We start from the raw sequence: 288,358 nt of genomic DNA, 5'->3' as shown, positions 1-288,358 counted from the left end.
ATTTTTGAGGGCACTGTAGGTGTTACTGGGAGCACTCTGGCAGCAGTCATGTTACTGGGAGCTCTCTGGATTATTGTAGGCACTGAGCTGGTTCCTTCTTATGGACGGGGTTTGCATAAACGGTCCAGGACAGAGCGAATTTCTCGGGACTGTGTCTGTAATATCTACGCTGTAAAGGAGCTCGATGTTGGTCATTTGTGTCGGATTATCAGAATTACAGGATTATCAAACGCCGGAATAAAGGGATTTTACCGTATGTGTGATGAAGTATTAAGACTGTTTAGCCCCGCCCACTTTTTTAAAGGGCAATTTCATAATTGCTTGTATCTGAGGGGAAAAATGGCGCAGTAGGGGTAAGATCACACACAGTGCGATTTTATTATTTTTATGTATTTTTACATTATACCTTTCCATGGTGACTGGGTCTACAGAGGGGTAATATGAGCCATTGTCGTGACCAAATTGTCACCCTTAGGGCTTAGAATCTTCTACCTATGACATCCTGGCAATCATGTGACTAGTCACATGACCACTGGGACCGTCTCTGCGGATCTGAGAACAGAAGAAGACCTTGTGTGTCTTCTGTCCACAGTCCCAGATACAACAAGGTGGGTGTGGACCAACTGTGTCACTGGACCAATTTGGCTTGGGGATACTCCTAAAGACATTATCTAAGTGTCCCCTGGTCTTCACCCCTTCAACGCTATACAGGTTCTCTACTACGAACCTCCAGGCCACTACCACTTGGAGTACTCTCTGTTCAGTGACAGATGACCCAGACGGGTCAAGATACATTGGTATGGCGGTACTAAAGGGAACAAGCAGAATCTAAGTCAGCAAACAAGTCCAGGTCAAGGCAGGCAGCACTAGATCAATACCATAAACGGCCAGAGGTCAGGATGGGCAGCACTGGGTCAGTATGATAAACAAGGAGAAGTCAGGGCAGTCAGAACAGGTACAATACGGTTAACAGGGAGAAGTCAGAGCAGTCAGAACAGGTACAATACGGTTAACAGGGAGAAGTCAGGGCAGTCAGAACAGGTACAATACGGTTAACAGGGAGAAGTCAGGGCAGTCAGAACAGATACAATACGGTTAACAGGGAGAAGTCAGGGCAGTCAGAACAGGTACAATACGGTTAACAGGGAGAAGTCAGGGCAGTCAGAACAGGTACAATACGGTTAACAGGGAGAAGTCAGGGCAGTCAGAACAGGTACAATACGGTTAACAGGGAGAAGTCAGGGCAGTCAGAACAGGTACAATACGGTTAACAGGGAGAAGTCAGTGCAGTCAGAACAGGTACAATACGGTTAACAGGGAGAAGTCAGGGCAGTCAGAACAGGTACAATACGGTTAACAGGGAGAAGTCAGGGCAGTCAGAACAGGTACAATATGGTTAACAGGGAGAAGTCAGGGCAGTCAGAACAGGTACAATATAGTTAACAGGGAGAAGTCAGGGCAGTCAGAACAGATACAATGCAGTTAACAGGGAGAAGTCAGGGCAGTCAGAACAGATACAATGCAGTTAACAGGGAGAAGTCAGGGTAGGCAGAGCAGGTACAGTACAGTTAACAGGGAGACGTCAGGGGAGGCAGAGCAGGTACAGTACAGTTAACAGGGAGAAGTCAGGGGAGGCAGAGCAGGTACAGTACAGTTAAGAGGCAGAGATCAGAGTGGGTAGAGCAAATACAGTATGGTTAATTGGTTATTTGCATCTCGGACATTGGGGGCATATCGCTAGGATATGCCCCCAATGTCTAATAGGTGCAGGTCCCACCTCTGGGACATGCACCTATACTTAGAACGGAGCCCACAAAGTGCCGTAGGACACTCTGCGCATGTGCGGCTGCTCTCCATTCATTCCTATAGAAGCTCATAAAATAGGCGAGCGCCGCGCTCCCCTATTTTCAGAAGTCCCAAACGTGGCCACTGCTCCATTCACTTGTATGGGGCTTACGGAAATAGCCAAGTGGTGCGCCCTCTGGCACTTTTAGGCTCTGTTCTAAGTATAGGTAGGACGGGTACCTATCAGAGGTACCGGAGGTAGGGCCGGTACCTATCAGACATTGAGAGCATATCCCAACGATATGCCCCCAATGTCCAAGATGGGAATAACCCTTTAACAGACAGATCAGGGAGGCAGAACTGGTACAGTACGGTTAACAGGCAGTGGTCAGGTGGCTTGCAGAACAGGGACAGTTAACAGGCAGAGGTCAGTCACAGAAGGTCAGATGACAACAAACACTTTCGCGGGGACAAGGAAGCTACGGACACTTTTTCTCCCATGGGCTGTTCTGGCCCATTATCAGGCAGAAAGACTGTGCAGCGGCAGGAGCAGAGATCAGCAGAGATCAACATTTGGCTGCCAGATAAACCCACGACATGTACACAGTAGGCAGTGGTGTGTAGCTATACGATAGGTAGTCATTAAAGGGTTTATCTGGGCTACAGATATTGATGACCTCTGCGCCTGATAGATCTGAAATTGATAACCTGTGACCCCACACCCCTACCAATCTGCTGTTTTGGGCAGTTGCAATGCCGGGTGCTAACGGTATATGAAACAGAAGGTTCTGTACAAGCTCCCATTCACTTGAATATATGCTGCTGTACCCCGGCACGGCCATTACACAGTATATGGAGAATTCTGCAACAAAATCCGTAATAAATTATTTCCAGCAGGTGTTAATGTGCCCTAAGGATTCTCATATAACAGGGCACATTTCTGAAGCTGAATAATTTCTGAATTAAAACCAAGTAGGTGTTACTCTCACTGTGTCCATATAATAACTAGAGTGACTGCCCTTACATGACCCCTATAACAGTCTCATTTTACTAAAGAATGGAGAATATCAGTAATGTGTTACCATCATAGAAGTGATGTATGTACGAATGAAAGAAATCAGCCATGGATGGTATGTCCAGAAGATAGCAGGAAGGTTCTCCTTTCAGGGCAACCACTCTCCATGTGTCCTATATAGTCATATAGATATATAGTAGTACCCCAGGGGAAGACAATATCTGCAATTGGTTCGTATTGTTATGTCATGTAAATATAATGCACTGTATACTCAGTATGTTTCAGCCAGGCATGCCCAGGATTAACCACTAGGCCCAGCGCTCTGGAGCTTAGGGTGTGGGCTGGCCTCACCCCCTAGTTTCAGAGTCAGTCGGGCTGTAGAAAGGGAGAACATAGGAAGCAATCTCCATGTGCTCCTCTCCCCCAGACTCCAACTTGAAGTCCATGAGGTTTTGGCACCTCCACGAGCTCCAGGGGAAAGATCTGAAGGAGGATTTGCATGGCTACAACGTGGAAGTCTGCAAGATAAATAAGCATAATGTTTTCCAGACCCTGCTGCTAGAGGGGGGCAACCTGTTAAGACACGCTGCACGCTGCAGAATAATGACACACTGACACTTGGGGTGCAGGATAATGACACTGACACTTGGGGTGCAGGATAATGACACTGACATTTGGGGTACAGGATAATGACACTTGGGGTACAGGATAATGACACTGACACTTGGGGTACAGGATAATGACACTGACACTTGGGGTACAGGATAATGACATACTGACACTTGGGGTACAGGATAATGACACACTGACACTTGGGGTACAGGATAATGAGACACTGACACTTGGGATAACAGGATAATGACACTGACATTTGGGGTATAGGATAATGATGCTGACACTTGGGGTACAGGATAATGACACTGACATTTGGGGTACAGGATAATGACACTGACACTTGGGGTACAGGATAATGACACAGTGACACTTGGGGTACAGGATAATGACACTGACACTTGGGGTACATGATAATGACACTGACACTTGGGGTACAGGATAATGACACTGACACTTGGGGTACAGGATAATGACACTTGGGGTACAGAATAATGACACTGACACTTGGGGTACAGGATAATGACACTGACACTTGGGGTACAGGATAATGACACTGACACTTGGGGTACAGGATAATGACACTGTCACTTGGGGTACAGGATAATGACACTGACACTTGGGGTACAGGATAATGACACTGACACTCGGGGTACAGGATAATGACACTGACACTTGGGGTACAGGATATTGACACTGACACTCGGGGTACAGGATAATGACACACTGACACTTGGGGTACAGGATAATGACACACTGACACTTGGGGTACAGGATAATGACACGCTGACACTTGGGGTACAGGATAATGACACTGACACTTGGGGTACAGGATAATGACACTGACAATTGGGGTACAGGATAATGACACTGACACTTGGGGCACAGGATAATGACACTGACACTTGGGGTACAGGATAATGACGCTGACACTTGGGGTACAGGATAATGACAGTGACACTTGGGGTACAGGATAATGAAACTGACACTTGGGGTACAGGATAATGACAGTGACACTTGGGGTACAGGATAATGACGCTGACACTTGGGGTACAGGATAATAACACTGACACTTGGGGTACAGGATAATGACACACTGACACTTGGGGTACAGGATAATGACACACTGACACTTGGGGTACAGGATAATGACGCTGACACTTGGGGTACAGGATAAGGACGCTGACACTTGGGGTACAGGATAATGACACTGTCACTTGGGGTACAGGATAATGACACTGACACTTGGGGTACAGGATAATGACAGTGACACTTGGGGTACAGGATAAGGACGCTGACACTTGGGGTACAGGATAATGACACTGTCACTTGGGGTACAGGATAATGACACTGATACTTGGGGTACAGGATAATGACAATGACACTTGGGGTACAGGATAATGACACTGACACTTGGGGTACAGGATAATGACACTGACACTTGGGGTACAGGATAATGACACTGACACTTGGGGTACAGGATAATGACACTGACACTTGGGGTACAGGATAATGACACTGACACTCGGGGTACAGGATAATGACACTGACACTTGGGGTACAGGATAATGATACTGACACTTGGGGTACAGGATAATGACACTGACACTCGGGGTACAGGATAATGACACTGACACTCGGGGTACAGGATAATGACACTGACACTCGGGGTACAGGATAATGACACTGACACTTGGGGTACAGGATAATGACACTGACACTCGGGGTACAGGATAATGACACTGACAATTGGGGTACAGGATAATGACACTGACACTTGGGGCACAGGATAATGACACTGACACTTGGGGTACAGGATAATGACGCTGACACTTGGGGTACAGGATAATGACAGTGACACTTGGGGTACAGGATAATGAAACTGACACTTGGGGTACAGGATAATGACAGTGACACTTGGGGTACAGGATAATGACGCTGACACTTGGGGTACAGGATAATAACACTGACACTTGGGGTACAGGATAATGACACACTGACACTTGGGGTACAGGATAATGACACACTGACACTTGGGGTACAGGATAATGATGCTGACACTTGGGGTACAGGATAAGGACGCTGACACTTGGGGTACAGGATAATGACACTGTCACTTGGGGTACAGGATAATGACACTGACACTTGGGGTACAGGATAATGACAGTGACACTTGGGGTACAGGATAAGGACGCTGACACTTGGGGTACAGGATAATGACACTGTCACTTGGGGTACAGGATAATGACACTGATACTTGGGGTACAGGATAATGACACTGACACTTGGGGTACAGGATAATGACACTGACACTTGGGGTACAGGATAATGACACTGACACTTGGGGTACAGGATAATGACACTGACACTTGGGGTACAGGATAATGACACTGACACTTGGGGTACAGGATAATGACACTGACACTCGGGGTACAGGATAATGACACTGACACTCGGGGTACAGGATAATGATACTGACACTTGGGGTACAGGATAATGACACTGACACTCGGGGTACAGGATAATGACACTGACACTCGGCGTACAGGATAATGACACTGACACTCGGGGTACAGGATAATGACACTGACACTCGGGGTACAGGATAATGACACTGACACTTGGGGTACAGGATAATGACACTGACACTCGGGGTACAGGATAATGACACTGACACTCGGGGTACAGGATAATGACACTGACACTCGGGGTACAGGATAATGACACTGACACTCGGGGTACAGGATAATGACACTGACACTCGGGGTACAGGATAATGACACTGACACTCGGGGTACAGGACACACTGTATTATCTTTTTCTAGCAGTAGTAATATGCGATGAAGTCACAGATGAGATGATGGAACCCCACTGGGGGGTTCTTTTCTCCGTATAACGACGCGTTCTTTGTTCTCTATACCATGGTCTCCATACGATCGGAGAGAATAATCGAGCTGTTTATTTCTGAGAAAATGAAAATCAATGATGAAGTGACGACAAGAGCCTCAGTCAGAAAACTGATTTCAAGCATATGTTTGGTAGAATCTAGAATATCACAAGATCTAACAATTGTGACCACAAGAGACAAGAAACCAGCATCTAACATCCATCCATGGTGGCATTAGTCTGCAATCAGACAACATGTCACACAGAGAATGGCTGCAGTATTTCAGAGCTATGCTAATCTGCGCTCCATACAAGTGCGCATTATAATCAGGCCTGAGCAGCAGTAACGTAATAGTCACTGTCTTGTTCACTGAAACAAATTAGTTCAGAAATGTTATTTTGTGGCTTCATCGCAGTCACCAAAATCAAGTAAATATCAACGATTTTTTTTCTACTGTGTACACAAATATGCTTTGATGCAATCTCATTAACGGACTCTGTTACTGGTGGTGGAAGTAATTGTACCATGCACCAGGCAGGTTGTGAATGGACTCTTTTGTGCAGAGCCGTACTCAAGTTAAGCAGAGCCATGTCAGTAACAGTCTGATCACCATCACAAGTGATTCCTGCCCATTCAGCTGTACATATATAATTACCGTATACACAGGAGATGCCCAGGTTATACCAGCATGCCCCATATCACTATATAATATACAAGAAGATGTATAACTTATACCAGCTGTACATATATAATTATATACAGGAGATACCCAGGTTATACCAGCATGGTCCATATCACTATATACAAGAAGATGTATAACTTATACCAGCTGTACATATATAATTATATACAGGAGATACCCAGGTTATACCAGCATGGTCCATATCACTATATACAAGAAGATGTATAACGTATACCAGCTGTACATATATAATTATATACAGGAGATGCCCAGGTTATACCAGTATGGCCCATATCACTGTATACAAGAAGATGTATAACTTATACCAGCTGTACATATATAATTATATACAGGAGATACCCAGGTTATACCAGCATGGTCCATATCACTATATACAGGAAGATGTATAACTTATACCAGCTGTACATATATAATTATATACAGGAGATGCCCAGGTTATACCAGCATGGTCCATATCACTATATACAGGAAGATGTATAACTTATACCAGCTGTACATATATAATTATATACAGGAGATACCCAGGTTATACCAGCATGGTCCATATCACTGTATACAAGAAGATGTATAACTTATACCAGCTGTACATATATAATTATATACAGGAGATGCCCAGGTTATACCAGCATGGTCCATATCACTATATACAAGAAGATGTATAACTTATACCAGCTGTACATATATAATTATATACAGGAGATACCCAGGTTATACCAGCATAGTCCATATCACTATATACAGGAAGATGTATAACTTATACCAGCTGTACATATATAATTATATACAGGAGATACCCAGGTTATACCAGCCTGGTCCATATCACTATATACAAGAAGATGTATAACTTATACCAGCTGTACATATATAATTATATACAGGAGATACCCAGGTTATACCAGCATGGTCCATATCACTATATACAAGAAGATGTATAACTTATACCAGCTGTACATATATAATTATATACAGGAGATGCCCAGGTTATACCAGCATGCTCCATATCACTATATACAAGAAGATGTATAACTTATACCAGCTGTACATATATAATTATATACAGGAGATACCCAGGTTATACCAGCATGGTCCATGTCACTATATACAAGAAGATGTATAACTTATACCAGCTGTACATATATAATTATATACAGGAGATACCCAGGTTATACCAGCATGGTCCATATCACTATATACAAGAAGATGTATAACTTATACCAGCTGTACATATATAATTATATACAGGAGATGCCCAGGTTATACCAGCATGCTCCATATCACTATATACAAGAAGATGTATAACTTATACCAGCTGTACATATATAATTATATACAGGAGATACCCAGGTTATACCAGCATGGTCCATATCACTATATACAAGAAGATGTATAACTTATACCAGCTGTACATATATAATTATATACAGAAGATACCCAGGTTATACCAGCATGGTCCATATCACTATATACAAGAAGATGTATAACTTATACCAGCTGTACATATATAATTATATACAGGAGATACCCAGGTTATACCAGCATGCTCCATATCACTATATACAAGAAGATGTATAACTTATACCAGCTGTACATATATAATTATATACAGGAGATACCCAGGTTATACCAGCATGGTCCATATCACTATATACAAGAAGATGTATAACTTATACCAGCTGTACATATATAATTATATACAGGAGATACCCAGGTTATACCAGCATGCTCCATATCACTATATACAAGAAGATGTATAACTTATACCAGCTGTACATATATAATTATATACAGGAGATACCCAGGTTATACCAGCATGCTCCATATCACTATATACAAGAAGATGTATAACTTATACCAGCTGTACATATATAATTATATACAGGAGATACCCAGGTTATACCAGCATGGTCCATATCACTATATACAAGAAGATGTATAACTTATACCAGCTGTACATATATAATTATATACAGGAGATACCCAGGTTATACCAGCATGCTCCATATCACTATATACAAGAAGATGTATAACTTATACCAGCTGTACATATATAATTATATACAAAAGATACCCAGGTTATACCAGCCTGGTCCATATCACTATATACAAGAAGATGTATAACTTATACCAGCTGTACATATATAATTATATACAGGAGATGCCCAGGTTATACCAGCATGCTCCATATCACTATATACAAGAAGATGTATAACTTATACCAGCTGTACATATATAATTATATACAGGAGATACCCAGGTTATACCAGCATGCTCCATATCACTGTATACAAGAAGATGTATAACTTATACCAGCTGTACATATATAATTATATACAGGAGATGCCCAGGTTATATCAGCATGCTCCATATCACTATATACAAGAAGATGTATAATGTATACCAGCTGTACATATATAATTATATACAGGAGATGCCCAGGTTATATCAGCATGCTCCATATCACTATATACAAGAAGATGTATAACTTATACCAGCTGTACATATATAATTATATATACAGGAGATGCCCAGGTTATACCAGCATGCTCCATATCACTGTATACAAGAAGATGTATAACTTATACCAGCTGTACGTATATAATTATATACAGGAGATGCCCAGGTTATACCAGCATGCTCCATATCACTCATATTATATGTGATTTTTACTTTAAAATCAATCTTTTGTGAATGAGAAAACAATTGAAGCTGTTACTTGTCTATTTATGAAATATTGAGTTTTAAGACAATCATTTTTATTCAGGAAAACATAGCATTTAGTATCTGAGAATTAAAAACACAGATGTGTGCCATGCATAATACCACTTATGTGCTATATATATATATATACTGTATGCATATGTAAATAGATATACAGTGCATATACAGATATATAAATATATATGATTTCACTTATAATGTCCTGTAGTTTTCGATCGTGTCTACCCCACCATATAATTCATCAGCTTTTTTTACACCATCGTGCCCGATAGTGGTAAATGAAGTTTTGAAAAATTCGCCATTTTGAAAATGAGGACTTTCAGGGGTTAATCCGGGGGGGAAAATTATATAATACTCACCTTATCCATTTAAGCACGAAGAGGCCCCCGCAGCCATCTTGACTAAAGACACTGCACATGACGTCATTGTGCAGCGTGATGTTCAATCAGTTTTTTTTTTTATACCAGCATTTCAGGGAAAATTGGTTGATTACCACAGAGCACCAGAAAATACGGCTTTGCGGCAAATCACATTTTTCCAGAAATTCGGATCAAAGTCCACTTTGGATACTTCAATTCACTCAATCATAGGGTCCAGTATTATATGAACACAATACAGTAGAGCCGTGGTCAGCAGGGACTCTGGCTTGATTATAACCCTCTCACCTCTCTTTCCCGATGCTGATGGCACTGCTTCTGTTTCCATGGCTCCTCTCTGCTCCTGGTAATATCCAATATACAAATCAGATTTTTCCAGAAATTCGGATCAAAGTCCACTTTGGATACTTTGATTCACTCAACCATAGGGTCCAGTATTATATGAACACAATACAGTAGAGCCGTGGTCAGCAGGGACTCTGGCTTGGTTATAACCCTCTCACCTCTCTTTCCCGATGCTGATGGCACTGCTTCTGTTTCCATGGCTCCTCTCTGCTCCTGGTAATATCCAGCTTGCAATAATTGCTGATGTTTCCAGTAGCCTTTCCAGCCTGCTAATCAGACCCAGCAGCTTCATTGGCAATCAATTTTATTTTGCCATCTGCAAAACCTGACAAGTTCCTAGCTCCAGCAGCTTGTCAGGGGATTGAAGACACCTAAACGTACTTTCTACCGCATCCAGCGCGCAGATGTTAAGAGTTTTACATCTTTTTACTTTCAATATTTCATCATCCAGGAAAATATTTGATCACAGCTCCTGACACTTTCATTCCAGTTGGCAACTACTTGAGTAGAATGTAAAACTGTTTATACAACCCGCCATCAATATCCTGAAGTATTCACACAAATTGAAAACTTAGAAGGCATGCAGGATTATTTATGTAATATTCTACATAGGGTAACCGATAAAGATAATTTCAAAATTCAGAACAGGACATTGTACTAAGTACATTAAGTACTTCCTAATGTATTGTGATTGTCAATATTGCTTCCTTTCCTGGCTTCATTAATTATTCCATCACATTATACACAGCTCGTTTCCATGGTTACAACCACCTTGTAATTCAGCAGGGGTGGTGGTGCTTACACGCTACAGGAAAAAGTGCTCATAGTCCAACACTTTTTTCTATAGTGTGCAAGCACGACCACCACTGTTGGATTGCAGGGTGGTCGTAACCATGGAAACGAGCCATGTATAATGTGATGGAAATTTTTATTTAGCTGGCAAACTAGGCAATATGGATAATAACAATACATTATTAAGTGCCTGGTATTAACTTTGTCTACATGATAAGTGCCATTTGCTGAAGTGAGACAAGCCCTTTAAGAATAAAGTTCATCATACTGCTCCTATGTACACGAATATAATTACTATAATACTGCCTCCCTATGTACAAGAATATAACTACTACAGGGAGTGCAGAATTATTAGGCAAGTTGTATTTTTGAGTATTAATTTTATTATTGAACAACAACCATGTTCTCAATGAACCCAAAAAACGTATTAATATCAAAGCTGAATATTTTTGGAAGTAGTTTTTAGTTTGTTTTTAGTTTTAGCTATTTTAGGGGGATATCTGTGTGTGCAGGTGACTATTACTGTGCATAATTATTAGGCAACTTAACAAAAAACAAATATATACCCATTTCAATTATTTATTTTTACCAGTGAAACCAATATAACATCTCAACATTCACAAATATACATTTCTGACATTCAAAAACAAAACAAAAACAAATCACTGACCAATATAGCCACCTTTCTTTGCAAGGACACTCAAAAGCCTGCCATCCATGGATTCTGTCAGTGTTTTGATCTGTTCACCATCAACATTGCGTGCAGCAGCAACCACAGCCTCCCAGACACTGTTCAGAGAGGTGTACTGTTTTCCCTCCTTGTAAATCTCACATTTGATGATGGACCACAGGTTCTCAATGGGGTTCAGATCAGGTGAACAAGGAGGCCATGTCATTAGATTTTCTTCTTTTATACCCTTTCTTGCCAGCCACGCTGTGGAGTACTTGGACGCGTGTGATGGAGCATTGTCCTGCATAAAAATCATGTTTTTCTTGAAGGATGCAGACTTCTTCCTGTACCACTGCTTGAAGAAGGTGTCTTCCAGAAACTGGCAGTAGGACTGGGAGTTGAGCTTGACTCCATCCTCAACCCGAAAAGGCCCCACAAGCTCATCTTTGATGATACCAGCCCAAACCAGTACTCCACCTCCACCTTGCTGGCATCTGAGTCGGACTGGAGCTCTCTGCCCTTTACCAATCCAGCCACGGGCCCATCCATCTGGCCCATCAAGACTCACTCTCATTTCATCAGTCCATAAAACCTTAGAAAAATCAGTCTTGAGATATTTCTTGGCCCAGTCTTGACGTTTCAGCTTGTGTGTCTTGTTCAGTGGTGGTCGTCTTTCAGCCTTTCTTACCTTGGCCATGTCTCTGAGTATTGCACACCTTGTGCTTTAGGGCACTCCAGTGATGTTGAGCTCTGAAATATGGCCAAACTGGTGGCAAGTGGCATCTTGGCAGCTGCACGCTTGACTTTTCTCAGTTCATGGGCAGTTATTTTGCGCCTTGGTTTTTCCACACGCTTCTTGCGACCCTGTTGACTATTTTGAATGAAACGCTTGATTGTTCGATGATCACGCTTCAGAAGCTTTGCAATTTTAAGAGTGCTGCATCCCTCTGCAAGATATCTCACTATTTTTGACTTTTCTGAGCCTGTCAAGTCCTTCTTTTGACCCATTTTGCCAAAGGAAAGGAAGTTGCCTAATAATTATGCACACCTAATATAGGGTGTTGATGTCATTAGACCACACCCCTTCTCATTACAGAGATGCACATCACCTAATATGCTTAATTGGTAGTAGGCTTTCGAGCCTATACAGCTTGGAGTAAGACAACATGCATAAAGAGGATGATGTGGTCAAAATACTCATTTGCCTAATAATTCTGCACGCAGTGTATAATACTGCTCCTATGTACACCAATATAACTACTATAATTCTGCCTCCTATGTACAAGAATATAACTACTATAATACTGCCCCCTATATACAAGAATATAACTACTATAATACTACTCCTATGTACAAGAATATAACTACTATAATACTGCTCCTATGTACAAGAATATAACTACTATACTGCTCCTATGTACAAGAATATAACTACTATAATACTGCTCCTATGTACAAGAATATAACTACTATAATACTGCTCCCATGTACAAGGATATAACTACTATAATACTGCTCCTATGTACAAGAATACAACTACTATAATACTGCTCCTATATACAAGAATATAACTATAATACTGGTCATATGTACAAGAATATAACTACTATAATACTGCCTCCTATGTACAAGAATATAACTACTATAATACTGCTTCCTATGTACAAGAATATAACTACTATATTACTGCTCCTATATAAAGAATATAACTACTATAATACTGCTCCTATGTACAAGAATATAACTATAATACTGCTCCTATGTACAAGAATATAACTACTATAATACTGCCTCCTATGTACAAGAATATAACTACTATAATACTGTTTCCTATGTACAAGAATATAATTATAATACTGCTTCTATGTACAAGAATATAACTACTATAATACTGCTCCTATGTACAAGAATATAACTACTATAATACAGCCTCCTATGTACAAGAATATAACTACTATAATATTGTTCCTATGTACAAGAATATAGCTAATATAATACTGCTCCTATGTACAAGAACTTAACTATAATACTGCTCCTATGTACAAGAATATAACTACTATAATACTGCCTCCTATGTACAAGAATATAACTACTATAATACTGCCTCCTATGTACAAGAATATAATTATAATACTGCTTCTATGTACAAGAATATAACTACTATAATACTGTTCCTATGTACAAGAATATAACTACTATAATACTACCTCCTATGTACAAGAATATAACTACTATAATACTGCTCCTATGTACAAGAATATAGCTAATATAATACTGCTCCTATGTACAAGAATTGAACTACTATAATACTGCTACTATGTACAAGTATATAACTACTATAATACTGCTCCTATGTACAAGAATTTAACTACTATAATACTGCTCCTATGTACAAGAATATAACTACTATTATACTGCCTCCTATGTACAAGAATATAACTACTATAATACTGCCTCCTATGTACAAGAATATAACTACTATAATACTCCTCCTATGTACAAGAATATACCTACTATAATACTGCCTCCTATGTACAAGAATATAACTACTATAATACTCCTCCTATGTACAAGAATATAACTACTATAATACTGCTCCTATGTACAAGAATATAACTACTATAATACTGCTCCTATGTACAAGAATATAACTACTATAATACTGCCTCCTATGTACAAGAATATAACTAATATAATACTGCTCCTATGTACAAGAATATAACTACTATAATACTGCTTCCTATATACACGAATATAATTACTATAATACTGCTCCTGTGTATAAGAATATAACTACTATAATACTGCCTCCTATGTACAAGAATATAACTAATATAATACTGCTCCTGTGTATAAGAATATAGCTACTATAATACTGCCTCATATGTACAAGAATATAACTACTATAATACTACTCCTATGTACAAGAATATATCTACTATAATACTGTTCCTATGTACAAGAATATAACTACTATAATACTGCTCCTATGTACAAGAATATAACTACTATAATACTGCCTCCTATGTACAAGAATATAACTACTATAATACTGCTCCTATGTACAAGAATATAGCTAATATAATACTGCTCCTATGTACAAGAATATAACTATAATACTGCTCCTATGTACAAGAATATAACTACTATAATACTGCCTCCTATGTACAAGAATATAACTACTATAATATTGCCTCCTATGTACAAGAATATAATTATAATACTGCTCCTATGTACAAGAATATAACTACTATAATACTGCTCCTATGTACAAGAATATAACTACTATAATACTGCCTCCTATGTACAAGAATATAACTACTATAATACTGCTCCTATGTACAAGAATATAGCTAATATAATACTGCCCCTATGTACAAGAATATAACTAGTATAATACTGCTCCTATGTACAAGAATATAACTACTATAATACTGCCTCCTATGTACAAGAATATAACTACTATAATACTGCTCCTATGTACAAGAATATAACTACTATAATACTGCTCCTATGTACAAGAATATAACTACTATAATACTGCTCCTATGTACAAGAATTGAACTACTATAATACTGCTCCTATGTACAAGAATATAACTACTATAATACTGCTTCCTATGTACAAGAATATAACTACTATAATCAGGGAAACTGTCTGAGCCTCAAGTTATGCAGCAGTCTCTTATGCTGTTTGAAGACTCTGCTGCCAGGGTTTCCCAAGGGCATCCACCTAGCCCTTCCCCAGGGGTGGAAGAGATAGAATGCACTAACGCACAACCACTTATGTTTCCTGATGATGAGGACATGGGAATACCACCTCAGCACGTCTCTGATGATGACGAAACACAGGTGCCAACTGCTGCGTCTTTCTGCAGTGTGCAGACTGAACAGGAGGTCAGGGATGAAGACGATGCAGGGGACGATGAGGTCCTAGACCCCACATGGAATGAAGGTCGTGCCACTGACTTTCAGAGTTCGGAGGAAGAGGCAGTGGTGAGACCGAGCCAACAGCGTAGCAAAAGAGGGAGCAGTGGGCAAAATCAGAACACCCGCCGCCAAGAGACTCCGCCTGCTACTGACCGCCGCCATCTGGGACCGAGCACCCCAAAGGCAGCTTCAAGGAGTTCCCTGGCATGGCACTTCTTCAAACAATGTGCTGACGACAAGACCCGAGTGGTTTGCCTGCTGTGCCATCAGAGCCTGAAGCGAGGCATTAACGTTCTGAACCTTAGCACAACCTGCATGACCAGGCACCTGCATGCAAAGCATGAACTGCAGTGGAGTAAACACCTTAAAAACAAGGAAGTCACTCAGGCTCCCCCTGCTACCTCTTCTGCTGCTGCCGCCTCGGCCTCTTCTGCTGCTGCCGCCGCCTCGGCCTCTTCTGCTGCTGCTGCCGCCGCCTCGGCCTCTGCCTCTGGAGGAACGTTGGCACCTGCCGCCCAGCAAACATGGGATGTACCACCAACACCACCACCTGCGTCACCAAGCATCTCAACCATGTCACACGGCAGCGTTCAGCTCTCCATCTCACAAACATTTGAGATAAAGCGTAAATTCCCACCTAGCCACCCTCGATCCCTGGCCCTGAATGCCAGCATTTCTAAACTACTGGCCTATGAAATGCTGTCATTTAGGCTGGTGGACACACACAGCTTCAAACAGCTCATGTCACTTGCTGTCCCACAGTATGTTGTTCCCAGCCGCCACTACTTCTCCAAGAGAGCCGTGCCTTCCCTGCACAAACAAGTATCCGATAAAATCAAGTGTGCACTGCGCAACGCCATCTGTGGCAAGGTCCACCTAACCACAGATACGTGGACCAGTAAGCACGGCCAGGGACGCTATATCTCCCTAACTGCACACTGGGTAAATGTAGTGGCGGCTGGGCCCCAGGCGGAGAGCTGTTTGGCGCACGTCCTTCCGCCGCCAAGGATCGCAGGGCAACATTCTTTGCCTCCTGTCTCCTCCTCCTCCTACTCAGCTTCCTCCTCCTCTTCTTCCACCTGCTCATCCAGTCAGCCACACACCTTCACCACCAACTTCAGCACAGCACGGGGTAAACGTCAGCAGGCCATTCTGAAACTCATATGTTTGGGGGACAGGCCCCACACCGCACAGGAGTTGTGGCGGGGTATAGAACAACAGACCGACGAGTGGTTGCTGCCGGTGAGCCTCAAGCCCGGCCTGGTGGTGTGCGATAATGGGCGAAATCTCGTTGCAGCTCTGGGACTAGCCGGTTTGACGCACATCCCTTGCCTGGCGCATGTGATGAATTTGGTGGTGCAGAAGTTCATTCGCAACTACCCCGACATGTCAGAGCTGCTGCATAAAGTGCGGGCCGTCTGTTCGCGCTTCCGGCGTTCACACCCTGCCGCTGCTCGCCTGTCTGCGCTACAGCGTAACTTCGGCCTTCCCGCTCACCGCCTCATATGCGACGTACCCACCAGGTGGAACTCCACCTTGCACATGCTGGACAGACTGTGCGAGCAGCAGCAGCAGGCCATAGTGGAGTTTCAGCTGCAGCACGCACGGGTCAGTCGCACTGCGGATCAGACACACTTCACCACCAATGACTGGGCCTCCATGCGAGACCTGTGTGCCCTGTTGCGTTGTTTCGAGTACTCCACCAACATGGCCAGTGGCGATGACGCCGTTATCAGCGTTACAATACCACTTCTATGTCTCCTTGAGAAAACACTTAGGGCGATGATGGAAGAGGAGGTGGCCCAGGAGGAAGAGGAGGAAGAGGGGTCATTTTTAGCACTTTCAGGCCAGTCTCTTCGAAGTGACTCAGAGGGAGGTTTTTTGCAACACCAGAGGCCAGGTACAAATGTGGCCAGACAGGGCCCACTACTGGAAGACGAGGAGGACGAGGATGAGGAGGAGGTGGAGGAGGATGAGGATGAAGCATGTTCACAGCGGGGTGGCACCCAAAGCAGCTCGGGCCCATCACTGGTGCGTGACTGGGGGGAAACACAGGACGATGACGATACGCCTTCCACAGAGGACAGCTTGTCCTTACCTCTGGGCAGCCTGGCACACATGAGCGACTACATGCTGCAGTGCCTGCGCAACGACAGCAGAGTTGCCCACATTTTAACGTGTGAGGACTACTGGGTTGCCACCCTGCTGGATCCCCGGTACAAAGACAATGTGCCCACCTTACTTCCTACACTGGAGCGTGATAGGAAGATGCGCGAGTACAAGCGCACGTTGGTAGACGCGCTACTGAGAGCATTCCCAAATGTCACAGGGGAACCAGTGGAAGCCCAAGGCGAAGGCAGAGGAGGAGCAAGAGGTCGCCAACGCAGCTGTGTCACGGCCAGCTCCTCTGAGGGCAGGGTTAGCATGGCAGAGATGTGGAAAAGTTTTGTCACCACGCCACAGCTAACTGCACCACCACCTGATACGGAACGTGTTAGCAGGAGGCAACATTTCACTAACATGGTGGAACAGTACCTGTGCACACCCCTCCACGTACTGACTGATGGTTCGGCCCCATTCAACTTCTGGGTCTCCAAATTGTCCACGTGGCCAGAGCTAGCCTTTTATGCCTTGGAGGTGCTGGCCTGCCCGGCGGCCAGCGTTTTGTCTGAACGTGTATTCAGCATGGCAGGGGGCGTCATTACAGACAAACGCAGCCGCCAGTCTACAGCCAATGTGGACAAGCTGACGTTCATAAAAATGAACCAGGCATGGATCCCACAGGACCTGTCTATCCCTTGTGCAGATTAGATATTAACTACCTCCCCTTAACAATATATTATTCTACTGCAGGGCACTTCCTCATTCAATACTATTTTTAATTTCATTTTACCATTATATTGCGGGGCAACCCAAAGTTGAATGAACCTCTCCTCTGTCTGGGTGCCGGGGCCTAAATGTGTGACAGTGGCCTGTTCCAGTGGTGGGTGACGTGAAGCCTGATTCTCTGCTATGACATGAAGACAGATTCTGTGCTGACATAAGGCCAGATTCTCTGTTACGGGACCTCTCTCCTCTGCCTGGGTGCCTGGGCCTAAATGTGTGACAGTGGCCTGTTCCAGTGGTGGGTGACGTGAAGCCTGATTTTCTGCAATGACATGAAGACAGATTCTGTGCTGACATAAGGCCAGATTCTCTGTTACGGGACCTCTCTCCTCTGCCTGGGTGCCGGGGCCTACATATGTGACAGTGGCCTGTTCCAGTGGTGGGTGACGTGAAGCCTGATTCTCTGCTATGACATGAAGACAGATTCTGTGCTGACATAAGGCCAGATTCTCTGTTACGGGACCTCTCTCCTCTGCCTGGGTGCCTGGGCCTAAATGTGTGACAGTGGCCTGTTCCAGTGGTGGGTGACGTGAAGCCTGATTCTCTGCTATGACATGAAGACTGATTCTGCGCTGACATAAGGCCAGATTCTCTGTTACGGGACCTCTCTCCTCTGCCTGGGTGCCTGGGCTTAAATGTGTGACAGTGGCCTGTTCCAGTGGTGGGTGACGTGAAGCCTGATTCTCTGCTATGACATGAAGACAGATTCTGTGCTGACATAAGGCCAGATTCTCTGTTACGGGACCTCTCTCCTCTGCCTGGGTGCCTGGGCCTAAATGTGTGACAGTGGCCTGTTCCAGTGGTGGGTGACGTGAAGCCTGATTCTCTGCTATGACATGAAGACAGATTCTGTGCTGACATAAGGCCAGATTCTCTGTTACGGGACCTCTCTCCTCTGCCTGGGTGCCTGGGCCTAAATGTGTGACAGTGGCCTGTTCCAGTGGTGGGTGACGTGAAGCCTGATTTTCTGCTATGACATGAAGACAGATTCTGTGCTGACATAAGGCCAGATTCTCTGTTACGGGACCTCTCTCCTCTGCCTGGGTGCCTGGGCCTAAATGTGTGACAGTGGCCTGTTCCAGTGGTGGGTGACGTGAAGCCTGATTCTCTGCTATGACATGAAGACAGATTCTGTGCTGACATAAGGCCAGATTCTCTGTTACGGGACCTCTCTCCTCTGCCTGGGTGCCTGGGCCTAAATGTGTGACAGTGGCCTGTTCCAGTGGTGGGTGACGTGAAGCCTGATTCTCTGCAATGACATGAAGACAGATTCTGTGCTGACATAAGGCCAGATTCTCTGTTACGGGACCTCTCTCCTCTGCCTGGGTGCCAGGGCCTAAATATGTGACAGTGGCCTGTTCCAGTGGTGGGTGACGTGAAGCCTGATTCTCTGCTATGACATGAAGACAGATTCTGCGCTGACATAAGGCCAGATTCTCTGTTACGGGACCTCTCTCCTCTGCCTGGGTGCCTGGGCCTAAATGTGTGACAGTGGCCTGTTCCAGTGGTGGGTGACGTGAAGCCTGATTCTCTGCTATGACATGAAGACTGATTCTGCGCTGACATAAGGCCAGATTCTCTGTTACGGGACCTCTCTCCTCTGCCTGGGTGCCTGGGCCTAAATGTGTGACAGTGGCCTGTTCCAGTGGTGGGTGACGTGAAGCCTGATTCTCTGCTATGACATGAAGACTGATTCTGCGCTGACATAAGGCCAGATTCTCTGTTACGGGACCTCTCTCCTCTGCCTGGGTGCCTGGGCCTAAATGTGTGACAGTGGCCTGTTCCAGTGGTGGGTGACGTGAAGCCTGATTCTCTGCTATGACATGAAGACAGATTCTGTGCTGACATAAGGCCAGATTCTCTGTTACGGGACCTCTCTCCTCTGCCTGGGTGCCTGGGCCTAAATGTGTGACAGTGGCCTGTTCCAGTGGTGGGTGACGTGAAGCCTGATTCTCTGCTATGACATGAAGACAGATTCTGTGCTGACATAAGGCCAGATTCTCTGTTACGGGACCTCTCTCCTCTGCCTGGGTGCCTGGGCCTAAATGTGTGACAGTGGCCTGTTCCAGTGGTGGGTGACGTGAAGCCTGATTTTCTGCTATGACATGAAGACTGATTCTGCGCTGACATAAGGCCAGATTCTCTGTTACGGGACCTCTCTCCTCTGCCTGGGTGCCTGGGCCTAAATGTGTGACAGTGGCCTGTTCCAGTGGTGGGTGACGTGAAGCCTGATTCTCTGCTATGACATGAAGACAGATTCTGTGCTGACATAAGGCCAGATTCTCTGTTACGGGACCTCTCTCCTCTGTCTGGGTGCCGGGGCCTAAATATGTGACAGTGGCCTGTTCCAGTGGTGGGTGACATGAAGCCAGATTCTCTGCTATGGCATGAAGAGACTGATTCTCTGCTGACATGAAGCCAGATTCTTTGCTATGGCATGAAGAGACTGATTCTCTGCTGACATGAAGCCAGATTCTCTGCTATGGGACCTCTGTCCAATTGATATTGGGTCATTTTTATTTTTTTTATTTTTATTTTAATTCATTTCCCTATCCACATTTGTTTGCAGGGGATTTACCTACATGTTGCTGCCTTTTGCAGCCCTCTAGCTCTTTCCTGGGCTGTTTTACAGCCTTTTTAGTGCCCAAAAGTTCGGGTCCCCATTGACTTCAATGGGGTTCGGGACGAAGTTCGGTTCGGGTTCGGATCCCGAACCCGAACATTTCCGGGAAGTTCGGCCGAACTTCTCGAACCCGAACATTCAGGTGTTCGCTCAACTCTAATAACAATACATTTACAATAAAATCATAGAAAAGAATAAATAATATAAAGTTACATCACTTTGATAATAAACATCACAACGCATTATACAAATGCTGACACATGGATGTTTGTCCATCCAGTTCGGCCTGTCATCCTGCAAGTTGATCCAGAGGAAGGCAAAAAAATAAAGAAATGTGAGGTAGAAGCCAATTTTCCCCACTTTAGGGGAATAAAAAATTTCTCCCCGACTCCAATCAGGCAATCAGAATAACTCCCTGGATCAACGACCCTTCTCTAGTAGCTATAGCTTGTAATATTATTACACTCCAGAAATACATCCAGGCCCCTCTTGAATTCCTTTATTGTACTCACCATTGTACTCGCCGAAAGTTCCATAGTCTCACTGCTCTTACCGTAAAGAATCCTTTTCTATGTTTGTGTACAAACCTTCTTTCCTCCAGATGCAGAGGATGTCCCCTCGTCACAGTCACAGTCCTGGGGATAAATAGATGATGGGATAGATCTCTGTACTGACCCCGGATATATTTATACATATTAATTAGATCTCCCCTCAGTCGTCTTTTTTCTAAAGTGAATAACCCTAATTTTGATCATCTTTCAGGGCACTGTAGTTGCCCCATTCCAGTTATTACTTTAGTTGCCCTCCTCTGGACCTTCTCCAGCTCTGCTATGTCTGTCTTGTTCACAGGAGCCCAGAACTGTACACAGTACTCCATGTGTGGTCTGACTAATGATTTGTAAAGTGGTAGGACTATGTTCTTATCACGGGCATCTATGCCCCTTCTGATGCAACCCATTATCTTATTGGCCTTGGCAGCTTAGTTTGCTGTTTATTAAAATTCCTAGATCCTTTTCCATGTCAGTGTTACCGAGTGTTTTACCATTTAGTATGTACGGGTGACTTGCTTTATTCCTTCCCATGTGCATAACTTTACATTTGTTAGTGTTAAACCTCATCTGCCACTTATCTGCCCAAGCCTCCAGTCTCTCCAGATCGCTCTGTAGTAGTATACTGTCCTCTTCAGTGGTAATTACTTTACACAGTTTAGTGTCATCTGCGAAAATTGATATTTTACTGTGCAAGCCTTCTACAAGATCATTAATAAATATATTGAAGAGAATAGGGCCCAATACTGACCCCCGAGGTACCCCACTAGTGACAGTGACCCAATCTTAGTGTGTACCGTTAATAACCACCCTCTGTTTTCTATCACTCAGCCAGTTACTTACCCACTTACAGACGTTTTCTCCCAGGCCGAGCATTCTCATTTTATATACTAACCTTTTATGTGGTACAGTGTCAAATGCTTTGGAGAAGTCCAGATATACGTCATCCATTGATTCGCCGCTGTCAACTCTAGAACTTACCTCCTCATAGAAACTGATGAAATTAGTTTGACATGACCGATCCCTCATGAAGCCATGCTGATATAGCGTTATTTGCTTATTTCCGTTAAGATGCTCTAACATAGCATCTCTCAGAAAACCTTCAAACAGTTTACCCACAACAGATGTTAAACTTACCGGCCTATAGTTTCCAGGCTCTGTTTTTGGACCCTTTTTGAATATTAGCACCACATTTGCTATGTGCCAATCCTGTGGGACATTCCCTGTCAGTAGAGAGTCTGCAAATATCAGAAATAAGGGTCTGGCTATGACATTACATAATTCCCTTAGGATACGGGGGTGTATGTCATCTGGTCCTGGCGATTTGTCTATTTTAATCTTTTTAAGTCGCTGTTGTACTTCTTCCTGGGTCAGACAGGACACTTTTACTGGGGAATTTATTTTTACATTCTGCATGTCATCTGACAGTTTATTTTCCTCAGTGAATACATTGGAGAAAAAAATATTTAACAGCTTTGCTTTCTCCTCGTCGCTCTCTGCGACTCCCCCCTCAATACTCTTTAAAGGGCCGACACCTTCAGATTTATACTTTTTAACATTTATATAATTGAAGAACATTTTAGCTTTAGTTTTACTCTCTTTGGCAATTAATCTCTCGGTCTTTAGTTTGGCCGCTTTTATTTGTTTTTTACATGTTCTATTTTTTCCTTATAGTTTTTCAGTGCATCCGTGGTTACCCTCCTGTTTTAGTGTATTATATGCTTTCTTTTTGTCATTTATTGCTTTCTTTACAGTTCTATTTATCCAAATTGTTTTCTTTTTGTTCCTTAACCTTTTATTCCCATACAGTATGTACCTCTCACAATGAGCTTTTAGGATGCTTTTAAAGATATCCCATTTTGTGGCTGTATTTTTATCTTTTAAAGGACTTTGTCCCAGTTAGTTAGGCCTATGGCCTCTCTTAGTTGGCTAAATTTAGCTTTTTTGAAGTTTGGTATTTTTGTTCCTAGCTGTAGAAACGCTCTTTTGAATGATAATTGGAAGGTTATTACTTTATGGTCACTATTTCCCAGGTGTCCCCCAACCTGCACGTCTGTTGTTCTGTCAGGCCCATTGGTTAATACTAAGTCCAGTATGGCCGTCCCTCTAGTCGGGTCCTGAACCAGTTGGGAGAGGTAATTGTCCTTGGTTATTGCCAAGAACCTGTTTCCCTTATGAGATATACAAGTTTCAGTTTCCCAGTCTATATCTGGGTAGTTGAAGCCCCCATAATAACCACCTCATTATGATTTGCCACCTCGTCTATCTCGTTTAGTAGTAAATTTTCTGTGGACTCTGGTATATTAGGTGGTTTATAGTAAACTCCTATTAGTAATTTATTGTTGTTTTTAGCTCCATGTATCTCTACCCACAGTGACTCCACATGTTCATGTCCCTCACTTATATCTTCACGGAGTGTGGGCTTTAGACAAGACTTAACATAAAGGCAAACCCCCCCCCCCCCTCTCCCCCTCTCCGGCTTTGACGATCCTTTCTAAATAGACTGTAACCTTGTACATTGACTGCCCAGTCATAGCTATCATCCAGCCATGTCTCAGTTATTCCCACTATGTCATAGTCCTCCTCACACATCACTAATTCCAGTTCCCCAGTTTTATTAGTCAGGCTTCTGGCATTAGTATACATACATTTGAGAGGTTTATGTATATTTTTTACCCTACACCTTTCCTTCTGAACTGTTCTAGTCCCTCCTTTCATTCCTCCCCCAGTCCCACTACCTCGCCCCCGGTCTCTATCTGCACTATCCTCCAACCTTCTAGCCATATTTCTCCCCAACACAGCTGCCCCTTCCCCATTGAGGTGCAGCCTGTCCCTACGATAGAGCCTGTAGCCGATAGAGAAGTCGGCCCAGTTCTCCAGGAACCCAAACCCCTCCATCCTACACCAGTTCTTGAGCCACTTGTTAATTTCCCTAATCTCCCGCTGCCTTTCTTGTGTGGCCCGTGGTACCGGTAGTATTTCGGAAAACACTACCTTTGAGGTCCTTGCCCTAAGCTTTTGACCTAAATCCCCGAAATCATTTTTAAGGACTCTCCACGTACCTCTAACTTTGTCATTGGTTCCGATATGGACCATGACCGCTGGATCTTCTCCAGCCCCTCCCAGTAATCTGTCAACCCGATCCGCGATGTGTCGAACTCTAGCGCCAGGAAGACAGCACACTGTTCGGCGATCACTGTCTTTGTGACAGATTTCCCTATCTGTTCCCCTAATAATGGAGTCTCCCACTACCATCACCTGTCTGGCCTGCCCTGCTCTCCTGGTCCCCTGCTTACTGGAGCTGACATTCCCCTGACTGGCAGAGGAAGTGTCCGGCTGCAGCAGTGCCATCCATGGACTGACATCCCCCTCATCTGCCAAACGTGCAAACTTGTTGGGGTGTGTCAGATCAGGGCTAGCCTCCCTGGCACTCTTCCCTCTACCCCGCTTTCTAACTGTTACCCAGCTAGCTACCTCACTTTCCTCAGCCTCCTCTCTGTCACCCTCCCCCTCATCTACCCCAAAGAGTGCTTGCTCGGTGAGAAGCAAACTCTTGCAAATTGCGTTTTTTTTTTTTGTCTTTCTTATATATCATCTTCAGACTTTCCAGGATATTATATAAGATTTTATCACAGGATAGGAGCTCTCTGTTGATGACCAGGCAGCACCGCGCACACCACAGATGGTACATGGTCACCACATTCACTACATACAGGGAACTTCTGCTGTATTGTCTGAGATCTGGGGGGAAGTCTCCATACAAGAGCTGATTATACGGCTGCCCCACTAGATGTGGTAACTGAAGGGACAGTGACACGGCCTCCCATACCTGGACACTGAACGGACAGTCCAGCAGAAGATGCTCAATGGTCTCCAGTACCTGACGGCATTGCTCTTTAGGGCAGGATCTGTCTGGTACATTTCTACACTTTAGATTTTCCCTGACATACATTTTACCATGAAATGCCAGCCATGACACATCCTTCATCTGAGCGGGGACTCTGGGGTCCTCCAGGATTTTCACAGCCTGTTTCACATCCAAGTTTGGGGCGTTCCTCAGCTGAATGTGGGCACTAAACTGCTGGATCTGGTTCTTAAACTACTCCACAATTTCTACTCTGAATTCTTACAAAATCAGAAATTCTTCATTAGAAATATTAGGTTGAAAAAGAGCTCTGGGCAGGGCATGGACAGGCCGCCCTCTTGCTGGGGGAGATAGACGATGTTCCTCCTGACTATATTCACCCTATTAACCCACAAGAAGTGGAGGAAGATATTGGTCAGTCTGGTAAGTAACTTATCGGGCACTGGGAACACTACACTGACATAGAGGAATAGCGGGAGCAGGAAGCTTTTCAGGAGGCGGATCTTCTCCTGATAAGTCAGCTTCCAGTGCCTCCAGCACTGCACCCTCTGCTCACACACCGCCAGCTTCTCCTCCCAGTTCACCTTCCCATCATCTACAGTTCCAAACTGAACTCCCAAAATCTTTATCTTGTCCTGAACTGTTTTGAAGGGCACTGAGAAGACCCCACGGTCACCCCCCAGCTACAACGCCTCACTCTTATCCATATTCACAGCAGAATTCGACACTCGAGAGAAAGCTGCTATCTCCTGTAGTAGGGCCACACAGTCCTCACTAGACGAGACCAGAACCGTCACATCGTCCGCATAAGCACAGAACTTTATGTCCACTATTTTACTCTGTAGGTGACATTTCAACCCCAAGAGATTTCTATTATCCTGCAACTTTCTTAAAAAAGGATCCAGACTGAAGACGTATAATAATGGGCTTAGAGGGCAGCCCTGCCTTACACCAGACATGATCCTAAAGGGTTCTGCCAAGTGACCATTAATCAGAGGCTGGCTTACCGCCTCCTTATAGAGAACCTGCAGCCATTGTACGAAGCGTGCAGGAAGGCCGTACTCCAACAACACCTGGTACAGGTAGTCATGATGGACTCTGTCAAAGGCCTTGCTCTGGTCTAACCCCACCACATATGCTCCTCCACTGTGCTGCCTGATGTACAGTGCCTTGCAAAAGTATTCACCCCCTTGACTTTTTTCACATTTTGTTACATTACAGCCTTAAGTTCAATGTTTTGTTAATCTGAATTTTATGTGATGGATCAGAACACAATAGTCTAAGTTGGTGAAGTGAAATAAGAAAAATATATAAATAAGACTATTGATCAGAAATAGAAAACAGAAAATTGGCATGTGCAGAAGCCCATAAAAAGCTCTGGTGCAACCAATTACCTTCAGAAGTCACATAATTTGTGAAATGATGTCACCTGTGTGCAATCTAAGTGTCACATCATCTGTCATTACATATACACACCTTTTTTGAAAGGCCCCAAAGGCTGCAACACCTAAGTCTACTTTCACACTGGCGTTTCTGGGTCCTCTTGTGAGATCCGTTTCATGGCTCTCACAAGCGGCCCAAAACAGATAAATTTAGCCCCAATGCATTCTGAATAGAAAAGGATCTGCTCAGAATGCATCAGTTTGCCTACGTTCAGCCTCCATTCCGCTCTGGAGGCTGCTTGCAGCGTTTTGATGTCCGCCTGACGATGCAGAGCCAAACGGATCCGTCCTGACTTACAATGTATGTCAATGGGGACGGATCCGTTTTCACTGACACAATATGGTGCAATTGAAAACGGATCCGCCTCCCATTGACTTTCAGTGTAAGTCAAAATGGATCTGTTTGCATTATCATGAACAAAAAAACGGATCCATGGTAATGCAAACGGATCCATTCTGAACGGATACAAGCGTTTGCATTATAGGTGCGGATTCGTCTGTGCAGATACCAGACGTATCCGCACCTAACGCAGGTGTGAAAGTAGCCTAAGCAGGAGGCATCCCTAACCAAACACTGCCATGAAGACCAAGGAACTCTCCAAACAAGTAAGGGACAATGTTGTTGAGAAGTACAAGTCAGCGTTAGGTTATAAAAAAATATCCAAATCTTTGATGATCCCCAGGAGCACCATCAAATCTATCATAACCAAATGGAAAGAACATGGCACAACAGCAAACCTGCCAAGAGACGGCCGCCCACCAAAACTCACGGACCAGGCAAGGAGGGCATTAATCGAAGAGGCAGCACAGAGACCTAAGGTAACCCTGGAGGGGCTGCAGAAATCCACAGCAGAGACTGGAGGATCTGTACATAGGATGACAATAAGCTGTACGTTCCATAGAGTTGGGCTTTATGGCAGAGTGACCAGAAGAAAGCCATTACTTTCAGCAAAAACAAAAAGGCACGTTGTGAGTTTGCGAAAAGCCATGTTGGAGACTCCCAAAATGTATGGAGGAAGGTGCTCTGGTCTGATGAGACTAAAATTGAACGTTTTGGCCATCAAAGAAAACGCTATGTCTGGCGCAAACCCAACACATCACATCACCCAAAGAACACCAGCCCCAGAGTCAAACATGGTGGTGGCAGCATCATGCTGGGGGGATGGGACTGGGAAACTGGTCAGAGTTGAGGGAAAGTGCGTGATTTGAGGCTAGGACGGAGGTTCACCTTCCTGCAGGACAATGACCCCAGACACACGGCTAAAGCAACACCTGAGGGGTTTAAGGGGAAACATGTAAATGTTTAGGAATGGCCGAGTCAAAGCCCAGATCTCAATTAAATAGAAAATCTGTGGTCAGAATTAAAGATTGCTATTCACAAGCACAAACATCCAACCTGAAGGAGCTGGAGCAGTTTTGCAAGGAGGAATGGGCAAAGATCCCAATGGTAATATGTGGCAAGCTCATAGAGACTTATCCAAAGCGACTTGGAGCTGTGATTGCCACAAAAGGTGGCTCTACAAAGTACTGACTTTAGGGGGGTGAATAGTTATGCACATTGACTTTTTCTGTTATTTTGTCCTATTTGTTGTTTGCTTCACAATAAAAAAAAAACATCTTTAAAGTTGTGAGCATGTTCTGTAAATTAAATGATGCAATCCATGTTAATTCCAGGTTGTAAGGCACCAAAATATGAAAAAAGTCAAGGGGGTGAATACTTTTGCAAGGCACTGTATGTCACCTCTTCCCTCACCAGCAGCAATAAGTCCTCTATAGTCCAGCCTTTCACACCACACGTTTGGTTGGAGATGATCAGGTCATCTGCCACCACACTCAGCCTGTAATACAAGATCTTGGCCAGGACTTTATAATCGGTGTTCAGTAAAGACAATGGACGCCAGTTTTTTAAGTCTTTTAGATTTCCTTTCTTTGCCAGGAGAACCAGAACAGATTTATACTGTGACTGTAGAAGTTTCCTGGCAGAGAGGCAATGATTATACAGGGAGTGCAGAATTATTAGGCAAGTTGTATTTTTGAGGATTAATTTTATTATTGAACAACAACCATGTTCTCAATGAACCCAAAAAACTCATTAATATCAAAGCTGAATATTTTTGGAAGTAGTTTTTAGTTTGTTTTTAGTTTTAGCTATTTTAGGGGGATATCTGTGTGTGCAGGTGACTATTACTGTGCATAATTATTAGGCAACTTAACAAAAAACAAATATATACCCATTTCAATTATTTATTTTTACCAGTGAAACCAATATAACATCTCAACATTCACAAATATACATTTCTGACATTCAAAAACAAAACAAAAACAAATCAGTGACCAATATAGCCACCTTTCTTTGCAAGGACACTCAAAAGCCTGCCATCCATGGATTCTGTCAGTGTTTTGATCTGTTCACTATCAACATTGCGTGCAGCAGCAACCACAGCCTCCCAGACACTGTTCAGAGAGGTGTACTGTTTTCCCTCCTTGTAAATCTCACATTTGATGATGGACCACAAGTTCTCAATGGGGTTCAGATCAGGTGAACAAGGAGGCCATGTCATTAGATTTTCTTCTTTTATACCCTTTCTTGCCAGCCACGCTGTGGAGTACTTGGACGCGTGTGATGGAGCATTGTCCTGCATGAAAATCATGTTTTTCTTGAAGGATGCAGACTTCTTCCTGTACCACTGCTTGAAGAAGGTGTCTTACAGAAACTGGCAGTAGGACTGGGAGTTGAGCTTGACTCCATCCTCGAAAAAGCCCACAAGCTCATCTTTGATGATACCAGCCCAAACTAGTACTCCACCTCCACCTTGCTGGCGTCTGAGTCGGACTGGAGCTCTCTGCCCTTTACCAATCCAGCCACGGGCCCATCCATCTGGCCCATCAAGACTCACTCTCATTTCATCAGTCCATAAAACCTTAGAAAAATCAGTCTTGAGATATTTCTTGGCCCAGTCTTGACGTTTCAGCTTGTGTGTCTTGTTCAGTGGTGGTCGTCTTTCAGCCTTTCTTACCTTGGCCATGTCTCTGAGTATTGCACACCTTGTGCTTTTGGGCACTCCAGTGATGTTGCAGCTCTGAAATATGGCCAAACTGGTGGCAAGTGGCATCTTGGCAGCTGCACGCTTGACTTTTCTCAGTTCATGGGCAGTTATTTTGCGCCTTGGTTTTTCCACACGCTTCTTGCGACCCTGTTGACTATTTTGAATGAAACGCTTGATTGTTCGATGATCACGCTTCAGAAGCTTTGCAATTTTAAGAGTGCTGCATCCCTCTGCAAGATATCTCACTATTTTTGACTTTTCTGAGCCTGTCAAGTCCTTCTTTTGACCCATTTTGCCAAAGGAAAGGAAGTTGCCTAATAATTATGCACACCTAATATAGGGTGTTGATGTCATTAGACCACACCCTTTCTCATTACAGAGATGCACATCACCTAAAATGCTTAATTGGTAGTAGGCTTTCGAGCCTATACAGCTTGGAGTAAGACAACATGCATAAAGAGGATGATGTGGTCAAAATACTCATTTGCCTAATAATTCTGCACGCAGTGTAGACCTGCGCCAGGTCTGGGGCTAATATATCTCTGAACTCCTTATAGAATTCACTGGTCAGACCGTCCAGGCCCGGGCTCTTCTTGGTTTTTAAGGAGTCAATGCTCCTTTTCAGCTCCTCATCAGTTATGGGCTCGGCCAAGCCATCTGCTTGTGCCTGATCTAGTTTAGGGAGTTTGACGCCTTTCAGGTAAGTTCTGATGCTGTCACCACTTATCTGACCGCCTTTAAACAGATTTTTGTAATAATCTCCAATAATCTTGTGAAGTTTACTCTGATCTGATGCTCCGCCCCATGCTCATCTAACAGGCTGGTCATAAGCTTCTTACTAACCCTGTATTTACAGGCAATATAGGGGTCTGGGTTGTGAACCCCCCAATTATCAAATTGTCCTTCTGCTTTGAGAGACTTGAAGCGGTTGTACTTGCAGCCAGCAGCGCAGGGGCAACACGTGAGGTCACGGTTTACTCACGGTTAGCAGAGAGCCTCCCTGGGCCGGCAGCACAGTGTTGAGGTGGACAGCACGAAATCCTCCGGGGCACGCTCTGTGGTAGTAAGCATCAGCCAAGATGGTGGTTGAGGTGCCCTTGATGTTAGGGGTGCTTAGGGTGCTTGTTGCGGCTGAGTCCCTTGATGGTTTTTGTTGTGACGGCAGTACCGTTAATGGTGGTACAACCAATAGTGGTAATAATGAGGTAGACACTGGTAGGATGCAACTCACATCTTTTACTGTGGATGACTTTGGTTGCAGCAGTACAAAATGCAGTCTCTTGTTGGTATGAGAGTTAATCTGCAGATCCACTGTTCCTAGTCTTTCTTAGGCTTGGTTTGAGCTGTGGTTAAGGAGTACCTTGTTTCTGTTGATGTGCTCAGTCCTATACCTTGTCCTTTCCCTACAAGCTGAACATTGGGACAGGCAAACTCATCTGTTTCCCAGAGTTATGATGTGGCTGCCAGAAGCTATAAGTCCTCCACCATGTGCAAAGGTGTCTGTGGCCCTCAATAATGGCTCTTATCACCGATGATTCCTTAGGAAGCTTGTTTCTATTCCAGGGAGGCAAACTATCTCCTACTGGTCAGGGATGCAAGTCTATAGTCCGGCCACAGAAGAAAAAAACGCTCTTCTGCGCCTCACATCTTGGTACTACCTCATAGCGAAGTTGGCTCCACTCACTAATCTGTGTTGTGGAATCTTCACTCTGCATTCTCTCCCACTAATCTAATCTGATCTCCTCAGATCTGCTCTAATCTAATCTGTCTCACTAGGCCTGAACTAGGTATATATAGAACCTAACTTTTATCCCCATCTAGTGGTGGGATGTATAAATTACACCTAATCTGCCTGGTAACAGGCATTTTGCAGATAAATTAGTACAAAGCCACATAATACAGCATAATACAATTTTCAGAGTAAAAAGTGCTTTTAAGCAGTGCCCACACACACGTAGTGGGACGCTGCATACTGCAGCTCTCGCATCTCCTGCTTTATCTGGCTGACGTACTTACCATCTATCTTCTCACCACTATTGATCTTACCATATAACCTGCTGAGCTGCAGCCTCAGTGCAGAATACCTCATATACTCCACATTACTATGCCTCCTCGCAGCACGTATCAGAAACTGCTTGATATCACCCTTCATTCCCTCCCACCACTCCGCTGTGGCATCACACATACACTGGGTGGTCCTCCGATCATTATAGAAGGTGGTGAAGTCCTCTCTGAACCCTGGATCTTGCAGCACCGAGCTATTCACCTTTCAGTAGCCCCTACCACAGACCACGGCCCCGGCCATATCCAGCGTGACACTCACCATACAATGGTCAGAGGCTCTATGAGGCTCGTCCTGTAGTCAGAGCTCCTCACTTCACGTTTTATATACACCCGGTCTATTCTACTTGCGTTACCGGCCTTATGGTAAGTGTAGGCTCTACTGGAGCTATGCAAACCATAGGGATCCACTAAATGAGCCTGCTGGACTATATTGTATGGAAGTTCTCATCATATCTCAGTTGCTTATGACTACTGGAACGGTCCACATTACAGGAGACACTATTAAAATACCCACACATTATAAACACCCTGGATGTAAAACAATATGGCTTCATCTGCTGGAATAATTCCCTCCTCTCCTTTCTAGTCTGAGGAGCATAGATATTAATGGCTCTATAATACACAGTGTCCAGTATAAAGTCCAGCATCAGGCAGCGGCCCGGACAGATCTCCAGGACTCTCTCCACCTCAACTATCTTATTGAAGAGAATCGCCACAGCGTCATTTCTCTCCAGCCCGAAGGACCAGAAAGATGCTCCATGTCTCCAGTCTCTCTTGGCTGCAAACACCTGAGCTTTGCTCTTCAAATAAGTCTCCTGTAAGAAGAAGATGTCAGATCTCTCCTGAGACAGACGCTGGTAAATCGCCTGCCGCTTGTTCTTAGGCCTCTTTCACACGGGCGTCGCGTGTGAGCGCCGGATAGGATGCAGGTGCGTCTCTGGAAAATGTGCAATTTTTTCCGCGCAAGTGCAAAACGTTTCAATGTGTTTTGCACGCGTGTGAGAATAATCGACATGTTTGGTACCCAGACCCGAACCTGGACTTCTTCACAGAAGTTCGGGTTTGGAATCAGTGTAGTGTAAATTGTATTATTTTCCCTTATAACAAGTAAATTAGGGATGGAGGGGTTAAAAAATAAAATTAAACTCACCTTGAAATGGCCGGGGCATGCGCAGTAAGAACAAAGCTGCCGGATGACTGCGGGAGCCGGAGACGGGGTTGCGCAGAAACATGGAGTGCACCGGGCATGTGCGAGACTTGCGCGATCACAGCCTCTAGGCAGGATGTCAAAGTGAAGAGGATGGGTAAGGGGCGGGTTTATTTTTACTTGAAGCAAGGAGGCCGTTTCCTCCTTGACTTCAAGCTGACTCTGAAGATAGCGAGAAGGGTGATTAAAAATGTGTTTTTTTACAGTATGCAGCAACCGATGGAAGAATGAAAAACATCATTGTGAACACACTGCAGGCTACTGTAAGGTAATGATATCAGTTTTATATGTGTTTTGGAGGTGACAGGTTCCCTTTAAACTTCATGAAGTCCTTCAGAAGAACTTTCCCTATGTACAGTCTGGAGGGGAGGTTTTCTTCTTGACCCGTATACTTAATCCTGACAGTGTTCCTCCTCTGAGGTGGAGGGTTAGCCGGCCTTGTAACATTGGAGAACAACAGGAGGATCAGTGCTTGTCCTCTCTTCTACAGGCTTACTGACTCCAAAATTGTCCTGCAGATCCACCTGTGTCTGCTGCAGACTACTGTGCAGCTGACACTGTGGACGACTGAGTATCCATGTCTGCTCCACTCTGTATAGTTGTCTCCTCCACAGCACTGAGCGGGGTCTCGTCCACAGCACTGAGCGGGGTCTCGTCCACAGCACTGAGCGGGGTCTCCTCCACAGCACTGAGCGGGGTCTCATTCACAATGTCCATACATGAAGCACTCTCCTGCTCACACACAGGATTGCTGTTCTCATTTACAAATACATATTGTACACATCACCATAATCTTTACTTTTTATTTCTCTGATTTCTTTTATCTTCACATTCTGGGCTCTGGCCTCCCTATTTTTCTCCATTGCCCAGCTTTCCACTTTAGGTATTGTGTTTTTACCTTTATCTTTTAATATATCAAGTTCACGTGTGCAGTCATCCAGGCATTCATACTTCATCAGCTTTTTCTTTGGATCAGATCTGTCTTAATCTCATCTCTTAACTTAGAAATGCACCTTTCCAGTTTAAATAAACTAATTTTTTTCACAGTTGTACTTAATCCAGAAGCACTACAAGTTTCAATTGACTCACCAGCCACCATTTCCAGATTATCGCTTCCACCATCTCCATGCTGCAGGTCACACCCCAAGCTCTGGGCTTTCCCAGGATCATCAGCCCAGCTCCCCTCCCCTCCACCTGGGTCAGAAGCCATGCCCCCTCCCTGCAGGGAGCTCAGCAGCACACGTCTATCCTCTCCTATGGACAAGAATAGAACTACTGTAATACTGCTCCTATGTACAAGAATATAACTACTATAATACTGCTCCTATGTACAGTACAAGAATATAACTACTATAATACTGCCTCCTATGTACAGGAATATAACTACTATAATACTGTTCCTATGTACAAGAATATAACTACTATAATACTGCTCCTATGTACAAGAATATACCTACTATAATACTGCTCCTATGTACAAGAATATAACTACTATAATACTGCTCCTATGTACAAGAATATAACTACTATAATACTGCTCCTATGTACAAGAATATAACTACTATAATACTGCTCCTATGTACAAGAATATAACTACTATAATACTGCTCCTATGTACAAGAATATAACTACTATAATACTGCTCCTATGTACAAGAATATAACTACTATAATACTGCTCCTATTTACAAGAATATAACTACTATAATACTGCTCCTATGTACAAGAATATAACTACTATAATACTGCCTCCTATGTACAAGAATATAACTACTATAATACTGCTCCTATGTACAAGAATATAACTACTATAATACTGCTCCTATGTACAAGAATATAACTACTATAATACTGCCTCCTATGTACAAGAATATAACTACTATAATACTGCTCCTATTTACAAGAATATAACTACTATAATACTGCTCCTATGTACAAGAATATAACTACTATAATACTGCCTCCTATGTACAAGAATATAACTACTATAATACTGCTCCTATTTACAAGAATATAACTACTATAATACTGCTCCTATGTACAAGAATATAACTACTATAATACTGCCTCCTATGTACAAGAATATAACTACTATAATGCTGCCCCCTATGTACAAGAATATAACTACTATAATACTGCCTCCTATGTACAAGAATATAACTACTATAATACTGCTCCTATTTACAAGAATATAACTACTATAATACTGCTCCTATGTACAAGAATATAACTACTATAATACTGCCTCCTATGTACAAGAGTATAACTACTATAATACTGCTCCTATGTACAAGAATATAACTACTATAATACTGCCTCCTATGTACAAGAATATAACTACTATAATAGTGCTCCTATGTACAAGAATATAACTACTATAATACTGCCTCCTATGTACAAGAATATAACTACTATAATACTGCTCCTATGTACAAGAATATAACTACTATACTACTGCTCCTATGTACAAGAATATAACTACTATAATACTGCTCCTATGTACAAGAATATAACTACTATAATACTGCTCCTATGTACAAAATATACAAATACTTACTCTAATGCTGCACTCTATTTGAACAGAAGAATACCTCTCTACATTTTTCCCTATAGTAAGAGTACCACTGTGCTGTATAGTAACAAGATTAGTCCTCTTGTATACTACAGTATAAAAATGTTCAGAATTTGCATTGTGAAAAATCTCTAATAAGCAGAATTTTTGGCCGTCTTCCTATAATCCTCTCTTATGATCTAATGATCGTGAAACATTTTAAGCCAGAAAAGTTTAGCTGCAAAATATTTCTTTCTTTCCAGCCCGGAGGCTACAGATTCAGCCTTCGAAATTCATCAGTTGTTAATTTGGCGGTGGGGATAGTGCGGCATGTAATATACTTTCATAAGCTCCTAATCACAGTCTATTTATACAGATCCATCACGCTCTCCACTCAGCACCATATGGAACGGGACTCAGACACGATGCATCCTACCAGACAGAGAACAAAGCGCGTGAGACCTGAATGGGGACTATTATACCGCTCCATTAAGGAGTCATTACACTTCAGACATTATATACTTTAGATTTTATGTTTCTCTTTTTTCATGTTGCTAAAGATACCTGTTTTATAGCATCACAATTGAAGCCACATTGGAGTTTGTCTTCGAATTTGCTCTCTGGCAACGTGATAAACATCTCAGCCTGTAGACGGCGGACATATGTACTGCATATGGTTGTTGTATGCGCGAGGGTGACTAATGCTGAGAAAGGCATGGCGATCAGAGAGATAATCACATTAGTAAGAACAAAGGGAGAAAATAAGACAAAAGAGCCAAATGCAGCTATTTAACTATTTCGGTTTATTTTTACATATTTTTAATATGTTGGAATCAGTCATTATTGGTAGAGCTCAATCATTGTCATTATTTATCTTCCCCTCCTCTTTAAATACTCTATGATTACTCCATTATTTTTTTAAAAAAAACCTTCTATTGATCCGTTCCGTAACTACAGACCATATATCTTCATACATAAATCTCTGACCGCTCTCTGGAATGCCCTAACTTCTCTGGAATGACCTACCCCAAGAAATCACAACATACACAGTTTTAGGCGCTCCCTAAAAACACATCTTTTTAGGGTGGCCTATCACATCAGAAAGTCACTGAAAATGGTGCACTACAATGGTAAATGCAATTGACAATATATGGCTAAACCCTCACGCTGATTACAGGGGTTGTCCGGGCAGAACCCGGACATACCCATAATTTCACCCAGGCAGCCCCCCTGATGTTAGCATCAGAGCATTTCATGCTCCGATGCGCTCCCTTACCCTGCACTGGATCGTGCAGGGAAAGGGCTCTTTTATTTACAATAACACACTGCCTCCTCTGATGGACGGGCTTTAGCGCTGCCCTAGCCGTTTTACAGGCTAGGGCAGCGCTAAAGCTCGCCCATCAGTGCCGATGACGTCACCGGGCTCACTGCTGGGTGGAAGCCTCCACCTGGCAGCCCTATGGAGAGCCCGGTACATCACCGGAACTCCAGAAAATGCCTTTGCCCTGCGCGATTTAGCACAGGGCAAAGGAGAGCATCGGAGCATGAACTGCTCCGATGCTCAAGTCAGAGGGCTCCCTGGGTGAAAATGGGGATATGTCCGGGTTCAGCTCTGAACCACCCGGACAACCCCTTTAAAATGAGACTTTCGCCAATGTATTCTTATATCAAGAACATACCGGAGCTTGCGCACCCCATCAAGGCCTCTCAAAATGGCACGGTACATGAGTCAGTTATAGGTGGGACTCACGGCCTCCTCCCTTTGTATGTGTGATTTCACGCTGGACGTAACTGGGAGCTGCTGGCTGTGTGTCGGACTTTATGCACCTATCATGAATTGTCCATATGGCATAGGTAGGTTAGCGTTAGGTCCCGTGGCATTTTTAGAGACCTTGACGAAGTGCGCGGGCTCTGGTATGTTCTTGATATAAGAATATATTGGCGAAAGTCTCATTTTAATATCAGTGTGAGGGTTTAGCCATATATTGTCAACTGCATTTACCATTGTAGGGCACCATTTTCTGTGATTTTCTCTTTCTTATAGCCCCATCCGCACATTTGTCTTACATGTGGTCCGTTGCGGGCATCCTCCATTGTATGCATTTTTTTCTGGGGATTGCTGTTAGCAACGGATCACATGTGCAGGATTTCCTCCCCCGGTTAGAAATGCACAAAAGCATATGGGGGTTTGAGCATTTTCTGCTTTTAAGACCTAAGTAGGATGATTTTGTGGTACATGTGGTCTGCTGCCGGCATCCTGATTGTATGCATTTTTGCTAGGGATTGCTGTTAGCAGCGGATCACATGGTCAGATTTGCTCCCCCGGGTAGAAATGCGCAACAGCATTTGGGGTTTTGAGCATCTTTTGCCTTTTTGACCACTTTATTTTGTGATTTTGGCCTATCACATCTCATAATCTAACTCCTCTCCATTTATAGCCCATTTAGCATTCCCTGAACCTGATCCTCCACCAAACTCCTCCACTGCACCCAGAAGCACTACATATATTGGCTGCTGACTGGCTCATGTAGCTTTCTATCTGCTCCCCTAGTCTCCCAAGATGGCTGGACCATCGTACAAAACAAGCACTTCTACCTTTTGTGTCACCCCTATCTCCTCATAGATTGTAAGCTCTTGCGAGCAGGGTCCTCATTCCTCTTGTAGTTATTGACTGGTCTGTTGCTATGCTATTTATGACTCTGTACATGAACCCCTGAACTGTAAAGCGCTGCGGAATATGTTGGCGCTATAGAAATAAAGATTATTATAGTATTATTATTAGACTAGTCTCCAATCTTCGTTCAACTGTAAATTCATGGAGCATCTGCTCTACTCTCTCCTCATCCGCTATCTCTCTGCTTACTCTCTCCTTGATATATTACAATCTGGTTTCCGCACCCTACATTCAACAGAAACTGCCCTCTCCAAAGTGACAAATGACCTCCTGACAGCAAAATGCAACGGTGACTACTCTCTGCTTATTCTCCTTGACCTCTCTGCAGCTTTTGACACTGTAGACCACCATCTCCTACTCACCATGCTCCATTCTATCAGCCTAAAGGACACTGCTCTCTCCTGGTTTTCTTCATATACTGTATCTCTGACCGCTCTTTCAGCGTATCATTTGCTGACTCCACTTCTTTTCCTCTCCCTCTTGATGTTAGGGCTCCTCAGGGTTCAGTCCTAGGTCCTCTCCTCTTCTCTCTCTACACAGCCCCAATTGCAAGGACCATCAACAGATTTGGTTTCTAGTGCCATCTCTATGCTGATAACACACGATACACTTCATCTCCCACATTACTCCTGCTGTATTATAGAACACCAGTGAATATCTGTCCGCCATCCCTAACATCATGTCCTCCCTCTATCGATTACTGTAACTCACTATTAACTGGCCTCCCCCTCACCAGACTCTCCCCTCTCCAATCTTTCCTTAATGCAGCAGCCAGGGTAACCTATTTGTCTAACCGCTACTCAGATACCTCCGCCCTGTGCCAGTCATTGCAATGGTTGCCCATACAGTATAGAATCCAATTTAAACTGCTCGTTCGCACCCACAAAGCTCTCCGCAGTGCTGCACCCCCTACATCTCCTCCCTCATCTCTGTCTACCACCCTACCCATGGTCTGTGCTCTGCAAACGATTTACGACTGCCAACCGCCATAATACGAATCTCTCACTCCTGGATTCAAGACTTCTCCCGAGCTGCACTAATTCTCTGGAATGCCCTACCCCACGAAATTAGGTTTTAGGCGCTCCCTGAAAACACATGTTTTTAGGGTGGCCTATCACATCCCCTGATCTAACCCCTCTCTATATATAGGCCATTTATCATCAGTTCCTGATCCTGCACCAAACTCTACACTGCACCCAGAAGCACTACAGATACACATACATACACAGAGGAAACGGGCGCAATAAAAATGGGCTTCCTCATCCCCTGCTAGAACTGATGCAATGGGAAACCAAATTGGCGGTACAGCGTCGGTGGCTTTTGCAGTTTGCTGTAGCTGGTGGCAGTTGAAGAATGTTACTGAGCATGTGTATCCACCTCAATGAGGTGGACAGAGAAATTAGAAAAAGAACAAACAGAAAGTAGCGCAATACAGATAAATGTAATTGAATAACTTAGTGGTTGCGCCAAAGTTTTAATTACATACCATTACAAAAGTGTTCAGATCCAGGGGCTGGTTTGAAAAATATTAAATATTTTTCATGGGACAACACTTTAAAGGCTATGTACACCTTTGGGGGTAATTTTCTGAAATTATTGCATTGTACTCATTTTGAGCTAAAAGTAAATTTTTAAATTGGTCTTTATTTCAAATATGGTGTCCTTTTTTCTGTACAGAGCTGACATGCTCGAGTAGCACCCTTTGCATTTTTTGTCTTTTCCGTCAGACCAGGAGCTGACGGACTACTTATCTCTGCTCTCCTAAACACTCATTATAGCTTAGTTCTTATCTTACTGAGAATAATGTGGCTTAAATAAGTGTTTATGACCTCTTAGTAGTTTAGAGATAAGGTTTATTAGATGACCGGCACAAACTGAACATGAAAGTACCGTCACACGCTAGAAAAACAGTTAACCCTTTGTGACAGAACGGCTCAATATTTTCTAATAAAGGCCAATTGAAAAAAAGATTTTTAGCCAAAAATGAGTTGGATGATTGCTTTCTGCAGCTTCATGTATGAAGGAGTACACTGTGAATAAGACAAAGCGAGAACTCTTCCTCAGGATGCCTTTTTCCTGACGACAGGAGGGCAGCATGAGTTCAGGTGGTCTACTCATTGTTTGCAGGAACACCCATTGGTTTAGATACCATTTAAAGGGTCATAAGTGATGACATGTTACCTTACAGTGACAATAATCTTTAAGAGAGCAAAAATGAACATTCCAGAATTCTTCCTGTACTGATATAATCTCAGGTTCAAAAGTGGAAAGTATGAAAGGATTGGGGCTGCGTTTCTGATAAGAATATGGCTGACTTGTGCACTTCCTCTGCTTAGTGCTCCCCCGATAATCAGCAGCGGCAGAATGTACTTATTCTAAGCCCACGTCTTGCTTCTATCATTTTCTTTTTTCTTTCGCAAAGCTCATTAAAATGTACTCTGATCTCTGGTGCTGACAGTCTCTTCCATCCCAACTGGGAAATGATCTTTTTTCCTGCATCCTCCGAGCACAGTCGGCGTCTGTAGCCACTGGACTGGAAGACATAGTGCGGTTTAGGTGAAACTGAGACATTTCTGCAATGTTAGTTACCTCCACTGACTCCTACACAAGTCAAAGGGAAGATTCAGAGACTCTGAATGGTCCTCAGTTGTCATTGGTTCAATTCAGTAGGAAAATGCATTTCTCTATGTCTTTGGGGGTTGAAATACTCCACTGCATAACATACTGGGGCACATTTATAGACAGGCGTATTTGCTTCGCTTGTCTTTCTTTTGCCGACTATTTATTTAAAGTCGCACAGCACTTCACAAATAGGCGTATTGTTATTAGTCTGACCTCTAGTGGTTCTTTATCAGTAGGACAGGTGCATATTCACTAAGATTGGTCTAATTAGTAGTCTGCGCATGAAAATGTTGCACAAGTGAGCACATCTCCATGAAAATGCAACTTTTTAGGCAAAATGTGGCGTAACTCGCCACTCAAAACAGACGAATAAAAGTACCTAGCCCTGGAGTGGAATAGAAATTAGACTGTTTTTGAGATTATCAGGTGAAAAATAAGGCACAACTACATAACTAGGTCAGAAAATAGGCACAAAAGTTAGAAAACTTTTGAATTAGGCTGAGTTCATATCAGTGTTCAGCCTTTGCGTTCTCCATCAGGGCCATAGACATTACAGGGAAATCTCCCGGTGGAATGATGCCCAAGGGGCCACCCAAGCCCTTCTCGCTGCTGCTGGCCGGACATGTCCTCCTGAATTCATCTGCCGTGGCCCACATCTCACCTCCTAGGCCCCCTGCTCCATTTCCACTCAGAAGAAGATTTTTGAAGCGGACACAAAAGTCCTGCATGCAGGACTTTTGTCTCCGCTTCAGAAATCTTCATCTGAGCGGAAATCTAATGGAACCCATTATAGTCTACGGAGCCTGTGGGTTCCGTTCGGCTCAGTTAGGTGCCGAATCTGTCCTTTCCGTTCTCCTGCTCCTAAAGAAGAGCAGGAGAATGGAAAGGTTGTATGTGAACTCAGCCTTAGGCCTCATGCACACGACCGTATTTTGTTTCCGTGTCCGTTCCGTTTTTTTTGCGGATAGGATGCAGACCCATTCATCTCAATGGGTCCGCAAAAAAACACGGACAGCACACCGTGTGCTGTCCGCATCAGTATGTCCGTTCCGTTGCTCCACAAAAAAAATAGTGCATGTCCTATTTTTTCCTAGGATCCGCAAAAAAAACGGATGCCATACGGAACGGGCCGCAAAACACATACGGTCGTGTGCATGTAGCCTTAGGCCTCATGCACACGGCCGTGTTCCGCGGCCGAGAGCGCTCCGTGGTAACCCGGCCGGGATTCCTTCTGACAGCAGGAGCGCACGGCGTCATTGGTTGCTATGACGCCGTGCGCTTCATGCCGGCGCTGCTGTGCTCATACGAGTGTATCACTGTACAGCAGCGGCGGCATGAAGCGCACGGCGTCATAGCAACCAATGACGCCGTGCGCTCCTGCTGTCAGAAGGAATCCCGGCCGGGTTACCACGGACCGCTCTCGGCCGCGGAACACGGCCGTGTGCATGAGGCCTTAGTCTAAGAAAATCAAAATAGGCGAAGAAGGCACAAATGCCTCCAAAACAGGTTAGCTTTTAGTAGTAAAGGAGACTAAAAAATAAGAGTCTAAAACAGCATTCTTATGACTAAATATAGGCGCAGACACTATAGTAAATGTGCCCCACTGTATATTGTATTGTCAGAACAGCGATGGCCACATCAGGGCTCCTATCATACAATGCTTTTATCTCATACATGTTCCTGCCTAACAGGAACCTACAGTCAGGTCCATAAATGTTGGGACATCGACACAATTCTAACATTTTTAGCTCTATACACCACCACAATGGATTTGAAATTAAACTAACAAGATGTGCGGGTTTGAGGGTATTTACATCCAAATCAGGTGAACGGTGTAGGAATTACAACAGTTTGCATATGTGCCTCCCACTTGTTAACGGACCAAAAGTAATGGGACAGAATAATAATCATAAATCAAACTTTCACTTTTTAATACTTGGCTGCAAATCCTTTGCAGTCAATTACAGCCTGAAGTCTGGAACGCATAGACATCACCAGACGCTGGGTTTCATCCCTGGTGATGCTCTGCCAGGCCTCTACTGCAACTGTCTTCAGTTCCTGCTTGTTCTTGGGGCATTTTCCCTTCAGTTTTGTCATCAGCAAGTGAAATGCATGCTCAATCGGATTCAGGTCCGGTGATTGACTTGGCCATTGCATAACATTCCACTTCTTTCCCTTAAAAAACTCTTTAGTTGCTTTTGCAGTATGCTTTGGGTCATTGTCCATCTGCCCTGTGAAGCGCCGTCCAATGAGTTCTGAAGCATTTGGCTGAATATGAGCAGATAATATTGCCCGAAACACTTCAGAATTCATCCTGCTGCTTTTGTCAGCAGTCACATCATCAATAAATACAAGAGAACCAGTTCCATTGGCAGCCATACATGCCCATGCCATGGCACTACCACCACCATGTGCAGTAAGACGGATTGGGGCAAATGCACACTGGCGCAATAGTAATACTTTTTAGTTCGTGACGCCAATTGCAGCTTGCGCAGGTACTGTAGCAGGGCCCTTTAAGATGTTATAACTCACGTACCAGGGGAGGAATGCCAGAAGGGGATAATGTCTCTGTGTAGTGTAAACGGTGTCTCCTCCCTTGGAACGGATGGACTCCTGGATCCTGGCTCACTTGCAATAAAATTGAGTGTGGTCAGTAGGAGTAATTGAGGAATGAATGCAATCTAGACAGGAAATATAATCCAACTTGTCTTTACTTAATGCAGCTTGAATCCATACGAGTTACAGCATAAGTCTTGGGTCCCAGCAGGTATTGGCAATATGTGGCAGGAATCTATATATATTCTGCTTCTTGTCATATGCCTAGTAGATCTGGCAGGTATCTATCTTCTGCTCTGTCTGTAGTCTGCTTGGTTTGGGCCTGACTAGCTGAAGGAGGTATTTAGCTTCTCCTGGTCTTTGGATAAGTACTCACAGGACTGCTCGCAGGGTATGATGGTTTCTTCCTGGAGATCTATAGTTCTGGAAGTGCTGCTTGCTTTGTCCACCAGCTGAGGTAGGTGACTCAGGCTGGGAAGAGTGATCCTGGGCCTCAGCCGATGATTGGATCCTAGGTTGGGATCCCTGTTTCTGGGAGCTCCTACCAACACAGCCTTCCCCAAGGAGGGGGCTGGTACACACTAACTAGAACTTTCCTTCCTCCCCATGAGGCAGGAATGTGGGAACATTCCACTCCTCCTCAGAAAGGGGGGAGCTAGCCTGGAATGGACTATTCCAGGCTAGAGATACTAAACTGGCTTTGGACTGCTAAACATATTGCTGCCCCCTGCTGGTGTACATTGAAATTACAGCAAATACATTATACAGGCCTGGAAAATAAATATAACAATGAATGCAATGTTAGATTAAACAAGGTGGTAATACACATATACACCTGACATGATGTAGCAGGGAAACAGAAGTTTTAGTGACATACTTCAGGATGTTACACATGCTTCACTGATGAGGTGGTATGCTTAGGATCATGAGCAGTTCCTTTCCTTCTCCATACTCTTCTCTTCCCATCACTCTGGTACAAGTTGATCTTGGTCTCATCTGTCCATAGGATGTTGTTCCTGAACTGTGAAGGCTTTTTTAGATGTCGTTTGGCAATCTCTAATCTGGCCTTCCTGTTTTTGAGGCTCACCAATGGTTTACATCTTGTGGTGAAGCCTCTGTATTCACTCTGGTGAAGTCTTCTCTTGATTGTTGACTTTGACACACATACACCTACCTCCTGGAGAGTGTTCTTGATCTGGCCAACTGTTGTGAAGGGTGTTTTCTTCACCAGGGAAATAATTATTCGGTCATGAATGAATGAATGAATAACTTATATAGCGCTACAATTGCGAACTAAATCGCCTCAAGGCGCTTTTGCAGCCCTTGACCGCCTGTGCTTTCAGAAGAGGTGAGTCTTGAGCTTCTTCCTGAAGGCTAGATGGTTTTCTTCTGAGCGGATCTCCGCAGGTAGAGTGTTCCATAGCCGGGGTCCTTGGACTGCGAACCTTCGTTCGCCTTTTGATTTGTAGCGGGTCTTGGGGATATGGAGGAGGTTCTGGTTAGCTGACCGGAGGGGGCGACCTGGGGTATAGTGCTTTATTTTTTCGCAGAGGTATTGGGGTGCTTTCCCTTGTGTACATTTATGGGTGAGGCAGAGGGTTTTGAATTTGATCCAATTCTTCACGGGTAGCCAATGGAGGGTCTTCAAGGACGAAGTAATAGATTCCCAGGGTTTTTTCCAGTTATCAGTCTGGCGGCTGTGTTCTGGACAACTTGTAAACGTGAAATTTGGTATTTGGGAAGTCCTAGATAAAAGGAGTTTGCGTAGTCCAGTCGGGAATTGATGGGTATTCCAACTACTGCTGCTTTGTCTCCTTTAGGGATGAAGGGAATGAGTCTGCGCAGCAGGCGAAGAAGATGATGGGATCTACTGACTACTGATCCTATTTGTGCATTCATTGTCATGTCTGAGTCAAAGATGACTCCGAGGTTTTTGACTTTGGTGCTGGGAGTAATGGTTTGTCCGAGGATGGTGGGTGGCGTGCATGTCATGCTAGAGTTTTTGTTTCGGTTTGCATGAAGGAAGAAGAAGAGTTCTGTTTTGGAACCATTGAGTTTGAGAGAGCTCTCAGTCATCCACTCGTCGATCAGTGAGAGGCAGATTTCCAGGGCGTGGTATTGATCTTTTTTGTTGGTAATGCGTAAGTAAAGTTGGGTGTCATCAGAGTAGGAATGATAGAGCAGATCCTGGTTGCTGATGATTTTGAGGAATGGTCGGAGGTAGATGTTGAAGAGCACAGGCGACAGGGGTGATCCTTGAGGGACTCCGCATGTGATTTTACGTGCTTCTGAGGTGAAGGCTTCTAGTTTCACTTTCTGGGATCGGTTCTCCAAGAAGGATGCGAACCAGGGTAGATCCGAGTCTGCGACTGCGGCTACTTCTGTGAGAAGAGTGAGCAGGGTTTGATGATTTACTGTGTCGAAAGCTGCGCTGAGGTCCAGCAGCACCAGGAGACATGATTCTCCTTCATCTGCTGCTTCGAGGGCATCATCCCAGATTTTGTTTTCCGTGGTCTTCTGTGTCGTTTGGTGTTGCTGAGCTCTTTGGATCTCATCTTAAGAGTTCTCAGCAACAGATTCCAAATGCAAATAGCACACTTGAAATGAACTCTGGACCTTTTATCTTCTCATTGTAATTGGGATAATGAGGGAATAACACCCACCTGGCCATGGAACAACTGAGAAGCCAATTGTCCCATTACTTTTGGTCCCTTAACAAGTGGGAGGCACATATGCAAACTGTTGTAATTCCTACACCGTTCACCTGATTTGGATGTAAATACCCTCAAAATCAGTCTGCAGTTAAAGCACATCTTGTTTGTTTCATTTCAAATCCATTGTGGTGGTGTATAGAGCCAAAAATGTTAGAATTGTGTCGATGTCCCAATATTTATGGACCTGACTGTATATCTCAACAGCCATTTACCAGCTGCAGTACTTTAAAAGGATTGGCTAACTCTCCTTACTTGTCTCTTATAGTACATACTTGACAGAGTGCAAAACATATTTTCTATGGAGTCTTATGTTGTGTCCCTCCTCTGTTTTTCCTCCTAGAAATGTACAGTATGAAAGAGTGAACAACTGGAGTTTCCAGTTCCTACTGTCAATAAAGCATATCCTTACACAGTCTAACACTACTATGCAGGTGGCATAGAGGCACACCCTTTGATTAGGGGAATAGCAACACCAGGACTGTGGGCAGGAGTTAGGAGGAAGTCCTAATAGCGGACTTTAACAGGAAGTGGAGAGCGCGTGCCTCTGAACGGATGTGCAGATGGAGGGATCTGCTTCAAGTGTTGTAATAGAGGCAGGCCCATCCTAGTCCCTGAGAGTCCCTGGGTCACATGGTAAGAGAAAGTACTATGGTAGGGCAGATGCTGGGATCTCCAAACCCGGTTAAGAGCCAGACTTTAGGATTGTGCCATGTGTAATCAATAAATTGGTTGAACTATGATATCTGTGTCTTACTTGGGAAACCACCACAGAAGTGGCTAGAAGGGTTGAGTTGCCAAAGCCTTATACAACTACCACCATTAGGAGAATAGGGGTTACCTTCTCCCCAAATCAGCAGTACTGAAATGAGGAGACCATGCATGTGGTGATTGTAGTTCCCCACAGCAAGGTACTTTGGACTAGGGATCGACCAATATTTATATTTTAGAGCCGATACCGATAATCTGTGAATTTTCATGCCGATGCCGATAATTTATACCGATATTCTGTGCATTTTTATTTTTGAAAAAACAAAAAATTCTACACAAATCTGCTGAAAATGAACATGTTTATTGTTAACGTGTAGCTTTTTTTGTAAATCTTTCTTTATCATTTATACCTAATATTTTGGTGTTTGTGTTTTTTTTTTTACTAACTTTGAGCCCCCTTAGGGGCCAGAACCCTTGTCCTATTCACCCTGATAGATCTCTATTAGGGTGAATAGGACTTTACACTCTCCCTGCTGCCCTGTGCATAGTGCACACAGCAGCAGGGAGCTGACTATGGCAGCCAGGGCTTCAGTCACATCCTGGCTGCCATGGTAACCGATCGGAGCCCCAGGATTACACTGCTGGGGCTCCGATCAGAAGCTGCCACTGCACCACCAATGAGGAGGAGGGGAGGGGGGGACCCTGTGGCCACTGCCACCAATGACCTTAATACTGGGGGGCCTGGGTGGGGGGTCGTACTGCGCCACCAATGTTTTTAATACTGGGGTTGGGTTTTTAATACTGCGCCACCAATGAAGATAACTCGCCCATTAATTCATATACAGGAGGCGGGTGCTGGCTGCAGAATCATATAGCCACACCCGTCCTCTATGAGTGGTAGCTGCGATCCGCACCAGTTAACCCCTCAGGTGCGGCAGGGGTTAACTGCCGCGGATCGCAGCTACTTGTCATAGAGGTCGGGTGCGGCTATATGATTCTGCAGCCAGCACACGCCTCCTGTTGAATTTGAATGAATGAGTGAGTTAACATCATGTGGTGGCGCAGTGAACACAGCCCCTCTTCTCCTATCTCCTTTCATTGGTGGCAGCAGCACAGGGAGAGGGAGACACTGCTTACTTCTCCCCTGTGCTGCTGAGGAAACACGGATCGCGCTGACAGCAGAACAATCCTTGTTCCCGATTCGTTATCGGCATATCGGCAAAATAGATGCCGATACCGATAACTTTGAAAATCCTGAATATCGGCCGATAATATCGGTAAAACCAATAATCGATCGATCCCTACTTTGGACTAAGGACATTTGTGGACATATGCCCGTATTACTACTATGCAAATCCATTAACTACCTACTTTATTGTACTTTGAAGGGTTAACTTGCACTATCATTTATGCCGGAGTTAACACTTATACTGTTTTATATTGTTGAACGGTGTTTTATGTTTATTATAATATATCCTGTTCACTTGCACTGTTATTGCACTATATCTGCACTGCACTGTAGAAGAGGTTAAAGCACAGCCAGCTAATACTGAGAGACTTTGGGACTTTCTTTCTATGCACTGAGAAATTACAAATCTTTCACAGTTACTATAAGGGACTATGAATAGTTTTGGATGTAAAAAATACATAAAATGACCTTCTGACTGTCTGGTTTAGCTGTGTTGTTTACGTCTGAATACTTGTTTATGTCTGTAGAAATGGCTTAGTCATTCCCATAGACTTGTGTTGAAACTCTATAAAAGTCTATGACAGAATGAAATTGCAAAAAAAGTTTCTGTTTAGGCTACTTTCACACCAGCGTTTTTTCCAGATCCGTTATGGATCTGCAAAAACCCTTTTGTTACAATAATACAACCGCATGCATCCGTTATGAACGGATCCGGTTGTATTATGTCTTCTATAGCCATGACGGATGCGTCATGAACACCATTGAAAGTTAATAGGGGACAAATCAGTTTTCTATTGTGTCAGAGAAAACGGATCTGTCTCCATTGACTTACATTGTGTGTCAGGACGGATCCGTCTTGCTCTGCACCACATCGCGGACAGAAAAACGTTGCTTGCAGCGTTATTCTGTCCGCGATGGGGATGCAACCAAATGTAATGGAATGCATTCTGGTGCACTCTGTTTTGTTCAGTTCAGTTTTGTCCCTATTGACAATTAATGGGGACAAAACTGAAGCGTTTTCTTCCAATGACGGATCTCAATGGCGGACATGAAAACGCTAGTGTGAAAGTAGCCTTAGACTGTGATTTTCCACTTTATTCAGCCCACCAGAATGTTCTAGTTCAGCTCTGTATGTAAGGAGAGAAATTAGAGCCCCTAGTTTTCTGTATATAGGGACCGGTGTTTAGTGAGAGAGACTCTGCATGAGTGACCAGAAGAAGATGCTGAGATGGGAATGTTCTGCCACAGACTATGGTTCTACAGCACGTGGTCAGGGCCAGCCAGATGACTGAGCCACAGACCCTGAGTCACCATCTCTTTGACCAAAAGGATAACTGGTGGACTAAGCCACAGACCCTAAGCCACCAGTCCTTTGGCCAGGGTACCAGCCTTCTCAGAGAGAGAGGGACAGCTAGCTCAGGCCTTTGCTCAGCACAGAACCTTCTTCTGTCAGGGGAGAGACTCGAGAAGTCAGCACAGTGCATTGCCTGTATTGTTTTGCATTTGAGGTCCTCTAGTAAAGAGGCACATTGGTCTACAGAAAACCCTGACTCTGGGCTTATTTCCCATTTGGTTGGAGAAGGCATGTCAGGGGTAAAGACCAGCCAACTTGAGTAATGTGTGGACTTTGAGTGTGCCGGAGTGTTGTGAGGACATTGATACCATGACCTCATAGAGGCTTGTATTTAGGTGCACCTTGAGAAGCAAGTGCCATGGCCTGTCAAGCTGCCAAGGTTATCTTCATTGGTGTCAGCCTGAGGAAGATTCTCAGGGTCTTGTCACCAAAGAGCAATGTTGAAAACATGGAGAGAATAAGCCTGCTGCTTCTAAAAGAGACTGCACATCTGCCAATCCCATTGCCACCAACTAAATTATGCCCTCGTTGAAAGACTGTAGCCCTACACCTGTTACACGAGACTGCAACCAAGACTTTTGTGTCCACCAAGCTTGTAGTCTCCAGTTGTTGTTCCTGTTACATCTGTCTCCTTCCACCATCTTTGACTGGAGAGCCACGTATACCACTCACGAGCCAAACCAAAAGATCCTAAGGTCTTAGCTCCCCTACTGTACACGCATGCATAGATGATCACCTCTGTAGCTCATGTTCTCTTTTTCTCACCTCTGTAGCTCATGTTCTTCTATTCTCCTGGCATATGGAAGTCTAAGAGAGGACTATGAAGTGCTCCTTTAGTAATTGCCTGCCCCTGTTCCTGAGCTGCACACCATTTTTCTCTGACTCACACAGACACACACAGAGGCTTGGAGGTTATTGAATGATGGGAACAGAGCTCTGACAACCTCTCAGTCGTTTTCATGAAAACAAGGCTGGTTCCAACCCAGTCTGTGACAACCCTCCCCTCCAATACATCTGTCTAAATAAATTCAGAAACGGAGGTGCACACCTCTCAACCATGCAAGCAGCATATCATTTTCTGTACCTCAATATAATCTTCGTTACCTATCGTTTGTTTGCCCTACAAAAATATCTGCAATCAAACTATGGAAACATAAGAAAGCCATTCTTCCCAATACACAAAGTGACATAGATTGCATTACTTTTTATTGGTCATTATAATTTAAGTTTCCCTGCAATTACCAGTAAAAGCTGCAGAAAACTTTCCAACTTTCCCAAAAACTCAACTGCACTCCAGAAAAATCTTCTTAGATTCAATTTTTTCCTCCCCTTTTTTCTTTAAGCAATTTATTTGTGTACAAGATGATCGCTGCTCAGAATCATTGCACCGGCTCCTTAATACCTGTGGGTTTCACTTGTCCTACTCTGTATGGATTTGCTAAGAACTTTGCTGAGCTAAAAGCAAATCACATCAGTTTCTCCTGTAATAAGACACTGACAATTTTTGCACATTAAAACAATTTACCGGCAGCAATGTGATCGGCAGACTAATGGATCCCTATTATGCTGCGTTCTGTTCTGCTCTGAACTGTTGTTGTCGAATGCTGCAGCACCGTGACCCAGAATACCATGCTGTTTAACTCTTTAGAGGCCTAAACAAATACTTGTTTAGTAAACCTTAAAACCTCTGCATTGCAACCAGCCATGTATTGCAATTCATACCCATTTCTTCACCTGAGGTCAGGAACCTTAAAAAAGTTACAAACTGTGACTTGTGTTGCTTTTTTTCTACCCCTCCCACCATACTCGAAAGTAAAGTTGGCCACAGACAGGAGGCAAAAATTTCCAACGATTTTGCTTCTGCAGAGTGTGTGTAAGTCCTTCAAATAGCTGCTGATGCTGCTGAATCTGGCATAAATCTGTAATACCGCACAGTGGTATTACCATTCCTTCACTCTACTATTGTCTCTAATGGTCTAACATTAATGCTAAGGATGAGCGAATTTCTCAAAAATTCGATTCGGACGATTCGCTGAATTTTCCGAAAACATTTGATTCGATCCGAATTTATTTGCGGCGAATCGCGTTAAAAACAGCTATTTCCTGGCTGCAGAGAGCCTTTATAGTGGTGTAGAACACTTTGCCTTGCAGTAACATGCATAGGGAGTCTGCTGTGGTAGTGAAACAATACTGTGAGTTAGTATGACATGCAGATGACAGGCGTCGCTCTTAGAATCACTGCACACTTTACTTATTTGGGCAGTTACAGGGCCAAAACTGACCAAATAACTCAAGTGTGAACTTAGCCTTAGGCCTCATGCACACAAACGTATTTTCTTTCTGTGTCTGTTCCATTTTTTTGAGGACCGTATACGGAACCATTCATTTCAATGGGTCCACACAAAAAAAGGAAGTTACTCCGTGTGCATTCCGTTTCCGTATGTCCGTATTTCTGTTCCGCAAAAAAATAGAATATGTCCTATTATTGTCCGCCTTACGGACAAGGATATTACTGTTCTATTAGGGGCCAGCTGTTCTGTACCGCAATATACGGAATGCACACAGACATCATCCGTTTTTTGCGGACCGCAAAATACATACGGTTGTGTGCATGAGGCCTTACAGGTCAATGTTAGCACCAGGTATAAATAACCGTGCAGAGTCCCAAGATCCTACTGTAGCATGAAAGAGCGCATTTCTTTTACACCGTCGTCAGCTGATTCCACATAGATGTCTACAGATCCTGTTCTATTAAACGCTTATACAAGTAGAGCCCCCCGACATGGTGGAGAGGGTGTCAGCAGTAAGTTTGTGTTGACGTCACAGATTATTTTTCCCTTCCCCTGATCCGTCAGAACAATAACCCCCCAAAAAACGGATCCTGTCTGTTGAGCATTCGCCTTTACTCGGTCAACATTTAGTCAGTATTCCATCAGTACTGCTAAAGCCCAAAAAAAACAGGAGTGGATCCAAAACAGAGATGACACGTGAACTGAATATTTGCATGTGTTCTGTGTTTTGTACCCACTCCTGCTTTTGTCTACCAAATCATAAGCTAATTCTGATGGGACCATACAGGCCTCACAGCTGCTACACAGACAGGATCTGTTGTGCGTCTCATTTTTATTTCTTTCTGACAGATCAGAAGAAGGCTCAAATAAATGATGATGTCAACCAGGCCAAAAAGGCAAAATAGTGGCCCAGTAATAGAGTGGGGAGGGTGGGAGAACAGCTTAAGAAGTCCACAGAGTGGCCCAGTGATATAGTGGGGAGGTGGCAGCAGCAGTATGAGGAGACCACAGAGTGGCCCATTTACATAGTGTTGAGGTGGCAGCAGCATGAGGAAGCCACAGAGTGGCCCAGTGACATAGTGTTGAGTTAGCAGCAGCATGAGGAGGCCACAGACTGGCAAGGTGGCATAGTGTGGAGGTCGCAGCAGCATGAGGAGGCCACAGAGTGGCCCAGTGACATACTGTTGATTTAGCAGCAGCATGAGGAGGCCACAGAGTGGCAAGGTGACATAGTGTGGAGGTGGCAGCAGCATAAGGAGGCCACAGAGTGGCCCAGAGACAGCAAGATGACATAGTGTGGAGGTGGCAGCAGCATGAGGAAGCCACAGAGTGGCCGAGTGACATCGTGTTGATTTAGCAGCAGCATGAGGAGGACACAGAGTGGCACACTGACATAGTGTTGATTTAGCAGCAGCATGAGGAGGCCACAGAGTGGCAAGGCCACATAGTGTTGAGGTGGCAGCAGCATGATGAGGCCACAGGGTGGCACAATGACAGAGTGGCAAGGTGACATAGTGTGGAGGTGGCAGCAGCAGCAGCAGCATGAGGAGGCCACAGAGTGACCCAGTGACATAGTGTCGATTTAGCAGCAGCATGAGGAGACCACAGAGTGGCAAGGTGACATAGTGTGGAGGTGGCAGCAGCAGCACGAGGGGGCCACAGAGTGCCATAATGACAGAGTGTGGAGGTGGCAGCTGCATGAGGAGACCACAGAGTGGCCCAGAGACAGAGTTGTGTGACATAGTGTGGAGGTGGCAGCAGCAGCATAAGGAGGCCACAGAGTGGCCCAAATGACATAGTATTGATTTAGCAGCAGCATGAGGAGACCACAGAGTGGCAAGGTGACATAGTGTGGAGGTGGCAGCAGCAGCATAAGGAGGCAACAGAGTGGCCCAAATGACATAGTATTGATTTAGCAGCAGCATGAGGAGACCACAGAGTGGCAAGGTGACATAGTGTGGAGGTGGCAGCAGCAGCAGCATGAGGAGGCCACAGAGTGGTGCAGTGACATAGTGTTAATTTAGTAGCAGCATGAGGAGGCCAAAGAGTGGCAAGGTGACATAATGTGGAGGTGGCAGCAGCATGAGGAGACTACAGAGTGGCCCAGGGACAGAGTTGTGAGTTAGCAGCAGCATGAGGAGACCACAGAGTGGCAAGGTGACATAGTGTGGAGGTGCCAGCAGCCACATGAGGAGACCACAGAGTGGCCCAGAAACAGAGTTGTGAGTTGGCAGCAGCATGGGGAGGCCACAGATTGCAAGGTGATATAGTGTGGAGGTGGCAGCAGCAGCATGAGTAGGCCACAGAGTGACCCAGTGACATAGTGTTAATTTAGCAGCAGCAGCAGCATGAAGAGACCACAGAGTGGCAAGGTGACATAGTGTGTAGGTGGCAGTAGCAGCATGAGGAGACCACAGAGTGGCCAAGTGACATAGTGTTGAGTTAGCAGCAGCATGAGGAGACCACAAAGTGTCAAGGTGACATAGTATGGAGGTTGCAGCAGCAGCATGAAGAGGCCACAGAGTGGCGAGGTGACTTAGTGTGGAGGTGGCAGCAGCAGCATGAGGAGACCACAGAGTGGCTCAGAGACAGAGTTGTGAGTTGGCAGCAGCATGGGGAGGCCACAGATTGCAAGGTGATATAGTGTGGAGGTGGCAGCAGCAGCATGAGTAGGCCACAGAGTGACCCAGTGACATAGTGTCAATTTAGCAGCAGCAGCATGAGGAGACCACAGAGTGGCAAGGTGACATAGTGTGTAGGTGGCAGTAGCAGCATGAGGAGACCACAGAGTGGCCAAGTGACATAGTGTTGAGTTAGCAGCAGCATGAGGAGACCACAAAGTGTCAAGGTGACATAGTATGGAGGTTGCAGCAGCAGCATGAAGAGGCCACAGAGTGGCGAGGTGACTTAGTGTGGAGGTGGCAGCAGCAGCATGAGGAGACCACAGAGTGGCTCAGAGACAGAGTTGTGAGTTGGCAGCAGCATGAGGAGACCACAGAGTGGCAAAGTGACATAGTGTGAAGGTGGCAGCAGCAGCATGAGTAGGCCACAGAGTCTCCCAGTGACATAGTGTTGATCTAACAGCAGCATGAGGAGACCACAAAGTGTCAAGTTGACATCGTGTGGAGGCTGCAGCAGCATGAGGAGGCCACAGAGTGGCAAGTTAACATAGTGTGGAGGTGGCAGCAGCCACATGAGGAGAGCACAGAGTGGCCCAGAGACAGAGTTGTGAGTTGGCAGCAGCATGAGGAGACCACAGAGTGGCAAGGTGACATAGTGTGGAGGTGGCAGCAGCCGCATGAGGAGACCACAGAGTGTCCCAGAGACAGAGTTGTGAGTTGGCAGCAGCATGAGGAGACCACAGAGTGGCAAAGTGACATATTGTGTAGGTGGCAGCAGCATGAGGAGGCCACAGAGTGGTAAGGTGACATGGTGTGGAGGTGACAGGAGTAGCTTGAGGAGACCTGAGTGGTGAGGTGGCAGCAGCATCAGAAGACCACAGAGTGACCCGATGGCAGAGTGGGGAGGTGGGCGGCAATAACAGTACCCACTGACAATGGTGGGTGTAAGAAGGAGCACTTGGCATCAAATGTGTGGCATCAGGCGGTTGGCAGGTAGCCAGAAGAAACCGGTCTCTTTTGTCAAGGTTTGGGTGAGACAGCTTGGATGATCTAATCTGATACATCAGGCATTGGTGGGTGGAAATGCTGGCTCATCCATGCCTGATTCATCTTGACAAAGGTCAGTCTCTCCACATTTTGGGTGGATAGGCGAGTTCTCCTTGGGGTAACTATGGCCCCCGCCGCACTAAACACCCACTCTGATGCCACACTACTGGTTGGGCAAGACGGCTCTTCCAGGGCAAACTTGGCCAGTTGCGTCCACAAATCCAGTTTGGCTGCCCAGTAGTCCAGCGGATCTTCAATGTGGGGTGGCAGGGTGCTGTCCGAGTATGCCACCACCCGCTGGTTCAGGTTCTGCTCCAGGTCTAGCTGCTGCTGCTGGTGAGTAGTTGTCACAGACATACCGAGATATATGGACGTCCCGGCGACAGTGAGCGGCAGGAGATCTGTGAGACTGGCAACACGTGTTTTGATCTGAAAGGTTTTCCTTGTGGATCAATAGGTGTCTGTGTTGTTTCTGGTAATGTCCACACCCCTTGCCTCCAGGTGTTGATTATGTGGTCTTTTAACCTTCGTTTTTTATAGTTGCTTCTCCCACTATGCTGTGCGGTTTATATCTTCTGTGCCTGTGGATTGTTTGTGGTTGGATCTCGGCTGAGTTCCTGGTGCTACCATAGCCTCTTTAAAGTTAAGTATTTCCTTTCCCTTTTGTATTTTGTTTGGGTTCTGTGTGTTACATTTCCCTATTGTTTGTATTAGGCCTGAAGTAGACTCCTTGCTTTAGGAGGAACGGGTAGTCTCATCCCTGCCATTAGTACCAGGGTCCTATAGGGCTAGATAGGACTCTAGGTATTCCTGCGTATGAACTCACCTACCTTTGGGGTCTGTTCATACTGGTAGTCAGTCAGGATTTGGTTAGGGTTTTCAATAGGAGGTGTCCGTCTTCCTTCCCTAGTTCTCAGGCTTGATTCCCTGTTTCCCTCTTCCCTCCTATGCTCGGAGTGGTGTTTCCCTCCCACACCGAAGCGTGACCATAGTTTCTTCACTAGGCGGGTTAAGAAAGCTGCTCATCATCGACTCTAGACCCAAGCTGCTGCCGATGTAGCTGGTACTGCTCCTACCCCCCCCTCCCCACCTGGCCACAGCAGCCATGGCAGTGGAACGAGAGCGCAGAGGGCCCCCCCGGTCAGACCTGCGAGAGGATGGCGATGGCGCAGATAGGCAGTGGCCAACTGACTACATAGGATGTCTCTATAGTAGTTCAGTTTGTCCTCCCACTTAGCGGGTGTAAAAAATGCCCCCATTTTGGACCGGTAGCGAGGGTACAACAAGGTGGAGAGCCAGAAGCCATCCCTCGGGGGGATTCCCTGCCTCCATCTCCACTGCATACTGCCACGGTGTGCCTGGGTCATCTGCCTAATCTTCCTCATCTCCCTCTTGCTCCTATGGCTTCTCCTGCTCCTCCTCTCCTGTCACCTGTGTAGAAAAACCACCCATTTTGCTACACATTGCTTGTGCTCCTCTTTCTCCTCTTCCAATTCAGCCCCCACAGGTCTCATGTGGCCATGAGATGCAGGTGCCAAGTCTCCAGTCCCCTGACCAGCCAGATTTACCAGCATCTGTTCCAGGATATGAAGCAGTGGAATGACGTTGTTCATCCTGTTGTCTTGGCGATTGACGAATAACATGGCATCCTCAAAGGGCCTGAGCAAACAGCAGGTGTCACGCATGAGCTGCCACTGGCTGACATTGAAGTTACACAGGGGACTACTCCTGTCCGCTTGGATCATCAAGAAATCGTTTATGGCATTTCTCTGTTCGTATAGTCGGTCCAACATATGGAGGATGGAATTCCAACGGGTGGAAACGTCACATATCAGCCTATGTTGGGGGACACCGTTCTGCCGCTGCAGCTCAAGGAGGGTGTGCTTGGTGGTGTAATAGTGGCCAAAGTGCATGCAAAGTTTCCTGGCCATTTTTAAGATGTCTTGCAGATGGGTGGAAGACTTCAGGAACCGCTTGACAACAAGATTGAACACGTGCGCCATGCAGGGTGCATGGCTCAGCCCTCGTTGACGCAGCGTCGACACCATGTTCTTCCCGCTGTCAGTCACCATGGGTCCGATTTTGAGTTGTCGCAGGATTCAATTTCTTGATGAAGGACACAGAGCAGTTCCTCCCCTGTGTGACTCCGTTCACCCAGGCAAATGAGGTGTAGAACAGCGTGACACCACCGTGCCCTGTACATGTGGTATGCTGGAGGAGCACTGTGAATTGTCCCTGCAGTGGAGGCTGAGGACACGGTGGAGGATGAGGACGCAGAGGCGGACATTGTCGCAGGACCAACGGCGTGAGAATGTGGAGGCGAAAGCGGCGTCACTGGCCAAGTTGCTGGTTTTGCTGGGCAGGAACCACATTTACCCAGTGGGCCGTAAAGGACATATATTGTCCTTGACCGTAGTTACAGCTCCACACGTCGGCACTGCCATGCACTTTGGCAGACACCGACAGGCTCAAGGACTGGCCTACCTTCTGTTCTACATATTTGTGCAGGGCTGGTACTGCCTTTTTGGCAAAGAAATGATGGCTTGGGACTCTCCACCTTGGCTCGGCACAAGCCATCAGTTCTCTGAAAGGTGCAGAGTCCAACACTTGGAAAGGGAGGGTATGCAGCACCAGCAACTTAGCCAGGAGCACGTTCAGCTTCTGTGCCATTGGATGAGTGCACGCATACAGTTGTCTCTTGGAAATCGCTTCGGGGATCGATTGCTGATGGAATGACTGACGAGGAATAGGAGCGCGAGGAGCAGGAGCATCAGGACCTGTAGATGATGGGAAGAACAGACAGCTCCCTTCAGCTGAGGTGGTGGAGCCTTGACTGCCTGAAATCGGGTGCGTGCCACTGGGGGATGCAGTGGTTGCTGCAGCAGGTTGGACCACCACATTGGAGCCACAGTTCTCCCAGACCATTTTATAGTGACGCTGCATATGTTGAAGCAGGGCCATGGTGCCAACATTGGCACCCTTGCAAACGCTTCACCTTCTGCCCATAGATTCGGCAAATAGCCATGTTCACCTCCTCCGGCGGCTTAACAAATAACTGCCACACCGCCGAGTAGGTGATTTTACCCCCAACACTCCACACTCACTAACTGCTACCGCCGCTGTCTCCGTGAACCCCTGCACCACTACTTTCCAGGCAGGTAGGCTCCTGCGAAGCGGGTGGTCTACCCCGGGCACGTTTGGCTCCCGACCTCCCACTGCTGCCACCCTGCTGACTCCCGGCCACGCTACCGACTTGCTGGCTCCGCTGCTTCCTCACGCGCAAACTGCCACCCTCTTCTCCCGATGATGATGAAGCCCCTTCGTCACCCGGCTCCCAATTGCGATCGGCATCATGACATTGAGTACTGTCTGCATGTCACTGATGTCCTCCTCAACGGTCTCTGAGCCAGGAGCCTGACCGCTCTCAACACCAGCTCCCTGTAATTTTCTCACTTAACCACACAACGGCTAATAAGCCTTTTTTTTTCCCCACTTATACACACCAAAAAAGGCTATAGAACATATAACTGCACCACTGAACGGCAAAAAATACTTTTCTTTTTCCACTAATAGACGCCAAAAAAGGCTTTAGAACATATAACTGCATCACTGAACGGCAAATAATCATTTTTTTGCAGCTAATACACACCAAAAAGGGCTGTAATTTTCTCACTTTACAGCACAACGGCTAATAAGTCCTTTTTCCCACTAATACACGCCAAAAAAGGCATTACAACATATAACTGCACCGCTGAACGGCAAATAATACTTTTTTTCCTACTAATACACGACAAAAAAAGCTTTAGAACATATAACTGCACCACTGAATGGCAAATAATACTTTTTTTTTCCACTAATACACGCCAAAAAAGGCTTTAGAACATATAACTGCACCACTGAATTGCAAATAATACTTTGTTTTGCCACTAATACACACCAAAAAAGGCTTTAGAACATATAACTGCACCGCTGAACGGCAAATAATACTTTTTTTGCCACTAATACACACCAAAAAGGGCTGTAAGTTTCTCACTTCACCACACAACAGCTAATAATCCCTTTTTTATGCCACTAATACACACCAAAAAAGGCGTTATAACTTATAACTGCATTGCTGAACGGCAAAAAAGGCTTTAGAACATATAACTGCCTCGCTGAATGGCAAATAATACTTTTTTTGCCACTAATACATGCCAAAAAAGGCTTTAGAACATATAACTGCACTGCTGAACGGCAAATAATACATTTTTTGCCACTAATACACGCTAAAAAAGGCTTTAGAACATATAACTGCACCGCAAACCTGAAAGCAGCAGTATAATGGATTTGGATCCCCAGTCAGTGCAGCAAGGTATAATACGATTGTTCCTATTACCCAGGGTGTACACTCCCCTATTGGACCCTGTTCTCCTTTTATAGTGTGGGATAATTCCTCCATATCCTTTCCCTACACTTCAAATGATCTTTCCCTGAACTTCTATTCAGCAAAATAAAAGTTTTAAAGTCTTTCCTAGCACTGTCCCTAGCGCCCACTGACATCTCTCCCTGCACTAAGTGCAGTGGAAAATGGCTGAATCCAAGATGGCTGAGGCTATTTATAGGGCTGTGACATCACAGGGCTGGCTGGCTGCTGATTGGCTGCATGCATGGCATTGTGGATGATCCCTCGTTTCCAGAGTTCTTTGCTCCATGTCCTAACATGTGCAGCAGCCATTTTAGGAAAAAATGTGATTCGTTACCACGAAGCGTGAGGAAATTCGGATTCGGTGCGAATCAAATTTTTCCTGAAATTCGGATCGAATTCCACTTCGTCAACTTCGATTCGCTCATCTCTAATTAATGCCATCTGTGTATTTATTTCCAGGTCCTTTACACTGTGCATTTCTATTATTGTTATGAAATTGTTATATACATGTAATATGCCTGGTCCACCAGAGTGAGAGATCCTTAGATAGGATGGAACTTACCATTCCATTATTCCCCTTTTGGGCAGAAGTCCTGCTTCCTACCAGAAGGAGGAGTGGCAGTTCTAGTTGATTCTAGTCCAGTTTAGACTCGATAGTGGAGCTGAGAAGACATGAAAGATGTAGCACCGAGGGGAAAGTTCCACCTCCTGCAGCAGAAGTCTCAAAAGGGAAGTAGCTCATAGAGCACCCTGACTCCTTTACAGATCCACAGACAGAGTGCCACTATGGGTTCAGCAGCCAAAAGCACCCCACTCCAGAGATATCAGAACAGTCCTAAAGTCCAGCTACCAGACTAAAGCCGAGTTTAGCACACAGCAGAGAGAGAGAGAGAGAGAGAGAAAGCAGAGTTATCAAGTTTGCCTGCCAGTTTCTGCTGTAGCCTGCTGGAACCAAGAGAAAGCCTGAATATTGTCTGGGTGCAGGTTGATGCAAGTAAAGCTGTTGAACTTTATAAGAGTCTGGACTTAATCTTCACTATTACAATCCCCCTTTATTGCTTCGGAGCCTAACCCTGGGGAGCAACGATATTCAGTTAGGAGCACTAAGACTATTGGGGCCGTACCACACCACTCGGCTTTCCTAAAACCCTGAGACAAGATCGGCCCTGAGGGGCGGCACGTTGCAAATCCATTAGAGCTCTGCTCCTGCTCCAGCTCTCTCTGCTCTCCCCCTCCTTTCTCTCAGTGTTAGTGGTAGCTGCAGGGAGAGGGAGGAGGTCCCCTTTGCAGATTAGGGTGTGAAGAGGGGCAATAGGAGCCAAGGAAAGCAGATAGTGTCTGTGCTGCTGGAGGAAGAGGCAAAGTTATGTGGAGGTTCAGGCCCCTACATAAGTTTGGCACTTTCTCCAGCAGGACGTGCTACAATCTAAAATCTATACCAACTCCCTTGCTGGTGTAGATTTAAGTCATTTTGCATGCCAAAAACTGGCGTACAAAATGATGACAGAGAGGGCCTGCCAGCCCGCCCTCTTCAACGCGCCTTCATTTTTAGACTTGTTGGCAAAGTGGCATGAGACGGGAAAATATGCAATTTTTTTTTTCGGAAAATGGCTTGCAACAAAATTTACGACCAATATACACCACAAAAGTGGCGTATATCAGTTAATAAATGGTATTGTCTTTATATGTTGTACATTGTATGCTTTATAGTCTTTTATTGCTGCTGCCATGTTGTGATTTAACTGTGTCCGGGCACTAGTCAGTTTTCTTATTTAGAAATAGGATGCATGTCGCTATGCAGGGATGTATTTTGATCCCTCTTAGGATCTTTATTGTATAAAGTATTTTAACTTTGTGGGGTTTAATAAAGATTGTCATAATTTTTTTAATATTTGATGTGCGTTCTGCTTTTATAGTCCTGGTTGTGTTTACTTGATACTAATACATGTGAACGAGTGAAGAGAGCAGTAGTCTGGACACACAGATCCAGCATATATTACTGAGAGGTACACGTCCAGTAATACATGAAACCAGAAGCAGGTTATAAACTGTATATCAGGGGATTTGTAAATGAATGAAGGAATAAAGATTTCAGCCTAAAACACAAAACCAAAAACCAAACGACGGGTCGCCATTATCATGATCTGACTACAGTGGCGAGACCCCCGCCGATCAGACACCCTCTCTTCACACATGCCACGCCCCTTTTACAGAACACCTCACCTTTTTTTTTACTGATACGAGCCATCAATCATGCACCCTTTCCCTGTATGCTGTACCCCCTCATTTTGTTTTTCGGTGCCAAAATTACATCTGATAGTGTAAGCCCCTGAGCCACACACAATTCGATGAAGCTTGTCGGGAGATGGTTTTTCCAGAACCTGACAGATCTGCAGACTCTTGAGGGATTGGGTGGTCTTCTCTTTTTCCTGGAGCCTCCTGGACATTAGGAAAGAGTTGGCAAGTATGATGTAGTATGATTAGACACCAACACAGTGTTACAGCCTTTGATGTGTGCGCCATGACACTTGTGCCATGCTTGCGGTTGCCGGTGGCAATGTGTTGCTGTTATGGCATGTGGTGGTAGTGTCTCGGCTTTGGCTGTGTGCGGCGTGACATGGTTGCCACGCATGCTGTTGCCGGTGGCAACGTGGTGGCTGGTGTGTGTACTCCCCCTTTAAGTTGTAGCCTTCCCCTGTCTGGTGCTGTAAGGGTTAACCCCCTGATTGGGTGTGGTCACTAGGGTTTTATCCTCTGTGGCTCCCTGGCTGGAGTCAGTTGTACTTCAGCTGTCGTTGGTGCTGGAGCTCTGCTCCAGTCCAGGGTGTTCCATCTGTCCAGTGAGGGCCACACTTGTGGTCTTCAATGTCATCCCGATGTCTCCAGCGATGTCTTCCCTTTCTATCCTCTATGTTCCCCTTACCTGTGTGGATGTTTGGTGTGGGTTTATGTTCAGGGTTTGGTGTCTCGTCTTGTTATTGTTACATGTCTGGTAAGTTGGCGTTTTATGTCCAGCATGTATGCAAGTCGTATCCTGTTAGTTGTGCCTCCGGAAGGGGGCTCCATGGTTTCCCAGAGGGGTGAACCAGAAGCCAAGTCTGGGTGCTGTTGCTGGAATGCTGGTTCCAGTTTACCTTGGTGTGGTGTTTATCTGTCATTCCACTTGGCTTCCTTTCCCTGCTGCTAGGCCATTTAAGACTCCTGTTCATCCTTGTCTGGGAAAAACAGGTCCTCTCTCCCCTGCTCCTATGTGAGGGATTATCAGGGCGACTCAGGGCCAAAGGTATCCTGGGTATGCCGTCCTATCATCCAGGTCCGCTCATACGGTGAGGAGTTAGGGTGAGGATTAGGGACGCTGTAGGAGGTGACCTGCTCCCTGATCCTGACATCCTGGCCTAGCTGCTTCCCTATTATACCTTACATTGTACGGTTTCCCCCACTCCCCACCGTGACACACAGTCTATGTCTTGATTTTCCACTTCTCTCTAAATTAAAAATGGAGCCCAATGGTAGTCTTAAAGGGGTCTTCTACTTTGGACAATGGCGTTTTGTTAGAAGAGACATTCAACAATAAGCTGATCACTGCTAGCTCTGCTGTAATATATTGGATAGGCTGGCAGAAAGTGTTCAGTTCCCCTGGGGTGGTATTTTTAAGATATAGTGGGTGGGGAAGGGGTAAGAAAGCTGAATACTGGAGCAAATACAGACAGGATACCACCTGCTGATAGAAGGAGGAAATCTAAGCATCAGTCTGGTCACCATAAGCATCACCAACCTTCTTCTTTTCTGTATTTTAAAGAAATATGTGCACTTGGCAAAGGGAGGACTATGGGAAGGGGAAGGGAGGACAATGGGCAGGGGAGGACTATGGGAAGGGGGAGGAGGATTATGGGAAGGGGGAGGACTATGGGAAGGGGGAGGAGCATTATGGGAAGGGGGAGGACTATGGGAAGGGGGAGGAGGATTATGGGAAGGGGGGGACTTTGGGAAAAGGGTAATGAACATTTAGGCAATGAGTATTACAAAAAAAACTTATTGATTAGGATATTATATATTTTATTTTCTTAAGGCAATTCGTAATGGACAAGTAACTTTGGGCTTTGGTACATTTCAGCATAAACAAAGCAATCTAAAAATGATGGGTCATTTAGCATTAAAGGGACCTGTCACATAGAATATGCAGTCCAGTCCATGGTTATCATGTTATACAGCGGGAGGAGCTGTGCAGATTGATATAAAATGTTATAGGAAAAGATTCAGCACAACTTGTATTTTATCCATTTTAATTTAAACCATTCTGGGCTTAGTCATCCAGTGGGCGGTCCTTCTCAGTGATTGACAGCCGCTTGCAGAGACAGCGGGACCGCCGCCTCCCCCCCCCCCCATCCCAAGGGAAAAAAATACAAGTTGTACTGAAACTTTTCCCACAAAACCATATAACAATCTGCTCAGCTCCTCCTGCTCTATACCACGCTGCCCACGGATCGGCCTGCGCGTTCAGCATGACCGGTCCCCTTTAAATCTTCAGTTTATACTGCGAGTCAGCCATAGCAATACAGGAGGTGACAATAAAAAGAGAATAAAGGAGTGATTTCTCCAGTAAGATAGATGGAGCCATTTACCGCATGTCTCACCAAAATAAAGTAATCAAAAGACAAACTGGAAAATGAGAAAACACAATTATTTGTGGGTAATTTAGCAGAATAATAAGACGTGTTAATTGTTAAACAGATGCATCTAAATGATATGTTTTGAAAGGCAGAAAACAAAAACTTCACATAAATGATGTCTCAAACACGTACACTCCCGAAATGACTGAACTCAGATTTTCTAAAAACTTTTTTTTTTTTTATGCTGGATGCAGCCATTTTGTTTTCTTAGGCCTCAGAGATGTTATTGTGCTGGAGCCATATGTATGGAGCCTGCACAGAAGGGCTACAGTAAGTTCAGCTTGGTACTATGGAGCTGTAGACACTATGGGGGTGATGGCGATTTAGACCCTTGCTGGCGTAGTTGAAGACTATTTTCCACGCCATAAACTGGTGTGGAAAATAATGAATGAGATGGGCCAGCCCACCCTCTTCCATGCCCATGCCACGTCCCTTTTTTCTGCCACGTCAAAAGTGGAGTGAGCGGTCAAAAGTCAGAGATTTTGCCGCAAAACCCCTTTGTGACAAAAACTGCTACAAAAATATGCCAAAAAGTGGAGTAAAAACAATATGTGCCATAGTATGGTGCTCTATATATGTATCTCTATAAACTGCATATGATGATATAATGCTAACATCCGATTTTGCAATCAATGAGTGAATTGATTCTAAATTAATTGGATTCGATCCAATCCGAATCCAAATTTTTGATAATTCGATTTGGACAAAGAAAAAAAAAAAAAAAGTTTGAGAAAAAATATCCTCAGTGTCATACAGAAATTTGCAGGCCAGTTGGAGCACTCTCAATTCGGGCAGAATATGGAACCATGAAGCTGATACCGAGTGGCAAAGAGCAGGCAAGTATGGTTCTCTTCACAGTTCCCACTGGGCGGAAGGGGAAAAAAGAAAAAGTAAATTGTCGACAACCTAAATGCTACATACACACATATGCCTCCATATGAGAAAGATGTAGTACAAAGGTACAATGGCCCCATATTCTTCTAGGTGCAAAGGTTCACATTTGCGTCAGAGGTAGGGATGAGCGAACCCAACGTTTTCGGGTTCGGGTTCAGCGTTGGGACGGTGGAGGAATTCCGTTACCATGGAATATAATGGGATTCTATGATGGAATGCAAAATGGAAGCCTTTAGGCTTCATAGTAACATCGTATATAAGGCCAAAAAAAAAACATTTGTCCATCTAGTTCGGCCTGTTATCCTGCAAGTTGATCCAGAGGAAGGCAAAAAAATATAAAAAGTGAGATAGAAGCCAATTCTCACTCCATTCAGGCAATCAGATAACTCCCTGGATCAACGACCCCTGTCTAGTAGCTATAGCCTGTAATATTATTACACTCCAGAAATACATCCAGGCCCCTCTTGAACTCCTTTATTGTACTCACCATCACCACCTCCTCAGGCAGAGAGCTCCATAGTCTCACTGCTCTTACCGTAAAGAATCCTCTTCTATGTTTGTGTACAAACCTTCTTTCCTCCAGACGCAGAGGATGTCCCCTCGTCACAGTCACAGATGATGGGAGTGATCTCTGTACTGACCCCTGATATAGTTATACATATTTATTAGATCGCACCTTAGTCATCTTTTTTCTAAAGTGTATAACCCTAATTTTGATAATCTTTCTGGATCCTGTAGTCAACCCATTCCAGTTATTACTTTAGTTGCCCTCCTCTGGACCCTCTCCAGCTCTGCTATGTCTGCCTTGTTCACAGGAGCCCAGAACTGTATACAGTACTCCATGTGTGGTCTGACAAGTGATTTGTAAAGTGGTAGGACTATGTTCTCATCACGGGCATCTATGCCCCTTTTGATGCAACCCATTATCTTATTGCCCTTGGCAGCAGCTGCCAGACACTGGTTTTTACAGCTTAGTTTGCTGTTCTCTAAAATTCCTAGGTCCTTTTCCATGTCAGTGTTATCCAGTGTTTTACCATTTAGTATGTACGGGTGACTTGCATTATTCCTTCCCATGTGCATAACCTTACATTTGTCACTTCTCTGCCCAAGCCTCCAATCTATCCAGATCCCTCTGTAGTAGTATAATGTCCTCTTCAGTGTTAATTACTTTACACAGTTTAGTGTCATCTGCGAAAATTTATATTTTACTGTGCAAGCCTTCTACAAGATCATTAATAAATATATTGAAGAGAATAGGGCCCAATACCGACCCCTGAGGTACCCCACTAGTGACAGTGACCCAATCTGAGTGTGTACCGTTAATAGCCACCCTGTTTTCTATCACTGAGCCAGTTACTTACCCACTTACAGACGTTTTCTCCCAGTCCGAGTATTCTCATTTCATATACTAACCTTTTGTGTGGAACAGTGTCAAATGCTTTCGAGAAGGATGGATATATGACATCCATTGATTCGCCACGTCCCGTTATATTTCGTGCTAAAGGAATCCATAACGGAATTTCTCCACCGCCCGAACGCCGAACCCAAACCCGAGCCTGAAAACGTTGGGTTTGCTCATCCCTAGTCAGAGGTATTTTCCTGTAAAAATGATTTGCCAGAAGCTAACAGACCCCATTATAAGTCAATAAGTCCCTCCAGCATTGTGGTTTCCGATATATACGGAAACTGCAACTCAGATGTGAATAGCGCTTAATAAAATCATAAGACGTTCTTTCTTAAATATCGTTATGTTTACAAACCGACTTTCTACAATGTATGTAGTAAAGACTTGAAATTGTGAAAAAATGTATACTTGATTGCGTTCTGCAGAGTAGGAGGTCTGAGTGAATAAAATTCATTAAAGTTGTCATTTTCTAAAATCCAACTAAAAGTAGGCAATAGTATAAAATAAAGAAATAACATATACTCACCTGTTCAGTCCCCTGCCACTCTGCTCCGGTCCCCACTAGCCCTGCAGAGATTACATCAAGTAAAACACCGCTGCAGCCAATCACTGGCTTCAGAGGTCATGTGCACATATACAGCACATGACAATGCATGACATCATCACTGTAGGATTGGCGGAGACCAAAGTGATGAAGCATCGGGAGAATGATAGAGTAAGTACAGGGGACTTCATAATTTCATATCATTGCTTACTCTTAGGCAGATTTTAGAAAATCCCACTAAACCCCTTTTATATATGGAACTGTAATGAAGCGTAGAAAAGCATGGCCCATAGTGATTTAGGCATAAAGTTACTTAAAGTGCAAATCCACAAGGTAGTTCAGATCACATAGTGCAGTGTAAATGGTGCAAGTGCTTACATTATTGATAACTGTGCTTAACCGCACTTAGTGGAGGGATGAAAATACATGGTGGTCAACGGGCTGGGAATTTCCTCCCCCTATGTGCCAGTGAAGGGATGAAGAGGCTTTAGTGTGTAGGTGGAAGATGTGCTCAGGAAAGACGTAGGAATTTGGTGGAAAGCATCATGGGCACACATTTTGGAGCCACAAAAAGGGAATGTAGGGTTAGTATATCATAAAAAATTGATGATAATAAAGTTCTACCAGGTAAGGCTGACCATACATGTTAGATGTATGAGGGCCAAACTGATTTTGGTGGGATCAGCCATCCATCTAATGATGATGATGACCTCCAAACCTTTCTCCAAGGCAGATGTCAAGGGAGATAAAAATTGGGCAGATGGAATTTTACTCCCCGGTCCTTTTGTTCTTGGGGAGATAAGCCACCTCTGGAGAACTCTGCCAGCAGCTATCTCCCCACCCCCATTCGGCCAAACCTGAACATGCAAGTGTATGGGGTTTTCAGGAGATGTAGTGTTCGGCCAACAGTTATCCCATGTCAATGGTCAGTCTTCATAACCTAATATTACACAAATTAACCCTTGATGAATAAAAAACTTAGACTAAGCAAGTAACTATACATAAATAAGACTTCATACACATTATGGGAAATAAAAGCTGTCTTATACCATAAGAGCCAATGCTAGATGTTTACTCTGACTTTCTGTGTTAAAAAAATATATAGTGTCTATAATAGATCATATATGTGTTAGCTGTTCCAGCCAAAGTCATGGCCAGTCATTTGGTAGAACTTCATGTTGAACGGCCTGTAGAACTCGCGCAATCTCTGGACAACTTCTGGTTCTATGTTGGGGTGAGTCCGGCCCTTGGTTTTCCCCAGACAGTGGGGTTTGCTGCTACCCTCTGCTTTTTTCAAGCATGGGAAACCCTTAGTCTTGTTGAAATAAAAATGTTTGTCTGTGATGATTCGTTTAAGTCCCAGGAAATCCTGGACACGTCCCAGTTCTCCAGCGGGATCCGTGATCAGTCTCTCCCCGCTGACAAAGAGGATCTGGCTCATAGGGAAATACTGCAGCCAGTTCTCCAAGTGCTTGGCGTAGATGCCAATCTGGATGGCACTCCATGAGATGTCGATAAGACCCATAGTTCTGTTTTTAAAGGTCAAGCTCTCAAATGTGGGGATGTCCGGCTTCTTGGACAACGTCTGGGTGTAGTCCGATATGATGCGAGTTACAGGGTCTCTCACCACCACAATCACCTTAGCATCCTTCGACATGGCAGAGATCCGAGCTGGAGCTTCCTTTGTCACAAAGTAACTGGGAGTCTTTTCCATGGTGATCTGGCCATCCAATGTCCTCGGCATTAACTCCCTATGTAAAAAACAATAAAGTTAATTAGTGAGGGTTATCCATTATAAGATATAATTGCATAGAATTAGCTTAATAATCAAAACACAGTATGAGAAGATCCAATGCCCTTGAAAAGACAATTATTAGAAAAGATTGAATTGATTGTAAGCAAATAGTATTTTACCCAAAATTTTTTTACATTTTAGTTGCTATTCAAATTTTTGGTTATTTAATTCGGGTGGATGAAAGAGAAGGGAAGGAGAGAGAGAAAGAAAAACTTTAAAAAATTAAGAAGAGAGGCCAAAGAAAATATTGTCCTATATGAGTCCTGCGAGACCACAGAGTGTCATACACAAATTTTAAGGCCAATTAGGGCACTTTCGATTTCAGTGTGTCCGACTGATTCTCTACAGGTACATCCCGAATCAAGGATGAGAAAGATCAGGCAGTTTGATTTCAACATGGCCAAGCCCTTTGTCCTTGGCAAAATAAGCCACCACCAGAGGTGTCCAGTGGCAACTTTTTTCCTTCCCACTGTTCAGGCATGCATGTGTATGAAGGGTCGAGAAAAACAGGCATTCGCCGGACTAGCCTTGTGGAGAGCTGGAAAGAAGAACAGAAAAAAGGAAGAGCATGACTAGGAACATGATTGATGATACACCCATAAAAATCTTGAACATGACTTTGAGAATGATGATTTAAGTCTGAAGAGACGTTGTTCATACCATCACCTCATGATGAAGCCAGAAGAGTATATAGAAGCAACAATAAATTAGTTTTTGGCGAGAGTTAGACTCCCATAATTGCCAACTGGAACAAGTCAACATGGTATGTTGCAGTTCTTTCGTCTACAACAAGGCCATTCATCGCACAATGCTTTGAACTCATGTCTTCTACAGTCTACTGCATGTGCGGGAGGGACTATAGAATCCACCACACTACTATATGAAATGTCAGAGACCATTTCCCCTTAGAATAAAAAAAATAAGGAAAGTTGCGGCCCGCTCAATGTCATGGATATGAAAAGATGAGCAGAAACATTTGGCTCCAACTTGCTAGAGATTTAAGCTTCTCTCTAAACCGACAATTAGCACTTCAAATAACGAAGCCAAACTGGAGCTGACACCCGGAGCCCAGGGCACCTAGGATAATTAGACCAATTTGCTAATGCTACAAAGCTCTAATTTGTCTTTGAAACAATCACCTCTCTCGGGATCTCAGTGAAATATTACCGGCTGGTGACAATCAGGTTCCCACACAAAAATATGCTGCTGCATCAGGACCTCTACCAGCTGGCCAGGAACTACAAGTCCCACCATGTTCTGCCAATTTCTAGTTGGAAAAAAGGGCTCAAATGTGATGTTCCACATTTAAAAGGGAGTTTCATATTATAAAGATAAAACTGAAATACTGTAAGTTTTATATAGCAACATATTCTGAAGCTCTTCACAACTTAGAGGAAAATGTAAAAACCAAATCATACATGACAGTAGTAAACTAATAAATAAAATAAAAGAAGAGCAAATGGGTGGGGGTGGGGGGGGCACAAATCTAATAGTGCTTGGTTTGCACAATGGTCCTGCCAACTTTTATACTAAATAGGGGAGTACACATAGAAATTCAGAAGTCTGTCACCTGCCAGTATCTGTGTATGCACAGGTATGAAGAGCATGGGGGTGCAGGGAGTGTGGGGGACACTGCTGAAGAAAATGGGGCAGGTTCTGAGGAATAATGAAGAAAGAGAGCTTAAACAGAGAAGTGTTAGATTAGGGAATTTGACAGAACGGCCTATGAAGATGTGTTTTAGGACATGTTTAAAACTGTGGATGCTGGGAATTAATCAGATTATTGTCCGAGGTAGTGCATTATTTCCAAAAAATTGGTGGAGCATGAAAGAAGTCTTCAAGACAAGAGTGGGAGGTTCAGATCATGGAGGTTAGTCTTACACCATTGGCAGATGGTAAAGCACAGATAGATAGGGTGGTAGATAGATATGTGGTAGGAGATCTAGGGGAGTCTAGCACAGTATCTAAGATTTATCTATCTATCTATCTAATAATAATAGAAGAATGAGTCAGCACTCCAGATATGGTGAAAGGGTGGTGGACCCACTTTATTTACCCCAAACACAACGTTTAAGCCCAACGCAATGAGGCATTTCTCAAGCCAACCCCTCATCGTGTTGGGCTGAAATGTTTCGTTTGGGGCGAATAAAGCAGGTCCACCACCCTTTCACCATATCTGTCTGGTGTGCTGCCTCATTCTTCTATGATAGATAGAGAGAGAGATACTGTGCTGCACTGCCCTATATCTCCTACCACATATCTATCTACCACCCTATCTACCTGTGCTTTACTGTCGGCCAACATTTTAAGACCAACCTCCATAAGATTGCGAATCCCTTTCAAACTTTTTATTTTTGCTGGTGTTTTGTGTTATAGTATCTATTTATTTACCCATGTGGACAGGTGCGACGTTTCAGTTCTCTCACAGAACCATTTTCCAACATACAGTCATGTGAAAAAATTAGGACACCCTTTGAAAGCATGTGGTTTTTTGTAACATTTTTAATAAATGGTTATTTCATCTCCGTTTCAACAATACAGAGAGATTAAAGTAATCCAACTAAACAAAGAAAACTGAAGAAAAGTCTTTTCAAGATCTTCTGTAAATGTCATTCTACAAAAATGCCTATTCTAACTGAGGAAAAAGATAGGACACCCTCACATGTATTCCCTCTTAAATTGGCTCAGATCTCACACAGGTATATCACACCAGGTGCACATAATTAGTAGATCGTTACTCTGCATGTTGAATGAGGCTTGCCCTATTTAAACCTCAGACATTTAGTTTGGTGTGCTCCTGACTGTTGAAGTGAGAGTGAGCACCATGGTGAGAGCAAAAGAGCTGTCAGAGGACTTCAGAAAAAAGATTGTAGCAGCCTATGAGTCTGGGAAGGGATTTAAAAAGATCTCAAAAGATTTTGAAATCAGCCATTCCACTGTTCGGAAGATAGTCTACAAGTGGAGGGCTTTCAAAACAACTGCCAACATGCCCAGGACTGGTCGCCCCAGCAAGTTCACCCCAAGAGCAGACCGCAAGATGCTAAAAGAGGTCTCCAAAAACCCTAAAGTGTCATCTCGAGAACTACAGCAGGCTCTGGCTACTGTTGATGTAGAAGTACATGCCTCTACAATCAGAAAGAGACTGTACAAGTTTAACTTGCATGGGAGGTGTGCAAGGAGGAAACCTTTGCTTTCCAAGAGAAACATCGAGGCCAGACTGACATTTGCCAGAGATAAAGTTGACAAAGACCAGGACTTCTGGAATAATGTTCTTTGGACAGATGAGTCCAAAATTGAATTATTTGGACACAACAGCAGAGGACATGTTTGGCGTAAACCAAACACAGCAGTCCAAGAAAAGAACCTCATACCAACTGTGAAGCATGGAGGTGGAAGTGTCATGGTTTGGGGCTGCTTTGCTGCAGCAGGACCTGGTCAGCTCACCATCATAGAATCCACGATGAATTCTACTGTGTATCAGAAGGTGCTTGAAGAACATGTGAGACCATCAGTTAGAAAATTAAAGCTGAAGCGGAACTGGACCATGCAACATGACAATGACCCAAAACATACTAGTAAATCAACCAAAGATTGGCTGAAAAAGAAGAAATGGAGAGTCCTGGAATGGCCAAGTCAAAGTCCAGATTTGAATCCCATTGAGATGCTGTGGGGTGACTTGAAAAGGGCTGTACGTGCAAGAAACCCCTCAAACATCTCACAGCTGAAAAAGTTCTGCATTGAGGAGTGGGGTAAAATTTCCTCAGACCGATGTCGAAGACTGGTAGATTGCTACAAGAACCGTCTCACTGCAGTTATTTCAGCCAAAGGAGGTAACACTCGCTATTAGGGGCAAGGGTGTCCTATCTTTTTCCTCAGTTAGAATAGGCATTTTTGTAGAATGACATTTACAGAAGATCTTGAAAAGACTTTTCTTCAGTTTTCTTTGTTTAGTCGGATTACTTTAATCTCTCTGTATTGTTGAAACGGAGATGAAATAACCATTTATTAAAAATGTTACAAAAAACCACATGCTTTCAAAGGGTGTCCTAATTTTTTCACATGACTGTATACAATACTGCATCAGTAGTTCTTTACATAGGGTGTATACATAGTATCCATGGTGACATCACAACATGCAAATACATAATGAATTACTTAAAAAGTCCATATACATGATAATAATTAGAGATGATTTCAAAATTTCGATTTGGATGTTTTGTCAAATTTTTTCGCAAAAATTGCTTTGTTTTCCGAATTAATTTGTCACGAAGCATGCAGGGAGAGTGTATCTCAGTGTACATCACTGTGCATTGCAGCAACATGCATAGCTAGTGCTTTCTGGTAGTGAAACAGATACTATGACAGACAGGAGGACACCCCAATAACAGTAGACGTAGACAGGTTAATCACCCCAATTTGAGAATCAAGGTCTAATAGAATTGCCTATCTATTAAACAAGGTGGACACTGCTCAAGTAGGTAGCTCTGTGCCCTACACACATTGATACAAAGTGGGCTGTCTCCTATGGATCCCTTCAGATTGCAGTCCCTGCACTGTCCCTGCAGTCTCCCTATGCTCTCCCTACATTGTGTAATAACTCTCCGTACTATCTCCCTACACTGTCCCTGCAGTCTCCCTATGCTCTCCCTACATTGTGTAATAACTCTCCGTACTATCTCCCTACACTGTCCCTGCAGTCTCCCTATCCAATATTCCACAATTACAGGATTCTTGAACACTGTCACTAGCGCTTGTCACGTCTCTCCCTATGTTCAGATCCCAGTGAAATGGCGAAGATGAGGCTTTTAGAGGGTTGTGACATCACAGTGGCTGGCTAGCTGCTGATTGGCTGGTGGCTACATAGCATTATGAGTCATATCAGCTTCTTACTTACACTTTGTAACACATGTATCGGCCATTTTAGAGGGGGAAAAAAAAACTTGTTACCACGAAGTGCGAGGAAATTCAGATTCATTGTAAATCGTATTTTTCCTAAACTTCCACTTTGGATGCTTCAGTTCGCTCAACACTAATTATAATAGTAAAGTGCCAAGTGCTCCCGTTCTCTTGTGAAAGTGTCCATGAATCAACATCGTATGTGTGATAGTTTTGCAATTGTTGGAAAAATGCAGTATATACTTTTAAGAAAGCGTCCGAACATTGAATCTACAATACGTATACACAAACATGAACAGCATCTAGTTAGGTCTCGGCAGTATTCTTCTTAGCAGATCTGCAGAATCATGTGACCCCACGTCGGGGTATGATGCAGGACATTCTGCACATGCACAATTAGATACACAGGACGCCATTCTACCGCTCATGAAATCTGGGATATGGTGGTGAGTGGCATCGATACTCCGCCTCCTTGTCACCTGGGAATTGATTATTGATATGGTCTTTTTGAAGTAATTCATTATGTATTTGCATATTGTGATGTCACTATGTATACACCCTACATACACACTATGTAAAGAACCACTGAAGCTGGAAAATGGTTCTGTGCGAGAACTGAAACGTTGCACCTGTTCACACTTTTTCATCAACAAGGAGTACTGCGGATGTCTTCTGTATATTGGATAATGGATAACACAATCTATTATCTATCTATCTATCTATCTATCTATCTATCTATCTATCTCATATCATATCTATCTATTAGTGTTGATCGAGCACCAAAGTGCTCGGGTGCTCGAGTAGAACACCTCGGGATGCTTTGGTGATCTACCGAGCACAATGGAAGTCAATGGGAGAACCCGAGCATTAAACTAGGCACTCCCTGCTCTGAAGAGGGAGGGTGTCTGGTTCACATGAAAAGGTCAGAAATTGATGGAAACACCACTGAAATGGTTCGGGAACAGCATGGGGAGGATGTCTGCATGCATCTTGGACTCCCAGGTCGCTGCTGGGAACGATGTTGTCCGAGTAGTACATTCTTTCCTGTATATTTACTTGTATATAAAGTGCAAGTGCTGCCAAAAATTACAAGGAAGAGGCACTCCGATACAACCTGTATATCACATAAAGGAGGGCCTCATTCACATTGTGGTACAATTGTTCAGGGAGTGGGACTCCTACACTTGCACTAAGTGAAAGGGCTGCCAAAAATTACAAGGAACCGGCACTCCAATACACCCTTTATTACACATAAAGGAGGGCATCATACACACCCTTGAAAAATTATGATTGATGTCCTGCTGGTGACCCTCAAAAACATTAGGAGCAAGGGCCTGCTGGTGACCCTCTAACACATTAGGCCGAGGGCCTGCTGCTGATCTGACCATCTAAAACATTAGGCGTGAGGGTCTGCTGCTGAGCTGACTCTCTAAAACATTAGGGGCGAGTGCCTGCTGCTGATCTGACTATCTAAAACATTATGGGCAAGGGCCTGATTGCTGAGCTGACTATCTAAAACATTAGGGGCAAGGGCCTGCTGCTGAGCTGACCATCTAAAACATTAGGGGCGAGGGCCTGCTGCTGATCTGACCATGGAAAAAATTATGGGCGAGGGCCTGCTGCTGAGCTGACCATCTAAAACATTTAGGGACGAGGGCCTGCTGCCGAGTTGACCATCTAAAACATTTTGGGCGAGGGCCTGCTGCCGAGCTGACCATCTAAAACATTATGGGCAAGGGCCTGCTGCTGAGCTGACTATCTAAAACATTATGGGCGAGGACCTGCTGCCAAGCTGACCATCTAAAACATTATGGGCGATGGCATGCTGCTGAGCTGACCATCTAAAACATTATGGGCGAGGGTCTGCTGCTGAGTTGATCATCTAAAACATTATGAGCGAGGGCCTGCTGCTGAGCTGACCATCTAAAACATTATGGGCGAGGGCCTGCTGCTGAGCTGACCATCTAAAACATTATGAGCGAGGGCCTGCTGCTGAGCTGACCATCTAAAACATTAGGGGTGAGGGTCTGCTGCTGAGCTGACCATCTAAAACATTAGGGGCGAGTGCCTGCTGCTGATCTGACCATCTAAAACATTATGGGCAAGGGCCTGATTGCTGGGATGACGATCTAAAACATTAGGGGCGAGGGCCTGCTGCTGAGCTGACCATCTAAAACATTAGGGGTGAGGGCCTGCTGCTGATCTGACCATTGAAAATATTATGGGCGAGGGCCTGCTGCTGAGCTGACCATCTAAAACATTGTGGGCGAGGGCCTGCTGCTGAGCTGACCATCTAAAACATTAAGGGCGAGGGCCTGCTGCCGAGCTGACCATCTAAAACATTATAGGCGAAGGCCTGCTGCCGAGCTGACCATCTAAAACATTATGGGCGGGGGCCTGCTGCCGAGCTGACCATCTAAAACATTATGGGTGAGGGCCTGCTGCCGAGCTGACCATCTAAAACATTATGGGCGAGGACCTGCTGCTGAGCTGACCATCTAAAACATTATGGTTGAGGGTCTGCTGCTGATCTGACCATGGAAAAAATTATGGGCGAAGGCCTGCTGCTGAGCTAACCATCGATAAAATTATGGTTGAGGGCCTGCTGCTGAGTTGACCCTCTAAAACATTAGGAGTGAGGGCAGCCTAATAAGTCACTGGAAAGGCAGCATAACATAAAGTCAGCCATGTGTGCCAGAGTCCCAACAGACAAGACTTTGCTGTCCTGATCAGGAGGATGACTCTCAATCTCCTCATCCTCTTCCTCCTCTTCGGCCCATCCATGCTGAACAGATGGAATAAACCTGCTATGGGTACTACCCTGCTGCTCCTCATCATCATCCAATTCGCAATGAGAAGATGAACTGAGGATAGTCTGGCAATCACCCTGTGTACTGTCTTCCCCCATTTTCACCTCTTCCACATGCAAAGCGTCCGCCTTCATTGTGAGCAGCGAGCGTTTCAGTAGACACAGAAGTGGGATTGTTACGCTGATAATAGCGGCATCGCCTCTCACTTGTCGCTTGTGAAGAGCGAAAGCTGACTGGAAAGGCGACGACCATGTTGCAGCTGGCATCCCACTACTGCCCTCTGCTGCTCACAAAGCCTGGCCAACATATGGAACGTGGAGTTCCAGCGCGTGCTCATGTCGCACAACAGTCGGTCAGCTGTCAATTGCAAGCACTGCTGCAGCGCTGCCAGACTGGCGGCAGCTGTAGCTGACTTTCGGAAATGGGCACACACGTGGCGCACCTTCACCAGTAGCTCAGGCAAATTGGGGTAGGTTTTGAGAAACCGCTGAACCACTAAGTTTAACATGTGGGCTAGGCATGGTATGTGAGTGAGCTTGCCGAGCTCCAAAGCCGCAACCAAGTTAAGGCCATTATCAGACACAACCATGCCTGGTTGTAGGTTGAGTGGCGAGAGCCACAGCTCAGTCTGGTCCCTTATATCCTGCCACAACTCTGCGGCGGTCTACTGTTTGTCACCTAAGCAAATAAGTTTCAGCACGGCCTGTTGCCGCTTTCCCACTGCAGTGCTACACTGCTTCCAGCTACTGACTGATGGCTGATTGGTGCTGCAAGATGAGAATTCAGAGGTGGAAGTGGAGGAGGAGCTGGAGGAGGAGAAGGGGGGTTTCAGACACTAATGTAGGTGGTGGCGGAAATCCTGATGGAAGTAGGGCCCGCAATTCTTGGCGTCGGTAGCACCTGTGCTATCCCAGGGTACGACTCGCTCCTGGCCTCTACAACGTTCAACCAGTGTGCCGTCAGGGAAATGTAGGGTCCCTGGCCACAAGCACTTGTCCATGTGTCAGTCCTTAAGTGGACCTTCCAAATAACTGCATTGGTCAGGGCACGGGTGATGTTACGGGACACATCCTGGTGTAAGGTGGGGACGGCACACCGGGAAAAATAGTGGCGGCTGGGGACTGAGTAACGAGGGACGGCTGCCGCCATCATGCTGCGGAAAGCCTCAGTGTCCACAAGCCTAAATGGCAACATTTCCAGGGCCAGCAATTTGGAAAGTTGCGCATTTAGTGCTATGGCCTGTGGGTGGGTTGCTGGGTATTTGCGCTTTCGTTCAAAGGCCTGGGGTATGGACATCTGTACGCTGCCCTGGGACACAGAAGTCGATGTGCTATCTGATGGTGCTTGCGAAAGTCGGGCCTGCGTCTTGGACAGGGGATTGGCCAGCACGTAAAACAGGGGAAGAGGAGGCAATGGTGTGACCCGCAGACACTGATTGTGGACCCAGGCTTTCGGCCCCCCTATTAGGGTGCTTTGATGCCATGTGGCGGATCATGGTGGTGGTGGTGATGTTGCTAATGTTCACGTCCTTGCTCATTTTGGTACGGCACAGGTTGCAAATGACAATTCTTTTATCATCCGCACTTTCCTCAAAAAAGCACCAGACTGCGGGACACCTACCCCTTGGCAAGGGAGATTGCCGCAAGGGGGTGCTCCGGGGAACAGTTGCGGGCCTGTTTGGTGTGGCCCGCCTTCTCCCTTTGCACCCCACTGCCTCTTCCAGACTGTTGCGGTGCTGCGGATCCCTCCCTCTCTGTACTGCTGTCCTCGGTCGGCTTGCCACCTTCCCAGGTTGGGCCAGTGATTTCATCGTCCACCACCTCCTCTTCCACTTCCTCACTCTGGTCATTCTCCTGACTTGTTGACCTAACAACAACCTCACTTATTGACAACTGTGTCTCATCCTCATCATCAACCTCTTGAGACACTAATTGCCGTTGACTTATTGGCAACTGTGTATCATCATCATTATCCACCTCGTGAAAAACACTAATTGCCGTTCCCCACTGCCATCTTCTTCTGACTGTGGATGCTCAAGAGTTTTGGAATCAGGGCACAAGGTCTCCTCATGTCCCTCTTCAAGCGGGCCAAATTAAGGAATGGCGCTGTATATCTGAGTGTGGGATCACTTGTTTGCAAAGACTCTCCATGGTGGGAGAAAGGAGGATCAGGGTGAGGATTCTGTTGACCAGACTCTTGGCTACTGAGACTGGACTTTGTGGAAGATAGGGTGGTGCTTAACCGACTAGAAGCATTATCTGCTGCAATCCAATCGAACCACCTGGTCGCACTGGTGTGACTTTGAGAGTTGTGTCCTGCGCAGCCCTGCAAACTGGGACATGAAGCTAGGTATCGTGGATGAGTGTGTTTACTTGTGCTCTAGCAGCAGGCACAGTTTCACCGTGCCCAGGGCCACGGCCTCTGCGTGCTCTATCAGCATCACGGCCACTTCCCCGTCCCTTACTGCTCGCCTTCATCATATTAAATGGTATATATGCTTGCAAGTATGTCATACATACAGTAGCGCAGTTTTCTAAAGTGTATGTGCAAATAAATGACAGTCAATGTCACAGATATTTGGGATGCGGAAACGTTATACAGGAGAGGTACCACAGGTAATGGCGCTTCTGTCACCAGCGGCTAAGAAAAAATTTCAGTCAATGTCACTGATATTTAGGATGCGGAAACGTTATACAGGAGAGGTACCACAGGTAATGGCGCTGCTGTCACCAGCGGCTTAGAAAAAATTACAGTCAATGTCACTGATATTTGGGATGTGGAAACGTTATACAGGAGAGGTACCACAGGTAATGGCGCTGCTGTCAACAGTGGCTAAGAAAAAATTACAATGTCACAGATATTTGGGATGCGGAAACGTTATATAGGACATGTAGCGCAGGTAATGTCACTGTCCGCAGCGTCTACGGAAAAAGTACCCTGGATGTCACAGATATTTTTATGATGCACAAACGTTATACAGGAGATCTAGCGCAGGTAATGTCACTGTCCGCAGCGTCTACGGAAAAAGTACACTGGATGTCACAGATATTTTTAGGCTACGCACACGTTAGACAGGAGATGTAGCGCAGATAATGTTGCTGTCTGCAGCGGCCAAACAATTGCAAGCTATTTAGCGCACGTTGCACTAAAAATATATATTGCTGCCAGATACAACAATAGTCCTTAAAAGGACTTTTGGGTCTCTAACACCAACCCTGCCTAACAAAAAAATTCAATTCAATTCCCTACACTATCTGTCCCTTCTATAGCACAGCTCTCCCTGACTAACACTGAGCCGAACCACGTGTCATCGGGTGTTTTACAGCGTTCCGGCCAGCCAATCACTGTAATGCCAGTAACCAACATGGCTACAGCATTACAGAGAGTGGCAGTACTTACCTGCACATTTATTGGCTGCGTATTCCGCCGAACACCGCGATGTGCCGAGCATCACGATGCTCGAGCCGAGCTGGTGTTCATCCGAGTATGCTCGCTCAACACTACTGTCTGTCTATCTATCTATCTATCTATCTATCTATTAATCTGTCTGTCTCACATCTATCTATCAATCATCTATCTATCTATCTATCTATCTATCTCATATCTATCTAATATCTATCTATCCATCTCTATCTATCTATCTATTTAATATCTATCAATCTATCTATCTACTGTATCTATTTATCTCATATCTATCTATCTTTATGTTCCAGTTTCCTTTCTTACTAGTAATACATAGTAACTCTGTATACAATGGAAAGTGAAGCCCTTTCCAGACTCCTTGTGCGCCATACACCCGCCCAGGCTCGCCACCCACCCTCCGGTCTTGAAGTCATTACCTACGCTCAGTCTGCCACATGCCATCACTTATAATCTGCAAATTGCTGAGCCGCCTGCAATATGATAGGAGAGACCTCAATAAGCTGTTCGCCCTTTGACTGCCAGTCAGGGTAAATAAAGGCGAAGGTTCTGCATCAGCTTTGACCACTCCACTCACCCGGACGTCTCTCTACACCAGGATTAATTCATTAGATGGCAGCGGGGGCGCCCGGCCGCCCGGGTGATGCAGCAGCTGCACGAATTACGCAAACAAATACTAAATGATGATTTGGCAAAAGGCAATTTTAGGAAGGTTATTGTGCAGGAAAGACACATTATCAGAATCTTATTACTGGCTGCTGTATAATAAGAATTGCCAATTGTGCCAGGTTATTGATGTTTGTATAAAGCGATAATATAGAGAGAGCCAAAATGGAGGGGAGCCAGAGGGGAGAGCGCGCGGCAGAGTAAGCAGTGGAATATCGGTCAGCTTGGTGACAACAGTAACACCGTGAGGTGGGGATCTCCCTGCTGACACTGGACGCTTTTCATCCTCCTGTGGCAAAACTTGAGAGCCCATGTAAAAATATTATATTGCGTGGTGTCCTTTTAGTACCTCGTATGGTGCCAAACAAGGGTTTCCTTTATAAGGAGACTCAAGGACTCCGGCTGTTTCTTGTACAGGATCTAGACAGACAGACATTTTCATCCTTACTGTATAGAATTGTCTTCCATATACAAGGTCGTACACACCAAATGGCTTCTACAGCCTTCATAGCGAAGGACAAGACTGGTCTCCTGCCCTTTGTTACTGGGTGTTAATAACCTGTACAGGACTTTGCTCTTCAGATCCATTCGTTGGCAGCAAGGGAGTGAGAAATGAGCCTGAAGGGTCATGGAACGAGTGTTGGGGGTGAGCAAACCCCAAGCCTTCTGTCCTTAATGTCAACCATAATGGTGTGCCCCCTCGCAAAGTATCACATACTGGATAATCCCCTGCTTGCCTAAGTGGATCTTCCACCTAGTTAAAGAGGACTTTTCACCAGGATACATGTATTGAAATAGTTATATTACCTTACAGTGCGGCCCCCAGTGATGTCTTTCCGCATCCAATCAGAGCGCCCCACTCTTAGCCAGGGAGAAGGAGCTCACGTTCTCGCGAGAATCGCAGCTCCTTCTCCTGCAAGAACTTGAGCTCCTTCTCCCTGGCTAAGAGCGGGCCGCTCTGATTGGATGCGCACGCAGCCAGGGAGAAGATAACCGCGCCCAGGACAAATTCAAGTCCCCGCTTAGTTGAACCGAATTGCCTCATTAGCAAATGAGGCACCAAAACAAACGGGGACCACAGTGGACAAAAAGGGGGGGGGTCCTTTGAAGAAAAAAAAAGCGGAAAGACATCACTGGGGGCCGCACTGTAAGGTAATATAACTATTTCAATACATGTATCCTGGTGAAAGGTCCTCTTTAAGGAATATCCTTCTTCTGTCACTCCTATAGGGTAATTAAGTTGGCAACTATTATGGACACCAAAATATAAAAAAAAATAGTATGATTAGCCTCTCAAGTAGTTACACTAGCCATAGTTAGAAAGATGATGTCTTAGGCAAGGACTACACATAGACGTTTTGTAACTCTGTTCCCTAAATGCAAAATGAAGCAACTTTCTAAATAGTCTATGTTACAGATTTCCTACCATCTTGCTTGTTGCAGAGTATGTGCAGTCCTTCACCTAGCAGATAGTGCTGCTGAATTTGAAATAAATCCATCAGAACTCCCTCTGCCTCCCCCTCACTGCTATCAGTGTAGAAATACAACTCCTACAACAAAAGTATGTGTACTGTGGGAAGGCTCAAGGGTAAGAGTAGGAGCCAGTAATTTCAGGTGTCAGCGGCAGCTAGTGCTGATTGACACTTTTGCTATTGTAGTATGGCTGTATAGCCGATCCGGGAGGGCTCTTACTAGGAGTAATCAAAAGTGCTGGGTGGGTGACTACTCCCCACGTTCGAGGCCGAGTTTTGACTGGCCTATATCAAACCCAGCCAGCAGTGTCAGCTGGGTGTGGATGACTCCTCTTTGACAGTGGAGCGCTGTCAGTCTCTGTGTTTGGGATCTGAGGCTTTGTGCCGTGCTGGAGGGCTGAGAGCCTCACGCTGGGAAACAGGCCCCCTAAAGCCTGCTGTGGATCGCTGGAGATAAAACTGCAAACAAGGTGATTTTTTGCTTTGTGGACTTTCCATTGTGTGAACTAACACCAAGACTGAAAAGTGTTGTTTTGTTTTGGCCTTATGTGTGAATAAACACTGAAGTTTTGTTTTACAAACAGTTTTTTTTGCCTCTGTACTGCGTCCGCCGACCCTGCCTGCCAGAGCTAATCCCCACAATACCAATAAATCAATCAATCAGAATCCAAACCAGTCGTAAAATAACAGTTACTTTATTTCATCATCATATTGAAAACATATAAAGAAGAGTCCACAAAACCTACCATATCAGTGTCCCTCACTCACCAATGCGTTTCGCCTCCAGGCTTCGTCAGGGGAGGAAGGGGGCTCCCCTGATGAAGATGGAAGGAGAAACGCGTTGGGTGAGTGAGGGACACTAGTATGGTAGATACACTTGTGGGCTTGCACATGGTCTTATGCTTTAGTCTTATTGTTGGACAATCATTAGGACTGCTTTATATTTGGGCCTACTTTGTTGGTAGTGGGTAGGTGTTAGTATGTTACCATATTGTGTTTGCCTTTTTCCAGTGTGGATGTAATTTCTGCTAACATTTTCCAGTGGTCCCTCACTCATGTATTTTACCAATGTTTTATGGACTCTTCTTTATATGTTTTTAATACAATGATGAAATAAAGTAACTGTTATTTTGCGATTGGTTTGGATTCTGATTGATTTGTGGGTATACATACTTTTGTTGTAGGAGTTGAGTTGAGTTGTGTTTGATCTACGTGGCCCTTATACGTCGGCTAATATTGGTATTCAGTGTAGAAATAGCAGCAAGGAGGGGGAGGAGGAGGTATATGGCAGATCAGAGTGTGAAGAAAGGGGAGAGGATCCAAGAAAGGTCGTTCACACATGCTGTAGATAGGGAGGAAAGCACAGACAAGGCAGGATGCAAGGGAAGACAGCAACATCCTAGACACACCAATCCATCATGTAGTCCTGGGAGGAACGCGTTCATTATGGGGTCTGAAAATGATTGAAGGTATGAAGATTGAAGCCTGAAACTTAGCGCAACATTTTGTCGACAATAACAACTAAGGCTACTTTCACACTAGCGTTCGGGTGTCCGCTCGTGCGCTCCGTTTGAAGGGGCTCACGAGCGGTCCCGAACGCATCCGTCTGGCCCCAATGCATTCTCAGTGGAGGCGGATCCACTGAGAATGCATCCGCCTGCCAGCGTTCAGCCTCCGCTCCGCTCAGTGAGCGGACACCTGAACGCTGCTTGCAGGCGAGCGGATCCGTCCAGACTTACAATGTAAGTCAATGGGGGCGGATCCGCTTGAAGATGACACCATATGGCTCAATCTTCAAGCGGATCCGTTCCCCATTGACTTACAATGTAAAGTCTGAACGGGTCCGCTCAGACAACTTTCACACTTAGAAAATTTTCGAAGTTTTAATGCAGACGCATCCGTTCTGAACGGATGCGAACGTCTGCATTATCGGAGCGGATCCGTCTGATGAAACATCAGACGGATCCGCTCCGAACGCAAGTGTGAAAGTAGCCTAACACATGCAAGAATTATTTTTTCAACATCAAAGTCAAAGGTGTCTATCTCCTTTAAAAAAAAGTTAACCCCTTAAGGACACATGACGTACCGGTACGGCATGTTTCCCGAGTCCTTAAGGACACATGACGTACCGGTACGTCATGGGTTTAAAACGCGATTGCGGCTGGGGGTTAATCGGAACAGGATGCCCACTGAAATCATTCAGCGGGCATCCTGTCACAACGCCAGGGGGGGGTCATGTGACCCCCCGTATCGGCGATCGCAGCAAACCGCAGGTCAATTCAGACCTGCGGTTTGCAACGCTTTCTGCAGTTTCTGATCCCCACGGTCCCTGACCGTGGGGATCAGTAACTTTAAAATGCCCAAAATAAAGATTTTTTCACCCCCCCCCTACACCCCTGAATGATTTTATGCCGGCGGGTGGTGCAGGGGGGGTTGCAGGCGGTGCGGGAGGCGGGCGGTGCGGGAGGCGGGCGGTGCGGCAGGCGGGATCGCGATCCTGGTATAAACAGCTTACATCTGTGCTGTGATGTCAGCTGTTTAACCCTTTCCGTACGGACCGCTGTATGGAAAAGATTAACAGTCAGGGAGCTCCCTCTCCCATCGGGGGGCTGCTGTGCCTTTGCAGGCCCCGGACAGGATGGTGTCACAGAGGGAGGGAGCCCCCCGCCTTCCCCTTCCCCGTCTGCTCAGTTGTGGCACACGGGGAAGGTTCCCATGGCATCCTGCTGTCCATGGTGCTGAACAGATCTGTGCTAAAGGCATAGATCTGTTCAGACAAAGTGTAAGTAAAATACAGTACAATACACTATATAGTGTACTGTACTGTATTATACAGACATCAGACCCACTGAATCTTCAAGAACTAAGTGGGTCTGGGTCAAAAAAATGTAAAAAAAAGTGAAAAAAGTAAAGATAAAAAAAAACACATTTATCACAAAAAAAAATTGAAAAAATAAAATACACTACACATATTAGGTATCGCCGCGTCCGTAACGACCTGATATATAAAACGGTCATGTTCCTTTCCCCGCACGGTGAACGACATAAAAATAAAAAATAAAAACTATGAGGAAATTGAAATTTTGCCCACCTTACTTCCCAAAAAAGGTAATAAAAGTGATCAAAAAAGTCGCATGTACGCCAAAATAGTACCAATCAAACCGTTGTCTCATCCCACAAAAATCATACCCTACCCAAGATAATCGCCCAAAAACTGAAAAAACTATGGCTCTTAGACTATGAACACTAAAACATGATTTTTTTTTTTCAAAAATGAAATCATTGTGTAAAACTTACATAAATAAAAAAAAGTATACATATTAGGTATCTCCGCATCCGTATCGATCGGCTCTATAAAAATATCACATGAACTAACCCCTAAAAAATAATAATAAAAACGGTGTAAAAAAAGCAATTTTTTGTCATCTTACGTCACAAAAAGTGTAATAGCAAGCAATCAAAAAGTCATATGCACCCCAAAATAGTGCCAATCAAACCGTCATCTCATCCCACGAAAAATGAGACCCTAACCAAGGTAATCACCCAAAAACTGAAAAAACTATGGCTCTCAGACTATGGAGACACTAAAACATGATTTTTTTTGTTTCTAAATGAAATCATCGTGTAAAACTTACATAACTAAAAAAATTGTATACATATTAGGTATCGCCGCGTCCATGACAACCTGCTCTATAAAAATACCACATGATCTAACCTGTCAGATGAATGTTGTAAATAACAAAAAAAAAACGGTGCCAAAAAAGCAATTTCTTGTTACCTTGCCTCACAAAAAGTCTAATATAGAGCAACCAAAAATCATATGTACCCTAAACTAGTACCAACAAAACTTCCACCCTATCCCGTAGTTTCTAAAATGGGGTCACTTTTTTGGAGTTTCTACTCTAGGGGTGCATCAGGGGGGCTTCAAATGGGACATGGTGTCCAAAAAAACAGTCTAGCAAAATCTGCCTTCCAAAAACCGTATGGCATTCCTTTCCTTCTGCGCCCTGCCGTGTGCCCGTACAGCAGTTTACAACCACATATGGGGTGTTTCTGTAAACTACAGAATCAGGGCCATAAATAATGAGTTTTGTTTGGCTGTTAACCCTAATAAAAAATATTAAAATGGAAAATCTGCCAAAAAAGTGAAATTTTGAAATTGCATCTCTATTTTCCATTAATTAGAAACATAGAAACATAGAATGTGTCGGCAGATAAGAACCATTTGGCCCATCTAGTCTGCCCAATATATCTGAATACTATGAATAGTCCCTGGCCCTATCTTATATGAAGGATAGCCTTATGCCTATCCCATGCATGCTTAAACCCCTTCACTGTATTTGCAGCTACCACTTCTGCAGGAAGGCTATTCCATGCATCCACTACTCTCTCAGTAAAGTAATACTTCCTTATATTACTTTTAAATGGTATAGGTTTATAGTGGCTCACCCTTCAGACCGCTAGGGTAGGTGCTCAAACTAAGGTGTGGTTCACCCTGACCACAATATGGGATTTAGAAAATGAGGTATAATATAGTGAGCACTCAATATCTGTTGCTATATATCAGGTCCGATTTGTTTATAAATTATTTATTAAATCACAATATAGCATACATAACATGAATTAGATTAGAGTTGAACAGTATAAAATGTAAAATAACTCAGTCTGATGTAAAATATCACAGTTTGTTAATAGATGATTTCAGATATATATCAGTAAAAATTAAAACTTATATTAAAAAATGTAGAATATCCTATTCATATCCTTATAAGCGCTACACCTATATTTGCAGCGCTACAGAATCTCAATCGTGTGTTTATGCTGGGGGAAAAAAAGAGACAGTTCACAGTCTTATGCGGTATCTCCGTGAGTATAAAGTTCAATATTACTCACTATTTGGGGTCCAGCTTGTGCGTATCAGCCCGTGGTGGCGTCCCACCACAGGTCAGTACACTCACCCGGCTTCTTTATAACGCTATAGGATATCTTCCGATAGCTATAATCCGCAGTGTCGTTACGGTGAATAAAGAATCTGCTCACAACTGACTTCTATGCGCCCCACGTGTAGCTGGCGTCCTGTATTTTACCGGCACTCCACGAGATCAGGGCGTCAGGGAATCCTCACTTGTAGATCAGTTCGAGGCTCCTATGGTGAGTCAGGGATGATATCAGTTACCGTCTATGCGGTTATGTTCGTAACTGTGCGTGCTGATCAGCTGATGATTCCAGTATGGTGAGGTGTCTTTTTCAATTTAAGGATCCCATCCGCTATACGCGTTTCAAGGTCTCTGACCTCTTCCTCAGTAGCTGGTTATGAGATCCATCTTTACTTCCTTATATACCCTAAAGCGGGTTACACCTCTTTTACTTGATTAGGGCTCATTACAAAATCTGGTTTGGAGTGAGGTGCTTTTGAAATCATTCCTCATACTATTCAATCAGGATATTCAGCATTTTTCTCTACTATAAATATATATTATATACATTGATATATATCATATACATTAAACAGACCTGATTCATATGCACTATATAATTCTGTAACAAATATCATTCTATAATCTAAAAATTTTATTTATTATTTTTATAAAAATACCAATAAACATTTCAATAAACATTTTATATATATAAACATAAAATTGTTAAAAAACGATATAAGTTCTGTATGATTGTTAAAGAGTTTTTGTTGGCTAAAATATACTAAAATATTAATTTAATTAAAATTATTCTGAATTCATCTGTGATTCATGTTCGTAGTGATGTATAATTCATGTTATGTATGCTATATTGTGATTTAATAAATCATTTATAAACAAATCGGACCTGATATATAGCAACAGATATTGAGTGCTCTCTATATTATACCTCATTATATTACTTTTAAACCTTTGCCCCTCTAATTTAAAACTGTGTCCTCTTGTGGTAGTTTTTCTTCTTTTAAATATTCTCTCCTCTTTTACCGAGTTGATTCCCTTTATGTATTTAAAAGTTTCTATCATATCCCCTCTGTCTCTTCTTTCTTCCAAGCTATACATATTAAGGTCCTTTAACCTTTCCTGGTAAGTTTTATCCTGCAATCCATGTACAAGTTTAGTAGCTCTTCTCTGAACTCTCTCTAGAGTAGCTATATCCTTCTGGAGATATGGCCTCCAGTACTGCGCACAATATTCCAAGTGAGGTCTCACCAGTGTTCTGTACAGCGGCATAAGCACTTCACTCTTTCTACTGCTTATACCTCTCCCTATACATCCAAGCATTCTGCTGGCATTTCGTGCTGCTCTATTACATTGTCTTCCCACCTTTAAGTCTTCTGAAATAATTGCTCCTAAATCCCTTTCCTCAGATACTGAGGTCAGGACCGTGTCAAATATTCTATATTCTGCCCTTTGGTTTTTACGCCCCAGGTGCATTATCTTGCACTTATCCACATTAAATTTCAGTTGCCAGAGTTCTGACCATTCTTCTAGTTTTCCTAAATCCTTTTCCATTTGGCGTTTCCCTCCAGGAACATCAACCCTGTTACATATCTTTGTGTCATCAGCAAAAAGACAAACCTTACCATCGAGGCCTTTTGCAATATCACTTATGAAGATATTAAACAAAATTGGTCCCAGTACAGATCCCTGTGGAACCCCACTGGTAACATGACCTGTGGGGTTCCACAGGGATCTGTACTGGGACCAATCTTGTGGAACACCTAAAAGGTTAACAACGTTTGTAAAAATCAGTTTTTGAATACCTTGAGAGGTGTCGTTTCTAGAAAGGGGTCATTTTTGGGTGGTTTCTATCATGTAAGCTTCACAAAGTGACTTCAGACCTGAACTGTTCCTTAAAAAGTTGTTTTTTGAAAATTTCGGAGAAATTTCAAGATTTACTTTTAAACTTCTAAGCCTTGTAACGTCCCCCAAAAATAAAATGTCATTCCCAAAATGATCCTAACATGAAGAAGACATATGGGAAATGTAACGTAATAACTATTTTTGTAGGTATTAATATGTATTATAGAAGTAGAGAAATTGAAACTTGGAAATTTGCAAATTTTTCAAAATTTTGGGAAAATTTGGTATTTTTTTTAATAAATAAAAATAAAAATTTTTGACTCCATTTTACCAGTGTCATGAAGTACAATATGTGACGAAAAAACTATTTCAGAATGGCCTGGATAAGTCAAAGCATTTAAAGTTATCACCACATAAAGTGACACTGGTCAGATTTGCAAAAAATGGCCTGGTCCTGAAGGTGAAAATGAGCCCGGTCCTTAAGGGGTTAAAACTATTCATTAGTTCTTTTGGCCCAGTTTGTGTGGTTTTCTGTACAAATGTCACGGATGATGTTGCAGATAGCTGGAACTTATGAATAAACGTCCGACTGGCTTGATCCCAAACTAAGGAGCATATAGGTGAGCCCTATAAAACCCTAAGAGCTCTCCCTGACTGCTATGCCCATGCAAGGGTCTCAATGGTAGACGATTGCATGCCCACATACCTAAGACTGTGCGACACCTGAAAACCCTATAATAGTGAGGGGACACGACCACCGGCTCCCTGCACTTAATACGGACGGAGTCAGGGTCACCTAGAATCAAGCCAGCAAGGAAACACAATACATGAAAAGACTTATCTGAGCAAACAGCAGCAGCAGCAGCCTCCAGCAGTGAACACTTCATCCAGGAAGTAGTATAAACCTCAAAGTGAGGCAGTATGGGAGGGAATATAAAGGGAGATGATTAGTCTAAATAGGTGACACCTGGGAGAAGGAAAGGAGATGACAAAGTGAAACCAAAACAAAGAACGTCATGCAAGAGGTAGAGAAGGACGTCTGCCAGACCTTCTCACAGAACTGGCGGTGACAACAAATAGTCAGTGTGGATAGTAAAAGGGTCTGAAGTGGAAACCCTGGTTATAGTCATGCTCACAGTAAATTAATACCCTCAGATATCTTTTAGATCATTGCGGGAAAGCAGAATAGGAACCTAGTCATACCATACTTTTAAGGTAGGGTTCAATAAGTTCGATAGAAATTCAGAGGAACCCTCTAGGAATCTCCATGTTAAAAAGGCTCAGTTACAGATAACCCTGGGTACTCAGCACTTTCCAGAAGTCCTATTCATTTCAGTCAATGTCTGGGATTAACGCCGTCCCATTCTGAGGTACCGTAGAGTTTCATTAATTTCAGTCTAAAGTAAGGGGCACAACTTTTTGAGTACGAGCTCCACATTGGAAGATTTACCCAATCACAAGGGTTGCTATCAAAATTAAAGGGGTATTAGCACCTGAGATATTTCCAGCATATGAAAATATGTCTGATAGGTACCGGGTGTACTTCCAATTTGACCACCAAGTCGTGAATGCATGGCTTAATCCCTGCTAGTGCCTGTGACTAAAGCTGTCCCATTTCGGGAAATGTTGGTGCATCCTAATGCTGGCCACCAGCCTATCACTGGTTTTTGGCAAGTCATATTAACAATTTATAAAACATTTGTTGGGAGACACCTCCTTTAAATAAGGAGAACCTGGCAACCATATTCTCAAGGTTCACCCATAGAAACAGGCGACGTATTGCATCATTGTTTCAAGACTTCTCAAATGAGAACAGTATTTTTTTTTCCTAGACATGAGAAGTGCTTATCCTTCCCCAGCCTGACATAATCCATTGTTAATTCAATTGTCTTAATTGTGAAATTGCTTTGGCTAATTGGAAGGCGTAAGACGCCTGTACGTTCCTCTACTCAGGTCTCGGAGAACAGATGGGCTGTTTAAAGCATTAGCAAAGCTTAGATTTGATCAATCAATTACAGTATGTGACACTTGTTAGGATTATGGGATCTTCTGCCTACGGCGAAGAGCCAGCTCGGAACATTAACCTTCCCCAAATGACAGCCAAGCACAGAGAGAGGTTTTTGTCTACATGGACGAGACATCCTTAAAGGGAACCTGTCATCACCTTTATGCTGCCCATACTAACGGCAGAATGAAGTAGAGAAGGTGAGTTGATTTCAGCGGTCTGTCATTTCTAAATTAAAATTAAGTGGTTGCCGAGAACCAACATCACAATCATTGCAGATTAGGCCTGGAAAAGAGTCCTGGCCTCCTGAGAAGAGTCCTTGTTATTTATGATCTTCCGCCCACCTGCTGATGACTGACAGGCTTCTACCTCTTTTTCTGCTAATCATCAGCAGGTGGGCAGGAGATTATAATAACCAGGACTCTTCTCAGGTGGATGTGACTCATCTCAAGGCCTGGGCTGCAGTGATTATGATGCTGGTTCTCAGCAACCACTTACTTTTAGCTGATAAGTGACACAGCGCTGAGATCAGCATTTCTGTCACTATTTTATACTGCCCTCAGTGATGTCAGCATAATGTTGATGACAGGTTCCCTTTAAGTGAGACATCCATTATTATTTTATGTACATAGAAGAGGGTTTAAACTGATGTGGACTGTTGGCGAATACTAGAGATGAGCGAATCGAAGTTGACGAAGTAGAATTTCGATCCGAATTTAGAGAAAAATTAGATTTGCACCGAATCCGAATTTTTTCACGCTTCGTGGTAAAGAATCGAATTTTTTACTAAAATGGCTGCTGCACGTGTTAGGACATGGAGCAAAGGGACAAAGGATCACCCACAATGCCATGCATGCAGCCAATCAGCAGCCAGCCAGCCCTGTGATGTCACAGCCCTATAAATAGCCTCAGCCATCTCGGATTCAGCCATTTTCCAGTGTAGTTAGTGCAAGGAGAGACATCAGCAGGCACTAGAGACAGTGCTAGGAAAGACTTGAAAACCTTTATTTTGCTAAATAGAAGTTCAGGGAAAGAGCATTAGAAGTGTAGGGAAAGGATAGGGAGGAATTATTCCACAGTTTTGAAGCAGAACAGGGTTCAGTAGGGGAGTTTACAGCCTGGGTAATAGGAACAATTAATGCTGCTGCTGCCACCTCCACACTGTCATTGTGCCACTCTGTGGTCTCCTGATGCTGCTGCCACCTCCACACTATGTCACCTTGCCACTCTGTGGTCTCCTGATGCTGCTGCTACCACCTCCACACTATGTCACCTTGCCACTCTGTGGCCTCCTGATTAGTGATGAGTGGCATAGGCAATATTCGAATTCACGATATTTTGCGAATCTTTGGCCAAATATTCGCCATAAATTCGCAAATTCGAGAATTCGGGATCTCCAGTCATTAGTTACTTGATTGCGAAAATCGGCAATGTAATATATTCCCAATAAAAATTTGCAATTAGAATATTCGCGATCAACACTAAGGGGTAGGCAACTTTCCTATTGGTTGCTAGGGATGTTGCTAAGTGCCGATATTCGCAATAACTTCGCAATTAGAATATTCACGATCAACACTATTCGCGAATACGAATATATAGGACTATATTCTAAATATTTTGCGAATTCTCGAAGTGCCAATATTCGCAATAAAAATTTGTCATTCGAATATTCGCGATCAACACTACTCCTGCAGCTGCTGCCACCTCCACACTCTGTCATTGTGCCACTCTGTGGCCTCCTGATGCTGCTGCTGCCACCTCCACACTGTCAATGTGCCACCTTGTGGCCTCCTCTTGATGCTGCCGCCACCTCCACACTCTGTCATGGTGCCACTATATGGCCTCCTGATGCTGCTGCTGCCACTTCCACACTATTATTGTGCTACTCTGTTGTCTCCTCATGCTACTGCTGCCTCTGCCACCTCCACGCTGACATTGTGCCACCCTGTAGCCTCCTCCTGATGCTGCTGCTGCCACTACCTCCACACTCTGTCATTGTTCCACTCTGTGGCCTCCTGATGCTGCCGCCACCTCCACACTGTCATTGTGCCATCCTGTGGCCTCCTCCTTATGCTGCTGCTTCTGCCACCTCCACACTGTCATTGTGCCACCCTGTGGCCTCCTCCTGATGCTTCTGCTGCAACCACCTCCACACTTTGTCATTGTGCCACTCTGTGGCCTCCTGATGCTGCCGCCACCACCACACTGTAATTGTGCCATCCTGTGGCCTCCTCCTGATGCTGCTGCTGCCGCCGCCTCCGCACTCTTTCATTGTGCCAGTCTGTGGCCTTCTAATGCTGCCGCCACCTCCACACTGTCATTGTGCCATCCTGTGGCCTCCTCCTGATGCTGCTTCTGCCGCCACCTCCACACTCTGTCATTGTGCCAGTCTGTGGCCTCCTGATGCTGCTGCTGCCACCTCCACACAGTTATTGTGCCACTCTGTGGCCTCCTGATGCTGCTGACACCTCCACACTGTCATTGTGCCACTCTGTGGTCTCCTCATGCTGCTTCCACCTCACCACTATGTCATAGGGCCACTCTGTGGACTTCTCATGCTGTTCCCACCCTCCCAACTTTATGACTCGACCACTATTTTGCCTTTCGGCCTGGCTGACATCATCATTTATTTGACCCTTCTTCTGATCTGTCAGAAGGAAGGAAAAATGAGACGCACAACGGACCCTGTCTGTGTAATAGCTATAAGGCCTGCATGACATGGTCCCTATTTTGCATCAGTATTGGCTTATGATTTGGTAGCCAATGCAGGAGTGGGTACAAAACACAGAAGACAAGTAAAATTTTCCATTATTCCAAATATTTCATTCACATGTCATCTCTCCACTCCAGTTTTTTTTTTGCTTTATCAATACTGATGGATTACTGACCAAATGCTGACCGAGTGAAGGCGGATGCTCCACAGACAGGATCCGTTTTTTGGGGTTTATTGTTCTGACGAATCAGAGGAAGGGCAAAATAATCAGTGATGTCAACACAAACCTACACCCTCTCCACTCTGTCAGGGGGGGCTCTACTTGTGTAAGCGTTTAATAGAACAGGTTCTGTAGACATCTATGTGGAATCAGCTGCCGACAGTGTAAAATGAGTGCGCTTCTTCTTGGCGGTAACATAAACCTGTAAGGCTGAGTTCACACTTGAGTTATTTGGTCTGTTTTTTTGCCCCGTAACTGCCCAAATAAGTGAAGTGTGCAGTAAATCTAAGAGCGACGCCTGTCATCTGCATGTCATACTGACTCACAGTATTGTTTCACTATCACAGCAGACTCCCTATGCGTGTTACTGCAAGGTACAGTGTTCTACACCACTACTGTATAAAGGCTCTTTGCAGCCAGGAAATAGCCATTTTTTTTTGCGTTTCGCCATGAATAAATTCGGATCGAACCAAATTTATTTGAAAAATTCGGCGAACCAGCCGAATCGAATTTTTTTGAAATTTGCTCATCTCTAGTGAATACCCACTACTCTATCTATGAACTGTATATAGATTGGGGTACTTTAGGCACCTACCCTATGGAAGGGTGCCTGAGCAATAGGTTTCCTAGCTTGCTAGTGTTGTTTCCGTTGGTTACCCATGACCGATTTTCTGCTCATTCCCTGGATTGTGACTTTCCACTCCATGTCCTGTGCCAGAACTCTGTATTAACTCTTCGCTGCCCATCCTGACCTCGGACAGTTTACTGTGCTGCAGATACTCTGTCCGCCCTGACCTTGGACAGTTTACTGTGCTACAAATACTCTGCCCGCCATGACCTCGGACAGTTTACTGTGCTGCAGAAACTCTGCCTGCTCTGACCTAGGACAGTTTAGTGTGCTGCAGAAACTCTGCCTGCTCTGACCTAGGACAGTTTAGTGTGCTGCAGATACTCTGCCCGCCCTGACCTAGGACAGTTTACTTTGCTCCAGATACTCTGCCCGCTCTAACCTTGGACGGTTTACTGTGCTGCTCATACTCTGCCCACCCTGAGCTCGGACAGTTTACTGTGCTACAGATACTCTGCCCGCCCTGACCTCAGACAGTTTACTGGGCTGTAGATACTCTGCCGGCCCTGATCTCAGACAGTTTACTGTGCTGCAGATACTCTGCCCGTCCTGACCTTGGACAGTTTACTGTGCTGCAGTACTCTGCCCACCCTGACCTCGGACAGTTTACTATGCTGCCGATACTCTACCCATCCTGACCTCGGACAGTTTATCGTGCTGCAGATGCTCTGCCCGCCCTGACCTAGGACAGTTTACTGTTTTGCAGATACTCTGCCAACCCTAAACTCGGACAGTTTACTGTGCTGCAGATACTCTGCCCACTCTGACCTAGGACAGTTTACTGTGCTGCAGATGCTCTACCCGCCCTGACCTCAGACAGTTTACCGTGCTACAGATACACTGCCGGTCCTGACCTCAGCTCGCCCCATTAGGCATCTGCCAAAGACTGTAACCGTCACACATTCTGCCTGTAAAATAAAGATCCATAGAACAATCCGCAGCAGATTTTCCCCTAAAATTTCATCTTGTGTGGCGGTATCCTAACAATTCTAGAAGCCTTTTGCTGCAGCCGGTGCTCATGAAAAAATGAAGCTCAATTAAGAGTTTGGCTATGGGATTTGATGGTTATTAAGTACATAACATACCTTGATCAGCTCTTGCATGAGAAGTAAAAGACCAGCACTTATCAATATACACCTCTTCTATGAAGTTATGTCCATACTGATGTATACAAGATGCATATACATCTATTTTGCCATATTTATCGATGGTATGAAACACCTTCGAAGCTGGTTTCTACATACATTTTTGTGCCGTAGGAGAGAGGCAGTAAGTGGTATTGGATGTTAGAAATGCTCAGCATAATATGCAGGGACACAGGAACTAAGTCTTAATACACATTTGGCAGCTGTAATTGTATTATGTATTTGCCGCACCGCTTCAGTACACTGACCTCCGCTTGTAAAAAAAAGCGTCTCTATTTTTTACTCCAGCAATTTTGTTTGATTTATGAAATCTGGATGACATTGTAAGTCCATGTAAGACTCCCATACACACATCCGCTGGCCTTCTGTCATGTCAGGGAAACGTCTAGAGAGATACAGATGTTTCCACCGATGCCAGGCCAGCATTCGACATGTTTAGTTATTTGCTGGCTAATGCGTTAATCATTTACAGTAATGGCTTCCTACCCCATCAGCACGCCTTCCACCATGCCAATAAATCCAATCTAGGAAGCTTGTATCCTCTCTGTGAAGGATTGAGAACCAAAGACTCTGCAAGACCTTGTTTAACCCTGAACCCTCAAAGGTTTATTCCTGACATAGACATATATAGTATGTCCTAAAATACGCCACGATTATCAAATAGATGCCGTGCATGTGCGCAACTCGCTCTATTCACTTCTATGGGAATTATAAAATTAGCTGAATAGCCATACTTACAGAATATCGTGTGGATACATGATAAATGTCCTTGTAGGAAACACTCCATTAATATAAAATCTACAGTATCATTTCATACGGTATACAAATAACATGACTTATTAAAACCTATAAAAGAAAATGGCATGTTAACAACAGAACATATAGCATAGGATTATTATAGCTACAGTTTAATTGCTATTGCACTATTATAGTAGTTATATTCGTGTACATAGGAGGTAGTATTATAGTAGTGATATTATTGTACATAGGAGCAGTATTATAGTAGGTTTATTCTTGTACATAGGAGGCAGTATTATAGTAGTTATATTCCTGTACATAGGAGGCAGTATTATAGTAGTGATATTATTGTACATAGGAGCAGTATTATAGTAGGTTTATTCTTGTACATAGGAGGCAGTATTATAGTAGTTATATTCTTGTACATAGGAACAGTATTATAGTAGTTATATTCTTGTACATAGAAGCAGTATTATAGTGGTTATATTCTTGTACATAGGAGCAGTATTATAGTAGTTAAATTCTTGTACATGGGAGCAGTATTATAGTAGTTATATTCTTGTACATAGGAGCAGTATTCTAGTAGTTATATTCTTGTACATAGGAGGCAGTATTATAGTAGTTATATTTTTGTACATAGGAGCAGTATTATAGTAGTTATAATCTTGAACATAGGAGGCAGTATTATAGTGGTTATATTCTTGTACATAGGAGTGTCACCGCCAGTTCTGTGAGAAGGTCTGGCAGACGTTCTTCTCTACCTCTTGTATGACGTTCTTTGTTTTGGTTTCACTTTGTCATCTCCTTTCCTTCTGCCAGGTGTCACTTATTTAGACTAATCGTCTTCCTTTATATTTCCTCCCATACTGCCTCACTTTGCGGTTTATACTACTTCCTGGATGAAGTGTTTACTGCTGGAGGCTGCTGCTGCTGTTTGCTCAGATAAGTATTTTCCTTTATTGTGTTTCCTTGCTGGCTTGATTCTAGGTGACCCTGACTCCGTCCATATTAAGTGCAGGGAGCCGATGGTCGTGTCCCCTCACTATTATAGGGTTTTCAGGTGTCACACAGTCTTAGGTACGTGGGCATGCAATCGTCTACCATTGAGACCCTTGCATGTGCATAGCAGTCAAGGAGAGCTCTTAGGGTTTTAAAGGGCTCACCTATATGCTCCTTAGATTGGGATCAAGCCAGTCGGTCGTTTATTTATAAGTTCCAGCTATCTGCAACTTCATCCGTGACATTATAAACCGCCTTAACCGTCTTAAGCATGGATCCGATTTCAACCTTGATTGACCGCATGCAAGGTCTTTCGCTGGAGGTAGCAGATCTCCGTAAAACTGTGTCTCAGTTTCAGGTGACCGGTTCTTCTGGCGTTCATGGAGTTTGTTCCGAGCCTAAGACTTTGCTTCTGGATACGTTCTCCGGGGGTAGTGAGACTTTTGTTCGCTTTAGAGAGGCTTGCAAACTCCATTTTCGCCTACTTCCCCATTCCTCTGGTGATGAGGAGCAGAGGGTGGGGATCATCATCTCGCTGCTCAGGGATAACGCTCAGTCTTGGGCCTCTTCATTGCCGGTGGGGGCACGGCCCCTCCGATCGGCTAAATCTAAACTGCGTCTTTTATGCCAGGGTAAACAGTCCGCAGATATATATTGTTCTGAATTTCGGAGATGGGCAGCTAATACTAGTTGGAATGATGCTGCACTCCGAAGTCAATTTTGCCATGGTCTTTCGGAAAGATTGAAAGATGCATTTGCTTTTCATGAGAGACCAGCGTCGTTAGAGTCTGCCATGTCTCTAGCTGTTCGTATTGACAGGCGTCTTAGAGAGAGAGAGGAGACTACTCCTTCCTGTCATATTCAGCCCAAGGACAGTGGGGCTGTCTCATTCAGTGCGCAGGCGTCTCAGTCTGTCTCAATCCCCTCTGAGGAGGAGGCAATGCAGCTGGGTTTGTTTACCTCTGATAGTAGAGGATTCAGCTCTCAGAGGAGGGTTTGTTTCTGTTGTGGGGGTATAAATCATTTGGCTAATGTTTGCCCCTCTAGGAGATTCATGGAGTTTTCTGAGGGTAATAAAAAAAAAAAAGAAACCCTCTAAAAACTTTCCATTTGCTACTATTGGCAAGGTTGATGCGGAAATTGAAGGTTTGCCGTTTGCTTGTAGTTTCCGTTTTCTCCTACCTGCCAGGGTGGCGCTAGAGAGCAAGTACATTGTTTGTGAGATTTTTGTAGATAGTGGAGCAGCTGTCAATCTCATTGATAATCAATTTGCAACAACGCATGGTTTCCAGGTGTGCACTTTGGAAAAGGATATACCTGTTTTTGCTATCGATTCCGCTCCACTTTCTCAAAGATCGTTAAAGGGCATAGTTCACAATATTCGTTCGACTGTGGGTGACGCTCATGTTGAGGATATGTTATGTCTCGTCTTAAGCGGATTACCTACTCCTCTAGTGTTGGGGCTACCCAGGCTCACTAAACATAACCCCACCATTGATTGGCAAGCAAGGCAAATAAATGGTTGGAGTGAGCTTTGCAGTGAGAATTGCCTCACGGCGTCTCTTTCAGAGGATTCTACCAAGACTGTGCCATCTTTTCTCTCTGAATTTTCTGATGTGTTTTCCAAGAGTGGTGTCCAGGCGTTGCCCCCTCAACGGGAGTACGACTGCCCTATTAATCTCATCCCAGGCGTCAAGCTGCCAAAATCACGATTATACAATCTCTCCCAACCTGAAAGAGTCGCTATACGTACTTATATCTCTGAGAGCCTGAGAAATGGACACATCCGACCCTCGAAGTTACCTGTTGCCGCTGGGTTTTTTTTTTGTTAAGAAAAAAGATGGTTCTTTAAGACCTTGTCTGGATTTCAGGGAGCTGAATCGTATCACGATTCGTGACCCATATCCGCTTCCTCTGATCCCGGACCTGTTTAACCAGATTGTTGGGGCTAAAGTTTTTTCTAAGTTGGATTTAAGAGGGGCATACAACCTAGTCAGGGTCAGGGAAGGGGACGAATGGAAGACGGCCTTCAATACCCCTGAGGGTCATTTCGAGAATTTGGTTATGCCCTTTGGTTTGATGAATGCTCCGGCCGTCTTCCAACATTTTGTGAACAGCATTTTTTATCATTTAATGGGGAAATTTGTACTGGTGTATCTAGATGACATTTAGATTTTTTCTCCTGCTTTCAAGACTCATCGGGATCACCTATGTCAGGTCTTGCTGATTCTGCGGGAGAAAAAATTGTACGCTAAACTGGAAAAATGTGTGTTTGCGGTTCCGGAGATTCAATTTCTTGGTTTTCTCCTCTCCGCTTCTGGTTTTCGGATGGACCCTGAGAAGGTCCGCGCTGTGCTTGATTGGGAGCTTCCTGAGAATCAGAAGGCGCTGATGCGGTTTTTGGGTTTTGCCAATTATTACAGAAAGTTCATTTTGAATTATTCCTCTGTTGTTAAGCCACTTACTGATATGACTAAAAAGGGGGTGGATTTTTCCTCGTGGTCGGTAGATGCGCTTAAAGCCTTTTCTAGTATTAGAGTAAGAGAGTTTTGCTTCCGCTCCCATTTTGGTACAACTTGATGTCTCTCTACCTTTTATTGTTGAGGTGGATGCTTCTGAGGTGGGTGTGGGTGCAGTCTTATCCCAGGGTCCCTCTCCTGCCAAATGGCAACCGTGTGCCTTTTTCTCAAGGAAACTCTCCTCTGCAGAGAGAAATTATGATGTGGGAGATAGGGAGTTGTTGGCCATTAAATTAGCTTTTGAGGAATGGCGCCATTGGTTAGAGGGAGCCAGACACCCTATTACCGTGTCTACCGACCATAAGAATCTGGCCTACTTGGAATCGGCCAAGCGTCTGAAACCGAGACAGGCCAGATGGTCTTTGTTCTTTTCTAGGTTTAATTTTGTTGTTACGTTCCGCCCTGGGGTTAAAAATGTGAAGGCGTTGTTTTCCGGGAGGGGGGAACTTTGAAGACCTGGGTCCCATTTTGGCGGAAGGGGTGGTCGTCTCTGCTCTTTATCCTGATTTGGAGGCAGAGGTTCAGGCAGCCCAGGCAGAGGCTCCTGATCTTTGTCCTCCTGGGAGGTTGTGCCTCTCGCTTTACGACACAAGGTTTTTAAGGAGCACCACGATACTGTCCTTGCTGGGCACCCGGGGAGTAGAGCCACAGTGGACCTCATTGCTCAGAGATTCTGGTGGCCGGCTCTTCGTAAGACGGTTGAGGGTTTTGTGGCAGCCTGCGAGACCTGTGCTCGTGCCAAGGTCCCTCATTCACGGCCATCGGGTTCTCTCCTCCCGTTACCCATTCCTTCCCGTCCTTGGACGCATCTGTCCATGGACTTCATTACGGACCTGCCTCGTTCCTCGGAGAAGACTGTGATTCTGGTGTTAGTGGACCGTTTTAGCAAAATGGCGCATTTTATTCCCTTTCCTGGGTTACCCAATGCTAAGACGCTGGCGCAAGCGTTTGTTGATCACATTGTTAAATTGCATGGCATTCCTTCAGACATCGTTTCTGATAGGGGCACGCAATCTGTTTCCAGATTCTGGAAGGCCTTCTGTTCTCGCTTGGGGGTTCAGTTGTCGTTCTCTTCTGCTTTTCACCCGCAGTCGAATGGTCAGACCGAACGCGTCAATCAGAATCTGGAGACATATCTGCGCTGTTTTGTGGCGGAGAATCAGGAGGATTGGTATTCTTTTTTGTCCCTTGCTGAGTTTTCTTTAAATAACCATCGCCAGGAGTCCTCTGATAAGTCACCATTTTTTGGTGCATATGGGTTTCATCCGCAGTTTGGGACATTCTCTAGAGAGGGGTCTTCTGGTTTATTTGATGAGGAGAGATTTTCCTCGTCTTTGTCATTTATTTGGCAAAAGATTCAGGGTAATCTGAAGAGGATGAGTGAGAGATATAAGTGTGTGGCGGATAAGAGACGTGTGCCTGGTCCGGACCTGAATGTGGGTGATCTGGTGTGGTTGTCTACAAAGAATATCAAACTAAAAGGTTCTTCCCTGGAAGTTAGGTCCTAAGTTTATTGGGCCTTACAAGATTTTGTCCGTCATCAATCCCGTCTTGATCTTCCTCAGACTTGGAAGATCCATAATGTTTTTCACAGGTCCTTATTAAAACCTTATGTCCAACCCACTGTACCCTCCTCTTTGCCTCCTCCTCCGATTTTTGTTGATGGTAATCTTGAATTTCAGGTCTCTAGGATTGTGGATTTTCGCTTTATCCGGGGTTCTCTTCAGTACCTCGTTCATTGGGAGGGTTATGGTCCTGAGGAGAGGATGTGGGTCCCAGTGGCGGACATTAAGGCCACTCATCTCAGCAGGGTTTTCCATAGGTCTCATCCTGAGAAGGTGGACTCTGAGTGTCTGGAGTCCACCCGTAGAGGGAGGGGTACTGTCACCGCCAGTTCTGTGAGAAGGTCTGGCAGACGTTCTTCTCTACCTCTTGTATGACGTTCTTTGTTTTGGTTTCACTTTGTCATCTCCTTTCCTTCTGCCCGGTGTCACTAATTTAGACTAATCGTCTTCCTTTATATTCCCTTCCATACTGCCTCACTTTGCTGTTTATACTACTTCCTGGATGAAGTGTTCACTGCTGGAGGCTGCTGCTGCTGTTTGCTCAGATAAGTCTTTTCCTTTATTGTGTTTCCTTGCTGGCTTGATTCTAGGTGACCCTGACTCCGTCCGTATTAAGTGCAGGGAGCCGGTGGTTGTTTCCCCTCACTATTATAGGGTTTTCAGGTGTCACACAGTCTTAGGTACATGGGCATGCAATCATCTACCATTGAGACCCTTGCATGTGCATAGCAGTCAGGGAGAGCTCTTAGGGTTTTAAAGGGCTCACCTATATGCTCCTTAGTTTGGGATCAAGCCATTCGGTCGTTTATTTATAAGTTCCAGCTATCTGCAACTTCATCCATGACAAGGAGGCAGTATTATAGTAGTTATATTTTTGTACATATGAGCAGTATTATAGTAGTTAAATTCTTGTACATAGGAATAGTATTATAGTAGTTATATTCTAGTACATAGGAGGCAGTATTATAGTAGTTATATTCTTGTATATAGGAGGCAGTATAATAGTAGTTATATTCTTGTACATAGGAGGCAGTATTATAGTAGTTATATTCTTGTACATAGAAGGCAGTATAGTAGTTATATTTTTGTACATAGGAGCAGTATTATAGTAGTTAAATTCTCGTACATAGGAGCAGTATTATAGTAGTTAGATTCTTGTACATAGGAGGCAGTATTATAGTAGTTAGATTCTTGTACATAGGAGGCAGTCTTATAGTAGTTATATTCTTGTACATAGAAGCAGTATTATAGTTGTTATATTCTTGTACATAGGAGCGGTATTATAGTAGTTATATTGTTGCACATAGGGGCAGTATTATAGTAGTTTTATTATTATACATAGGAGCAGTATTATAGTAGTTATATTCTTGTACATAGGAGCAGTATTATAGTAGTTATATTTATGTACATAGGTGCAGTGCTATAGTAGTTATATTTTTGTACATAGGAGCAGTATTATAGTAGTTATTTTCTTGTACATAGGAGGCAGTATTATGAAGTATATTACTTATTAAATAGGAAGAGGTAAATCTCCTTGCACATTAGACAGAGTATGAACCCCATTGTCCACTTTGAACTGTGCAACGATTAATAATTAGAATAAGTGAAATATTCAGAAACATGCTGCATTTGTACCGTACCATTGAAGAGTAACTGAATTTGGTCTGATATATTCTTGTACATTTTCTTCCTCACAATGGAGGGTGGATCATAGGGGTTATTCAAGGCATCTTGCGAGGGTCTCCCTATCTTGAGGTATATGTAAATAACACTATCACTTTCATGGCTTTGCCTCGGACCTTATAAATGATGTAATCGCACATAACATTACGTTCAGTGACATCTCTCGTCTTCTGCACTCGCCATAAATGACTGGAGGTTAAAAATGATTTCTTCATTCAGAATTATCTGGCCTTTGCATATGTGAGCGGCTCAGATAACACAAATGTGTTTTACAGAGCCCCAGCAGATGCTGTATGTTATTAAAGAGGGGGCAGGGGGGACGAGCAGCGGCAGAACTGAAATATTATTATTTTGATTGATTCCCGGCTCATTGCTAATACGGTGGGATAATGCCGCATTTCACAAGTCCTTATTACTGTTTATTACAAAGCCCCAAATCATTTGTATCCAGGCACAATTGGAGACGGCTCTTATCTGGTTTTTGATTCTTAGAGCATAAGAACCATCAAAAACAAATCAGCAAAGTGAAGACAGGATCCTTAGAAAAGCAAATCTGCATCTGTGATGTAAATGTATCTTAAAGGAGGTCTCTTCCAAGAGGCCAGTCCTCCTGAATCCTTAGGACCTTGAGACCTGATCGACCATTTCGGTGGGATCAGCCAACCATTTAACGTGTATGGGGGCCCCACGACTCTCTTCACATCAGTGGAAAGAAGAATTGGGCATGTTGGATTACAACTGCCCAATTATTTTGCACTTGAGGGGGATATACCAGCGTCAGAGGGGTCTGGCATGTGTATGGGGTTGAGAGAGATAGCTGTGAATGGGTGAATGAGCATTCGCTGGTAGCTATCTAAATTTATGGCCAGCTGAATGCCAGAGTATTTAAGTAGTACCTGTATAATCTTTAATATAATAAAGAGTCACGGCTGCCTGAAAAGAGTCATGGATATTCATGAGCTCTTGCTCTCTCCGCCGACTTGCTGGTGATTGGCAGTTGTTTGTTATAGAGAAATCTAAGGAGAACACTGCCAATTATCAGCAGGTGGTCGGGGAGAGCAGGCGCTCGTGAATAACCATTCTTGGTGACCACTTAGTATTTGCTCTTGAGTGACAGGTGGAATCAGTTTGGTTGTTATTACTTTGTGCTGGCCGCTTTTGCTCAACCGCTCCGAGTCCCGACAGCACAGACCCGTCTCCCACTTCCCTGTCCTTTCCGGCAGGCCCAGCCTCCAGGGTAGCTTTGTCCCTCCACACAGGCTGTGGCCTTCTTGCAAGTAAGCCTCTCTCTGTCTACTTTTAGGGACCGGGCCTACGCTTTTCTTGAAGGGACAGCACAAGCACCCTAATCTTTACCACCCAATGACTGGCCACCTTGGGGTACTTAAGGCAACTTGTTTTGTGGGAGGGTTTCTGAGCAATACAGTAGATTCTAGTGTGCTAGTGTCCTGCTAAGGTGAGCTGTTATATGTTTGCCTGTCCATGTACCGATCTCTGTCTGTTTCCTGGATTTGATCCCTGATCTGACTTTTGCCTGATCTCTGTACTGATACTGAGTTGCCCGAACTGACCTTGAACTATTTACTGGATTGCACTACTCTGCCTGTCCTGACCTCAGCCTGTCCTTGACTAAAGTTTTGCCTGATCCCTCGGTGCTCCAGACCCGTGTCTCTTCACCTCAGTGGGTAAGCTGCCAACCAAACTCCAGGAGGTAGTAACCTGGTGGTTCACACACAGTGATGTCCATATCTTAGTATAGCAGTTAAAGGGTGAAGATCAGGGGACATCCAGGATAACACCCTTCAAAATAGCCCAAGTCAAATCTGTTTGGTTGACACAATAGTTCCACACCCACTGTGTAACACCCTCAGTGCTGGCAGCATAAAGCTAATGCCAGGTCCCCATTAATGAAGCACTCCATGCATTTTTTTTATCTTGTGCTCCATTTGTAAGGTACATCAGGTAAATAGTAGTGCCAATATTTTTCTTACCAAAAGCTTAATTCATCATTTATCAGGCTACGTTCCCTTTTTTTGTTGCACCAGGTAAATCTCACTCATCCAGCATGTTTACTGTGGGCTGGATGTCAGTTGCTCTACATCAGCTCCTACCTGACTTCCAGCCCACACAAAAGAGGCTGTAGGATTCAGAGTGCTAGAGTATGGGTGACAAGGCACAATGGAGGAACACAAAGTGCTTTGTAAGAAAAATACATTGCAAAAGGAGCAAAAGATTTTAAAAATATGGGGTCACTTATCAATGTGAAATACACCTAAGTTAGGCGTATTTCAGACGCAGATTGAAGCACAACAACTAGTTGTGCCTCAATCTGCAACTTCTCCCCGTTCACGCCAGGTCTAAAATTGTGGGCTGACGCACCGTTCATTCCGATCATTGCATGATTGTTGAGAAGAGATAATAGTTGGATTCTTCTCCTCTGTATGGGGATAAATAGTCACTACTGTGATCATTCGCCCATGTACAGATTCATTGTTTGCTGGCATCAAAGATCCCTGACATGGCGATGTGCTGCCAGCAAACAACTGACGAGTGCGCATTTTGCAAATTTTTCGGGTGATCGGCAGCACATTTACATGAGACAATTATGGGGAAGGGGTGTTCGTACCAATGTTCCTTCACAACAATTGCCCTGATCATCTGCCAAGGTTTGAGGGTCTTGAAGTGGCTCCTAATGGCAGTCCGTTATTTTCTCAGCAGGATTGTTTATCTGCCATAATGGACCATTTTACTACTATAAAACCATGTATTTGACCCAAATTAATAAAAAAACTTATTGTTTTTTAAACATGCCATAGTTGTCCAATTTCCTGTTCAGGCATGAGGACAAATCTCATGGTATGGTGCCTTTTTGCACATGAATACTTTCCCCATCTTCCTTCCTCGCCATTAAGCGCTTTATTGCAGTATTATATGAAAAGGAACTTTGAACCCAATATCTACAATGCAGAATCTCGGAGATGAGATGCATGTATGATAAATCACTTCGAGATTACCAACAATTTAGCGATTATAGGCTCCAAAGTATATTCAAATCCCATCCGCTTATCCACCAAAGACTTCCATTCCCACGAGAACAATTACCAGCTAATTCTCGTAAATGAAACTTCCGTACTTTCTGCTCATGGGATGTAATATCCAAATCTAATAAAAAAGAAGATGAGCATAGGATCGGTACGGGCAACGGGTTATGAATACAATACATTTTATTGATGCTAATGCTACACTTTGCGATGGAGGAGCCAATGCCGTAATTAGCTCCAGGTTGGTGAAGGGCCATCAATGCTTCAGCTTAGCCTAGACTTTTGAATGCTCTAATAATTGACAGACCCAGTTAATGCTATCCCACCGAAATGCCAGGATCTACTGGTGGACTGACAAATAATGGCCCCGAATACAACAGGGCACCAAAGGTAGAGTACAAGTCAACTCTGGTTCAAGGTTAGTAGGACAAGGGTCCATTTCAGCTTAGCCTAGACTTTCGAATGCTCTAATAATTGACAGACTCAGGTAATGCTAGCCCACCGAAATGCCAGGATCTACTGGTGGACTGACAAATAATGGCCCTGAATGCAACAGGGCACCAAAGGTAGAGCACAAGTCAACTCTGGTTGGAGGTGAGTAGAACAAGGGTCCATTTCAGCTTAGCCTAGACTTTCGATTGCTCTAATAATTGACAGACCCAGGTAATGCTAGCCCACCGGAATGCCAGGATCTACTGGTGGACTTAGAAATAATGGCCCTGAATACAACAGGGCACCAAAGGTAGAGCACAATGCAACTCCAGTTGGAGGTGACTAGGACTAGGGTCCATTTATTATGAGTTGATTCACCAATAACCAACGATGATATGTCCTGCACGTACAATGATAACAATAAAGATAATGTGGCAAGTTGACCCCAGTACAACGTTGATGGCAGAAGACCAATTGAACTGTTCAATTGCTCTGTTGCTACTTAACCCCTTAATGACCACCGTTATGTGTTTTTATGGTGGTCATCAATGGGCTTTATTCTAGGCTGCTGCCTTTTTACAGGTCTCGAGAGGAGAGCGAGTGCTTGGCTCTCATATGAGAGCTGGGCTCCTGCTTTTATGGCCTGAATACAACAGGGCACCAAAGGTAGAGCACAAGTCAACTCTGGTTGAAGGTTAGTAGGACAAGGGTCCATTTCAGCTTAGCCTAGACTTTTCAATGCTCTAATAATTGACAGACTCAGGTAATGCTAGCCCACCGAAATGCCAGGATCTACTGGTGGACTGACAAATAATGGCTCTGAATGCAACAGGGCACCAAAGGTAGAGCACAAGTCAACTCTGGTTGGAGGTGAGTAGAACAAGGGTCCATTTCAGCTTAGCCTAGACTTTCGATTGCTCTAATAATTGACAGACCCAGGTAATGCTAGCCCACCGAAATGCCAGGATCTACTGGTGGACTGAGAAATAATGGCCCCGAATACAACACGGCACCAAAGGTAGAGCACAATTCAACTCCAGTTGGAGGTGACTAGGACTAGGGTCCATTTCTTATGAGTTGATTCACCAATAACCAACGATGATATGTCCTGCACGTACAATGATAACAATAAAGATAATGTGGCAAGTTGACCCCAGTACAAAGTTGATGGCAGAAGACCAATTGAACTGTTCAATTGCTCTGTTGCTACTTAACCTCTTAATGACCACCGTTATGTGTTTTTATGGTGGCCATCAATGGGCTTTATTCTAGGCTGCTGCCTTTTTACAGGTCTCGAGAGGAGAGCGAGTGCTTGGCTCTCATATGAGAGCTGGGCTCCTGCTTTTATGGCCCAAATAGGTAAAAGCGCTGATCCAGGCTTTTTTAAGATCTTAGCAATAGCAACCTTGGCATCTAAGGGGTTACAGAGCCCATCAGCACCCCACAAATTAGATTGTGGGGTGCCAATGTCTGTGCACAGCAGCCTGGGACCTAATGAAGCCTCTCTGGTGCGTCCTGCTGGTGACTGTCTATAGCACTGACAGTATAATTCTATGCAGTGCATAAGCAATATAGAGAATTATAGAAGCAATCAAAAGATTGCCTATTAAAGTCTCCTTGTGGAACTATTAAATGGTTAAAAAGGTAAATAAAAAGTTCTAGTAAATAAAAATACATCAATGTTTTAAAAAAATGCTTTTCAATGGTAAAAAATAGCAAAAACAAAATCTCTTCCACATATTTGGTATAGACATGTTTGTAGTGGCTGGCACTACACAATTACCATGTAATTTATCCCATGCTGTGAACGCTGTAAAAAAAGACTGCTGCAGAATTGCTAGTTTTTGCTTATTCACCAACAAAAAAAATGTATCTGCTTAAAATGCTTAAAATGCTACCATTGAAAACAAGTCAGCATGCAAAAATCAAGTCCTTACGCAGCTCCAGAAAAAGAAAAATCTTTTGGGTCTTGCAATTCGGCAATATAAAAACATTTTCTTTAAAAAAAAAAGGCTTTTATTGTGTACAAGTACGCAGTAAAACTTTAAAAAGAAGCTCAATCATAGTGACCCAGAGAATAAAGCTATTGTCTTATTTATGCCCAAAAAATGAATGCCGCAAAATTTCTAATGTAAAAACTTAGTGGCAGTAATGCTTCCCTCCCCCCAGTTAATCAGAAAAATTATGTGTACCCCAAAATGATGTCATTAAAAACTACAGATTGCACCACAAAAAACAAGCCCTCATATGGATGTGTTGGAAAATAAAAAGGTTACAGCTTGATCAAAAAATTGCTTGATCACTATGGCCCAAAATGCATACAGGGGAAAGGGGTTATGATTCAAAGAGTCGTGCAACAAAGGTGTTCTTCATGTAGAAACTTGAGACTGAAGTATTTTATTCAGCAGTCTTGGTTTGTGGGGTGTACTTTTTGTCATTGAAGAGACACACTAATGTACAGAACCTCATCGGTTCAGAGCAGGGTACTGGTTGGCTAAGTCCGCTCATTCATCCAGCTCTGTACTGATGAGGGGCGAGAACCCTGAAGCGGTGCTGTCTACAGGTGAGGCTCTGGTTTGGCTGGTATTTGCTGAAGTTAATGTTTTTTCCCATGGAGCATTGCCTGAAAAATAAGGCTCCAAACACAGTTATCTCTTCAATGAGAAACAGTACCCACCCCCGAGCTACCTCTGAAGCATCTCATCCAGTCAGTTAGTACCCTGATCTGTACTGATGAGGAGCAAGAACCCTGGGGCAGCTGTATTCCAAAAAGTTGTCTTGATGTCTAGAGGTTTGCAACTCTTCTTCTTCAACGTAGACATTTGGTATAGAAGTACAGTCAGCAGCACTGTCTCCAGTTCTTTTTTGTTAGTGCCCATCCCTGATGACCTCTTCTACAAATGGTTTGGTGCAATAATTCATGCTTCTACACCAGAGCAGGTTACTTGGATACAAAGGTTGTAGGTCAATATTTGGTAACTTACAACTGTAAAATTATTTAACTTTTGCCACCTAGTGTTTGGATGGAGCACAACTTTATGACCATGCCAGTTGAGTGTCTATGAGGGGTTGGAATAGTGACCACTGCTCTGAGAACATCTGAGATGAAGAAAAATCAGTTTTTTTCCAGGACATCTGGCCACTAGCCCATCAAATAAAATATATTCTTTTGATCACAGTATCTTTACAGACAGCACTATAGTACTAACTGGGCTCTGTACAGATTTTACTTTTTGGGTGGAGTTTTCAATAGTTTATTATGACAGAAAACAATTTACCAAATGGAGGAAATGGTATAAAAAAACAAACAAAGAGCCTCTGCTGACCTGATAAATCTGCTGACGCTCCGACGCCGCTGCAGTGATGATGTGCTCATCTACCCCTGTGACTGCTGCAGCCATTTACTGGCCTCAGTGATCTTCAGTCAAATACTGCTGAGAACAGTGACTGGCTGCAGCAGTCAACTGGGTGGACAAACTCATTTTCATTGAGGCAGGGTAAATAAAGACTGGTACAGAGCACAAAAGAGGCAGCACTGAGATTTATTAGGTAAGTAGGATTATTATTGCTATTTTCTTTTCTTATATTTGGTCCATTTACTTCTGCCCTGTCAAGGCTATGGACACTTTTGGGGCAATTTATTTTTTAAGATTGCATTTTACAGATTTTTGTTTAAAAATCCTTTTTTTTAATTGGTCTTTAATAAAAATGTAATAAAATATTTTTTTCAATTTGCCTTATTAAAAAATATTCAGCTATTTCTGAGATGCAGGGGTTAAAAATCTGGTTGCAAGATGTCATCCCTGAGCTCACACACACATTGTAGCGCAATTCTTATCACTTATGAATATGGCTTAAATAAGTGTTTTTGAGGTCAGGACATCAGAGATAAGAGCTACACATGCCCTGTCAGATGAAGGGGTTTAAAAAAAAACAAAAAAACAGAAAGTGGCGATTTGCAAATAGATTTTTAACCCCTGTATCTCCGAAATAAATAAAAATAAATACTTATTTTTAGCCCAAAAGAATAAAATGCAATCAAAAATCAAAAACTGCCACCAAAGGGGTCCATAACCTTTAACAAAACAAAAACAAATCAGTGACCAATATAGCCACCTTTCTTTGCAAGGACACTCAAAAGCCTGCCATCCATGGATTCTGTCAGTGTTTTGATCTGTTCACCATCAACATTGCGTGCAGCAGCAACCACAGCCTCCCAGACACTGTTCAGAGAGGTGTACTGTTTTCCCTCCTTGTCAATCTCACATTTGATGATGGACCACAGGTTCTCAATGGGGTTCAGATCAGGTGAACAAGGAGGCCATGTCATTAGATTTTCTTCTTTTATACCCTTTCTTGCCAGCCACGCTGTGGAGTACTTGGACGCGTGTGATGGAGCATTGTCCTGCATGAAAATTATGTTTTTCTTGAAGGATGCAGACTTCTTCCTGTACCACTGCTTGAAGAAGGTGTCTTCCAGAAACTGGCAGTAGGACTGGGAGTTGAGCTTGACTCCATCCTCAACCCGAAAAGGCCCCACAAGCTCATCTTTGATGATACCAGCCCAAACCAGTACTCCACCTCCACCTTGCTGGCGTCTGAGTCGGACTGGAGCTCTCTGCCCTTTACCAATCCAGCCACGGGCCCATCCATCTCACTCTCATTTCATCAGTCCATAAAATCTTAGAAAAATCAGTCTTGAGATATTTCTTGGCCCAGTCTTGACGTTTCAGCTTGTGTGTCTTGTTCAGTGGTGGTCGTCTTTCAGCCTTTCTTACCTTGGCCATGTCTCTGAGTATTGCACACCTTGTGCTTTTGGGCACTCCAGTGATGTTGCAGCTCTGAAATATGGCCAAACTGGTGGCAAGTGGCATCTTGGCAGCTGCACGCTTGACTTTTCTCAGTTCATGGGCAGTTATTTTGCGCCTTGGTTTTTCCACACGCTTCTTGCGACCCTGTTGACTATTTTGAATGAAACGCTTGATTGTTCGATGATCACGCTTCAGAAGCTTTGCAATTTTAAGAGTGCTGCATCCCTCTGCAAGATATCTCACTATTTTTTGACTTTTCAGAGCCTGTCAAGTCCTTCTTTTGACCCATTTTGCCAAAGGAAAGGAAGTTGCCTTATAATTATGCACACCTGATATAGGGTGTTGATGTCATTAGACCACACCCCTTCTCATTACAGAGATGCACATCACCTAATATGCTTAATTGGTAGTAGGCTTTTGAGCCTATACAGCTTGGAGTAAGACAACATGCATAAAGAGGATGATGTGGTCAAAATACTCATTTGCCTAATAATTCTGCACTCCCTGTATGTAGTGGTCATTCCTAGATACTCCGGCACTGTAATTACCCAGGGTATGGAGCTATGTAGTTCTGGTGACTGGTTCTGCTCCCACAGCTAGTGAGAACAGAGGATCGGCACTGGTACTGGGAGTCAATCTTCAGCTGATCTGACATTGGTGAGGCTAGGTCATCAATAGGTGAGTCCTGGACCCCTATAACATATTCCTCAAAAGATGGGCGCAGTATTATGGTGCGGTAGTGGCAAGCTCGCAGCGTTTTAGTCCTGTGTAGACCTACCCTAAGAAATCGACTGGCCGGTGGCTCTGCTGGTGATCTGTTAGATGTGTAAAGCAGCCTTGTTACGGTCGGGTGAGATTGGCTTCCAAGAATCTTGGTGGGTGGGAAACGCATTGAATAGCTGCCTTTACTGTACCCTTAAGGAACTTCAAAGGCATCTCAATTTCTTTTCCAAGTAGCGCCTAGTGACTGTGTGTGAGGAGATGGATGTGACTGTAAGAATTGGCAGACTTCTCCATGAACTGAGTCTTGCTGCCTTTTCACGGACTAAACAACAAAATACAAAAGATACTTTCTTTCTCCATATGGGCGATAACCTTCCCCCCCCCCCCCCCCCCAAACCGTAACAGGAAGGGATCGTATCTTACCTCTTTATTCTCTTGTTCCACATCTGACCCTTGTTTTCGGCGCCGAGCAGGAGTAAGGTTACCTTCCGTTAATCCATGAACTGATTTAAAGACAAATTCATTAATGTCCTCATTACCCAGGAGAGGGGCCCCTATCGTAGAGCTAATATATCTCCCTTTCCAAATATTTGGCCTAATCCCACTATTTCAACATGCGATAACATCAGTTCTCACACCCACTGGTTGCGCTAAGATTTCAGCATCTGAGTGGCAGTTTCTTAAGGACGTTAGTGGAAAAATCTAAGGAGCAGGAAAAAGGAAAGAAAACGCTGCTGATGGAAGATAGTTACGTAAAAATACTCGAGGAAAGTAAAGACAATATTTTCTTAAAGGGGAAAACGGGACCTTTATGTCCACGGGATGTGCGTTTTATCTGAATGATCTTCGGTTTTATTTTAAAGCTTTATATTACTATTATTATTTTTGTAATGATATTCTTTTTTCCTTTTATTTTTTTTATTCTTTTTGTTTTTGTGTTTTTTCATTATTATTATTATTATCATCATTATTATTTTTAGTAGATTTGTTGCTTCATACCAAAAGGGTTGTCCAGGAGATAAAAAATTATTTAGAAAATCACACCGATCCGTCTCTGCTCACACCCCGATGCTTCTCGAGTCCACCACCAGTCTCTGCCTTCTAATGCCTCTTAAAAAGCAGAGAATGACCTCTCAGCCAATCACTGGCTGAAGGGATCACTGCTGCAGCCAGTGATTAGCTGAATAGTCATTTCCTGTGACACAAGTGGAGGACCGGGAAGTGGTTCTGGATGATTAACCCTATTAAACCAGTCAAGCTGCCTTGTAGGGTTGATCATGCTGATTAAAACCACACCTTTGTTACCCTGTTTCCCCGAAAATAGGACAGTGTCTTATATAAATTTTTGCTCCCAAAGATGCGCTAGGTCTTATTTTCCGGGATGTCTTATTTTTCCATGACAGGGGGATCAGAGGGGGGAATCAAAATGACACAGGGGGATCAAAAGGGAGACTCAAAAAGGCACAGGAGAATCAGAGGGGGGGATTACCATTTTAGTACCCCCTTCTGATTCTCCTGTGTCATTTTGATTCCCCCCCCCCTCTGATCCCCCTGTGTCATTTTAAGTGATCCCCTCCCCTGTGCCAGCGGACAGTAGATTATTTAGTCTCTCCCCCCCCCCTCCCACCTTCACCAGACATCCCCCACCACTTTATCAGACATTCTCCCCCCCCCCACCTCAGTCACCCCTGTGTGTCCGTGCCGGCCAGATTCCACACAATGTGCCCGACTCCTGCCCTGTGCGACTCACTGACTGTCTAATTGTGAGTCAGCCAGACTCCGTCAGGGCAGAGCGAGCAGCAGGCGGCAGCTTGTCCTGACGGCGGCGCAGGCTCTCTGATTTAAAGAGACCTTGCACTGCCTGAACAGCTCTGGCTGCGCTGCGGCCAATCAGTGAGCTGCGCGGCGGCGCCCGCCACTACGGTCCAGAGGAGTCAGACGCCTTACAGTAGCTTCAGGGGCTATTATATTCCGGGGGGGGGCCTTATTATCGGGGAGGCTTTATTATCGGGGAGGTCTTATTTTCGGGGGGATGCCTTATATTACAGCGAGAGGCAAAACTGGAAGTAGGTCTTATTTTCGGGGGATGTCTTATTTTCGGGGAAACACGGTATATCTGTAGGTAGGACCGTTACCGAGATATCTGCATTTTTTGTATTATGCAAATGAGCTGGTTCAAGCACCAAGGAACTGGCTGGAACCAAAACAGTCATTGAAGGAGGCCCAAGGGCTCATGTCCCAGTCTGGTCCAGCCCTGACCCCAGCTCAGCACACAGGAGCACTCATCTAAGGGCTCATTAAGACGGCTGTATGACTGAGTCCGCATCCGTTCCGCAATTTTGCGGAACAGGTGCGGACCCATTTATTTCAATGGGGCCGCAAAAGAGGCGGACAGCACACTGTGTGCTGTCCGCATCTGTGGTTCTGTTCCGCAGCCCCGCAATCACGGACAAGAATAGGCATTTTTTATTATGGTTGCGGCCATGTGCGGTCCGCAAAGCACTATGGCCGTCTGAATGGGCCCTAAGGCTTAGATATAACAGGAAGAATCCCCCACCAGAGGGTTAGATACACCGGCTTGTATTGTAGCCTCTGTTTCCGTCATATTTATGCAGAATGCAGCAATATATTTTGCGGTAAAATGACGGCCCCTATGATAGAACCCAACAGGCCTCATTATAAGTCATTGGGATGCATTGGGTGCCTGATCTGTCACAGCTCAAATCCTGTTTTTTCTGCTCCTGTGACAGACCCCCCAAAAAACTGGAACTTATGTTCTTGGATACCTTGGCTAGGCAGGCAGTATCACACACGATATAGGTTTAGATACACTGGCTCAGCAACACGCCGCAATACGTAACACGGCGGGTCTGGTCCCAGTGTGACCATAGCAGTCGGCTATAAACTGCAAGCAGCAATTAGGACGAGCAGATAAATTCTTTTTAGGGCTCCGTTATAGAATTATTGCTCAAATTAAAATGAAATCATGTCGGTATCATATCCAGTTTATTCTCCATGAAAAGCCGCCACCAAGGGAACTGTATTGCCGTCTATACTCCCAGATGTAAATCACCCCCTGCTTCCTGCCGCTCTCCAGCCATGATAAGCAGGGAGGCCCCGCCGGTGGTTTAATAAAGCCATGTTGGTTTGCCGAGAAGCTAAATCGTGAACACATTCCAGTTCCATACTTAATATAACAATATAAAGAGATTATACTTCCGCTATTTTATGGCCATCCTGGGACGGCGCTGACTGTTACTAAACTGCTATAGCGGCGTAGAATGGGATATTTAGTGTCAGTAATTGAGATGCTATAAAGTCTTAAGCCGGAGTTTTCCCTGACCTTAAATTACTGAAACGATTTCTTTCAGTACTCTGCCGCTGCTTAAATCCTAGACATATGTTTAATTAGGTTTTCTTACTCCCGTTCTTTTTTTTTCTTTTTTCTTCATTTGCTTTTATCTCTGTGGTATTTCCAGATATTCTAACCATTGTATTTTTATGTCTTTTAATTTGGAATGTTTAAATTGATAATGAGATTGGAGGGCTGTGTGGAGCCCCAGCAGCAGAAAGCTTGTAATTAGACAAACGATCCTATTTGCTTTAGTTAAAGGAGCACTCCAACAGGTATTCTTTGCCTATAAAGTGCAGCATAGTTTGCCCTGTTCTCGTTGATCTGTCATTGATGGGCGGTCTGCTTCTTTCTCTCTGATACGGTTCCCATAATGCAGCATAAATTTTCCATTATACCTTTGGCTTGCTAGAGACTGAGGGGATGGAGTCTTATCACCCAAAGGGGCAGAATCTCCTCATACTGCACTGGCTGTACTCTGAGCCCTATATAAGTGACAGATCAGAGACATAGAACTTCTGTCCCCTGACTCTGCAGATTCTCAGTCTATTCCTTGCTTGTAATTGATAGGCTTCACACTGCTCTCCACTGCCTCCTGCTTGTGAATTGTAGGCTTTACACTGCTCTCCATTGCCCCCTGCTTATGATTGCAAGCTTCACACTGCTCTTCCCTGCCTCCTGCTTGTGAATTGTAGGCTTCACACTGCTCTCCACTGCCTCCTGCTTATGATTGCAAGCTTCACACTGCTCTTCACTGCCTCCTGCTTATGTTTGTAGGCTTTACACTGCTCTCAGCTGCCTTCTGCTTATGATCGATAGGCTTCATGCTTCTCTTCCCTGCCTTCTGCTTTTGATTGATAGGCTTCACACTACTTTCCACTGCCTACTGCTTATGAGGCTTCCCACTGCTCTTCCCTGCCTCCTGCTTATAATTGATAGGCTTTACACTGCTCTTCCCTGCCTTCTACTTGTGATTGATAGGCTTCACACTGCTCTTCCCTGACTCTTGCTTGTGAATTGTAGGCTTCACACTGCTCTCCCCTGCCTCCTGCTTATGATTGAAGGCATTTTACTGCTCTCCCTGCCTCCTGCTTGTGATTGCTAGGCTTCACACTGCTCTTCCCACCTCCTGCTTGTGATTGATAGGCTTCAAACTACTCTCCCCTTCCTCCTGCTTGTGAATGGTAGGCTTCACACTGCTCTCCCCTACCTCCTGCGTGTGAATAGTAGGCTTCACAATGCTCCCCCTGCTTCCTGCTTATGATTGACAGGTTTCACACTACTGTCCCCTGCCTCTAGTTTGTGAATGGTAGGCTTCACAGTGTTCTCCCCTTCCTCCTGCTTGTGAATGGTAGGCTTCACACTGCTCTCCCCTACCTCCTGTGTGTGAATAGTAGACTTCACACTGCTCCTTCCTGCCTCCTGTGTGTGAATAGTAGACTTCACACTGCTCCCCCCTGCCTCCTGCTTTTGATTAATAAGCTCCACACTGTCATCACCTATCTCCTGCTTATGATTGAAAGGCTTCACACTGCTCTCCCCTGCCTCCTGCTTATGATTGACAGGTTTCGCACTGCTCTTCCCTACCTCTTGTTTGTGAATCAGATCCAGAGGCGATATTTGTGCTGCTAAACAGAAAGGCGCACCATAGGGTAATACCATATAAATCAGGTAAGTATTGATTCCAGGATAAGGCTCACCTTGAATGGTTGTGCTACCTGTAAGCACAACTCTAGATAGCGCTCATCAAGATGTATACTGGAATTCCAGAAGGCGGTTGGTCTGCAGCCACAGATGGAGGTTTTTTTATCGGATATGTCTGAAATCCCCAAGAAGATGAAAACTTTCTGGAACAATAGATTCTCCCACAGCACAAGAAATCAGCCACGGTTCAGACTGCTGAAGGTTGAAGTCTTTATTGCAGATACACAACGCGTTTTGGGGAATCTCTCCCCTTGATCAGGTAAAAACTGCATGCAAGGGGAGAGATTCCCCAAAACATCAACTCTTAAAGACAGAAGGCAGGGAAGAACCATAGGGTACACAAGAGATTCTGCAGTCAAGGCTAGTGCAGACAGTGTGAGTCAGGGGAGGGTTATAACTCTAAAGCTAATCCATGAAGGGCTTGTCTACTACACTATATGGAGAATAGTATTGAGACATAAATCTTAACCATAGCATTTAGGTGTTTCATTCAGTCTCATTGCCTCAGGTGTATAAAATCCAGCTCCTATATATGCAGTCTGCCTTAAACATTTCTGAAAGAATGGCTCGTTCGAAAGACTTCATTCAATTCCAGCATGGTTCTGTAATAGGATGTCACTGCTGACACAAGTCACTTGAAATTTCTTCCCTCCTAGATATTCCTCCATCACCTTTGAGTGGTGTTATTGCAAAGTGAAAGTGTTGAAAAACCACAGCAACTGAAATGAAGACCACATAAAGTTACAGAGCAGGGTCGCCAAGCGCCGAGGAGCATAGTGCATAAAGGTCACCAACACTCTACTGACCCTCTAACTCCATAAGTACAAAGCTCCTCTGCCATTAACATCAGCACAAAAACTGTGCTGTGCCAGGAGCTTCATGGCACAGGTTTCAATGGCCGAGCAGCTATATGCAAACCTTACATCGCCAAGCACAATGTCAAGCGTCAGATGGAGAGGTGTAAAGCACGTCACCACTGGACTCTGGAGCAGTGGAAACATCTTCTGTGGGGTCATGAATCACACTTCTCTATCTGGAAGTCTGTTGGACGAGTCTGGGTTTGGCGAATGCCAGGTAAAAGTTACCTGCCTGACTGCATTGTGCCAGCTGTAAGGTTTGGTGGAGGATGGATTATGCTATGGGGTTTTTCAGGGATTGGCCTCGACCTCTTATTTCTAGTGATGGGAAATCTTAATGCTTCAGCAGACCAAGACATTGTAGAGAATTGTATGTTTCCAACTTTGTGGGAACAGTTTGGGGAAGGCCCTTTCCGGTTCAGTCATGACTGTGCAACAGTGCACAAAGCAAGCTCCATAAAGGCATGGTTGGGTGACCTCAACCCCATCCAACACCTTTGGGATGAACTAGAACAGAGATTGAGAGCCAGGCCCTCTCATCCAACATCAGTGTCTGACCTCATGAGTGGGGATGAGCGAACGTCTGTTTTCAAGTTCGGCATACAAGGTTTGGGTTTGGGTTATCTAAGAATTCTGCTATAGATTCCGCTACCACGGACCATAACTTGGTATAACGTGGTAGCGGAATCCATAACTGAATTCTTAGATAACCCGACCCTTTCATGCTAAACTTGAAAACACAAGTTCGCTCAACACTACTTATGAATGATGTTCTGGATGAATGGGCAAAAAGTCCCACAAACACCCTTCAAACTCATGTAGAAACCTTTCCCAGAAAAGCAGAGGGGGGCACTAGCTCCATATTAATGTCTATAGATGTAGAATGGGAGGTCATAAAAGTTCCTGGAGGTAGAATGCAGAGGTGTCCCAATACTGTGTCCATATAGAGTATGTATCTGCACTCGTGGATTTTTAGGTAGGGCAGAACATCTTCAGCAGCACTCTATGCATGGGGCAGTGGGGCATACAGAGGATCAAGAATGGGACTGAGATCTGACAGGAGGGATTTGATAGACGAAGTTGTAATCCTCTAGTTCACAGGAAGCCAGTCACATAGGAAAAACGGACAACCTTTCTATACAGAAGAGCAAGGTCTGGGCTGGTAGTCAGACTAGGGATCACATGACACATAATAAATGGGTTAAAAAAAGTAGCGCTTTTTTAATGGGGTTGTGCCAAGTTTGCAAGTTATTCCCTATCCACATGATAAGGGATAACTGATTGGTGGGGGTTTGACCACTGGGATTCCCACATTCCCCCCGATTTTATGGAGTGGGAAGATGAGCATGTGCCCTGCTACTCTCATATGGGACCTCCAAAAGTAGCCAATAGTCCGCTATCTCCTGCAGTCCCATAGAGAGTGAGTGTAGCGGTAGTGGGCATACCTGACCTGCTATTTCATCAGATCGGGGAAACAGGACCCTCCTTCTGAGGGTCACAGCAGTCGGACCCCGCATCAATCAGTTGTTTATCCCATATCATTTCCTCATGAGTGCCGCCCCTCCGTTCTCTATTTTTGATCTTCTACATCCGCTGTATGACCTCACGGCATCCGTTACAGATGGGAACATGCATTATTCACCCCCTAGCAGTCCTCCTTAAGACTGCGCAGAGCAGGGTCATAGCACCACGCGCACCGTTTTATAGCCCTGCACCATCTGTAATGAACTCTCTAACAATGGCACTTACTCAGGCCACTTTGGATATGAAGAGCCGGGAAGAGACTCCTCGACAGCTTCTCCATCTCCTCAAGTGCTCAGCACGAGGGAATGCCGTCTTGACAGTCTGCCAGGCCTGGGTGCATGAAATACTAGGTCTGAGCAGAGCTGGGCATAGAGGATAGAGGGTTTCTCAGCAAAGAGATGGATTTGAATGGTTAAAATGAAAAGTACCTACCCACTGCGCCCACATCTTCTGCCGCTAAAGCACTAAGTACATACCGAGAAAGCAATTATATGGACGTAGTAAAATACCGTACATAGCGATAAATACATGTTTAGTGGTTGTCAGATACAGCAGGTGTCAGCTTGTTGTGCCAAGAAGAGAGCGTGGAAGGGCCACCTGGTGGTCACAACGTGGAGTGCAAAATTCATTAGAGCGCCTTTATAAAAAGCGCCAATTTTCTGATAATTTAGACTATAAAGAAGAAGGCAAAATATCACATTAATGTATTTATTTGCTTCATTTTCTCCTACTGACCTAATGGACTGTGCTCTAAACACCGTACGAGCATTAAAGGGGTGGCCTGAGTTCACAGGTTGTACGGCGTATTGCAGTTCAGTCATATCCACAATGGAGGTAAGGTGCAATACCAGACAGAACCCGAGGTCAGGTGCGGCGCTGTTTCCAGACCTACTCAACCCTTTTAACAAGACACCCTCTAGCTCCTATACCTCTTAAATACAGCTTTCATTCCCCGCTCTGCCTTCATATTGGAAAATGCAGGAAGTGTGATGATGATGATGATGATGATGATGATCGCTCCTCTCACTGGAAATAGCTCCTGCCGTTTCAGCATTATCCACCTCCGTTGCATGCAAAATGATAATGACTCATCAAACTGGAATAAAAAATGGCTCCACATTACAATGTTTCAATGCACCAACAAGCCAAGATATCACCTACCGCCCCCCCGAGCATCATCAGCTCCTCCGTGCAGAACTGATGGTAATGTCCTAGACAGGAAGGAACGGTTACAGCAGCGATAACAATCTGTAACTTACTCTGATTCTGCTGAAATCGCTGCTAGGTGCACACGTGTCCCCGCATTACAGGGGCAGGACGGGGCTGAAGGGCAAATGGTTTACAAGTAGTCACTGTGCAATCACATACCTGGCTGAAATAATCAATTAGCTACATGCTCTTAGATAGTATATGGTGGTATTATAGTAGTTATATTCTTGTACATAGGAGCAGTATTATAGTAGTTATATTCTTGTACATAGGAGCAGTATTATAGTAGTTATATTCTTGTACATAGGAGCAGTATTATAGTAGATATATTCTTGTACATAGGAGGCAGTATTATAGTAGTTATATTCTTGTACATAGGAGCAGTATTATAGTAGTTATATTCTTGTACATAGGAGCAGTATTATAGTAGTTATATTCTTGTACATAGGAGCAGTATTATAGTAGATATATTCTTGTACATAGGAGCAGTATTATAGTACTTATATTCCTGTATATAGGAGGCAGTATTATAGTAGTTATATTCTTGTACATAGGAGCAGTATTATAGTACTTATATTCCTGTATATAGGAGGCAGTATTATAGTAGTTATATTCTTGTACATAGGAGCAGTATTATAGTAGTTATATTCTTGTACATAGGAGCAGTATTATAGTAGTTAGATTCTTGTACATAGGAGGCAGTATTATAGTAGTTAGATTCTTGTACATAGGAACAGTATTATAGTAGATATATTCTTGTACATAGGAGCAGTATTATAGTAGATATATTCTTGTACATAGGAGGCAGTATTATAGTAGTTATATTCTTGTACATAGGAGCAGTATTATAGTAGTTATATTCTTGTACATAGGAGCAGTATTATAGTAGTTAGATTCTTGTACATAGGAGCAGTATTATAGTAGATATATTCTTGTACATAGGAGCAGTATTATAGTAGTTATATTCTTGTACATAGGAGCAGTATTATAGTAGTTATATTCTTTTATATAGGAGGTAGTATTATAATAGTTATAGTCTTGTACATAGGAGGCAGTATTATAGTAGTTATATTCTTGTACATAACAGTAGTATTATAGTAGTTATATTCTTGTACATAGGAGGTGATATTATAGTAGTTATATTCTTGTACATAGGGGCAGTATTATAGTAGTTATATTCTTGTACATAGGAGGTAGTATTATAGTAGTTATATTCTTGTACATAGGAGCAGTGTTATAGTAGATATATTCTTGTACATAGGAGGCAGTATTATAGTAGTTATATTCTTGTACATAGGAGCAGTATTATAGTAGTTATATTCTTGTACATAGGAGCAGTATTATAGTAGTTAGATTCTTGTACATAGGAGCAGTATTATAGTAGATATATTCTTGTACATAGGAGCAGTATTATAGTAGTTATATTCTTGTACATAGGAGCAGTATTATAGTAGTTATATTCTTTTATATAGGAGGCAGTATTATAATAGTTATAGTCTTGTACATAGGAGGCAGTATTATAGTAGTTATATTCTTGTACATAACAGTAGTATTATAGTAGTTATATTCTTGTACATAGGAGGTGATATTATAGTAGTTATATTCTTGTACATAGGGGCAGTATTATAGTAGTTATATTCTTGTACATAAGAGCAGTTTTGTAGTAGTTATTTTCTTGTACATACCATAGGTGCAGTATTATAGTAGTTATATAATTGTACATAGGAGGCAGTATTATAAAAGTTATATAATTGTACATAGGAGCAGTATTATAGTAGTTATATTCTTGTACATAGGAGCAGTATTATAGTAGTTATATTCTTGTACATAGGAGGCAGTATTATAGTAGTTATAGTCTTGTACATAGGAGCAGTATTATAGTAGTTATATTCTTGTACATAGGAAGCAGTATTATAGTAGTTATATTCTTGTACATAGGAGCAGTATTATAGTAGTTATATTCTCGTACATAGGAGACAGTATTATAGTAGTTATATTCTTGTACATAGCAGCAGTATTATAGTAGTTATATTCTTGTACATAGGAGGCAGTATTATAGTAGTTATATTCTTGTACATAGGAGCAGTATTATAGTAGTTATATTCTCGTACATAGGAGACAGTATTATAGTAGTTATATTCTTGTACATAGCAGCAGTATTATAGTAGTTATATTCTTGTACATAGGAGGCAGTATTATAGTAGTTATATTCTTGTACATAGGAGCAGTATTATAGTAGTTATATTCTTGTACATAGGAGGCAGTATTATAGTAGTTATATTCTTGTACATAGGAGCAGTATTATAGTAGTTATATTCTTGTACATAGGGACAGTATTATAGTAGTTATATTCTAGCACATAGGGGGCAGTATTATAGTAGTTATATTCTTGTACATAGGAGAAGTATTATAGTAGTTATATTATTGTACATAACAGTAGTATTATAGTAGTTATATTCTTGTACATAGGAGGCAGTATTATAGTAGTTATATTCTTGTACATATGAGCAGTATTATAGTAGTTATATTCTTGTATATAGGAGGCAGTATTATAATAGTTATATTCTTGTACATAGGAGAAGTATTATAGTAGTTATATTATTGTACATAACAGTAGTATTATAGTAGTTATATTCTATTATAGTAGTTATATTCTTGTACATATCAGCAGTATTATAGTAGTTATATTCTTGTACATAGGAGCAGTATTATAGTAGTTATATTATTGTACATAGGAGCAGTATTATAGTAGTTATATTCTTGTACATACCATAGGTGCAGTATTATAGTAGTTATATAATTGTACATAGGAGCCGTATTATAGTAGTTATAGTCTTGTACATAGGAGGCAGTATTATAGTAGTTGAATAATTGTACATAGGAGCCGTATTATAGTAGTTATATTCTTGTATATAGGAGCAGTATTATAGTAGTTATATTCTTGTACATAGGAGCAGTATTATAGTAGTTATATTCTTGTACATAGGAGCAGTATTATAGTAGTTATATTCTTGTACATAGGGGCGGCATTACAGTAGATATATTGCTTTACTGTACATAGAAATAGGAACGTTCTGTATATAAGGACTGTTATTGAAGATTTTATGCCCTATTGTTATACAGTAGTCGCTCATCTAGAAGTTTGTGCTGTATTTTAATTAAATATAACAGTTCCAATAGCCGAAGGCTATCAAAATTCAGTTTTTGGCCTCTATTATGATACTTTAAAATAAAATATAACCTCCTTCTCCGCTCAAAAATCATGTTCTGAGCGGACACCGAACGGACCCCATTATAGTCTATGGGATCTTTAGGCTCCGTTACGCTCAGTTAGGTCTCAGTTATCTGCAGAATCCGTCCTCCTGCTCCTCAAAGGGGCCGGGGAACGGAAAGGTGAAACAGTGATGTGAACGAGGCCTTATATTTATTATGGTCAGCTAGAGGGCAGCTACATAGTATATCTTGTTAACTGAAATGTTACTGTGTTAGGCCTAGTTCACACAAACGTGTTTTGCGGTCCATTTTCACGGATCCGTTGTTCACGGATCCATTGTTCACGGATCCGTTGTTCCGGATTTTTTTTCCGTTGTGTTTTCGTTTCTGTTCCGTTTTTCCGTATGCCCTATACAGTATACAGTAATTACCTAGAAAAAATTGGGCTAGGCATAAAATTTTCAATAGATGGTTCAGCAAAAACGGAACAGATACAGAAGACATACGGATGCATTTCCGTATGTGTTTCGTTTTGTTTGCGGACCCACTGACTTGAATAGAGCCACGAAACGTGATTTGCGGGCAATAATAGGACATGTTCTATCTTTCAACGGAACGGAAAAATGGAAATACGGAAACGGAATGCATACGGAGTACATTAAATTTTTTTTGCGGAACCATTGAAATGAATGGTTCCGTATACGGACCGTATACGGAACACAAAAAAACGTACACTCGCAAAAAAAACGTTAGTGTGAACTAAGCCTTAGGCAAATCACGTTCCATGGCTCTGATCAAGTCAATGGGTTCGCAAAAAAAATGGAACACAAATGCATCCGTATGTCTTCCGTATCCGTTCCGTTTTTGCTGAACCATCTATTGAAAATTTTATGCCTAGCCCAATTTTTTCTAGGTAATTATGGTATACTGTATATGCTATACGGAAAAACGGAACGGAAAAACGGAACAGAAACAAAAAACGGAACAACGGATCCGTGAAAAACGGACCGCAAAACACTGAAAAAGCCATACGTTCGTGTGAACTAGGCCTTACTTTTATGGCTTTGATGCCTGCTGTAATGTCACCTATTTAGCTATCTAACTCTCCCGGCTCTGCTACATTTAGCTACAATACTTCTATTACTGTTTGATTTAAAAATACAAGGGGGAGCTTGTATTCAGTTTTTAAATCAAACAGTAATGCACCTAGTACGCTAAAGGATCGGAGGGACGTGCTGCAGGCACCCCCTTGAATGCCGATCCAGGCAGTAAAAACTTTGATACTCAGACAGAGATAGAAGGATTGAAGTTAAATGTAGCAGAGACGGGAGAGTTAGATAGCTAGGTAGGTGACATTACAGCAGGCATCAAAGCCGTAAAAGTAGCACAGAAACATTTCAGTTAACAGATATACTATGTAGCTGTCCTCTAGCTGACTATAGAGAAACAACCCGCTCTAGTGAAGAGGTATGAATAAAATACCCTCACTATATATTATATACAAAAATATAAAAACACGACCAGGTGCAAGCTGAAATTTGTAACCCACTAGAGCAAATTTTGGTTCACGTTGTTATTAAGAGAAATAATAATGGTTATATTTTAAAGTATCATAATAGAGGCCAAGAACTGCATTTTTATAGCCTTCGGCTATTGGAACTGTTATATTAAATTAAAATATTCTGGGTGATAGGGGTCTTTTTTGAATTAAAGTATTTTAATTAAGATACAACTTTAACAACTTTCAAATTTTAATGCAGTGTCATAAGGGTTAATGGCTAGTGACAATGTACCCATACTTTATAGACCTGGCAATCAGACGTGGCAGCTTCGTTACTATTTACGTCTGGTCCTACAACCTCAAATTCATCAGTCCATTTAATTAGACTTGTTTCATTATCCAGCCATGAAGCTTTTTTTAATTAATGGAATACTCCTTATCCTTCTCTGTCCGGTGGCGGACTAACAGCTGAGCAGGATCAAGGCCCTGCCCGTCACAGAGCGGCCATTCCTGCAGATTCAGCATCCTGCAATGATCTGTGCTAAGTGCCCAGAAAGTCTCTGCCAAATGGGACCTCATTAAATCATCAGCGGCAGAAAAGGAGCGAAGCCAACCTCCAATTGTCAGGGAAGTCACCGGAACCACCACGAGGACTAGTACCCCGGAGCATGAATGTGTGAATACCTGGAGCACAGTACTACTACTACTACACTGCGTGCAGAATTATTAGGCAAATGAGTATTTTGACCACATCATCCTCTTTATGCATGTTGTCTTACTCCAAGCTGTATAGGCTCGAAAGCCTACTACCAATTAAGCATATTAGGTGATGTGCATCTCTGTAATGAGAAGGGGTGTGGTCTAATGACATCAACACCCTATATTAGGTGTGCATAATTATTAGGCAACTTCCTTTCCTTTGGCAAAATGGGTCAAAAGAAAGACTTGACAGGCTCAGAAAAGTCAAAAATAGTGAGATATCTTGCAGAGGGATGCAGCACTCTTAAAATTGCAAAGCTTCTGAAGCGTGATCATCGAACAATCAAGCGTTTCATTCAAAATAGTCAACAGGGTCGCAAGAAGCGTGTGGAAAAACCAAGGCGCAAAATAACTGCCCATGAACTGAGAAAAGTCAAGCGTGCAGCTGCCAAGATGCCACTTGCCACCAGTTTGGCCATATTTCAGAGCTGCAACATCACTGGAGTGCCCAAAAGCACAAGGTGTGCAATACTCAGAGACATGGCCAAGGTAAGAAAGGCTGAAAGACGACCACCACTGAACAAGACACACAAGCTGAAACGTCAAGACTGGGCCAAGAAATATCTCAAGACTGATTTTTCTAAGGTTTTATGGACTGATGAAATGAGAGTGAGTCTTGATGGGCCAGATGGATGGGCCTGTGGCTGGATTGGTAAAGGGCGGAGAGCTCCAGTCCGACTCAGACGCCAGCAAGGTGGAGGTGGAGTACTGGTTTGGGCTGGTATCATCAAAGATGAGCTTGTGGGGCCTTTTCGGGTTGAAGATGGAGTCAAGCTCAACTCCCAGTCCTACTGCCAGTTTCTGGAAGACACCTTCTTCAAGCAGTGGTACAGGAAGAAGTCTGCATCCTTCAAGAAAAACATGATTTTCATGCAGGACAATGCTCCATCACACGCGTCCAAGTACTCCACAGCGTGGCTGGCAAGAAAGGGTATAAAAGAAGAAAATCTAATGACATGGCCTCCTTGTTCACCTGATCTGAACCCCATTGAGAACCTGTGGTCCATCATCAAATGTGAGATTTACAAGGAGGGAAAACAGTACACCTCTCTGAACAGTGTCTGGGAGGCTGTGGTTGCTGCTGCACGCAATGTTGATGGTGAACAGATCAAAACACTGACAGAATCCATGGATGGCAGGCTTTTGAGTGTCCTTGCAAAGAAAGGTGGCTATATTGGTCACTGATTTGTTTTTGTTTTGTTTTTGAATGTCAGAAATGTATATTTGTGAATGTTGAGATGTTATATTGGTTTCACTGGTAAAAATAAATAATTGAAATGGGTATATATTTGTTTTTTGTTAAGTTGCTAATAATTATGCACAGTAATAGTCACCTGCACACACAGATATCCCCCTAAAATAGCTAAAACTAAAAACAAACTAAAAACTACTTCCAAAAATATTCAGCTTTGATATTAATGAGTTTTTTGGGTTCATTGAGAACATGGTTGTTGTTCAATAATAAAATTAATCCTCAAAAATACAACTTGCCTAATAATTCTGCACTCCCTGTATTACTGCTATAACCGTTCCCACAACTACTTTTACTACAACTATTATTGCTATAACTACTACTGCTGCTATTACAAATACTACTAGTACTATTACCACAACTACTATTACTAGTAGTGCCAAAACTACTGCTATTACTACTACCACTGCTAATACACTACTACTATTACTAATCGGATTACTACTGCTTATAATAATCTTACTACTATTAATATTACCATTACTACTACTATGACATTTACTAATACATTTACTAATACTATCACTACTATGCTATTACTATTGTTAAGACTATTACTGATAATGTTACTACTAATACTGCTACTATTACTGCTACAACTATTACCACAGCTACTATTACTCTACTACCACCACTACCATATTACTGTTTTTACTACTACTACTACAATTACTACTACTAATGCTGCTATTTCTAATACTACTACTTCTACTACTACTACCACTGCTACTACTACTATTACTTATGTTATTACTATTGGTATGATACTACTGTTACTACAACTACTATTACTACTACTAATGCTGCTATTTCTAATACTATTAATGCCTATTAAGTTTATGATGTGTGATACTGTGCTGCTTAACCCGAGTATCTAATCCTATCATGTGTGATACTGTCTGCTGAATTTCTGTATCTAAGTCAATCATGTGTGATACTGTCTGCTGAATTACTGTATCTAATCTTGTCATGTGTGATACTGTCTGCTGAATTTCTGTATCTAAGTCAGTCATGTGTGATACTGTCTGCTGAATTGGTGTATCTAAGTTTATCATGTGTGTTACTGTCTGCTGAATTTCTGTATCTGAGTCTATCATGTGTGATACTGTCTGCTGAATTGCTGTATCTAAGTCAGTCATGTGTGATACCGTCTGCTGTATTGCTGTATCGACGTCTATCATGTGTGGTACTGTTTGCCAAGCTGGTGTATCTAAGTCTATCATGTGTGATACAGCCTCGCCTCCTCAGCACTACATTGCCCATGCTGAAATCTAATCTCCACGGCTGTGGACATCCCCGATATGGATGTCACCTGCGCTGCCGCGTCCCTCATGTGTCTCGGTGACAACCTCATACATTTTGACTTCTACGTATTCAGAAGTCGCAGGACGGTGTCTGACCTCCCCGAGGCCGTCATAAATATGGGGGAGATTGCTCCTGACACTGCCTATAAAACGTCCAGACACTCAGCCTGCGGTTTCTAAAAAGCCCAAATCTTTGCCCTTTTCTGTCTTTTTTTGCACTAATCGGAAGCTTCTGTCTCCGCGGTTCTGCATTATTAACATAATGAAATCTCGCGGCGTCCTGCACATGAACGCTGCTGCTTATAAATCTGATTAAATGGCTTCTTCTGGGATAAAATGGAGCATTATTATTCTAAGAATACCCGTAACGGGTCGTGTACCTTCCTCTCCGCTAGAAGAAATCATGTCTTCAGACTAATTGGGGGCCGCGACTTGTAATTGCTGATAAGGATTTGGTGACCTCTGGTCTAGTTCTAGCCGTACGCGGGAACATTTACCATATCTTTCCCATAATCATGGGGAATAGCGTGCCGCGGACTGAAATCACAAGCTGCAGCCAAAACGTCTTATAGACTTCTTTACTAGACTACCGCCAGAGGATCTCGATACCGGAATTAAACGGATCCGTTCTGTTAGGATGCGGTTGTGTGAAGTCAAAACGTAAAAAAAAAAAATCAGATCCGTCACTAAATGCATTGAAAGTCAATGGGTGACGCATCTGGTTTTAAGGCTCCTAAAAAAAAACGAGCCGCCACCAATGACTTTTGAGTTTTCAGTGCCGGATCCGTTTTTTTTCCCGTTTTTGCGACCGGACACAAAACCACAGCTTGCAGTGGTTCTGTGTCCGGTCACGAACCGGAATGCTGCCGGAACGGAAGACATCATGATGATTCATCCTGAACGGATCTCTTTCCATTCAGAATGCATGAGGACCAAACAGAAATTCCGGAAAACAAAAAGTAGCCTTACTTAAAGAAAACTTGTTGGCAGACTCAACCCTACCAGGGGTTGGTCCTGCTTTGAAAATCGGTACGAGCGTTCCCGAGAGAGATTCTTGTATTCTTTATACAAATCAAGGCTTCGGTGCACCAACGGGAGGGTCCTAGACCCTCAGTGAACTTCAGTGTTCAAGCAGTGGCCACCCCCTTGGTCCACCGTAGCCCTCATTTGTATAACCTTACTAGAAAGTTAGCATTTTAATCAGCCTGATCCACCCTACCAGCCAGTATGCCTGGTTTAATAGGGTTGATCCTTCTGACAAGTGCACTTTAACGAGTATGTCCACTTTTGCAACCCATTTTAATTGATCTAATCAAAGAAGTGAAGGTATACAGCTCTGTTACAGACCTGTGTGTCTCCATGGTTACAGACTACACACCTTTTGTGTAGTCAGCCCTGTATTAAGGTCGTTTTACACAAGCTGTCCATTAATGAGCGCCAATCATTGATCTAGGTAACCGATCGGCAATCGTTTAAGCACCTTTAATGATCTTCACTTCAATAGGAGAGATGTGCCGCTAAAAAAAGATCATTTCCACATACAAGATCATTCGGCAAATGAGAAGTTGTTAGGGAGATGTTTAGGCACACCCATGATCGGGCAAACTAGTGTCATTGCCGGTCTTTGGCCTGTGGAAAAGGGCCTTTTCCCTCTTTGATCTGGCCTCTGCCTCTTCCTCTATTGCAGGTAAACAGGGAGCTTAGTAACTCCACTGCAGGATCAGACTACACAGAGTCTGTAGTCTGTATCCATGGAGACACCTTGGTCTGAATGGGAGCTGTGGACACAAAATGGAGATTGTTCAATCAGGGATATGTGCAAAGTAATAAAAATGGTTTCAAAGGTGTACATATCCTTTAAAGAGCTATAGTATGTGCAATAAATATCATATAGGTGCAGGCCCCACAACTGAGACCCCCAAAATTCCACTCACTACTATAGGACTTCCAAAAATACCTGAGCAGGCAATTTTTTTGAATTTCCATAGTAGTGAATGAAGATTACGACCACCTATTTATTCACCACTATGGGAATTGCAAAAATGGCTGAGCCAGCCCCTGACTGTTTTCAGAAGTCCCATAGTGGTAAATAGAGGGCGGCTTTAAATGCATGGATAGGGCTAGCCCTTCATTCACCTCAGGGCCCTATTCCGGAGATAGAAGCGGGTCTCAGGGTTGGGACCCGCACATATATCCTAGTGATATGTCATACATGTCCGAGATGGGAACTGTAAGTGCTCTTAAACTTTCTTTTAGACACTACTGTAAAGATGTAGCTATGCCGTTACGTAGCACCCAAGATACAGGGACGGACTGGCCATAGACCCTACAGGCAAATTTCTGGGTAGGCCAATGACCAGGGGGGCGCAATGAGCCTTCCTCACGGCCGTCGGCCAGGTACAGTACAGACCAAAAGTTTGGACACACCTTCTCATTCAAAGAGTTTTCTTTATTTTCATGACTATGAAAATTGTAGATTCACACTGAAGGCATCAAAACTATGAATTAACACATGTGGAATTATATACATAACAAACAAGTGTGAAACAACTGAAAATATGTCATATTCTAGGTTCTTCAAAGTAGCCACCTTTTGCTTTGATTACTGCTTTGCACACTCTTGGCATTCTCTTGATGAGCTTCAAGAGGTAGTCCCCTGAAATGGTTTTCACTTCATAGGTGTGCCCTGTCAGGTTTAATAAGTGGTATTTCTTGCCTTATAAATGGGGTTGGCACCATCAGTTGCGTTGAGGAGAAGTCAGGTGGATACACAACTGATAGTCCTACTGAATAGACTGTTAGAATTTGTATTATGGCAAGAAAAAAGCAGATAAGTAAAGAAAAACGAGTGGCCATCATTACTTTAAGAAATGAAGGTCAGTCAGTCAGCCGAAAAATTGGGAAAACTTTGAAAGTAAGGGCTTTTTGACCATGAAGGAGAGTGATGGGGTGCTGCGCCAGATGACCTGGCGTCCACAGTCACTGGACCTGAACCCAATCGAGATGGTTTGGGGTGAGCTGGACCGCAGAGTGAAGGCAAAAGGGCCAACAAGTGCTAAGCATCTCTGGGAACTCCCTCAAGACTGTTAGAAGACCATTTCAGGGGACTACCTCTTGAAGCTCATCAAGAGAATGCCAAGAGTGTGCAAAGCAGTAATGAAAGAAAAAGGTGGCTACTTTGAAGAACCTAGAATATGACATATTTTCAGTTGTTTCACACTTGTTTGTTATGTATATAATTCCACATGTGTTAATTCATAGTTTTGATGCCTTCATAGTCATGAAAATAAAGAAAACTCTTTGAATGAGAAGGTGTGTCCAAACTTTTGGTCTGTACTGTACATCTGATCCTTTCAGCATTAATTAATGTTAGGATCATCAGGTATTTATGCATCTGGCCAATGGCCGAAGGTGCCTTCCTGAATTCAACTGTATTGCAGTCCTCAGGAGGATGATACAGTTGAATACTGCAGCAGCAGTGGTGGTATCTTGTGCTGCAAGTTGGTATTTGGTTCTGCTGGGGCAGTATTTTGTGCTGCACTGTGGTATTTGGTTCTCCTAGGCTAGGGCAGTAATTAGTGCTGCACTCTGGTATTTGGTTCTGCTGGGGTGGTATTTTGTGCTGCACTCTGGTATTTGGTTATGCTGGGACAGTATTTTGTGCTGCACTGTGGTATCTGGTTCTGCTGGGACAGTATTTTGTGCTGCACTGTGGTATTTGGTTCTCCTAGGCTAGGGCAGTAATTAGTGCTGCACTCTGGTATTTGGTTCTGCGGGGTCAGTATTTTGTGCTGCACTGTGGTATTTTGGTTCTGCTGGGGTGGTATTTTGTGCTGCACTCTGATATTTGGTTCTGCTGGGTCAGTATTTTGTGCTGCACTGTGGTATCTGGTTCTGCTGGGGTGGTATTTTGTGCTGCACTCTGATATTTGGTTCTGCTGGGTCAGTATTTTGTGCTGCACTCTGATATTTGGTTCTGCTGGGTCATCATTTTGTGCTGCACTCTGGTATTTGGTTCTGCTGGGTCAGTATTTTGTGCTGCACTCTGATATTTGGTTCTGCTGGGACAGTATTTTGTGCTGTACTCTGGTATTTGGTTCTGCTGGGACAGTATTTTGTGCTGCACTGTGGTATTTTGGTTCTGCTGGGGTGGTATTTTGTGCTGCACTCTGATATTTGGTTCTGCTGGGTCAGTATTTTGTGCTGTACTCTGGTATTTGGTTCTGCTGGGACAGTATTTTGTACTGCACTCTGGTATTTGGTTCTGCTGGGTCAGTATTTTGTGCTGCACTCTGATATTTGGTTCTGCTGGGACAGTATTTTGTGCTGTACTCTGGTATTTGGTTCTGCTGGGACAGTATTTTGTGCTGCACTGTGGTATTTTGGTTCTGCTGGGGTGGTATTTTGTGCTGCACTCTGATATTTGGTTCTGCTGGGTCAGTATTTTGTGCTGCACTCTGGTATTTGGTTCTGCTGGGACAGTATTTTGTGCTGTACTCTGGTATTTGGTTCTGCTGGGACAGTATTTTGTGCTGCACTCTGATATTTGGTTCTGCTGGGACAGTATTTTGTGCTGTACTCTGGTATTTGGTTCTGCTGGGACAGTATTTTGTACTGCACTCTGGTATTTGGTTCTGCTGGGGTGGTATTTTGTGCTGCACTCTATTTGGTTTTGCTAGGGCAGCAATTAGTGCTGCACTATAGTATTGCTGACCCTGCCTACTTCTGTTGCCCCAACTTCTGTCAATTTGGATCCGCCTACGGCATAGGGGCCACTTTTTTAGTTTTGCTTCCACAGCCACTTTAAGTTCCCAGTTCACCCCTGCCACGTTATGTAGGTAGTATGGTGTTCATACACTTTGTATTGGTTTTGCCACAGGCAGGGTCGGACTGCCCCATCCTTTGGTGGGCCCAGGTTCTGATACCATAATGGGCCTTTAAAAGGTCCAGGAGAAAGAACTCATTTGGCCGACTTTGGAACCAGTCACTTGTCTCTAGGGTCTATTCTTTGATTCAAAACCTATTAGACTTTATTGATGATATAATAGAGGTTGGGCCTTGAAAATAATGTCTTCTGGTGGGCCCAAGGAACCCCGGTCCAACAGGTCATTTATTGGCAGCTACATCTGTATGTACAGTGCAGTCCATACTATCTTGACTGGTCCAGTCCTCGTTTTCCTCCTGTTACGGCAGCTCAGGGCTTCTTAAACCAAATGTCAAAAAGGGTCTCCATGATCCCTGCAGAAGAAAGCCAAAATGGAAAAAAGTCTAAGCGAAAAGGGTGGCATTAACGGGAATTGTGTCTGCTCCTGTCACGGATACTGTCAGCCCCTAAGTGCTATCGACTAGCAGGAGACCTTCCATACCATTAGGGGAGACTTCTTATTGATTTCCTCCTTTTAACAAGGAAATCTCCTTGGTTTCAACAATCTTAACAGCTCTAAGCCCCATCAGCTTCCTTGCATTGCTGATAATTGTTCAGAGTCGTTGTATTATTGAGTGGGAACCGTTTCAGGATCTTCACGCTTGTAAAGTAGATGACCAATCAGGGATTAAAGGGCGTGCGGAGGGTCTCTTGCTCCGGGTTCCACCATTTAGACCAATGGATGCATGTTACCCAGAGGTTGGAGACAGATAATTGGTCAGGACAGTTTATCATAGACTAGTCATATAGGATCTGCATACACAAAACAGCAAGATTTGTCACTATCACTAATTGCAAAGCTGTATCTTTTTGGTTTGGAGTTATAGGACAGAATTAGTTGCAGTAGTATTCATACCCAGGGATGTAGCAAGTTGCGCCTGGGCATGTGGCGTACATGTACGGCGCAGTTGGCCGTGACTTAAGGACCAGGGCCGTACATGTACGGCGCTGTGATTGGCGGTTGCAGGAGATGCGCCCGCCCGATCCGCGGCAGGGGTCCAGAAGTCACTCATAGCCGGCCCCCTGCTGCATGCGCCGGCATCGGTGAAATCACCGATGCCGGCGCATTAACCCTTGATGTGCCGCGGTCAGCGCTGACCGCGGCATGTGCGATGTCCTTGCGGGGATCAGAGCTTCCATCGGGTCCCCGCGCTGCCGTGACGGGGACCCGATGGCAGGGAAGGCAGCCCGATGCCTTCCTTAGGCATCGTGGCTGCCTTCCGGGAGAGCCTGTGAGATCCGGCCCCCTGGATCTCCCAGGCAAACAGACTGTAAGTGTATTACACTGTGTAATACACTTACAGCCAATGCATCACAATACAGAAGCATCGTCATGCATTGTAAAGGGGATCAGACGCCCAAAAGTTGAAGTCCCTGAGTGGGACAAAAAATAAAGTGTAAAAAAAATGTAAAAAAAAAAAAAGTTTTACAAAAAAATGTTATAAAGCGTCCTTTTCCCAAAACAAAGTAAAAAGAATGATGTAACAAAATAGGGAAAAAAAGGAGACATATTAGGTATTGCCGCGTCCGTATCGACCGGCTCTATAAAAATATCACATGACCTAACCCCTAAAATGAACACTGTTAAAAAAAAAAAACTGTGCTAAAAAAAACACATTTTTTTTGTCACCTTACATCACTAAAAGTGCAACACAAAGCGATCAAAAAGGTGTATGCCCCCCAAAATAGTATCAATCTAACCGTCACCTCATCCGGCAAAAAATGATACCCTACAATTGCCCAAAAAATAAAAAAACTATGGCCCTCAGACTATGGAGACACTAAAACATGATTTTTTTGGTTTAAAAAATGCTGGTATTGTCTAAAACTTAAGTATATAAAAAAAAGTACTGTACACATATTAGGTATCGCCGCGTCCGTAACAACTTGCTCTATAAAAATACCACATGACCTAACCCCTCAGGTGAACACTGTAAAAAAAAAAATCTAAAAACGGTGTCAAAAAAGCCATTTACTGTCACCTTACATCACAAAAAAAAAATTGTCATAGCAAGCGATCAAAAAGTCATATGCACCCCAAAATATTGCCAATCAAACCGTCAACTCATTCCACAAAAATGATACCCTACCTAAGACAATCGCCCAAAAACTGAAAAAACTATGGCTCTCACAATATGGAGACAATAAAACATGATTTTTTTTTTGTTTCAAAAATGATGTTATTGTGTAAAACTTACATAAATAAAAAAATAGACATATTAGGTATCGCTGCGTCCGTAAGAACCTGCTCTATAAAAATATCACAGGACCTAACCCCTCAGGTGAACACCGTAAAAAAAAAAAAAATGCAAACGGTGTAAAAAAGCCATTTTTTGTCACCTTACATCACAAAAAGTGTAATAGCAAGTGATCAAAAAGTGAACGGCACAGGTGCGGTGAGGCAGCTGGCAGCCTGTGAGCATCTTTCCCTCACTGCGCCGAATGCTGAATGGCGCAAGATTTCACCAGAGCACAGGGCTGGCAGACAGATGCGAGCGTTGTCTGTCCCTGTCAATCAGGACTTGGAAGGAGGAGACAAAGGTGGCAGAACAGAGCCTCTAGGAGCAGGAACAACGCCCCCCCCCCCTGCTCCTAGAGTCTAATTAGCATATTATAAAAGTTAGATTTATGGCGTAACGGGGGCATAGATAAAAGTAGGAATAGACTAGTTAGGTTTAGCTGACATTAGCACATCGCTAATGTCAGCTAGCTTAATAGGGTTAATTAGAAAATCTTGTTAGAGACCCAAAAGTCCTTTTAAGGACTATTGTGTATGGCAGCAATATCTATTTTTAGCGCATCCTGCGCTAAATAGTGTGCAATAGTTAGGCCGCTGCAGACAGCAATATTATCTGTGCTACATCTCCTGTGTAACATGTGCGCATCCCAAAAATATCTGTAACATCCAGTGTACTTTTTCCGTAGACGGTGTCTGCTGCGGACAGTGACATTACCTGGGGTACATCACCTGTGTAACGTTTCCACATCCCAAATACCTGTGACATTCCCTGTAATTTTATATTAGCTGCTGCTGACATCAGCAATAGTTAGGCCGCTGCAGACAGCGACATTTTATGTTACTTTATGTTAGGCTGCTGTCACGGCTCAGAGTGGGGGAAACCCTCAACCGTGCGATGTTATATGAATAAGGAAGCTGCTAGGCCAGGACAACAGAATCAGGGAGCAGGTCACCTCCTAAAGCGTCCCTAACTCTGAACCTGACTCCTAACCGTATGAGCCAACCCAGATGGTAGGAGGGCTCATACTCAGGAATCTCGGGTCCCTACTAGCCCTCAGGAAATCCCTGGACTAGGAGCTGGGTAAGACGACCTGTTCCTCCTAGATACGGACGAACAGGAGTCTAAACTGGCCAAGCTGCAAGGAAAGGGAAACACATACAACATATGGAGATGGCAAGTAAGTGAAACCACTTCCACACCTACCTGCCAGATGCACACAGACTGGAACCCATGCTCAAATGCTGATATCCACACCAAACACAAAGGGAGACAGCACACAAACATTAAACACACAGGAACCAGACCCATAGCTGCAATAAGGTAAAACACCACACAAACATAAGCTTAACATCAGTACATGTTTTATGACCACAAGGGTGGCCCTCACTGGACAGATGGTATAAGACCAGGAGGATGACTCCAGCATAAGGCATGGCTCGAGTACCCCTCAGCTACAGGGATGCAGCAAAGGCTAAATAGCCCAAGTAGCCACACCCACACACACAAACAAGGAAAGGAGTTAACCCTTCCAACACCAGACAAGGTAAGTGTCACTTAAAGGGGAAATGTACACATAACATGAATCCCGTGCTCACCAAACATAGACAGTGAACACATACATACAAATGTTGCAAGAAGCAACCGCATGCCTTGACAGCGAGCCGCCTAGCAACCAACTCAGGCTGCTACACTGCCAAACATAATTATGTTGCCAGCGGCAACCACACGTGAGACAAACATACAAACTGTCCTAACCTGTGGTAGACAAGCAGACCGCTGACAACTGCATGCGACACAAAGAGTCACGACCATAGGCCGTGACAGCTGCCTTTCCCGTGACCCACGCGTTTTACGCATTTTGGACAACACCGATTACTTCTTGTTCACCCTTCTCGACCCCCACTACAAAGAGAACTTCTCATCTCTCATTCCTGTGGTGGAGAGGATGAGAAAAATGGTGCAATACCAGAAGGTCCTTGTGGAAAAATAGCTCCAAAGGTTTCCAGCTGACAACGCTGGCGGCAGAGTACGTATTTCCTTGGGAAACCGAGGAGGGGAGACGAGGAGAACACACAGCAGTTCCAACAGAGGCAGGACAACACTCTCCAAGGCCTGGAACAGTTTCATGACACCCCGCCAGCACCCTCACCCTGATGCATGGCCTAGTGGTGAAGGAGTACGTAGCAGACCGTGTCAGCGTCCTCAATGATCCCTCTGTGCCTTACAACTACTGGGTGTCCAAGCTGGACACGTGGCACGAACTGGCGCTCTACGCCTTGGAGGTGCTGGCCTGCCCTGCCACCAGCGTTTTGTCAGAACTGGTATTTAGTGCTACTGGGGGCATAATAACTGATATGCGCATCCGCCTGTCAACTGAAAATGCTGACAGTTTGACTCTTATAAAAATGAACAAGGCCTGGATTGCCCCTGACTTCTCAAATCCACCAGAGGAAAGCAGCTGAACATAAAGGCACTTTACATGTGTTTTTTATAATGTACTGAATACACTGTATTCCCATGCACCCCTTCCACCACAAAAAAGGGTGTATGGTTCAATCTTCCTTTTCTCGTCCTCCTCTTCCATCATATCAACATGCTTATTAGTCTGCCCTCGCTCCTAATGTTGTAGAGGGTCAGCTCACCAGCAGGCCCTCACCTACAATCTTTTAGAGGGTCAGCTCACCTGCAGGCCCTCGCATATAATGTTTTAGAAGGTCAGCTCACAAGCAGGCCTTCACCTATGATCTTTTAGAGAGTCAGCTCACCTGTAAGCCCTAGCATATAATGTTTTAGAGGGTCAGTTCACCAGCAGGCCCTCACCTACAATCTTTTACAGGGTCAGCTCACCAGCAGGCCCTCATCCATACTTTTTTCAATGGTTAGCTAAGTAGCAGGCTCTCGCCCATAATTTTTTCAATGGTCAGCTCAGCAGCAGGCACTCCCCCCTAATGTTTTAGAGGGTCACCAGCAGGCCCTTGCTCCTAGTGTTTTTGAGGGTCACCAGCAGGCCATCAATCATAATTTTTCAAGGGTGTGTATGATGCCCTCTTTTATGTGTATTGGAGTGCCGGTTCCTTGTAATTTTTGGAAGCCCTTTCACTTAGTGCATAGGCTTTATGAGTGTAGGAGTCCCACTACCTGAACAATTGTACCACAATGTGAATGAGGCCCTCCTTTATGTGATATACAGGTTGTATCGGAGTGCCTCTTCCTTGTAATTTTTGCCAGCACTTGCACTTTATATACAAGTAAATATACCGGAGAGAATGTTTCCTAACAATTTTTCCTCTAAAATTTTATTTTCGGTTTTGTGCGTATTATTGTCAGTCTGTAAAAGTGGCGTACTACTCGGACAACATCGTTCCCAGCAGCGACCTGGGAGTCCAAGATGCATGCAGACATCCTCCCCATGCTGTTCCCGAACCATTTCAGTGGTGTTTCCATCAATTTCTGACCTTTTCCTGTGAACCAGACGCCCTCCCCTCTTCAGAGCAGGGGGTGCATGGTTTAATGCTCGGGTTCTTCCATTGTGCTCGGGTGCTTGGTAGAGCACCCGAGGATCCCGAGGTGTTCCACCCAAGCACCCGAACACCTGAGCACTTTGGTGCTCGATCAACAATAGATTCGGCTGCATCTGGGAATTTTACCCAAAAACTTGCTTTGTGACAAATTACTTTGTCACGAAGCACATATTTTTTTGTAAGTAGCGGGTGCAATGACAGGGAACGGCGATAGCACCGCTCCTCATCATTGTACCCCTCAGATGCCACGTTCATAAATGATCGCGGCATCTGAGAGTAAAAACAGTGTTAAATTAACAGATAAGAAAATGAAGTCATTCTTACCACCTCCATTTGTTTGCGATGCAGCCATCTTACTTGAAGATCTGGCCCGAGATGACGTCATACGTCACCACACACGGGATTTCAGCCGAGATCTTCAATCAAGATGGTGGCGGCCTGCCCGTCGCGAGCAAATGGAGGAGGTAAATATGATTTTTTTAGTTTCTTACACTATTTCAGGTTAAATCGATTTGCTACGATGAAGTACAAGGAAATTCGACTTCGCAGCGAATCGAATTTACCCTTAAATTCGGATCGAATTCCACTTCGTTGGTTTTGATTTGCTCATCTCTAATAAAAATATATGTAAAATTACAAGAAAAAGAACTGGATCGCACATCCTCAATACTATGCTTTTATCTAATAACTACTTCTCAGCATAATTAACATCGCTTCTTAGCGTAATTTATCGTATACCTACCCCTATGCTGCATGCTGTACATGAGAGCAATATAACAAAATAATAGCAAAGACAGGTGCACTCTGCGGTCTTACTAAACCCTCAAACTGATTTTAAATTTGAGAGATTAGCCAACATATCCTACGGTGTAGGACATGTCTGAGCCCGAGCACCGCGCCAAGGTTTCTCAAGTAGCTCGGTGACCTAACACTCACCTACCTGTGCCATATGGGCAATACCAGGAGCCAGTGGGCAAATTACATTTCTTTTCAGTTTGTATATATAGAGATACCTGGAGGTGTATAAACTCCAATTTAAATGTGCCTGCTTTCCATCTACAGGCTACATTTAGATGCACCTGTGAGGCCTGGGCTATATCAGCCAGTCTTGAGTGGGACTCGCAGACTCCTCCCTCCTCCCATTGCAAGCATGGCTACATGCTGGAGGTAACTGGTGAGTTGTTTGTGAGTCGGCCTCATGCTCCTGTAATTTGCCCACTGGCTCCTGGTATTGCCCATATGGCACAGGTAGGTGAGTGTTAGGTCCCCGAGCTACTTGAGAAACGTTGGCGCGGTGCTCGGGCTTAGACATGTTCTACACCGTAGGACATGTTGGCTAATCTCTCAATTTTAAAATCAGTTTGAGGGTTTAGTAAGACCGCAGAGTGCACCTGTCTTTGCTATTATTTTGTTATATTGCTATATTGATTATCACATCCACATAATTGCTATCTTGTGTAGGATGTCTATTGTGGTACTTGTGGTTCGCTGCGGGCATCCTCCACTGTATGCATTTTTGCTGGGGATCGTCATTAGCAACGGGCCACAAGTGCAGGATTTGCTCCCCTTTATATATGCACGACTGCATGTGGGGTTGAGCACTTCCTGCTTGTTTAATACCACGCCATTCTTTTCAGTATGTTGTACATAAAGCATTAGTATACAATTTGATCAAAAAGCATAGGACCACTCACCGCGACTCTTTAAAATGGGACCCAATTCTAAATTTGGCGCAGCACTGCACAGTGACCACCGACGCCGCAGCACCACCCCAGCAGGCAGCGGGACCCAGCAGTCAAACAGCACCCGAGCTGTCTGACAAAGTTAATAAAATTTACTTAAAATTATACCTATGTTTGAATCTCACAGAGATTAAATAAATAGTTATGGTTCTCAGGCTATTGTGACATGAAACAAACCTTTTTTAGATTTACACACTTCTTTTTTGTTTAAAAGTGTTTTTCACAGGAAAAACTGCAACTCGAGATATTAGCTGAAGGTTTATCAGAATTATGAAATGCATAAGTCCTTGTATTTATTTTCCCCCAATTTAGGTATTTTTTTGTGTCTATTACTTATTTTATTCCATCAAAATCACAGAATAAAGTGGTCTAAATGGCAAAAGATGCTCAAGACCCCAAATGCTGTTGCGCATTTCTACCCACAGGAGCAAATCCTGCACATGTGACCCATTGCTAACAGCAATCCTCAGCAAAAAAATGCATAAAATTGAGGATTCCCGCAACGGACCACATGTAAGACAAATGTGCGGATGGGACAATAAAAAACTGAAAATCACTGAAAATGGCTAAACCTTCACGCTGATATTAAAATGAGACGTTCGCCAATATATACTTATATCAAGAACATACCGGAGCCCGCGCACCCCGTGAAGGTCTCTCAATGTGGCACGGGACCTAACGATAACCTACCTATGCCGTATGGACAGTTTATGATAGGTGCATAAAGTCCGACACACAGCCAGCATCTCCCAGTTATCTCCAACGTGAAATCACACATACAATGGGAGGAGGCTGTGTGTCCCATCTATCACTGACTCATGTGGCGCAGGCCGCACAGGTGCACCTGAATGTTACCCAAAGATCAAAATCAAGGCATATTCAAACCTGAGGTTGCCCCACCTCCAGGCATACATATACAGACAAAATAGCAGAATAAAGTGGTCTTAAATGGCAAAAGATGCTCAAAACCCGAAATGTTGCTGCACATTTCTACCCGGGGGAGCAAATCCTGCCCATGTGATTCGTTGCTAACAGCAATCACCAGCAAAAATGCATACAATGGAGGATGCCAATATCAGCGTGAGGGTTTAGCCATATATTGTCAATTGCATTTACCATTGTAGTGCACCATTTTCAGTGATTTCCTGTTTTTATTCCATCCCCTTCTAAAAAGGGGAAAAAAATGCCTGAAAAACTGTAAATGACCATGTCTAAAGAAAAAAAATATTCTACAAAAGTTATTTTTAAATATGCATGGTCAATTAGAGCACTCAATTTTTCTAGAATTGTTTCGAACCCCAATTGAATCAGTTGCCTGATTTGGCCATTTTGAACCTGAATTGAAATTTTAGCAATTCTCTCATCTCTAAAAGTAACCCAAAATGGTGCTTTAAAAAAATAATGCAACACATTCCTCAAAAAAACAAGGCATCATATGACTAGACTACATCCCTGTAGCATGAAAAAGTTATGGCTCTTCGAAAGCGGGGATGGAAAACTGAAAAAAAAAGTCATGTTTTGAAGGTCAAAATAGCTCATGTCTTAAAAGGGTATTCCAGCTAAAAACATTACCGTCTGGTGTGAGTCCGATCGCTCCATCAAAGTGGAACCTTGTTCTCCCAGGCAAAATGACCATGGCATGAGTTTTAAATGGAGCGGTGGTCAAGCGTGTGCAATGCTGCTGTTGATAAAAGTTGACAGGAACCATTTCCATTACTCCTATAGACTTTGAATAGAGCAGCAGTCCACATGTTCACCAGTAATATGTTTTTGGCTGGAATAGCCCTTTAAGCACCATGATGCATCATTTCTACCCACTATTTGGAAGACTTCCCTGCTCGATGGAGCTTAGCTAACGCGCAATGCTCGTTGTGGGGGTGGAGAGCAGGTGGAGTATGCCCAAGCTCATTTCAAGCTCAAACAGCTAATCATTAGCTCATCAAAAACATATATAATTTTTCACCATATTTTGGCAAATCCAGGCCTCGTATTTGCCGCGCAAACCTCTCGTTATATTTCTATCTTGATGTGACTTATTTTATCCCAACCACTGAAGGCACTTAATATTCAAATGAAACTTTGCATTGGAGATGACTCAAAACACTAGAAATTTTAATGGATGCCGTTAAAAAAGATCGAGTTTGGAGCCAGCCAGAGTCATCCGTCATGGAAGCCTTGCCTCTAAACCGGAGGGAGACAATACGTCAATGTCCTCGAGACTCGAAGACCGAGACACAAACACAATAGACGAGAAAATACACAACAGAATAAATCTCCGGCCAGTGAATAAAGGCATATTGTGGTCCTGACAGTCTTACTCGGCACACGGGACTCGGGGTGTGACGGATGTCTTCGAGGACTAGACACTCTCGGCTTGAGAAAGCCCATCACCATTTAAATCCCCCCTGCTGTAATCTGAAGATTGGCTGTCAAGCGTTCACCCAACTATATCCATCTTAGACTTTCATGTTATTTACAAGTAAATTATCCATCAAGGTAATGATAGCTCGTTGTCTTTTTTATGTGCCGTTGTGTCCATAAAATGGATGTACTTCTTGCTGCTTTCTTTGTAAGACCCACTTTAATTCTAAAGAAGGCGCCACTGTTACTTCCATGGGGTTGTAAGGTGGTGGACGGGCCAAATGTAGCGGATGATGATACTGCTGGACAGGATATCTGTAGCGCTATACCAGTATGAGAAGGAACAAGCTTTGAATGATAGATAATAATTTTTTCCTTTTCTCACCGTTGCTGGACCCTAGACTGTTACAACTAGAGATAAACGAATCAACTCTAAAGAAATCTAATTCAGCTCAAATTTCCCAAAAGTTTATATTCCAGCCTAAATCTGAATCTTTTGTGATTCAATTCAGACGTATTATCTCAAAAAGGGGATCTGCCACCAAAAAAAAGGCATCTGCCACCAAAAAGGGATAGTTTGTGGCCTGTGTTTTAATGTCATATACAACTTTGCAGGGCAATCTGAGTTTCCATTCGGGTCAAATTTATTCATACCAGAATCAAATCTGCTGACTGATTCTAGGATCTGAAACAAATTTCAAGAAATCTGCTCATCTCGAGTTGCAACCTCTCTGTACCCTATATCACCAAACTGTGTTGAGCCATTGAATGTATGGATGAATGAAATAATATGGATCCAACCAGGGTCTCAGCTCCATTATAATATTTTTGGTTTTGATTTTCTCAGATTTGGCCCTAAAAAGTCCAATGGTTGTACTTCTATGTACAGCAGGGATGCTCAACCACTGGCCCTCCAGCTGTTGCAAAACTACAACTGCTAGCATTCCCTAATAGCTGTAGGCTACCCAGGCATTCTGGGAGTTGTAGTTTGGAAACAGCTGGAGGGCCACAGGTTGGGCATCCCTGATGTACAGTATCATAGTCTACTGCGCTGTTCTTACTTTGTGCCGCTCTCTTCTCCAGACTGGCATCCTGCTGTGCTCTTCGACTGCCCGAATTGATGCCCCTGCTCACTGTTATTCAGTTCCCTTCCTCATCATTCTGCTGACCACCAATGCCTCTGGGACCTCTGATGCTCGTTTTAGCAGGTGTACATTGACTCTTGGCTCGGTTTCCAGATGCCCAAAGCTTCTTAAGATACCCTCTCATCTGAGCCTAAGCAACAAGGTCCCATAGGTTCCTGCTAAGGTGCTCTATAGACTGCTATATGCTCCTGTTTATTCAACCATGTTGACTTGTCTATCTCCTGCCCTGACCTCTGCCTGTATACCATTGTTGACCATATGGAACCTGACATGACCTCCGCACTGCTTGACTACATCTTCTGCTTTGCAACTTGGTGCTGTGTCCTGGTGTCAACTGTGCTATGTAGGTTTCGCCGTAAGCCAAATCTGTTGCAACCCAGTGGGTCTACATCTTCCTCCGATAGCCTTGTTACACTATGTTCAAGCACATGTCCGACTGGCAGTGAGTTCAATGTATGGGAATCATATGCCAGGCCCTGGACTCTTGCCTCTGGGTGCCTATTAATCCATCCGGGGATCATGAATGCTGGAAGGGCAATTATTTTGTACTATGGGTTACATATAGAAATAAGGTTTCCTTTCTCTATAACTATATAAAATAATATATATGAAAAATAAACCTCTAAATGTGAATAGCTAAGATTTTATAGACAAGTCCAAGTATTATTCCAGCAGGAAAAGCATGCACTTACTTCCGATCTGTATAAAGCTTCCTTTGACCAGTATCATATGGAATCTATTTTACAAATGGTGTTTTTTTACCTTTTTTCAAAATCCCAAGACATAATGCAGCCTTATATCATCTAGCAACAACATACATTACTGGGCTACAGCCCAACGTTCCTACCCTGGCCATGCGTCAGCTGTAGATCTATCCTCATAAATTTCCACTAAGATGTATCCATCAGCATCAAATTCCTATTAGTGTATCCCCCTTTGCTAACTCTAGTCTCCACGGAGAAATATGAATTTATCTCCTTTAAGAGACATTTTTTTCCTTTGTAACTGGGTGTTTAATCTCTTAAGTGCAGATGGGGCATCGACTGGAGATTTCTGAGAGTCTGACATCCTTTATAAGAATAAGCCGTACTGGAAAGTACATTCCTGACGATATGGCTCTAGAACCGGTTACTTTAAAGAAGAATTCTACTCTTGTAATCTTTATACATTGATACAACCAATTATTTTAGGAAAGTTTGAAAATCATTATTCTCAGGATTTGGGACCATGATGCCATAAGGCTACCAAACATCTAGGTTCGGCGATTCTTCTTCTTTTCTTTATGTAAAGCTGATAACACACATTAGATTAATACAAACTGAACCAGCCGATTTTGGCGGGACTGTACAACAATAAAATGTGCAGGTTCTGACTTTCCACCAATGGTGGAAGATGAACTTCAACATGCCAGACCATTTTGTTCACAGAGGAGATAAGCTGCCACCAGAGGTGTCTGGCAATGGCTTTCTCCCCTTTCCTCCTATAGATCACACACATGTGTACAGTATATGGGTCCAAGGAGGAATAACTGTCAGTCTAAAGAGTTACCCAAGTGTACCTAAGGTCTTTCTACTCAACCAACCAAACCACAAGGAAACTACTCTATGGCTGGCTGAGGAGCAGATTAGTGGAGAAGAGAGAAGAAAGTCTTGTGAAGAGCAGAGGTTGAGCATAGTATGGTATCTGGAGATAAGGGAAGAGGTAAATGGAGGGGTTAGAGAGGACAGATGGATTAGTTGAGCATTAGAGGTGAGGAAAGATTGGAGGGGTGTTAGTCTGTTTCAGTTCAAGAAATAAAGGTTATTGCAAGCAGATTTAACCTGGTCATACACATCAGATGAAAGGTGGGTGAAATGTCCTATTTTGATCATTTTGGGTGACAGTGATATGTGATATTGGATACTTTTGACCGTTTTTGGCTAAAACCAACAGTGGTCGAAAAGATCAAATTTGTGTTATGATTGGCTGATGACAGCCAGTCAGTCACCACCTTGCACTTTATGTTCCAATCTGCTAGTTCAGTCCGGCATTTTGACCCAATGTATGATTAATCAGTCGGGGTCAGTCCCACCCTATGGCCAGCTTTAGAATTAGTTTTTGAGATGAGGTTGGAGGAGACAGTCAGCACTTGAAGGACAGATCACATGGTCAAGATCCTTTAATTCAGGCAAATTTTGGGGACAGAGTGAGAGAAATTAAAAAACATCTAATATATAAAGCTGAGTGTGTATGTGTGTATGTCCGCTAAAGGAATCCACACCGTCGCATTTACAATCACGAAATTTGGCACACAGGTACATCAGGTGTCCGGAAAGGTTTTAGACCGGGTCTCAGCTCTCTAGCACATACCGTTCCTGAGATATATAAAAAAAATAATGCATTAGCCAATAGAAGCCTGGTCACATGACCCTTATCAGCCAATAGAAGCTCGCAAGTCCTTAGTCTCCACATACAAACAGTTTTACTCCAGGTTTCCATAACAACCCAGTCATTTTTCTTCACTGCTGTAGGTCAGATTTAAAGGGGCAGGGCACTGTGGATGATACTGTTAACAGAGCGGAGTGCTGTGGAGGTCACAGTTCAGGTCCCGCTAAGCCACGTCCCCGACCTCCAACTCCTCAGCCAAAGGGGATTGATAAAAATGAAGGTAAAAATCAACTTTTGTCAGCTGCAGGGGTGGGAGGGAGGGTGACTTTCTCCATGCAGCTCACACTCAGCCTAAAACCGGACCTCTGGCCACCCTAGGGGAAGGCTGCTGTGGAGGTCACAGTTAAAGGGAGCATCCGCTATAGAGGTCAGAGTTAAGGGGCAGATTGCTGTAGAGGCCACTGTTAAGGGGGCGGGGTGTTGTGGAAATCACTGTTAAGGAGATAGGGTACTGTGGAGGTCACTAATAAAGGGGTGGCCGCTGTGGAGGTCACTGGTAAAGGGGCAGACTGCTGTGGAGGTCACTGTTAAAGGGGCGGACTGCTGTGGAGGTCACTGTTAAGGGGGCAGGATGCTGTGGAGGTCACAGTTAAGGGGACGGTCCGCTATGGAGGTCAGTGTTAAGGGTCGGATTGTTGTGGAAGTCACATTTTAAGGGAACAGAGCTTAGTGGTGGCCACTGTTAAGGGGGCGGGTTATTGTGGAAATCCCTATTAATGAGACAGGGTACTGTGGAGGTCACTAATAAAGGGGTGGCCACTGTGGAGGTCACTGTTAAAGGGGAGGGCGCTGTGGATGTTACTTTTAAGGGGGGAGGGGACTGTGGAGGCCAATATTAAAGGAGCAGTGGGGTACTGTGAGGACACTGTTAAGGGAACGGGGTACAGTGGAGGTCACTGTTAAGGGAGTGGGGAACTGTGGCAGTCACTGTTAAAGAGGCAGTCGCTGTGGAGGTCTCTGTTAAGGGGGCCGGGAATGGTGTAGGTCAGTTATGAGGACTGTAACCTATGGTCAGTGTTAAGGGGTGGGTGCTGTAGAGGTCACTGTTAAGGGAGCGGGCCCCTGTGGAGGTCACTGTCAAGGGGGTGGGGTGCTGTGGAACTCACTGTTAAAGGGGCAGGCTGCTGTGAAGGTCAAAATTAAGGCGGTGGGCTGCTGTGGAGGTCCCATTTTAAGAAGACGGGGCACTGTGGGGTGATCAGTGTTAAGCGGTGGGGGGCTCTGGAGGTCACTGTTAAGGGGGCGCAATACTGTAGATGTCACTTTTTCTCTCACCCTAAATAGAAGAGGAAACATCTGGGGGTTTCAATTTTAGGTTAAGTAACTGGACATTAGAGATATGCGAAATGATTCTAAACTAGACCTGAATTTTGTACAAATTAGAGGTGGATTTGAATTAGACTTTTTGGTGATTCATTTTTGGCAAATTTTGGGGAGGGAGAAAAAATGTAAGTAAAAACGTTTAGAAAAGTACAGTCACAAAAAGATTACTCCTTGGAAGCCTCAGAGGGTCATACACAAATTTTCAGGCCAATTAGAGCACTTTTAGAATCGATGTGCACCTATCGGACTGAATCGTACCTGAACCAATTTTTGAGTGATTCGCTATTCGCTATTATCAATCTACTGGACATCTTTGATCATCCAGCATAAGTTCATTGAATTTTTTTTCCAATTAATTTACTTGCCATGGCAGCATTAATTTAGGGTGGTTTGTAAGTTTGTTTTCGAGGTATGGCTGATCTTCAGCTTTGAATACAACATGGCCTTAAGAAAACATGGTTCACCCCTATGCTTTTACATGGTGACTTATGCCCTGACTCTTTCCTTACAAGATGAATGTGAATTATAGAGGTATCTTCTGGAGAGATAAGACTGTGGACCAAGCCATTTACTGCTCCTGTTACTTCCAGTCTCTCTTATCTCCCTGATGGAGAGCTTTCAAAGAAAGGGGAAGGTTGTGTCTGGAATTATACAGGGAAAGTGATCTCTTTTTATTCGGCAGTATTTTTCACCTCTCCACTTGTGTGATAAAGAGGAGTTTTTCACCTCCGGTTGAGCAGTAAGATATATGGCTTCCCGCACGGTTATGTCAAGTTATTTATCAAACCAAATGTGCTAAGGATTACGAGGTCATTTTTCAAAGTTTTTGCTCACACACATGCTACATCAAGAACATCACTTTTTATCTTTGGGGTTGCAAAATCAGGAGAACAAAATCCTCAATGCAGAAATCTCTATTTATTCTCCATTATTTTATAGACTGCTGATAAATTGTGCAGCGGACTGCATAGAATATATTTACATGGCTCAGAGAGGGGTTTGCACTGTAATCTATCTCAGGTACACACTTGATAGGGACAACCTTTGGGCGGGAACGTGGTATCCCTTGTATGTACTGGAGACATGCTGCAAAACCATAGGAGCAACCCTATGCCAATGTGACCCTGGTTAGGAGGCAGCACAGTGCTCTCAGTTAGGTGATGTGCTGTAGATGTTGTTTCTCGCTTAAGAGACGCGGCATTGAACGAAGACATTTTTTCAGGCAATGCACTATGGGAAAAATGTATACAGATTAGCTCATGGCCGCCAAACCAGAGACACACATCTATAGGCAGTTGCTGGAGGGTTCTTGTCTCTCATCAGTACAGAGGTAGGTACTGGTTGTGGCGCTAGCCCTGTAGTAGCTGGTGCAGAGGATGGGGGCAGTAGTGGCCCTCATGAAGTGTTGTGTCACAATGTACTCCCTCAGGCCATTGCTCCTTGGGGTTTGGTGCAGTGGAAATGTAGTACTGAAGAATGAGGCCAGAGTTAAACATATAACACTCCTTTTTACTAAGTGCAACTTCAAATACATTCATTAGCAGCAGGATTTGCCCAGTATGGATTATGGAGGCAAATCGGATGGCTGCAATTTAGCACTAGTATCGTAATGGCCTAGTAATGCTCTAGGTGATGGGTGTCTTAGCCGTAGTCCCTAACCTCACAGCAGTGTCTTCAAATGCTGGATATAGCTGGTCACTCTGCTGTCTAGGATTCACTTGAGGCTTAAGAGAAGGTTGATTTCTCTAGTTGATCTGTAGCAGGAGCCCAAATATGTGCTTCCTCTCCTGTCTGTGGTTAGACAGGAACTCCCCTCCTGGCAGAAAGCAGGACTTGCCCACTCCTACCAAGAGGGTTGTAACAGGGTGGTTAGCCCTGTTCCTTGCCAACCATTGGCATCCATATACTTACTGGTACAAACAGTTAAAAGTATATAGAATTGATAATATAATACAATATAAAACATAACTGCATACATTTGTAGTTCCACCCAGGTACTACTGTACTACTGCAATGGCAGGCAACCCAGAGACGCCCATCGGTAGACAGATGTTTGAGGGATCTGGTTGGGTGAGGTGCTCTAGCAGCTCATGAGGGTATTATAGCAGTATACGGTGTATGGAGACTTATTCATGGGGAAACAAAATATGCAAACTAGCTAATGCTGGCCAAACCCAAGGTACCCACCTGTAGAGAGCACCGATACTAATGAGGGGCAACAACCCCAAAAAAGTGCTGTGTAAAGATACTATGAGCTATATGCAAATATTACACATAACATAGCAATAGATGTTTTTGCTTTTTTATATCAGTATAGCAATGAGTTTAGTATTTGATGGTAGTAGATGATTTTAAGCAACAATTTGCTCAGTTGCACAGAACATTGCTGATCCCAAGTGACCCCCCTGTGGATATTGGCTGATTGCTTTGTACATTCTTAGTAAATGTTCTTCTTACCTGCAAACAACTGCACAACAGGGCACGGTGATAATTAGCATTGATGGATGCTCTTTGCTTTCCATCGGCATCAGGCTTTATGTGGTGCTTGGCTCTAACTAATGGTGGGAGATCTTGATGAAAGGACTAATTTCCCTCAGCTTCAGATGTATGTAGAACCAGTCACAGCACCCGGGGAAGGAGATTCTGACCAGACTGGGAGTGGCGAGCTTGTGCACCTTTGAGGCGTGCACAGGAGTATGGCCCAAAAAGAAGGCTCTACCTGGCATCTGTATATAATACCAGATAAAAGACACAACAGCCACATTGTTCACTTGAAGTTTGTCTACTGCAGATTGACGGGACATTAGTGACTACAGTGGCAAATATAGCCTGTGGAAGTAAAGCCACCTGCCAAGGTTCTCCAGGTGTAAGAAAAGACTGATTTCTAGGTGGAGGTAAAGAAACTGGCCTCCTGGATCAGAACTTGCTGGTGTTAATAATGATCAGTTCTAGAGACAGATATAATGTACCCAGTTGTAGAGAACTTATGTTGCATAGTGCCTGATGAAATCAATGGATTTACAATGGACACCTGCAGTCCTCCAGAGCAGAGATCCATGCTTGGCTTGGTGCTCAACATTATTTATAATAGTGGAATCCCAAGTAAAGAACCCTCCTCTATCTGCTTGAGGGCTCATGCACACGACTGTATGTATTTTGCGGTCCAAAAAAACCCGGATCTGATGACATCCGTGTGCATTCCGTATTTTGCGGAACGGAACAGCTGGCCCCTAGAAGAACAGTCCTATCCTTGTCCGTAATGCGGACAATAGTAGGACATGTTCTATTTTTTTGCAGAACGGAAATACGGACAAATGGAAATGGAATGCACACGGAGTAACTTCCGTTTTTTTTGCGGACCCATTGAAGTAAATGGGTCTGCATACAGTCCGCAAAAAAAACGGAACGGACCCGGAAAGAAAATACGTTTGTGTGCACGAAGCCTAACTTTTACTAAAAATAAATGGGTTGAATTAAACACTTCAACTAAGACTCACTCCAACCTCAACCCAAATCACTGTTTTCTGTATCTGGAAGTTTCATCTTTCAGGAAACGTCTAGGATACAATATGTTCTGTGTCTATTTCAGGTATAGGAAGAATATGTCAATTCTATTTGTGCTTTCACCATTTTCAGAAAGTAGTAGGAAAATAGTGCTGCATTTTCCTGCATTAAGTGCAGGATGAGACAAAAAAGCAATAAAATCTGTGCCTACATAATTTACAAGGAGAGACATGTAGGCAGTACTATCTGTACCTACATCATTTACAGAGAGACAAGGAGGCAGTACTGTCTGTACCTACATCATTTACAGGGTGACAAGGAGGCAGTACTGTCTGTACCTACATCATTTACAGGGTGACAAGGAGGCAGTACTGTCTGTACCTACATCATTTACAGGGTGACAAGGAGGCAGTACTATCTACCTACACCATTTACAGGGAGAGACAGGGAGGCAGTACAATCTGTACCTACATCATTTACAGGGAGGCAGTACTATCTGTACTTACAGTATTTACAGGAAGAGACAAGGAGGCAGTACTATCTGTAACTACATCATTTACAAGGAGAGACAAGGAGGCAGTACAATCTGTACCTACATCATTTACAGGGAGGCAGTACTATCTGTACTTACATCATTTGCAGGAAGAGAAAGGGTGGCAGTACAATCTGTAACTACATCATTTACAGGGAGAGACAGGGAGGCAGTACTATCTGTACCTACATCATTTACAAGGAAAGACAAGGATGCAGTACTACGTATCTGAACCTACATTATTTACAGGGAGAGACAGGGAGGCAGTACGACCTGTACCTACATCATTTACAGGAAGACAAAGAGGCAGTACTATCTGTACCTACATTATTTACAGGGAGAGACAGGGAGGCAGTACGACCTGTACCTACATCATTTACAGGAAGAGACAAGGAGGCAGTACTATCTGTACCTACATCATTTACAAGGAAAGACAAGGAGGCAGTACTATCTGTGCCTACATCATTTACAAGGAGAGACAAGGAGGCAATACTATCTGTACTTACAGTATTTACAGGAAGAGACAAGGAGGCAGTACTATCTGTAACTACATCATTTACAAGGAGAGACAAGGAGGCAGTACAATCTGTACCTACATCATTTACAGGGAGGCAGTACTATCTGTACTTACATCATTTGCAGGAAGAGAAAGAGTGGCAGTACAATCTGTAACTACATCATTTACAGGGAGAGACAGGGAGGCAGTACTATCTGTACCTACATCATTTACAAGGAAAGACAAGGATGCAGTACTACGTATCTGTACCTACATTACTTACAGGGAGAGACAGGAAGGCAGTACGACCTGTACCTACATCATTTACAGGAAGACAAAGAGGCAGTACTATCTGTACCTACATTATTTACAGGGAGAGACAGGGAGGCAGTACTATCTGTACCTACATCATTTACAAGGAAAGACAAGGAGGCAGTACTATCTGTACCTACATCATTTACAAGGAAAGACAAGGAGGCAGTACTATCTGTACCTACATCATTTACAAGGAAAGACAAGGAGGCAGTACTATCTGTACCTACATTATTTACAGAGAGAGACAAGGAGGCAGTACAATCTGTACCTACATCATTTACAGGGAGAGACAGGGATGCAGTACTATCTGTACTTACATCATTTGCAGGAAGAGAAAGGGTGGCAGTACAATCTGTACCTACATCATTTACAAGGAAAGACAAGGATGCAGTACTATCTGTACCTACATTATTTACAGGGAGAGACAGGGAGGCAGTACGACCTGTACCTACATCATTTACAAGGAAAGACAAGGAGGCAGTACTATCTGTACCTTCATCATTTGCAAGGAAAGACAAGGAGGCAGCACTATCTGTACCTACATCATTTACAAGGAAAGACAAGGAGGCAGTACTATCTGTACCTACATTATTTACAGAGAGAGACAAGGAGGCAGTACTATCTGTACCTACATAATGTACAAGGAGAGACATGTAGGCAGTACTATCTGTACCTACATCATTTACAAGGAGAGACAAGGAGGCAGTACTATATGTGCCTACATCATGTACAGGTAGTGCTTGGGAGACAATATTGTCTACACGAATAGTATTTAACGAGAGGGGCAGAGAGGTAGTAAGTTCTGTGCTTACATCATTCACAGGTAGAGACAGAAAGGCAGTACTATTTGTATCTGTAAGGGAGTCTGCGGTTTTGGTTCCCTTGCAGGCAGATACAGTGGGGCATCCGCATGGGCGCCGGAGGGGAGGGCCGCGGGGATCTCTGAGGCAGAATTGCCGGGCTGATGGCAATACGTCGCGGCCGGTCCTGCCTCTGGTGTCTCCTGCGAGTTCCGTTCCGGCGTCCATGCTGGCACAATCCCGTGCCGAGTCTGTTGGGCATCCGCGTGCACGCCTGAGGGGTGATTCGCAAAGGAATGCGCGGCCGAGTGTGCGTGCATCTTATGCGCTACGTCGGCCACTGGCAGGTAAAGCATCTGTGCACAAATTCAAAGTTGATTAGGGATTTGCTGCACAGGTGCTAATGAGTAGGATCATCGCGTGACCTATGAGGTTCTGACAAGCAGCACTCTGTGATTGGCCAGCAGGTGTTTAAAAGGTGATCTCCCTGGCTGATCAGTGCTCACTGTTGTCTCTACAACCTGGGAGTATGCTGGTTCAGATTCACTAAGTTTGTTCCAGGCATGAACTCTGTGTGTCTCCACCTAGTGAATGCCTCTGGAAACCTCGTCTCTGCTCTACGGTTGCACCGTGTGTGGCCTCGGATCGGACCTTGGATACTTCACCGTCTCATCCTTAGGTATTTGGTTTCACGGACTCTTCTGTATGAACTTTAGCCTGGTCTGGCTTTTCTCACAGAGGTTATTATTTGGACTACGTTATTTCCGTATGATTTCTGGCTTGGACTTTACTGCTGTGTTTTCAATAAATCCACGTTTGTTCAGATCTTTGCTTGGGGTTCTGCAGCATTACAGTATCTACATGAAATACTGGGAGAGATAGGGAGGCGGTATTATCCTCCTGTAGCACCTTCTGACAAGGTGGAGGCAACATTATTATACTGCATATCAGAGTAGTGGCTTATAATATCCAGTACAAATACAATTCTTCTACCACCTTGTTTAATAGCTGTCCATTGAGTTGAATGGTGGGGGTTGTAGTAGCAGTTGTCTTAGATTACAATAAATCTATGCAGATCTTTCTGCGCTGTATACATGACTAATTTTTATGCCGATGAGGCTCGTAACGTATTCCATATTACATTGCCAAAGCCTTCCCGCTGACCCATATAATCATCGCTCAATTAACGTCTACCATTACTGTCGGGGGGAAAAAACATTACGCTGGTGTCCAGAAAGGGTTAAGACCCCCCCACCCATAGGATGTTCCCAGACAAATCGGTTCCATTCTCAGTCGAACATTAATCCCCCTGGATCCTGTCAGATAATTGTTTATGAAGAGATATGTGGAGGCAATAATATCCCTCCACCGCCTTTGATGTATGAGGCGTTAATGGATTGGAATGATCACCCGGTTATTAACAAGCCTACAGATTTGTCAGGCCGGGCCCGGCTGGGGACTTCATTTTTTTTTTTTTTTTACTACCACAGAGCAATAAGGTTTTCATAAGGAGATATGTGTGACAAGCCTCGGAGAGATAGGCCAATGAATAAAAGAGCGGCACCCGGACAATAATTGAACTGCCAGTATGAATGTTACGAAACGGACATGATATCTTAATGGTGCCAGATAGGCGGCAAGTAATGAGTCCTGGCTGGAGGGATTTAATGAACACACCGATCATGGGATGACACCGCCGCTTCCTTTTCCCCAGCTCTTTAATGCCTGTTTTTGCCAGTGTATTCCCCCCCCCCCCCCTCCTCCTTCCCATTTTTATCAAACCACCTGGCGGTTTTTACAGCTCTTGCCGTTAAATCTTCACACCCTTGTACAAAGTCGGGGGCCCGGAGGACTGTGATGCATGTAAGATAGGATACAATGCGGATACCATCCTGCTCATTACACCTGCCAGTGAGAAGGATCCAGCAGCGCAGATGCAAGGAGTAAAAATACCGTCGGAGGGGATTGCTCATGTGTGCATCAATGGGCCGGACCGCCATGTCTAACTGTGGGTATAGAGAAAAGCATGTGGGGTCAGTTAAAGCCAAAAAATAAAGGGGGTGTGTCACCATTAGCAGGGTTTTCCAGGACTTTAAGGGCTCATGCACATGAGCGTATGTACAGTATTTTGCAGTCTGCAAAACATGGATCTTAAAAAAATAAAAAAAACGGATGACGTCATGTTGCATGCGGGTTTTTTTTTTTTGCAGATCCATTGTAACAATACCTGTCCTTGTAACGGACAAAAATAGGACATGTTCTATTTTTTTGCGGACATGCGGAAACGGAATGCACGCTGAGTCATTTCCATTTCTTATTTTTTTTGCGGACCCATTGAAGTGAATAGTTCCGTATACGGGCTGCAAACAGAACGTAGAGGACACGGAAAGAAGGTCATCAGTATCTGATCCTACACCCAGGACCACCAAGTCTTCCTGTGAGCGCTGCGGCCTTCTCCCTGCTGACTAAGCACCGCGCCGTACATTGAATAGCAGTTGTACTTGGTACTGCGCTCAGCCCCATTCACTTCTATGAAGCTGAGCGGAGCCTATGAACGTGTCGTCACTGGCCTAGGAAAAGCTGAGACAAGGTAGTGGCGCTCCTCAAACAGCTAATCGGGGGGGGGGGGGTCCTGGGTGTCACACCCCCACTAATCGATAGAGATGACCTATCCTGAGAATACATTGTCCTGCTCACTGAGATGGAAGCACATGTCCAGTTCTATCCTTCAACTGCGGCAGAAAGGACATGCCCCCTGAGAAATCACACGCCCCCCTCTAAGGTTGCCATGTACTAGACTAGGTATGATTTTATTTTTTTACATTACTCAGGGGATAACCCCTTTAATATAATTTAGCACTAAAAATGAGTCATTTTTGTAATATACTTTCTGTTGAGCGCCGGTTGTAGATTATAAATTCTCTTTACTTCATTATAATTATTGAGCCTCCTGCTGTTTAATCTGTATAGTAATGTGCACGTCCATCGCACATGCCCAGTTCCATCTTTCAACTGCCAAGAGCCATATCTACTGTTGGAAGCTGTGATAGTTACAGGGAGAGAGCTGCGGCAGAAAGGACACGCCGCCTGAGAAATACACACCCCCTGAGAAAGGACCCACCCCAAGAAAGGGGAGTGAGAGCTGCAGCAGAAAGAGCATGCCCCTCCAAGAAAGGGCATGCCCCCTGAGAAAGGACACGCCTCTGAGCTGTGAAATGGAGAGCAGTAGCAAAAAGGAACACAAGGACACGCCCTTGAGGTGCAATCAGAGCAATTAATGGGGAGATCCCAGGTACATGACTGGTTCTAGGTTTATTAGAAATAGGTTGTCATGTACTATATGATGTCTGATTTTCATTCTTTGCATCAATCATGGGATAACCCCTTTAAGTTATATTTGACCCCCCCCCCCTCCCGAAAGACCTCTCTTTAGGTCTGTTAAAGGGATTGTAACATGGTGCACTCTTATCCCCTATACATAGTATGGGGACAAAGAATCTGATCAGTGGGTACTCTCACTGACCACGAGAGTGGAGCCACATAGGATGGATGGAGTGGCAGCACACATACTTGACTACTGCTGCAATCAGTGAAAGAAATCAGGTTCAGGACCCCTGATATTGTGACAGGTGGGGGTCCCAGCGTTCGGACACCAATTAGACGTTTATATACACGTATTTTATATTGGTACAAAGCCTACCATAGTCATGCTCCTGTATCTGCCTGGCTTATTAACTCTATGAGCACCAATATATCTTTTTATGGCGCTTATTAACCACCTCCGGACCGCCTAACGCAGGATCGCGTTCCGGAGGTGGCAGCCCTGCGCAGAGTCACGCATATATGCGTCATCTCGCGATGGCCGAGATTTCCTGTGAACGCGCGCACACAGGCGCGCGCGCTCACAGGAACGGAAGGTAAGAGAGTTGATCTCCAGCCTGCCAGCGGCGATCGTTCGCTGGCAGGCTGGAGATGTGTTTTTTTTAACCCCTAACAGGTATATTAGACGCTGTTTTGATAACAGCGTCTAATATACCTGCTACCTGGTCCTCTGGTGGTCCCATTTGTTTGGATCGACCACCAGAGGACACAGGTAGCTCAGTAAAGTCCCACCAAGCACCACTACACTACACTACACCCCCCCCCCCGTCACTTATTAACCCCTTATTAGCCCCTGATCACCCCATATAGACTCCCTGATCACCCCCCTGTCATTGATTACCCCCTGTAAAGCTCCATTCAGACGTCCGCATGATTTTTACGGATCCACTGATAGATGGATCGGATCCGCAAAACGCATCCGGACGTCTGAATGAAGCCTTACAGGGGCATGATCAATGACTGTGGTGATCACCCCATATAGACTCCCTGATCACCCCCCTGTCATTGATTACCCCCCTGTCATTGATTACCCCCTGTAAAGCTCCATTCAGACGTCCGCATGATTTTTACGGATGCACTGATAGATGGATCCGATCCGCAAAACGCATCCGGACGTCTGAATGAAGCCTTACAGGGGCATGATCAATGACTGTGGTGATCACCCCATATAGACTCCCTGATCACCCCCCTGTCATTGATCACCCCCCTGTAAATCTCCATTCAGATGTCCGCATGATTTTTACGGATGCACTGATAGATGGATCCGATCCGCAAAACGCATCCGGACGTCTGAATGAAGCCTTACAGGGGCATGATCAATGACTGTGGTGATCACCCCATATAGACTCCCTGATCACCCCCCTGTAAAGCTCCATTCAGATGTCCGCATGATTTTTACGGATGCACTGATAGATGGATCCGATCCGCAAAACGCATCCGGACGTCTGAATGAAGCCTTACAGGGGCGTGATCAATGACTGTGGTGATCACCCCATATAGACTCCCTGATCACCCCCCTGTCATTGATTACCCCCCTGTCATTGATTACCCCCCTGTAAAGCTCCATTCAGACGTCCGCATGATTTTTACGGATCCACTGATAGATGGATCGGATCCGCAAAACGCATCCGGACGTCTGAATGAAGCCTTACAGGGGCGTGATCAATGACTGTGGTGATCACCCCATATAGACTCCCTGATCACCCCCCCTGTCATTGATCACCCCCCTGTCATTGATCACCCCTCTGTAAGGCTCCATTCAGATATTTTTTTGGCCCAAGTTAGCAGAATTTATTTTTTTTTTTCTTACAAAGTCTCATATTCCACTAACTTGTGTCAAAAAATAAAATCTCACATGAACTCACCATACCCCTCACGGAATCCAAATGCGTAAAATTTTTTAGACATTTATATTCCAGACTTCTTCTCACGCTTTAGGGCCCCTAGAATACCAGGGCAGTATAAATACCCCACATGTGACCCCATTTCGGAAAGAAGACACCCCCAGGTATTCCGTGAGGGGCATATTGAGTCCATGAAAGATTGAAATTTTTGTCCCAAGTTAGCGGAACGGGAGACTTTGTGAGAAAAAAATTAAAAATATCAATTTCCGCTAACTTGTGCCAAAAAAAAAAAAATTCTATGAACTCGCCATGCCCCTCATTGAATACCTTGGGGTGTCTTCTTTCCAAAATGGGGTCACATGTGGGGTATTTATACTGCCCTGGCATTCTAGGGGCCCCAAAGCGTGAGAAGAAGTCTGGTATCCAAATGTCTAAAAATGCCCTCCTAAAAGGAATTTGGGCACCTTTGCCCACCTAGGCTGCAAAAAAGTGTCACACATCTGGTATCCCCGTACTCAGGAGAAGTTGAGGAATGTGTTTTGGGGTGTCTTTTTACATATACCCATGCTGGGTGAGATAAATATCTTGGTCAAATGACAACTTTGTATAAAAAAATGGGAAAAGTTGTCTTTTGCCAAGATATTTCTCTCACCCAGCATGGGTATATGTAAAATGACACCCCAAAACACATTCCCCAACTTCTCCCGATTACGGAGATACCAGATGTGTGACACTTTTTTGCAGCCTAGGTGGGCAAAGGGGCCCATATTCCAAAGAGCACCTTTCGGATTTCACAGGTCATTTTTTACAGAATTTGATTTCAAACTCCTTACCACACATTTGGGCCCCTAGAATGCCAGGGCAGTATAACTACCCCACAAGTGACCCCATTTTGGAAAGAAGAGACCCCAAGGTATTCGCTGATGGGCATAGTGAGTTCATAGAACTTTTTATTTTTTGTCACAAGTTAGTGGAATATGAGACTTTGTAAGAAAAAAAAAAAAAAATCATAATTTTCCGCTAACTTGTGACAAAAAATAAAAGTTCTATGAACTCACTATGCCCATCAGCGAATACCTTAGGGTGTGTACTTTCAGAAATGGGGTCATTTGTGGGGTGTTTGTACTGTCTGGCCATTGTAGAACCTCAGGAAACATGACAGGTGCTCAGAAAGTCAGAGCTGCTTCAAAAAGCGGAAATTCACATTTTTGTACCATAGTTTGTAAACGCTATAACTTTTACCCAAACCATTTTTTTTTTTTACCCAAACATTTTTTTTTTATCAAAGACATGTAGAACTATAAATTTAGAGCAAAATTTCTATATGGATGTCGTTTTTTTTTGCAAAATTTTACAACTGAAAGTGAAAAATGTCATTTTTTTGCAAAAAAATCGTTAAATTTCGATTAATAACAAAAAAAGTAAAAATGTCAGCAGCAATGAAATACCACCAAATGAAAGCTCTATTAGTGAGAAGAAAAGGAGGTAAAATTCATTTGGGTGGTAAGTTGCATGACCGAGCAATAAACGGTGAAAGTAGTGTAGGTCAGAAGTGTAAAAAGTGGCCTGGTCTTTCAGGGTGTTTAAGCACTGGGGGCTGAAGTGGTTAAAGGGGTTGTCCACTTTCAAGCGCAAACCACACAAATCAGGGGTTTGACCAAATCACTGGCTTCGTCACCGTTGAGGTCAGTGATTGGCTGCAGCAGTGACGTCACATGTTGTCAACGTGACGTCACCACTGCAGATCAGGTAAGTAATCATCCATTCTTAGGCTGAGTTCACACGGGCGAGTATTCCGCGGGGATGCGATGCGTGAGTTGAACGCATTGCACCCGCACTGAATACCGACCCATTCATTTCTATGGGGCTGTGCACACGAGCAGTGATTTTCACGCATCACTTATGCATTGCGTGAAAATCGCAGCATGCTCTATATTCAGCGATTTTCACGCAACGCAGGCCCCATAGAAATGAATGGGGTTGTGTGAAAATCGCAAGCATCCGCAAGCAAGTGCGGATTCGGTGCGATTTTCACGCACGGCTGCTAGGAGACGATCGGGATGCAGACCCGATCTTTATTATTTTCCCTTATAACATGGTTATAAGGGAAAATAACAGCATTCTGAATACAGAATGCATAGTACAATAGGGCTGGAGGGGTAAAAAAAATAATTATAATAATTAAACTCACCTTAATCCACTTGCTCGCGCAGCCGGCATCTCTTCTGTCTTCATCTTAGCTGTGTGGAGGAACAGGACCTGTGGTGATGTCACTCAGGTCATCACATGATCTTTTACCATGGTGATGGATCATGTGATGACCGGAGTGACGTCACCACAGGTCCTGTTCCTCCACACAGCAAAGAAGGAGACAGAAGAGATGCCGGGCTGCGCGAGCAAGTGGACTAAGGTGAGTTTAATTTTTTATTTAATTTTTTTTAACCCCTCCAGCGCTATTGTACTATGCATTCTGTGTTCAGAATGCTATTATTTTCCCTTATAACCATGTTATAACGGAAGATAATATAATCTACAGAACAATGTTTCGCACTCGCGCAGAAAAATCGCGCATGTTCCGGCGACGCACCCGGACCATTTCTCGCAACGCCCGTGTGAAAGAGGCCTTACAGTCAATCCCTGGAGTTCTCCGTCTTCCTCTTAAAAAATAAAAAATAACTTTAACCCCTTAAGGACCGGGCCATTTTCACCTTAAGGGGCTTCTGTCACCCCACTAAACTCATTTTTTTCTTTTTGTGTACTTATAATCCCTATCCTGCCATATTGCTATACATTATGTTATTAATAATTTTAATTGACAGGGCCAACCGCGATCTCCTCCTCCGGCCAGCCCTGTCAGCATTTCAAAAATCGCGCGCCTGTGTTGATTCGGCGCAGGCGCTCTGAGATAAGGAGGCTCGCCTGCGCCGATGACGTCACCGAAAGAGAAGACGTCATCGGCGCAAGCGCACTGAGGGAGTGCTGAGGAGGCGAGCGTCCTTATCTCAGAGCGCCTGCGCCGAATCAACACAGGCGCGCGATTTTTGAAATGCTGACAGGGCCGGCCGGAGGAGGAGATCGCGGCTGGCCCTGTCAATCAACAGAAGGAGGGGGCGGTTTTCTGCGGCTGCTACCAGCAAGTAGAAGCCCTACTTGCTGGTAGAAAGGTAATTAGCATATCATAAAAGTAAGTTTTTTGCTAAATCTAATGAATGAAAATTATTAATAACATAATGTATGGCAATATGGCAGGATAGGGATTATAAGTACACAAAAAAAAAAAACAGAGTTTAGTGGGGTGACAGAAGCCCTTGAAGGACCAGACTGATTTTTGCAAATCTGTGTCACTTTATGTGGTGATAACTTTCAAACGCTTTTACTTATCCAAGCCATTCTGAGATTGTTTTTTCGGCACATATAGTACTTCATGGCAGTGGTACATTTGAATCAAAATATTTTTTTTTTATTTTTTTTTTAAATACCAAATTTACCAAATATTTAGAAAAATTCCCAACTTTTCAAATTTCTATTTCTCTGCTTTTAAAACAGATAGTGATACCTCATATAATAGTTATTACTTTGCATTCCCCATATGTCTACTTCATGTTAGGATCATTTTGTGAATGCCATTTTATTTTTAGGGGACGTTAGAAGGCTTAGAAGTTTAGAAGCAAATCTTGAAATTTTTCAGAAAATTTCCAAAACCCACTTTTTAAAGACCAGTTCAGGTCTCAAGTCACTTTGTGAGGCTTACATAATAGAAACAACCCAAAAATGACCCCATTTTAGAAACTACACCCTCAATGTATTAAAAACTGATTTTACAAACATTGAAAAATGGAGATGAAATTTCAGAATTTCACTTTTTTTTTTTGGCAGATTTTCCATTTTAATCATTTTTTTTACGCTCACAAAGTAAGGGTTAACAGCCACAGAAAACTCATATATTTATTAACCTGATTCTGTAGTTTACAGAAACACCCCATATGTGGTCGTAAACTGCTGTACGGGCACACGGCAGGGCACAAAAGGAAAGGAACGCCATATGGCTTTTGGAGGGCAGATTTCACTGAGACCCCCTGATGCATCCCTAGAGTAAAAACTCAAAAATAGTGACCCCATTTTGAAAACCACGGGATAAGGCTACTTTCACACTTGCGGCAGAGTGATCCGGCAAGCAGTTCCGTCGCAATCTGCATGCAAATGGACAACATTTTTAGACGGATCCGGATGTGGATCCGTCTCACAAATGCATTGCAAAAACGGATCCGTCTCTTCGTTTGTCATACGAACAAATGGATCCGTTTCAATTTATTTTTTTTTTTCACATTTTTACCGGTCTGCGCATGCGCAGACCGGAAGGACGGATCCAGCATTGCAGTATTTTTAATGCCTGATCCGGCACTAATACATTTCAATTTGCAACTGATCCGGCATTTTGGATGGAGATAATACCGCACTTGCTGCGGTATTTCCTCCGTCCACAACTCGGTTCAGTGACTGAACTGATGACATCCTGATGCATCCTGAACGGATTTCTCTCTATTCAGAATGCATGGGGATAAAACTGATCAGTTCTTTTCCGGTATTGAGCCCCTATGACGGAACTCAGTGCCGGAAAAGAAAACGCTAGTGTGAAAGTACCCTAAGGTGGCAGTTTTGTTGGTACTATTTTAGTGTACAGATGATTTTTGGTTGATGTACAGTACAGACCAAAAGTTTGGACACACCTTCTCATTCAAAGAGTTTTTTTTATTTTCATGACTATGAAGGCATCAAAACTATGAATTAACACATGTGGAATTATATACATAACAAACAAGTGTGAAACAACTGAAAATATGTCATATTCTAGGTTCTTCAAAGTAGCCACCTTTTGCTTTGATTACTGCTTTGCACACTCTTGGCATTCTCTTGATGAGCTTCAAGAGGTAGTCCCCTGAAATGGTTTTCACTTCACAGGTGTGCCCTGTCAGGTTTAATAAGTGGGATTTCTTGCCTTATAAATGGGGTTGGGGCCATAAGTTGCGTTGAGGAGAAGTCAGGTGGATACACAGCTGATAGTCCTACTGAATAGACTGTTAGAATTTGTATTATGGCAAGAAAAAAGCAGCTAAGTAAAGTAATACCTTATATACCTGGGCCACACATTTTAGTGGACATGTACAGAATAAAGAAAATATATGAATACGGTTTTAATACATTTTCTATGCTATTGTGTGTATATATATATATATTAATTTTTTCCTTACCTAGGGTGTTGATCAATTGTTATTATCAAGGGGATATTTTTGATATACAGTACAGACCAAAAGTTTGGACACACCTTCTCATTCAAAGAGTTTTCTTTTTCTTTGTTTTATGGCAAGAAAAAATCTGCTAAGTAAAGAAAAACGAGTGGCCATCGTTACTTTAAGAAATGAAGGTCAGTCAGTCAGCCGAAAAATTGGGAAAACTTTGAAAGTAAGGGCTATTTGACCATGAAGGAGAGTGATGGGGTGCTGCGCCAGATGACCTGGCCTCCACAGTCACTGGACCTGAATCCAATCGAGATGGTTTGGGGTGAGCTGGACTGCAGAGTGAAGGCAAAAGGGCCAACAAGTGCTAAGCATCTCTGGGAACTCCTTCAAGACTGTTGGAAGACCATTTCAGGGGACTACCTCTTGAAGCTCATCAAGAGAATGCCAAGAGTGTGCAAAGCATTAATCAAAGCAAAAGGTGGCTACTTTGAAGAACCTAGAATATGACATATTTTCAGTTGTTTCACACTTGTTTGTTATGTATATAATTCCACATGTGTTAATTCATAGTTTTGATGCCTTCATAGTCATGAAAATAAAGAAAACTCTTTGAATGAGAAGGTGTGTCCAAACTTTTGGTCTGTACTGTATATTACACTTTTTGTGAGGCAAGGTAACAAAAAAAATTGCTGTTTTGGCACGGTTTTCTATTTTTTGTTATTTACAACGTTCATCTGACAGGTTAGATCATGAGCTATTTTTATAGTGCAGGTTGTTATGGACGCAACAATACCAAATATGACAACTTTTTTTTTTTGTTTCAGTTTTACATAATAAAGCATTTTTGAAAGCCATATTTATTTATTTATTTATTTATTTTTTGGGCGACAGTCTTATGTAGGGGCTCATTTTTTTCGGTATGAGATGACCGTTTGATTGATTGGTACTATTTTAGGGTGCATATGACTTTTTGATCGCTTGGTATTACACTTTTGGTGATGTAAGGTGACAAAAAAATTGCTTTTTTTACAGTTTTTTTTTTTTTACGTTGTTCACCTGAGGGGTTAGGTCATTTAATATTTTTATAGAGGTTGTTGTTACGAATGTGGAAATACATAATATGTATACTTGTTTTTATTTATACACTAATATTTTTGAAACCAAAAAAATATTATGTTTCAGTGTCTCCATAGTCTGAGAGCCATAGGTTTATTTTTTTGGGTGATTGTCTTAAGTAGGGTATAATTTTTGCGGGATGAGATGACGGTTTGATTGGCACTGTTTTGGGGTGCATATGACTTTTTGATCGCTTGCTATTACACTTTTTGTGGCTTTTTTTACCCTTTTTTTTTTTATGGTGTTTACCTGAGGGGTTAGGTCATGTGGTATTTTTATAGAGCAAATTGTTACGGACACGGCAATACCTAATATGTATACGCCTTTTTGATCACTTGGTGTTGCACTTTTAGTGATGTAAGGTGACAGAAATGGCTTTTTTTTACAGTTTTTATTTTATTTTTTTATAGTGTCTATCTGACGGCGTGGATCATGTGATATATTTATAGAGCCGGTCGTTACGGAGAAGGCGATACCTAATTTGTGTGTTTTTTCATTTATTTTTTTTCAATTTTTTATTATAAAATTAGGGGAAAGGAGCATTTTTTTTTCTTTTTTTAACTTGAGACTTTTTTTTTTTTTATTGAAAACACTTTTTTTTTACTTTATTTCTGTCCCACTCTGGGAATTAACCTTTTGGGGGTCTGATCCTCTCTGAAATGCATACAATACATCTGTATTGTAATGCATTGCCTGTTAGTGTATTACACAGAGTAATACACTAACAGTTTGCCTAGGAGACGAGCCTGGGGCTGGATCTCCTGGGCACCCGTAGAAGGCAGGTCCCCATGCCGTGCAAGGCATTGGGCAGCCTCTGCATGGCATTGGGCTGCCTTGTCACCCATTGGGTCCCCACCACAACAGCGCGGGGACCCTATGCGCTCCTTCACCCGCTGCAAACCACTTCTATGTCGCAGTCAACGCTGACCGCGGCATAGAAGGGGTTAATACGCCGTCATCGCTGTAAACACCGATGTCGGCGGATACAGCAGGGGCCCGGCTAAGAGGGACTGCCGGACCCCTGCAGTGATTGGGTGGGCGCAGCTCCTGCACCCGCCCGATCAGCCCGCCGTGCATGTATGGCTGAATGCGTTCTGGCACAGCTTCCCCCGCCACTTTGCGTTAAGGGGTTAAGGGGGTGATTCCACCGCACCATGTCTTTACATTGCTGTAGAATACATCTTGTAGGGGTGTCTAATGGGGGTCTAATGACAGTCAAGCTCCTTCTCTAATGGCCAGAATCCCCAAAACCTCCAAACTCCATTGAACCCTGCGCCGAGGTCAGCAGTGACCCTTCCATGATCTACAGGCCCACCGGTTTACAACCTGTTCGACCCCTGTGTAGTCAGCACTGGGGACTCAGAAAGGAACAGATGACTCCGGGATCAGACTACATACAGGGCTTGTTTGTAGTCTGTAGCCATGGAGACACATAAAAGTGTCGATTTTAGCCCAAACTATGAAATAAGTTGCTTCATTTTTATTTTGCATTCATTAAAGGGGTATTCCCATCACAGACAATGGGGGCATATCACTAGGATATGCCCCCATTGTCTGATAGGTGGGGTCCCAGAGGTGGACACCAAGAACGGAGGGGGGAAGGTGGTGAAGGGTGAACTGCGCATGCTCAGCCACCCTCCATTCATTTCTATGAAGTGATATGGAGTGATGTGGGTGCCGGGGAGCGGGGTAAGTAAATTCTATATGAGGGGCCTGGGCATTGGGGGGGGGGGCATGTGTTAGACATTGGATAACTCCTTTAAGTGCAATAAAAGGCATTTGAAAAAATGAACCTACCCTTTAAGAAGCCTCACCCCCCCCCCAGCACATTCACTGAAGCGGCTTTCATTTTACTTAATAAACCCTGTGTCATTTGACTACTAGAACTTTCCATTTCCAAACCCGCGTCTCCGGGGAATAATAGACTCATTAAACGTAGATGCCGATCCCGTTAGATAAAATAACTGCGGCGATCCCCCAGAGATTAAATGCCAGTTTAGTTTAAATCCGGGGATTAGGAATATAACACTGATTAGTTTACACAGAAAATCCCCCCACCCCGCCAGCGGGCTTTTTTAAGTTACCTTACGAGAGGCGAATGCGGGGAAGGGGGAATCAGAGCGGCGGGCGGTGAGGTATCAGCTTCTATCACATTCAGCTTGTATTTGTCGGAGAAAAACTCAGAATTCCTGCACGCCGCGGGATGTGATTCCTTACAAAAAAGACGCCTAAGAGAAGGGTTTAAAGAGGGCGAGGCAGAAAACTCCAGGCCCCATTCACACGACCGCATTTTCAGTCTGTATCCAATCTGGTCCGTTTTGTGGACATGAACAGCCATTGTTACTGTAAATCCGCAAAAAAAAAAACGGATGCAACACGGAAGTTGGATGTTTTGCGGTCTATAAATTGCGGATCTGCAAAACACGGATACCGGCCGCGTGCATTCTGTATTTTGCGGAACGGGAGACAGCTGGCCCCTAATAGAACAGTACTATCCTTGTATGTAATGCGGACAATAATAGGACGGATATATGGACACGGAATGCACACGGAGTAATTGCCATTTTTTGCAAGGAAAAAGAATACATTTGTGTGCATGAGCCCTTAAGTTGTGGTATAAAGGCCGTCTACAGGTGTCCCCACGTGTCGCCTGTATTCTCCATGGAATTCATATTGTCCTAGATACCGACCAGGTGGTCAGTACCTAGGACAATAGGTGGTCAGTACCTAGGACAATAGGTGGTCAGTACCTAGGACAATAGGTGGTCAGTACCTAGGACAATAGGTGGTCAGTACCTAGGACAATAGCTGGTCAGTACCTAGGACAATAGGTGGTCAGTACCTAGGACAATAGGTGGTCAGTACCTAGGACAATAACTGGTCAGTACCTAGGACAATAGGTGGTCAGTACCTAGGACAATAGGTGGTCAGTACCTAGGACAATAGGTGGTCAGTACCTAGGACAATAGCTGGTCAGTACCTAGGACAATAGCTGGTCAGTACCTAGGACAATAGCTGGTCAGTACCTAGGACAATAGCTGGTCAGTACCTAGGACAATAGGTTCAGTTTTCCTATTGTAATATTCATTGACTTAATCTGTCCACTCCTCTGTTTTGTGAATACTTGTGCTCCCCATCTTTTCTTAGTACTTTGCGGTTCCTCAGTTATTCCTCCTAGAAATGTATGAACAATGTACAATTCTAGATGACTTTTTCTTAAGATTCTGAATTGTGTCCCTGCACATTCTCACTCTGTCAGCGGTGATTGGATGGTGTCAGAGTGCATAAGGATATGCCACCGACTGGGAACACCCCGTAGTCAATGTGGATACAATGCAGGTTCCTCTGGGTGTTCACAGTTTTATGGGCGGGGGTCGTGGTTCCTACGCACTCTGACGCTGTCCAATCACTGCTATCATTGTTAGACTGTGCAGGGACGCACCCCCAACTAGTAACACCCAGCTGTCAATGTATTCATAAGTTTCTACAAGGAATAACAGAGGAGCAACACAATGCAGAGTCCTAAAAAAAAAAGTCACCCTGAATTGTTATTTCAGAAAGATCCACAGCTCAGCAGACAGTATCACACAGGATAGGATTAGATACACAGCTCAGCAGACAGTATCACACATGGGATTACAGGGAGTGCAGAATTATTAGGCAAGTTGTATTTTTGAGGATTAATTTTATTATTGAACAACAACCATGTTCTCAATGAACCCAAAAAACTCATTAATATCAAAGCTGAATATTTTTGGAAGTAGTTTTTAGTTTGTTTTTAGTTTTAGCTATTTTAGGGGGATATCTGTGTGTGCAGGTGACTATTACTGTGCATAATTATTAGGCAACTTAACAAAAAACAAATATATACCCATTTAAATTTTTTATTTTTACCAGTGAAACCAATATAACATCTCAACATTCACAAATATACATTTCTGACATTCAAAAACAAAACAAAAACAAATCAGTGACCAATATAGCCACCTTTCTTTGCAAGGACACTCAAAAGCCTGCCATCCATGGATTCTGTCAGTGTTTTGATCTGTTCACCATCAACATTGCGTGCAGCAGCAACCACAGCCTCCCAGACACTGTTCAGAGAGGTGTACTGTTTTCCCTCCTTGTAAATCTCACATTTGATGATGGACCACAGGTTCTCAATGGGGTTCAGATCAGGTGAACAAGGAGGCCATGTCATTAGATTTTCTTCTTTTAGACCCTTTCTTGCCAGCCACGCTGTGGAGTACTTGGACGCGTGTGATGGAACATTGTCCTGCATGAAAATCATGTTTTTCTTGAAGGATGCAGACTTCTTCCTGTACCACTGCTTGAAGAAGGTGTCTTCCAGAAACTGGCAGTAGGACTGGGAGTTGAGCTTGACTCCATCCTCAACCCGAAAAGGCCCCACAAGCTCATCTTTGATGATACCAGCCCAAACCAGTACTCCACCTCCACCTTGCTGGCGTCTGAGTCGGACTGGAGCTCTCTGCCCTTTACCAATCCAGCCACGGGCCCATCCATCTGGCCCATCAAGACTCACTCTCATTTCATCAGTCCATAAAACCTTAGAAAAATCAGTCTTGAGATATTTCTTGGCCCAGTCTTGACGTTTCAGCTTGTGTGTCTTGTTCAGTGGTGGTCGTCTTTCAGCCTTTCTTACCTTGGCCATGTCTCTGAGTATTGCACACCTTGTGCTTTTGGGCACTCCAGTGATGTTGCAGCTCTGAAATATGGCCAAACTGGTGGCAAGTGGCATCTTGGCAGCTGCACGCTTGACTTTTCTCAGTTCATGGGCAGTTATTTTGCGCCTTGGTTTTTCCACACGCTTCTTGCGACCCTGTTGACTATTTTGAATGAAACGCTTGATTGTTCGATGATCACGCTTCAGAAGCTTTGCTTCTTTGATTTTAAGAATGCTGCATCCCTCTGCAAGATATCTCACTATTTTTGACTTTTCTGAGCCTGTCAAGTCCTTCTTTTGACCCATTTTGCCAAAGGAAAGGAAGTTGCCTAATAATTATGCACACCTAATATAGGGTGTTGATGTCATTAGACCACACCCCTTCTCATTACAGAGATGCACATCACCTAATATGCTTAATTGGTAGTAGGCTTTCGAGCCTATACAGCTTGGAGTAAGACAACATGCATAAAGAGGATGATGTGGTCAAAATACTCATTTGCCTAATAATTCTGCACGCAGTGTAGATACACAGCTCAGCAGACAGTATCACACATGGTAGGATTAGATACACAGCTCAGCAGACTATATCACACATGGTAGGATTAGATACACAGCTCAGCAGACAGTATCACACAGGATAGGATTAGATACACAGTTCAGCAGACAGTATCACACATGGTAGGATTAGATACACAGCTCAGCAGACAGTATCACACATGGGATTAGATACACAGCTCAGCAGACAGTATCACACATGGGATTAGATACACAGCTCAGCAGACAGTATCCCACATGATAGGATTAGATACACAGCTCAGCAGGCAGTATCACACATAATAGGATTGGATACACAGCTCAGCAGACAGTATCACACATGGGATTAGATACACAGCTCAGCAGACAGTATCACACATGGGATTAGATACACAGCTCAGCAGGCAGTATCACACATGATAGGATTGGATACACAGCTCAGCAGACAGTATCCCACATGGGATTAGATACACAGCTCAGCAGGCAGTATCACACATGATAGGATTGGATACACAGCTCAGCAGACAGTATCACACATGGGATTAGATACACAGCTCAGCAGACAGTATCACACATGATAGGATTAGATACACAGCTCAGCAGACAGTATCACACATGGGATTAGATACACAGCTCAGCAGACAGTATCACACATGGGATTAGATACACAGCTCAGCAGACAGTATAACACATGATAGGATTAGATACACAGCTCAGCAGGCAGTATTACACATGATAGGATTGGATACACAGCTCAGCAGACAGTATCACACATGGGATTAGATACACAGCTCAGCAGGCAGTATTACACATGATAGGATTGGATACACAGCTCAGCAGACAGTATCACACATGGGATTAGATACACAGCTCAGCAGACAGTATCACACATGATAGGATTAGATACACAGCTCAGCAGACAGTATCACACATGATAGGATTAGATACACAGCTCAGCAGGCAGTATCACACATGGGATTAGATACACAGCTCAGCAGGCAGTATCACACATGGGATTAGATACACAGCTCAGCAGACAGTATCACACATGGGATTAGATACACAGCTCAGCAGACAGTATCACATATGATAGGATTAGATACACAGCTCAGCAGGCAGTATTACACATGATAGGATTGGATACACAGCTCAGCAGACAGTATCACACATGTGATTAGATACATAGCTCAGCAGACAGTATCACACATGATAGAATTAGATACACAGCTCAGACCTCTCAGACACAGTCAGGCTTCTCTAAAGCAAAATATATTGGCTCCATTACATTGTTTCTATTAAAACAAGAAAACCTCTTTCTACTCACTAGGGGGCGCTGCATTCCACCATCATTGAGGTACAGTATGGCTATAGCAGACCACCAGTAAATAAAGGCAGACCCCCCCTATAAACTTGCCCATTTAGGGGATTGAGTTGTTGATACTTGATACTGAAGTCTTGGATCTTGGAGTTAATATTTCCTTCCAATGCTTCAGAGGAAAACTCCGCTGATCCGACCCATAAATCCAAGAGCTCAGAAACCACATAGACCTGCTGAGCCTTCATATGGGCGCCATGTCTGGCTTCATGCTAATACTGAGCCATAAATCCCAGGATGTCCAGGAGGATCGGATGTGACTCCGGGGCCTGTAAACCCAGCAGTCTAATTTTTCAAAGGCACTTACCCATATTTTTGTATTTTCTTCTCGTGTTACATGAAACGATTTCAATTATGTTCGCTTTCGACAGGGAAAGGTTATATCCCCAACTAGAGCTAAAGTTCTGGAACAATATGGAGACTTGGGATAACAGCACAAGGTGACATCACTGGGAGGGCTGCATGATGTCATCATGAAAGGGTGTGGCTCTCTTCAAGTGCCATCCGCCTTATCTCCTTCCCAAAGCCATAGTTTGAGGTGTGAAGAACAATGTTGACATCATGGAGGGTTGGACATCGTGATGAGGTTTGTCCACCTGTCAAATATCTAAAATCAGTCTTGTACATGTATGTAAACCTTCTAGTATGCGATATTTGTGGGCGTGGACTACTGGGGAAATACGGTGGGATATCATTTGGGTTTGGATACAACTTCTTTTCAGAAAAATTGATATCTCTTTGGGTTTAAACCTACTGAGAAGAACAATGGTGACATAATCAAAGGTTGGACAATATACCATCATGCAGCCAATGGCTGGGTTCAGCCAAAACTCGTACATCTCTGGCATCTCAGGTTCATCATGTCTGATGCTTGTTTGCCCCAATATATGTGCCACTGGGGTACATTCAGGATACACACTGGATAGTTGATGGATCCTGCTCAAGTCAATGTCCATTGGTTCAGCCATTGTGGTTACATGAAATTTCCACATTTCACAACTAACCCCAATAAACAATAGGGCTCCCTAATACTCATGCACTACGTATGCGAAATGCCAATAGTAACACCTATAGTAAATATTACGCAGTGCTACATAAGTACAAAAGTATATAAACGTTTATTGAGTCAAATACGTTTAAAATGATGAATAGTAGATAGCGGTAGCAAATAGATACAGACAAATAAAACACACTGTCTATAGTTACATCATAAACGCCTGGAATGATGGAGACATAAACAATACCCTGAGTCTAAAGTATCTCATATAGCATAATAAAGTGCATAGTGCAAGGCATGACAACCTTACTAGTACATAAAGATCAGGAAAGTAACACAATGGCACAGTGAGCCAATCATCCAGTATCAAGTAACATAAGAGTAAATACCGACCAGTGTGATCATACACCCCGACGCGCGTTTCGCATCTCGCTTCTTCAGGGGATAGTGTGCACGTGAACACCTCACATATTTATACCCGAATACTCAATACAATTAGAAACAGGTGAATAACTACCTTAGGAATCAAAATCATGGCCAGATGGTGTTGAGCGGCGTGCGCTCCACGCTGGAACGCATAAGGTCACTTCCTGTTTCGAATGGGAGTGTCCTGCTTAAACATATCAAATAGACCGGTGATATAACCCAAACCCACTCTGCACACAGCAGAGTCACGCTGGATACATGGAGTATGTAAAATATTCAACATATAAAAATCGAGCATCCCCGCGGTGCGTACCACCGTGCAACGCAAATATCAGGCGCGCGCTGTACAGCGCGGAAGAGCAAGAAAGGAGGAGCCACCTGTGGCGAAACCAACCTCTCCACTGGGTTTTGGAGGGGACTGGGAACTAGCCTCTTGCCCCAGGATTATGGGCCCTCTCATCAGCCCATGCAAAACTTAGACCCCATGGCGATTTGACTGTGTTTGTGGCATCTGAGCGCTCAGATCCAAGCCATATGGGGACATGTGGGGTTTTGAGATGTGTGACAGAACCATCTGTCTGTGTAATTGTATTGTATGTTATGTGAGGGTACCCAGTTAGCTCATTTTATTGTATTCATGTTGTCTGAGTGCCATTCACCTAATAATATGCACTCAGACTTGAGCTGTCTGGGAATGTGTTAAATGTCTATGTGTAATGTAAAGGGTGGGACATTGTATGTTTGAGTAAGTGATGTCTGTTCCATTGTCTCTCTGTGTGTATTGGCGATGTCCTTTGTCCTGAAAGATAATTGAATTACTTCTCGGTTGTCTCCAGGACAGAGGATATTGTGTATTCGTCTGTCTGTGATGATTGCATCAACCCAGTGTGAGGTCATTCGATCACGGACAGAGGGGAGGATTTTGTGTGGGAGTGTCTGAGTGTATTGTACGTGGTTATTGGCTGTTTTTACAAAACCCTGGGGTGGTAACATTGTTGGGAGATGTGTATAAAATGCTTGTGTGTTAAAATAAAGAGAGTTCCTGTTTTATACCTTCATGAAGTCTTGGCTCATGTTTGGGGGGATGGAATAACTACACTCTTGGGGATTGCTATATCACAATACTCCCCTGAGTATAAGCTCTTGTAAGAGCTTGCTCCTGGATCCTGTCTCTGGATTTAGGAGAGGTTCACCCACTGGAGCCTAGTCGTAGGTCCAGGGTGGGTAGGAGACAGCGAGACCTCCACCAAGCTTCGGCGGTTCGTGGGGTCTGCAGTGCTGACGGTGTCGAGTGGAGTGCTTGGAGTCCTCTGGAAGCACTAGGAGCATCTATCGACGGAGGTACCCGGTCGGGGTGCTAGGCGTTCTGTTACACCACCTCCTCACTAAGGCCAAGTGGAGGAAGACACAGAGCGCTTCAACGTGGAACGCATAGCACGTCCGGTGCATCCATTAGAGTTCCACTCTGGAACGCACCTCATACCAGGCTAAGACAAAAAACTGACAGGCCTCAGGGGGATAACAGGCACATAATGCGACTGCATGAAGAAATAAATTTTTCCAAAATAGCCACAGAATACATAAAAATGAACAGGGCAGAGACAAAAAAAAAATGACAATATAGATGTGAATAAAAACCAAATATTGAATGGTGAGCAATGATGTCCGTGATAAATAAATAAATGAAGTGAAAAAGTGCAAATGTGCAAGTGCCAAATAGTGAATAAAAAAGGCATGCAAGTGCCATAAAGTGAAAACATAATTTTACAACCAATAATCTATCAATGTTCATAAATTAGTGAAATATAAAAAAAAGGAAATAGATATATATATAGTGCAATCAAATATGTACAGTACAGACCAAAAGTTTGGACACACCTTCTCATTCAAAGATTTTTCTTTATTTTCATGACTATGAAGGCATCAAAACTATGAATTAACACATGTGGAATTATATAAATAACAAACAAGTGTGAAACAACTGAAAATATGTCATATTCTAGGTTCTTCAAAGTAGCCACCTTTTGCTTTGATTACTGCTTTGCACACTTTTGGCATTCTCTTGATGAGCTTCAAGAGGTAGTCCCCTGAAATGGTCTTCCAACAGTCTTGAAGGAGTTCCCAGAGATGCTTAGCACTTGTTGGCGCTTTTGCCTTCACTCTGCGGTCCAGCTCACCCCAAACCATCTCGATTGGGTTCAGGTCCGGTGACTGTGGAGGCCAGGTCATCTGGCGCAGCACCCCATCACTCTCCTTCATGGTCAAATAGCCCTTACTTTCAAAGTTTTCCCAATTTTTCGGCTGACTGACTGACCTTCATTTCTTAAAGTAATGATGGCCACTCGTTTTTCTTTACTTAGCTGCTTTTTTCTTGCCATAATACAAATTCTAACAGTCTATTCAGTAGGACTATCAGCTGTGCATCCACCTGACTTCTCCTCAACGCAACTGGTGGTCCCAACCCCATTTATAAGGCAAGAAATCCCACTTATTAAACCTGACAGGGCACACCTGTGAAGTGAAAACCATTTCAGAGGACTACCTCTTGAAGCTCATCAAGAGAATGCCAAGAGTGTGCAAAGCAGTAATCAAAGCAAAAGGTGGCTACTTTGAAGAACCTAGAATATGACATATTTTCAGTTGTTTCACACTTGTTTGTTATGTATATAATTCCACATGTGTTAATTCATAGTTTTGATGTCTTCAGTGTGAATCTACAATTTTCATAGTCATGAAAATAAAGAAAACTCTTTGAATGAGAAGGTGTGTCCAAACTTTTGGTCTGTACTGTATATCAAAAATATCCCCTTGATAATAACAATTGATCAACACCCTAGGTAAGGAAAAAAATAAATATATATATATATACACACACACACACAATAGCATAGAAAATGTATTAAAACCGTATTCATATTTTTTCTTTATTCTGTACATGTCCACTAAAATGTGTGGCCCAGGTATATAAGGTATTCAAGTTTAAAGCGGTCCCTTATGTGGACATCTCCCTTCTCTCGCTCATACTTCTTGATTCCTTTAAAAAGGATCCCGTGCCCTAGTGTTGAGAGAGCAACGTCATTCACTGACAGAACTGGCCTTGTAACATATCAAATCACACACACGATTTCGTGTAACACATTTGGGGTTATTTATGTGCCCAGTTGCCCGTGTAAGTTGTTATATGTTGGCTTAACTTCCAGAGAGTTGAAGAGGCGGATAAGGGAACACGTTCTAGGAATTGAAGCAGCGAAAAAAGAAAAGGACATCACGAAATTGAAGACTATTCCTCGTCACTTTAATACCCATCGTGAGAGTAATGGATCCCTTTTAAAGGTAAGGGGGATAGATAGGATTTTGATAGGGAAAAGAGGGGGCAATTGGAAATGGTTGTTGGGACAGAGGGAAGCAAGGTGGATCTTTAAATTGGATACAGTTGTGCCCTACGGTCTCAATAAGAACTTAAAGGGAACCTGTCACCAGGATTTTGTGTATAGAGCTGAGGACATGGGTTGCTAGATGGCCGCTAGCACATCTGCAATACCCAGTCCCCATAGCTGTGTTCACTTGCACACTAGCCCCTGAAAAAGCGAGATGCGAAACGCGCGTCGGGGTATATGATCACACTGGTCGGTATTTACTCTTATGTTACTTAATACTGGATGATTGGCTCACTGTGCCATTGTGTTACTTTCCTGATCTTTATGTACTAGTATGGTTGTCATGCCTTGGACTATGCACTTTATTATGCTATATGAGATACTTTAGACTCAGGGTATTGTTTATGTCTCCATCATTCCAGGTGTTTATGATGTAACTATAGACAGTGTGTTTTATTTGTCTGTAATTTTGTACTTATGTAACACTGCATAATATTTACTATAGGTGTTGACATTTCACAACTAGCAGGTGGAGATTGCCAGTAGGTGGGGTTCAACCATACATCTCTGGCCGAGGTCCAACATGCCTGGTCCTTGTTTGAGGATTGAGGATACACACTGGCTGGTTGATGGATCCTACCCAAATCAATTGGTTCAGACTTTGCTGTCACATTAAATTCCCAGGTTGCACAGTTAGCAGGAGAAGATCACTAGGAGGTGGAGGTTCAACCATACATCTCTGGCCAAGGTCCTACATGCCTGGTCCTTGTTTGAGGATACACACTGGCTGGTTTATGGATCCTACCCAAATCAATTGGTTCAGACTTTGCTGTCACATTAAATTCCCAGGTTGCACAGTTAGCAGGAGAAGATCACTAGGAGGTGGAGGTTCAACCATACATCTCTGGCCAAGGTCCAACATGCCTGGTCCTTGTTTGAGGATTGAGGATACACACTGGCTGGTTGATGGATCCTACCCAAATCAATTGGTTCAGACTTTGCTGTCACATTAAATTCCCAGGTTGCACAGTTAGCAGGAGAAGATCACTAGGAGGTGGAGGTTCAACCATACATCTCTGGCCAAGGTCCAACATGCCTGATCCTTGTTTGCCCCAATATTTGCTATTGGGGTACGTTCAAAATACACACTGGATGGTTGATGGATCCTGCCCAAATCAATTGGTTCAGCCATTGCTGTCACCTGAAATTCCCAGGTTGCACAACTATCAGGTGGAGATCACTAGGAGGTGGAGATCACTAGCTAAGCCCTTGTACTGATCCTGGACGTCTGTGGCTTCCTTATCCCTTTTACAGGCAGTAATCCGGTTTAGCTGACAAGCCTCTGACATACGAACAAGGTGATTAGACGGGACAGAGGCTGATAATGACACGTTATCGGAGATCTTCGAGGTGTCGTATAAAGGAGCTGTTGCCAATGTTTGCTGACTATTTATGCAGATTATCCCTTCACCTGGTTCTCAGAAGTGTCAGGTAAATCACCATGAAGTCAAAGGCAGGAGCGACTAAATTCCTCATTCTTCATCATCAGTATTTTTTAAAATCTATCTTTGGTTTGTGTTGCTGAGAAAAATTTATGAAGTTTTGCTCGGTTTCATTAAATTTGGCACAAGTGCGATGTGGTTCCTCCACTGTCAGGGTGTTGTCTGGCGTAGAGATGCAACTTTTTTACAACTTTTTAAAAAGTTGCACATAATAAATTAGACATAAGACTGTTCTAATCTCTAATCCAGACCTACATTTCACTCCACTTTTGAAAGTGACACAAAATGACAATAAAAGTCGCAAAAAATGCACACGTCGCGCGCTTGTGACATTTTTACATAACAAAAGTGGCCAAGCAGATTTGATAAATGTTCCCCTAAATGTCTCCTTCTTGAGAAAATTAGACATAAGGCTAGGCATGTTACTGGAGAAATACAGCTCAGCTCATCAGGACAGGGGCAGAATGGGATCTCATATTAAGCTGTCTGCATACGTTGAGACCAGCCAACCACCCAATGTGTATGGGAACCTCTGGACTCTACCCTGCGAGCAGTTGTCTGGGGAGATAAGGATCGGGCAAGTTGGATCTCAACATACCTGCATCTGGAGATGAACACGCAGGATCTGGATGAAGGTCTGTAATCAGGATCCTGTCCCTGTACACAGTGTCGGACTGAAGTTTCTTGGGCCCACCAGAGGATTCAGAGGGCCCACCCTCTATGTATACAGGGCTCTGTTTTATTAGGGGTCCATTATTGTCAGAGCTTGGGCCCACTAGAGGATCCTCTGGTCGGCCAGTCTGACTCTGTATAGACTTTACAGGACACCCATATAACCCATTAGAGAGCATACAGCACACATATGGTCCTCTTGGTCCTTTTGAAAGGGGTGCAGTGAATACTGAATGAAAGACACTAACGTCATATTCTAGCCATGCAAAACCGACCTTAGGCTCTTTTCACATCTAAGGCTCCACTGCAGATAGGGACGGATTGGTCATAGACCCTACAGGGAAATGTCCCGGTAAGCAGATGCTCAGGGGCCACTCAAGCCCTCTTGATGGCCACAGGCCAGGTACATAATGATCTGATGCTCAACGGCCACAGATGCCCTCCTGAACTCAACTGTATTACCGTCCTCATGATGGTGATACAGTTGAACACTGTGGTTGGGGGCTGCAGTATTTTGTGCTGCCCTGTGGTATTTGGTTCTGCTGGGGCAGTATTCTGTGCTGCACTACAGTATTTCAAGCCCTGCTTACTTCTGTTGTCCCTGCCTACTTGTTTTGTACCATCTTCGGTCAACCTGGCCACACCTACAACATGGGGCCACAGACACCTCAGCAGAACACAACGGACCCATCATAAGTCACTGGGGTTCAATGGGCATTATTAGAGTGATGGAGAATATGGCACAGCACGACGCTCGTGTGAACACAGCCTAAGGCCGGGGTCGTACAGAGATGACAATGGTATTGGGGTGGGCTTGTCCCTTATTTTTTTCTCTTTCCGAGGCCTATGAAGGGTTAAACAGTGCTGGCAACAGCTCAGGTGAAATAGACGCACTTGGAAAAAAGTCAACCTGGATGTGTTGTGTTAAAATGTGACCTCTGAACACATGTTAGCAGTGCAGACACCAGCGCTAACACCCAAAGAGCAGACAGAAAAAGGTGTATTATCACCTCCGCAGCCTGCACAGAATCACAGGAAGACGAGCCCGGCAGGGGACTGAGATCAACAGATGCTTCTGAGCAAGAAGCTCCCTGATTAACCCGCTCGCCATCTACTCAGGGCACAGGGACATCAACGGCACCCTCGTTATTTTTATGATATGGTCCAGGGCTTCACCCATACAATGACAATATACACAGCCTACAATCCCCCCCCAAAAAAACCGCAACATCATAATTGAAATTATCCACCATGCCACCACCTAGAAGCCCCACGATCAGCTGCTTTTGTCAGTCACCGTCGTCAGAAGCTAAACTGCAGACAGACTTGAAGCTAAAGGGAGCTGATCACTGGTGGCGCTGCTGGGTGTCAGACCCCCACCAATCTGACATTAATGACCTATCTTGAAGATAGGTCATAAATATCTAAAGGAATGCGACTAGACACTTTTCACACTGGCCACTACCAAGCTCACAATAGGTGGATAATTTTTGTTGTCGGCATCTGGCGTTTCAGCTTTGCTATGTAGTCTGGGACAGAACTGCAGTCATCTCATTGACATTACATGATCATTATTAGTATTAATAACTGTAGTTCAGATGTACTGCTGGAGGCCGAGATAATGCAGTGTGGTAAGGGTGCATTCACACGACCATGGCCATTTTGCATCCTTGAGAGCATCCACTTTCTGGATAAATGTATTATTTTTTTTTTTTTCCATCCCAACCCCTGAGGTGCCCTCAGTATACACAGTGTCCCCCATAGTACCTCCTGGTACTCCTCCAGTACCTCAGTAGCTATGATGGCCCCCACAGTGCCCCTCAGTAGCTATAATGGCCCACACAGTGCCCCTAAGTAGCTATAATGGCCCCCACAGTGCCCCTCAGTAGCTATGATGGTCCCCACAGTGCCCCCAGTATCTATAATAGCCCCCACAGTGCCTCCAGTATCTATGATGGCCCCCACAGTGCCCATTAATATCTATAATGGCCCCCACAGTGCCCCTCAGTAGCTATAATGGTCCCCGTAGTGCCCCTCAGTATCTATAATGGTCCACACAGTGCTCCTCAGTATCTATAATGGCCTCCCACAGTGCTCCTCAGTATCTATAATGGTCCCCATAGAGCCCCCCAGTATCTATAATGGCCCCCACGGTGCCCCTCAGTAGCTATAATGGCCCTCACAGTGTCCCTCAGTAGCTATAATGGCCCCCACAATGCCCCTCCGTAGCTCTGATGGTCTCCACAGTGCCCCCAGTATCTATAATTGCCCCCACAGTGCCCCCAGTATCTATAATGGCCGGCACAGTGCCTCTAAGTATCTTTAAAGGCCCCCACAGTGCCCCTCAGTAGCTATAATGGTCCCAGCAGTGCCCCTCAGTATCTATAATGGCCCACACAGTGCTCCTCAGTCTCTATAATGGCCTCCCACACTGCTCCAAAGTATCTATAATGGTCCCCACAGTGCCCCTCAGTATCTATAATGGCACCCACAGTGCCCCTCAGTAGCTATGATGGTCCCCACAGTGCCCCCAGAATCTATAATAGCCCCCACAGTGCCCCTCAGTATCAGTAATGACAACAAAGTGCCTCCAAGTATAAATGATGTCCTACATTCTGCTGGTGCTGACAAATAAAAAACCTCACCACTTGCATGTGCCGGAACACTCGCTCTGCACTGGAGGCACTGTGACGTCACCACGTGGAGAACATCCCTACCTGCTGCTTACAGTGTGGAGCAGGTGTTCCTGCCTATGCAAGTGCTGAAGTGAGTATTTCATTTTTTTAACCTCTGAAAGGTCCTTTTTTCCATAGTGTACCTGTTTTTAACGGCCGCTAGACAAGTGCACTTCTATCTAAACGGACCCATTGATTTCAGTGGGGTCTGTCTGGCGGACCACAACAAGACATATTTTTTGAAGGCCACTATTAACTGGCCATTAAAAAATGGTCATTTGAATAGCCCCATAGACTTTAATTAGTTCTGAAAACTGCCATTTATTTCTATTTTCGAAAGTCCAATAAAAAATGAATAGAGAGCGCAGATCGCTCCACTCACCTCTATGGCACTGCCGGAAATAGTAAAGCCAGCGCTCGGCTATTTTCAGAGCTCCCATAGAAATGAATGGAGACTGGGCATGCATGCGAGGCTGCTCTCCGTTTGCTTCATGGGGTCCCATTTGGAGACAGGAGTGGGTCCCAGAGGTGGGACTGGCACCTATCTGACATTGGTGGCAAATCCTAGTGATGTGCCACCAATGTCTGAGGTGAGATAACCCCTTTAACTTTTGTGCGAAAGATACCCAAGAAAGGACAGGTAATCAGGGAAGGTAATCGGCAGCCAGGAGGAAATGAAGAATCATGGGATGTGTACTTTTTAGGGCTCTATCATTAACAGGATGGACCTATAAATATGAACACATGGTTGATTTTTCGATGTTATGGAAGAGAATAACCCCTTTATGGATTAGAATTCACTAATATTAACTCCTGCAAGTTCTGGGGCAGCATAACTCCCCACCAGTTGAACCCCTTCCCACCTCTTGAATCCCTCCCCACTGCCTAAATACTTTCCCACTGCCTGAATCCCGCTTCACCGCTGGAATCCTTCCCCACCACCTGAACACCTCCCCACGGTCTGAATCCCTTCCTATCATCCAAACCGCTCCTCACTGTTTGAACCCCTCCCCACCTTTTAAACCCATCTCTACAGACTGAACCCCTCCCCAGCATTTGAACCTCTACCCACCTTTTGAAATCACCCACACCTTCTGAACTTCTCCCCATCTTCTGAACTGCTTCTCATCGTCTGAACTGCTCCCCACTGTCTGAACCCCTCCCCAGCGCCTAAAGCCCTCTCCACTGCCTGAACCACTCACCACCATCTAAACCGCTCCTCACCATCTGTACCGCTTCTTACCGTCTGAACCGGTCCCCACCGCCTGAACCTATCCCTACAGACTGAATGCCTCCCCAGAATCTGTACCGCTACTCACCTTTGAAATCACCCCCACCTTCTGAACTGCTCCCCACCTTCTGAACTGCTCCTCATCGTCTGAACTGCTCCTCATCGTCTGAACTGCTCCTCACTATCTGAACCACCTCCCACTGCCTGAACCCCTCTCCACTGCCTGAACCGCTCCCCACCATCTAAACCGCCCCCCACCATCTGTACCACTTATTACCATCTTAACCGATCCCCACAGACTGAACCCTTCCCCACAGACTGAAACCCTCGCCACCATCTGAAATGCTCCTCGCCGCCTGAACCGTTACCCACCTTCTGAAATGCACCCTACTTTCTGAACTGCTCCTTATCGTCTGAACTGCTACCCACTGTCTGAACCACTTCCCACTGCCTGAACCATCCCCAATATCTGAACCACTCCCAACTATCTGAACTGCTTCCCACTTTCTAAACCACTCCTCACAGTCTGAACCGCTTTCCACCATCTGAACCACTACCCACTTCTGAAATTCTCCCCACCTTCTGAACTGCTCCCCATCATCTGAACTGCTCCCCACTGTCTTGTCTAAACCACTTCCCACTGCCTAAACCTCTCCCCACCGTCTATATTGCTCCCCACAATCTGAACGGCTCCCCACCATCTAAACCATTCCCCACCGCCTGAACCGCTCCCGACCATCTGAACCACTCCCCACCATCTGAATCATGCCCCACAGTTTGAACTGCACCCAAATGTCTAAACTGCTTCTACTCTCCACAGGAGAAATGGCTGATTTGTAAAAGCAGGAGTTAATATCATATCATATTATAAACTACAGAGCTCTATCATTAGTGTCTGGTCGGGTATCGCCCTTCGCCCTCTACAAGAACTCATGTGCTTAACGCTCGTTTAATGTTCTAAGAGTTGGCACAGCAGATAAAAGATTTCCTGTAGAGAGGGTAAAAATACCATCTAATGATTCAGGAAACCTGGGGGTGGAAACATTAATAGAGAGAAATCTTGTGGATGTCAATGGAGATCTAATATATTTCTATTTTTCAATGTTCCATGAGGGTTGATGGTGATAAGGACTTTTCCTCCCCCCCGATTACTGCACTGACTGCAGAACGAAGCCTACAGGTCATTGATCAATGTCTCAATCTGGGTTTACTTAACGGCTTAACTTATCTAGAACTTTCCTCTTTACAAATAACTTTTTAATGAATTTTGGAACAAATCCATGATAAACGTATGCGATGGTTGATAATGCTGCTATCCAGGGAGCAAAATTAGGTTGAGAACTGATTTGAATGAATTGCCATATTAGGCATAAATCCAAGCCCATCGAGAAGAGGGGCCGTGTAATTTTACCTTTTACTCATAGAATGGGATTAAAGGACTTTAATCCAGTTATACAAACATCATCCCATCCACCAGGAAGTACATAGGAGGCAGTATTATAGTAGTTATAATCTTGTACATAGGAGGCAGTATTATAGTAGTTATAATCTTGTACATAGGAGGCAGTATTATAGTAGTTATATTCTTGTACATAGGAGGCAGTATTATAGTAGTTATATTCTTGTACATAGGAGGCAGGATTATAGTAGTTATATTCTTGTACATAGGAGGCAGTATTATAGTAGTTATATTCTTGTACATAGGAGGCAGTATTATAGTAGTTATATTCTTGTACATAGAAGCAGTATTATAGTAGTTATATTCTTGTACATAGGAGGCAGTATTATAGTAGTTATAATCTTGTACATAGGAGCAGTATTATAGTAGTTATATTCTTGTACATAGGAGCAGTATTATAGTAGTTATATTCTTGTACATAGGAGGCAGTATTATAGTAGTTATAATCTTGTACATAGGAGGCAGTATTATAGTAGTTATATTCTTGTACATAGGAGGCAGTATTATAGTAGTTATAATCTTGTACATAGGAGCAGTATTATAGTAGTTATATTCTTGTACATAGGAGCAGTATTATAGTAATTATATTCTTGTACATAGAAGGTAGTATTATAGTAGTTATATTCTTGTACATAGGAGCAGTATTATAGTAGTTATAATCTTGTACATAGGAGCAGTATTATAGTAGTTATATTCTTGTACATAGGAGCAGTATTATAGTAGTTATATTCTTGTACATAGAAGCAGTATTATAGTAATTCTATTCTTGTACATAGGATCAGTAATATAGTAGTTATATTCTTGTACATAGGAGCAGTTTTATAGTAGTGATATTCTTGTACATAGGAGGCAGTATTATAGTAGTTATATTCTTGTACATAGAAGCAGTATTATAGTAATTATATTCTTGTACATAGGAGCAGTTTTATAGTAGTGATATTCTTGTACATAGGAGCAGTATTATAGTAGTTATATTCTTGTACATATGAGCAGTTTTATAGTAGTGATATTCTTGTACATAGGGGGCAGTATTATAGTAGTTATATTCTTGTACATATGAGCAGTATTATAGTAGTGATATTCTTGTACATAGGGGCAGTATTATAGTAAAACTTCTCTATAAAGAACATAATTTATTTTTGTTATACAATTAAAGCTTAGTGGTAAGTTTTATCAGCTAAGTGCCGCACACCTGGCTGAAGATCCTTCTTGCTCCCTTGAAATCATGAATTCTAAACCAGTCTATCTTATCTGAACGATGCAGTGTGACTGACAGACGAAACAGTGTCCAATTCCTATTTCCTTTGGGAGATTGACCTCTTTGTTATGTTCATTTTCTTCCGAGCTGTAGTTAATATTTCTTCGCTCTACTTACTGGTGGTACACGGACCATCTGCACTCCACTTGGGTGGAATCCAGATGTCATCAACTGCCTCAATCTTGATGCAACAGACACACATTTGTTTTATTCAGGCCCTGTTATATTTACACAGATCACATCACTTCTGTTTTTAGCTAAGATGTATGGTTCTCTGCCAGACTTCATTAACATGGTGAAGACAATAGAGAATGTTCTCAAAGGCGGTCGGCATCAACCAGCCAAGCGGAGAAGACATTGTACACACTGATGACTTGGAAGGACAGCCATTTTATTGAGTCAAGAATTCGGTAGCATTGCCTACAGGATCAGATGCTTCAATTAATTTCCTGACCAAGAGAGGAAAAAATGACACACGTAAAATAAGGAAACCAGTCCTGTGGCTGTGGAGAGGCCAGTCGAGTGTGGCTACCTCAAATATTAGGTTTGAAAATGACACATGTAAGCTAAAGAAATGAGTCCTGGGTGCAAATGATGCTTGACTATCTCAAGTACTGAGTTTGGAAATGATACACATAAGCTAAGAAAGCTCCTGGGACTGTGGAGAGGCCAATGGCGTGTGTTTATCTAAAAAATTGGGTTTGATGGTCAACCAAAATAAAAGGAGTAACATGACCTGGTCAAGAGGGTCCTGATGTTCAAAAAAGACTGCTATATACCAATATACTGGATGGTGAGAAGAAGATCAGCATTCTTGGTCAATAGGACAATTTAAAAAAATTAAAATATTTCAGATAGATAGCTTGACATAATAGATATAGAAACTTATTCTTTAGCACTTTAAAAATAAATTATTCGATTTCATCATTGATTTCTATCTTAGCAAAACTAGGTTACATAGGGAACCAATAGTAATGTTTCTACTAAAGGACAGTAATGACCCCAAGATATTTTGTGACATGCACACTGCTCCTTTATCTATATAAAGATGGTAAGTCTATGGACCATGTCAAGATGGCTTCATCATACAGTATACCAATGAGTAGCTCATGTACAGGTATATATATATATATAGCTGTAGCCTTCAGAGAGAACTAGGTTCCTCATCACTGGTAGAAAGAAGACAGTAGTCTGCATCATGACGTCTATGAAGATAAGTGTTTTTTTTTTTGTACTGGAACCATTAGACCGCCATCATAACCTAGCAAAGTTAATTTTAAGGTTGCTATTCTTATCCTTCATGATTGGTCTGTGTAGGTTGTTAAATTAGATGACTTGCCATAAGTTAAAAGGATGATTCAGACAAAAGGGCCAGCTGATCTCTGGTGTGAGCTGTGGTCAAGTCTGGGGTGCAAACTTGTCATTCAGTATGAACATCTTTTCAACAACAGCTCCTGGCAACCAAGGATAAAAATCTAATGCAGATACAACTTTTTCACCAATATCCTTCCGTCACAAAAATTTGCAGATGGTCATCAGAAAATGGTCCAAACTGGCTTCTTTAGCTGTCCAAAATCTATATCGTAGTGCCACCACTGCCGAAGAGACAAATATAAGAGAAACTATGGTTTTGGCTATACATTTTCTTAAGACATTTTTTAATTTGGATCGTAGACAGTGTTTTTAAAAAAAATATTTGCCCTTATGTTTCTACATTTGGAAGGATAGGAGCTATCTGTTTCACATTTAAATCCTATATCCATGTCAATCTTAAGCGCAGTAATGATTGCACACAGGTGACTGACTGGCGGATCACTGCTAATCCACCTGCAAACAATCAAAATGGGATTAAATGTGGTCTCGGTCAGCCAAGACTGGAACACACGTTTCAGGAGAACCTGACACCGGCTAGATATTTTATTCCTGTCGTGCTACAATACACAGGAGGTGCTAGCCAATTCATAGTACATAGGGCACCGATAGGCCGCTTGGAATCCGAAAAGCTTCCATGACGTTGATGGAGCTTTGGTTCCATGGCGGATTTTTGTAGAACATCTGAGCACGCACAAGTGACAAAATCTGGCATCTCCACAAGCTCTCATATTTCTTCACATACCCTCTGAGAAGTTAAGCGGGCTTCAACCACGTTAAGGGTGGGAAAGGCTGGTGGGAGTCAGACGCACAGCCGGACACAGCTGCTACAAGGAATGTAGATGAGGCTTGTGAGCTAGCCCCCTGACCTTTCACTAGTGTCCATGTCACACTTGGTGTGATATTTTGTATTCGTGTAGACATCTTGAACAACACTGAGGGCAAAAGAAAATGTTACCACGGACAGCACATTAATACATATATATGGAAAGCTGATCTCAAAGAACCTTCAGGTCATTTCATCTCACAGTAGAGTTGATGATGTTCTACAGTTACTTATGGTTAAAAGTTCATAACAAAGATCCATCAAGAGGACACAATTCTGATCTGGACTAGCCATGTTACACCAGTGAAAGGCAAAATGAAAGCCATGTAGAATCAAAATCAGCTACTGGTTTAACTACTGCTCGTTTTTTTCACAAACACATTTCGGTTCGATAAGGATTGGTGATGGCCATCTTCAAAAATTTTTGGCCAATAGGCTTTCTAGGAAGCACCTGATTTAAGAAGGATTTTTATTGTGGTTACAATATTGGGACAAACTGACACTTGTTAAAAGAGAAAAATCACAAATCGGGGCGCTCCATGGTGATGTACCGCATGTAAAGGAGACCTACTGTAGGACAACAGGTAGGTAATGAGGCTAAACCACATAGGGTTGAGCATATGAACTCTGAGAAGCTCATGAAGCCCTCCAGAGGAAGGAACACAGGTACGGTAACCAAAACACCCCCCACCGGTAATTCATAGGACCTCCGAAGATGCAGAACAACATCCAAAAGAAGCAAGCTGAGGAGCGCAGGATACCAAAAGGATTTCATTATTGTATATGTAATGCGTTTCAAAGGCGTGGAACACTTGACGGGCATTGTGACTGTGCCTGATAAAGAAGGCAGCACACCCAGGGGTGCACCACCAATGAGGCCAGGGGAGGCTAGGTGCACCCCTGAGCACACCTTAGAAACATGTTACAAGCACAATAAAGAAATACTTTTGGTATCCTGCGCTCCTCAGCCTGCTTCTTTTGGACGTTTATCTACACTGACACTTGGGGTACAGGACAGTAACTCTGTCCTCTCTCTGTATTTGTGAGCATATGACACGGTCTCTCGCTTCTCTCCATGTTACTCTCGATCTCTCCTTCTATAAACCAGTGGCTGCTTTCCAGTCGGGAATGTCGGAGAATGAGTTTACGTTACGTCTCCCTTCTGTTTGAACAATCACCCGACTGTCTGATGGACTCTACACAGAAGACATGAGAACAGATCACTACGTTCTGTCCAGGACATCAAGTAAAACGTGCTTGACAAGGTGTCAGTGCCTGGTGGGCTCTCTGGCTGCATGGAGGGGATTTCCACCAACTGAAAAGTAATATTTTACAGCTCGTTCCTGTCCCTTTGGAACCTACTACTGAATTGTTTGCATTTATTGTATTCACAATGTCAGATTGTGTCAGTAAAGTTTGTGTCTCATTGACGTGGTCTTGGAATAATTGTGGTCCTCAATAATATAATTGCTTGTATTTTAAAGTCATTCTGTCTTTCATTTTACTCAACTCCCATGGCTCTTATTTGCCAGTGCATTCCATTTATTAGTCCACTAATGGAAAATTAGACGATGCAGCAACATGGTGGGAAATTATCGAAGATGGCTCCCACTGGAAGTTCCTTCGATGCATCACCATTTAAGCAGGTTGTAGCACCAGATGGAAAGTCCAAGCAGAACTGGTATGGACCAGCATTTCAATATTCACCAGGATCCCCCTGCTTTCTGTTGGTGCTGGAGACTTCAGGTCTGAGGATTCCTGCAATTTCACATATTGGGTCATGGCAGAAGGTCCAGAAGGTCTCAAATAGGTTAGGGTTTCATGGTAAACACTTAAGTTTCTGTGGGTCATCATAAAATTGTGGTGTAAATCTGCTCATACCCATTAAAATGAAGGTGGCCGAACCTGCCTGAACCATCTGATCTAATGTGTATGGGTGTGCCCTGTCCGCCACACTCCCTTCTGTAGATGTTGGGAATAGAAGGACCCAAGATTGTTCTTACAGGACATACAAGGAGACTGGCAGTGGCTTATTCCCTGTTCCCCACCAAGAGCACACAGATTAAAGTCTCCATGCCTGTCTCTAGAACGGGGGTCCCCCTCACCCCCGACACTGTTCCGCCTTACCCTTCTGACTATGAGAGATGGCCAGGTTTATCGAAACAGCCCATTTGGCTCATTTTTCAGCACAAATCATAGCGTGAGTACACGAACCAACACTTGCCTATTACACGCCATAAAATTGTCAGAGAAACAATGAAGAATCTGCTCTCGCGCATGAAGCGTGGAAAAATCACAGGGGCTACAATCAAAAACATACGGGTTCAACCTGACAAGTGTCGGACATAAGTAGAAGCTACAACTGGGAACCATTAAAGGGGCAGTGCCACCATTACAAGTTATCTTACTGTAATATAATTCAGCATGGAAAACTAGTTACTTTGGTGATTTACTTTCTATTACAAAATTGCTCCAGCTGTGAGATATTCTCTTTACTTCATTTAATAGCGCCCCCTGGTGTTTAACCAGTATAATAATGTGCATATCTGCCCAATGAGGTGGTCGCACACATCGATCTACTGTTAGAAGGTGTGACAGTTTCAGGGAGAGAGCTGAAAGGACACAACCTCTGAGCTGTGATAGGGGGAGAGCTGCAGCAGAAAGGACCCACCCTTGAGCTGTGTCAGGGAGAGAACTTCAGCAGAAATGACAAGCCCTCTGATAAAGGACACACCCCTAAGGTGCCAGCTTGAAATAAATCTAGCAGAGCAGCTGGAGCAATGAATGGGGAGATCTCTGCATCTATGTGAGGTACAGGGCTGGTTCTAGCTTTATGTGTCCAGTCTGCTGCAGCTGGTGGCAGTTGAAGGATAGAACTGAACATGTGTGTCCGTCTCAGTGAGCAGGACAGAGAAATTAGAAAAAGAGCAAACAGCAGGTGGCGCTATACAGATAGATTTCATTGAATAACTCAGTAGCTATAATACATTTTTTATTACATGCAATTACAAAAGTGTTCGGATCTACGGTAGGTTCTGGTTTGAAAACTGTAGAATTTTTAATGTGGGACAACCCCTTTAATTAGTCTTGAACGAATCGAGATTCGGATCACAGATTCAAAGACGATTCGCAGGGGTGCAACTAGCCTTTCTGCTGCCTGAGGCGAAAACTGAAACGGCGCCCCAACCCCCCAATGCCAAATTCTTTAACCTAACCCCTTCCCTCCAGCCCTACTGTTAAAGATTTTCTTGGAAAACATTACATACAGAGCTACAAAACATACAGGGTAATACAGCGCCACATACTGTGCCCACTGTGCTTCCCAGTACTGCAGAAGCAGATAATCCCCCTTCCGCTGCCACCCTCTTGTCCCTACCTGGTGCCGCCTGAGGCAATCGCCTGACCTCGCCTCATTGGTGCTGCACCCCTGCCAATTCATTCAAAAACTTTTCTGCATCTTTAAAAACATTTAAAATTAGAAATCTGAAGTCGGGTTTGGTACCGGCTGGAACCTCTGTACCAAACCTAACATTGGATTGCAATTTTAACATGTTTTTAAAGACGCAGAAGTTACATATACAGTATATATATATACACACATTTTGGTGGCCTACTATTAATTCATCATCCATATCACAGTAAAGAGTTAACAGTCAGTATCTGTCGGGAACCCGTCATCTGGGTGCTGAGGCTTAATACAACCTAATAGCTTCCTACATTCCCCATAATTGAAGTTCTTGCTTTTCGGTTAATCAGCTGGAAAAATAAAAAGAAAGGAAACAGCAGTGGGCGGAGGAGGTGGCACTTTTACCAAGTGTCACCCGGCCCAGGAAACTTAGTACAATATTTCAGAAAGTGCCGCTTGTTTGTAATTATACGCTTCATTATAAAACTGCGGATTTTAGACGAGTTCCCCCTCGAAATGCTGATTTTTTTTTTTATATGTCCTCTCCCTAGACAATTATGGCAATTCCGTCTGAAAGCTGTCAGATAGATGATTGATTCTCGTAACAACACTCGAAAAGGAGAAATAAAATCAGCCGGGGGATGAGTTACTCGGAATAATACTGGGACTCCGCTTTTTACTGCCGATACAAAGACGGATCTGCTTACACAAAGCCGCCGTGATCGCTCATCCAGAGGGGCGTAAGTATCCCGCTCCTTCAGTTTATGGGCCAGAAGCGCGCCGCTGATTGCTAAAATTATTCACTTCTCGATTTTCAGAATCAGAAGTGAAAAAATCTAAAGTGCAACCTGCAACTTTCTAATGATCTTTCTCCAATGTTTTTGAATTTTTTGTATTATGTCAATGGCACCAACTGTAGTCATGTAGGGGTTAAAATCATCACAGGACACCCACGCTACAATCAAAAATTCCCGGCAAATATAAATCCTTTAGTCATTTTCTCCTGGGAAAATGGTCAGAATCTCCATCTGTTGATGGGTGACAAACAATATGGCCACTAATAATACAGCTCAAGCAAGGGTTGTCAGCCAACTTATCCAGACTTTTCATTGAAGGGTAAATTTGAAGCCTCCGTTGCAAATTTGGTGACATTTGATAAGAGGAACAGTGATACTTGTAGATCTGTTCTTCTATTTAAACAATGGATACCACAATGGTACAAACGGGCCCATCCCCTAGGATCTGTTTCATTGGACGGTAATTTCGGAGCCTCCAATGAAAAGTTAGTCAGATTTCATGAGAAAAACAGAGATGTTGGTGAAGCAGTTCTTCCATTCAAAAAATGGACACCGCAGTGGAACATGGTCACGTCAATGGGCTCCATTGGTGGTTGTGGTTATACAATAGATTTGGCACTGTGCAACAAATGCCAACAGTACCTAACATATGTAGGCCATGGGGGAACCTCGGAACAGGTCCTACAAACAAGGTTGTGGAGAATTTAAACCAAGCTTCATGAAAGGAGATGTCTTCCTGTCCCAGGTTGAAAAGTGGTGTTGCTAGCCTGCAGAAATGTGCCCCACTACATCAGCTCTATGTGCCCCCTACATCAGTGCTATGTGCCCCGCTACCTCAGCGTTATGTGCCCCCTTACCTCAGTGCTATGTGCTACTATGTGCCCCCCTACCTCAGCTCTATGTGCTCCCCTACCTCAGTGTTATGTGGCCCCCCCTTACCTCAGTGCAATGTGCTCTGCTAACTCAGCACTATGTGCCCCTCTACCTCAGTGCTATGTGCCCCCTACCTCAATTCAATGTGCCCCGTATCTCAGCACTATGTGCCCCCTACCTCAGCACCATGTGCCCCCTACCTCAGCACCATGTGCCCCCTACCTCAGCACCATGTGCCCCCTACCTCAGCACCATGTTGTACCCCCTACCTCAGCTCCACGTGCCCCCATACCTCAGCTCTATGTGCCCCCTACCTCAGTGCATCAGTGGGCCCCTAACTTAGTGCTATGTGGCCCCCTACCTCAGCTCTATGTGCCCTCCTACCTCAGCTCTATGTGCCCTCCTACCTCATCTCTATGTGCCCCCCTACCTCAGCTCTGTGTGCCCCCCTACCTCAGCTCCGTGTGCCCCCCTACCTCAGCTCCGTGTGCCCCCCTACCTCAGCACCCTGTTCACCCCTACCTCAGCACCCTGTTCACCCCTACCTCAGCACCATGTGCCCCCCTACCTCAGCACCATGTGCCCCCCTACCTCAGCAACATGTGCCCCCCTACCTCAGCTCTATGTGCCCCCATACCTCAGCTCTATGTGCTCCCTACCTCAACTCTATGTGGCCCCTGTAACTTAGCTCTATGTGCCCCTCTACCTCAGTGCACTATGTTCCCCCCAGGCCCCCACCTTAGCTCTATGTGCCCCCTACCTCAGCTCTATGTGCCCCCTACCTCAGCTCTATGTGCCCCCTACCTCAGCTCTATGTGCCCCCCTACCTCAGCTCCATGTGCTCCCTACCTCAGCTCTATGTGCTCCCTACCTCAGCTCTATGTGCTCCCTACCTCAGCTCTATGTGGCTCCCTACCTCAGCTCTATGTGCCCTCCTACCTCATCTATATGTGCCCCCCTACCTCAGCTCTATGTTCCCCCCTACCTCAGCTCTTTGTGCCCTCCTACCTCAGCTCTATGTGCCCCCCTACCTCAGCTCTATGTGCCCCCCTACCTCAGCTCTATGTGCCCCCCTACCTCAGCTCTGTGTTCCCCCTACCTTAGCTCTATGTGCCCCCCTACCTCAGCTCTATGTGCCCCCTACCTCAACTCTATGTGGCCCCTGTAACTTAGCTCTATGTGCCCCTCTACCTCAGTGCACTATGTTCCCCCCAGGCCCCCACCTTAGCTCTATGTGCCCCCTACCTCAGCTCTATGAGCCCCCCTACCTCAGCTCTATGTGCCCTCCTACCTCAGCTCTATGTGCCCTCCTACCTCAGCTCTATGTGCCCCCCTACCTCAGCTCTATGTGCCCCCTACCTCAGCTCTATGTGCCCCCTACCTCAGCTCTATGTAGCCCCTCTAACTCAACTCTATGTGGCCCCTCTAACTTAGCTCTATGTGCCCCCTACCTCAGCTCTATGAGCCCCCCTACCTCAGCTCTATGTGCCCTCCTACCTCAGATCTATGTGCCCTCCTACCTCAGCTCTATGTGCCCCCTACCTCAGCTCTATGTGCCCCCCTACCTCAGCTCCATGTGCCCATATACCTCAGCTCTATGTGCTCCCTACCTCAGCTCTATGTGCCCCCTACCTCAGCGCTATGTGGGCCCCTACCTTAGTGCTATGTGGCTCCTCTACCTCAGCTCTATGTGCCCTCCTACCTCATCTATATGTGCCCTCCTACCTCAGCTCTATGTGCCCCCCTACCTCAGCTCTTTGTGCCCTCCTACCTCAGCTCTATGTGCCCCCCTACCTCTGCTCTATGTGCCCCCCTACCTCAGCTCTGTGTGCCCCCTACCTCAGCTCTATGTGCCCCCCTACCTCAGCTCTATGTGCCTCCTACCTCAGCTCTATGAGCCCCCCTACCTCAGCTCTATGTGCCCTCCTACCTCAGCTCTATGTGCCCCCCTACCTCAGCTCTATGTGCCCCCCTACCTCAGCTCTATGTGCCCCCTACCTCAACTCTATGTGGCCCCTGTAACTTAGCTCTATGTGCCCCTCTACCTCAGTGCACTATGTTCCCCCCAGGCCCCCACCTTAGCTCTATGTGCCCCCTACCTCAGCTCTATGAGCCCCCCTACCTCAGCTCTATGTGCCCCCCTACCTCAGCTCCATGTGCCCCCATACCTAAGCTCTATGTGCTCCCTACCTCAGCTCTATGTGCTCCCTACCTCAGCTCTATGTGCCCCCTACCTCAGTGCTATGTGGGCCCCTACCTTAGTGCTATGTGGCTCCCTACCTCAACTCTATGTGCCCTCCTACCTAATCTATATGTGCCCCCCTACCTCAGCTCTATGTGCCCCCCTACCTCAGCTCTATGTGCCCCCCTACCTCAGCTCTATGTGCCCCCCTACCTCAGCTCTATGTGCCCCCCTACCTCAGCTCTATGTGCCCCCCTACCTCAGCTCTGTGTGCCCCCTACCTCAGCTCTATGTGCCCCCGTACCTCAGCTCTATGTGCCCCCGTACCTCAGCTCTATGAGCCCCCCTACCTCAGCTCTATGTGCCCTCCTACCTCAGCTCTATGTGCCCCCCTACCTCAGCTCTATGTGCCCCCCTACCTCAGCTCTATGTGCCCCCTACCTCAACTCTATGTGGCCCCTGTAACTTAGCTCTATGTGCCCCTCTACCTCAGTGCACTATGTTCCCCCCAGGCCCCCACCTTAGCTCTATGTGCCCCCTACCTCAGCTCTATGAGCCCCCCTACCTCAGCTCTATGTGCCCCCCTACCTCAGCTCCATGTGCCCCCATACCTAAGCTCTATGTGCTCCCTACCTCAGCTCTATGTGCTCCCTACCTCAGCTCTATGTGCCCCCTACCTCAGTGCTATGTGGGCCCCTACCTTAGTGCTATGTGGCTCCCTACCTCAACTCTATGTGCCCTCCTACCTAATCTATATGTGCCCCCCTACCTCAGCTCTATGTGCCCCCCTACCTCAGCTCTATGTGCTCCCCTACCTCAGCTCTATGTGCCCCCCTACCTCAGCTCTGTGTGCCCCCTACCTCAGCTCTATGTGCCCCTGTACCTCAGCTCTATGTGCCCCCGTACCTCAGCTCTATGAGCCCTCCTACCTCAGCTCTATGAGCCCTCCTACCTCAGCTCTATGAGCTCTCCTACCTCAGCTCTATGTGCCCCCCTACCTCAGCTCTATGTGCCCCCCTACCTCAGCTCTATGTGCCCCCTACCTCAACTCTATGTGGCCCCTGTAACGTAGCTCTATGTGCCCCTCTACCTCAGTGCACTATGTTCCCCCCAGGCCCCCACCTTAGCTCTATGTGCCCCCTACCTCAGCTCTATGAGCCCCCCTACCTCAGCTCTATGTGCCCCCTACCTCAACTCTATGTGGCCCCTCTAACTTAGCTCTATGTGCCCCTCTACCTCAGTGCACTATGTTTCCCTCACCTTAGCTCTATGTGCCCCCTACTTCAGCTCTATGAGCCCCCCTACCTCAGCTCTATGTGCCCTCCTACCTCAGCTCTATGTGCCCTCCTACCTCAGCTCTATGTGCCCCTCTACCTCAGCTCTATGTGGCCCCTCTAACTCAGCTCTATGTGGCCCCTCTAATTCAGCTCTATGTGCCCCCCTACCTCAGCTCTATGTGCCCCCCTACCTCAGCTCTATGTGCCCCCCTACCTCAGCTCTATGTGCCCCCCTATCTCAGCTCTATGTGCCCTCCTACCTCAGCTCTATGTGCCCCCCTACCTCAGCTCTATGTGCCCCCTACCTCAGCTCTATGTGCCCCCTACCTCAGCTCTATGTGCCCCCCACCCCAGCTCTACGTGGCCCCTCTAACTCAACTCTATGTGGCCCCTGCAACTTAGCTCTATGTGCCCCTCTACCTCAGTGCACTATGTTCCCCCCCACCTTAGCTCTATGTGCCCCCTACCTCAGCTCTATGAGCCCCCCTGCCTCAGCTCTATGTGCCCTCCTACCTCAGCTCTATGTGCCCCCATACCTCAGCTCTATGTGCCCCCTACCTCAGCTCTATGTGCCCTCCTACCTCAGCTCTATGTGCCCCCCTACCTTAGCTCTATGTGCCCCCCTAACTCAGCTCCATGTGCCCCCATACCTCAGCTCTATGTGCTCCCTACCTTAGCTCTATGTGCCCCCTACCTCAGCTCTATGAGCCCCCCTACCTCAGCTCTATGAGCCCCCCTACCTCAGCTCTATGTGCCCCCCTACCTCAGCTCTATGTGCCCCCCTACCTCAGCTCTATGTGCCCCCCTACCTCAGCTCTATGTGCCACCCTACCTCAGCTCTATGTGCCCCCCTACCTCAGCTCTATGTGCCCCCTGTGTAAGTAGATTTATTCTGTCAGAATTCTAGAAAGTTTGGGTAACAACCCTGGAGGAGCTATAATCATGACCTGACAAGATTCATAAAGCTTTCCAAGATATCACCGACTATTAATTCATCAAAGATGGTAAAAAACAACACTATTTAATACTCTCTTTTAACTAACACTTAATGGAAATTTTCAGGCAAAGTTGTGGAAAGCTGGAGGGAAAAGCGGGGTGACAAACACAGCAGGACGGGTGGTGACAGCCATAAGACTTACTTCACACCTCATTTTTGGTTTGCACTTTTTACTGTTTGCCGTATTTTTTGCAGTATTAAGGTTTTTTTTTAACGACATACGTACAACCTGCGTTTTTTTTCAGGAACTCAACTCCCATAGAGATTTCTATGGGGCAAAATGTCAGAAAAGTCGCCATAACTACAGCATGCAGTTTACCAAAAAAAATTTAAATGCACACATAGAATGTGAAAAAAGGCATGCAAAAAACGAAATTACGAATCAGGGTTCTCCGACCGCAATCGCAGGAGTAAGAGGGCCGACAAATATAATGTTACTTGCACCCGAAAACTGGCGTAATTTCACCAGGGTTACGCCCATTCTCAGCTGCAAATTGCATCACTTTTAGACTCTGTAACATTACTTTGTCCTTTTGTAACATCGCTTTACTTTGCAGTTTACTAGCAAGCTTAGTCAGTCTTATGGCTCATGCGCACGACCGTATGTATTTTGTGGTCCGCAAAACACGGATCTGCAAAAAAAAAGTGTGACTTCTGTGTTGCATCCTTTTGTTTTACGGATCCATTGTAGCAATGCCTGTCTTTGTAGGACATGTTCTATCTTTTTTTTGCAGAATGGATATACGGACATGGAGTGCACATGGAGTCATTTCCGTTTTTTTCCAAGCTCCATTAAAGTGAATGGTTCCGCATACAGTTCTTGATAACTTGTGCATGAGCCCTTGATAACTTCCCACCTTTGCCTCTATTGCTTGGCTCACTTTGCGCCAAAATGTATTGTATGTTAAGCCACACACCTTCCCCCTAAGCCACACCGCCTCATCGAGCGAGGCACAGTGGATTATTCTTTTTTTGGTGCGTGTATCAGTCTGAAACATTATAGATAGGCATGAAAACTAATGTGACCTTATGTGATAGAAAAGTGTCAAATTTTGGCAAAATTTGGGCGAAAATCTAGATGCAACCACATTAGTAAACGCGGGCCGATACGGAACAGTCCGGGGTCTTGGATTTACGCCTGATTTATATAAAAATTGCCTTTACTATCATTCTATATTAATAAGAATAGGAATGTGTCTACCCTGCCACAGGAGCTGCCCCAAATTTATGCCACGCACCACAACGTGCGCCATTTCAGTCAATGCGTACATACAGGCGATACACTTCCCCCGTGGTCTATGGACAGACTACAATATTTCCTGTATAATGTGCCATTCACACTGGTCCATAGAAATCAATACAACCGCACACCATAGAAGCCAATGGAAACTGCACGGAGGTATACGCAGGTGCGCAGGAGTCTCATTGACTCCTATAGGTGCCATATTACCGTTCTGGCTACGGCCATCAAGTCTAGTTTAGAGCGTATGCTGGTATCTAAAGAGTTAATCTACGCTGGTCACTGGACTGGAACAATATGGTGAGATTCTGCTGACGGGAGCCCCAGAAACGCCAGCAAATGGACTGTGGGGTTAATCTGTGACCAGTGCAGCTGTGAAGGGGTTAATGTCTCACTGACATACACGTCGGTGCAGAAAAGGGTCAAAAATGTGTTATTCATATTAACCCCTTTCTCGCTGGAATGCAGTCAAGTCCCGTAGATGAGAAGTAAGCAGGACTGAATACGGAAAGGGTTAATTACTCCCACACCCCAGTCCATCAATGAATGGAGGTGTGATAATACATGCAGAGGAGGAACTACAAGTCCCAGAAGACCCCCACCAGCCTTACACAACATGTCCAGAGCTGGATATGAATGGATAGAATTATATACTAATAGATCTACGGTACACTGTATGCACAGAACAATTCCACTACCGGCCAGCGTGGGGCAGTAGAGACTCAGCATCTCCCATAGAAAACACCACGGCAGCAGGACCACTCACCTGTACCAGTCCAGTCCCTTGTCATAGTTCCTGTCAAAGAAGTGGGGTTCAGCCCCCACAGCCCTGATGTCAGGGTGCACCCTCAGAAACTCCAGCAGGGCCCTCGTACCGCCTTTCTTCACGCCAATAATGATGGACTGGGGCAACTTCTTGCTCCCTTCCCCTAATGGAGTGAGAATAACGCCCCCCTGGGTTTGCCTAGGGTGGGCTACCCCAATATGAGGGAAAAGGTGACTCCACGGCGCCCCCTGGCGCATTTTGACTCTTTGTCCCGTCATCCTTTGCAGAACGAGTCGTTTCCTCTTAACTGAGTGCCAGATGGCCAGGTGAGGGTCCAGGTCCATGTATGCAGCTTCTTCCTCCTCCGTGGCCCCAATGATGGGTCCTGGTAGGCTCTGGCACCGGTCAGTCAGGCAATAGAAGACATACAAGGACATGAGCAAGGAGCAGAGGATCAGGACAAACCTCCTAAAGATGCTTCGTGACAGTGTCCCAGGAAAGGCACTGGGGGACGCCATGATCGCCCAAAACATGCCATGTTAGGTGATCCTGAACCAGGGTGCCATAGCACTACAGCTGTCAGTCGCTGAGGGCACCCGTAGCGGCAGCTCCTCTGGGCATGTCCGATTGTAAGCTCTGTGGGTCAGTACACTGCCGACCGCCTCTATGGGCTGCAGTCATGCTCCGGTAGAGATCTCCCCAGGCTCTTGTGCTGCCATCCAGCCCTTTGCAGTCAGCAGCAGAGTTTTGATCTCCACCCAATAGCCATTAGCACATCCATTTAGCTCCTGTGATGTCCCTCCTGTGTACAGCTGGTATTATCCTCAGCATTATCACCATCATCATTACTACACAGGGACTCTGGCAGAGACGCTGCAGCAATTTCTGCTTGGAGAAGCTCAGCTGCTACTGTGCCAAATCCCCTCCTGTAAACACCTCTATCTGTCACTGCTGCTTACACGTGGGGACCAGGGCACAAAACTTCTCAATGACATCACAGAGCGGAGCACTGACCAATGGCAGGCCGGCACTGACATCAATGGAATGCGCGGTGACCAATCAGCTCAAGGGGGGTGGTCTGCCTTTCACACCCTCTATCAAAGCTTTGTCCTTTTAAATAATAGTATATTGTAGGTGGGAATCGGCTGCCTAGACCTCAGATCCTCTCGTCTGCTCCTTATAAACTGAGGAACCGGCTTGTTACACCTCAGACCTTCTCATCTGCTCCTTAAAAACTGAGAAACCGGCTCCCTTAACCTCAGACCTTCTCGTCTGCTCCTTATAAACTGAGGAACCGGCTTGTTACACCTCAGACCTTCTCATCTGCTCCTTAAAAACGTAGGAACCGGCTCCCTACACCTCATATCTTCTCCTCTGCTTCTATAAACTGAGGAACTGGCTCCCTACTGTATATCTAAGATCTTCTCATCTGCTCCTTATATACAGAGAAATCTACTCCCTACACCTCAGATCCTCTCGTCTGCTCCTTATAAACTGATGAACCAGCTCCTTAAACCTCATATCTTCTCCTTTGCTTCTTATAAACTGAGGAACTGGCGCCCTACACCTCAGATCCTCTCGTCTGCTCCTTATAAACTGAGGAACTGGCGCCCTACACCTCAGATCCTCTCGTCTGCTCCTTATAAACTGAGAAACCGGCTCCCTAAACCTCATGTTTTCTCTGCTCCTTATAAACTGAGGAACTTCTCCTCTGCTCCTTATAAACTGATGAACCGACTCCCTACAACTCACATCTTCTCCTCTGCTCCTTAGGTACTTAAGAACCAGCTCCCTGCACCTAAGATTAACTTGCGTGCTCCTTGTAAACTGAGGAACCAGCTCCCTACACTCCATATCTTCTTATCTGCCCATATAAACTGGAGAATTTGCTCCCTGCACCTCAGATCCAGTAATTTGCCCCTTATAAACCGAGGAACTACCTCCCAACACCTCAGATATTCTTATCTGCTTATATAAACTGGGGAACTGGCTCCCTGCATCTCTGATCTTTTCGTCTGCTCCTTGAAAGGCAGCTCTCAAGCGTTGGTGAATTAGAGATATTTTTAGGCAAAGGTTTTAAATATAACAGTGTTAAAGGCTTCAATTCCGGGTACTTTATGCTATTATTTATGAATGAGATGCAAACAGATTTAAAAAGAAAAATAGCAAAGTATACAGTTTTTAGCCACATGGATTTTGTGACCATCAGGAATAGGCTTTGAGAATACAAAAACATCTATCTTTATCTAGATTAATGTTATTTGCATTAGGCTCCATGACAATCTGGGAGGAATTTATCATAAGGGGAATATTTGAGGACAGTTTTGATTCCGACAGCATGCACATCCTTTACAAAAGATTTCTCAAATGCCGCATGTTGTTTGTTACCTTTGGTACAACTTAAAGTGTACCACTTTTACCTAGAAATGCTTATCCATTATCCCATCACAAAAATCCCATGCAAGATGATAACCAATATAATACTTAATTCAATTTACAAAAATATAAGTACTATAATATCGCCTCTTATGTACTAAAATATAAGTACTATAATACTGCCTCCTATGTACAAGAATATAAGCATTATAATACTGCACCTATGTACAAGAATATAACTACTATAATACTGCTCCTATGTACAAGAATATAACTAATATAATACTGCCTCCTATGTACAAGAATATAACTACTATAATACTGCTCCTATGTACAAGAATATTACTACTATAATACTGCTTCTATGTACAAGAATATAACTACTATAATACTGCCTCCTATGTACAAGAATATAATTACTATAATACTGCCTCCTATGTACAAGAATATAACTAATATAATACTGCCTCCTATGTACAAGAATATAACTACTATAATACTGCTCCTATGTTCAAGAATTTAACTAATATAATACTGCCTCCTATGTACAAGAATATAACTACTATAATACTGCTTCCTATGTACAAGAATATAACTACTATAATACTGCTCCTATGTACAAGAATATAACTACTATAATACTGCCCCCTATGTGCTAGAATATAACTACTATAATACTGCTCCTATGTACAATAATATAACTACTATAATACTGCTCCTATGTACAAGAATATACCACTATAATACTGCCCCCTATGTACAAGAATATAACTACCATAATACTGCTCCTATGTACAAGAATATAACTACTATAATACTGCTCCTATAGTTCAGGCATAGAGGTGCCAAGGAAGAACTGCCCGATAGGAGGTATGTCATCAGAGAGCAGCTATGTAAGCAAATGGGCTTCCTGCCATTCAACATCCTGGCTGTGATAAACCTCCCGGACAGGCAGGGCTATGACATTAGTTTCAAGCTCATCTCTAACTTGGACCACTTCTGGGCTAGCTTCACAAGGTTCAGAGAAGAAGAGGGCTAGAATAAGTTCACTTTTATCCCCATCTCTAAGCCAGATACCGTTAAAGTCACCATCATCTTCTGGAATGAGTCGGTTCCCCACCAGGACATTGTAGTTTGGCTGAGGAGACATTGTGACCTCATGTCTGAACTCACTAAGACCAGAGATGAAGACGGTATCAGGACTGGGGGTGGAAGGTCTTGGTGAAGCTCCATCAACACCAAAATATAACCCAACATCTGCCAAATTCTTTCTTCATTAGTCGGGAGAAGGGTGTGTGTTTTTATGCAGGTCAGCCTAGAAAGTGCTTTAAATTTAGGAAGACTGGTCACTTGGCGAGTGCATGCACCATGGTGAAGTGCAATCTGTTTGGGGAGATTTGTCATGTCAGTGCAAATTGCCAGGTCATTAGGTGTAATTTGTGTGGTAAGATTGGTCATCCCCACATGGACTATCCTGACGCCTGGCATAACATATGCAAAAACTTTCCTGATGATGACTTACTGGAAGGGACATATGACGTGGAGGAGGACACTTTGTTATCAGGGACAGTGCCAACAGAACCAAAGCCTTAGCCTGAAATATCACACAGTGATCCAGCACAAAAACAAAACCCCAGTCAGATATCATTGAGGGGAACATGGAGGTGGTCACACAGGCTGTTCACTCAGAGGTTTTCTCTTCTGCTCCAGCGTCCAAGGCTGGGGAAAATAAGCAGACCAAGAGAAGAAAGAAAGATAAGTCCAGCCATAAGCCTGAGGGTGAGTGGACCACTGTCCAAAAACCAACTAAGATTAAAGTGTATAGTAGACCAGATGGAACAATGACCGCCAATAGATTCAGTGTCTTATCTGAGTCAGACTCAGAGGCAGAAATGGAAAATTAGTTAAAATGTATGATGGCTGAGTATGATGAGGACCCAGATGATGACCCTCCCTCTAAAAAGAGACCCATTCGAGTTGAGAACCATTCTGATTCTGACATGGAAGCTGGTGGTCAACAGGAAGGCTCAGACGAGATGACCGGTTTATTCACTGCATTACTTGTAGTGTGTATTGCTATGATGGCTGATTTTCAACTTAAAGTCATTTTAAGTAATTTGAATAGTATGAAAGTGAGGAGAACAAGGGCATGCTGTGTATCTAAAGTATATGGATGCTGATGTCTTCTTCTTGCAGGAGACCCATGTAAATACATTGGGACTTGTACGAGAGGCAGAGAGAGAATGGTGGTCTGGTCCTTCCTTCTGGTCACTGGCTGTGGAACCATATGCCAGGGTCTCCAGACTCTTTAACACCAGTGATGTGACCATACATGGATTAACGGAGGTTTGGATGGAAAGGGGTCTAGTCTTGGAGGATGCTATCCGAGGTAGAAGGCTCCGGCTCATTAATATCTATGGTCCGCAGACAGTGACTGAGAGGATTGACCTTTTTAATTAGGTTAAGCCATACCTGTTCACATCTGTTCCTGTGGTCATGGCAGGGGATTTTAATGCTAGGTGACAGACCTACTGGCAGACCCCTTACTAGAGACTCTAAGGTCCTAAACAGAATGATTCTTCAGGCTGGGCTGTCCGATGTGTTTGCGTGTGGTGGTAGAAAGCCAAAATTTACCTATTCTTGTGCTGGCATAAGCAGTTGGATAGACTTAGCTCTGGTGAGTCCTTCTGAAAACATCAGTTAGAGGAGGGAGAAAGTAGTTCCTTATTCTGACCACCTGGCCTTGTCTTTCTGTTCGGGAGAGGGTTATGGAAATGTAACTATAGTCTCTTGGATGATCCTTATGTCCAGAGCTGCATCCACTCCCTTCTTCAGGGTCAGCTAGAGAGAACAGATTTTTATGACAACATGGCTGACTGGTGGGAGGACGTCAAGGATGAGATCAGATCCCTCTTAAAAAGACTGTCTTTTAAAAAATGGAAGAGTAAGTACAGCCAGTACCTCAAGCTGCGGAAAGAATTGGAGTCACTGTATTCGGCAGATGGGTGGGACCAACAAAAAATTGACCGACTGAAGTCTGAAATAGGGCAGTATCAGTACAGCAGGTACACCTCCCTCGTTCTTGAGTGGGATTATATGCCCTTAGGGTCACCTGATCCCTTTGAGAACTGCCGAGTGTGTGTTGCCAACAAAGTGGTCACAGGTCTCACTGACTCCCAGGACATTTTGCAGGAATCTCGGGAGTGTATCCTGGGGTGGTGAGATCTTACTACGCTGACTTGTTTCAGAAGAAGGTTTTGGATAAAGAGAAGATGACTCAATTTTTGGAGGCAACTCCAGGAGCTGACACTAATGTTTTGGACTTTTCTCCTTTAACAGCAGAATTGACGGTGGAGGAGGTTAAAGTGGCCATTGATAAATTACATCTGAAGAAGGCACGAGGTCCCGATAGTATTACAGCAGAATTTTATGAAAGAAATTCAGAGACCACTTAGCTCCAATCCTCGTGGATGTGTACAAAAATTGTCTAGAAAATCACCTGATCATCCATGAGGGTGTCCTCGTTAATTCTGCTGTCTAAAGGTAAGGAGCCTAGTGACATCAAGAACTGGAGGCCGATTGCCCTCTTGAATATCGAGAGGAAGATTCTATCAAAAATTATTTTCTCTACCTTAGTCTGTTTGTCCCGGGCACTGTTGGCAGGCTGTCAGTTCGTCACAGTGAAAGGGCGGAACATCTCTGGAGCAGTCATCTCGATAAAAGAGATGTTTGAGAGATGTAAAGCTCTGAGGTGTGGGAGATATGTTGTAGGTCTTGACCAGGCTAAAGCCTTCGACAGAGTAGACCATGAGTATCTATGGGTCCCTTTGTCAAAGTACGGTATTCCGGGACAATTTATTGATTGGCTGAAAACCTTGTACAGAGAGGCAGAGCGCTTTCCTCTGGTCAATGGTTGGCAGGGTGACACATTCAGGGTTGAGGCAGGGGTGAGACAGGGTTGCCCGTTGAGTCCACTGCTGTATGTGTTTGCCTTAGACCCATTCCTGAGGTCACTGCAAGAGTGTGATTTTTCAGGAGGTGCCGGTTCCCACACTGCTTGCCTCTGAGAGTTGATGCCTAAGCAGATGATGTGACTGTAATGATATCTGAGCCTCGTGAGGTGCAGATGTTGTCTGCAGCCATCAGAAGCTACTCGGAGGCCTCAGGGTTTCTGGTCAACCTTGAAAAGAGTCAAGCTTTCTGGACACTGAATTCTGATCCAGACTTTGATCAGCCACAATTTGAGAAAGCCTCCACCCATATTAAGATCTTAGGGGTTAAATTTGGGAGGGATGATAATGCCAGGATAAATTGGGAAGAGAAATTGGAAGCCGGAAATGCAAAGGTTCAGCGATGGAAGAACTGGAAGCTGACCTATAGAGAAAGGGTTAAAATGTTGAAGACTTACCTGGTCCCTGTCTTCTTATATGTCTCTGTCATTTTCCCTTTGCCAGAATCTTTCTCGGCTAGGCTCTTATCCTGTTCTTCCAAATGTTATGGGGGAACAGGTTGAACCTGATAAAGAGGGGTATAATGTATCTGCAGAGGAGAGAGGTTGGGCTGGATATGATAAATCCAAGGGTCTTTTTTGACTCCATGTTTCTAAAAGTAAATTTTGGTGACTTGGACTCAAAGAATCGTCCTCTGTGGGTGAATAGTGTCAGGGACTGGATATTGCCTTTTGCAGAGTCTTGGGTGCAAGGAGGCAGTCTCAAGAGGAGGAGATTTACGCAGGACTACCTCCCCCAGTATCTGGACTATGCCCTAAAGTGTGTTAGGAAGTGGAGGCTAGAGAAGTCGTTCATAGGGAGTAAGACAAGACCTGTACTTTAAGAAATGTAGGGATTTCTTTTGCTCTCCACTTGTCCGACTGTCCGACCACCACAATGCAGGAAATTCTCAGGTTCCTCAATTGGAAGTGACTCCCCGCTAAACTGTATTACATTGCCTGGCTGTCACTACATGGGAGGCTCTTTGTCAGGGTCAATTTAAAGTACCTATCTCAGTCAGATAGAAAGTGTCCCCTGGGATGTCCGGAAGAAGAGACAATGGATAATTTCATAGCTGAGTGCAGGGGAGGGAGGAAGATATGGAGGGAAGTGTCTAAAAGCTTAAAGATCTCAAGGTTGCAGTCCCTGAAATATCCTGAGATTATCTATGGTGTTCCATCGACTAATGGTAATATCGACAGGGGTACAATGTATGTGATAATATCCACCATTAAATACTATCATTGGCATGCAAGAACCCGGGTGTCCCTGCACAGCGAGGCCTTCCAACACACGACCGCAATCAGCCAAATACTGTCTATACTGGTGGGTAAGGTCATTGGAGATAAGTAGGACCCATAACAAAAAAAAACACTATGGAGAAATGTATCTCTGGATTAAAAATGATTGTCTCATTTTTCAGTTTGTATTATTTTATATATTTATGTACTTATTTATTTTTTGTTCAACAAGCATGGACTCTTTAAGTTAAAAAATTAATTGTGGATTCTGTAGTGGAGAAATCATTGCATGTTCCCTGAATGTGATTTTTGTTTTGAACTGATTGAGAATTTTTGTTTCATTTAATTGTATTTTGTTTGGTTTTTACAATAAAAATTGCATCCTATGTACAAGAATATACGTGTCACGGATGGTGTACAGGAAACAAGACAATGCAATATAATCACTGACTCACTGGATGCACAACTAAGGAACAAAAGGGAGACCCCTGCATGAGACCTGGTACTCTCCCTGACTGCTCAGCCTATGCGAACACCCCAAAGGTGGATGGGCGCATATCCACGTACCTCGGCTATCTAATACCTGAAGACCCTACAATAGTGAGGGGACACGGCCACCGACTCCCTACACTAGACACGGAGGGAGTCAGGGTCTCCTGAAATCCAGCAGACAGAAAATCACAAATAAAGGAACAGCACTTATCTTGCAGAGGACTGGGAAATAGGAACAGCATGCACACACACTCCAGGAAGTTGTATAAGCCGCACACTACTGCATTATGGGGAGGAACTTAAAGGGAAGCAATCAGTCCAACTGCATGACAGCTGAGATAGACTAACGAGATGAGGAACTGAAACCAAAACAAAGAAACTCAAGGAGGAGGATCTGGAAGGCTCCTGTCAGAGCTTCTCAGCTGTCTGGTTGTGACAGTACCCCTCCCTCTACGAGTGGACTCCGGACACTCAGAGCCCACCTTCTCAGGATGGGACCTATGGAAAGCCCTGATGAGACGAGTGGCCTTAATGTCCGTCACTGGGACCCACATCCTCTCCTCAGGACCATAACCCTCCCAATGAACGAGGTACTGGAGGGAACCGCGGACAAGACGAGAATCCACAATCCTAGAGACCTGAAATTCAAGATTTCCATCAACCATAATCGGAGGAGGAGGCAAAGGCGAGGGTACAATAGGTTAAACATAAGGTTTCAATAAGGACTTATGAAAAACATTATGGATCTTCCAAGTCTGAGGAAGATCAAGACGGTAGGCAACAGGATTGATGACAGACAGGATCTTGTAAGGCCCAATAAACCTAGGACCCAACTTCCAGGAGGGAACCTTCAATTTGATATTTTTGGTAGACAACCACACCAGATCACCAACATTCAGGTCCGAACCAGGCACACGTCTCTTATCTGCCACACGCTTATATCTCTCACTCATGCTCTTTAGATTATCCTGAATCTTTTGCCAAATAGATGACAAAGACGAGGAGAATCTGTCCTCATCAGGTAAACCAGAAGACCCCTCTCCCGAGAAAGTCCCAAACTGCGGATGAAACCCATATGCACCAAAAAATGGTGACTTATCAGAGGACTCCTGACGACGGTTATTTAAAATAAACTCAGCAAGGGACAAAAAAAAACACCAATCCTCCTGATTCTCCGCCACAAAACAGCGCAGATATGTCTTCAGATTCTGATTGACGCGCTCTGTCTGGCCATTCGAATGCGGGTGGAAAGCAGAAGAGAATGACAAGCGAACCCCCAAGCGAAAACAGAAAGCCTTCCAGAATCTGGAAACAAACTGCGTGCCCCTATCAGAGACTATGTCTGAAGGAATACCATGCAATTTGACAATGTGGTCAATAAATGCCTGCGCCAGCGTCTTAGCATTGGGCAAACCAGGAAAAGGGATGAAATGCACCATTTTGCTAAAACGGTCCACCACCACCAGAATCACAGTCTTCCCCGAGGAACGAGTCAAGTCCGTTATGAAGTCCATGGACAGATGTGTCCAAGGACGGGAAGGAATGGGTAAGGGAAGGAGAGGACCTGATGGCCGTGAATGAGGGACTTTGGCACGAGCGCAAGTCTCGCAAGCTGCCACAAAACCCTCAACCGACTTACGAAGCGCAGGCCACCAGAATCTCTGAGCGATGAGATCCAGTGTGGCTCTTGCCCCCGGGTGGTGTTCCTTAAAAATCTTGTGTCTCAAAGCGAGAGGCACAAACAACCTCCCAGGAGGACAAAGATCAGGAGCCTCTGACTGGGCTGCCTGCACCTCTGCCTCCAATTCAGGAAAAAGAGCAGAGACCACCACACCTTCAGCCAAAATGGGACCCGGGTCTTCAAAATTCCCACCTCCCGGAAAACAACGTGACAGGGCATCTGCCTTCACATTCTTAACCCCAGGGCGGAACGTGACAACAAAATTAAACCTTGAAAAGAACAAAGACCATCTGGCCTGTCTCGGGTTCAGACGCCTGGCTGACTCCAAGTAGGCCAGATTTTTATGGTCAGTAAACACGGTAATAGGGTGTCTGGCTCCCTCTAGCCAATGGCGCCATTCCTCAAAAGCCAACTTGATGGCCAACAATTCCCTATCTCCCACATCATAATTTCTCTCTGCGGAGGAGAGTTTCTTCGAGAAAAAGGCACATGGTTGCCATTTGGCAGGAGAGGAACCGTGAGACAAGACCGCACCCACCCCTACCTCAGAAGCATCAACCTCAACTATGAAGGGTAACGAAATATCAGGTTGTACCAGGATGGGAGCGGAAGCAAAACTCTCCTTGATATTAGAAAAGGCCTTATGCGCCTCTACCGACCAGGAAAAAAAATCTACCCCCTTTCTGGTCATATCAGTGAGTGGTTTAACAACAGAGGAATAATTCAAAATAAATTTCCTGTAATAATTGGCAAAGCCCAAAAAACGCATCAGCGCCTTCTAAATCTCAGGAAGCTCCCACTCAAGCACAGCGCGGACCTTCTCGGGGTCCATGCGAAAACCAGAAGCGGAGAGAAGAAACCCCAGAAATTGAATTTCTGGAACCACAAACACACATTTTTCCAGTTTCGCGTATAATTTATTCTCCCGCAGGATGAGCAAGACCTGACGTAAGTGTTCCTTATGAGTCTTGAAATCAGGAGAAAAAATCAAAATGTCATCCAAATACACTAATACAAATTTTCCCATTAAATGATAAAAAATGCTGTTCACGAAATGCTGAAAAACGGCTGGGGCATTCATCAAACCAAAAGGCATAACCAAATTCTCAAAATGGCCCTCAGGGGTATTGAAAGCCGTCTTCCATTCGTCTCCTTCTCTGACCCTGACCAGGTTGTATGCCCCTCTTAGGTCTAATTTGGAAAAGACTTTAGCCCCAACAACCTGGTTAAACAGGTCCGGGATCAGAGGAAGCGGATAAGGGTCACGAATAGTGATACTGTTCAGCTCCCTGAAATCCAGACAAGGTCTTAAAGAACCATCTTTTTTCTTAACAAAGAAAAAACCAGCGGCAACAGGTGACTTCGAGGGTCGGATGTGTCCCTTTCTCAGACTCTCAGAGATATAAGCACGCATAGCGACCCTCTCAGGTTGGGAAAGATTGTATAAACGAGATTTAGGCAGCTTGGCGCCTGGGATGAGATTAATAGGGCAATCGTACTCCCTGTGCGGGGGCAAATCCTGAACTCCACTCTCAGAGAAGACATCCGAAAATTCAGAGAGGAAAGGTGGTACAGTCTTAGTAGAAACCTCAGAAACGGATGTCATGAGGCAATTCTCTCTGCAAAAGTCACTCCAACCATTTATTTGCCTCGCTTGCCAATCAATGGTGGGGTTATGTTTAGTGAGCCAGGGTAGCCCCAACACTAGAGGAGTAGGCAAACCGCTAAGGACGAAACATGACACATCCTCAACATGAGCATCACTCACAATTAAACGGATATTGTGAACTATGCCCTTTAATGATTTCTGAGAAAGTGGAGCTGAATCAATAGCAAAAACAGGAATATCCTTTCCCAAAGTGCATACCTGGAAACCATGAGTTATTGCAAATTGATTATCAATGAGATTGACAGCTGCTCCACTATCTACAAAAATCTCACAAAAAATGCTCTTGCTCTCTAGCGCCACCCTAGCAGGCAGGACAAAACGGGAACTACAAGCAAACGGAAAACCTTCAATTTCCGCCTCAACCCTGCCAATAGTAACAGACGGAACATTTTTAAAAGATTTTTTCCTTTTTGTTTCTTTATTACTCCCAGAAAACTGCCTGAATCTCCTAGAGGGACAAACATTTGCCAAATGATTAATACCTCCACAACAAAAACAAACCCTCCCATGCGGGCTGAATCTTCTATTGTCAGAGGCAATCAACCCCAGCTGCATGGGCTCCTGCTCAGAAGGGGCTGACAGCGACTGAGACCCCTGTGCACCGAATGAGACCGCTGCACTGTCCCGGGACTGAGTATGACAGGAAGGAGAGATCTCTCCTCTCTCTCTAAGACGCCTGTCAATACGAACGGCCTGAGACATAGCAGAGTCCAAGGAGATAGGCCTCTCATGAAAGGCAAATGCATCTTTCAATCCCTCTGAAAGACCATGGCAAAATTGACTTCGGAGTGCAGCATCATTCCAACCAGTATCAGCTGCCCATCTCCGAAATTCTGAGCAGTATATCTCTGCGGATTGTTTACCCTGGCATAACAGACGTAGTCTAGATTCAGCCAGAGCAATACGATCCGGATCATCATATATCTGACCCAGGGCTAAAAAGAATTCATCCACTGAACGGAGGGGCCGTGCCCCCTCCGGCAGCGAAAAGGCCCAGGACTGAGCGTTACCCCTGAGCAGCGATATAATGATCCCCACCCTCCGTTCCTCATCACCAGAGGAATGGGGAAGTAGGCGAAAATGGAGTTTGCAAGCCTCTCTAAAACGCACAAAATTCTCACTACCCCCGGAGAACGTATCCGGGAGCGAGATCTTAGGCTCAGAACAAACTCCATGAACGCAAGCTGAACCGGTCACTTGAAACTGAGAAACGGTCTTACGGAGATCAGCTACCTCCAATGAAAGACCCTGGAAGCGTTCAGCCAAAAGTGAAACTGGATCCATGCTTGAGACCGTTTTGGTGGCTTATAATGTCACGGATGGTGTACAGGAAACAAGACAATGCAATATAATCACTGACTCACTGGATCCACAACTAAGGAACAAAAGGGAGACCCCTGCATGAGACCTGCCACTCTCCCTGACTGCTCAGCCTATGCGAAACACCCCAAAGGTGGATGGGCGCATATCCACGTACCTCGGCTATCTAATACCTGAAGACCCTACAATAGTGAGGGGACACGGCCACCGGCTCCCTACACTAGACACGGAGGGAGTCAGGGTCTCCTGAAATCCAGCAGACAGAAAATCACAAATAAAGGAACAGCACTTATCTTGCAGAGGACTGGGAAATAGGAACAGCATGCACACACACTCCAGGAAGTTGTATAAGCCGCACACTACTGCATTATGGGGAGGAACTTCTCAGCTGTCTGGTTGTGACAATACGGTAACTACTTTAATACTGCCTCCTATGTACAAGAATATAACTACTATAATACTGCTCCTATGTACAAGAATATAACTACAATAATACTGCTCCTATGTACAAGAATATAACTACTATAATACTGCTCCTATGTACAAGAATATAACTACTATAATACTGCCTCCTATGTACAAGAATATAACTACTATAATACTGCCTCCTATGTACAAGAATATAACTACTATAATACTGCTCCTATGTACAAGAATATAACTACTATAATACTGCCTCCTATGTACAAGAATATAACTACTATAATACTGTCTCCTATGTACAAGAATATAACTACTATAATACTGCTCCTATGTATAAGAATATAACTACTATAATACTGCTCCTATGTACAAGAATATAACTACTATAATACTGCCTCCTATGTACAAGAATATAACTACTATAATACTGCCTCCTATGTACAAGAATATAACTACTATAATACTGCTCCTATGTACAAGAATATAACTACTATAATACTGCCTCCTATGTACAAGAATATAACTACTATAATACTGTCTCCTATGTACAAGAATATAACTACTATAATACTGCTCCTATGTACAAGAATATAACTACTATAATACTGCCTCCTATGTACAAGAATATAACTACTATAATACTGCTCCTATGTACAAGAATATAACTACTATAATACTGCCTCCTATGTACAAGAATATAACTACTATAATACTGCCTCCTATGTACAAGAATATAACTACTATAATACTGCTCCTGTGTACAAGAATATAACTATTTTAATACTGCTCCTATGTACAAGACTATAACTACTATAATACTGCTCCTATGTACAAGAATATAACTACTATAATACTGCCCCTATGTACAAGAATATAACTATTTTAATACTGGTCCTATGTACAAGACTATAACTACTATAATACTGCTCCTATGTGCAAGAATATAACTATAATACTGCTCCTATGTACAAGATTATAACTAGTATAATACTGCTCCTATGTACAAGAATATAACTACTATAATACTGCCTCCTATGTACAAAAAGATAGAGAGGATGGAGAATTTTCGTGATACATATAATGCACTTTTTATCATCTCCTCTATTCATTACGGATGGGTATGAAGCATTTAGGGGCATATTTATTAAGTCTAAAACACCGGTCTTAATAAGGCTGGATCTGTTAAACAGAAATATGGCTAAAATAAGCCTATATAAGGCATATTTCTGGCACAGATTGCGCTGCAAAGGTCCTTTGCGTCACAATCTCCGAATTTTCCCCAATCACTCCAGATATACTTTACTATAGGGTGTGCAGTATTTGGTTTTCCTCTATACATTACCAAAGGTGTGCAGTATTTGGTTCTTTCCTCTGTACATTACTATAGGGTGTGCAGTATTTGGTTCTTTCCTCTGTACATTACTTTAGGGTGTGTAGTATTTGGTTCTTTCCTCTATATACATTACTATAGGGAGTGCAGTATTTGGTTTTCCTCTTTACATTACTATAGGGTTTGCAGTATTTGGTTCTTTCCTCTGTACATTACTATAGGGTGTGCACTATTTGGTTCTTTCCTCTGTACATTACTATAGGGTGTGCAGTATTTGGTTCTTTCCTCTATACATTACTATAGGGTGTACAGTATTTGGTTCTTTCCTTTGTACATTACTATAGGGTTTGCAGTATTTGGTTCTTTCCTCTGTACATTAATATAGGGTGTGCAGTATTTGGTTCTTTCCTCTGTACATTACTATAGGGTGTGCAGTATTTGGTTTTCCTCTATACATTACTATAGGGTTTGCAGTATTTGGTTCTTTCCTCTGTACATTAATATAGGGTGTGCAGTATTTGGTTTCTTTCCTCTGTACATTACTATAGGGTGTGCAGTATTTGGTTCTTTCCTCTATATAGATTACTATAGGGTGTGCAGTATTTGGTTTCTTTCCTCTGTACATTACTATAGGGTGTGCAGTATTTGGTTTTTCTCTATACATTACTATAGGGTGCGCAGTATTTGGTTCTTTCCTATGTACATTACTATAGGGTTTGCAGTATTTGGTTCTTTCCTCTGTACATTACTATAGGGTTTGCAGTATTTGGTTCTTTCCTCTGTACATTACTATAGGGTTTGCAGTATTTTGTTCTTTCCTCTGTACATTACTATAGGGTTTGCAGTATTTGGTTCTCTCCTCTGTACATTACTATAGGGTTTGCAGTATTTGGTTCTTTCCTCTGTACATTACTATAGGGTGTGCAGTATTTGGTTCTTTCCTCTATATAGATTACTATAGGGTTTGCAGTATTTGGTTCTCTCCTCTGTACATTACTATAGGGTTTGCAGTATTTTGTTCTTTCCTCTGTACATTACTATAGGGTGTGCAGTATTTGGTTCTTTCCTCTATACATTACCATAACGTGTGCAGTATTTGGTTCTTTCCTCTGTACATTACTTTAGGGTGTGTAGTATTTGGTTCTTTCCTCTATATACATTACTATAGGGAGTGCAGTATTTGGCTTTCCTCTATACATTACTATAGGGTTTGCAGTATTTGGTTCTTTCCTCTGTACATTACTATAGGGTGTGCAGTATTTGGTTCTTTCCTCTGTACATTACTATAGGGTGTGCAGTATTTGGTTCTTTCCTCTATACATTACTATAGGGTGTACAGTATTTGGTTCTTTCCTTTGTACATTACTATAGGGTTTGCAGTATTTGGTTCTTTCCTCTGTACATTAATATAGGGTGTGCAGTATTTGGTTCTTTCCTCTGTACATTACTATAGGGTGTGCAGTATTTGGTTTTCCTCTATACATTACTATAGGGTTTGCAGTATTTGGTTCTTTCCTCTGTACATTAATATAGGGTGTGCAGTATTTGGTTCTTTCCTCTGTACATTACTATAGGGTGTGCAGTATTTGGTTTTCCTCTATACATTACTATAGGGTTTGCAGTATTTGGTTCTTTCCTCTATACATTACTATAGGGTGTGCAGTATTTGGTTCTTTCCTCTATACATTACTATAGGGTGTGCAGTATTTGGTTCTTTCCTCTGTACATTAATATAGGGTGTGCAGTATTTGGTTCTTTCCTCTGTACATTACTATAGGGTGTGCAGTATTTGGTTTTCCTCTATACATTACTATAGGGTTTGCAGTATTTGGTTCTTTCCTCTGTACATTACTATAGGGTGTACAGTATTTGGTTCTTTCCTTTGTACATTACTATAGGGTTTGCAGTATTTGGTTCTTTCCTCTGTACATTAATATAGGGTGTGCAGTATTTGGTTCTTTCCTCTGTACATTACTATAGGGTGTGCAGTATTTGGTTTTCCTCTATACATTACTATAGGGTTTGCAGTATTTGGTTCTTTCCTCTGTACATTAATATAGGGTGTGCAGTATTTGGTTCTTTCCTCTGTACATTACTATAGGGTGTGCAGTATTTGGTTTTCCTCTATACATTACTATAGGGTTTGCAGTATTTGGTTCTTTCCTCTATACATTACTATAGGGTGTGCAGTATTTGGTTTCTTTCCTCTGTACATTACTATAGGGTGTGCAGTATTTGGTTCTTTCCTCTATATAGATTACTATAGGGTGTGCAGTATTTGGTTTCTTTCCTCTGTACATTACTATAGGGTGTGCAGTATTTGGTTTTTCTCTATACATTACTATAGGGTGCGCAGTATTTGGTTCTTTCCTATGTACATTACTATAGGGTTTGCAGTATTTGGTTCTTTCCTCTGTACATTACTATAGGGTTTGCAGTATTTGGTTCTCTCCTCTGTACATTACTATAGGGTGCGCAGTATTTGGTTCTTTCCTCTGTACATTACTATAGGGTTTGCAGTATTTTGTTCTTTCCTCTGTACATTACTATAGGGTTTGCAGTATTTGGTTCTCTCCTCTGTACATTACTATAGGGTTTGCAGTATTTGGTTCTTTCCTCTGTACATTACTATAGGGTTTGCAGTATTTGGTTCTCTCCTCTGTACATTACTATAGGGTTTGCAGTATTTGGTTCTTTCCTCTGTACATTACTATAGGGTGTGCAGTATTTTGTTCTTTCCTCTGTACATTACTATAGGGTTTGCAGTATTTTGTTCTTTCCTCTGTACATTACTATAGGGTGTGCAGTATTTGGTTCTTTCCTCTATATAGATTACTATAGGGTTTGCAGTATTTGGTTCTCTCCTCTGTACATTACTATAGGGTGTGCAGTATTTGGTTCTTTCCTCTATATACATTGCTATATACTGATATATACAGTATGCTCTAGAGGTGACGTCCTGTTGAATATTCCCTGCTCTGGAGAGATGATCTCACTTCTAACAACCCTGGCAGCATTAGTTTTTCTATGCAAATATCCTTTGCCTTCAGTTTGCATAGGAAGCAGCAGCGGTATTTGAATATGAGCGCGGCGTCCGCTCCTTCCGATACTAATCACTCGGTCAGAATAATATTTATTTTGGGATTCGGAAATCTGAGTAAACTGCAGCAGGAAGTATCGGGCATCGAGAGCGTTCTGACCACACCAGCAATGTCTGCAAACATCAGGCGGTTAGAAACATGCCTATCTCTCCTGATAAAGCCTCCGCTATAGGTTTGTAGTCAGCATTATACACCCTATTCAAAGGTGCAGGGAGTTCCCTCAGGCTGCTCCTCCTGGCAGGATAGTTCTGTGCTGCTTTTGGCTCCTTTGGTTCCTCTCAGCCTTGCGTCGGGTCTACAGGTTGAGAACTGTAAGGCAAGACCATGACTCTGCTTAACCCCTTAAGGACTCGGCCCTATTTCACCTTACGGACTTGGCCATTTTTTGCAAATCTGACCAGTGTCACTTTAAGTGGTGATAACTTTAAAACGCTTTGACTTGTCCAGGCCATTCTGAGACTGTTTTTTCGTCACATATTGTACTTCATGACACTGGTAAAATGAAGTAAAAAAAATCATTTTTATTTATAAAAAAATACCAAATTTACCCAAAATTTGTAAAAAAATTGCAAATTTCCAAGTTTCAATTTCTCTACTTCTATAATACATAGTAATACCTCCAAAAATAGTTATTACTTTACATTCCCCATATGTCTACTTCATGTTTGGATCCTTTTGGGAATGATATTTTATTTTTGGGGGATGTTACAAGGCTTAGAAGTTTAGAAGCAAATCTTCAAAAATCCAATTTTTAGGGACCAGTTCAGGTCTGAAATCACTTTTGCGAGGCTTACATAATAGAAACCACCCAAAAATGACCCCATTCTATAAACTACCCCCCTCAAGGTATTCAAAACAGATTTTTCAAACGTCATTAACTCTTTAGGTGTTCCACAAAAATGTATTGAAAATAGAGATACAATTTCAAAGTGTCACTTTTTTGGCAGATTTTCCATTTTAATAATTTTTTTCCAGTTACAAAGCAAGGGTTAACAGCCAAACCAAACTCAATGTTTATGGCCCTGATTCTGTAGTTTACAGAAACACCCCATATGTGGTCGTAAACAGCTGTACAGGCACACGGCAGGGCGCAGAAGGAAAGGAATGCCATACGGTTTTTGGAAGGCAGGTTTTGCTGGACTGGTTTTTTTGACACCATGTCCCATTTGAAGCCCCCCCCTGATGCACCCCTAGAGTAGAAACTCCAAAAAAGTGACCCCATTTTAGAAACTATGGGATAGGGTGGCAGTATTGTTGGTACTAGTTTAGGGTACATATGATTTTTGGTTGCTCTATATTACACTTTTTGTGAGGCAAGGTAACAAGAAATAGCTGTTTTGGCACAGTTTTTATTTTTTGTTATTTACAACATTCATCTGACAGGTTAGATCATGTGATATTTTTATAGACCAGGTTGTCACGGATGCGGCGATACCTAACATGTATACTTTTTTTTTATTTATGTAAGTTTTACACAATGATTTCATTTTTGAAGCAAAAACAATCATGTTTTAGTGTTTCCATAGTCTTATTTTTTCAGTTTTTGGGAGATTACCTTGGGTAGGGTATGATTTTTGTGGGATGAGATGACGGTTTTATTGGCACTATTTGTTTTATTGGCACTATTTTGGGGTGCATGTGACTTTTTGATTGCTTGCTATTACACTTTTTATGATGTAAGGTGACAAAAAATTGTTTATTTAGCACAGTTTTTATTTTAAATTTTTTATGGTGTTTATCTGAGGGGTTAGTTCATGTGATATTTTTATAGAGCCGGTCGATACGAACGCGGCGATACCAAATATGTATACATTTTTTTTATTTATGTAAGTTTTACACAATAACAGCTTTTTTAAAACAAAAAAAATTATGTTTTAGTGTCCCAATATTCTGAGCTATAGTTTTTTTTATTTTTAGGGCGATTGTCTCAGGTAGGGGCTCATTTTTTGCGGGATGAAGGTGACGGTTAGATTGGTACTATTTTGGTGGGCAAACGCCTTTTTGATCGCTTGCTGTTGTACTTTTTGTGATGTAAGGTGACAAAAAAATTGTTTATTTAGCACAGTTTTTATTTTTTATTTTTTATTTTTTACGGTGTTCATCTGAGGGGTTAGGTCATGTGATATGTTTATAGAGCCAGTCGATTCGGACGCGGCGATACCTAATATGTATACTTTTTTTTCCCCCTATTTATTTAAACTTTATTTGGGGAAAATGACGTTTTTGTTTATTTTTACTTGAAACTTTTAATTTTTGGGGGGGGGGACTTTATTTTTTCAACTTTCTTTTCACTTTATTTTTTGTCCCACTTTGGGACTTGAACTTTTGGGCGTCTTATCCTTTACAATGCATTCCAATACTTCTGTATTGGAATGCATTGGCTGTATGAGTAATACAGTGTGTATTACTCATACAGCTTCCGGCCTGTGAGATCCAGGGGGCTGGATCTCACAGGCTCGTCACCGGAAGGCAGCGCAGATGCCTTCCGTAGACATCGCACTGCCTTCCATGCCATAGGGTCCCCCCCACAGCCGCATGGGCCGCGACCACCGCCTCTGCACCAGGTAAAAGCCACAATCCACAGGTCTGAATTGATCTGCGGTTTGCGGCGATCGCCGATACGGGGGGGGGGGGTCACATGACACCCCCCGGCGTTGTGACAGGATGCCCGCTGAATGATATCAGCGGGCATCCTGTCACAATTAACCCCCGCCGCAATCTGATTTTAAACTTAGGACGTACTGGTACGTCCTGAGTCCTTAAGGACTCGGCAAACGTGGCGTACCGGTACGTCCTAAGTCCCTAAGGGGTTAAGAGGTTAGATGTAACGAGTTTTCATGTGTCGTCATATGCAATGTGCCCCCCCACGGCCGATTGTGTCCCAGTTTTATCAGAATGCCGAGTGATGTGGTGCGGCCTCAATAGTTTTCTGTGTGTGCCAAGGTGCTCCTACCCAGATACCGTTACTCCCCACGGCTTGGCTCCGAAGCAATTAAAGGGATGAGTAATGGTGGAGGAGGAGAATAAATCGAGTCCAGACCTTTATAAAGCTCAACAGCTTTACTTCCGTACAATATTCAGGATTTCTCTTGGTTCCAGCAGTTTTGGCATAAACTGGCAGGCACACACTTGCGTACTCTGCTCTCTCTCTCTGCGGTGCTAAGATCAGCTTTATTCTGGCACCTGGACTTTAGGACTGTTCTAGTACCTCTGGAGTGGGGTGCATTTGGCTGTTGACCCCCTCGTGACACTCTGTAGGTAAAACTGCAAGGAGTCATGGTGCTCTATGAGCTTCTTCCCTCTGGGACTAGCCCACTTCTGCCCAAAAAGGGGAGAATGGAATGGTAAGTTCCATTCTATCTAAAGATCTCTCTGCCATATATCCGCTGCCACCTGCTGGTGAACCAGGCACATTACATGTAAAAAAACAGTTTCATAACAATATTAGGAATACACAATGTAGGAGGAACTGGAACAAATACATAGATTACATTATTGCTAGCAATTAAAGACAGTAGCAGGGTGTAGGAATGGTAATACCACTCTGGTATATGATTCCCAATGGTGGAGCAGTCTCTGGAATGCACAATCACTCCAGAGGAAGACTTCAGAACAATATTGTGCTCTCACCAGATTGTCTCGGGATGTGACTTTCCTGCTTTCTGCAGCTCTGCATCTTGCACACTCATGGCTTCTTTTAAGCTACACTTACCACCAGTTGCTCCAGTATGTAGCTGGCTCTGACACTGTGCTGCTGATTCAGCACCAGGCAGTGGTGTAGCGTGGGGGGTTGCCTTTGCTCCAGGCGCAAAATTGTAGGGGGCGCCAGCAGGGCCGCACCGCCAATTAGGCGAGGTGAGGCAATCGCCCCAGGTGGTGCGGCCCTGGTGACAAGTGGGGGGGTGGCAGTAGGGCACAGGGAGATGGGCGCTCATCTCCATAGTCATCTGTATCGCCGTCCTCAGGACAGCAATACAGATGGATGCTGCGGGGCAGGGAAGAGGCGTCTCCCTTCCCCGTTCCTCTGATAGGCTGCAGGCCAAGTGCCTGCAGCCTATCAGAGGCTGGTGCAGGCGGCGCGATGACTTAATCGCGCCGCCTAAGCCGTACAGTGCAGGATACAAGCCGGAAGAGGCCTGCATCGCATCGCAGCCAGACTAATGGAGGTTAGTATAAATGTTTATTTTTTTTACATGGTACAATACTTGTTACTGGCACATTAGTAGGGGGCATCTATGGGTGTGAGGAATATGGATTAATATTTACTGTCAGCCATGTCCTCACACCCACCATTTGCTTAAAGATGGCAGAGGAAATCAAGCTCCACAGGGGGGCCCTGCTTCAAAGCCGCAGCCAGATAGCAGCAAACTCCTAGTAGGCCACATTTGATTACATTTTACAACTCCAGTCAGACGGCACGAATCCTACAGGAAAACCCCAGCAGTAGGTACCAGCCCTTGCCAGGATCAATGATACCTCCCAGACATGTTGGCACCTACATTTCATAAGGAATTATGAATCGCTCAGCCATCGCAGGCGCAAACCGGATACATATTTGTGTCCCGGTGGCCACGATGAACGTGCCCATGGTCTTTGTTTGAGAATGGGATGCCAGGGAAGGGAGATATCCATATCTCCCCACAGAAACCAACTACTGGTACTATGTTTGGACTCTAGTTGTAGCCGGAACCCAGGCGGATCAATTGGCCCCGGAACCATCTTCCTGCGACATTCTGGTCTGGGGCTATGAGCCCTAAGTAGTTTCATGGGTCATTTTCTGCCAGCACCAGAGTAGGAGGGGTGGACCCTACCCATAGGCGGGGAGGGGAGCGGCCTGCTACAGGTCATAAGCCCATGCAAGCCAGCGGGCGTTGTCTTTTTCTGAAAAAGGGGCACATCATGCAAATGTATTTGGAGAGACCTGGAAACCAGCTGACGTCACTGCCCTCCATGTGAATACAGCAAAGGAACTTTCATCTTACCCGGTAACTGACTTTCGCTCTGCTTAACCCTGTTATAACTATATCACCTGTATCTGTAACCTCAGACCACTGTATATATTCTCTATGTATATTGTGTTATATCTAGTGTGCCCTTAAGGCGATTAAATATATAATTTTATTTTATTACGTGATACGGAGGCTCCTATTGCTTTCTCTTTCTTTACTGAACAACCAATAGCAGCAAAGAAAAAACCAAAACAGGTAACCATGGTAACAAGTCCCTCCCACATAAGACCAGTATAATAGTCCTGCTTTGCATAGATTCCTCCTCTTTCTTTGCTGCTGACCACTCAGAAAAGTACTCACTGTGGTCTTTATTTTCAGTAATAATTAAGTATATTTATACCGTTGTATATGTATCGTATACAGGGCTTGGGGTATCCCTTTCCCCTTGCCTCTGTGTGGTTATAGGTGTATTTCCTTATTTTAGTCATAGTACACCCGTTTTTTCAGGTTATTGCTTCCCTGATAGCTTATTCCCCCCCACATCCCTTTACACCTTCCGCGCTATACCTTGCCTGTACCCGCCTCCTGGCTCTGTGCGCTCTCTCCTGTGCGCTTTCCCCTGTGCGCTCGTCGGCGGCCGAAATCTCACGCGATTTCGACCGCCATTTCCCTTCTTCTTCCCTCCTCTGAAGCGAGATCTTCTTTTTCCCGCTTCGTTTTGTGCCGTCTGAAGTCTCGCGGGACTTCGGATGCATCTTCATTCAGCTACTTCTTCTCTCCTCACAGCGCTGTACGAAATCTCGCGAGAGTTTGCTCGCATCCTCACACAGTTCCGGCTCCTTCACTGCGCCTGTCAGCCCCTGCGACTCGTCCCTTCATTACCCTCTGGTGACCGTATTCATTGTTAAACCTGCCTTCTTTTCCCTGTCTCCTGGGTTCCCCTTCTGTGGCCACACTATAGATCAGCCTGTCAAGGTATATATATATATATATATATATATATTAGCCCTACTCCAGACACCAACATGTCTGAGGACAGCCTCCCCGTTGATCATATTCCTGAGGACATGGAGGTGACTCCTCATGCCCAGGTATCAGGCACCATTACTAATGTGCCACAAGCTGTGGCAATTCAGCGCTCTGTAGCAGTAGCTATCCATGCTGCCATGGGCTCCATGTCTACTGCCATCTCGCAGTCTATCTCTGAAGCCCTTATGGCTCACTCATGATCCTCCAGACTCGGTAGCCGCCCAAGACCGCTGAGCTCACCGGCAGCTAATGCTGAACATCCAGCCTCCAGAACCAATAAGACTGGTGTGATCCCTTCCACCCAAGAGAGCGCGCTGTGTTCGCGCAAAAGAGCCTATGCCCGCCAGGCAGAAAAGGCGAGGCCATGGAAATGCGCCAGAGCCCAATATGACACAGATTCTGAGTCAAAACTTGGATCTGAAGAGAAGGCACAGTCAAAATCTGGCAATAGTTCAGAACAGGAGGACCTGGAACTATTAGATGTGAACCCTCCCGAGCCATCTTCAGTTCCTACCAACCCCCTTACCACCTCCTACTAGAGTCCCTTCTGAGCCTCTAGATGCTCTACTAGACCCCTCTGGAGAGCCGCTTTTCGACCCGGATGCACTCCATCCGAGGTCCGCGGAGTGGCTCCCATCGGACCACATTGCCAGATATCTAGAGTCCCGGGTGCACCAGCCCCTTAGCAAGGAGGCTAGGAACAAACTGAGAGCTGAGTGCCCTAGACCTATTGTCCCGAACAAGGTCTGTGAGACACCCGTTGTGGACACCAAAATGACCCAATTTCTAGCCAAGTCGGGATGGAACCCCCGTAGGGGTCTTGAGTCGGCATTAAAGGCCTGCCAGGATAAATTACTGGATGTCCTAGGCCCCCTTACAAAGATTTTCGAAATGGCTGAATCCGCCAGAACCCAGAACACCCAGGTAGATCCGGAAGAACTCCGGGGATGGGCACAGCGTGCTCTGTGCATCACAGGCAACGTGAATACTTCCCTCTCTATTGAGAGGCGGAAGGCTATTCTGTTCAAAATTGAACCTAAACTATCCAACCTGGCCTTATCGGAGGCAATTAAAGATTTATCCCGGTTCGTGGGTGCCTTCACCGCACTAGATAAGGCCCAATCGTCTATGAGACAGGTCTTTCAGGGAGGGGTATCCACCAGGGCCAGCAGTTCTAGGGGCCGTCTGTCCGGCCGGTCAACTTTCCATACCCATGGTTCGGGTCGAGGCTTCTTTTCATTCAGATCCTCCAACCAGGAAGCCCGACAGCCTCCCGTCTTCTTTCCCACCCATGGGGCTTCATGGCGGTCCCGTGGTGCCAGAGGATTCTCAGTATCCAGACGCCCATTCAGTAAGTCTACCAACCCCTATCTCTTCTTCGACTGTTTGGGTAGGGGGCAGACTGCGTCTTTTTTCCCACGCCTGGTCAGCCATCACTGCCGATCCATGGATTCTCTCTACCGTTCAGGAGTTCCATATAGAACTGGTGTGTTCCCCGATCCACAGTCCACCTCCTCATCCCATTGTCCTCCCCACCCCGAAACAACTTCTTTTATACGGGGAATTGAAGGAGCTTTTTCTGAAGGCCGCGATAGAACCGGCCCCAGACCCTTCCAACTGCATTATCAGCAACATGTTTCTGGTGGCCAAAAAAGGAGGCCAGATGCATCCAGTGATCAACCTTCAGGCACTGAACGCCTTTATCTGTTATTGCCACTTCAAGATGGAGGGCATCCACCTCCTCAGAGACATGCTCCTCCTACGGAGATTGGTTGGTCAAACTAGACCTAAAAGATGCCTATTAGAGTTGAGCGAACACCTGGATGTTCGGGTTCGACGAGTTCGGCCGAACTTTCGAAAAATGTTCGGGTTCGGGATCCGAACTCGACCCGAACTTCATCCCGAACCCGAACCCCATAGAAGTCAATGGGGACCCGAACTTTTGGGCACTAAAAAGGCTGTAAAACACACCCGGAAAGGGCTAGAGGGCTGCAAAAGGCAGCAAAATGTAGTTAAATCCCCTGCAAACAAATGTAGATAGGGAAATGATGAGTTAACATAAAATAAATAAAAATTAAACAATATTAATTGGAGTGAGGTCCCATAGCACAGAATCAGGCTTCAAGTCACCCACCAATGGAGAAGGTCACTTACTATTATTTTGACCACAGCACCCAGACAAAGGAGAGAGGTCCCACAGCAGAGAACCAGGCATCATATCACCCACCACAGGAGTAGGCCACCATTTAGTTACTTTGACCCCTACACCCAGACGGAGGAGAGAGGTTACACAGCAGAGAATCAGGCATTTAGATCACCCACCACAGGAGTAGGCCACCATTGAATCAGACCCCGGCAACCATGTCAGATGGCACAAGCATAAGCTTTATATCAATCAGCACAGGAGAAGGCGACTTTGACAGACTTTGACCCCTACACCCGGACGGAGGAGAGAGGTTTCAAAGCAGAGAATCAGGCATTTAGATCACCCACCACAGCAGTAGGCCCCAATTTAATGGGACCCCGGCAACCATGTCAGATGGCACAACCATCAGCTTCATATCAATCAGCACAGGAGAAGGCGACTTTGAAAGACTTTGACCCCTACACCCAGACGGAGGAGAGAGGTTTCACAGCAGAGAATCAGGCATTTAGATCACCCACCACAGGAGTAGGCCCCCATTGAATCAGACCCTGGCAACCATGTCAGATGGCACAACCATCAGCTTTATATCAATCAGCACAGGAGAAGGCGACTTTGAAAGACTTTGACCCCTACACCCAGATGGAGGAGAGAGGTTTCACAGCAGAGAATCAGGCATCATATCAACCACCACAGGAGAAGCCACCATTTAGTTACTTTGACCCCTGCACCCAGGAAGAGGAGAGAGGCACCACAGCACATATTCTGGCATCATATCAGCCACCACAGGAGAAGCCACCATTGAGTTACTTTGACCCCCGCACCCAGGAAGAGGAGAGAGGCACCACAGCACATATTCTGGCATCATATCAGCCACCACAGGAGAAGCCACCATTGAGTTACTTTGACCCCCGCACCCAGGAAGAGGAGAGAGGCACCACAGCACATATTCTGGCATCATATCAGCCACCACAGGAGAAGCCACCATTGAGTTACTTTGACCCCTGCACCCAGGAAGAGGAGAGAGGCCCCACAGCACATATTCTGGCATCATATCAGCCACCACAGGAGAAGCCACCATTTAGTTACTTTGACCCCTTCACCCAAACAGAGGAGAGAGGTTCCACATCAGAGAATCAGGCATCATATCAACCACCACAGGAGTAGGCCACAATTTAATGGGACCCCGGCAACCATGTCAGATGGCACAACCATCAGCTTCATATCAATCAGCACAGGAGAAGGCGACTTTGAAAGACTTTGACCCCTACACCCAGACGGAGGAGAGAGGTTTCACAGCAGAGAATCAGGCATTTAGATCACCCACCACAGGAGTAGGCCCCCATTGAATCAGACCCTGGCAACCATGTCAGATGGCACAACCATCAGCTTTATATCAATCAGCACAGGAGAAGCCACCATTGAGTTACTTTGACCCCTGCACCCAGGAAGAGGAGAGAGGCCCCACAGCACATATTCTGGCATCATATCAGCCACCACAGGAGAATCCACCATTGAGTTACTTTGACCCCCGCACCCAGGAAGAGGAGAGAGGCACCACAGCACATATTCTGGCATCATATCAGCCACCACAGGAGAAGCCACCATTGAGTTACTTTGACCCCTGCACCCAGGAAGAGGAGAGAGGCCCCACAGCACATATTCTGGCATCATACTAACCACCACAGGAGAAGCCACCATTGAGTTACTTTGACCCCTGCACCCAGGAAGAGGAGAGAGGCCCCACAGCACATATTCTGGCATCATATCAGCCACCACAGGAGAAGCCACCATTGAGTTACTTTGACCCCCGCACCCAGGAAGAGGAGAGAGGCACCACAGCACATATTCTGGCATCATATCAGCCACCACAGGAGAAGCCACCATTGAGTTACTTTGACCCCTGCACCCAGGAAGAGGAGAGAGGCCCCACAGCACATATTCTGGCATCATACTAACCACCACAGGAGAAGCCACCATTGAGTTACTTTGACCCCTGCACCCAGGAAGAGGAGAGAGGCCCCACAGCACATATTCTGGCATCATATCAGCCACCACAGGAGAAGCCACCATTGAGTTACTTTGACCCCCGCACCCAGGAAGAGGAGAGAGGCCCCACAGCACATATTCTGGCATCATATCAGCCACCACAGGAGAAGCCACCATTGAGTTACTTTGACCCCTGCACCCAGGAAGAGGAGAGAGGCCCCACAGCACATATTCTGGCATCATACTAACCACCACAGGAGAAGCCACCATTGAGTTACTTTGACCCCTGCACCCAGGAAGAGGAGAGAGGCCCCACAGCACATATTCTGGCATCATATCAGCCACCACAGGAGAAGCCACCATTGAGTTACTTTGACCCCCGCACCCAGGAAGAGGAGAGAGGCACCACAGCACATATTCTGGCATCATATCAGCCACCACAGGAGAAGCCACCATTGAGTTACTTTGACCCCAGCACCCAGGAAGAGGAGAGAGGCACCACAGCACATATTCAGGCATCATATCACACACCACAGGAGAAGGCCTCTTTCAGTGATTTAGGCCTTTGGACCCAGACAGAGGAGAGAGGCACCACAGCACATATTCTGGCATCATATCAGCCACCACAGGAGAAGCCACCATTGAGTTACTTTGACCCCTGCACCCAGGAAGAGGAGAGAGGCCCCACAGCACATATTCTGGCATCATATCAGCCACCACAGGAGAAGCCACCATTTAGTTACTTTGACCCCTGCACCCAGGAAGAGGAGAGAGGCACCACAGCACATATTCTGGCATCATATCAGCCACCACAGGAGAAGCCACCATTTAGTTACTTTGACCCCTTCACCCAAACAGAGGAGAGAGGCCCCACAGCACATATTCTGGCATCATACTAACCACCACAGGAGAAGCCACCATTGAGTTACTTTGACCCCTGCACCCAGGAAGAGGAGAGAGGCCCCACAGCACATATTCTGGCATCATATCAGCCACCACAGGAGAAGCCACCATTGAGTTACTTTGACCCCCGCACCCAGGAAGAGGAGAGAGGCACCACAGCACATATTCTGGCATCATATCAGCCACCACAGGAGAAGCCACCATTGAGTTACTTTGACCCCCGCACCCAGGAAGAGGAGAGAGGCACCACAGCACATATTCAGGCATCATATCACACACCACAGGAGAAGGCCTCTTTCAGTGATTTAGGCCTTTGGACCCAGACAGAGGAGAGAGGCACCACAGCACATATTCTGGCATCATATCAGCCACCACAGGAGAAGCCACCATTGAGTTACTTTGACCCCTGCACCCAGGAAGAGGAGAGAGGCCCCACAGCACATATTCTGGCATCATATCAGCCACCACAGGAGAAGCCACCATTTAGTTACTTTGACCCCTGCACCCAGGAAGAGGAGAGAGGCACCACAGCACATATTCTGGCATCATATCAGCCACCACAGGAGAAGCCACCCCTTAGTTACTTTGACCCCTTCACCCAAACAGAGGAGAGAGGCCCCACAGCACATATTCTGGCATCATACTAACCACCACAGGAGAAGCCACCATTGAGTTACTTTGACCCCTGCACCCAGGAAGAGGAGAGAGGCCCCACAGCACATATTCTGGCATCATATCAGCCACCACAGGAGAAGCCACCATTGAGTTACTTTGACCCCCGCACCCAGGAAGAGGAGAGAGGCACCACAGCACATATTCTGGCATCATATCAGCCACCACAGGAGAAGCCACCATTGAGTTACTTTGACCCCCGCACCCAGGAAGAGGAGAGAGGCACCACAGCACATATTCAGGCATCATATCACACACCACAGGAGAAGGCCTCTTTCAGTGATTTAGGCCTTTGGACCCAGACAGAGGAGAGAGGTCAGAGATTAGCTTCATATCCCCCAGCACAGCAGAAGACCGCTTTATTTGACTTAGGCCTCAGCACCCAGACAGAAGACAGAGGTAGCATGGCAGAGGTTATGGCTTCATGTCACCCGTTAGTTTAACCGGCCACTTTCATCTGGTTAGGCCCCGGCGCCCAGACAGAGAAGAGTTTCATTCAACTGTGGGTTTCATAAAATTTGTATCAAATAAAGAAGTGGCCCGTAGCACAACAAGACATGTTTTAGGCAGTTAATAAGGACTACTCTGCACAAGGGAGGGACAGGTCCTGTGGGATCCATGCCTGGTTCATCTTTATGAAGGTCAGCTTGTCCACGTTGGCTGTGGACAGGCGGCTGCGCTTGTCAGTAATGACGCCCCCTGCCGTGCTGAATACGCGTTCAGATAAAACGCTGGCCGCCGGGCAGGAAAGCACCTCCAAGGCATAACATGCTAACTCTGGCCACGTGGACAATTTCGAAACCCAGTAGTTGAATGGGGCCGAACCATCCGTCAGGATGTGGAGGGGTGTGCAGACATACTGTTCAACCATGTTAGTGAAATGCTGCCTCCTGCTAACACGTTCCGTATCAGGTGTCGGTGCAGATAGCTGTGGCGTGGAGACAAAACTTTTCCACATTTCTGCCATGCTAACCCTGCCCTCAGATGAGCTGGCCGTGACACAGCTGCGTTGGCGACCTCTTGCCACTCCTCTGCCTTCACCTTCCACCTGTTCCCCTGTGACATGTGGGAATGCTCTCAAGAGCGCCTCTATCAGCGTGCGCTTGTACTCGCGCATCTTACGGTCGCGCTCCAGTTCAGGAATTAAAGTGGGCACATTGTCTTTATACCGGGGATCCAGCAGGGTGGCCACCCAGTAGTCTGCACACGTTAAAACGTGGGCAACTCTGCTGTCGTTGCGCAGGCATTGGAGCATATATTCGCTCATGTGGGCCAGGCTACCCATGGGTAAGGACAAGCTGTCCTCTGTGGGAGGCGTATCGTCATCGTCCACCGTATCCCCCCAGCCACGCACCAGTGATGGGCCTGGGCTGCCACCCCGCTGTGAACTTGCGTCATCCTCGTCCCCCTCCACCTCCTCCTCCTCATCCTCCTCGTCCTCCAGTACAGTGCCTTGGCTGGCGACTTGTGAACCTGTCCTCTGCTGCTTAAACAAACCTCCCTCTGAGCCACTTCGAACAGACTGGCCCGAAAGTGTTAGAAACGAGCCCTCATCCTCCTCCTCCTCCTCCACCTGGGCCACCTCCTCTAACATCATTGCCCTAAGTGTTTTCTCAAGGAGACATAGAAGTGGTATTGTAACGCTGATAACAGTGTCATCGCCACTGGCCATGTTGGTGGAGTACTCGAAACAGCGCAGCAGGGCACACAGGTCTCGCATGGAGGCCCAATCATTGGTGGTGAAGTGGTGCTGTTCGGCAGTACGACTGACGCGAGCGTGCTGCAGCTGAAACTCCACTATGGCCTGCTGCTGCTCGCACAGTCTCTCCAGCATGTGCAAGGTGGAGTTCCACCGGGTGGGCACGTCGCATATGAGGCGGTGAGCGGGAAGGCCGAAGTTCCGCTGTAGCGCAGACAGGCGAGCAGCGGCAGGATGTGAACGGCGGAAGCGCGCACAGACGGCCCGCACTTTATGCAGCAGCTCTGACATGTTGGGGTAGTGGTGAATGAACCTCTGCACCACCAAGTTCAGCACATGCGCCAGGCAAGGGATGTGCGTCAAACCGGCTAGTCCCAGAGCTGCCACGAGATTTCGCCCATTATCGCATACCACCAGGCCTGGCTTGAGGCCCACCGGCAGAAACCACTCGTCGGTCTGTTGTTCAATACCCCGCCACAACTCCTTTGCGCTGTGGGGCCTGTCCCCCAAACATATGAGTTTCAGAATGGCCTGCTGACGTTTACCCCGGGCTGTGCTGAAGTTGGTGGTGAAGGTGTGTGGCTGACCGGATGAGCTGGTGGAAGCAGTGGAGGAGGAAGCCGAGTAGGAGGAGGAGGCTACAGGAGGCAGAGAATGATGCCCTGCGATCCTAGGGGGCGGAAGGACGTGCGCCAAGGAACTGTCCGCCGGGGGCCCAGCCGCCACTACATTCATCCAGTGTGCAGTTAGTGAGATATAGCGTCCCTGGCCGTGCTTACTGGTCCACGTATCTGTGGTTAGGTGGACCTTGCCACAAATGGCGTTGCGCAGTGCACACTTGATTTTATCGGACACTTGCATGTGCAGGGAAGGCACGGCTGTCTTGGAGAAGTAGTGGCGGCTGGGAACCACATACTGCGGGACAGCCATGGCCATCAGCTGTTTGAAGCTGTCTGTGTCCACCAGCCGGAATGACAGCATTTCAAAGGCCAGCAGTTTAGAAATGCTGGCGTTCAGGCCAAGGGCTCGAGGGTGACTCGGGGGGAATTTGCGCTTCCTCTCTAAGGTTTGAGATATTGAGAGCTGAACGCTGCTGTGTGATATAGTGGAGACGCTAGTTGACGGTGGCGGTGGTGGTGGTGTCGGTGGCACATCCTCTGTTTGCTGCTCGGCAGGTGGCAACATTCCTCTCGAGGCGGAAGCCGAGGCAGCAGCGGTAGAGGGAGCAGGGGGAGCCTCAGCGAGTGCCTGGTTTTTAAGGTGTGTACCCCACTGCAGTTCATGCTTTGCATGTAGATGCCTGGTCATGCAGGTTGTGCTGAGGTTCAGAACGTTAATGCCTCGCCTCAGGCTCTGATGGCAGAGCGTGCAAGTCACTCGGGTCTTGTCGGTAGGACATTGTTTAAAGAAGTGCCATGCCAGGGAACTCTTTGAAGCTGCCTTTGTGGGGCTGGGTCCCTGTTGGCGATGTCCAGTAGCAGGCGAACTCTGGGGGCGGCGGCTCGTCTGCTTTGGCCCCCTGCTCCCTCTTTGGCTTCGCTGTTGTCTCGGTCTCACCACTACCTCTTCCTCTGAACTGTGAAAGTCATCGCCACGACCTTCAGTCCATGTGGGGTCTAAGACCTCATCGTCCTCTGCATCGTCTTCCACCCAGTCTCCCTCCCTGACCTCCTCCTGTTCAGTCTGCACACTGCAAAAAGACGCGGCAGTGGGCACCTGTGTTTCGTCATCATCAGAGAGTCGGTGACTCTGCTGTGGTGGTATTCCCATGTCCTCTTCATCTGGAGACATAAGTGGTTGTGCGTCAGTGCATGGTATGTCTTCCTCCACTGGGGAAGGGCTAGGTGGACGCCCCTGGGAAACCCTGGAAGCAGAGTCTTCAAACAGAAGAAGAGACTGCTGCATAACTTGTGGCTCAGACCGTTTCCCTGATATGCTTGGGGGTGATGTGACAGACTGATGGGCTTGGTTTTCAGGTGCCACCTGTGCGCTTTCCGCAGAAGACTGGGTGGAAGACCATGTGGTGAACGTGCTGGAAGCACTGTCGGCCACCCAATCGATTAATGCCTGTACCTGCTCAGGCCTTACCATCCTAAAAGCGGCATTGGGCCCCACGAGATATTGCGGTACATTCTGCCGGCTAGTTGAGGGAGTTCGTTCCCTACTGTGTGCGCCTGGGGCCGAACGGCCACGTCCTCTACCAGCAACAGAGGCTCCACGGACACCACCACGACCGCGTCCTCGTCCCTTAATAGTATTTTTCTTCATTGTTGCGATTCAACTCGCACCACAATGAAATATATTATTTTTTATAAGCAAAATCCCCTCACTGGAATACTTTCAGTCTTTTGACTGTATGGATTACAGATGGAATGACTGTTATATGTGAGTACCGCTTTCTTTGACAGATTCTAGTATGGGTACATATATGTTTTCCCAACCCCAGCACATTAGTTTGCTAATTCCAGATGTATGAAACGCAGGCCTAACTGTATCTAGTATATTGAACGCCAGATAAACTAACTTGGCCTTTTTTAAATAAAAAAAAAATTCCCTCACTGGAATACTTTCAGTCTTTTGACTGTATGGATTACAGATGGAATGACTGTTATATGTGAGTACCGCTTTCTTTGACAGATTCTAGTATGGGTACATATATGTTTTCCCAACCCCAGCACATTAGTTTGCTAATTCCAGATGTATGAAACGCAGGCCTAACTGTATCTAGTATATTGAACGCCAGATAAACTAACTTGGCCTTTTTTAAATAAAAAAATCCCCTCACTGGAATACTTTCAGTCTTTTGACTGTATGGATTACAGATGGAATGACTGTTATATGTGAGTACCGCTTTCTTTGACAGATTCTAGTATGGGTACATATATGTTTTCCCAACCCCAGCACATTAGTTTGCTAATTCCAGATGTATGAAACGCAGGCCTAACTGTATCTAGTATATTGAACGCCAGATAAACTAACTTGGCCTTTTTTAAATAAAAAAAAAATTCCCTCACTGGAATACTTTCAGTCTTTTGACTGTATGGATTACAGATGGAATGACTGTTATATGTGAGTACCGCTTTCTTTGACAGATTCTAGTATGGGTACATATATGTTTTCCCAACCCCAGCACATTAGTTTGCTAATTCCAGATGTATGAAACGCAGGCCTAACTGTATCTAGTATATTGAACGCCAGATAAACTAACTTGGCCTTTTTTAAATAAAAAAAAAATTCCCTCACTGGAATACTTTCAGTCTTTTGACTGTATGGATTACAGATGGAATGACTGTTATATGTGAGTACCGCTTTCTTTGACAGATTCTAGTATGGGTACATATATGTTTTCCCAACCCCAGCACATTAGTTTGCTAATTCCAGATGTATGAAACGCAGGCCTAACTGTATCTAGTATATTGAACGCCAGATAAACTAACTTGGCCTTTTTTAAATAAAAAAAATTCCCTCACTGGAATACTTTCAGTCTTTTGACTGTATGGATTACAGGTGGAATGACTGTTATATGTGAGTACCGCTTTCTTTGACAGATTCTAGTATGGGTACATATATGTTTTCCCAACCCCAGCACATTAGTTTGCTAATTCCAGATGTATGAAACGCAGGCCTAACTGTATCTAGTATATTGAACGCCAGATAAACTAACTTGGCCTTTTTTAAATAAAAAAAAAATTCCCTCACTGGAATACTTTCAGTCTTTTGACTGTATGGATTACAGATGGAATGACTGTTATATGTGAGTACCGCTTTCTTTGACAGATTCTAGTATGGGTACATATATGTTTTCCCAACCCCAGCACATTAGTTTGCTAATTCCAGATGTATGAAACGCAGGCCTAACTGTATCTAGTATATTGAACGCCAGATAAACTAACTTGGCCTTTTTTAAATAAAAAAAATTCCCTCACTGGAATACTTTCAGTCTTTTGACTGTATGGATTACAGGTGGAATGACTGTTATATGTGAGTACCGCTTTCTTTGACAGATTCTAGTATGGGTACATATATGTTTTCCCAACCCCAGCACATTAGTTTGCTAATTCCAGATGTATGAAACGCAGGCCTAACTGTATCTAGTATATTGAACGCCAGATAAACTAACTTGGCCTTTTTTAAATAAAAAAAAAATTCCCTCACTGGAATACTTTCAGTCTTTTGACTGTATGGATTACAGATGGACTGACTGTTATATGTGAGTACCGCTTTCTTTGACAGATTCTAGTATGGGTACATATATGTTTTCCCAACCCCAGCACATTAGTTTGCTAATTCCAGATGTATGAAACGCAGGCCTAACTGTATCTAGTATATTGAACGCCAGATAAACTAACTTGGCCTTTTTTAAATAAAAAAAAAATCCCCTCACTGGAATACTTTCAGTCTTTTGACTGTATGGATTACAGATGGAATGACTGTTATATGTGAGTACCGCTTTCTTTGACAGATTCTAGTATGGGTACATATATGTTTTCCCAACCCCAGCACATTAGTTTGCTAATTCCAGATGTATGAAACGCAGGCCTAACTGTATCTAGTATATTGAACGCCAGATAAACTAACTTGGCCTTTTTTAAATAAAAAAAAAATTCCCTCACTGGAATACTTTCAGTCTTTTGACTGTATGGATTACAGATGGACTGACTGTTATATGTGAGTACCGCTTTCTTTGACAGATTCTAGTATGGGTACATATATGTTTTCCCAACCCCAGCACATTAGTTTGCTAATTCCAGATGTATGAAACGCAGGCCTAACTGTATCTAGTATATTGAACGCCAGATAAACTAACTTGGCCTTTTTTAAATAAAAAAAAAATCCCCTCACTGGAATACTTTCAGTCTTTTGACTGTATGGATTACAGATGGAATGACTGTTATATGTGAGTACCGCTTTCTTTGACAGATTCTAGTATGGGTACATATATGTTTTCCCAACCCCAGCACATTAGTTTGCTAATTCCAGATGTATGAAACGCAGGCCTAACTGTATCTAGTATATTGAACGCCAGATAAACTAACTTGGCCTTTTTTAAATAAAAAAAATCCCCTCACTGGAATACTTTATGGCTTTTCACTGTATGGATTACAGGTGGACTGGTATTAGTAGGGGTGACACAAGCACACCCAAGTCCCTGATGTAGGATTTCTATGGCACAGACCACTATTACAAGTGATTAATGGACGTTGGGAGAGATTGTGCTGCAGCACTAGTCCCAAGATGGCCGCCGCCTATCAGCCCAGTAACATGTGCCACAAAATGGTCTGCACAACCTTTAAAAAAAATAGCCTTGGACTGTGCTGCTAAATCGCTATTGGTCTGAATCCCAGGTGTAGATGTCTGACTTGTTTGGAGCTTTGGAATGCACACTGTGGCAGCTTCTGCTGCAGCACTACAAGTCGCAAAATGGCGGCCGGCGGTCAGCCCAGGTACATGTGGATGGAAAAATCACTCTGGCCACTCTAAAAATAGCCAATCCCTATCAAAAAAGCAGCTCAGCTGCAGTTGTTCAGATGAATCACAGGTGGAGGAGAGAAATTTGCCAAAATACATGCCGAACGACGAACCCGAACCCGAACTTTTACGAAAAAGTTCGGGTTCGGGTCCGTGTCACGAACACCCCAAAATTCGGTACGGACCCGAACTATGCTCGAACTGTTCGCTCAACACTAATGCCTATTTAACAGTTCCAGTTTCCGAGACATCCAGAAATCTACTTTGTTTCCAATGGAACAAGGAAATGTGGCGGTTCACTTGCCTCCCTTTCGGGCTCTCCTCAGCTCCTTGGTGCTTCACCAAGTTATTGCGCCCTATCATATCCTGCCTCCGCAGTCGTGGAATTCGTCTGATTGTTTATCTAGACGATATCCTCCTCATGGCCGAGGACCGTTCCATCCTGCTCACACATTTGACCTGGACAATGGACCTATTATCCCACCTAGGTTTTCTCCTCAACCTGGAAAAATCCTGCCTTACCCCTTCCCAATCCATGGAATTTTTAGGCTTCACAATCAACTCGACAACAGAAACGCTCAGCATTCCGCCATCCAAAGTGCGTGCCATCCGCAAGGAACCCAGCCACACGCTTTCCCTTCCGCAAGTGTCCCTACGCCACCTGGCCAGCATCATAGGCCTCCTGCACGTGGAAGCATCATACGCAGACCTGATCACCTTAGACAAGGAGACCAGAGACGAACTGACATGGTGGATCCGCAACTTGGAAGTTTGGAATGGCAAAGCTATTTTCAACCTGCGTCCAGATTTCACAATAGAATCGGACGCCAGCCTGCTGGGATGGAGTGCTTATTGCGACTGAGTGACCACCGGGGGACGCTGGTCCGAGGAAGAGTCCAGCTTCCATATCAACGCCTTGGAGCTTCTTGCGGGATTCTTCGCCATTCACAGCTTTGCAAACAGACTAGCCAGGACCTGCATCAGATTGCGGATGGACAACATTTCCGCAGTACGGTATGTCAACTCCATGGGGAGCACGCATTCGACTGCGTTATCCCATCTAGCATGAGACTTCTAGACCTTCTGCCTGACCTGGGATATCACCGTTATTGCGGAATATCTGCCCAGCCTTCACAGTACGCACGCGGACTGGAGTTATAGTTTTCGGTCCGACTCCAGCGATTGGACACGACGGTCTTCTCATCCATATCCTCCCGGTGGGGACCCTTCTGTATAGATCAGGTTTTTCAGCTGGCGCCCGGATCCAGACGCGGAAGCCACCAACGCTTTTCTACAGAACTGGTCCGACCACCTCATGTATGCCTTTCCCCCATTTGCTCTGATCCACCAAGTATTTGCCCAGGTCCGCTAACAGGGAACCGAACTGGTCCTGGTAGTTCCATTCAGGACCACCCAGTCATGGTTTCCACAGCTGATGGAATGCTTGATCCAGTGCCCTCTCCTTCTCCCAGTCTTCCCGGACCTCCTATTAGACCCGTCAGGTCTACAACATCCTCTCGTCTTAGAAGAAACCCTGCAACTCCTAGCCTGCAGGATCTCAGGGAACCCTGGAGCGTCGCAGGAGTTTCGGAATCAACTAGACGCCTCTTGGAAGACGCATTGGGCCCCCGGATCTAGGCGGGCTTATCGGGCAGCCTGGAAATCTTGGACTGATTGGTGCCTGGCTAGGCACGTGGATCCCATTTCAGCACCTGTGACGGGGATCCTTCATTTTCTCACATCGATTTTCGACGATGGTAAGGCATATCGTACTATCAATGTATTTCGTTCAGCCATTTCTTCCTCTCACCAGGGATTTGATGGATGCCCTGCGGGTCAACACCCTTTGGTATGCCGCCTTCTTAGGGACTCTCCTCTTTCTCGTCCTCCCAGACACCGTTTCTCATCTACATGTCTTCTGTACTATCCTCAGACCGCTGACGTGAGAAGGGGGGCTAAGCAGACAGATTGCCAACAGGGGGGGGATTTTCGGGGGGGTTGGGGGTGACACACGGACATCTTAGTGTCCTCACTTTTCTATCATCATCCCCCAACCTGGAGTCCCCCCAGTGTTATCCTGCTGCTCGCTGTGCTCCCCAATACCCCCAAATACTATCCTGAAGAAATAATAGTGCCCCCATAGTAATAGTGCTCCTCATAGTCCCACCAAGTGCCCTCATAGTGCCCACATTAGTAATACTGCCCCACATTAAGTAATATGCCCCCCTACACTGCCCCACATTAAGTAATATTCCCCCCCCCCCACACTGCCCCACATTAAAGGGGTTCGCCACTTTGTTTTAACTGATGATCTATCCTCTGGATAGATCATCAGCATCTGATTGTCGGGGGTCCGACACCTGGGACCCCCGCCGATCAGCTGTTTGAGAAGGCAGTGGCACAATAGCAGCGCCGCAGCCTTCTCACTGTTTACCGCTGGCCCAGTGACGTCACGACAAGTATCACAGGCCTGGGAGGGGCTAAGCTCTGTTCACTTAAATGGAGCTTAGCCCCGCCCACGCTAGTTGATACTAGTCGTGACATCACTGGGCCAGCGGTAAACAGTGAGAAGGCCGCGGCGCTGCTTGAGTGGCGCTGCCTTCTTAAACAGCTGATCGGCGGGGGTCCCGGGTGTCAGACCCCCGCCAATCAGATGCTGATGATCTATCCAGAGGATAGATCATCAGTTAATACAAAGTGCAGAACCCCTTTAAGAACCCCCCCCACACTGCCTCACATTAAGTAATTTGCCCCCCACACTGCCCTCCATTATGTAATTTGCCCCCACTAAGTAATTTGCCCCCACACTGCCCTCCATTATGTAATTTGCCCCCCACTAAGTAATTTGCCCCCACACTGCCCTCCATTATGTAATTTGCCCCCCACTAAGTAATTTGCCCCCACACTGCCCTCCATTATGTAGTTTGTGGCATTTCCAGGAAATGGAGCATTAAAGTGCATTTCCACCTTCTGTTCAAGCTTTAACCTGGCTGGACCTGGAGGCCCCAACCCCCCGCCCCCCCTAAATATAATAAATACTATAATGGGGTATTAAATTAAATCATCTAAATATAAAGTCAATATGCGCTCTCTGCGCTACCTACCACACCTCCTCCTCCCTCAGGCGTGGCAGTGGCAGGTCTGGCTGGCTGTGTGAGTGAGTCACTGCTGTTACGTGACTCACCACTCAATCCATTAGTTCCAGACTCCAGTCCTGGGCCTGCTGGCTGCTCCTGCAGTGCAGCCGCCGCGGCGCCACTCACCAGGCAGTCACACCCCCTTCACGACGTGACGGCCGGGCCGATGTGCTTGTAAGTGAGTAAGGAGAACTCCGGCGGGTGACACCCCATCAGACTGGTGTCAGCTGGTACGGCCCCACCCACCGCACCCCTAGGGTTGCCACCTTTTCTTAAAGCCAAACCCGAACAGAAAGGAGGGAGGGCCCTTCCAGGCCCCACCCATGCCCCGCCTCCAGCCACGCTTATGTCCCGCCTACAACCACGCCCATGTCCCACCTCCACCCCTGGTCGCTGTCGCACCGCGATCGTTACGCCCCTGATCCCACGCCTGAGCCGCCCCGTTTAGTATTCGGCGCAGGCGCGGGATTTACGGGACGAAGAGGAGAACTCGGACGTCAATCAACTGAACATGGGCGTGCCACTGCCAAAGGGTGAATAGACGGAGCCTCTAGGTGCTGCAGGAACGTCCTCATAGCACCTAGAGGCTCATTAGCATATTATAAGTCATTATTTTAAGAGAGCAGCGGCAGCGGCAGGCAGGGAGTTATAAAGCTCACTGTTATGTAATGCTGACATCAGCCCATCGCTAATGTCAGTCAGCTACATAACATAAAGTTTTTTCCGATTGACAGATTCAGAAACATGTTTAAACACTGTTATATACACACTTCAAATGTTTTATATTTATACCTTTTTAGAAGTGAGTGATTATCTTGGTCAGGTTGAAAAACCACTGCTGCACTGTCTGCAGGCAGGGCACAGTGGGCACTAGTTGGGCAGGCTGCTGGAGCCTGGAGCTGCTGGACTGGAGAAGAAGAAAGATTTCAGTTCTCCCTCCCTGCCTCTCTCTCTGATGTCACTGCCTAGGTGGCGCCGAGGTGGTTAAATGAAGGCGGCATAGACTGTGGAGACGGATACAGTGGGGTTAAGGCTATTCAGCAGCTAGCAGCTTGTCATGGTAGTTACCAATATAAAGGGGGGTAGCTCTCCAGACTTGGCTGGTCTGTTTATTGTATTTCCTGCGTGACCCAGGTTATCCTCCCCTGCCCCCTGATTGGTTGCTAAGATGGTAGGGCCCATGTAGGGTTAAAAGGGGGTTGAGGCAAGTCTCTGCCTCTTTCTCTACGGCACCAGCAGGCAGCTCCTAGCTCGCAGCAGGTATGGCCACAGAGGAGCAGCTTTTGGCAGCGCTTGCTGCACACTTCCAAAACAAGGGCCCGGCTTTTCTATCCCACCTGATGGTGGCGGGCTTACAAGCGCCCCAGTCATCTATCCCCCCGCCCGCCCCTTGCGCACAACTACCGGAGCGGCCGGGTGGTAGGCGGCCCATCAGAAATATCCGCCCACCCGCCCGACTCAGCCCCTCTCCTGCCCCAGTACCTCGCCGCACCAAGAGCTGGAGGCAGCAGCAGCGCGACGATCCTCCGGCTTCCAGGGTTCGGAGGACTCCTGCGCTTCGGCCTGCACGTCCGCAGGCCACGCCCACCGCTCACCAACTTCCAGCGCCGCGGGAACTGCAGCTCCAGTTCCCGCCGGCCGAGTCACAGCCCCTCCTTCCTGCTTGCCCTGCGCAGAACACCATGGGGAATCGTCACAGTGAGCGCTCCTCTGCTGAGGAGAATATAACACTAATGCCGCAGTTGCAGTCATTTGTCCCTACTGACAAGGCCCATATAGGGGAGGCTGTTTATAGTACTGCTGTAGCTGTAGCAGCGCCGCTCACACAGCCCACAGAACAGATCATGCCCCCACCAGGCCCCCCAATGCAGCTGCTTGCTAGCTATGTTCCCACCCCCCTGCCACTGTTACAGTCAACCCCCCCTCCTCTTCACATACCAAATGCATCTGCCAACGTACAGATGACCCTGCCGGCTACCGCTCCTCCTGGGCAGGAGTCTGCCCCACGCTATCCTTCCCGACATAGATCACCTGCAGTTACCCACGACCGCCGAGAAAGGCGCAGGTCGGGTTCTCACCATTGCCGCCGTTCCCGCCATGTATCCAGCACCCATAGCCGTAGTAGCCGTTCGACACGGTCAAGATCGGCGCGATGGAGGTCGCCTTCGTCTTCGGAGTTGAGCTCCTGCGGTTCGGATTCCGGCAGGTCACGTTCTCGGAGTATGCGGGCCCCCAGACATCAGTCAAGAAGGCCTTCCCGTGTGGCGGAGTCTGCCAGCGCGGTTCCAACAACAACTCCACAGGCGAGTTTAGTCACTCCAACACATCAGAATCCATCTACCGGTGAGTACAATTTTACTGGGGCCTGGGGTGCGGACACAGTAGCCAAAGGTTTAGTTCCTGCACTTAGGGCCTTGCTAGCACAATTAGACCCCGGTTCTTCCCTGACACAGCCCGCCACGGAGGCTTCTCTGTCCAGTAAGTCCAGACCTAGCGATCATAAGGAATCAATATTTTGCGGGTTAACGCCGTTAGGTGCCCACCTAGATGATGACACCAAAAACAAAATATGGGCTAACCAGTATATAGACATCTGGTCGTTAATTTCTGTGGATCAGCATACGGTGGACAAAGAGAGGCGTCCTAATGCTGAACGGTTCATAGACCGCAAACCAAAGGTGGCTCGTACCATAGGTAATTGGATACAAGCATTTGCGGTTTTGGGTTACACCATGGCTTAGTGTCGCCCGGAACTCTCGGCGGACCTCTTTGTCTACATGGACTCTATTTATAGCGCGTTTAAGGCGCGCGGCGGTTCCGCTTGGTGGCGGTATGACGAAGAGTTCCGCCGAAGGTTAGCTTTACAACCTGATATAGGTTGGGGGGTAAAAGCAGCAGATTTATGGCTCCGCCTTATGATGTCACAAAGAACGCAACCCTTTCCTTCCGCGGCCACTGCTCCCTCAGCAAATGCATACGGCGCAGTGGCCGTGCGCAGGCCAGGAGCCTGCTGGTTATGCAACGAGGGCCATTGTAAATTTTTTCCCCTATGCAAATACAAGCATGAGTGTTCCGTTTGCGGAGGCTCACATGCTGCTATCCGATGCCAGCGCCAGGCTTCAGTACACAAAGCCCACACTGCTGCTGGAGGGAAAGACCCCGGTGAGCGTGCACGCGATGTCCCCGTGGCTAGACCAATACCCCAATGAGCATGCGGCCGCTCAGCTACGTTTTGGTTTCACGTCAGGTTTTTTCATCCCGTTTTATTTTTCTTCACTACCCACAATTTCTGATAATTTGAAGTCTGCAAAGGATAACCCGGAGCAATTGAGAAGCAAATTAGCTAAAGAAGTCGCTTTAGGGCGTATAGTAGGCCCATTTACGTCCCCGCCCCCCCCCCCCCCCCATACATATTTCCCCTTTAGGCCTTATACCTAAAAAAGAGCCAGGTTAATTTCGATTGATACATCATTTGTCCTTTCCAAAGGGCTCATCTGTGAATGATGGTATTTCCAAGGAGGAATCTTCGGTGTCCTATGTGTCATTTGATAGGGCTGTAGCTTTAGGTAGCCATGCTGGAACTGGCGCATTGTTGGCCAAATCTGACATTGAAGCAGCTTTTCGTTTACTCCCTGTACATCCTGATTGTTATCACCTATTAGGCTGTATGGTGGACGACGCCTATTACTATGACACATGCCTACCGATGGGCTGCTCTAATATGCCATTATTTTGAATTGTTTAGCACCTTTTTGGAATGGGTCATCCGTTTTGAAACGGGCTCACAGAATATTATCCATTACTTAGATGATTTCCTATTTGTTTCCTCTGGCAATTCAAAAAAATGTCAATTCCTCCTGGATACATTTTGTTTTTTCATGGCCCGATTTGGTGTCCCCCTCTCTGAGGATAAAACGGTTGGTCCGGCGACAAATATCACGTTTTTGGGTATTGAAATCGATACCAACTTGATGGTTTTTCGCCTACCATGCGAAAAATTACAAAAATTATCTGGCTTGATATTGGGTTTCCTTTCAGTTAAATCGGTTACGCTACGACAAATGCAGGAGTTATTGGGATTATTAGTATTTGCGTGCCGCATCATGCCGATGGCTCGCGTTTTTTCCCCGTAGACTATCACTGTCAACTCGCGGTGCAAAAAAGCCTTCTCACCACATCCGGTTGACCAAGCAGCTGAAATTGGATTTGCATGTCTGGAAATCCTTTTTGTCTCAGTATAATGGCCACACTTGTTATCAATCTTTAGAGATTTCTTCTCCGGATTTGTCATTATTCACGGACGCTGCTGGGTCTACCGGTTTTGGTGCCATATTAGGCCAGGAGTGGTGCGCCGCACCGTGGCCTGACTCTTGGCGTTCGCTGGGCTTGTGTTCAAACACTGCTGGAGTTGTTCCCTATTATTGTAGCCATCAACTATGGGGCCCCTGTTTTCGAAACAGGCGTGTCTGTTTTTACACGGACAACATGGCGGTAGTCTGCTGTATTAACTCATTAACCTCTTCTTCCCTCCCAGTTCTCTCGCTACTCCGCCACCTTGTCCTCCGCTGCCTAGAGTTCAATGTCTGGTTCCGAGCCCGGCATGTGCCAGTCGTAAACAACCCTATAGCTGACGCTCTCTCTCGTTTTCGTTGGCAGGAATTCAGGTTCCTGTTGCCGGGGGCAATCCAGGAAGCAATCCCATGCCCGCCAACGCTTTGGGATTTACCGATCAACGACTGATGAGTATGGTACAAGCGTCAGTGACACCAGCCACGTGGTCAGCGCATGGTAAGGCGTGGGCAGAATGGAGGGCGGTGGCGGATAATTCCGCAAATGTTATATTGCCAGCGGCATGTTTACAGGTGACCATTTCTTATCTCTTGTCCCTGAAAGCCAAGGGAGTTAGTGCTTTAGTTGCGCAGCGTAGATTGTGTGGTGTTGGTTTTTATCTTAAAATGCGCGGTTGGCAGGACGTGACTCAGCATTTCCTAATCAGGCAAGCTATTAGAGGTTGGTGCAAGGAGCATATCCGCCGCGAATGTCGCCGCCCGGTATCATTTTCATTATTAGCGAGCATATGTCAATTACTACCCTCTATTTGTGCATCTCCTTATGAGGTGTATTTACACTGCGTGCAGAATTATTAGGCAAATGAGTATTTTGACCACATCATCCTCTTTATGCATGTTGTCTTACTCCAAGCTGTATAGGCTCGAAAGCCTACTACCAATTAAGCATATTAGGTGATGTGCATCTCTGTAATGAGAAGGGGTGTGGTCTAATGACATCAACACCCTATATCAGGTGTGCATAATTATTAGGCAACTTCCTTTCCTTTGGCAAAATGGGTCAAAAGAAGGACTTGACAGGCTCAGAAAAGTCAAAAATAGTGAGATATCTTGCAGAGGGATGCAGCACTCTTAAAATTGCAAAGCTTCTGAAGCGTGATCATCGAACAATCAAGCGTTTCATTCAAAATAGTCAACAGGGTCGCAAGAAGCGAGTGGAAAAACCAAGGCGCAAAATAACTGCCCATGAACTGAGAAAAGTCAAGCGTGCAGCTGCCAAGATGCCACTTGCCACCAGTTTGGCCATATTTCAGAGCTGCAACATCACTGGAGTGCCCAAAAGCACAAGGTGTGCAATACTCAGAGACATGGCCAAGGTAAGAAAAGCTGAAAGACGACCACCACTGAACAAGACACACAAGCTGAAACGTCAAGACTGGGCCAAGAAATATCTCAAGACTGATTTTTCTAAGGTTTTATGGACTGATGAAATGAGAGTGAGTCTTGATGGGCCAGATGGATGGGCCCGTGGCTGGATTGGTAAAGGGCAGAGAGCTCCAGTCCGACTCAGACGCCAGCAAGGTGGAGGTGGAGTACTGGTTTGGGCTGGCATCATCAAAGATGAGCTTGTGGGGCCTTTTCGGGTTGAGGATGGAGTCAAGCTCAACTCCCAGTCCTACTGCCAGTTTCTGGAAGACACCTTCTTCAAGCAGTGGTACAGGAAGAAGTCTGCATCCTTCAAGAAAAACATGATTTTCATGCAGCACAATGCTCCATCACACGCGTCCAAGTACTCCACAGCGTGGCTGGCAAGAAAGGGTATAAAAGAAGAAAATCTAATGACATGGCCTCCTTGTTCACCTGATCTGAACCCCATTGAGAACCTGTGGTCCATCATCAAATGTGAGATTTACAAGGAGGGAAAACAGTACACCTCTCTGAACAGTGTCTGGGAGGCTGTGGTTGCTGCTGCACGCAATGTTGATGGTGAACAGATCAAAACACTGACAGAATCCATGGATGGCAGGCTTTTGAGTGTCCTTGCAAAGAAAGGTGGCTATATTGGTCACTGATTTGTTTTTGTTTTGTTTTTGAATGTCAGAAATGTATATTTGTGAATGTTGAGATGTTATATTGGTTTCACTGGTAAAAATAAATAATTGAAATGGGTATATATTTGTTTTTTGTTAAGTTGCCTAATAATTATGCACAGTAATAGTCACCTGCACACACAGATATCCCCCTAAAATAGCTAAAACTAAAAACAAACTAAAAACTACTTCCAAAAATATTCAGCTTTGATATTAATGAGTTTTTTGGGTTCATTGAGAACATGGTTGTTGTTCAATAATAAAATTAATCCTCAAAAATACAACTTGCCTAATAATTCTGCACTCCCTGTATTTAGGGCTGCTTTTTGCTTAGCCTTTTTTGCGGCCCTTCGCATAGGGGAGCTGGTTTCCCCTTCTCTCGCTCTCGCAGGAGGCTTAGGAGCTACGGACGTTTTCATCAGCGACTCGGCCCTAAGGGTCTTCATCAGGTGCTCTAAAACAGATGCTTTTGCGCGAGGGGCCTGGCTTCCATTGCATTAGATAGACGGCCCAGCTTGTCCCCATGCGGCTGTAGCCCAGTTCGTGTCTACTCGACCAGAGGGAGCTACTTTCCTGATACATGCTGACGGCACCCCCCTTACCCGTTTTCAATTTAGGTCCATATTTCGCCGTTGCCTCCTTTTTCTTCACTTACCAGTTTCCGAATTTGGCACTCACTCTTTCAGAATTGGGGCAGCCACGGAGGCGGCTCGCGCTGGGTTGCCAGAGTCTGAGGTTCAGAGGATCGGGCGTTGGAAATCTGCCTGCTTTGCGTCATATGTGCGACCTCATTTACTGATTTGATTTTCTTTTAGATGCGGTCCAGATTACAGTATGTTTCATCGGCCATTCGTACATTTTTTGGGCAGGACAGAGAGCAGAAAGTCGTCCGGGTGGTCGATGCCTCGGTTTCCGAAATATTCAAGCACGCTGGTGGGGTGTCCGGGGCTTACGCTGGTCTCAGGTTCTCCTGGAAGCTGTAGAATGTAGCCATCTAGTGCGATCCCCGGTGATATTAGTTATTCATGCTGGTGGCAATGACCTGTGTCTGCTAAAATAGCGGAATTGATCACATTGATAAGGGCTGATCTGGAGAGACTCCCTTCTTTCTTCCAAGAGGCGATTATTGTGTGGTCGGAAATTATTCCCCGGGTTACGTGGCAAGGTGCCATGGATGCCACAGCCATAGAAAGGGCCAGGCGCACGGTCAATAACCGCATTTCGCGTTTTGTCCGATCCAGAGCTGGTGTAGTTGTACGCCATCGCCAGTTGGAAGGTGACAATGGGCGTCTTATGCGGCCCGATGGTGTCCACCTAAACGACATAGGGTTAGATATTTTCTTTACCTGGTTTACAGGATGGAATAGAGCAGGCCCAGTTCTTGTTGGGTGGGGGTCGGAGCGCCGTGTAGGAATACACGGGCCCCTCCGTGCAGGTCGGTGATCAAAGCAAAACGGAGAAGAAGGCGGACTTGCCCACAGAGGGAGTCTGTGGGGCATACCGCTTCTGGAGACTCCAAATTGTTGATGTTGGTTTGAGATATAAAAAAAAAGTTGGTTTGATAAAGAGATGAGTAATAAAGCTGTGACCGACTCTTACCCAACAAAAGAGTGTTGTCATGTCGTTATTCCTAGCTGCTAAGTGACAAGGTGGGTTATATAGTTACATTCTCCACAGTCTGTGTGGACCTGACTTCCTTATCAGAGCGAAGGAGGGAGGGACTGGGAGGCAGAGGAGGAGCGAGGAGTCCGGAGACTGAACAGTGAGTGAGCCGCTGCGCAGCCTGGCATCACTGTAGTGTAGACGGGGGGGGAGGGGAGAGCGCTGCGCTGCGCTCAGCTGATCACCCGGCCGCCGCAGTGAGTGAGTCACTAGTGACAGGCAGCTTAAATATGCGATCGGACTCAGTCTCGGTCGGACGTCCACACTGTCTGCAGTTCGAATGAATAATCCTGTGCCCGGGTCTAAGAAAGGCTTGTACCCGGGCACAGGGTTACAAACCCGGACTGTCCGGGTCAATCCCGGACGGGTGGCAACCCTACACACACCCCTCGCAACGCCACTGGGAGGGAGGGGTATAAGGACAGAGTCAGGGAGGGAGGGGTACCAGCACAGAGTCATCGGGGGAGGGAGAGGTACCAGCACAGAGTCATCGGGGGAGGGAGAGGTACCAGCACAGAGTCATCGGGGGAGGGAGAGGTACCAGCACAGAGTCATCGGGGGAGGGAGAGGTACCAGCACAGAGTTAGCGGGAGAGGGAGGGGTACAGCACCGAGTCAGCAGGAGAGGTAAGTGTACCAGCACAGAGTCAGCGGGGAAGGGGTACCAGCACAGATCCAGTGGGGGAAGAAGGTTATCTGGACCAGAGTCAGCGGGGGAGGGAGGGGTACCAGTACAGAGTTAGCAGAGGAGGGAGAGGTACCAGCAGAGTCAGCGGGAGAGGTACCAGCACAGAGTCAGCAGGGGAGGGAGGTACCAGCACAGAGTAAGCGGGAGGGTACCAGCACAGAGTCAGCGGGGGAGGGAAGGGTATAAGCACAGAGTCAGCAGTGGAAGGAGGGGTATAAGCACAGTGGTGGAAGGAGGGGTATAAGGACCGAGTCGAGGAGGAAGGTAGGGAGGGGTATAAGCATAGTGTCAGCGAGGGAGAGAGGGGTACCAGCATAGAGTCATCAGGCGAGGGAGAGGAACCAGCAAAGAGTTAGCGAGAGAGGGAGGGGTACCAGCACAGAGTCAGCGAGGGAGGAGTACCGGCACAGATCCAGTGGGGGAAGGAGGGGTACCGGTGCAGAGTCGGCGGGGGGTAGGGGGCACCAGCAAAGAGTTAGCAGAGAAGGGAGAGGTACCAGTACAGAGTCAGCGGGGGAGGGAGGGGTACCAACACAGAGTCTACCAGCGCCACAGTGTATAACGCAGGCGCGCCGGACTGCAGACACTGCTGGCAGTTTGGGAGTTAATTCCCACTGTCGTCCTGCTGTAGGAACATAGCTGGTAAGTGCTCGCTCTCCCCCTCCCTTGGGGGGGCAGGGTAATAGGTGAAGTCACCACCCCTTTAGAGTCATTAAAAAAGGAGGGTCATCCCTGTGTCCTGCCTCTCAGTCTCCGGCACCTCTGGAAGGAAGCTTCCCACCCTCCCTCCCTTTGGTTATTGTTACGATGTTTTGTATTGTCTTTTCAGTTCTGATTCAAGTCACAGCTGGAGGTCGGAGGATGACAAAAGTTACAGCGGAGGGGAAGGCGGACTTGCGCACCAATGTTTGGTGTGGCATAGCGCTTCTCGCACTCCGGGGACCGGCTTTGGGCCGGGCAGTTATTGTTGGGTTATTCTTAAAGGATTGAGCTAAAATAGGAATAAAGCTGTGACCGACCTTTCACCCACAAAAACTTGGCTGTTTGTGTCGTTTTTCAGGCAGAGAGACAGGAGTTTGTGTGAGGTGTGTCAGTTGTCTGCAGTCAGCGGTGGAAGGAGGGGTATAAGCACAAAGTCAGTGGTGGAAGGAGGGGTATAAGGACAGAGTCAGCAAGGGAGGGAGGGGCACCAGCACAGAGTCATCGGGGGAGGGAGAGGCACCAGCACAGAGTTAGCGGGAGAAGGAGGGGTACCAGCACAGAGTCACCAGCACAGAGTCAGCGGGGAGGGGGTATCAGCACAGATCCAGTGGGGGAAGGAGCGGTACTAGCAGAGAGTCAGCAGTGGAAGGAGGGGTATAAGCACAGAGTGAGCGGTGGAAGGAGGGGTATAACGACAGAGTCAGGGAGGGAAAGGAATAAGCATAGAGTCAGCGAGGGAGGGAGGGGTACCATCACAGATCCAGTGGGGGAAGGAGGGGTACCAGCATAGAGTTGCGGGGGAGGGAGGGGTACCAGCATAGAGTTGCGGGGGAGGGAGGGGTACCAGCATAGAGTTGCGGGGGAGGGAGGGGTACCAGCACAGAGTCATCGGGCAAGGGAGGGCTACCAGCAAAGAGTCTGCAGGAGAAGGAGGAGTACCAGCACAGATCCAGTGGGGCAAGGAGGGGTACCAGCACAGAGTAATCGGGAGAGGGAGGGGTACGAGCACAAAGTCTGCAGGAGAGGGAGGAATACCAGCACAGATCCAGTGGGGGAAGGAGGGGTACCAGCGCAGAGTCGGCAGGGGAGGGAGAGGTACCAGCACGGAGTCAGCGGGGGAGGGGTACCAGCACAGAGTCAGTGGGAGAGGGAGGGGTACCAGCACAGAGTCAGAGGGAGGGGTACCAGCACAGAGATAGCGGGGAAGGAGGAATACCAGCACAGAGTCAGCGGGGGAGGGAGAGGTACCAGCACAGAGTCAGCGGGAGAGGGAGGAGTACCAAAACAGAGTAAGCGGGGGAGGGAGAGGTACCTGCACAGAGTCAGCAGGGGAGGGAGAACAAAACAGAGTCATCAGGGGAGGGAGGGACACAAGACACGGAAATGTACTAAAGAGGGAGCAGGTGATTCTCTCAGACAGTATCACATGTGACAAGCTTAGGTACATCAGCTCAGCAGACAGTATCACACATGGTCGGCTAAGATACACTGGTCAGAAAACAGTATCTCCTGTCATAGTCTTAGACTCACTTGGAAAACAGTATCTCACATGACCGGCTTAGATACATTGGCTCAGTAGAGAGACATGATTGGCTGAGAAGCACAGGCTCAACAAACTGTACTGTATCATAATGGAGCGACTCAGAGACACAGTTTCAGCAGACAGTATCACATACGATAGGCTTAGATACACTCGCTCAGCAGACAGTATCTTACATGACAGGCTTAGATACAGCCGTTCTGCAGCATATTGCCCCTCTTCAGCCATACAGTGACAGTACTAGCACTCCGTGTAGATAGTCATCATAGTGCGCTCGCTCAGCGGCCTCCATCCTCCTCCTTGTCCCGCACTGTGTGACATCAGAGTATAGGGCCGGGCACCATGTCCTCATGGAGTAACCCTTTAATCCTTATCATGAGTGATGGATGATTTCAGCATTACGTTCGCTCTTCAGATGGAGGCCATTATGGCACCAAAAATAGTAAATAGCAGAGTGGACCCAGCATGCATGTGGAGCCTGCACTCCCTGAATTTTATGGTGGCTATTTTGGCACATAACAGGTAGTATTTAGTGTTAGGTTCCCGTCTTATAGAGATCGCCTTGACGTTTGGCAGACGGGCCCAAATAATTTTGTACAAAATGTATTTGCAAAGAATCTCAAATTTGCTAAATAAGCGTAGTATTAGCACCAGAATGTTTTCTATAATTATGGCATTATTTTACTTTATTTGTGTTTGCAGAGTGCTGTTGCATTGTCTTTTTTTCACAGTGCAGGATAGTGCACACAGTAATGTCACAGTACAGTAATAATGCACACAGTGATGTCACAGTACAGGAATAATGCACACAGTGATGTCACAGTACAGGAATAATACACACAGTGATGTCACAGTACAGGATAATGTACATAGTGATGTCACAGTACAGGATAATGTACACAGTGATGTCACAGTACAGGATAATGTACACAGTGATGTCACAGTACAGGATAATGTACATAGTGATGTCACAGTACAGGGATAATGTACACAGTATTGTCACAGTACAGGATAATGTACACAGTGATGTCACAGTACAGGATAATGTACACAGTGATGTCACAGTACAGAGGTAATGCACATAATGAAGTCACAGTACAGGATAATGTACACAGTGATGTCACAGCACAGGGATAATGTACACAGTGATGTCACAGTACAGGATAGGGCACACAATGATGTCACAGTACAGGGATAATGCCCACAGTGATGTCCCAGTGCAGGGATAATGCACACAGTAATGTCATAGTACAGGATAATGTACACAGTGATGTCATAGTACAGGATAATGTACACAGTGTTGTCACAATACAGAGATAATGCACATAATGATGTCACAGTACAGGGAAATTGTACACAGTGATGTCACAGTACAGGATAATGTACACAGTGATGTCACAGTACAGGATAATGTACACAGTGATGTCACAGTACTGGGATAATGCACATAATGATGTCACAGTACAGGTTATTGCACACATTGATGCAAATCCCCAGTGTAGAGATAAGATAAAATGACACTACCTGCATCCACCACTAGGAGGAGCTCAAAACCTCCCTGCATTGTACATTATGCAGTAGGCACCTAAGCTTCCCATAGTGGCAGCTCCTGGGAGCAAGAATTTTACATAACAATTACAAAAATTCTGTATGCACAAAGTAGTGGGTCCAGCACTCGGGTCTTGGATAAAACCATACATTTTTTATTTCAAATATCTTAAAACAAAGTCCAAAATGGCACACAGCAGGACATCTCCCCACACCAGTCATTGTGTTTCAGATTTGTATACTGTATGCGCAGCTGCTGATTAGCAACAGAGAGTGCATGCAGGTGCATGCTATGCAGATGTGAATGAAGCCTTAACCACCTAACAGTTTTCTCCTGGTTTGGGAAAAGCACCTAACAGTTCTGCCTGAGTCCAGCTCAGGCAGCGAGTGTAGGTTCCACATGCATGCTGGGCCTGCTTCACTTTCTGTCATTTTTGGTGCCAAAATGGCCTCCATTATATCCAAGGAATGCAGGTACCAACATGCATGCCGGGCCCACTCCACACCTCTCCTGATGCCAAATGGCCACCAAAGAATGCAATGAGAGTCCACAAACTATCTCTCTCCTGGTGCCAAATGGCTTCCAGTGAGTGAGGGGGAGCAGGCCAAGCTATATGCATTGCTCACACTACTTAAAATCATGTGGGACCTACACTCCCTGATTTGTATGGTAGCCGTCATGGCACATAACAGGTAGTATTTAGTTTTAGGAACCCGTCTTACAGAGATCGCCTTGACGTGCGGCAGACGGGCTTAAATAATTTTGTACAAAATGATTTGCCAAGCATCTCTAACTTATTAGTGTAGCACTTGCAATTATTATGCAATTTTGTACTTTATTTGGTTTGCAGAGAGCTGTTGCATTGCATGTTTTATGAAATATGTTACTATGTTATTAAAACCTGCTTTTACTGTCAATTTCACCTGCATTCACTGCATCTAATGCTGTGATTATGGTATTGTTTGAAAGCTTGGAATGTGAGCTTTCAAACAATACAAAGATATGTACAATACTCATATCTCTAGCAGCTACCTATCCAGAGATATGGCAGCCAAAGCAGCCCCCCCCCCCTTCCTTTCAGTCTGGAGGAGGACTGAAAGGAGGGGGGGGGGGCTGCTTTGGCTGCCATATCTCTGGAGGCTAAAATTATGTCATTAAGAGGTTAAAAATGCAATAGTGTCCTCTGAGTTGTGCGCCAACAAGATATACTGCAGACACATATTTAATTTTCCAAATTTAATGTGACTGTTAGGAGGTTAAAGGGGTTCTCTGGGTAAATATAATGGTGACTTATCCGCAGGACAGGTCATCATTATCATATCAGCAGGGGGTCAAGTCCCGACACCCCCACCGATCAGCTGTTTCAAGGAGTCGCTGCTCTCACCGGAGCTCTGGTGAGCGATGCAGGCTCCCGACAGCTTTCCAAGGACAGTGCCGTACAGTGTATAGTGGCAGTGATTGGTATTGCAGTTCAACCCCATTGACTGAGCTGCATCTAGTCCATGTGACCGATGTACAGTGACGTCACTGGCCTAGGAAGAGGCTGCGGGGCTCAAGACCTCTTCTAACAGTTGATCATTTGGGATCCTGGGTGTCACACCCCCGCAGATCTGATACTGATGATCTATCCTGAGGATAAGTCATAAACGTCTTTTCCTAAATAACCCCTTTAAGATCCCAAAATCCTGGTGTGCTCTCAAAGCTGCAGATCTTGGTGCAATGTTTAAGTTTTAGGCAGTTTTCTGCTGGCTCACCCCAGCAGCAGATATTTTTTTTTTCTTCTGTCCCAAATTCCAGGAGAATAGATTTAAACAACATTCACACGCTGCAGGCAAAATATGCTCTGGACAGGATTGTAGCGCATGCAGATAAAGAAGAATTCACTGACAGCAAGCGGAGATCTTGAACATAATGAGGAATTGAAAAGCAAAGTATATTAGAAAGCTGCAGAAAATATTCAGATATGTCACAATCATCCTCCAGATGAAGTCGGAAAATGTATTTTCTTTTCCCAGGAGCGAGTTCCACTCTGAAAAGTTTTCCTCCTGCACGTAAAACAGGAGGTGATAAGAGCGCCCTCCGGTTACACAAGCCGCCGGTATGGAATTGTATCCTCGGTCACACTCTGATAATCGTGTAGCGGGCACAAAGGGACAATTTAGGAGCAGTATAAAGAGATCCCAGGTGGGCACAGAGAGGGATGGAATAATAACTTTTTTTCGCTCTGTACGGGTCACACGCTCAGGTTGCAGCATCGGCGCGCTACAACACCTGTTACCTAAGCCTAATACCCTCAGAGTCCCAAGCGACAAGGGGCACAGGGCGGCCGGGCATTGTTGGTTTTGTAAGCACTTGGCACGGAGCTGGTAACATCTGGGAGATAGCGGGCACATGAATTAGTAAATGAAGGGAAACGGGAGATGCCAGGGAGCTTGAATTGACAGTATAACAGAGCAGTCATACAATTTGCGGGATGCATGTCTGGTCCTTTGTAATCGAGCTGGAAAAAAAGAGACACTCTGCCCAAAATGTTACAATTTATTTTGGCGAACTTTATTACACAGATAATTGGGATGTCATTTTGCACACAACCACACTGCATGGCACCTCCGGGTGCTGTCTCTGTGCAGTCATACTCCACCTTGGGTCACAAGCCTTAAGAGTGTACCCTCCCTCGAGGAACACCTATGTAGGAAACTGATGAAAGGTGACATGGTAAGGGGATGCCATGTCCCATTTATTGCTTTCCTAATAAACAATAAGTGCTACATATTGTGTACTGACACCACACTACAGAGCTGTATTCACAAGTCGGTAGGCTTCAGAGCTGAAATCACTCAGCTGCACCCTTTCCTCTTCAGTGTTAGCCCTGCCCATGCCATTTTAAAAAAAAACTCACTTGCTGAGATATGGACTCCCAACTTTTCTGAAGGTGTCCTGTGGTATGTGGCAGTAGATGCTGTAAGTTGCTCGGTGTGGCTTCGATGTCTCTGAACCTTTTTTACAGCACATCCCACACATGACTATCAGACAGAGATCTGGGGAATGTGGAGACAAGTCACCATCTATAATTCGTTGTGATGTTTCTCATTCCTACACAATTTTTCCAGTGTGGCTGCGGCATTATCCTAATGAAAAAGCCACCCCCAAGGTGGTGCAGCTGCCATGAAGGGGGGGGGGGTACTTGTCTGTACAATATTCAGATAGGTGGTACATGTCACATCCACATGAATGTCAAGACCCAAGTTTCCCCAGAAGAACCCCCGAGCATCACATTGCCTCAGTCACCGCGTCTTGCTCCCATACTGCAGTTAAGTGACACACACGGACCCGGTCATTCACATGATGTAACGTGATGAGAGATAGACGCACATGTAATACTCACTATGAGATCTGCAATCCAGTTCTCCTTCCAAAAGAACAAGATTACTGTGTGTCTCAAGAGAGAATTGCTCTTGTTAGCTGAGTGGCCTTGGATGTACTTTTGGGAGTGCTCTTTCTCATTATGGAGACCAACAAGCATGCAGGAGGGGTATTGTAGTCCAGCCAATTCAGGTCCTAAGCGTATGTGATGCCAGCAGATGTAAGATACTAACATTTCCCAGAAAGGCAAAGCAGCGTTGGCTGGGCTACAATACTCCTCATGCATACTTGTTGGTCTCACTAATGAGAAACAGGACCCACAAGAGTACCCCCTCAGCTAACCAGGGCAATTTTCTCTTGAGACCCCCAGTACTCTTTTCCTTTTGGAAGGAGAAATGGATTGATTGTCTCATTTCCAATGAAGATATGCCTGTTTCTTTCTCTCATCTTCTAAGACTCATATCCTAGGAGACCAGAGACTATGTACCAATTTTAAGAGCAATTTGAACATATTTTATTTGGGCCTGAATTAAAAAAATTTTAAAAAAATTCTCTGCATCGTACACAAAGTAAATTTCAAGAAATTTGCTCATCTCTACATTTATCATCACCAGCTGTAACATTGTCATCAATTTGCCTACAGTGCCTCTTCTGTGGGACTGGACCAGACGGGCCAGCCTTCAGTCCTCACACATCAAGATGCCTTGGGTGCCCATGACCCTGTCACCAGTTGTTCTTTCCTGGACATTTAGTAGGTACTAACCACTACCTAACAGAAAAACTATTTGACCCTTGTCTCAGTCGCTCAGATCCTTACACTTTTTCTTTTTTCGTGCTTCCAACACATTCACTTCACTTGATGTCTTACCTATCCCTGGTGGTAAAAGCCTACATGTTAATCTGCGAATTGCCAAGGTTTTTTAATGAAGTCACTGACTATGTAAAATACGCCGTTAAAACTCATTTTTCTAAAATCATGGCACTCCGCTACATGTGAACCCAGCCTGAATGGTATGGTTGACAGATAAACATACTGGGCCTTTAATACTGTATTCTTAAAGGGGTTCTTCCCCCACTCAGCCCCTCTGACATGAGCATTTCATGTTGTACGTCACGTTGTATCGCGCATTGCAAGGGCTTTTTTGTTTATGTATTTCCACACTGCTAGGCAGAGGCTTCCACCTAGCAATGTTCCCGGCGATGTCACCGGCATTGATGGGCGGCCTTTAGTGCTGCCCTAGTCATGTTACAGCCTTGCAGTGTAGCAGTGCCAACATAGAAATGAATGGGTTCGCAACGCAACAAAAATTTGCCGTGACCACAACCCCAGAATCACAAAAACTCCAGAAGTGTTCATTTTTTTGCAACTCTGGGGTTGTGGTCACACGTGTGAGCTGCACCCCATAGACTTCTATGCTAGCACTGCTACAGCATAATCCCACTACGATCCTTGGGCGCGACGGTGTAGCCGAACCCTTATACTCACAAATACAAGCAGAAAACTGAGCGTCTTCTCTCTGACTGCACAGATAATTACAGAGAGCCTCGTGTAGACGTAATTAAAGACACTTCTTCATTGCACGTGCTGCTCTGCAGTTGTCTCTTTGATGTGAACAGAGGTGTAAAGTATCGGGTCCTGGACGATGTGATGGCAGCCTGATTGGCGCTGTCCGCTCATGTTATGGTATAATTAGTGTTGGAGGCTATAACAAGACACAAACAGTCATTAACATTAATTATATCCTCTACACGGCGTTAATATTGCGAATAAATCCTTAAAGGGGTTATTATTATTATTATTTTAACCTCATCTCGCCCACAGGATTGCATTACGATGATTTTTTTTTTTACCTTACCGGGATCATATATATGCCATACATAGGGCACATAATCCTAGCCCGGTCTCAACCCACAATGTTCATGGGTTGCACCTGCGCAGTCATGCAGCCTCAGGCACAGACCACTACTTAAATACCTTATCCATACTTTTTACATTCATTGGTAGTCATCTACGTCCATGCCCTACATGGCCCGATGAATTTAAGGAGAGCTGTGCAATACTCAACTTATCCTGCGGTGGCGCTGCTGGGGACTGAACACTTGCAACAGATCACAGCTTGTCCCTGGGGGTCCCAGCAGTGATACGTCCTCTGATCTGCTCATTGCTGGGGGGTCATTATCCAAAGCAAGAACTGCTTCAACCCTCTTACTGATCACCAGGAACAGTATAGGAATGTTTTGTAGCAGTGGTAGTTCGGATATATGGGGTTCAGCCGACTTTAAACTAATGTGTATAGACACCAATAGGTTAATGTCATGCTTCTCACGATACATCACCAGTAAGGGCTCTTTCACACTTGCGTTCTTGTCTTCCGGCATAGAGTTCCGTCGTCGGGGCTCTATGCCGGAAGAATCCTGATCAGGATTATCCTAATGCATTCTGAATGGAGAGAAATCCGTTCAGGATGCATCAGGATGCATCAGGATGTCTTCAGTTCCGGAACGGAACGTTTTTTGGCCGGAGAAAATACCGCAGCATGCTGCGCTTTTTGCTCCGGCCAAAAATCCGGAACACTTGCCGCAAGGCCGGATCCGGAATTAATGCCCATTGAAAGGCATTGATCCGGATCCGGCCTTAAGCTAAACGTCGTTTCGGCGCATTGCCGGACCCGACATTTAGCTTTTTCAGAGTGGTTACCATGGCTGCCAAGACGCTAAAGTCCTGGCAGCCATGGTAAAGTGTAGCGGGGAGCGGGGGAGCAGCATACTTACAGTCTGTGCGGCTCCCGGGGCGCTTCAGAGTGACGTCAGGGCGCCCCAAGCGCATGGATCATGTGATCACATGGATCACGTCATCCATGCGCATGGGGCGCTCTGACGTCACTCTGGAGCGCCCCGGGAGCCGCACGGACTGTAAGTATACTGCTCCCCCGCTCCCCGCTCCTACTATGGCAACCAGGACTTTAATAGCGTCCTGGGTGCCATAGTAACACTGAAAGCATTTGGAAGACGGTTCCGTCTTCAAATGCTTTCAGTACACTTGCGTTTTTCCGGATCCGGCGTGTAATTCCGGCAAGTGGAGTACATGCCGGATCCGGACAACGCAAGTGTGAAAGAGGCCTAACCCAACGGTGAGGGTCTGACACCTGACACCTCCACCGATTAGCTGGTCAGTGCAGCCTCCGGCGGTGAATGGAACAGGAAACACAGTGCCGTTCAAAGTGTAGTGGCCGTACTGCAGTGCATCTTCCATTAAAATGAATAGGAACTGAGCTGCAGTACCCTGCACGGCCACTACACTTTGAACGGCGCTGTGCTTCCTGTTCTATTCACTGTGCTAGTTCCAGCATGGGGGGCTGCAGGGAACAATTGATCGGAGGGGGTCCCGGGGGGGGGGGGGGGGGGGTCAGAAATTTAGCAGCGGGGTATTAATGACCTGTCAATATCAGGAGCCTCGAAAACCCCTTGAAATCTAAGGCTAGCTGAGACATGACAGTCCTACAGTGAAACGAGCAGGTGACCCCATTCTACTTCTTGAAGCCATTTGTACGTTCCAATCAGATGGGAAAAAAGTCTAGAAATTTGGAAAATTCAATTGTATTTGCACTGTATACCTGAGCGTGAGCACATACTGTGCCTGGTACACTGTAACGCCCCAAACATCAGCTCTACCCCTGACTATACCTATGGCTCGGTCCTGCCTGCGTAGAGCCTGTATTCACCCGCCAACTATCAGGTCTCCTTTAGGCACATCATTGTAATATATATGTATAATTTACAATACACATCCAAATAAGGAGCACACACCGCATCGCAAGATGTGACACAAACGAATTAGCGTGATTTATATGCAAATGTGTCATGCGCGCAGGCCACAGAGTTACGGAGAGGGAACCGAACCTGGCGTTATAACATTAGGCATAATCACGATTCTGCTTAAACTGTAAAGCGGCCCGGGTGACAGATAAAGCAGGGTGATTTATGCCAGGCGAGCGCCATCGGCTGCGGATGATGAACGGGCAGCGCTGGCTCCGGATATGTAATGTAACTGACCCCTTTTAGCACCACAGGGTTTGGAAATCCGCCCCGGTGGCACAGAAGGTGCTCTATTTTTCACAGATAATAATATTTCTCCATCATTACCAGACATCGCTCATATTCAGACCTCTGCGCCACTCTCGCAAGCAAATGTAATTTGCCTCTGCTTCTCAGATCAAGGCTTCGAGAGATTAATTTATTCATTTGTTACTCAGATGGCTGGAGCTGGCTCAGATTCTGACGAGCACTGGATCGGGGCTCAAACCTCACGGTAATCTTATAGCCATAGTGCGGGGTAAGACACAGAGGAGGCGAAAGTAAGAAGTACAGAGACGTCATAACTGTGACCAACTATAGAACAGCTGAAATACAGAGAGCAGATCAAAATATATCCTTGTACATAAGAGCAGTATTATAGTAGTTATATTCTTGTACATAGGAGCAGTATTATAGTAGATATATTCTTGTACATAGGAGGCAGTATTATAGTAGTTATATTCTTGTACATAGGAGGCAGTATTATAGTAGTTATATTCTTGTACATAGGAGGCAGTATTATAGTAGTTATATTCTTGTACATAGGAGGCAGTATTATAGTAGTTATATTCTTGTACATAGGAGCAGTATTATAGTAGTTATATTCTTGTACATAGGAGCAGTATTATAGTAGTTATATTCTTGTACATAGGAGCAGTATTATAGTAGTTATATTCTTGTACATAGGAGCAGTATTATAGTAGTTATATTCTTGTACATAGGAGCAGTATTATAGTAGTTATATTCTTGTACATAGGAGCAGTATTATAGTAGTTATATTCTTGTACATAGGAGCAGTATTATAGTAGTTATATTCTTGTACATAGGAGCAGTATTATAGTAGTTATATTCTTGTACATAAAAGCAGTATTATAGTAGTTATATTCTTGTACATAGGAGCAGTATTATAGTAGTTATATTCTTGTACATAGGAGCAGTATTATAGTAGTTATATTCTTGTACATAGGAGCAGTATTATAGTAGTTATATTCTTGTACATAGGAGCAGTATTATAGTAGTTATATTCTTGTACATAGGAGGCAGTATTATAGTATTTATATTCTTGTACATAGGAGGCAGTATTATAGTAGTTATATTCTTGTACATAGGAGGCAGTGTTATAGTAGTAATATTCTTGTACATAGGGGGCAGTATTATAGTAGTTATATTCTTGTACATAGGAGGCAGTATTATAGTAGTTATATTCTTGTACACAGGAGCAGTATTATAGTAGTTATATTCTTGTACATAGGAGGCAGTATTATAGTAGTTATATTCTTGTACATAGGAGGCAGTATTATAGTAGGTATATTCTTGTACATATGAGCAGTATTATAGTAAATATAGTCTTGTACATAGGAGGCAGTATTATAGTAGTTATAGTCTTGTACATAGGAGGCAGTATTATAGTAGTTATATTCTTGTACATAGGAGCAGTATTATAGTAGTTATATTCTTGTACATAGGGGCAGTATTATAGTAGTTATATTCTTGTATATAGGAGCAGTATTATAGTAATTATATTCTTGTACATAGGAGCAGTATTATAGTAGTTATATTCTTGTACATAGGAGTGGTATTATAGTAGTTATATTCTTGTACATAGGAGCAGTATTATAGTAGTTATATTCTTGTACATAGGAGGCAGTATTATAGTAGGTATATTCTTGTACATATGAGCAGTATTATAGTAAATATAGTCTTGTACAGAGGAGCAGTATTATAGTAGTTATATTCTTGTACATAGGAGGCAGTATTATAGTAGTTATATTCTTGTACATAGGAGACAGTATTATAGTAGTTATATTATTGTACAGAGGAGCAGTATTATAGTAGTTATATTCTTGTACATAGGAGGCAGTATTATAGTAGTTATATTCTTGTACATAGGAGGCAGTATTATAGTAGTTATATTCTTGTACATAGGAGGCAGTATTATAGTAGTTATATTCTTGTACATAGGAGCAGTATTATAGTAGTTATATTCTTGTACATAGTAGCAGTATTATAGTAGTTATATTCTTGTACATAGGAGTGGTATTATAGTAGTTATATTCTTGTACATAGGAGCAGTATTATAGTAGTTATATTCTTGTACATAGGAGGCGGTGTTATAGCAGTTATATTCTTGTACATAGGAGCAGTATTATAGTAGTTATATTCTTGTACATAGGAGGCAGTATTATAGTAGTTATATTCTTGTACATAGGAGGCAGTATTATAGTAGTTATATTCTTGTACATAGGAGGCAGTATTATAGTAGGTATATTCTTGTACATATGAGCAGTATTATAGTAAATATAGTCTTGTACATAGGAGGCAGTATTATAGTAGTTATAGTCTTGTACATAGGAGGCAGTATTATAGTAGTTATATTCTTGTACATAGGAGCAGTATTATAGTAGTTATATTCTTGTACATAGGGGCAGTATTATAGTAGTTATATTCTTGTATATAGGAGCAGTATTATAGTAATTATATTCTTGTACATAGGAGCAGTATTATAGTAGTTATATTCTTGTACATAGGAGGCGGTGTTATAGCAGTTATATTCTTGTACATAGGAGCAGTATTATAGTAGTTATATTCTTGTACATAGGAGGCAGCATTATAGTAGTTATATTCTTGTACATAGGAGGCAGTATTATAGTAGTTATATTCTTGTACATAGGAGGCAGTATTATAGTAGTTGTATTCTTGTACATAGGAGACAGTATTATAGTAGTTGTATTCTTGTACATAGGAGGCAGTATTATAGTAGTTATATTCTTGTACATAGGAGGCAGTATTATAGTAGTCATATTCTTGTACATAGGAGACAGTATTATAGTAGTTGTATTCTTGTATATAGGAGCAGTATTATAGTAGTTATATTCTTATATATAGGAGCAGTATTATAGTAGTTATATTCTTGTACATAGGACCAGTATTATAGTAGTTATATTCTTGTATATAGGAGCAGTATTATAGTAATTATATTCTTGTACATAAGAGCAGTATTATAGTAGTTATATTCTTGTACATAGGAGACAGTATTATAGTAGTTATATTCTTGTACATAGGAGCAGTATTATAGTAGTTATATTCTTGTATATAGGAGCAGTATTATAGTAGTTATATTCTTGTACATAGGAGCAGTATTATAGTAATTATATTCTTGTACATAAGAGCAGTATTATAGTAGTTATATTCTTGTACATAAGAGCAGTATTATAGTAGTTATATTCTTGTACATAGGAGCAGTATTATAGTAGTTATATTCTTGTACATAGGAGCAGTATTATAGTAGTTATATTCTTGTACATAGGAGCAGTATTATAGTAGTTATATTCGTGTACATAGGAGGCAGTATTATAGTAGTTATATTCTTGTACATAGGAGCAGTATTATAGTAGTTATATTCTTGTACATAAAAGCAGTATTATAGTAGTTATATTCTTGTACATAGGAGCAGTATTATAGTAGTTATATTCTTGTACATAGGAGCAGTATTATAGTAGTTATATTCTTGTACATAGGAGGCAGTATTATAGTAGTTATATTCTTGTACATAGGAGCAGTATTATAGTAGTTATATTCTTGTACATAGGAGCAGTATTATAGTAGTTATATTCTTGTATATAGGAGCAGTATTATAGTAGTTATATTCTTGTACATAGGAGGCAGTATTATAGTAGTTATATTCTTGTACATAGGAGCAGTATTATAGTAGTTATATTCTTGTACATAGGAGCAGTATTATAGTAGTTATATTCTTGTATATAGGAGCAGTATTATAGTAGTTATATTCTTGTACATAGGAGGCAGTATTATAGTAGTTATATTCTTGTACATAGGAGGCAGTATTATAGTAGTTATATTCTTGTACATAGGAGACAGTATTATAGTAGTTATATTCTTGTACATAGGAGCAGTATTATAGTAGTTATATTCTTGTATATAGGAGCAGTATTATAGTAGTTATATTCTTGTACATAGGAGGCAGTATTATAGTAGTTATATTCTTGTACATAGGAGCAGTATTATAGTAGTTATATTCTTGTACATAAGAGCAGTATTATAGTAGTTATATTCTTGTACATAGGAGCAGTATTATAGTAGTCAGGGCTTTTTTTCTGGCGGAACGCACCGGAACGGCGTTCCGCCACCTTTTGACATCGCAGCCTGCCATGCTCCAGCTATCCACAGACCCACCCCCACCCCATAACAGTGCCATCCACAGAACCCCCCCACCCCATAACAGTGCCGTCCACAGACCCCCCCACCCCATAACAGTGCCACCCACAGACCCCCCCACCCCATAACAGTGCCATCCACAGACCCCCCCCCTTAACAGTGCCATCCACAGACCCCCCCCCACCCCATAACAGTGCCATCCACAGACCCCCCCCCTTAACAGTGCCATCCACAGACCCCCCATAACAGTAGGATATATTGAATGTTATACTACAGAGGGGGCAGCATGAATCATTATTAATTGAATTACACATTTTATAACTGTACTGGAGCGGCGGGGCCGGAGCACAGTGAACGCACCAGCCCCCAGCTCCTCCTCCCAGTCCCTCCCCGCTGATACATCGCTACTATACTAGAGAAAGCAAGGCTGTTAAATATTTTTTCTCCAATGTATTCACTGAGGAAATTAAACTGTCAGATGAAATGCTGAATGTAAAAATAAATTCCCCATTAAAAGTGTCCTGTCTGACCCAGGAAGAAGTACAACAGCGACTTAAAAATATTAAAATAGACAAATCGCCAGGACCGGATGGCACACACCCCCGTATCCTAAGGGAATTAAGTAATGTCATAGCCAGACCCTTATTTCTGATATTTGCGGACTCTATACTGACAGGGAATGTCCCACAGGATTGGCGCATGGCAAATGTGGTGCCAATATTCAAAAAGGGTCCAAAAACAGAGCCTGGAAACTATAGGCCGGTAAGTTTAACATCTGTTGTGGGTAAACTGTTTTAGGTTTTCTGAGAGATGCTATGTTAGAGCATCTTAACGGAAATAAGCAAATAACGCCATATCAGCATGGCTTCGTGAGGGATCGGTCATGTCAAACTAATTTAATCAGTTTCTATGAGGAGGTAAGTACTAGACTTGACAGCGGCGAATCAATGGATGTCGTATATCTGGACTTCTCCAAAGCATTTGACACTGTACCACATAAAAGGTTAGTATATAAAATGAGAATGCTCGGACTGGGAGAAAACGTCTGTAAGTGGGTAAGTAACTGGCTGAGTGATAGAAAACAGAGGGTGGTTATTAACGGTACACACTCAGATTGGGTCACTGTCACTAGTGGGGTACCTCAGGGGTCAGTATTGGGCCCTATTCTCTTCAATATATTTATTAATGATCTTGTAGAAGGCTGTGTAACGTAATTAACACTGAAGAGGACAGTATACTACTACAGAGGGATCTGGATAGATTGGAGCACTGGCGTACATACAGGGGCCGCAGTATCGACCTGGCCCGGCACTCCAGGGGGCCCAGCCGCCTGTGGACACCCCCCCCCCCAGGCCGCTGGCAGGGCCCCCGCTGTACTCACATGTAATGGAGCGCTGTGATGGGGCCCAGCATGAAGTACAGTGGCAATTTCGGGCCCCATCAGAGCGCTCCATGCCTCCATTACATGTATAATATGAAGGGGGGGGGGCGCACACTCACTCACTCACATGGCCAGGCAGTTCCGTTTCCATAGTGAAGCAGGGAAACCTCTCTGCTCCCTGCTTTACTGATCTTCAGAGCTCAGGAGCCCCCCTGCTGGCCCCACATCGCTCTGCTGGCTGTGGGAGGAGAGCTGAAAGCCCAGCAATCTGCCTCCTGTCATCAGGGAAGAAGGTAATTATGTTTTTGTTTTTTTTAACGCTGCAGACAGGGGGCAGGGGTTTGATGGGCACAACTAGAGTGAGGGGGCACATATGAAGGCATAACTATGAGGGGGCACATATGAAGGCATAACTACTGTGAGGGGGAATGTAATCTGGCAAAACCACTGTGAGGGGCACATAATCTGGCATTACTACTGTGAGGGGACACATAATCTGTCATAACCACTCTGGGGGGGCACATATCTGGGCATATCTACTTTGAGGGGGCACATAACTGGGCATAAATACATTGAAGGGGCACATAATCTGCCATAACTACTGTGAGGGGCACATATGAAGGCATAACTATGAGGGGGCACATATGAAGGCATAACTACTGTGAGGGGGCACGTAATCTGGCATAACCACTGTGAGTGGCACATAATCTGGCATTACTACTGTGAGGGGACACATAATCTGGCATAACCACTCTGAGGGGGCACATATCTGGGCATATCTACTTTGAGGGGGCACATAACTGGGCATAAATACTGTGAAGGGGCACATAATCTTGCATTACTACTGTGAGGGGCACATAATCTGGCATTACTACTGTGAGGGGGCACATAATCTGGCATTACTACTGTGAAGGGGCACATCTGGGCATATCTACTTTGAGGGGGCACATAATTGGGCATAAATACTGTGAAGGGGCACATAATCTGCCATAACTACTGTGAGGGGCCCATAATCTCCCATAACTACTGTGAGGGGCCCATAATCTCCAATAACTACTGTGAGGGGCACATAATCTGGCATTACTGCTGTGAGGGGGCACATAATCTGGCATTACTACTGTGAGGGGACACATAATCTGGCATTACTGCTGTGAGGGGGCACATAATCTGGGCATTACTACTGTGAGGGGGCACATATTTGGCATTACTACTGTGAGGGGGCACATAACTGGGCATTACTACTGTGAGGGGACACATAATCTGGCATTACTACTGTGAGGGGACACAAAATCTGGGCATTACTACTGTGAGGGGGCACATATTTGGCATTACTACTGTGAGGGGGCACATAACTGGGCATTACTACTGTGAGGGGACACATAATCTGGCATTACTACTATGAGGGGGCACATATCTGGGCATTACTACTGTGACAGGAACAAAGGTGGGCATAACTACTGTGAGGGGCCACAAGGTGGGCATTAGTACTGTGTGATTGCACTTAGGGGAAATGTCCTAGATTACCCTGCTATACATTGGCATGGCTGTGATTATTCTTTTTTTCTCACCACAGGGACCTTGTTCTGGAACCAGCGGACATCATGCCGACGCTAGCGACACCCTGGATGAGGTAGGACCAGATTTTATTAGGACTGGGTGAGTGTAGCCATGCATTGGGCTTAGGGCTCTTTCAAATAAGCGGATCCCGTGCGTGGAATCTGCTGCGTGAAAGAGAGCCAAGCCCCGTTCTGGACAGCAGAGACACGGAGCAGTAACTTGATTGATAACGCTCTGTGCCTCTCTGTGATCTTTTTACTACAAAATCACAGTGAGATAAAGTTGTCACCGTTATTTTGTAGTAAAAAGATCACAGTCAATCATGTTACTGCTCCGTGTCTCTGCTGTCCAGAATGGGGCTTGGCACTCACTCATTCACGCAGCGGATTAGCCGCACGGAAAGAGCCCTTAGTAAGAAAATGGGCCACAATGTTTGCACTGTGGCCCATAACACTATAGTTACACCACTGGTAGGGGAGGTAGTGAAGGGGGGGGGGGGTGGAGGCAGGTTGGGAGGGGCCCCATGGATCAGTTTCGCACCAGGGCCCCATGGATTGTGTGTACGCCACTGGATTGGAGGCTTGGGCAGATAAGTGGCAGATGAGGTTTAACACTGACAAATGTAAGGTTATGCACATGGGAAGGAATAATGCAAGTCACCCGTACATACTAAATGGTAAAACACTCAGTAACACTGACATGGAAAAGGATCTAGGAATTTTAATAAACATCACACTAAGCTGCAAAAACCAGTGTCAGGCAGCTGCTGCCAAGGCCAATAGGATAATGGGTTGCATCAAAAGGGGCATAGATGCCCGTGATAAGAACATAGTCCTACCACTTTACAAATCATTAGTCAGACCACACATGGAGTACTGTGTACAGTTCTGGGCTCCTGTGAACAAGGCAGACATAGCAGAGCTGGAGAAGGTCCAGAGGAGGGCAACTAAAGTAATAACTGGAATGGGGCAACTACAGCACCCTGAAAGATTATCAAAATTAGGGTTATTTACTTTAGAAAAAAGACGACTGAGGGGAGATCTAATTACTATGTATAAATATATCAGGGGTCAGTACAGAGATCTCTCCCATCATCTATTTATCCCCAGGACTGTGACTGTGACGAGGGGACATCCTCTGCGTCTGGAGGAAAGAAGGTTTCTACACAAACATAGGAGAGGATTCTTTACGGTAAGAGCAGTGAGACTATGGAACTCTCTGCCTGAGGAGGTGGTGATGGGGAGTACAATAAAGGAATTCAAGAGGGGCCTGGATGTGTTTCTGGAGCGTAATAATATTACAGGCTGAGGCGTAACTAGAACTGACTGGGCCCCACAGAAAATTTTTGTACGGGGCCACCCACACACACTTACACACTTCTTCACAAACCGCCTCCTCCTGTGCAAACCTCTCTTATATGGCTATTTTGTGACTTTTTATTTACTGTCATTTTTAGCACGACTTTGTTTTTTAACATTTACAGTTGCTGACAGAGTTTATATTCAACTCAACCCCTTTAAAACTCACGCTGCAATTGTAATAGACCCGTCTGATTTACCTCTACATATCCACAAGTATTTTAGCCTCTGTACCTTTCATACTGCAGCCATGGACGCAGTCATACACACACTCTCCACATACATGGACGCAGTCATACACACACTCTCCACATACATGGATGCAGTCATACATGCACTCTCCACATACATGGACGCAGTCATACACGCACTCTCCACATACATGGACGCAGTCATACACGCACTCTCCACATACATGGACGCATTCATATACACAGTCACCACATACATGGACGCAGTCATACACGCACTCTCCACATACATGGACGCAGTCTCCACATACATGGATGCAGTCATACACACACTCTCCACATACATGGACGCAGTCATACACGCACTCTCCACATACATGGATGCACTCTCCACATACATGGATGCAGTCATACACACACTCTCCACATACATGGACGCAGTCATACATGCACTCTCCACATACATGGACGCAGTCATACACGCACTCTCCACATACATGGATGCAGTCATACACGCACTCTCCACATACATGGATGCAGTCATACACACACTCTCCACATACATGGACGCAGTCATACACACACTCTCCACATACATGGATGCAGTCATACACACACTCTCCACATACATGGATGCAGTCATACACACACTCTCCACATACATGGATGCAGTCATACACACACTCTCCACATACATGGATGCAGTCATACACACACTCTCCACATACATGGACGCAGTTATACACACACTCTCCACATACATGGATGCAGTCATACACACACTCTCCACATACATGGACGCAGTTATACACACACTCTCCACATACATGGACGCAGTCATACACGCACTCTCCACATACATGGACGCAGTTATACACACACTCTCCACATACATGGATGCAGTCATACACACACTCTCCACATACATGGACGCAGTCATACACATACTCTCCACATACATGGATGCAGTCATACACACACTCTCCACATACATGGATGCAGTCATACACACACTGTCCACATACATGGACGCAGTCATACACACACTCTCCACATACATGGACGCAGTCATACACACACTCTCCACATACATGGACGCAGTCATACACGCACTCTCCACATACATGGACGCAGTCATACACACACTCTCCACATACATGGACGCAGTCATACACACACTCTCCACATACATGGACGCAGTCATACACGCACTCTCCACATACATGGATGCAGTCATACACACACTCTCCACATACATGGATGCAGTCATACACGCACTCTCCACATACATGGATGCAGTCATACACACACTCTCCACATACATGGATGCAGTCATACACACACTCTCCACTTACATGGATGCAGTCATACACGCACTCTTCACATACATGGACGCAGTCATACACGCACTCTCCACATACATGGACGCAGTCATACACGCACTCTCCACATACATGGACGCAGTCATACACACACTCTCCACATACATGGATGCAGTCATACACACACTCTCCACATACATGGATGCAGTCATACACACACTCTCCACATACATGGACGCAGTCATACACACACTCTCCACATACATGGACGCAGTCATACACGCACTCTCCACATACATGGATGCAGTCATACATGCACTCTCCACATACATGGATGCACTCTCCACATACATGGACGCAGTCAAACATGCACTCTCCATATACATGGATGCACTCTCCACATACATGGATGCAGTCATACATGCACTCTTCACATACATGGACGCAGTCATACACGCACTCTCCACATACATGGACACAGTCATACACGCACTCTCCACATACATGGACGCAGTCATTCATGCACTCTCCACATACATGGACGCAGTCATACACACACTCTCCACATACATGGATGCACTCTCCACATACATGGATGCAGTCATACACACACTCTCCACATACATGGACGCAGTCATACACACACTCTCCACATACATGGACGCAGTCATACACACACTCTCCACATACATGGATGCAGTCATACACGCACTCTCCACATACATGGACGCAGTCATACACACACTCTCCACATACATGGATGCAGTCATACACACACTCTCCACACACATGGATGCACTCTCCACATACATGGATGCAGTCATACACGCACTCTCCACATACATGGATGCAGTCATACACGCACTCTCCACATACATGGACACAGTCAAACATGCACTCTCCATATACATGAATGCACTCTCCACATACATGGATGCAGTCATACATGCACTCTCCACATACATGGACGCAGTCATACACGCACTCTCCACATACATGGATGCAGTCATACACGCACTCTCCACATACATGGATGCAGTCATACACACACTCTCCACATACATGGATGCAGTCATACACACACTCTCCACATACATGGATGCAGTCATACACACACTCTCCACATACATGGATGCAGTCATACACGCACTCTCCACATACATGGACGCAGTCATACACACACTCTCCACATACATGGATGCAGTCATACACACACTCTCCACATACATGGATGCAGTCATACACACACTCTCCACATACATGGATGCAGTCATACACACACTCTCCACATACATGGATGCAGTCATACACACACTCTCCACATACATGGATGCAGTCATACACACACTCTCCACATACATGGATGCACTCTCCACATACATGGATGCAGTCATACACACACTCTCTACATACATGGATGCAGTCATACACACACTCTCCACATACATGGATGCAGTCATACACACACTCTCCACATACATGGATGCAGTCATACACACACTCTCCACATACATGGATGCACTCTCTACATACATGGACGCAGTGATAGACACACTCTCCACATACATGGATGCACTCTCCACATACATGAACGCAGTCATACACACACTCTCCACATACATGGATGCAGTTATGCACACACTCTCCACATACATGGACGCAGTCAAACACACACTCTCCACATACATGGACGCAGTCATACACGCACTCTCCACATACATGGACGCAGTCATACACGCACTCTCCACATACATGGATGCAGTCATACACGCACTCTCCACATACATGGATGCAGTCATACACGCACTCTCCACATACATGGATGCAGTCATACACACACTCTCCACATACATGGACGCAGTCATACACGCACTCTCCACATACATGGATGCAGTCATACACACACTCTCCACATACATGGACGCAGTCTTACACGCACTCTCCACATACATGGATGCAGTCATACATGCACTCTCCACATACATGGACGCAGTCAAACATGCACTCTCCATATACATGGATGCACTCTCCACATACATGGATGCAGTCATACATGCACTCTCCACATACATGGACGCAGTCATACACGCACTCTCCACATACATGGACGCAGTCATACACGCACTCTCCACATACATGGACGCAGTCATACACACACTCTCCACATACATGGACGCACTCTCCACATACATGGACACAGTCATACACGCATTCTCCACATATATAGAAGCACTCTCCAAATACATAGATGCACTCATACACACACTCTCCACATACATGGACACACTCAACATATACACTCACCTAAAGAATTATTAGGAACACCTGTTCTATTTCTCATTAATGCAATTATCTAGTCAACCAATCACATGGCAGTTGCTTCAATGCATTTAGGGGGGTGGTCCTGGTCAAGACAATCTCCTGAACTCCAAACTGAATGTCAGAATGGGAAAGAAAGGTGATTTAAGCAATTTGGAGCGTGGCATGGTTGTTGGTGCCAGACGGGCCGGTCTGAGTATTTCACAATCTGCTCAGTTACTGGGATTTTCACGCACAACCATTTCTAGGGTTTACAAAGAATGGTGTGAAAAGGGAAAAACATCCAGTATGCGGCAGTCCTGTGGGCAAAAATGCCTTGTGGATGCTAGAGGTCAGAGGAGAATGGGCCGACTGATTCAAGCTGATAGAAGAGCAACGTTGACTGAAATAACCACTCGTTACAACCGAGGTATGCAGCAAAGCATTTGTGAAGCCACAACACGCACAACCTTGAGGCGGATGGGCTACAACAGCAGAAGACCCCACCGGGTACCACTCATCTCCACTACAAATAGGAAAAAGAGGCTACAATTTGCACGAGCTCACCAAAATTAGACTGTTGAAGACTGGAAAAATGTTGCCTGGTCTGATGAGTCTCCATTTCTGTTGAGACATTCAAATGGTAGAGTCCGAATTTGGCGTAAACAGAATGAGAACATGTATCCATCCTCTGATGGCTACTTCCAGCAGGATAATGCACCATGTCACAAAGCTCCAATCATTTCACATTGGTTTCTTGAACATGACAATGAGTTCACTGTACTAAAATGGCCCCACAGTCACCAGATCTCAACCCAATAGAGCATCTTTGGGATGTGGTGGAACGGGAGCTTCGTGCCCTGGATGTGCATCCCTCAAATCTCCATCAACTGCAAGATGCTATCCTATCAATATGGGCCAACATGTCTAAAGAATGCTATCAGCACCTTGTTGAATCAATGCCACGTAGAATTAGGGCAGTTCTGAAGGCAAAAGGGGGTCCAACACCGTATTAGTATGGTGTTCCTAATAATTCTTTAGGTGAGTGTATATCATTAGCTTTTTATTGAATGTTTTAGTGGTAATATGGTAATATCTAGAGTGTAAATGACTTATCATATATACATGAAGGATTATACTGGACAAAACGAGGGCCACCATTCTCCAGGCAGCCTCGTCCTATGTCATTCTTACCCTTTCTTATTCTGCTTCAGCTCATCCTCCAGGATCGTCTTATATGCCATCTGATCTCTAGAGAACACCAGTCTCTTATCAGAGCAAGATTTTAATAAGGACAAGAGGCTCAATATACACGGTTTAATTTTATTCTGAGGGCAACCTCGGGGCAGTACAGAGACATCGGCCAAATGGGGCAGGGGAGTTGCATATTTTATGTGCCTAATTTTGAACCTTATGCAGAACTTCACATTTCAGATCCCAGCTGGAAGCTTTATGAAATGCCTTGGTCGTTTGAAGGTGAACATTATTTTTGATTGACATCAAATGGTGCTAATCCATTTTTAGCTTATCTTCCAGACTCGAGGGCAATGGAAAAAGTGGTCAGTGACCAATGTGGTTTGCTCTGGAGTGTAACACAGTGAGTCCTCTAATGAATTGGGCAGGCCAGATGTTGCTGCATCACATGGCACCGACGTGCAGGCAATCCGCGGTTACGCAGAGGAATTCCAGTTGTGGTTAGTACGGCAGGTTCAGATGAGTAACTATTTCATGCACTGGGCCCATAGGTCTTTTACAGCGATCCATTATACAATTTAATGAAAGTTAACTGGATTGACGAAACTATAGTGATATAGGATCTGAGAGTTACTCACCTGTCCCAGATCCAGTGCTGAGCATTGCCAAAGTCTCCTATTCTGGTCGGTCCAGTCTCTTCTCCTACATGTCGGGTTAGTACAGAAACCCTGCTTGCACCAATACTGAGCAATATAAACCTCGCTCAGGCAGTGGGATGCTGCATGATTTTTTTATGTTCGTAGCTTGCATCCCTGGGCTCTGCTACATCAATGCTGCCATGCCATTCAGCAGCAACTCTGCTACATAAACCCTGATACATTGATCAGTACAAATTGGCGTGGTATTAAAAAGCAGGAAGTGCTTAACCCCATATGCAGTGGTGCATCTATACCGGGGGGGGGGGGGGCAGATCCTGCACTTGTGGCCCGTTGCTAATGGCAATCCCCAGCAAAAATGCATACAATGGAGGATGCCTGCACCGGACCACAAGTACCACAATGGACACCCTACACAGGATAGCAAATGTGTGGATGTGATAAACAGTATATATAAAATAACAAAAACAAAGACAGGTGCACTCTGCGGTCTTACTAAGCCCTCAAACTGGTGTTAAAATTGAGAGATTAGCCAACATGTCCTACGTGAGGACATGTCTGAGCCCGAGCACCGCACCAAGGTTTCTCAAGTAGCTCGGGACCTAACGCTAAACCTACCTGGGCCATGTGGGCAATACCAAAGCAATCTCCCAGTAACCTCCAGCATGTGACCATTCATACAATGGGAGGAGGCAGAGAGCTCTGAGCCCCACCCAAGACTGGCTGATATAGCCCGGACCTTACATGTGCACCAGAATGCTGCCTGTAGATGGAAATAAGGCACATTCAGACTAGGAGTTTCTACACCTCCAAAAAATTCACAATACAAACTACAAATTGGCGTGGTATTAAAAAGCAGGAAGTGCTCAACCCCATATGCAGTGGTTCATCTCTACCGGGGGGGCAGATCCTGCACTTGTAGGACATGTTGGCTAATCTCTCAATTTTAACACCAGTTTGAGGGCTTAGTAAGACCGCAGAGTGCACCTGTCTTTGTTTTTGTTGTATTATATATACTGTTTATCACATCCACACATTTGCTATCTTGTGTAGGATGTCCATTGTGGGACTTGTGGTCCGCTGCAGGCATCCTCCATTGTATGCATTTTTGCTGGGGATTGCCATTAGCAGCGGACCACAAGTGCAGGATCTGCCCCCCCCCCGGTATAGATGCACCACTGCATATGGGGTTGAGCACTTCCTGCTTTTTAATACCACGCCAATTTGTACTGATCAATGTATCAGGGTTCATGTAGCAGAGCTATATCAGCCAGTCTTGGGTGGGGCTCAGAGCTCTCTGCCTCCTCCCATTGTATGAATGGTCACATGCTGGAGGTTACTGGGAGATTGCTTTGAGTCGGACCTTGCGCTCCTGTAATTCGCCCACTGGCTCCTGGTATACGGCCTAGGTAGGTTTAGCTTTAGGTCCCGAGCTACTTGAGAAACCTTGGCGCGGTGCTCGGGCTCAGACATGTACTCCAAGCAGGATATGTTGGCTAATCTCTCAAATTTTAACACCAGTTTGAGGGCTTAGTAAGACCGCAGAGTGGACCTGTCTTTGTTTTTGTTATATTATACATTGATCAGTAGCAGTAGCACCACCAGTCACTCTGCTATATCAAGCCTGCCACACTGGTCTCTGGCAATTGCGCAACCTCAACTATACTACACCGGCCTCCAGCAAATGTGCTACAATTAACTCTGCTACACTGTCCTCAGATCATCCTACAACATTAGTGTAACAGACAGTGGGGGTGGATCCATTGTGTCAACCAACCTATTTGGCTTTTGGCTATTCCTAAATGCATTGTCCTGGTGGTCCCCTAGTTTTTACTCTTTAACGCCAATACAGGGATCTGGTCTTCACTACAGGGGAGCCACTAGGCCACTACCACTTGGAAAAGTCCTTGTGTAGTTGGCAGCTAACCTATGGGGGACAGAGACACTGGTGCCAAGCACCAAGGGGTCAGGCAATACTTGTAGTCAAGAATCAGTCCTAGGTCAGAGCAGACAGAGTCCATGCATATCTGTAAAACAGGTCAGAAGTCAGGTCAGGCAGCTGAAGGACAATACAATAAACAGGATATGGTCAGGGCAGGCAGCAGAAGATCAGAGACAGTAACAAGCAAGGTTTGGTACATGGACAGTCAGACAGAGATAAATACTCCTTCACTAGACTTAGAACACCTAAAGATCAGACAAGGGGTGAGAGGGCTGTTCTTAATTTATTACAGAAGCTGATTAACCATTAGAAACAGCTGTGCAACTGAGGAGAGGAGGAGAGTGGTGGTGATGGCAAAAATGGGAGTATTAGTATTCTATGAATAATCTTCCTAGAAGTAGCAGGGCAGCTACAGATGCGGGCCGCTGATGTAGCATCTGGTTTTGTTACATTAGTCTTCAGTTCAACTCTGGTGCATCAGATCTCCTAATCTGAGATAGATAGATAGATATGAGAGATAGATAGATAGATAGATAGATAGATAGATAGATAGATAGATAGATAGATAGATAGATAGATAGATATGAGATAGATAAATTGATACATATGGGATAGATAGAGAGGAAGATGAGATACCATGGACTGTTATACCCCTATACTGCCCATTTAACCTAACATCCACCCCCTTTAATTCCCACATCGAACCACCCTCCACAGTACCTATTGTTCTCTTTTGCTTTGCCAATGCTAAATGTTTTACTTGGACGTGCCAATAAAACTTTTTTTATTGGAATTGTTTGAATAGATAGATAGATAGATAGATAGATAATAGATAGATAGATAGATAGATAATAGATAGATAGATAGATAGATAGATAGATGATAGATAGATAGATAGATAGATAGATAGATAGATAGATAATAGATAGATAGATAGATAGATGATAGATAGATAGATAGATAGATAGATAGATAGATAGATAGATAGATATGAGCTAGATAGATAGATAATAGGTAGATAGATATTAAATAGATAGATCAGAGATAGACCAGCTAATTAGATAATAATAGATATTAAAGAAATAGACAGATATATAGATAATGGATAAATATAATTGATAATAGATATAGATCAATAGATAACAGATAGATAGATAGATAGATAGATAATAGATAGATAGATAGATAATAGATAGATAGATAGATAGATAGATAATAGATAGATAGATAGATAGATAGATAGATAGATAGATAGATAATAGATAGATAGATAATAGATAGATAGATAGATAGATAGATAATAGATAGATAGAAAATAGATAGATAGATAGATAGATAGATAGATAGATAGATAGATAGATAGATATTAGATAGATAGATAGATATGAGCTAGATAGATAATAGATAGATAGATAGATAGATAGATAGATAGATAGATAGATAGATAGATAGATATGAGATAGATAGATAGATAGATAGATAGATAGATAGATAATAGATAGATAGATAGATAGATAGATAGATATGAGATAGATAGATAGATAGATAGATAGATATGAGATAGATAGATAGATAGATAGATAGATAGATAGATATTAGATAGATAGATAGATAGATAGATAATAGATAGATAGATAGATAGATAGATAGATAGATAGACAGGCAGATAGTTTTGTCTTATCTCTTGTTATTGGGGAGCGCCCGACAGCCTATGGAGGGTGATAAGAGACTGGGGGTACTTCCTGATCCCCCTTTGCCCCGAGTAAATAATGGGGTCATGGCCCCTTTAAGGGTTTGTGAGCAGAGGCCATCCCATGATCCAGTGGGAATGGGGCGGTGCTGAGGGGCTATATATTCCTGGGAGTGAGCGTTTCACTTCCTCTTGACGGTGGATGCGCTGGTTGAGGTACCCCTTGCCGCTGTCATGTCCGCAGGAGATATGGCCCTGAGGGATTCCCTCCTTGCGCGCTTTCAGGAGGAAGGAGAGGGGTGGCTGCGGGCATTCCTTGGGAGCCTGCACTCCCCTTTGCCTTCTTCTACTCCGGCCCCTCTGCCTGTTGTTATCACTGAGCCGGCGGTTCCTGCCGCCGGCTCTGCCTGTCGTTCGGGGGATCGGCGGTCCGCGCGGCGTTCCCGCCCCCCGGCGCGGCTTGGCCATAGCCCCCCTGCTCCCATTGCAACCCATTGCAGCGGTCCCCAGGGCTCTCCTAGGTCTGGGGTGCGCTTACCTGTTCCTTCCAGGCGCCGTGGCAGGTCGGGCCGCTCCGGCGGGCGGAGGGATGGTGGGCGGGCTCGGCGCAGCGCTGTGGCTCCTCCCCTTCCTCCGTCTCCCGGAAGTGGGTTTACGGCTGGCGGCGCGCTGAGTACAAGGAGTAGTATGGGAGCCCGGGAAAGCGTGATGGGGGAGGAATTACCCCCTACACCCCCCTCCTCTCAATTATTGCCCCCTCCGGTTTCTGTAGGGCAGGGGATGTCTGTGCTGGCGGCGGCACCTCTGTCTGCGGATCCAGGCAGTGGGTCGCAAAGCGTCCTGTTGGCACCCCCTCGCATTATGAACACCCCCCCCCCCCCGCCCCCTCCCTCCCAGATTCTACCTGTTGATGTGGCTCCCAGGCAGAGGAGAGGCAGGGAGGTCTCTGTCTCTCCCTCCTCTTCATTAGAAGATGGCAGGGGTGAGCGTACTTGTCGCAGGCGTCCGTCCCGTCGCCATTCTAGGGCACGAGGGAGTCGGAGACGCTCCAGATCCTCCAGGTGGCGTTCCCCCTCATCTTCGGAGTTGTCATCGGGCGCATCTGAGGAGTCTGGTAGAGTTTCACGGAGCAGAAGAGTGAGGTCAGCGCCGAGCTGTACGTCCAGGGCCCCAAGCCTGGTTCATCCGATGGTTCAGAGTCAGGCGGTTTCCGTGGAGGTGCCTTCTCCGGTGGTTCCTAGTGTTCCGGTTGGTGAGTTTCAATTTGCTGGGGCATGGGGGGAAAGTGGTTCTGTGGCAGGTATGGAATCGCTGATGCGGGCTTTGTTAGAAAAATTGCAGGATTCCCCAGCCCCAGTAACGGGCCCGACTCCTTCCCCTGTGGCTGCGGGAATACATAAGGAGGCTTTTTTCTGCGGGGTTACCCCCTTGGGTTCACATGTGGAGGAGTCGGTTAAGGAAAAGATTTGGGCTAATCATTACGTAGACATATGGTCCCTTATCACTGTCGATCAACATACAGTTGATAGGGAGCGCAGGGTCCTGGATAAGCCGTATAAGCGTAGACCGAAGGTGGCCAAAACTATTGGGAATTGGCTTCAGGCGTTTGCGGTTTTGGGATGCATCATGGGTCAGCGACACCCTGAACGATGTTCAGAGATGTTCGTTTATGTGGATACTGTTTATAGTGCTTACAAGTCCCACGGGGGCAGCGCATGGTGGCGGTATGACGAGGAGTTTAGGAGGCGCCTTGCCCTTCAGCCTGATGTGGGTTGGGGAGTAAAAGCGACTGATGTATGGCTGCGGCTCATGTTGTCTCAAAGACAACACCCCTTTCAGAGTGCGGCCGCCGGTGCGGGCACTTCACAGGCCCATGCATCGGTGGCCGTCAGACGCCCAGGAGTGTGCTGGTCGTTCAATGAAGGGAATTGCAAGTACGCAGGTTTATGCAGGTTCAAGCATGAATGCTCTGTGTGTGGAGGCTCCCACGCCGGGAATAGGTGTTCGGGACAGACAGCCAGACTTAGTAAGTTTCCAGCCCAGAGTGAGGGTAAGGACCCCGGTGAGCGTGGACGCGATGTCCCCGTGGTTAGACAGGTACCCCGATAGGCAGGCTGCTTCTCAGATTCGTTCTGGTTTTTTGTTGGGTTTCTTTATCCCGTTTGTTCTCAACCGGTCACCTGTTTTTAGTGATAATTTGAGGTCCGCCCGGGATCATCCTGAGGTGTTGAGGGAGAAGTTAGCTAAGGAGGTCGAGTTGGGCAGGATTGAAGGCCCGTTTTCTTATATCCCATTTCCTAACCTAAGGGTGTCCCCGTGGGGTGTGGTTCCGAAAAAGGAGGTTGGGAAGTTTCGTTTGATTCATCATTTGTCTCATCCTAAGGGCTCCTCGGTGAATGATGCGATTCTTCAGGAAGAGGCATCGGTTTCTTACGTTTCATTTGACAGGGCGGTCTCTCTGGTCAGAGATGCAGGTAAAGGGGCCCTTTTAGCTAAATCTGATATTGAGTCAGCATTTAGGCTCCTCCCTGTTCACCCTGATTGTTTTCACTTGTTGGGAGGTTGTTGGGAGGGGCAATTTTACTATGACACTTGTTTGCCGATGGGGTGCTCCATATCATGTCATTATTTTGAGTTGTTTAGTTCCTTTTTGGAATGGGTGGTAAGATTTGAATCCGGGATGTCGTCTGTGATACATTATCTAGATGATTTCCTGTTTGTTTCCCCCAGCAGCGGTGGGGGTTGCAGGTACTTGTTGTCATTGTTTTTGTCCTTGATGGGACGGTTTGGGGTCCCTATTTCGGCTGAGTAGACGGAGGGCCTGGTCACGTGCTTGTCCTTTTTGGGGATCGAAATTGATACGGTTGCTATGGTTTTTCGGTTGCCTGGAGATAAGTTAGAAAGGGTATTGGATTTAATTGAAGGTTTCATGTCAGTTAGGAAGGTGACGCTGAAGCAGCTTCAGTCTCTGTTGGGTTTGTTGTGTTTTGCATGCCGGGTCATGCCTATGGGGCGTGTTTTTTCCCGCCGGTTGTCGTTGGCCACAAAAGGGGTGTCCTCTCCGGGTCATCATATCAGGTTGACTAAGTCCCTTAAGGCGGATCTGCGCGTCTGGCGTTCCTTTTTAGATGGTTATAACGGCCATACTTGCTATATTTCCAAGGAAATCGTTAGTTCAGAGTTGTCATTGTGGTCGGATGCGGCCGGGTCCTGCGGTTTCGGTACCATATTGGGTAGTGAATGGTGTTCCGCTCCTTGGCCGGAGTCGTGGAGGGAGTCTGGTTTGTGCAAAAATCTGACGCTATTGGAATTGTTCCCTATTGTGGTGGCAGTAGAGATTTGGGGAGAGCGGTTAGCTAATAAGCACGTGTGTTTTTGGTCTGATAATCTGGGAGTTGTGCAGGTGATCAATCATTTGTCTTCCTCTTCTCTTCCGGTGTTGGCGTTAGTCCGTCACCTGGTGTTGCGGTGCCTGGATTATAACATTTACTTTCGGGCCCGTCATGTCCCGGGGGTAGATAATAGAGTCGCTGATGCTCTCTCTCGTTTTCATTGGCAGGTCTTCCGGGAACTTCATCCGGAGTCGGACGAATGTGGCAAGGAGTGTCCTCCGTTCCTGTGGCGTCTGGTGGACAGCTGATGTCGCTTATTAGCTCCTCGGTCGCGCCAACTACGTGGCAATCTCATGGTAAGGCCTGGGCTGAGTGGTTGTCGATGGTGGGTTCTAGGGACGTGTCCTCTCGTGAAGATATCCGGCTGGAGGTCACGGTGGAATGGTTGCTTCGTTTGCATTCTTCAGGTGTGTCTTCCCTTGTTGCACTGCGGCGGCTGTCAGGGGTGGCTTTCTTTTTTAAATTGTGTGGTTGGACGGATGTAACAAAACACTTTGTGATTCGCCAGGCCATGCGGGGCTGGCGGAAGGCGTATGTAGCGCGTGAGTCACGTCGCCCGTTGTCATTTTCTTTACTGTGTAGGTTGATTGTTTGTTGCGCTAGCGTTTGTAGATCTGCATATGAGGAATCTCTTTTTGCTGCCAGTTTTAGTGTTGCTTTCTTTGGTGCATTGCGTGTTGGGGAATTATTGGCTCCGTCTCTTAAGAAGGCGGGTGGTTTGTTGGTGCAGGATGTAGTTTTAGCCAATGACGCCCTTCGCATTAGGGTCCGCCGGTCTAAGACGTATCCGTATGGTCGCGGGGCGTGGATACCGCTTCATCCTGTTCTGGGTCCCGCCTGCCCGGTGAGTTTGGTGGGGGAATTCATGAACAGAAGACGCAATGGTGCTAATTTCTTTTCGCATGAGGATGGGACTCCGGTGACTAAGTTTCAGTTTACGGCTGTTTTTAGACGGTGTCTTTCGGAAGTTGGTGTGGATCCGAAGGAATTTGGAACCCATTCGTTCCGCATTGGGGCGGCTACCGAGGCTGCTAGAGCGGGTTTGCCTGAAGCGGAGATTATGCGTATTGGTCGCTGGCGTTCATCTTGCTTTGCGCGATATGTCCGGCCGGATTTGCTGCTTTAAAAAAAAAAATATATATATAAAAAATAATACTAGCATGGTATTTATAATAAGGGATAATGACGGTATTTGAAGAATGTCATGTTAATGTTCAGTTCTTTTACAGGCGTGGTTATGTTCTGGTGGTTCTTCTCTAACGTTGTTATTTTTTCAGGTGCTGAGCGTCCAGCAGTATGGATTGTTGGGCACTCCTACGTATTTTGGGCGGCACAGCGGGCCGAATGTCGGCCTGGCGGGCACAATCTTGGATTCCGGAACGTGGACGTCCTGTGGAGAGGTGTTCGGGGCCTACGGTGGTCACAATTACTCACGGAGGTGGTCGAGATTGGTGTACGTTCGGTGGGTCCGGTGATCTTGGTGATCCATGCCGGGGGTAATGACCTATGCCATTTACGAGTGGCGGAATTGTTGACGCTTATGCGTTCGGATGTTGAGCGTTTTCCGTCATTTTTTAGGGAGATGGTCCTAGTATGGTCAGAGATTGTCCCAAGGGTGGTGTGGCACGGGGCCCGGGATGGTGAGGCTTTAGAAAAGGGCAGGCGTACGGTGAACGCTCGGATCTCCCGGTTTGTGCGTTCAAAAGGGGCAGTGGTTGTTCGCCATAGGCAGCTAGAGGGTGACAACCGGGCGTTGATGAGGCCGGATGGTGTTCATCTTAATGAGATTGGTCTTGATATATTCTTATCGGGTATTCAGGATGGAATTGAGCAGGCCATGTTTTTGCTGGGTGGTGGTCGGAGCCACGTGTAGGCACGAGTCTCCTCCGTGGCGGTATATAATTCAGTATGGAGTTTGGTTATGGCACAAGGCAGACTTGCCCGCTGGGAGGCCAGCGGCTGGCATACTGCGCCATTTACAGTTATGGTGTTATGATTAAATAAAGTAAGCTGTGGCCGATCATCACCCAGCATTAAAAGTAAAATGGTTGTCGGTCTCTTATTTAAGGGAATGGGTTGTATGTAGGCCTGACCGGGTGGCCCATCCCCCAGGGGTTTTATCCCTATTTACCAACAGTCTGGGGAGCGCCCGACAGCCTATGGAGGGTGATAAGAGACTGGGGGTACTTCCTGATCCCCCTTTGCCCCGAGTAAATAATGGGGTCATGGCCCCTTTAAGGGTTTGTGAGCAGAGGCCTTCCCATGATCCAGTGGGAATGGGGCGGTGCTGAGGGGCTATATATTCCTGGGAGTGAGCGTTTCACTTCCTCCTGACGGTGGATGTGCTGGTTCCCACCCGCCCTCCCCGAAAAGGTTGATGGTTTTGATGTATTGCATCCGTTTTCCTCACACGAGGTATTCAAAAAAAAAAAAAAAAAACTAAAAAAAAAAATAATAATAATAATAATAATATATAAAAGAAATAATAAAAAAAAAAAAAAAAAAAGGAAAGAAGGATGATGATGGAAATATAAATGATGTTTTTGAAGTTATGGAAACAAGTCACAGCTGGCGGTATATAATTCAGTATGGAGTTTGGTTATGGCACAAGGCAGACTTGCCCGCTGGGAGGCCAGCGGCTGGCATACTGCGCCATTTACAGTTATGGTGTTATGATTAAATAAAGTAAGCTGTGGCCGATCATCACCCAGCATTAAAAGTAAAATGGTTGTCGGTCTCTTATTTAAGGGAATGGGTTGTATGTAGGCCTGACCGGGTGGCCCATCCCCCAGGGGTTTTATCCCTATTTACCAACAGTCTGACTGAATTATCCTTAACAATAGATCCGTTTTTCTTCTGGACGCTGCTGTGTGTGAACGGTCCTTTCGATCACTCTTGTGCTCTGATATTAATAGTGCCCAGGGGCAGACTGGAAACTTAAAGTGGCCCTCGAAAAACTACTAAAAGTGGCCCCGTTTTGTAGTTGGGTCCAAATAGTTGAAAGGCAGGGCCAGCAATACCATATTGTGACACATTATACCGCCCCAACAGAGCCAAATACCACAGTCCATCACAAAATACTGACAGCAGCACAAAATACATCCCCAAAAACATCCACTGGCCGGCCATGAGAAGGGTCCAGGTGGCCCCCTGGGCATCGGCCCACCAGATAATTTCCCTGTAAGGTCTATGGCCAATCCTCCCCTGATAGTGTCCCCCGTGTTGCTCTCTGGATGTGAGGTGCATCCTCAGCCCTCCCTCCTCCTGTACCCACAACCCCTCACTGTGCACATTACCCAGTGGATAGAGGCCATCTAGGGAGAGCCCCCATTGTGTCAGCCCTGGCTCCTTACAGATGTGCATCCCTCTTACACGGAAACAAGAACGGAACCAAATATCTGACATCTGCTTTGACAATGTTCACATTTCCATACGAATGATCAGCCAGTTCCTCAATGATGCACAGATCGGTGGGTGAGAAAAGCATTCTGGGAGGTGTGGTGCACGGGTCGGCAGATGTTCTGTCAGCCAGCACAATGGCAGCGTCTTCCCTTCCTCCCTTCAGTCACCACGTTACGAGAAGGATGAGCTGCTGGATCTGACCTTTCAGGAATGGTCCCAAGCTCCTGTGCACTCTCCTTTATGTGGAGCTATTCCCCAGTCACATCTTCTCTATCCGGGACAATGGTTTTTGGGGTTGGAATTGTTTTTAGCAATTGATTGGAAAAGTCCGTCGTCCATTGTTTCGAGGCACCAAGCTAATCCATAAGAAGCAAACAAGGAGGACCTTCAATACAGGACAGGAGGTCATCTGCTGCCCATCAGAAGTGATTGACAAGCATCAGGAAGACATCACATGTGTCTTTACTCTTAGAGTGGCTTAACGCACAGCTTCTTTTTGGAAAGAAGATGCCATTTTGTGGCCGTTTTTTGAACTAGAGCCAGGAGCGTGTCCAGAGGAAACAAGAATACTTTCCTTTAGGGCTCATGCACACGTCTGCAAAACACGGATCCTTAAAAAAAATGGATGACATCAGTGTGACGTCCATGTTGCATCCATTTTTTTTTTGCTGATCCATTGTAACAATGCCTGTCCTTGTCTATTTTTTTGCGGAACAAACTTACGGAATGCTCATTTCCATTTTTTGGGCGGACCCATTGAAGTGAGGGCAAAAAAAAAAAAAAAAAATTTATGGATGTCTATGAGACAAAAACTTCAGACCCAGAGCATGCTGTGATTTAAAAAAAATCCCCATAGACCTAAAAAGTTTAAAAAAAAAAACACCACAGCAAAAAACACGGTTGTGCTATAGTATGTTTAATATTTCCCATAGACGTCCATACAACATTTGAGAAGGCACATCAAAAAACACTAGAAAAGCTAAGCATACCCGACAGAGGTCATGCTGGTGGTGGGGAATGCGGAGTGGGGTTACCATGCGTTTGTTCGGTGGGTTACCATGATGGTGACCAGTTCCATGAGACGCCCGCCTACCTCACACTGCTAAAAATTCAGTTAGTTGGCCCTGTTTTTAGAAAAACTGGGAAACAACCAACATGGCTGCCACTTCAGCTCCCTTAGGAGCAAGTCACACCTAAATATTCAGAGCCTTGGAAAGTTGGACGACCACCTATGGGAGTTCTTAAAGTAGCAGTAATATTGTTCTTCACCCTTCAATGCTTAACTCAGAACCACACCTTGTGTTCTGCTTACCTGCTCTCTCCTCTGACACCAGGCCCAGCATCCTTCTCTACGGTGCTGCTCTCTTCAGCCTGGCCTTTGTCCCCCATGTCCTCCAGACTTTCACTACTCTTCTGGATCGTCTGAAGCTTATACACAAGATGTAGATACAACCAGCTGTCCCGCATGAGGTGGTCCACCAGCACTTTACATGACTAAGATTGGTTCCCAATCAAAACGCGTTTGCCGTAATATGGCATAAACCATTGAAATTTTTAACATTACTAATAAAGATGGAATGGTTTTAAACTGTCTAATGGAGGACTTTCATCCGAATCCTATGAAGCGTCCCCATATGTGCGCACGCACGCTCTTACTGCAAGAGCAAGCATGTTTCCAGTGCATCTTCTCTCTAGGCCATGCCCAGCAGTCACAGACTTGATAAGTACCCTTCCCCCAGCTTCCAGTGCCTGAGCAATAAGGTCCATTTAGTACCAGTAGCTGCATAGGTATTCTTCTGTTCTGACTCTTAGCATTTGACCCGGCTTCTCCTCTGAACATGTCTACATGTCCTACTGCCTGCATGAGCACTGCCAGCCCTGACCCTGACCTGTCTACTGTTGTGTATGTACTCCCCCTGACCTCAGCCCATCTGACTACATCTTCTACCTGCTGATTTGGAACCATGTCCTGGTGTCATCTGCTCAGTTTCATCACACACATACACCCTTTGGGGATGTGATCTGTGGCGTCACTGCAGCAAAGTCCAGATGCCTTAGGGTTTGTAGGATGAATACCAGGAAATCCTTTAGAGCTCATTCAGGTGAGTAAGCTACAACTTATCAGTGTAAACTAAACGCACTGGGGTGGTATCTATGTGTGGTGGGCTTCTATTGAGAACCCATTCAATAGAATGGGCAAGCCTTGCAGGAAAATTGGCCCTAAATTTTGTATACCGCAATTTTCTCTGTACAGGCCGATGGTCCATGTAGAAAATCGTACTTGCAAATCGGCCTATTTAGTCCGGGTAATGTCCATCCTACACTCGGAGATCATCTGGATGTGAATGAGTCCTTAGACTTCACTCATGGGTTTGGCTGAATGCCAGTTCTATAGTGGACCCTCATCATCTCCATTAATGTTGCACTGATTTGATATATTGGTTTGGTGACAAAGAATAATGATTTGGACTGGACGCTGTCGTGATTTATGGACCGACCTTGGGTTGTCCCTTTTTGGCCGCTTTACACCATGTTCTGATCTCCTCTTTGGTGCTCAATGACGTGACTGATTATCAGTAATTAGGCTTAGTTGTGATGGCCTTCATAATGCATTTTGTCTAGGGTATATTTTGAAGGTTTCTTTTCTTTACTTTTTTCTTGTAGACCACATGTGCTGAGCATCCCACATTTTCCAGAATGTGGAGAGAAAAAGCTTGGGCCGAGTCAGCGCGGTTGCTCCTGGTTTATTAATAGAGTAAATGACAAGGTATGTGGGAGACCCTGTCAAACCAGATTGTCAGAAAGTATTCTCCCAGATCCCAGCCAATATCTGCCTACTAGTTCCACCTGTAAAAACAGTCCAGAGTCCTTCCATAAACAGGAGAGGGAATTCTTATCCAAGGTTTTTTTTAAAAATCATACAGTTAACTTACGACCGCCCATCACTTTCTGCAAAAAAAAAAAATACTCAATGGCATCAGCACTTTCAAGAGTATCTTGGTCTCACTTAGGTTCTTGCAGTACCAGGCAGAGCCACCACCATGTGTGTGGCGCTGCCTCAGAGGAAGCTGGAGCCAATTCGCTGTGCCGATCGGCAGGGGTTGTAGAAGTCATGACATCAAGTATATTTCTCAAGTTGAAGCATGTCAGATTGAAAAGTGGATCAATCCCCTGACTGGTACTTTTCCATAATCTTCTCACTACTTACAAAGTACCAGTCAGAGGATGGATCCAAGTCACTGAAGATTTCTCTGTACAATGCTGATCCTTCAAACATGGGAAAAGTCTAAGTCGGGCATCCACAAAATTTACTGAAGTGGAATATTCATAGAATTAAATGGGTTTTCTGAGACTTTCTAACCGATGACCTATCCTCTGGATCTGATCAGTGAGGGTGCGACACACGAGAATCCCGCCAATCAGCTGTCTGAGAAGGCTCCTGTAAGCAATTAGGCCTTCTCTCAGCTTTCCAAGCACAGCACCATCCATTGCATACTGCTTGGTATCGCAGCTCAGCCCTATTCACTTGAATGGGACTGAGCTGTGCCTAGGCCATGAGTCCAATGAGCGGGACATTACATGGCCGAGAGTAAGCTGCGAGAAGGCCATGGTGCTACTGTGAGTGCCAATGTCTTCTCAAACAGCTAATCAGTGGAGGTCCAAGGTGTCTTACCACCACTAATCAGATCTAGAGAATAGGTCATCAGTTAAAGGGATTGTCTGGGTTCAGAGATGAACCTGAACATACAATATACCAGTTTTCACCCAGGCAAGCCCTCTGATATGAGCATTGGAGCATTTCATGCTCTGATGCTCTCCCTTGACCTGCACTGGATCATGCAGGACAAGAGCTTTTTTGTTTACATTTTTCACTCTAGGTGGAGGCTTCCGCCTAGCAGTG

The 288,358-nt window shown here is 44.7% G+C and overlaps 1 protein-coding gene across 1 annotated transcript; it reads right to left on the bottom strand.

Annotated features, from left to right (window-relative positions):
• Nucleotides 1-68,640: 68,640 nt before the first annotated feature.
• Nucleotides 68,641-201,229, bottom strand: LOC121004136 (heparan sulfate glucosamine 3-O-sulfotransferase 3A1-like). Its single transcript, XM_040436280.1, has 2 exons — nt 200,331-201,229; nt 68,641-69,510 (listed from the first exon to the last, which is right to left on the bottom strand). Exons 1-2 carry the CDS (start codon nt 200,861-200,863, stop codon nt 68,889-68,891), a joined length of 1,155 nt encoding a protein of 384 aa, XP_040292214.1. The 5' UTR covers nt 200,864-201,229; the 3' UTR covers nt 68,641-68,888.
• Nucleotides 201,230-288,358: the final 87,129 nt, after the last annotated feature.

Source organism: Bufo bufo, chromosome 6, assembly GCF_905171765.1.
Source record: "Bufo bufo chromosome 6, aBufBuf1.1, whole genome shotgun sequence".
Taxonomy (NCBI): domain Eukaryota; kingdom Metazoa; phylum Chordata; class Amphibia; order Anura; family Bufonidae; genus Bufo; species Bufo bufo.
Note: the sequence above shows the minus strand (reverse complement) of the source record. Positions and strands in the feature narration are given on the sequence as shown.

Bases quoted from the DNA above. Each gene is read 5' to 3' on its own strand.
- LOC121004136 (XM_040436280.1), bottom strand. From the start codon at position 200,863: ATGTTTTGGGCGATCATGGCGTCCCCCAGTGCCTTTCCTGGGACACTG. The intron at 69,511-200,330 runs GTGAGTGGTCCT...TTTTTTACATAG, and splicing joins AAGGGACTGGACTGGTACAG to GGAGTTAATGCCGAGGACAT.